The following is a 288,358-nucleotide window of genomic DNA, read 5'->3' as shown; positions in this document are numbered from 1 at the left end:
CTGACTTTGGTGTCACTGGGTGTGCAGTGCAGTGTCATAAACAAAAGAGTTTTCTTTCCTTTATTCTGTTTTGAGTCTTTTTTGCCCGTGATGCTGATTGTGGAATGATCTCTCCTTGTCCTTATCTCGACTCCTAAACCTCTGGATATATATTTTCTTCTTCCCTGTCCAGCTGAAACAGAGAGTGATAGAACAACTTTGGTGGGCATCTGACCTCCAGCCCTGGAAGAGTCTGGGCTTCAGAGACATTCTATGATTTATAACTGCACCCCATAGAAGTGACCCACTTGGCCATCTGGCCCTCCAGGGTCAAACCACCACAGTCTTCTTGTTCGAGATGTCATAAAAACCTAGGTTTGAGGCAACGGCAGTGACATCTCCTTAAATTACGTGTTACTTTAATCTCAGATAACCCTAAAGCTGGTGTGCATACAGCAACACAAGTTTGCACATGTAAAAATAAATTGTCTTTGGTGCATTGAAGACAGCAGTAATTTTTATTTTAGTTTATTTGCATGTACTTTCTGCTTTGGTATTAAGCCTTTGCTGAGCTACAGTTCAGTTTTCCCTAATTGCTTTTTCCATCTAATCGTAGAAGAGATCCAGCAGGGTAAGGTAGAAGCAAAATGTAAGTTTGCAGTGTGATCCAAAGGAATAAAATGTAGCAACTGGCTCTGCTGGTATTACATGGGGGCTGGAAACCACCTTGGAAAAGGTTGTCTGTGCCAAAAAAATCCCAGGTGAAATTTTCAGTTGAAAGCTGCTGAAACAAAATACCCTGACACTCCAAATTACCCATACAGAAAAACTAACAAATGAACAGTGGCATTTTAGGTTAGTTTAGGAAGAAGAGTTCATACAGAAGAATAAAGTCACTGACTTTCCAACAGTATTCTCAGTGGCCAATTATAAAATAAAAGGAAAAAGGGAAACTATGAACTAAGGTCACCTATTTTACCTCCAGGTTACATCAACTATACCTAACCAGTCCTGACAGATGTTTCTCTAAATTGTCCTTAAATACCTCCAGTGACAGAAATTCTACAGCCTTCCAAAGCAGTCTCATCAGTCTCACACACATCAACTCATTATCATAGAAGCTAAATAGAAAAATGAGAAGTTTTATCAAAGATTACATTCAAGGCTCTAAATGAAAACATGTATATAGTTTTGAAACTGCCTGGCTATCATCTAGGCTGGTTGGAGAGAATCACAGGAAAGACATATAATTGCAACACACTCAAGGTCAGTGCCAGGACCCAGTGAGGTGGATCCATTTACTTGAAAAGATGATGAAATCAATCACTGAATGCAAATGAAATACAGAATTATGAACTACTAGCTAAGGTACAGCATTAAATCCATGCTGCACCTAGTAAGCTCACATGCACATGCAGCTTCACGAAGTATAAGGTTCTCATTTATTGAATGAACCTTTTTTTTCTTTCTTTTAATCTTTCTAACCTGGGTTTCCCCAACGTTGACCCACTGATAGTCAATCACAGGGAAGTCTTACACTGACAGACAGAAGAAATAAAAACAAATATTGAGAATACTGAGCTTTTATAAAAATTAAAAAAATTCAGAAGATAGGGGATATCAGAATTTCTCTGAACAAGGTAATAGGTTGGCTATTGTAGAACTGCATTGGAAATTCAATATATGACTGATATTTTCTGTTCTTCTAACTCTCCCAGAAAACTGTCAGATCTACACATTGACTTGCATTGGAGATTAAAAGGTCTTCTGAATCATGAATGTGTACTCAGTCTTTTGCATCATACATTTCTGCATCTGCTGCAAATGACACTAAATTTGCCACAACCTACACCCTCTAGATGATATCCCTTCAGATATGTTAGGAGTAAAGATGTGGACATCAGATATTAACACAAAACTGTCTATTTACACTGACTATACAGTCACAAACAGACCATAATTCTGCAAAAGGAGAGGAAAAAAGTTTACGCAACACAACCTACAAGACAATACAAAAGATACTGAAGTAGTTTGGTAAACAAAGAGATGATCAAACAAAAGTGATAATGAAACTAAGGGAACAAATATTCACACGAATGGAAGTTTGGGTTAGAAATTAAAAAGGAGCCCAGAAAGTTAGATACTGTCGTTTTGGAAACTGACTGTTCGGCAGACAGAGGCTGGGGAAACTCCATCTCCAAATGTTTTTTAAGAGCCTGTGAAAATAAACCTACGTGAGGACTGCTTTAAGAATATATCATCTTGTCTTGGAGTAGGACCAGACCAAGACACCTGCAGCTCTGTCCTGTTCTCTTTTCACAGCCCACTGCTTCTTAGAAAATTGCAGGGATTGAGCTGTGCAAAGGCACTGCTTTGCTAAATGATCCAAAAGGCCTTCCAGCAAGCATTCAGAAATAGGTTCTACCTCTCTGCCTTCTCACAGAGACATTTTCTGATCTTTGCTTTGTGTTTTCTAGGATGCTTTTGTGTATTTCTTTTTCTGTGGTGATTTGTCACTTCTCAGGGCAGCCAGACATATGTCTGTGAGCAAATCAAACCCTTATTCTTTGCATTTTTATTTTCTTTTAATCAGGGCACTTAGGCTTAGAAGGAAGTCATAGGCACTGCCCATGTTTGCATAGTCTAGCTTTTGTTCTTTGCATACTCATAGTTTCTACATTGGTTAGAGACAGGGCAATTTTTTCCTTATTTAGTGTGCAATGACTGTCACATCTTTCAAGAAGGTGACGAGATTGGTGACCTAAATTTTTACAATGCTCACTCACATTACAAGCTACTGGTCCAAAAAGTAAGATGGAGGTGAGAGAAAGGAGAGAAAAGATGCGTAAAATTTACTGAGAAAAATGAAGAAAGTATGAGACCATAAATACAAAGCCACATGGTGGCAGCATATTGCCCACACTTTTTCTGGCTACTAAGAAAATGGAGAAAGTGCTAGAAACTAGGCAGGAGTGATCTTCTTCAAATAAACCCAACTGAAATAATTCTCTTGTATATACTTTTCACCTCTAGCTTCTCTGGAAAAAATGAGCATTCAGTAGAAATCAGATGCTATCTTCACTCAGGTATGCTTTGGAGATGTTAGCAAAAGGGAACAGGAAATGGTAAATTAAATAAATACATTCATAAACTGTGGTGAAATAAGATGCATTTGAACACCCATATTTCCCAATAAATCATTAAAATGACAATTGCAAAATTTAACACAGATCTTCATTTGAAGTCTGGTACAGCTACTCAAAAAAGACTTTTCACTACTCTCTCGAGAACTGAAATCAGAGATGCTATCCTACGATAAGGTATTAGGGCAGAAGTATGAGCAGATCTCTTCAGAATCAGATACTATCACCACAGTCAGTGCCTTTATAATTCAACACTGAGCAGACCACAAAATGAATGATGGCTTGAAGACTGACTGACTGGGGAAGAAGCAATCTCTTTCACGCTCTTTTCAACACTAGTTGTCTTCTTTGGCCTGTCAGAAAGCTGCAGTCTGCATTCGCTGTACAACCTGGATCTTACAACTCATGTGCAGAAGAGAACTTTGCACGAAGTGCAGTGTTCATGCCACAGTGCATAATACCCATGCTCAGTACAAACGGTGTGGATTGTTTGCAAGAATATTTCTGCTTTAGTTGTGAAGAATGGAAATGAAAGTTTTATTTGGAAAATAATTTAAAGAAACAATCGTGTTCAGATTCAGCATGTACTTTTGACCCTGCTAGATATATGAAAGCTAGAAGCAATACTGATTGATTTGTAATAAGATTCAGCGTGTGGTTCCAGCTCACTGAAACTCCATTTAGTATACGAACAGCTTAAAAGACTTCCAGAATACATAACAGCAATGTTGCAATGACCTCTGCTCAAACAAAATGTAATAAATTTAGCTTTTCTGCCTACAGTAACTACACATGTATCTGGAAGGATGTCAGAAGCATAACCTTAAACCAGATATTGCTACATGGAGCAGATTTTTAAAAGTCAAAAATGTTTCGTTGCTCTCTTATAATTGACACAACTTGTAATTTGTCAGTAATGGCAAATGAAGTGGAAGCAGAGTGTTTTGTTCACTGCTTTAACCATCTAGAGCTAATGGTCTTTTCCATTACTGGTCTTTGTTGCAGACCCATTTATTGTTTAATAAACTTGCTTGTAGGTTTGCCTCAGTGCAGGACCGCAGTGCAACTGTACCAATTAAGTCCTAGCCAAGTAAGAGAAAATGAAGTCATGAACAAGGCACTACTGGCAAGGCAGAGACTATTCAACAAGTGAAAAATAAAATTTCCGATTTTCTGATTTTCTCAGCTTATTATACAATCTGCATAGGTTGTGTTAAACCTACTCAAAAGATAATACTTCTGAAAAACACGTTTTATGAAGTGCATGAGCTAACATACTTTAACAGATGTGTTTCCTGGTCTAGACATAACCCAGGGATGAACCAGTGTATGTAGACTGTGTTCAATGTGGGTAACAGTTCATTTAATACAAACTGCTGACTTCAGTGCTTGTTCCCCTCCACAAGGATGAGGGGTTAGCTGGAATTCATTGCAAGGGATTTCTTGTTTGCTTTGTAAAATTTTTGGTGAGGAGGTTAACCAAATGAATGGATTAATCCATCTAACACAGTCGGGTTGAAATACCAGGCACATTGAATGCACCAAGCACAATGAAGCACAACTCACTAATCCCTCATGATAATTCAAAGAACCGCTCATGAATTCTGGGAAGAAGGGCTATTTACTTTTGTAGACCTCATAATTATACCATTTTAAGCCAGACATTTTTTGATTTATGATGTCTGAGTGCTGGCTGTCTTTGCTTGTATATGCCGATACAATATTATCAGCCTACCAGAAGTATTTCTGGGAATTGGATGAGATTCAGGCATGAAGATTCTCCACTCAGGGGACAGAGCAGTCCAACCACAGCTACTATAGAATAAGGGGAGACAAAATAACATAATTATACTTTTAGTCCTCTGAAATGACTGTGGGGTCAACAAACTTTCTGCTGTTACTGCTGCTACTGTCCCAATGTTTACACTGAGAATGCTTCAAAACCAAAAAGACTGTACTGCTGGTCATCTCTTGTCACTGTGATTTCCTTCAAAACAGAATGTTTTTCTATCTAGGGGTCTCATATTCACTGCAAGCAATTCAGGGAAATGAAAACACACCCATTCTGCATCCTTCTTAGTTTGGACATTCACAGAGGTGGAAGGCACAGTGTGCAATGACCTTCTAAAATAGAAAGTAATCATTAATCTGTATGCTTTTCTCAGTCTATGAATGTATTTGTGTTACCATGTGTTTAAGCAGCATGAATCTTTTCTTGCATCTGTGCATTTAATTTCAATTAATTAGAAATAGTGCTAATGCTAGCTGGATTATGCATGGATTAAATACGTAGTACAACCTCTAGTAAGAAGGCTCGATGTTTTTCAATGCCATGTTGCACCACCTAATAACTGAGCATTCCCTCTGGGGTGTATATATGACTAGCACAGGGTCATACATACAAGGCACAGAGGAATATTTAAGGGGAAAGATTTAGACTTAGAAATAGAAAACACACCACTGTATTTTAATATTTTTTTCCAAATAAGAACAATCTTCAGTATATAGAAAAAAAAAACAAACCAACAAACCAACCACTCATTCCCAGAAATACTAGTGAATGGTTAATGAATGTACTTCTGAAAGCATAGCAAACTAATGAATAAGTGCCCAGTGAGCAAAAAAGTAGTTTCTCTACCTGTGTAACTATTTTAGGAGAATTTTGCAGTTTAATGATCTTAGCCTATTTCTATTTCTAGTTTTGCAAGTACTGCTGTTTGGGAGTCTCACAGCATTTGATACTTTACACTGGTGTGCGCTGTCCCAGATGTGTCGTTCTACGTGCTAAAATATATTTGCAGTGTTGCAGTTTTTTTTCTGCTGACTCTTAGTACAAAATCAAAAACAGGTGCATGCAGAAGTTGGTTTAAAAAGTTGTTAACTACCCTGCAACTGTTTGTTTGGTTTTTTTTTTTTTTTTTTGGGTAAGTATACAAACATTTTCAGTGCTTCCCAGGCTGCAGGGATGAAAAATGAAAAGGTTCCAAATTTTATTTATTTGCACAGAATTCAAAGGAAACACTTGTTCAGACAAATTTAACTATTTTGCTAACCTTACAGATGAACCAGATGCTTAGGAAAAGATTATTTGGATGGCTGATCTGGGGGTTTGATTGTCTTGTGAAAGCTGCCACAAGCTCTCCAGAGCTTTTTTTCATTAATGCCTATCACTGTAGGAGACGGGAGAGGATACATGCCTGGTAAATTCTTATAGAAAGATAGAAGTAATTACTAAAACAGACCTAGTCCTCAATACTGTTACTATTTTAGCTCATCTTTCTAGAGCCAGATCATCTGATACGTAAAAAATGTAGCTTTAGCCCCAATGTCTTTAAGCAGTTGCACTGAAATTGTTTGTCTCCAAGTACCTCCTGGATAAGGGCATCTAGTTATATCACATTTGTGTTTTCTTTTAAAGAGAAAAACCTGAGTTTCTCTCTTTAAAAGAACAGAAACAGTGGTCAAATCAGATGTTACAGGAATGCCTTTAGTGAAACAGAAGATCAGCTGAGCTGCTCAAGTCTTTCACCATACACAGTTTTTAAGACTAAAATGTATTTAGCACCACCAAACCCAAAAGACAAAGAAAGGATTTTTGATGTAGTCTTTTAGGGATCATTCTGCTACATTTTGTCAGGCTGCTCCCCTCTCCCCTCTGCATGTGTGGTGGTAAAGATTAGCTTCACAGTAAGCAGACTAAATAGGGGGAAGCACACATAAATCTAGTAAGCACAGTGGACAAACAGGGGAAAAGTCACAATCCAGTTTCCCTGCCCCAGTGCTGGTTTCCCCAGCGAGCAAGCTTTGTATTCGTACATTGGTCGTGGCTCCATGTAAAATCCCTCCTGTGCCAATGCAATCGGGTGTTGCCTGGTATTTTCTTGGAGACTTGTGCAGGTCCTGGGACTGGCACACTGTACCCGCTGTGCAGTGCTTTAGACACCAGTCTCAGTCAGCATTGCCCTGAACTACAGGGTGCTAATGCTGTGTGGCCACAGCACACTGCTCAACATAGAAAATACAGATTCCACTGCAACAAGCAGTCTGTCCAGTTCTGCATTATTAAATCAAGGGATATGCACAAATACTAAAACTTACCTTGCCTGAAGAGTTGCAGAGGTAACTTACACTCTAAGAAGTGAAGAATACAACTAGAATTCAAAAATACCAAGATCAAAAGGTCTATGTTTTGAAGTAGAGAATTTGAAATTATTTAGAAGTATTTGTTGTATAATTAAAGTACAAAAAACTTTTTCAGTGTTTCAAGTTTTGGAATCTTTTAACTGGATTCAACACTACATAAAAAGATATAGATAAATTATTTATAACACTAAACCCATTTAATTCTAATAAAATTTAAAACCAAATTCTATTTTAGACTGTATTAAGACAAAGGCTTTCTGCTTATTATGTATATTCCTAAACATGAGTAGACATTTCATCAGGCAGAACAAATAAAACATTTCCATTCTGTTGACTCCATTGTACATGATTTTATTGTAGCTTTGTTGACAGACAAAGAGTTTGTTCATGAACAAAAGGAAAACTATTTTGCACATTGAAGAAAAACTATCTTGGGCCATCAGAGAGTGATAGATTTTAGTAACTTATCTGTCTTATATACAAAGTATACACAAAAAAGCAGAAGTTGTGAAACACATGATTCATATGCTTAGTAAAGAACACCCCTGAGAAGAAAACACTATTAATGGCAAAGACTCACAAATCTTGAGTGGATGCATAGTTTCCCCATTTCCTTGTCCTTCCTAATTTGTCTTAGAAGGGTGAGTTAACTACATATAATACAACGCATTATCTCTATCATAATTCTTTGTTAATCCAGGTAAGGAAAGAAGGATTTTTGAGATCATTTTCAGGAATTTCACTTTTTATGCTGAAATTATGTTTCAACTTTATTTAAGGTGCCATTTTATCTTTAACATCTTGTTGGCTAAGAGAGAAGTACAATTGTTACTGAGATAACTCAGGATAATTAAAATCCTAGCAAATATATTGAAATAAAGTTAAAAAAAATAAATTGTGTTATTTTCTTGACTTGTAATTTTTCTGAAAACTACTAATCCCTTGATTTTTTTTTAATTTTTTTTTTGTAGGACTGTATATGAATCATCTTGTGTTTAGGTAAGAGTCTTTTTCCTTCAAAAGACAAAGAAATTCTATTCTATTATTTTCATCTCACTTTAATGAACTGTAACTTGTTTTTATAAAACTGTTATTGGTGTTATAAATATTGTGAAAATACATGTGTTCACACTGCGATGGTACTCTGGGAATTCAGATAGATAATATTGACTACTCTCCCCATATTGACAAAGGCAATCATTTCATTGTAGGTTTTCAGGTTAGTCAAGCATGCGTTCCTCTTCATGAATCCATGTTAATTACGCTTGATATCTTTGTTGTCCTTCATGGGCCTGGCAGTAGTTTCCAGGATTAACTGCTCCATTACTTCCCCAGGTATCAAGATGAGACCAAGGGGCCTGTAGTTCCCTGGATCCTCCTTGCCCTTTTTGAAAGTAAGAATGACATTTGCTTTTCATTCTTTCATTATCCATATTAATCTTTTTGTCACTAGTTGTGAGCTGTTTAATGATATGACTAGAGTGTTACTGTATAAGAAAATAAGAATGGTAACTTTTTAAAATATTCCCAAGACAAATCCCTTAATTAGAAGTATTTGTTAGCTGTCCTGCTAACAGGATAGGTAGGTGTAATTCCCACTTAGTGCAAAATTGTTTGAACAAGGAAGTTATGTCTGAGGAAAGAAAACACATAAGTGTAGGTCCTTGACTTTTCATATGGTTATCACTTCTTCAGTAAACTTAAAAATTGACTTAGGACCTACCGTCGTCTGTTAGGTTCAGATGGACTTAGAACAAACAGCAACTGTCAGAGAGAGAGCTAAAGCTATGTAAACTACCCCTGGTCACATCAGATCTGCTGCTAGCAAATCAGGAAACATTTTGTGAATGAATCAAGGAAAGATCAAGGAAATTCAAAAGAAACTTCATCATAAGATAAAGTTAACTTTATTGCTTACTTTTGCTTTCTACTAAATACTTGCCATCTAAATTTATGTTTTTTATCTGGTGTACTGATGGAAGATTTTATAGGTAAAATGGGGAAACAGTTCAAGAAAATCTTGCAGAGCATTATCCATACACATTAGAAAGTATGTGCCTATGTTCTATGGACGTGTCATGAATAGATAAGCTTTTTACAACATATCAGGAAGAAACATAAAATGAGTCATAAATACTATCAGGAAGAATGTGTCGTTTTATTCAAATTACTTTTGTATATATATGACAGTATGTTCTTTTTCTTACTGAACAATTTGTTCTAGAAAGATGGTGGAAAAAAATGTGAAGAAAAATAGCTGACAGTAAAAAGTTGATATATGTTTATGCATGAAGGGCAAGAAAAAAAGCAAGGCTGCAGGAGAGAGATGCGAATTGGAATGTGTTTTTAAGAGTCAACACCATTAAGCATTGTGTAAGTGCTAAGTTTTCCTCAAAACTTAGAAAATGTCCCTGAAAGTTAAATAGATATTGCTTGCATTAGGGGAGCAAGAAAAATAGATCATGTCAGATCACTATTTAATCTTCTACAGAGCTTGTTCCTAAAGAATTTAGGATCCTGTTACTGACACTTAGCACAGGCCCTGGGCTGCAGTCCTCAGAAAGTCTGGGAAGTGATAGCTGATAAATGGAGCACTGCAAACACATGAGATGGCCATACACACACTGGTAGGTGTGCAAGTACCACCACTGGCTAACACATAGATTTCCCAGCCCAAACCCATGTGCTCTGTCAGTACAACTGGCATTCATCTAGTGCACTCTTTGTCCCAGCCAGCCCAGGGTGCTACAGCAGTGTAGATGCTTCTGTCTCCCTGTGCACTGTCATCCCAAGCAAAGGTCATTCATTCAGAATTTCTGGGTGCTGGACTGTCTTATGTAGCATTGGAGTCATATCCTCACAATCCCAAAGCTGCCTCAAGCAAGCAAGCCCACCCTCACTCCAACCTCAGCTGCTTCAGCACTGTTACAAAGCCCAAACTGATAAGCTTAACTGAACTGTACTTTGCGTTGGGACACATTTATCAGTGTCTCACTGCTTGAAAAATGGTGATTCAGACTGATGAAAGCATTATGCAGCATACCCTTAGATGCTCATCTACAGCAAGTCTCCAAATCTGATTCAGTAATAGGCATTGCCTAACTTTCAGCTAGAAATCTTGCTGTGTGAAATGTGTTGCAGGAAGCACTACTCTGTAGGTATGCTTTCATAGTAACAAACAGAATCGTTTCACCAGTTCAGCTCATGGTTTTCAATGGCTTATTAGCTGCCACAAGATTGAAACATGTGCTTTAAATAGGTTGGACTACTGTGAAAAGAAACCATGAAAACACTCAAGAAAAGAAATTAAAGGTATACCACTCTTCACTCCTGCAATTTGCGTTATTTTGAGCACTAGTTAAGTCAACGTAATTGAAAAAAACCACTTTCACCACAGCATTCTACAAAATAACAACTAGAGACAAGCTATTTTTCTATATATGAATTTGGAATATATATATTTTTAAAAAGATGTTGGCTTTTAGAGTTTCAGGGTTATCAAATGATAACAGACAGCAATCAAAGTTTGATAATGGATATTATTAAAATCTAGAAAAATTTCCATGCAAATCATGTTCACACAGAACAGGGCGATTTAAAAATCCACCATATCATAAACAAGGAGGAAATTACCAGAGAGTAACAGAAAATAGAAAAAAAATACCCCAAACAGTATGGATAAAGCTTTTCCATCTTTGAATTCTGTAAATTATCCTGAGTCACAGGCAGCCAGTAATGGACAATTGGGCCATTTATGCTATAATAAAAAATAGAATGCAGTTATTGATCATATTATGTTACATAGCCAAGGAGAGCAACATCTTTGAATGCCTGATAAAGTAATAATTTAACCTTTAACACACTTAATTGAAGGCTTTAAACCAGAAAAAAATGCCTGTTTTTTGAACAACCCTTACTTTGGATCAAGTATTTGCAGCATTGGCACATTAAAATGCATTTTTGCCACAGAAAATGAGACATGCAAAATGGAAAATGAAAAATGAAGCTGTATTGAAGAGACTAGCATTCACTGAGAGATATTGCTGCACATACAGATGGACGATGCCTTATCAGAGATCATACAAAGAAGTACAGGGATAAAATGTTAATGCTTAATGCAGAAGAAAATTAAGGTCAAATTAATTCTGACTTCTGAGCTGTTACTGAAAATACGGTTGTATTCTCAGGGGTACTATAAGTGCCCAGGTCCTACACACAAAACTTAACAATTGTGGTGGTTTGATCCTGGCTGGAGGCCAGATGCCCATCAAATCTATTCCCCTCCTCAGCTGGACTGGGGAGAAAATGTATAATGAAAGGACCTGCGGTTGAGATAAGGACAGGGAGGGATGATTCAGCAACTACCATCACAAGCAAAACAGACTCAACAAGGAATAGAAGGCATCCAATTTATTACCCAATCAAAACAGAGTAGGATAATGAGAAATAAAAACAAATCTAAAAACACCTCCCCCACCCCTCCCTTCTTCCCGGCTTCAACATTATTCATGATTTCTTACCCTCTTACCCCCTTAAAAGGCATAGAAAGACAGGGAATGGGGGTTGGGGTCAGCTCCACATGCATTGCCTCTTCTGATCCTTCCTCCTCAGGATGAGGACTCCTCATAACCTTCCCCTGCTCCAGTGTGGGGTCCTTCTCATGGGAGACAGTCCTTCATTAACTTCTCCAATGTGAGTCCTTCCCACAGGGCTTCAGCTCTTCACAAATTGCCCCAGCGTGGCTTCAATGGGGTGTAGACCTTCAGAACAGATTGCTCCAACACAGTCCCTCACGGGATCCCAAGTCCCTCCAGCAAACCTGCTCTGGCGTGGGCCTCTCACTCCACAGGCTGTAGGTCCTGCCTACACCTTGCTGTCTTTGCACCAGGTCACAGGCTCCTTCAGGTATCTCCACCTGCTCCAGCACAGGGCCTTCCACAGGCTGCAGGTGGGAACTCTGCTTTCCATCATCTTCCATGTGCTGCAGGGGGACAATCTGCTCCACCATGGGTTTCTCCACAGGCTGCAGGAGAATCTCTCTCTCCAGCACCTAGACCACCTTCTCCTCCCCCTTCTTCACAGACCTTGGTGTCTGCAGACTTTCTTACATCTTCTCATTCCCTTCTTTGGTGGAAAAAAAGTGGTCCCTTGTGGGTTTTTTTCCCTCTTAAATATGATTCCTAGAGGCTCTATGACCATCGTTGATGGGCTTAGCCTTGATCAGCAGCTGGTCCAGCCTTGAGTCTGTCTGGTGTTTACTCTGTTGGGCCTAGAGGAGGCTTCTAGCTGCTTCTTGCTGAAGCCTCACCCCCACACCCCCACCCCATGCCCCACCATGCAAATCCAAAACAACAGTACTCACAGCAGCTTTGCTATTGGAGCCCCATAGGTATTAAACAGGTGCTTACTGTTTCTAGACTCTTGTCCTTCATCTACATTCCTCCCCTATGAATGAATGAATGCCTGGTGATGGGAAAATTAGAACCTAATAAGAACAGTGACTAAACAGCTGGGCTGCACATCTAATTCATGCTAAAGCCCCGAGAAGTCTGCAATGTGGTTACATGCCTGGGATGTGGGAAGTATCTGTGCTTGATTTGAATAGAAATTTTAATTCAGACTGTGCACCTCCTTGGAAAATGTCTTATCCAGCAGGCTGTGAGAGAAACGCACTGGACCAGTTTCAATTGGAAGTATTAAAACTATCTCCCCATGCAATACGCCATGAGAGAGGCATTGAGGGCATCTCTGTCACATCATTGTGCAGATCAAGAGTAGGTATTTGAGCAGCACTCCTTCCTATCCCAGATGATATTTTATTCATTTATCTGGCAAAAATTCCCTAGTTTTCAGCCAGAAATGCAGCCCTGGCTTTGTTTAGGCACCAGATGAAGGTTCTCAGCTCTGAATCCTGGATGGAGGAAAATGCTTGTCTTTGGCCTAGAAAGAAGTACATGGCTCAGCATCACTTCCTCTGAGGAGAGCTTTGGCTCTCTTGGCTCTTTTTTCTACTTGAAATTTCTGGGTCAGGCCTCCCCCTGCTCAGTCATGAGCCTATTTGTAGGTACCTCACTCTTCACACATATTGTACCAGGGATCCTTGTCAAGGTGAATACCGTGAAGGACAGCCTAAAAATTTGGTAATCGGCAGTAAGTCTACAGTGCTTGCCTCTTCTCAGATAATCAGCAGCATTTTTCAAGAGACACTGCCAAAATATGTCATCTAAAGTGATTTACATTGCTAATTAAATGAATGCCAATGAATATCACACTGTCTCAGCCTATCCAAGGCATGGTTTCCAAGAGTATATGAGGATAACAGATATTTAAAAAGATGCACATTAAGTATTTCTGAGAGGGGCACAGAATCTGAATTTGCCCAAGTCACCTCCCAGAAATAGTTTTTCATTACTTACTTTTATTTATTTGTGTTTTTTAATGTGACTTCTAGATTGCTAGGAGAGCGGAATTCCAAAAACACCAGAATCTCTTAAGTAGGCAACTATCTAGAAATAAAAGATACAAAGTTTTATCTGTGTAACAATTACACATGATGATACAAATCAAACATTTGTTTCAAAACCCATAATTCTAACTGACACAGAGAATGTTAATGGCTCAGTAAGGAACAAAGGCAATGGAAGTTTCAACAATCCCTCATGCAAAATTAATAGGCAACCTTGAATGGACATTAGAAATTAATAAAGAAAATGTTTACTTGTACCTGTAGTTTCACATTTGTACATAACAAAGCTGCCAAATCTGTTTTCATTGTTCAAACTGAGTGAAATGAGGAAAAAGAAAGGGAGCAAACAAAAAGCCTGAATTCTGGGAATCAGCTTTATTATTCTCACTCTGACAGTCAGAACTCTAAGCTGTTATTACTGCCCCAAAAAGAAACACTGAAAAATCATTTCAAATTTCTTGCAAGCTATTTTTTCCCACATTCTTCTTTGTCTGGCTGAAACCATATTAGTTTTAAAGGGGCAAGACTCACACAATTTGCAGATGGGCCTGCATAGAAATGACTATATACTGCACAGACACAAAGCCTTCACAGTTTATTTACAGTCGGATGGCACTGAAATTAGATGTCAGTTGCCCAAGCACTCATGTCATCAGAATGACAGCTGGAGTAAAGGAACTGCCGGTGCTGTTTAATTGTTTACCATAAGAGGCATTTAATATGGAGAAATTAAGATCCTGCACTCTTGGCAGTGTATAAAGGTATTACAAGATTCTCTGAGATTCACATTTACCAAAATTTTGTTAATTGTTGCTCTACTTCTGACTTAGCTGGTTGCATCTAATTTCGCGGTTGAATTCCTAATATAATTTCTGAGCTTTATTATTAGTGATCTGGTTATTAAGAGCCATATGGTGTATTAAAATACCCAATAGCTTGTTAAAAGGGGACCGGATGCACAGTCTATTGAACTCAGTGGAAATTTCCCTTTGGGTGTGGACCAAACCCAAGGGAAGCAGCATCTCAGCCACCAGGAAAGCTGGTAATCACTACCTCCCCACTGCCTCCCTCCAGTACTGGCCTGAAAGCAATCTCCTGCTTGTTGCCTGCTACAGTTTTGCAATCTTAGTATTAGAGAAGGCTATTCTGTTTTTTTGGGGTTTTTTTTTGGGGGGGGGTTGTTTTTGGTTTTTTTTTTTTTTGGCTTGTTTATGATTTCACCAACTTTAAAGCAGCCACATTTTATTTTAAAATATTCATTAGCAATTCATTTTTGCCTAGAAAACTCCCCACTGGGTCCCACAGGTCTACCTGCTGCCAACACTGCATCATTTCTTGTTCTTTAATCAACTTTCCTGCATGAAATCAATACTGTTTCCAACAGCATATATTTCTTTTCTCATAAAGCTGATGTTGAAAACCAGAGATAGCAAACAGCCACTGTTACTGCATTGAAAAATGAACTGCTATTGTAAAAAAATTGAGACCTGAGCAGCATATTATACAAACTAATATGTGGTGAATTCACCAGAGTCTCACTTAGCATGCCAGTGCAGATGTATATCTTTCATTCTAACTCAAATATATAAATTCACCATACTAGAATAAGGTCACACAGGTCTCTTTATAGTAAGTCAGATTTTCAGTGTTCCTGTCCAGATTTTCAGATCAATTCACTTCACTGCCCAATAAATATTTTATTTCTGTTTTTTATTCTTTAAAACATCCACTTATGGTTTTGACTGCACTGTTTTTCAGCAATTCAGAGCTCAGCATGCTGAACTTTTTAAAAATTGCCGTTAAGTATGCAACAGGCAACACATCCATGACAACTTGGTAATGTGACAGTCATAATCAATGATTATAATTTATTCAATATTAATTATTTTATAGCAACACAATATATGCATTTTGATATCACAGAATGTTTTGGGTTGGGAATCACTTAGTTACAACACCCTTGCCATGGGCAGGGACACATTCACAAAAACAGGTTGTTCCATGTAGTCTGGCCTTAAATGCCTCCAGTGATGGGGCTTCCACAACATCTCTGGGCAACTTGTTCCAGTGCCTCACTTCCCTCACAGTAAAGAATTTCTTCCAAAAGTCTAACCTAAACCTGCCTTCATTCAGCTTGAAGCCGTTGCCCTTTGTCTATCACTGCACTCCCTAATGAACAATCCAGGCTGAACAAACCCAACTCTCTCAGCCTGTCTTCATAGGACAGGTGCTCCAACCCCTTGATCGTCTTTGTGGCCCTTCTCTGGACTTGCTCCAACAGCTCTACTTTTTTCCTGTACTGTGGATCCCAGAGCTAGACAGAGGGCTCCAGGTGGAGTCTCTTAAGAGCAGAGTGGAGGGGAAGAATCATTTCCCTCAATCTGCTGGCCAGGCTGCTCTTGATGCAGCCCAGGGCCTGGTTGGCCTTCTGAGCTTCTAGTGCACTCTGGCAGCTCATGTGGAGCTTGTCATCACTCAGCAGCCCCAGTCCTTCTCCTCAGGGCTGCTCTCAATCCATTCTCTGCCCAGCCTGTAATTGTGCTTGGGATTGAGCCGATCCACCAGTACGACTTTGCACTTGGCCTTGTTGAACTTCATGCAGTTTGCATGGCCCCATCTCTCCAGCCTGTCAAAGTCCCTCTGGATGTCATCCCTTCCCTCCACCATGTCAACCTTATCACAGAGCTTGGTGTCACCGGCAAACTTGCTGAGGGTGCACTTGATCCCACTGTCCATGTCACCGACAAAGATATGGAACTGTGCCAGTTCCAGTACTGACCCCTGAGAAACACCACTCATCATGGACCTCCACAGGGACATTGAGCCATTCACCACAACACTTTGAGTGTGACCATCCAGCCAGTTCCTTATCCACTGAGTGGTTCATCTGTCGAATCCATGTGTCTCCAATTTAGAGACAAGGATGTTGTGCTGGACAGTGTCAAAGGCCCTGAGTAAGTCCAGGAATATATGTCCATCATGCTTCCCTTGTCCACTACCTTTGTTACTCCATCACAGAGGACCACCAGATTTGTCAGGCATGATTTGCCCTTAGTGAAGCCATGTTGGCTGTCACCAATCACCTCCTTATTCTCCATGTGCCTGAGCATAGTCCCCAGGAGTATCTGCTCCACGGTGAGGTGAGATTGACTGGCCTGGGTCTTCATTTTTCGTCTTTTAAAAAATGGGGTTTATATTTCCTCTTTTCCAATCAGTGGGGACTTCGCCAGTCAGAATTACATTATGGATTACAGACACAGAGACAAAGATATACCTGTTCCAAGTTCTCTTTTATACGCTTTCCTGGGACTGGTATGTTACTGAGGCATCCTGGTGGCAAAGACCTGGGTTAAGCTAACACAGAGTATTTTCATATGAAGTTGTATGTAATGAAACCATTAGAAAGAGCTTCTTTGGTTATAGAATTTGTATACATAAAAATTGACCTGTTGATGGAAACAAGCAGAACAGTTTAGGCCACGTGACTCTGCACCACAAGCAGCAATATGGGAAACAGGCACACAAACATATTGTCATTAGTGCAGGCTAGATGGGAATTGGCACTGTCTCAGCAATATCTTTGGGCACAGACCTACTCTATGTTGAGAAATATCCTCCCACCCTTAATAGAGGAGGACATTCCTTTGACTTCACTGAAGGGTGAGGTTAAATTAGCACCAAATTCCTGCCTTGATCCCACTGCAGTGACTTGTAGCTGTGGCCATGCCTGTGTTGTGCCAGTGGTATTGAGATGGTCCTCCATCACAGGCTTGCATTGCTGTCTGTGTGATGGAACCCGAGTGCACACTTGGTCCATATAACGGTGACTAATTTCCATCTGCAAAGGCAACATGCAGATTGCCTTTACTGCCCATTTCCAGCAGTTGCACTCCTGGGAATGGTGTTCTGCTTTTCAAACATGCCCTCAAGAATAGCTTCCACATGAGAGCTGAATGTGGATATTTCTGAGGAAAAAATCACACACTGACCATCTTTAACCTACACATTTCTAAGTTAATATAAATTCATTTTAGAAGCTGTCTGCCAAGCCACAGTTGCTCAGTGTCTCCAAATGTTGGGGGAGGGGAGCATATAATGACCTCTAAAAGCAACGTTTCGTTTGGCTCCCTGATGTTCCAGTATGTCTTTCAAGGAATAGTGAGGCACCTTGCAGCCTCTCAGTATGTCAATATAGTCCATAACTTATTTTCTACACAGTGCCTTTAAAATCCATCAAGAGAAAATCTATTACACTTTACAGAAAGGATCTGAACTCTGCAGCAGTCTGTGCTCCAGTATTAAAGCAGTTACCCCCCACTGCGACTGGCTGCTTTTCAGATGGCCACAGCCTATTCTGTCTCTGCAGGAACAGCATCTTTCAGGTCTCCCTCCATCTTGGCAGCTGCTCAAACTGAGGGCAGCTCTCCTGGTGCTTCTCTTCAGCTCCTCAGAGATGGATGAGCAGGAAAGCATTTGTAATTCCTAACAGATCACAGGACGAATGTAAACACACAGAGATGTAAACCAGACCTAAAAAGGTTTCACAGCTTGAAACCAAAGAGTGATGGTCTGAGTCAGAAAATGGCTGTTACTAGGACACTTTGGAACTAAAAGTTCATGAACAATTTCAGTTTCTTATGAGTGAGGTATGGGCTGAGAAGTATTTTCTTACATGGCAACAATTCTAAAGCAACCCAGGATGATATTGACCTTCTTGGCCACAAAGGCCTATTGCTGGCTCATGGCCATCTTGCTGTCTATCAGGACCCACAGATCCTTCTCTGCAAAAGTCCTTTCTAACCAGGGATTGGTTATTCCTCCCCAGGTGCAGGACTTTGAATTTTCTCTTGCTAAACTCCATGAGTGTCCTGTTGGCCCAGCCTCCTAAAATCCCTTTGAATAGTGGCACAACAAACTGGGTTATCAGCCACTCCTTCCAACATTGTATCACCTGCAAACTTGCTGAGGATGCACTCTGCCTTATCATCCAGGTCATTAATGAAGAGATGTTAAACAGGATTGGTCCCAGTGTTGGAGGGAGGCTGTATCTCATGTCCAAGGAAAGGCAAAGCATTAAATAAATAAAGTGATAAAAATACAGGATTTGATCGAGATGTCTACTATTTCAGTCTTCTTAATACACATACATCAATGCATCTGGCTAGTGGGGACTAACAGCCCCTTTGAACACATTTCAATTTCTGTGGCATGGTGTCCTGTGAATTTGACTCACTCCTACAAACTTTTGTACTTTTAGGTAGCATCCTAAACATGCAATAGATAGCTTAGAACTTAACTTCCAAGCCCAAAGAACAGGAATATTAATCCCAGTATGACCAAATGTAATGCTGAAGCACAAAAGATTGAAAAGGCAAAAGAGGCCACACAACACTTTTCTTCACCCCAAAATTGTATTTACACCAACAAGTAACTCGCTATGATAGTAGCAGATCAGTAAGCTGAGACAGCTGGTGCTGAGGCCCAGAACTTCGTTTGCAAAGGCAACTGAAGGCTTCTGCAACCAGAGCCAACATGGGGGATGATCAGGGGATTGATTTACTTGAAAACTACAATGGCTGTGTACCAAAATACTAACATAGGCACAGCCTAAAACCCAAACAGCAGAGTTAAATGATGTACACTTCTAAAAAAGGCAGTAAAAAAATCAGCCTGAAACCTATGAGGGAACAAATCTCTTTGTCTTTAACATCTTTACCTTGTTCATCTCTAGGAATAAAGTAGTTTTTGAGGGGGACCAGAGTAATAAGAATCTAGAGAAACGGGTAAGGACTGGCTGCATATACATATCTGTGTGTGCCTGTGTCTGCATGTGCAAATGTGTAATATTGGCCTTTTCTCAGAGCTCAAGAAATGCAAATTGTGTAAATCCTTTTCTTTCTATGTTGGAAAGAAACACATCCTGCTTTTTATAGACTCAGTTTAGCATTTATGGAATTAACAGAGAATTAGCTCTGTCAGTTCAGTCAACACTTGATGAGACCCATGTATTAGAACAGAGTACAGCTTTTTCAGGCCTGACCTACCTTGCAAGAAAAGCGTAGACCACAGCTGTCAATAAATATTTAATATTGCCTTGTAAAATATTTATTTTTTTCTTTAAAAATTCAAAGAAATAGCATAAAAAAAGTAAGTAATGGTTTACAAATTTTCATTGTTTCTCTGTGTATAATGTCCATATACTAATTCTACAAACTAAGTTTCTACTAAAACCCCATTATTTATCAACTGGTAATAAAGATCAAATTTACCTCATTGAAATGTAAATACAAACCAAATTATTGTGTTGAATATCTTTTTAATCCATTTTTAGTCTTCCCAAATGTTGCACCCTTCGACTATTGAAACAATTTGCATTTTAAATGTGATATTTACATCCTTATGCTGAAGATACAGTAAGCAATTAAGGAGTTTCTCTGTCATCCATGAATAACGTTGAATTTTCTCTCACTGTAGTAATTCACATTCTAATCCAATTGGTGCAATACTATAAACTGGTTGAATACTGAGCCCGAGATAGTATAAAAATTTAACCAACCTTTTATCTGACCACAGCTCATGTATAATGAATCAATCAGATAGTACTGGCACTCTTGAGAACTGCAAAACAGCTCACTGGCAGTGATTCTCACAATGCACCATGTTGGGGACAGGCTGCTGTCAGGTGGCAAGGTGAAAGTCAAAATGCCTTTTGGCCCTCCATCCATTATTGTATAGCAGCCAGTGAATGACTGGGCACTCAGGCCTCTGTCAGGTCTTGCCTTTGTTGCATTCAAAGAAGAGGACAAACTTAAGCTTTTAAAAATCATGCATTAGAGCTAAATAATAGTGAGACTCTGCCTGTTACACATACAGGCCTCTAACTTCATTTTCCTCACATCCTGAACTTATCTTCAGATTGGCAATGGAGCAATAAGATTCAGTTCATTTTCCTTTTAATGAAGATGACTGATACCGATATGTTGATTACTCTACTTTCGGGAATGTTAAAAAAAGTATGAAATATCAGAAGACTCAGAGTAAACTAGTGAGGACTGATAATATTGTATCATAATAGACAACTATATCAAACACCAATGGACATTTTTTTTTCTATTAAAAATATAAGAAGCTCTATTAACTATGTGCTTCACATTCTTTTAGAGTGTTTGAATTAAAAAAGGATCCATCTAGGTATAAAACCAAGGCATATTCAGTTGGTGTTAATTCTCTAGGAATATTCAAGATGGGAAAAGGTTTGGACTGAACATAATAGTTTTTGTTTGTTGGTTGATTTTTTTTAAGTAATTACTCAACAATTTTCTGAGAAGCTAGTTATTAACTTTTTTAAATAATATTTTTTGCCTTACTCTTAGCTAAAAGGATTTGCATAGTGTGACCTAAAATGGGAACTGTGAAACCAAGATTCAGAAGGGAAACAACATATGCCTGCATGCTGTTAATAGTTTTGACATACCAGTTTAAGCCCATGAGCTACTCTTTTCGTCTACACACTTGATGAGTAGCTTAAAACCACAACGAGTCACACAACTGACTAGTGACACAGCAGAGCGCTGGTCTGAAGTGACACAAGCACCTCAAAGGCAGAGATGTTTTCCCTATGCTTTCTGCATGTGCTTTCCTTTCATGTTTCTAGATCTCAAACATGGTTAATATCTTCTCTGGTTAACAAAGAATTCCTGTAGAAAGGACTTTGGTCTTCAAGCAGCCAAATTAATTTCACAGAAAATAAAATACTGCCTCCTAGTTCTCTTCCTGCACCTTTTGCCTCTTCAGTTGATGTTGGCTACAGTGCAGTGTCTACCTCAGCTCATTGTACTGCTTCAAGCAGACCCATATATTTTGGGAGAAACGTTAAGATACTCTTTCCACTTAGCATTACTCCATGAAATAGAGGGCTCAAGTTGCACCCAACTGACATCAGAACCTCTGTTTAGGGGTATGATATATGCTATATATCTATATGCTGATAGAATTCTTAGTGCTGGGAGAATTAAGGAAGTGAGACAGCAGAACAAGCACCTTAGACTTCCGTAGGACTGACTTTGGAGTATTCAGAAAGCTGCTCGATAAGATTCCATGGGAGGCAGCCCTTAAGAGCAAAGGAGCCCAAGAGGGTTGGTTGCTTCTCAAGAAGGAAATCTTGGTGGCACAAGAACAGGCTGTCCCAGTCTTCCGGAAGAGGAGTTGGCAAGGAAGAAAGCCAGATTGGCTGAGTAGAGAGATCCAGGAAGATCTTTGGGAAAAGAGGGAAAAATATGAGCTTTGGAAGAAGGGGCAGGTGTCTTGGGACCACTATAGGAATTTGGTGAGATCATGTAGGGAGAAAGTCAGAAGGGCTAAAGCTGAACTGGAACTCAGACTGGCCAGTTCTGTGAAAGATAATAAAAAGTCCTTCTATAGGTATATTTACAGTAAAAGGAGGGTCAAGGAGAATCTCTAGTCCTTGTTGGATGCAGAGGGAACATCCAATGATGAGGGATGAGGACAAGGCTGAGGTCCTTAATTCCTTCTTTATCCGAGTCTTTAATGGTAAAGATGGATATTCCCTGAGTACTCATCCTCAGGAACTGGCTGACAGGGAGGGGAAGAATAACAAAGTTCCCGTGGTTCAGGAGGAATTGATTAGTGACTTAGCCAGTTAGATACCCACAAGTCAATGGGGCCAGATGGGACCCACCCGAGGCTACTGAGAGAACTGTCAGATGTACTTGCCAAACCCCTTTCCATGATCTATCAGCAATCCTGGCAGACTGGGGAAGTTCCACTCGACTGCAGGCTTGCAGATGTGACACCCATATATAAAAAGGGCCGGAAGGAGGATCCAGGGAACTACAGGCCTTTCAGTCTCACCTCAGTCCCAGGGAAGATCATGGAGAGGGTCATCTTGGAAGCTATCATGCAGCACATGCATGATGGCCAGGGGATCAGGCCCAGTCAACACGGGTTTACAAAAGGTAGATCCTGTCAAACTAACCTGATCGCCTTCTATGACAAGGTGACCCGCTTAATGGACGAGGGGAAGGCTGTGGCTGTGGTCTACCTGGTCTTCAGTAAAGCCTTTGACACAGTTTCTCACAGCATTCTAATTGAGAAACTGGCTGCCACTGGCCTTGACAGGTGGACCCACAGCTGGGTTAAAAACTGGCTGGATGGCCGGGCCCAAAGGGTGGTGGTGAACAGAACAAAATCCAGCTGGAGGCCGGTCATGAGTGGCATCCGCCAGGGCTCAGTCCTGGGTCCAGTCTTGTTCAACATCTTTATCAATGACCTCAGTGAAGGGGTTGAATGCTCCCTCAGTAAGTTTGCAGATGACACTAAACTGGGAGGAAGTGTTGATCTGTCTGAGGGTAGGGAGGCTCTTCAGAGGGATCTGAACAGACTGGACCGATGGGCTGAGGCCAATGGGACGAAGTTTAACAAGGCCAAGTGTAGAGTGCTGCATATAGGACATAACAACCCCATGCAGTGCTACAGGCTTGGGGGAGACTGGCTGGAGAGCTGTCAGGCAGAGAAGGACCTGGGGGTGTTGGTTGACTGCAGGCTGAATATGAGCCAGCAGTGTGCCCAGGCGGCCAAGAAGGCCAATGATATCCTGGCCTGTATCAAAACCAGTGTCGCCAGTAGGTCTGGGGAAGTGATTGTGCCCCTGTACTCGGCATTGGTGAGGCTGCACCTCGAGTACTGTGTCCAGTTCTGGGCTCCTCACTATAAGAAGGACATTGAGGTCCTGGAGCGAATGTAGAGAAGGGCAACCAGGCTGATGAAGGGGCTGGAGGGCAAATCCTATGAGGAACGGCTGAGGGAGCTAGAGCTGTTTAGCTTGGAGAAGAAGAGGCTGAGGGGAGACCTTATCACCACCTACAACTACCTGAAGAGAGGTTGTAGAGAGGTGGGCGATGGTCTCTTCAGCCAGGTGACAGGCAATAGGACAAGGGGAAATGGCATGAAGCTGTGTCAGGGCAGGTTTAGATTGGACATTAGAAAAAATCTTTTACTGAAAGAGTTGTCAGGGCCTGGAACAGGCTGCCCAGGTCAGGGGTTGAGTCACCTTCCCTGGATGTGTTTAAAAAAAGGGTAGATGAGGTACTTAGGGATATGGTTTAGCTTAGGATGGGAATGGTTGGACTTGACGATCTTCAAGGGTCTTTTCCAACCTTGTGATTCTGTGATTCTGTGATTCGGTATATGACCACATCCATGAAGATAATTCTGTCAGTATTCAAGCAGACGTGTTATAACAGCATGTGGTGGTTTAGCCCTGGCTGAAGGCCAGACGCCCACCAAAGCCAGTCTATTACTCCCCTTCTTAGTTGGACAGGGGAGAAAATATATATTAAGAGGCTCAGGAGTCAAAATAAGGACAGGGAGAGATCACTCTGTCATCAATGATGTGGGCAAAACAAACTCAACACAAAGTGAAGAAGAGAGAAAACTCCCTGCTTTATTACACTATACTACAAGTGTAGAAAAAACGGGATTTGGGAGCATGACCAGATATTAAAACAAATGTAACCAGATCTTAACACACTTCCCCCCACCACTCCCTTCTTAGCAGACTTTATTCAGGATTATGCTCCCTTCTTCCCCCCCACTGGCAGCACAGGGGGGCAGGGACTGGGAAGAAATAAAAAAGGGGTTCTAATTTACTTCCTCATGAGCTGTTTTCCTCTTTAAGTTCTTAAAACACCTCTAACCTCCCCCCCATCCCTTCTTAGCAGATTTCACTCCCTTCTGCTCCCTGATCGCAGCACAGGGGGACCGAGACTGGGAGATAGGGGCTTTGGTCAGTCCCTTGCAAGTTGGTTTCCTTCTTGGAATCGGGGTGGCAGGGGTGGTGAAATGGGACGGGACACATTCATTCCACACCCTTCCCCTGCTGCACCGTGGGGTCTCACCCACAGGAGATAATCCTCCATGAACTTCTCCAACATGAATCCTTTCCCCAGGGCTTTATCTATTCACCAGCTGCCCTGGCGTGAGTCACGGCTACGGCGGGAAGTCATGAATCACAATGTCTCTCAGTCCCAGTCCTCTGTGGGGTCACCAGCCTCCCCCAGCAAACCTGTTCCGGTGCAAATCTCTCTCTCTCTCATCTCTGTGTCTCTGATTCTCCTCATGGCTGCAAGTGCTGGCAGCGGCTTGTTCCAGTGCAGGGTCACAGCATCTTCTCATGTCTCCACCTGCTCCATCCAGCGTGGAGCCCCTCCACGGGCTGCAGGTGGGGTCTCGGCCTTTTCCATGGGTTCCTCCATGGGCTGCAAGGGGCATCTTTCTCTCTGGCACCTGGGGCACCTCCTCCCCTGCCCTTTCTGGCCTTGGTATCTGCACAGCTTGTTACATCTTCTCGCTCCCTTCTCCGGTGGCAAAATGCAGCTACTTCCAGATTGTTTTCTCCTATATGTGATTCTCAGACGCACTACAACAATCTCTCAGGTCATGACTTTGGCCTTGAATTGCTCGTTGTTTACAGTTTAGGCTGGCAGAAAACTGTAACTGCTGCTTAAAGAAACCGTCTCAGCAGCACAGCCTCGCAAAACTGCAATACAGCAACTGGAAATTTGTTTACTGTTCAAAATGTCTGTACATGCAGTGAGCTATTCTTCTATACTGGAGCCCAGTGACTTCAAATCCAAGTGGTTCACAAAGCTGTTTCTTTGCTACAAATTAATTATTTTTGAGACACTCCAGCTTTATTCTTATTTTGCGTCTCTTGGTCTTCATATATTGCTATCGCAACAGATAGAAAAATATTCAACATTTATATCAACATGGGGTAATTAACAATTTCTGTGCTTCAGTCTACACTAGAAACAGCTTTTGTCACCCCTCCTGGGTCAGTGAACAGCAAGATGGGGCAGAGGGGGGTAAAGTCACCTCACTTGTAGGGGAAATTGAGGTTTGTGACCATGAGGGAGTCTTCAGAGAATTGGCTGATGTGGTTGCCAATCCACTCTCCATCATATATGAAATGTCATGGTGGTCAGGGGAAGTCTGGAAGAAGGTGACTGGAAGAAGGGCAACATTGTGCCCATTTTTAAAAACAGTAAAAAGGATGACATGAGGAACTATCAACCTGTCAGACTTAATTCTGTGCCTGGGAAGGTCATGTAACAGATCCTCCTAGAAGCTATGCTAAGACCCTGGGGGACAGGAAGGTAATTCAAGACAGTTAGCACAGCTTCAGCAAGGGCAAATCCTGCCTGACCAACCTAGTGACTTTCTACGAAGGGGTGAATGCATCAGTGGGCACAGGAAAAGCAATGAATGTAATTTATCTCGACTTCTGTGAAGCCTTTGATACAGTCCCCCACAACATCCTTCTCTCTAAACTGGAGAGATATGGATTTGACAAGTAGGCTGTTCGTTAGATAAGGAATTGGTTGGATGATCACATCCAGAGAGTAGTCATCAATGGCTCAATGTCCAGATGGAGATTTGTGACAAGTGGTGTCACTCAGGGGTCCGCATGGGGACCGATATTTTTTATTTTCATCAATGACATCGATGGTGAGTTTGAGTGCACCCTCAGCAAGTCCATAGATGACATGAAGCTGAGTCATGCAGCTGACATGCCAGAAGGACAGGGTGTCATTCAGAGGGACCTGGACAAGCTGTAGAAGTGTAACCAGGTGAACCTTGTGAGGTTCAACAAGGCCAAGTGCAATCCTCATCACCAATGGAGGCTGGGAGACATGTGATATCAGCCCTGCAGAGAAGGACTTAGGGGTGCTGGTGGACGAGAAGCTCAACATGAGCTGACAATGTGCACTCAAAGCCCAGAAGGCCAACCATATCCTGGGCTGCATCAAAATGATCAGGGACAGCAGGTCAAGGGAGGTGGTTCTTCAATCTACTCCACTCCCCTGAGACCCCACCTGGAGTACTGCATCCAGCTCTAGAGTCCCCAACAAAAGAATGACATGGAACTGTTGGAACACGTACAGTGGAGGGCTATTAAGATGATTAGAGGGTTTGAGCATCTCTCCTATGAGGGCAGGCTGTGAGAGTTGGGCTTGTTCAGCCTAGAGAAGAGAAGGCTCCAGGGAGATCTTATAGCAGACGTCCAGTACCTGAAGTGGGCCTACAAGAAAGCTGGTGAGAGACTTTGTAAAATGACATGTAGTCAAGGATGAGGGGAAAAGTTTTAAATTGGATGTGGGTAGATTTATATTGGATGTTAGGAAGAAATTCTTCAATGTGAGGGTGGTGAGGCCCTGGCACAGATTGCCCAGGGGAGTGGTGGGTGTCCCCTCCCTGGAAGTGTCCAAGGACAGGTTGGATGGGGCCTTGAGCAGCCTGGTCTAGTGAGAAGTGTGCCTGCCCGTGGCAGGGGGGTTGGAGCTAGATCATCTTTAAGGTCTGTTCCAGCCCTAACCATTCTATGATTCTATATGACTTGGATTTATTTTTATTTAATGGTCTGTGTTCAGAGGAGGTGTATGATAAGGCTTAGAGAGCCCTACAGTAAAAGCTGCATGCATGCTCTGAGGCAGACTGAACTAAGGACTCCCTGAAAGGCAAAGAAGATGTTTGACTCCTGACTCTGGCAATCATTTCTAGTCCTGTTATTTTGTTCCCCATCTGTAAATTGAGGATAATGACATTTGCTTGTCTTACAGATTATTCCTCGAACTGGTCAAAAAATATATTTTTGTTATGTTGACTACCTAGGAAATAGTAAATGTTACTTGTAAGGTAAAGAAGACATTTATAAAATATAAACTGTCTAGAGAGAACTGTGGGATTAAGTTAAATCAAGGGGGTTTTTCATCATCAGATATGCAACACTGTACAATGTTCTTGCAGTAGAATGAGTTAAAGTAAAACCCTCTAACTAATAAAGGGATATAGCAAAAATAGACCCAATGAGTAAGGAACAACCCTTTCAACTCCATCTTAGAATGTAAAAAAATGCAAGTATCTCATCAGTGCTCTTCCCCTCAGATTTCTTGGCCTGTGTAATGGATACCACGTGCTTTTCTGTGGGGTTTTTTAAACAGTATTTTAAGACAGTTGACTATATATTAATTTTCAGCTAATTAGCTAATAAAATATTTTCTCAACATAAAGAAATATCTTACAGAAACCACAGTGCATGCTTTTGGCATTCTTGCAAGCTCTCTAAAGCAGTTACATGTGTTGTGAAAATGGAGTGACTAATATGAATAAAAGAAAATTTGTATACAACTTCCTGCAATTTTCTGGTGTGAGGCAAACTGGAAATTATATCAGGATATATATGTTTTAGTCATACAGACTTCTCAATCAACTTTGCTTTTCTATTAGTATTTTACAGAGAAAAAAAAGTAATTACTAAGAACAAAAAATAAATTCAACTATCTCATTTCAGCTCAGCTCTTTTCCCTTTTAGAAACCCTAAATCTAAATACTGTCTGTCATATCACTAAAGCCAGTGGCCATACACAATGATGTTACAAAAAACTTTGAAGATATGATCCATCTGTGATTCACAGAGAGGCCAATTAAAAGAAAGGACGGCAATCTTTTCTGAGCTAATCACACCCAACTCCTCAGTTTCCATCACACTAACAGGTCTTCACTGACGCTGCCTTTTCAACACTGAACTATTCTGCCACCGATATGAACTGTGCCTGATGTGTAATTAATTCATTGCTTGACTTCTATTTCACCTAGAATGAACACAACCACTATCACAAACACCGTAAGTTTGCTTTAAATCACTATTACCATTCTTTAAGAGCCTGTATATGATTCCCAGAAAAAAAAAAAAAAAAGGTAAGAATATTTGTTTTCCAGGCCAGAGAAAACTAAAGCCTGATTCTTTTTTGGAAACAGACTATACACATCTTCCAATCACACATTAGCTTTGGAAAAACCTTCTGCTGGACAGTTTGCTCAAATGGTTGACTCTGCAGATTCAAATGCAGTCACTATAGTTGCACGTAGCATTTGTTTCCTGAACTTGCACTACAGGATTCTGCTGACACAGCTGCAACAATGATACATGGACTCCCCAAGCTGCGGGATCCCTCATGGACCAATAAATGATCAGCAGAACTCTAATGTTAGCAGGGTTTATCATTTCTTTTGTAGGATGAATGCTTTGCAGACCAAATAGACTGAAACTGTATCTTTCTTACGTGGAGCACTTAACTGGGAAACCACATTTCCATTTCAGTCAACAGTCTCAGTCCCTACATCAGTATAATCCATAGGACTTGCTTTCATCACATTGCATATGATAGAAACTACAGAAGCAAAAGTTGCAACGCAGCTCCCACATCACAGGACAAGTTGTTTCCTGCACATCATCAGTTAATGCAATTGGCTTTGTTTCTTCAACTTGGGTACAGACTCTGATTCTCTGCACATGGGCCAGCAGAGCTATTAAGATGTCTCTGTTTCAGCGTCAGTGCTCTGGCAGTGTATTTAAAGCTGAGCAGAATCAGTAAACCTGATGGCAATGAACAAAATTGCCAGATTGACTTTACACTTTAATTAATTACAAGGTCTTGAAAATTATCTTAACACTTGTAAGGCTAGCCTAAAATAAAGTAAATCATCATTAACTGTTAAGAAAAAGAGAACTTAATAACCAAAAGCATAGGTTTGCAACAAAATAAAGCAATTTAAAGCAATAAAAGAGGACATTATTACTAGCTTACATAGTGGAGAAAGAAATTAATGCAAGGATGAAAAGCCAAGGGAGCATGGAAAAAGAAATCGTAAATAAGAGAGTGGCAATGGCAGACACGTGTTACTATTTTAATTTTCAGATTTTCTTAATTTTTTATTGCTCAGAATAAAGAAAGTTAACCACTGTGAATTCTATGAAAATAAAAATTTCTACCTAGGGCCAAACAGTATAGTGTAGTGCCCTGCAATCTTTTCTGACCTATGAAAAACACAGGTTCCACACAGTCCAAAACAACACCATTCTTGGAAAAGTAGTTCCATTCTAAAAAAAGTGACTGTTAAAGCTCAGCTGTGTAAGGCTTTACATCTAATGTGTCTCAAAGGCTGTAAATCACATTTGTTCAAAGCACAAGTTGTTTTTTTCTTTTCCAAAAACATGGCCAGAAGGCTTCCCTTGGGATAAGAAACTTCTGCTGTGTTCCTTTTGGCTTATGCATCATCCTCAGAAAGATGATTCATTTGAATCCATATTTCTGAGGATGATATGCAAGCCAAAAGAAAAGTAGCAGAAGTTTCTTATAATACTGATTATTTGCAGAAATCTTTAGGTATGGAGCAATGACTCAGAGATTATTCTAAATGGTCATGTAGCTCTTCACCTAGCTACCTAAATTTGCTGAAGGCTGGTGTTAAAATGCTAATAGAGTTAACTGTGGTTATCTGCTCAGTATCTAGCTGAACATACACTCTTGAATTCTGCAGCATGCACTTAAAAGTTACTAATGCCTTCCTAGATATAGACTACCACTAAACTTGAAATATGTAATAAACTAACAGTAGCATGCAGTATAACACTGTTTCATGTTAATATTTAATCTCTTAATTAAATAAGATACTACCATGAGCAATCTGCAACTGTATGAAGTAGCAGCTCTTCTCTGGGATTCTTCTGACCCAGCTCATTTGTTAACTACCACATGCTTCTGCCTGCAGGGTCTGAGGACTGGAAGGGAATGTATCAAAATGCCACAAATCTGTCTTCTGTTATGAGAAAAGAATCACGGTAACTAAAGCTACCTTGTCCTGTGGAAACCTGTGGATGCAATGCTGCCAGCAAAGCCAGAAAAGCCTGTCTGCTTCTCAACTTTTACCAGAAAGCACCTTTCATCCTGAAAAAAAAGAAACAGAGGTGATAAACAGTATACTTTTTGAATCCTAATTGAAGTCATTGCCTGAATGAAGAGCAATGGTTGTAACACAATCCAGGAATGTCTGGAAGAAACATACAACCAGCTGAGGACCTGTCTCCTCATATAACAGCATCATCAGATATTAGCTCTCCTTCCTACCTTTAATTTTTCAGTATTTTATTGGTTCATAGACAATCATTGCACATAGGAAAAATCAGTTTGATTTGTATCTGAACAAAGTAGTTAATCCTTTTCAACACAATGTGAACATGCAGGGGCATGTTCAGTTTATATGCAAACAGTGACAGTGCATATGGAATACATTATACCCTGCTTTGTGTATTATAGGTGAGAATGCTAGGCTATAATCCACACATAAGCATAAAATGCATGCATCAGCTTTAATTTTGCCAGTTGCACTGCTGCCACAAATGAAGACTGAGTTTTGGCTCTGTAATCACAAGTTTGCTGACAGTTTTTGTTCTGGTTTTTAGCAGGAGACAGAAGGGAGTGCAGCCCAGCCTGCTGGCACTGTAGCTCTAAGTGCAAGTGATAGTAAAGATACTTGTCGGTTGAGTGAAGAGAAGGGGCTTGAGTGCATGCAGAAATAACACTGCCTGAGGAAAGAATTGGTAGTTTTATTTAAGTATTTTCCAGCAGGAAGGACACTGTATTACCTGAGACATTTTATTACCTTTTCATTTTCTCCATTCCTTTGCATCCCTCTCTTTATTCTTTTCTTTTAACTAGACCAGTGATCTTACGAAACTTCACATCTCCCAAAGGTCTCTGTACAACCTCACTGCCAGGAAAATACTCCATATTAACAACAAAGAAGTTGTGGCTTTGACTTGTGACATGGGTCACTGGATCCACATAGCTGGTGCTGATGGGTGCAAGAGTGGTATTGGTCACAGATGGTGACATTGCTGTCATACAATCAAAGAATAATTTAGGCTGGAAGTGATCTCTGGGGTCTATCCACTACAATGCTCAAAACAGGTCTAGTTAGATTAGGCTGCTGAGAGCAATAGGATGGAGTTGCCATAGTCTGCATTTATTATAAAAACATTTTTCCTTTAGATATAATTGGAACTTTCTACTAACTTATGTTCATCACCTCTCAACCTCTTGCTGTGCACCATCAAGAAGAGTCTGGCTCCACCTCATCTGTATCCTCAGATGGGGTATTCACACACAGCAATAAGACCTCCCCGAGCCCCCTCTCACTTCATCTAAGGGTAGCCATCCCAGCTCACTCAGCCTCTGTGTGTACCTCACTTGCTGCAGCTCCCTGGATATTTTGCTGATCCTTTGCTGTACTTGCTCCAGTTGATCATTTTTCTTGCACTGTGGAAACCAAAGCTGGACACAGTACTCCTGACCCAGTCCCACAAGTGCTGAGTTGAGGGGAAGGATTATTTTGCTCAGCCTGCTGGTTGCTGCTGTGCTAATAAAGCCCAGCATGCTGATTCCTGCCTTTACTGCCAGAGCACAACCTTGGCTTGTATTCACCTTGTAGTCCACAGGACCCCCAGGTCCCTTAGTTCTTCTGAAAAGTTGCTTTCTGCACAACCATCCCCCAGCCTGTCATGTTGAACAGGGTTAGTCCATGCCAGACTTCAGACTTGCTTCTGTTGACCTTTGTGAGATGAATATCAGCCCATTTGTCTAGCCTGTTGAGGACCCATTGAACACCACACTGATTGCTTTCACCCCCCACACCCTCTTTTGTCAACTGGAGGTGTTGTCAAATTTGCTAAGAGTGCACTTTGTCCCATTAGTGTTAATGAAGACATGAAACTATTGGCTTTCCTTCATTTTGCTGTAAGAACACATCTTCAAAGTGCTAGTACTAACAAACTTTTATTTTGTTTACATTATGTTTCTTGAGATAAGATGTTCCATCACAAAATGCAATTTCTATGAGTGTTAAATGAGTTGCACCTCTTTTACTCCCAATACTCTTTTGCCGCAGGGTAGTAAGCATAGCATCTAGGTAGTATATTTATTTATCCTAGACTTGCTGTTACTATTTATAATGAACTCACCTTCCCCCAATTGTAGTGCTAAAAAAGCCCACCTCAATGTGCCTATAGATAAAACTCTATCCTGTTCTCTATGGTTTCTTCTAGATAGATTTCAAAACAATACAAGCCTCTGTTTACCCCAAATTTCTGCAGGACATACTACGAAGCAAACAAGTAACCTTTTCTGATTATGGACTGGTTGCCGCAGACAGGTTTATCATAGTTTTGTGGGGTACTGTCAGGATTTGTTGCCTTTCACCACCAGTACAGTGATGTTCTGGCTTCTTTCCCAGAAGCCAACAAATGACTTACAGGATGTGCAAAAAAAGAAATAGGAGATAAGCCATAGCAAATTTGCCATAAAAAAATATGGATGATGGGGTATGTGTGGGAGAGTAAGATTTGGTCTAAGTTAGAACAAATCTCTTGAAGAAATATCTTTGGAAAACTTACATGCTGGTTATGCTGTGTGCAGCCTCCACCAAATCCTGATCAGTAGTTTTTTTTATGGTTTCCATCAAAGCCGTTTGGACCAATGCATAGCAAGCTTGCTTCAGCGTATTATGAAGTTTAATTACCAATGTTGACCAATCTTATGCATACTTTCCAAAGTTCATAAAAGCAATTGTTGGACACAGAGTGCAATGCTAAAATAGATAGAACTTTATTGTCAATTGTTTCTTCTAGATAGATTTCAAAATAATGCAAGCCTCTGTTTACCACAATTTCTGCAGGACATAGTACAAAGCAAACAAGTAACCTTTTCTGAGTATTTTCATTTTAATTTTAGGAAGTGCTAAAAGGGTCTGTGGGATCAAGGACTGAAAAATGGCAAAAATATCCACCAGTTTTTTGATTTTTCCAGATGCTTTCTATATACTTAGAGAGAATATATCTTATACTCATCTAGCAGGCCCAGTTCTGATATCAACAGCAACAACTAGCAAAGTGAGTCTAACTGCTTTTAGCTTTCAAAATAAATGAAATAAATTACCTAAAAGAGGTCCTGTATTTTTTATAGAAACAAGAGAGACTGATTTCTCCTGCATTTCCTGCTTTATCACTATCCTCATGACAGAGCTGCCTGGCAGCCTTAAATAGGACATGACATGTTGTCATCTTTCCTCCCCTATCCCTTTCATGTCCTTCAGGGAATCTCAACACAAATGCCGTATTTCAAGGAAATAAATTTTTCTGCCACTGGCATTTCTCTTTCCCTTTCTTCTAGTCATTGTTATTGTCACTTTTGCTCTTTTCACAGCTCTTTGGCAATGACATCAGTATGTCCCATTACTGTTGAGAAGCATCCCAAACATCTGAGAAAAAAAGAAATAAAACCAGAGAACAATCATTCCACTTTATACAATGTGTTTTATCACCTATCACAGCTGAAATTATGAAAAACCTGTTCTAAAAGACAGAATTTCTGTATGTTCTAGATATTCAGTGCCTGTCTTCCACAAGACTACTAGGGACAGGATAAGAGAACAAAAATTGACCTAGAAGAGTGCAGCAATAAACAATACGTGACCTCGTTGACAATCATGGACTTGAAATAGCCAGAGTAACTGGGACCATGACATATGGTGCTCTGTGCTCAGTGCTATCTTTTGTAATAACACTGCCTACACTATGGAAGTTCACCCCAGATACGTCAGGTTTTGCCAGCTATTAACAATGCCAACTCTCTTTGTCTTAACTAGCTATAAAATAATGGCAAAAGACTAGTTAAAAATACATCTCATCTTTCACAGAACACATGACCATCAACAGACCCAGGAAAGAAAATAAAGTGTATGAACTGTTCATCTGCTCAAATTCCATATCTAAGAGATGTCTTCCGTTGACATTTTCATTCAGATTAATTCAGGTCGCACAGAAACTGGAAACACAAGTGTAAGTCTTACATATATAGGAACAAGCCTTAAGGGATTTGTAAAGTCATAGATCCTTTTTGGTTTGTTGGGATGGGTTTTTTTAGTTGGTTGGTTGGATGATTTTTGGGGGGTTGGCTGGGTTAGATTTTTTGGTTTTTGCTGAGGTTTGGGGGGGTTTTGGTTGGGGGTTTTTTTGTTAAAATGTTGTTGTTTGGTTTTGTGGTCTTTTTTTTTTTTTTTGTATTTGTTATTCTGGGAGATTTAAGTGTATACATATAAACCAGGAAATTAACAGCCCAAAGATAAAGTGCCTCACTTTCCAAACTCAGAGGATTTTTGTTGATCTAACTGTCACAGTAGATTAAAAAGTGTTCAGGGGCACATACCATCTTCAGTCATGTACGTAGAGGTGAATTAATTAATTTTTTTTCTGCTGCCTAGAAGCTTGCTTTCTGCCATTACACGTCAGTTGACATAAGACTATCATAAACCCTATAAAGGCAGTTTACTTCTCTATGTGCATTAGTTCACTCTATATTTTCATTAGAAGTTCTGAACTATGTCCACATTGTTTTGTCTTGCAAATAAGACATGAACAGAAGCAAAAGCTTTGACATTTCACATTTAGAATCTCATTTGTGTGGTGGTTTTGATGAACAATTACTTGCTACTGGAGAAAAGAAAGATGTCCAAACCATTCTCTTGGATTTTTCCATGGCATGCACCCTTTCTGCCAGGGGTTACACCATTGTCTGTGATATAATACTAAAAGTCCAAGCGAATCATAAAATTACTGTTGGTAAAATGCACACAATGCACTTCTTTTACTTTTTTAAAAATAATATTTCTTATTATTTTTTAATATCAACATACAGGTATCACCTAAACTGAAATACAGTTGAGATACAGCACTGTCTCCAAATATTTGTACAAAGTTCTGTTGCCAAGATGACTTAGTACAGGATGAAAATAAATCATAGGTAGAAAGGGTATCAATTTGCAGATCAAAAAAGCAAAGCTTGCAGTGACAATTGATGTACTTTATCATAAAGGATTCAGATGTAAATTGATCGGTCAAGGTCATATTTAGGAATATTTACAGTTCTTTGTAAGAGCATTGCTAATATTACAGAATCACAGAAGAGCGGGGATTAGAAGGGACCTCTGGAGATCACAGAATCATAGAATGGTCTGGGTTGGACGGCACCCCAAGCATCACAGAGTTCCAACCCCCTGCCACAGGCAGGGACACCAACCTCCAGGCCTGCATCTACACAAGGTTGCCTATGGCCCCATCCAACCTTGGCCTGAACACCTCCAGGGATGAGGCATCCACCATTTCTCTGGGCAGCCTGTTCCAACACCTAACCTCCCTCTCTGTAAAGAACTTGCCCCAATATCTCATCTGAACCTTCCCCCCTTTAGCTTTAGCCCATTCCCCCTTGTCCTGCCATTATCTACCCTTTAAAAAGTTGATTCCCCTCCTGTTTGTCTGTTTCCTTCAGGTACTGGAAGACTGCAATAAGGTCCCCCTGCAGCCTTCTCTTCTCCAGGCTGAACAAGCCCAGCTCCCTCAATCTGTCTTTGGGAGGCGCTCCAGCCTTCTAATCATCTTCGTGGCCCTCCTCTGAACCCTCTGCAACATTTCCACATCTTTCTTGTACTGTGGGCCCCAGACCTGGACACAGTACTCCAGATGGGGCCTCACAAGGGCAGAGCAGAGATGAATAATCACCTCCCTGTCCCTGCTGGCCTCCCCTCTTCTGATGGAGCCCAGGATACCATTGGCCTTCTGTAATCTGCCCAAGTGGTCAGTCCCTTCTTCCATGAAATACCAACTTCCTTCTTCCCCTTGAGCTTTTCAAGATGCTCTCTGCTCAACCAAGTAGGTCTCTTGATTCCCTTGCCTAATTTCTTGCTCTCAGGGATACATTGATCCTGAGCCTGGAGGAAGTGGTCCTTGAGTACTGGCCAGCTCTCATGAACCCCCACACCTTCCAGAGCCCTGGCCCATGGGATTTTGCCTTCCTAAACTCCAAGGTTGCAGTCCTACTTGTCGTTTTGTACCTAGTACCCATGATCCTGAACTCTTCTTATGATCACTATAGAATCATAGAATCACAGAATCATAGGGGTTGGAAGGGACCTCGAGAGATCATCGGGTCCAAGCACCCTGCCAAAGCAGCTCCCTACGACATATCACTCAGATAGGCGTCCAGACGGGTCGTGAATTTCATCTCCAGAGATGGAGACTCCACCACCTCCCTGGGCAGCCTGTCCCAGGGCTCTGTCACCCTCACTGTGAAAAAGTTTTTCCGCATGTTGGTGCAGAAATTCCTGTGCTCCAACTTGCAGCCATTGCCCCTTGTCCTGTCCCCACAGACCACTGAAAAGGGGCTGGCTGATTCCCCCTGCATCCTCTGCTTCAGATAATTATAAACTTTACTTAGGTCCCCCCTTAGTCTTTTCTTCTCAAGGCTGAAACCAAGGCTGCCCTCAGCCTTAATGCTCTCCACCACTGTGTGTGGTGGACTATATGTGATTAGCTGTGTGACCTTCCCAGCAGATACCAGGGTGGTTGAAATCTACCATGAAAACCAAGGCCTGTGATTGTGAGGCTACAATCAGCTATCTGTAGAAGGCCTCATCAAACTCCCCATCCTGATCAGGTAACCTGTAATAGACACCTACAACAATATCTTCCATATCTTGCCCCTTAATCTTTACCCAAAAGCTTTCCATTTGCTCCTCATATATACCCAAGGGAGACCTTAATACATTACAGTTGCTCTCTCACACAAAGAATAACTCCACCACCATCAATTGCCTTGTTGACTTTTTTGGAAAGGACATAACCGTTCCAGTGATGGCATTCTATCATGATTGCAATGAGATTGTGGCCACTGCACACAGATCTCCAGTTTCTCCTGCTTATTCCCCATGCTGCATGCATTTCAGTAAGGGAGTAGAGCATGTAAATTTCACCCCCAACATTGGGCTGCCACCCTTCAGCTTGACTCTAGTAAGCTCAGTTTTGTCCCCCTCCCCTTTGGAATGAATTGAAAGACCTATCTATGAGCCACACCAATTCATGTGCAAAGATCCTTTTCCCCCTATGGGACAGATGAACTCCATCTGTCACAAGCAAAACCAGTGCCATGAAAACCTACCCATGATCAAAACCCCCAAAGTTCTGTCAGTGGCACCAGCCTCTAAGCCACCAGTTAATCATGTGGGTTTTCCTCTTTCTTTTGGTATTCCTTCCTGTCACTAGAGGAATTGAGAACACTACCTGTGCTGTCCATCTTGTCTCCTTATCTAGAAGATTGCCTATTGCAGTGGGCATTGACTGGCATCAATTAGTGCTCACACTGCCTCTTATGTGGACTAGAGGAACCAATGTAATCGGACATAAATCCTCCAGAACTTAAAATAAATAAATGAATAAATGAATAAATAAATAAATAAGCAAATAAATAAATACATAAATAAAGTAAAATTGCTGTGGCATTTCCTCACAATGCAGACTGCACCTCTGTTGTGTAAGGAACAACAAATCGATTTTTATGTTTATTTTGCAGAGAAAAAAAGAAATCCAATACAGAAAGGACCTGATCTAGAACACCCAAATGCCTAACTTTCCACAATAAAGACTGAGATCTGCAGTTATTGCCCTCTAATACACAGGAACTTTTCTTATTTCACAACCAGATCTCTCCTTTTAAAACCTCTACACTGCAGTGAACACATTTTTCTTCCTGAAGAAAAGGTGTAAGTAAATCCATGATTTTGTGATGTCAAGTGCAATATGGACTCTATAAAGAGTCATTCAATAGAAGACAGATAAGCAGAGATGGAACAGTCCTGGGGGTTCCTGGAATGTGTCAAAGATAACTTCCTGACACAGATGGTGAGTGAACCAACCAAGGAAGGTGGCTTAGACATAGTCTTCGTGAACAGCAAAGGCTGGTAGGAGATGTGATGTTTGGTGGCTGTCTTGGGCAAAGCATTCACGAAATTATTGAGTTCTCTATTCTTACACATACTAGGGGAGGGCAACAGAATTGCCACCCTAGATTTCCGAAGGGCAAACTTTAACTTGTTTGGTAGCTTGACTACCAGCATCCCTTGGGAATCAGTTCTGAAGGGTATAGGAGTCCAGGAAGGCTAAATGTTCTTCAAGAAGGAAGTCCTGAAGGCACAGGAGCAGACTATTCCCTTGTGCTACAAGGTGAGTTGATGGCATAGAAGACCAGCCTGGATGGACAGGAAGATTTGGCCAGCACTCAGAGAGAAAAAAAAGAGTTTATGGCCTTTGGAGGAAGGGGAAGGCCACTCACAGTAATTACAAAGATGTTGTGAGGCTGTGCAGGGACAGATTACAAGGTCCAAAGCCCAGCTAGAAATTCATCTGGCCTCCATCGTAATGGGCAACAAGAAAAGTGTCTATGAATATATTAACAACAAAATAAAGACCAGGGAGACCCTCCATCCCCTGTTAGATGTAGGAGGAAACATAGTGACAAAAGATAAGGAGAAGGCTGAAGTGCTTAATGCCACAGTCTTTAGCAATAGGATAAGTTGTATAGAGGGAATTCAACTCCCTAAGGTAGGAGCTGGAAGTAGAATGACTCCTTCACAATCGAGGAGGAGATGGTTAGCGACCTGCTCTATACAGATACACACAGATCTATGGGGCAGGATGGGATGTGCCCAAGGATGCTGAAAGAGCTGGTGGGAGTGCTCACCAGGCCACTTTTCAGCATCTATCAGCAGTCCTGAGTGATTGCAGAGGTACCAGCAGATTGGAAATCAACCAATATAACCCCCCATATACAAGAAGGGATGGAAGGAAGACCCAAGAAATTACAGACTTGGTAGTTTGACTTCAGTTCCGGAGCAGCTGATGGAGCAGATCATCCTGAGTACCATTATGCAATACATGCAGAACAATGAGGTGATCAGGCCCAGTCAGCATGGGTGCATGAAGGGCAGGTCCTGTTTGACTATGATAACCTCTTTCTATGACAGGGTGACCTGCTTATTGGACAAGGTAAGGGCTGTGGATGTCGTCTACCTTGACTTCAGCAAGGCCTGTGACACAGTTTCACATAGCATTCTCCTAGAGAATCTGGCTGCTCATGGCTCAGATGTGCACATGCTTTGATGGATAAAAAACTGCTTGGATGGCCAGGTCAAGAGAGTTGTGTTAAATGGAATTAAATCTACTTGGTGGCCGGTCACGAGAGGTGTTCCCCCAGGCTCAGTGCTGGGGACGCTCCCATTTAACATTGCTACTGGTGGTCCAGATGAGGGGACAAGAGTGTGCCCTCAGTAAGTTTGCAGATGACACTAAGGTGGGTGGAAGTGTCTATCTGCTTAGGAGGCTTTGCAGAGGTACCTAGGCAGGCTGGATCAATGCGCCCAAGCCAATGGTATGATTTTCAATAAGGCTAAGTTCCAGGTCCTGCACTTTGGCCACAACAAACCCTGGCAGTGATACAGGCTTGGGGCAGAGTCACTGGAGAGCTACCCAGCAGGAGGGACCTGGGGGTGTTGATTGGCACCTGGCTGAACACAAGCCAGCAGTGTGCCCAGGTGGACAAGAAGGCCAACAGCATCCTGTCCTGTATTGGGAACAGTGTGATCAGCAGGGCCAGGGAGGTAATATACCCCTGTACTGATCTATGGTGAGACCGCACTTCGAGTACTGTGTACAGTTTTGGGCACCACAGATTAGGAAGGACATGGAGATGCTGGAAAGGGTGCAGAGAAAGGAAAGTACGCTGATAAGGGGCCTGTAGAACAGGTCTTATGAGGAGAGCCTGAGGGAGCTGGGACTGTTCAGTCCACAGAAGAGGAGGCTGAGGGGAGACCTTGTTGCTCTCTACAGCTACCTGAAAGGAGGTTGTAGTGTGACAGGAGTAGGCTTCTTCTCCCTAATAACTAGTGACAGGAGAAGTGGGAATGGGTTAAAGTTGTGCCAGGGGCGGTTTAGATTGCATATTAGGAAAAATTTCTTCACCAAAAGAATGATGAAGATTGGAACAGGCTACCCATAGAGATGGTGGAATCACTGTTGCTGGGTGTGTTCAAAAAATGGGTAGATGTGGTGCTTCAGGAGATGGTTTAGAGGTTATGGTGGTGTAGGACTGATGGTTGGACTTCGTGATATGGAAGGTCTTTTCCAACTTTGATGATTCTATGATTCCATGTTTTGCTGTAGGAGCTATTGCCTGTGTCTATGTAAACTTTTCAGTAACTGTGGGGTGCAAGAGTAGCTGACATTGTAGAAGCATATTCATGGGTTTGTTGAGACCCATGGTTCAGTATCAGAGTGCTTGCAGGTGCCTGCTGACTTTCTAGAGAAATGGTTCAAATACCTGATGTCCTCTCATGCATGGGCTAGTTTGGACTGGTTGTAGACTTGGCATTTGTCATCTTCTCTTTTTTTCTGTGATTCTATTTTGTCCAAATTTACCAATGACCTTTTAGTAACTCAGGGCTGCATGCTTTCTTCAGAGTAGAGTGTGGGGAACTGTACTGCATATCTGACATGTAAACCCAGAGAATGGTAAAAAAATACAGTATCTTTTGCAAGCATGTGAAATAACAGCAGTATTTACTCAACATCCTTGAAACTGGAACAGTTTAGTGCTGTAAACAGCGCTGTTTAGTGTCAGTTTGAATGTATGCTTGAGTCTGTCAATTCATAAGCTGAGGGTCACCTGAGCTATGATGTACATATTAAATCTTCTATGGTGTTGATAAATGTGGTTTTCATTCTTACAACATACATCTTTTTAATCTGGGTGCACATACACATAGCAGTATTTTAAAATACATATGAAGATACAAAAGTAGATTTAAAATCATTGAATTTAGTTAGACACTCTGCTTGTCTATTACCACTATGTTTCTCTTTAATACTCCCATATCTTGGCCTGAAAAAATAAGTGCTTCCATAAGTTTTTAAGGAAGTGCATTTAAGCTATTGCATATCTTCACAGAAGTGAGGGAAATGTAGCCATGGATCAGAAATTATGCCATCTGCCTGTATGACCCACTACACCCATAAAGCAGGTTATTCAAACAGCAATTTTGCAAAGAAGCACTGCGCATTAATTATGGTAAAAATTTATAGGTTCAAGAGTGACCACATGTATTTCTCAGGGGATATGCTGATATATGTAGGGTAATTTTAACACTCTTACTCTTCCCTGATCACGAAAAAAAAAAAGGAAGGGAAAACCCAAATCCAGCAAACAAGTAAATTTGCTTACACAATTCTTATAGTGTGTATAGTGGCTGTACCAGATAATGCTTGTAGCTCAAACCCATGATTTCCAAACAGCCTCTGCTCCTATCTTGTAAAATTTGCTTGTGTGCGTGGACAGAGGGTTTTAGAACAGCAGAAATTACTGTCACTGCATATTCCCAGAGCAGTTGAATTTTAGGTTTGCTTAAAAATTTAAGAATTTATTCTTAAAAACCCCCAGTTTTCTGGACAACATCACCTATAAAGTAGAAAAACCTACATGGATAGAAATACTGATCAGTGTGAGAATCCATGAGTTAGGCATAACTCTTAAGGATACAGAGTAATAGAATCATAGAATCAGAATGGGTTTGGTTGGAAAATACCTTCAAGATCATTGAGTCCAACCATCTACCCAGCCCTACTAGGTCTAACACTAGACCATGTCACCAAGTACAATATCTACTCTTCTTTTAAACACCTTCAGGGGTGGTGACTTAATGACCTCCCCGGGCAGCCTATTCCAATATCTAACAACCCTTTCAGTAAAGAAATTTTTCCTAATATCCCACTTAAAGTTAACCTGGTTCAACTTCAAGCCATTTTCCCTTGGTCTTTCACTAGCTACCAGGGAGAAGAGACTGACCCCCATCTCACTACAATCACCTTTTAGGTAGTTATAGAGAGCAATGAGGTTTCCCCTCAGTCTCCTTTTCTCCAGACTAAACAATCCCAGCTCCCTCAGCTGCTCCTGATGAGACTTGTGTTCTAAACCCTTCACCAGCTTTGTAGCCCTTCTCTGGACATGCTCAAGCATCTCGATCTCCTTCTTGTAGTGAGGGGCCAAAAACTGAACACAGTACTCCAGGAGTCACCCCACCAGTGTTGAGTAAAGGGTAAAGATCACATCCCTACTCTTGCTGGTCACACTGTTCCTGATGCAGGCCAGGATGCCATTGGCCTCTGGTCACCTGGGCACAGTGCTGGCTCATATTCAGGCAGCTGTTGATCAACACCTATAGGTCTCTGTCCTCCAGACAGTTTTCAAGCCAGTCCTCCCCAAGACTGTAGCTTTGCATGGGGTTGCTGTGACCCAAGTGCAGGATGTGGCATTTGGCCTTGTTGAACCTCATGCAATTGGCCTCAGCCCATTGATCCAGCCTGTCCAGGTCCCTCTGTAGGGCCTACCTACTCTCTGGTAGATCAACACTCCTGACAATCAGTATCAACTACAAGTTTAATAAGTATGCACTCAACTCCCTTGTCCATGTAATTGATAAAGACATTAATCAGAACTGGCCCCAGTACTGAGCCCTGAGGAACACCACTGGTGAATGGCCACCAGCTAGATTTAACTCTATTTACAACAACCTGTTGTGTCCAAACATTTGTCCAGTGTTTTATCCAGTGAAGCCATGAGCCACCAGCTTCATATACCCATCCAAGCCATGAGCCACCAGCTTCTCTAGGAGAATGTTGTGGAAATAGTGTCAAAGGCCTTACTGAATTGCAAGTAGGCAACCATAGAATCATATAATCATAGTGGTTGGAAGGGACCTCAAGAGATCATTGGGTCCAACCCCCCTGCCAAAGCAGCTCCCCAGCTCATACTGCAGAGATAGGCGTCCAGATGGGTCTTGAATATCTCCAGTGAAGGAGACTCCACCACCTCCCTGGGCAGCCTGTCCCAGGGCTCTGTCACCCTCACTGTGAAAAAGTCCTTCCACATGTTGGTGCGAAACTTTCTGTGCTCCAACTTGCAGCCATTGCCCCTTGTCCTGTCTCCACAGACCACTGAAAAGGCGCTGGCCATTTCCCCCTGCATCCCATACTTAAGGTATTTATAAACATTAATAAGGTCCCCCCTTAGTCTTCTTTTCTCCAGGCTGAACAGTCCCAGCTCACTCAGCCTTTTCACATAGGGGAGATGTTCCAGGCCCTTAATCATCATCGTAGCCCTTCTCTGGACTCTCTCCAGGAGATCCCTGTTCTTTTTATACCATGGAGCCCAGAACTGGACACAATACTGCAGGTGGGGCCTGACCAGGGTAGAGTAGAGGGGGAGGATCACCTCCTTTGACCTGCTGGCTACACTCCTCCGGATGCCCCCCAGGATCCCATTGGCTCTCTTAGCCCCCAGGGCACACTGCTGGCTCATGGCCAACCTGTCATCTACCAGGACCCCCAGGTCGTCTCCACAGAGCTCTTCTCCAGCAGGTCATCACCAAGCTTGTACTGATTCAAGTGGTTATTCCTTCCCAGGTACAAGACTCTACACTTGCTTTTGTTGAATCTCATCTGGTTTCTTACTGCCCAGCTCTCCAGCCTGTCCAGGTCTCTCTGGATGGCAGCGCAGTGTTCCTGCGTGTCAGCCACTCCTCCCAGCTTTGTATCATCGGCGTACGTGCTGAGGGTGGATGCTATTCCCTCGTCGAGGTTGTCAGTGAAGATATTAAACAGGACTGGACCCAACACTGAGCCCTGGGGAACACCGCTAGTAACAGGCCTCCAGTCAGATTCTGCTCCTCGAATCACAACCCTCTGGGCTCGGTCCAACAGCCAATTCTCAACCCACCTCACTGTCCACTCATCTATCCCATGCTCTGTCAGCTTTGCTATCAGGATGTCATGGGAGACAGTATCAAAGGCCTTGCTGAAGTCAAGGTAGATGACATCCACTGCTCTCCCTCCATCTACCCAGCCAGTGATGAGGTCATAGAAGGCTATGAGATTGGTTGAGCATGACTTCCCCTTGGTGAATCCATGCTGACTACTCCTCATTACTTTCTTCTCTTCCAATTGCTTGGAGATGGCATCCAGAACAAGCTGTTCCAACAGCTTTCCAGGGACAGACGTGAGGCTGACTGGCCTATAGTTACTAGGTTCCTCCTTCTTGCCCTTTTTAAAGACTGGAGTGACATTGGCTATCCTCCAGTCTTCAGGCACTTCTCTTGTTCTCCAAGACCTGTCAAAGATGATAGAGAGTGGCTCTGCAATCACTTCCGCCAGCTCCCTCAGCACACATGGATGCATCCCATCCGGGCCCATGGATTTATGTGTGTTAATCCCTTTGAGATGCTCCTTGACCACCCCCACCTCAACCAGAGGGAAGATCTTCATTTCCCAAACTCTCTTACTTTCTTCCAGTGTCTGTGGGTCCCGAGGGGCATTTGAAGTGAAGACCAAAGCAAAGGTGGCATTCAGTATCTCCACCTTCTCAGCATCCCCTGTTACCAGGACACCCTCCTCATTCAGCAAGGAACCCACATTATCCCTGGTCACCCTCTTACTATTCACATATCTAAAAAAACCCTTTTTATTATCCTTTATGTTCCTTGCCAGTTTCAATTCCAAGTGGGCTTTAGCCTTCCTAGTTGCATCCCTACAGGCCCTGACCACATTCCTATATTCTTCCCAGGTGCTCAGACCCTTTTTCCACAATTCATAGACCTTCTGCTCTCCTTTGAGTTTACTCAATAGCTCCCTGCTCATCCATGCAGGTCTTCTGCCTCTCTTTCCCGATTTCTTGCTCAAAGGGATGCACCAGTCCTGGGCTTGGAAGAAGTGCTGTTTGAATGCTACCCATCTCTCTCAGGCTCCCTTGCCTTCTAACAGTGTAGCCCATGGGATAGTTCCTGTTAGGTTGTGGAAGAGAACCAAAGCCTTTCCCTCATTAACTTGGTAATTCACCTGATCATAGATGATCAGGTTAATTAAGCAGGACCTGCCCTTCCTGAATCCATGCTGACTCTGCCTGAATGCCTGGTTGTCCTGCATGTGCTGCATGGTGGCATTCAAGATGTTTTGCTCCATAAGCATCCCCAGCACTAAGATCAGACTGATGGGTCCATAGATGCCCAGGTCATTTTTCCTCCCTGTCTTGTAGATGTGCATGACATTCATGAACCTCCAGCCAACTGGGACCTCCACAGTCAGCCAGGACTGCTGACAAATGATGAAAAGTGTCTTGGTGAGCATTTCCACCAGCTCCCTCAACATCCTTGGGTGGATCCCATCTGACCCCGTAGACATGTATATCTAGGCTATGTAGAAGATCGCTAATCAACTCCTCATGGATTATAGGGGCTACACGGTGTTTCTTGTTCCTGTCTTCCTGCTCACGGGCTGGTGTACCCACAGTACTACTGGTTTTCTTACTGGAGACTGAGGCAAAGAAGCCATTCAGTACCTCAGCCTTTTACTCATCCCTGGTCGCTGTGTTTCCCTTGGCCTCCAATAAGAGATGGAGATTCTCCTTGATCCTCCTTTTGCTGTTAATATACTTATAGAAACATCTTTTATTATCCTTAAAGCACTAGATGGATTAAGTTCTAGCTGAACTTTGGCCCTTCTAGTTTTTTCCCTGCACAGCCTCACAGCACCCTTGTAGTCCTCCTGAACTGCCTGTGCCTTCTTCCAAAGACCATAAACTCTTCTCCTTTTTTTGAGCTCCAGCCAAACCTCTCTGTTCAGCCAGGCTGGTCTTCTTTGCCACCAACTCAGTTTTTGGCACACAGGGACTGCCTGCTCTTGCACTTCTAAAATTTTCTTTTTGAAGAGTGCCCAGCTTTCCGGGACACATTTGCCCTTCAGGACTGCTTTGCAAGGCACTTTGCCAAGCAAGACCCTAAACAGGCTGAAGTCTGCCTGCCGGAAGTCCAAGGTGGCAGTTATACTAACTACCCTCCCTACTTCTCCAGAAATTGAAAACTCCATCATTTCATGATCACTGTGCCCAAAATGGCCTCTAGCATCACATCCTCCAGAAGACCTTCTCTGTTCACAAACAGCAGGGCACTGTCTCATGTGGTTTCCTTCACTAGTTGCGTTAGTAGGCTGTCTTCCACACACTCCAGGAACCTCTGGGACTGTTTCCTCTGCTGTGTTGTATTTCCAGCAGACATCTGGGAAGTTGAAATCCCCCATGAGTACAAGGGGAAGCGACGATGAGACACGCAGCTGCTTATGGAACATTTTATCTAGCTCCTCATCCTGGTTGGGTGGCCTATTACAAACTCCCACCATTCTTGTTGGCCTTCCCTTGATTCTCCCTAAACACTCAGCCCCACTGTCACTATGGTTAAGCTCTGTGTAGTCGATGCATTCCCTAAAATACAAGGCCACACCACTACCTCACCTTCCCTGCCTGTCCCTTCTAAAGAGCTTATACGCATCTCTTCCAGGACCTTAGTTGTGTGAATCCTCCCATCAGGTTTCCACAATGGCAGCTATATCATAATTACCCCCTTGCACAATGGCTTCCAGTTCCTCCAGTTTATTACCCATGCAATGTGCGTTAGTGGAGATGCATTTCAGTTGGGCTCTACACCTTTTTGCAGGGACAGTCTTAAGTCCTATCTGGAAATTCTCAGGAGCTTGCATGGTTACTAATCCATCTGTAACCTTTGCTGCTTTGCCACTGTATGGACCTTCACCCCCAACCTCTACTGAGACAGCAGTCCAATGGCTTTCACTAGCGCACTGTCCCACAAACATCGGCACTTTGCCGACCGGTTTACCTCTAGTGAGTTGCATCCCCTTCTCACTTCAAATTTAGTTTAAAGATGTATGAGTCCTGCTAAGTCTTGTCCCAGGATTGTTTTTCCCACTTTGAGACAGGTGTATCCTACAGACATGGATCAAGTCATGAAAGTTTGCTGTTAGAAGTAAAATTTACTTTAATTCCAGTTCTGCTGCCACTTTTTAGATTCAAATTAAGGTGAGGTAAGAAGTAAGTTGATGTAGCTATAGATACCAGAAACTGACAGATTTTTAAAAGATGTTGATTGGTGTGTAGGTAAAAATTAATATCATATACAGGCACATGGAATATTACTTAAGAAAAAGCCCCATTGTTTCTTTTGGTTCTGTGAAAAAACATGTACAAAATAATCATACTGGACCAAACTGCAAAGTATATACTGTGCCGTGGTCAAATGTAGACAGCATAACCACATTTTGCTGCTAAACAAGACTTTTCTAATACAGTCCTGGTCCTTTAGGAAAGAATTTTATTGACTACAAACAGACTGGGGTTGTATCTTAGTAATGAAAAAAAAAATTAAATATGAGTGAAAAGGATTCACAATACACTTTAAAATGCAATTGGAAAACACACCTACTCATGCTTGCTTAAAATCAATTTATCAATCTAGGATTATATTAATCCTTATGAAGTTAATGCAAAAATAAAAAATCTACCATTGCTTTGAATGTACTATTTTTTTTTCATTTACAATTACCAAAAATATAATCAATGAACACTAGCTCTACTAGCTACAGTAGAGAAGTTCAGATGTGCATCATCTGGGACTAGCACACATAGTAAGATAAAGTGACAATGTGACAGAATACAGTGTCCTTAAGTTACACTAAAAGCTACCTGGGAGTGTCCCCCAGCATATTTTAAAGTTTATATATACGTGAACTTCAGTTTCAAATTTATGTAGTCAAGAAATATTACAGGTTAGAGAAAATGGCTTCAAGGATAGTTTTGTGGGGGAAATGCTTTTAGCACAAGAAATTCTTCTAATCTACAGAGGGAATATAGTTTAGAAAATTAATAAATCAGGCACTATCATAGAATCACAGAATATCCTGAGTTGGAAGAGACCCATAAGGATCATCAAGTCCAACTCCACACAGGGCCAAGCAAGTCAGAGCATGGGACTGAATCCAGATGCTTCTTGAACTCAGCCAAGCTGGGTGCTGTGGCCACCTCCCTGGGGAGCTTGTGCCAGTGCCCGACCACCCTCTCAGTAAAGAACCTCTTCCTAACATCTAGCCTAAACCTTCCCTGTCACAGCTTCATGTCGTTCCCCCAGGTTCTATCCCTGGTCAGCAAAGAGAGCAAAGAGAGCAGATCAGCGTCTGCCCCTTCACTTCCCCTCAGTCAGCCTGTGGTCAGGAAGCCATAGACCACAATGAGGTCTCCACTCAGCCTCCTCTTTTCCAAGCTGAACAAACCAAGGGAGTTCAGCCTCTCCTCATAAGACTTCTCCTCCAGACCCTTCCTCATCCTTGTTGCCCTCCTCTGGACACTCTCCAATAGTTTTGTGTCCCTCTTGTACTGTGGCACCCAAAACTGCACACACAGGACTCCAGGTGAGGCTGCACCAGTGCAGTGTAGAGCAGGACAATCCCCTCCCTGGACCATCAATGCCATGCTTGATGCAGCCTAGAATATGGTTGGCCCTCCTGGCTGCCTGGGCACACTGCTGGCTCAAGGTTAACTTGCTGTTGACCAAGTCCCCCAAATCAGCACGGCTGGCCTCCAGCATCTGATCCCCCATTCTGGATGTGCAGCCAGGGTTGCCCCTTCCCAGGTGCAGATTCTGGCACTTGGCCTTGTTAAACTTTAAGCTGTTGGGGATTGCCCAGCTCTCTAATCTGTCCAGGTCTCTCTGTAAGGCTTCTTCACCCTCAACAGAGTCAACAGCTCCTCCCAATTTAGTGTCATCTGAAAACTTACTTAAGACACCTTCTAGTCCTGAGTCCAAGTCGTTTATGAAAATGTTAAAAAGAACTGGGCCTAAACTGGAGCCCTGGGGAGCCCCACTGTGATGGGTCACCAGCCAGGTGTAACCCCATTTACTGTCACTCTCTGGGCCTGACCCATCAGCCAACTGCCCACCCAGCACATTATGGCTTTGCCTAGTTGTACGCAGGACATTTTGTTCAGTGAGATATTGTGAGACCCAGGATCAAAAGCCTTACTGAAATCCAAAAAAGTAACATCAAAGGGTTCCCCTTGGTCAGCCAGCTGGGTGACCTTGTCGCAAAAGGAAATCGGATTGGATAGACAGGACCTTCCTGTTCTGAACCTGTGTTGGCTGTGACCAATGACTGTGTTGTCCTTTAGGCGTTTTTCAGTAACTCCCAGCATGATTTTCTCCATGGTTTTACCAGGCACTGAGGTGAGACTGACAGGCCTGTAATTACCAGGGTCTTCTTGCTCTTCTTGAAAATTGGCACAACATTTGACAGCTTCCAGTCTACTGGGACCTCTCCAGATTCACAAGACAGTTGAAAAATAATCAAGAGAGGTCTCACAATGACATCACATGGCTTCCCAAGTAAGCTTGGATGAATCCCATCGAGGCTTATGGATTTATACAGATCCAGATAGAGCAGCGTATCGGCCACAATTTCAGTGTTCACTAGGAATTTATTGCTACTGCAGTCACAGTCCTCCAACTTGAGGCATCTCAGAGCCCATCAGCTGTGTTGAACACAGAGGCAAAGAAGGCATTAACTGTCTCTTCTTTGTCTATATCCCTGTCAGTAAAGTGACCGTTCTCATCAAGTAAGGGACCAATGTTCTCTCTGGTCCCCATCTTGTTGTTAACGTATTGGAAAAAACCTTTTTATTCTGTGCCACAGTATTGGCCAAGCTCAGGTCTAACTGAGCTTTGGTAGCACAAATTTTCCCCCTACAAAGGTGACCAGTGTCCCTGTAATCCTCCCATGCTGCCTTATCTTACTTCCACTGGCTGTACACTTTCTTTTTCCACCTAAGTTCTAGAAGCTCCCTGTTCAGTCAAGCTGGCCTCTTGTCCCACCTGCTTGAGTTCCAACATTTTGGAATTGCCTGTTCCTGTCTTTTTAGAAAGTGGTACTTAAAAAATGACCAGTGTTGATTAACCCCAATGCCTTCTAAAGCAGTTTTCCAGGGTACCTTACCAACCAGTTCCCTAAGCAGCCAAAAATCTACTCTCCCTGTATCTAGTGTTTAAGTTTTGGAGGAAGTCTTCCTTCTCTCATCAAAGATTTTAAATTTCACTACATCATGGTCACTATGGCAAAGATGGCCATCTACCTCCACTTTCCCCATGAGACCTACTCTGTTCACAAGCAAGAGATCTAGGAGGGCACCTTCCCTCCCTAAATAACTGAACAAGGAAATTATCATCCAGTTGCTTTAGGAATCTCCTGGGCCTGTTTGCATTAGCTGTGTCGTGTTCCCAGTTAATGTCTGGAAAGACTCTTATATGGATGTTGGGAGTCAATCTAGAGGTTTATCTTAGTTCCTTAAAGAATAAATTGTTGATGTTGTCATTCTGGCTGGGAGGTCTATAATAGATTCCTACTAAAACATCCCCTTTATTTGTTTGTCCCTTACTCCTTACCCAGAGACTGTGTTGTCACCAACTGATGGCTCCGTGCAATCCAGCCCCTCCATTACATACAGTGCCACTCCCCCATCTCTCCTGCTCTGCCTGTCTCTTCTGAAGACTCTGTAACCATCACACCAGTCACAGGACCCTTCCCACCACGTTTCACTTAAGCCAGTGATGCCATAGCTCTGGGACTGAGCCAGGACTTCCCGCTCTCCTTGGGTTTTCCTCATGCTCTGTGCATCTGTGTAGAAACACTTCAGATGTGCTTCAACGTACCCATCACATCTTGGAGTGGACTTAAGGAACTCAGTAACACACAGCACCTCTGATTGTAGCATGCCATCCTGGATTTTATCACCAGCCACGTGGACACACTTCAGCTGGAATTTTGGTCCCACCACTCTGACACTGTCCCTCCGTGCATGTTTAGTGAGCCTGGTTTTAGTACCTTCCCCTACAGACATAAGCCTTCTCTACAAGACCTGCCAAGTGCTGGGCTAGGGTCTTTTCCCCACTTTGGGACAGATGGACCCCATCCATCACCAGCAATCCTGGTGCCAAATAAACCATCCCATGATCCAACCCCCCGACCTGAGTCGATCAGGTGTGCTTTCTTGCTCCTCTCAGTGTTTTTCCTTGTCTCTAAAGGGATGGAGGAAAACACCACCTGTGCTTCCTCACCTCTAGTTAACTGCCCAGATGCCCTGAAGTCCCTTTTGATAGCCCTTGGGCTTCTCTTTGCTTCTTCATTGCTGCCAACCTGTAATACCAAAAGTGGGTAGCAGTCAGAGGGTTGTACCAGTTTAGGGAAGTGCCTAGTGATATTTCCGACCCAGGAACCAGGGAGGCAACAGAGGTCCCTGTGGGTAGGGTCTGGGTGACATTATCAGGCTCTCCATTGTCATCAGAAGGGAGTTGCCTATGATAACCACCCTTCTTTTGTTTTTTGCTTGGCCAGTCCTGAGGTGTGGGGATTACCAACTCGCCCTAGATGACCCCCTGGGTGTGTCATCCACATCCTCACTTTGCCACCCCTTGAGTTCCAGACCTTCAAACCTGTTCTACAAGGGCACCTGGGAGGGCAAAGATGGCAGGGAGGAGATGTGACTGCATGTCTGAGTAGAGACCTGTCTCCATTCTTCCCTGTCCCTTTTTCCCCTTCCTTCTGATGGTGGCAGGGTAGGGGAACATCTACCGACTGTGGAGCACCTGCCTGGTGCCTTGTGTGAGAATGACAGGAAGCAATTCTACCAGTCTATCCCCCTTTCACACTCCCTGATGTTCCTCAATCATTCCAACTCCTACCTAAACCCTGCCACCATGTTGAGCAGATCATCCAGCTGCTCACACCACTCACAGTCAGTATCACCACTACCCCGCGGCCGCAGCAGCAGGCTTAGGCACTGGCGATGGCTTTCTGCTGAGTGGAGACCATGTCTGGTCCTGGTTCTTCTGGGACAGTAACAGCCATTGGGTGAGCTGCTCGCATCAAACTAATCCCTTTCTCTTGCAGCGCACATAATTAGTCTGGCAGCTTTTTACACACCTCCCCATACTCAGTGCAATCAATTCTAGCTTCAGAACAAAGAAAAGAAAAAAGCAAGCAGTTCTTCTTTCATGGGAAAGCAAAATTTGCCCAGTTAAAAGATATTGGAACAAAAAAAGTAGTCATGGTTTTATTTATATATTTTCTTCAATTTATTAATAATCTTTTATATATATTTATTTATGGCTTTGAGCAAAGACAAAAGAAAAAAAAATCTAACTCATCCCTGATCATACAGTTATTGTAAGAATCAGATCTATAATCTTCCCAGCAGCAGTAAGATCCAACCTTTTTCATTGATACATTTCATCCTGTACAGATGTGAGCTTTCATACTTATGGGCTTACTTATGTACAGAGAAAACAGGTCACTTCCGAAACTAGCAATGGACCTTTATATTACAGGAATGTGAGTCATTTGTTTCTTAATCTAAGTATATATACATTCATACATACATATATATATACGTATATAATTTTATACCCTGTAACATTTTTTTTAAATTAACATACAAATCCTAGATATTGTCCACGCTATTACAAAGTCATTAAAAATTATTTATGGTTTCACTGAAAGACCATGTGAATTAATATTTCTTCATAGTGCTTAAAATAAAATAAAAATATATATAAAAATATTTAGCTACTAACCCCATTACTCCTATTAATGTAAACCTTAAGAGTTTGAAAGACCAGTATATGATCTTAATTAACTGACAGATTTTGTTAGCATTAAAATAATATGAGGGGTACTGTACTGATAAATAAATGGTCTTGCAGCGTATCCATAATGTTCCAAACACTTTTAAACGATCTGATCCCCATGTACTACTCTGGGCCACTTAAATTAATGGCAGCAGCATGTTAATGGGTTAATTACATTGATTTTTACTGGTGAGTGGGACTCAGCAAAAACTGCAAGATATTTTAAAACTTTCACTTGATATACCACTTTAGTAAAAGGCCCAACAGGCAGCATGGGTTCAAGCTCTGTTAGCTTTAGAGTAATTACTTGGCTCTCAAGTACATCTGGATTCACTGCATTACGTAGTTTGTGATGTTATTTAATTTTTCCATGCATCATTAGACTCAGCATTAATGGGAAAATAAGAATTCCTTTGCATTTACTTTGTTAACATGTGTCAGCTGGGTTTTAAGGAACAGAATATATGCTTGTATCATATCCATAATGCTGATTTTTTTCAATGAGTTAAATTATGACACATTTAGTTTCAATCTCTATTAAATGTGACAATTCAGGCACAAATGATTACGAAAGAACTTTTTTTTTTGTGGATAAGATAGTGTGAAGGTTTGAGCAAACAAAACAAAACATTCACAAAACAGTATGCTTTAACCCTGCTTTCTGTCACCATTTCCTTCCTGTTTTGAAGACATAAAAAATAATAAACCTCATACCTATGGGCTATGTTTGACACTACATGCCTTAGGATATACTATCCATTTAATAACAATATACACAGAGCAAATCGTGCATTTCCAGACAGACTTGATGCTATTATTATATTTATTTTTGTAAATTAACACCACAGTCAACTACAAAACTACAGTGAAAACACAGAAAGCGCCTGAAAGCCTAAATCAAGCTGTGGTTTACAAATAATCCTTTAAATGAAAAACCTCACTTCTAGACTTAAACCAGAGATTCAAAGTCAGCATTATAGGAATTTTAAGGTAGACACAATTAATGAATGGTTATTATTTTCTAAGATATCGTAAAACTTTTTCCTACAATGGCTGACTGAACCTATTTTTATCTTTTTTTCTTTTTTTCTTTTTTTTTTTTTTTCAAAGCATGCGTGGAATATTCTCAGATGCTATTAAGGGCAAGGAGAAGAAAAGTGATGGTATTGGTGAAGTACAAGCGGTTTGCAGGATCAAGCGTACAATTTTGCATAAAACATTGCATGTAAAAGTAACATTGTAGGTTTTAAGCCATTGCATTACAATTTAACAGTTGTGTTGCACTTAGCTTTAACAAATTTTAAAACTGTAAATTTTGAAGTGAAGAGTGGAACCTAAATTCCTAAACAAAGACCTTGCAATGGAACACCACACAGCAGCTATTTTTGTTTGGGTCTAAAAAGTTATTTACAATGGCAATATTTGTAGTCTTTGTAAAAGTCTTTAGCAATCTGAAGATCAAAGTCCACCCAGTTTTCTGAAACAACAGAAGGGCTGACATGTCATGAGGTTACATCCTATGCAGAGGAGTGCTAGTGCCAGCCTTTGACTGCAGGTGTTAGCAATTTATTTCTTTTCCAATCTAACTCCCAACAGAAAGTGCTAACATATGAAATGCAATGGGAAATAACAACTGAATTCTTCACGAGAAATTAACAGCGTGTACGCAATAAATGAAATAACAAAGGTTTCAGAATATCACTCCGTCAGTGCTATGTGTTAGTTAGGTTGACATTTCTTTTTTTTAATGTACTTGTTTGAGGTTTGTTATCATGTTATTAATTTCCCCATAAAGACAGCAAACCTCATAAGCACAGAAATCTGTTAGACTGATTTTAAAGTTGACACATTAAAAGTATGAAATATTACAGCTGAATTTAGACTTATTTAATGGTTGCAAGAAAGACATGAATTCGAACAAGATTTTAAAATTTTATATATATATATGTATGCATATATTAAATATATGCACACACATATATATATATATAATTTTTACATTCATTACTTAGGGCAAAGCTGTCTAAAGTATTTTTCTCATAGACTGTTAGGGTACATTAGGAAACAGGCTAAAACGGTCCCGGGGACAGTGCACAGTTCGTTACAAGTCTGTTGCTCACAGTTACCAGGGATCACAAGTTTGACGCGAACCGTGGTTTCTCTCCCTCGGGATCTGTGCTTAAGACTGTAGAAGAATCCCTTTGCAGGGGGGCTGGGGGAGGTGCAGATCCCCGGTTTGGGGGAATGGCTCCCGAGGACATCTGTCGAAAGAGAGAGACTCTCTGAGGGACAGTGGCCCTGCTAGCCGGGGGCACGCTGGGGCCAGGGGCGGGCTGTGGGAGGGAGGCGAGGGACTCCCCCACAGTAGGGTGAGGCCTGGCAATCAGGGTGGAGATTTCATGGGGCAGGGAAGGCTGCGAGGCAGAGAGGGGCCGCACCTCCCGGGTCAGGTTGGTGTTGTGAAGGGCTTGGGTGCTCTTGTGAACCTCATTCTTCTGTGTGGCCCCGGGGGGCTGCTGGGATGCCTGCGCCTGCTGCTGCATGAGGGAGAGCTGAGATGCCGTCGGCGAGGCATACTGGAAAGTTCGGCCGGCCAGCGGGCTCTGTATGGGCGGGCTGCAGACGGCGGTGGTATAGGAGCAAGGCGAGAGGATGACAGCTTGCTGGGGTGTCTGTGTGCTTGGCGAGGGAGAGTGCAGGTTTCCGTGGGACAGGCTGCTGGCGGTGTACACGGGAGGTGACTGCGTCCTGATGCGTGACGACGAGGCAGAGGTGCTGGAGTTCAGGGCAGGCATCTGCTGCAAGCTCACTGGGGCGATGGTCTGCACCATCTCTCTGTCATGCTTCACAATCTGCTTCAGGATTTCATTCTCCTGGTTGTTGAAAACCCCAGTGTTGAGGTCTTTCTGGAACTTCTGCAGGAGGATTGAATTCTTCTTCCCTTCACAGAGAGGCAGAAGAGTTAGTGAGCCTGACATGCAGGGGCAGACCCCCTGCTTGGACTTCAAGTTTCAGACCATCACCAAGGGCTGTATATTGTTAAAGCTTTAAACACTAGGCTGAGCAGGGGCCACTGCATGGCAGCAAGCCCACTGCAGGAGTCTGTGCCACACCAGGCATGGCCAGAGCGACTGACACGGGCAGGCAAGCACCTGATGGCCGGCTTTCACACACACACACTGTCCACCGCCACCCTACACTAGCACGATAGGCTTTTATCACAGCACTGTGCTCAAAGACATATGAACTTTCTGTGCCTCTCACTTCTAGTGTATTGCTTTTTCTACAATTATTCTGAAAATGTAACCATGGTGATTTACTGAACAATAGGGTAGAAAAAGCCACTGGGCTCTGCATCATGTGTAACGTCTTTCTCATTGCAAAACTGCCTTAATTTCCACTAAACTCTTACATAAGTCATAAATACACCTGAATTTAGCACATTCCCTGGAACTAATTATTAGACATTAGTAACCAGTGACCACTAGCTTGCAAGAAATCACCTTTTAAAATGTTTATGAACTAATATGAGCTCACAGATAATGTGACACCTGCTTGCAGAATAAAGTCTGCAGTACACTGTGTCCTGATGTCTGCTTGATGGCTCTTAATGTTTGCAAGATGTAGACACTTTTCTGTGTCATCGGGTACACAGGAATACAATTGTACTCAATTGTTCCACTTTTTAAATAAAATGGTTCACATTTTATCTTTTGTCCTGCGTAGATTTCACATTGCAAATAACAGCATTTCAGACAGGATTACTATGAGAGCTGACTGGGCTTTACTACTATATGTGATTAGGGACTACATTTCCAGAGTCTTGAGAGACAAATTTGAAGAGTTTGAAAAATCTTGAGAAGATAATTTAATGCACTGAGTGCTCATAATCTGCAAAATACTAAACCAGGTCTATCTAGTATTAGGAACCTGTATACCTGTATTTTAATTTATATTACAGAAAACACGCTTTCTTCCAAATCCCATCTTCAGTTTTGAATAGACAGCACAATGACACTCCTCTGCAATTCCTTCTGTATTAACTTTGAAGAAATTGCAGATACAACTGTACTGAGGAAGAGTGATGTAGGGAAACACTCGAATTTTCTTGTAAAGTTGAGGAAACATGACCAAAAGGCATAAATTATATGTTAATGCATAGCTTCATTTTAAAACCAGTGTCAATAATGGTAATCAGAGTGCAATACTCCCAACCAAAGACCATGTATTTCATCCAGTACATCCTATTAGAGAAGTACAGAATATCTGGATGCACAACAGCAGACTTTGCACACCCTGTTTCGATAATCTGCCTTTCACTTGGGTATCATTGGCTTGCTTTTGTGATTGCTAGCAGATCCGAGTAATGCCAGTGTGCAGCCATCAATGCTAACAGTGCCCATGTTGTGAGGAAAATGAGAGCCCACTGCAAAGGATTAATTCACTTCAATAAACATGGGTTTTGTGAATGCTGAAAGGCTTCAGCTCTTCCCAGCATTACAGATGTCATCTGTAAACAATTTATGTACAAAAATGTATCTACTGCTTGTGAAACAGCATAAACTGCTCAAATGCTGAGGGCAGGAAAGAAATATACATGATTAATAAATAATACTAATGATAATTAAAGTATACAAAATAATCCCCAGAGGAGTATGAGAGCTTTCTAAAACTCAGGTTTTTATTATTTAAAAGTGAGATTGCAGAATTTCTTGTCTGGTCACATGTCTTATTTATAACTCAGCAGCACATTTACTGTAGTGTAAAAGAAATCAAACTTTTAAGAAGGGTGTAATCTGGGCATTTTATCCTGCAGCTCAAGGAAAAGAACATGTAGAAAGGTTTTAGAAATTGTTATTATGGAAAAAAAAATAATACCTATCCTGTCAAGTCTATCAATTGCCACCGTTTCAAAGGCCCTTCTCATCATGGGGTACTCTTCCAGAACCTCATTGAAGTTGTCGACTGAGAGGGAATACAGGCGGCAGTATGTGTCTGCTCGTACACTGGCAGTTCGACGGCCCTTGGTCAAAAGGCAAATCTCTGGGGAGATAAAAATTTGACACACACAGAAAACAAAGAAGTTAGTGAACCATGTCAAACTTAAAAGCTAGGAAGTGACTCAGTGCTAACAAGTAATAATTCAGTACTCAGCGGCAATTTTTCTTTTGCTATTTACACAAGGTTGCAGAGACGATTCTCAAGGTGTTTGGTTCTATTTTTGCTACTCTGAAAAAAAAGTCTTTTAAGAGCTGCTTATAGGTTTTTTTGTTCTGGACTCTGATTTTATCAAGCGTTTTTAGAAAAGTCTTGAAATTGTAAGAAATTATCCATCAGCTGTCAAACACAGCTTGCTGACTCAATTAACCCAAGTGATTCTATTGATTTTTTTAAAATATCCAGCTGACATAGAGAACCAATGCCTTTAATCATTCACCAGATTTATTAAACTAATTTAATACATGGTATAACAATATTTGAGTGTAAGAGCTGTTCTAAGAAAAATGCTTCAACCATGAAAATGCCTTTTGTTTCCTTGGGTGTTATGTCCTAGGTATTTTGGGAGAGTAAATTTGTTTGTTTAGACCTTTTTTTTCTCATTGGGCAAAAAACCAGACCCTCTTAACCTCTGCTTACTCCATTTGATTAGTCTTCTAGACTTTCTCTGCAAGTACCTCCAACATGAATTCATCATTCTGGAACAGAGGAAACCAAAGCCATAAGCAGAGTCCCAAAACCCAGCCCCAAACTGGTGAATGTTGATTTCTGAACCCACACAAAGAAGGTTTCTGGATGCAGCCCTAAGTCAGTGTCCAAGGTTTGTAACAGCAAAACATATGGGGTTAGAATATTTATTTATTTTTATCGAAATACAAAAAAATTGTCAGTGTTCGAGCTGATCCCATTTTCAAGTTCAGGAATAAGAACACTTTTAGAAAAATCAACAATTCTTGTGCTTAGGCAGGGCGAGAGATAGTTTCCCTACCCAGTTCTAGCACTCCTAAGAGCAGTGAGTTCATATTTGTTCATATTTAACTAGGTAGGAAACAGTCTCCTCCCCTGCCTGTGTGTCTTTCATGAATGATCGTTCTCAATCTCAATCAACTATAATTCTCAAGTGTGGAAAACCAAATATGATTTATTAAAAACAATAAATAGTTATGTGTGTTTTATGTCAGATCTGCAAAGTGCTAGCATTGCATGTGTTTAACAAAAAATACTTTTTATTAATCTAGAATGTGAAGAACCTTGATGGTTTTTCATCTCATGCTTCTTGTAGAAGAATTTCCACATGCCACCCATCCCCAAAGACTTAGAGGCTAAGATGCTTAAATAGAAACAAATAAATAAAAGTAAGTTAAAGTCGGACCAGTAGTAGCACAGAATGTCCTTAAACCCTCACAGCTTTCAGGAGAACTTACAGAGAATACAGAGAATTGTAAGAGTCTTGACCTAATGTGTCTCACAAAACTTGATGTTTATGAAATAATAACAGTTTACTCTAAAGATCCAGCCACATAAGTCAGTCTTTTCCCTCTCTATCCTGTATATTGTCCTATCCCCTTCACCTTTGATTGAACCCGCAGCATTTCACTTACATGAGTGAGGACATTTTGCCCAAAGGGATCAGTAAATGAAGTGAATGCCTACTCTATTTCTTTATCTCTCACACAGAATGAAGTTTTGCAATACATAGTTGAATTTAGAGAAAACATAACCAGCTGGAAAAACTGTGTGACTAAGGATCACCTCTTGATTTACAGCTTTCTTCACTTTAAAATTGCTGCAACAATACTAGACACATAAGGTGTACTTTTCTACACTCAATAAATAAAAGTACTTGAGTTTAGAAAACATCACATGACTAAACAAAAGTTAATTATGAATCTCAATCATTCTGAAGAGTGTAAAAAAATGGAGAAAGTACTATTTTCATCATTATTAATCTATAACACTGTATTTTAGATTACTTCAACATCAAGAATGGGGAGACATCATAAGAGATGTTAGATGTCATCACAGGAGAAAGGAACCATTGAATTCATGGATATTACTGAAATAAATTTAATTATTTTTCTCCTTCTTTTTTCTTCTATTATTCTTGCCAAGTAAGTGGAATGAAAAGAATCACTGAAAACTACAAATTTATTTTGCAAATCCTGTGTGCCCCAACTTCTGTTTGAAGAACGTCTTTTTGGAAGCCTCTTAATTACCATGATAGAGTCTTCTAGCTGGATAAAGAATGGGTAAGCAACAATATTGCAAATGTCTCAGTTCCTAGAAACCGACCAGGGAGTACCACTGTGGGGCCTGCCTGATCAGGAAGCAGGCAAAGCTTAATTTTCTCAGTTCCAGTTGAATGGTCTCATTCAAGAGATGAACTACAGACTTCTGACAGAAAACATACCATGTGATGAATACATGTTTCCTGTTTTTGGCTGGGGTAGAGTCAGTTTTCTTACTAGCAACTGGTGTAGTACCATGTTTTGGATTTAGGAGGAGAATAACTTTGATAACACACTAACGTTTTAGTTGCTGCTAAGTAGACAAGGACTTCTCAGCTTCTCATACTTCCCTGCCAACAAGAACATGGGAGGGTGCCCAAGATGCTAGAAGGGGATACGGCCAGGGCAGCTGCCCCAAACTGGCCAAAGGGATATTTCATACCATTTGACATCATGCTCAGTATACAACCAGGGGCATTGGCTGGGAGGCAGCACAACTCAGAAACTAGCTGGGCATCCCTTCCAGGTGGTAAGCAACTGTGCTGTGCACGTCCAGTTTTGTTTATTCTGTTGTTATTGTTGTTGTTATACTACTATTGCTCCTTTTCTATCCTGTTAAACTCACTTCATCTTCAACCTACGATTTTTAGCAATTGTCTCTGAGGGGGAGGGAGGGAGGTAATGGCTGTGAGGTTGTTTTAGCTGCCTGTCACATTAAACCATGATGGCATGTAATGCATTTCCAGCAATGGTTCTTGACTGATTAGAGTTGTATTATAGTCACTGATACATTGTCTGTTTTGCTTTGTTATACATACCAATAGCATCATTTGTACTCTGGTCACCAGACTAATGTGCTTGTTAATTGTATGTGTTCTGCATTTAAGTTTATTTCATCTATTAGCTATTTGTTTGGAACAAACTCTCACGCATAATAAGACTTAATATACGAAATCTCATTTACTTGGATGGGAGAGGAAGAACACAGAATGTTAAATGTGTTCTCATCAAACACTCATGTTACTTTAAATAGATTAAAGTTGGTTGCTTTTTTTAAAAAAGTAAAATATAAACAATAGATTTCACGAGGAGAACAAAGTAAAGAAAATATCCATGATATATTTGAAATGAGTCTTAGTGGCATCAAGTACACCAGGTGCCCTTAGCAATTATGCTCTCCTTGATGTTGAATTGATTTAAACAGACTATGAAATACAAACAATAGCACAGGAGTGTGCAGTGCAACACAAAGGGCACAGACTCTTTTCAAAGACCTTGGACAAACAAGGTTCTATATTAGTATAAAAAGAAATTGGTGGCAGCGTATTACTCACTAATATTCCCATCTGCAGTTGGCATGGTGCATTGCCTTCACGCTGACACTTTCAAAGTGTCAAATATTTCTAGCTTTCCTTTCCAAACAAAAGACTATCTTCAATTCCAATTAATAATTATGTATTAGGCTACAATGAACCTGTAATTCAACTCTTAATGCAAGTTTTACTTTAATTATTTAATCTCTTTGGACAACTGTTCTTTAGAACTTTCTGAAACAAATGTCAATCACTGTGCTAATGAAAAATTACAATTTGAAAGCACTAAATGATGCAAAAAACATTAATTTGTTCATACATTCCATATCTAATACAAATGTAGTTAATTTGTCTGTAAAATTTGAGTTATGATAGCATCAGATCTTTACCACAGAACAATGAAGCTCTTCAAAAACATGGAAAAGGGTTCAAAATGAGCACTGACTACTAAGTGCAGTGATGAAAGTTTAAAGCTAAGCCTGTTCTCATTCTTACAATAATTTAAACTGATCACAAATATATTAGTTGCACACATACATGGGACATTTAGTGGTGAACTTGGCAGTGTTAGGCTTATGCTTGGGCTTTAATGATCTTAAAGGTTTTTTCCAACCTAAATGATTCTATGACAGTATTTCACCATGAGCACCAGGTTCAGTTTTTGGGACACCACAAATTTCTAAAGAAGCTTGCCTGTATCTGCATCTCATGAATCTGGAGAGAAGTGGATTACATTTTATTACTGCATTAGTAAGACAGAACACTACTTGGGTAGACGGACTGGCTCCTGTAGCTATAATTTCCTGTTTCCATTTTATTCAGCCCTGGGAAGACCCTTTTTTTATTCCAGGAGGCAATACAGTTTAGTGACAGCGCAGCACCTATCCATTAACTGTCAGTTTGATTTTCAAATACACTGTACTCAGGATGTAATGACTTATCTTTCTGTGTCCTGTTAGGACTCTAGGCCAGGTTGGATGGGGCTTTGGGTAACCTGGTCTAGTGGAGGGTGTCCCTGACCATGGCAGGGGAGTTAGAACTACATGATCTTCGAAGTCCCTTCCAACCCAAACCAGTCTATGATTCTGATTAACATTTGAATAGACATTGAAAAACTTTAAAAATCAAAATAACGATATAAATTTGCCTTAGAGACAAAGCATGTCCACCAACAGCTACACTGTGTTGACAAAGGGAACGGCAGCTACTTATGAGTCCAGCAGTTAGCTGGCTCATTTAAGGACATCAAACTGGTTCTCTCTCCATGAAAAAATATTTCTTAGCTCACGATCGTATATACTAACATGTAGAAAATTAATATAATGAATTATTATCATATGTACAGCTTTTTTATCTGCAAGGACATGAAGACCAGAATTAAAGCAAAGTTCACTTTACTCGGTGCAGGAATTATTTTTTTGTAGTGATGAATTAAGTTAATTAGTATTTTAGCCATATAGTACTCTCTGCATAAAAATAAAGTAAAAATCATTAGCAGTTACTATTCATTTCTCAACTACAGCAGTTTATTAAGTGCTCCGTTCCCTTCCAAAGCGGCAACAGATTTCCCATCATCTGTCAGATTTAACATTATAGGACCTAATGAAATGTCCTTCCAGCTGAGGACAGCTGACTATTGCTTCACTTCCTCAGCAGGAAACTTGTTTCATCTTGTAGGAGACATATACATGGCTATGCAAATGGCCAAGCAGCTACTCAGGCCATCTGGTTACTTTCAGCAGCAGAGGAAAATCAAAGCAAATCAAAGGCTTGGGTCAGCTGGTCTAAAATATCTGGGAATATTTTATGAGAATGGGCCAGTGGATTAGAACATTGTTTATTTACAGAGAGCAATGTGTATAATAAATGTGCAAAAGCTCTTTCCATCTACCCATCCTAAAAGTCTTCAGAGCGTTTCCCACAACTATCAGGTTTAGGTTATTCTTGTTTTCTAACGTAACTCTTTATAACAGCAACTCTTTGGCATGGTGCAAAGATCAACAGTTCTTGATTTCCTTCAAGCTACTGATGCTGTCCACTGACCAGAAACTAGCATTTTCTTGGTGTGCCAGTGTCAGGAAGGGACCTTCAGCTTGGGGCTCCCAGCTGAAGGTTCTCTCTCTGCTCCCAGCTTTTCAACAGGTAATGTGAGTGATGTGTTTTTTCTTTAGGAAGGTATGATATAAATGTAAAGCAGTTAAAATAAATAAATAAATAAATGAGCCAGCAAGCTTCTGGATATCCCATTCCTTCTGAAATGTAGAGATTTCCCAATTCCATATTTACCTAGCCATCTCTAACACAGAAAACATGGAATGGTCTTTCATATAATAAAAATGGGATCACTTTAACACATACTTCTGCATTTCTGTCTGCTTTTTCTTAAACTCTGAAGAATATTAAATGTATCTATCTATAATTTTTCTCCCATCTTGTTATTGTATTCTTTTTATCTTTCAATATGTTATCACTAGTGCACAAAACGGGAAATCCAGAGTAATGCTGCTTTTTGTTACAAATACTAAAATTAACAGCAGCAGGTCTTGTGATCAATCAGAATCTACCAATTAAATGAGTCTCCGTAATCTATTTTCTAAAAGAAAAAGATAGATATGAAATGCTGTGCCATATAGCTATGCAGATTTAATTTTGCAGTTCTTTTGCAAAACAGTATTTACATTCACATTAGTCACAATTGGAAAAAATCTGGGTATCTCTGAAATCCAGATTTATGAAATGGCTGGAAATAAAAAGCTCAGGTAACATTGAGCTCTGAATACAGTGCTATATTTAAAAAACCTTAAAATATATTCGCTGTTCAATAGGAACATTCCTGCAGCAAAGAATGCTTAACAGAAGTTAAGGATGAAGGAAAATAGAGACAATTACTGACTTTTAAAGCCAAATTTGTAATTTGGACAGTCAAAAGAAAGCCACACAAAAATTACACCTTTTCCCACCTTATCTACAGTAAATATGGAATTGCAGACAAGACAGTTTGAGCTTTTCAGAGCGAGCAATAGCAGACAATGCCTGTAAGACCTCTTCATTTTAAAAATGCCAGCCACAATTGTCTGTAAAGTTGCTTTCAGATATCTGGGTGCATCAATACGAGAGAGAGTTCCTGGAGGAGGCCTGGATACACTGCTTAGTAGTTACTAGTTTGAAGAGCAATTGAAAATGGACAATTACAACGAAAGGGTCCAAATGGACTTCTTTAATGCCTCTTTCACAATCCTGTCACTTTTTGAACTGTTTATCCAAACATATTTTATCTATTGGAAAAAAAAAAGGAAACCAAAACCCCAATAGGTTAGTTTATTTCATATTTTTATTGCCTGTATGTAGTAATTTGAAATTTCTGTCTCTAAAGACCCTGATATGTGAGCTCTTAGCATGCTCATATTTTTTTATTTTATTTTATTTTATTTTATTTTATTTTATTGAACAAATAAAAGAAATAGAACATTTACCCTTACTAGCAAGGCTAAAATTGTCCATTTTTTTTAAACAGAAAAAAATGAAAAAAATCTTTCACTACATGCCTATTAATACAGGTATTAAAAATGAAAAAAAAATTCAGCAAGCTAGAGATTCAAGCTTAGTGACCTGTGGAACTGTCACCTTACTGCAAGTTTGCAAATATATGTCACTGCTTTCCAGCACCCTTACTGGCTGAGATAATTTCTCCATCATGAAGATGTCCCATATCTATCATATCTTATATCTGAAGAAAGGAAAATAATGCACTGGAACGGAAAATAATAGCCCACAGTAATATTAGGGATTTTAATCTTCTTAAGGCAGGAAATTATCATTAGAAAAAAAGTAGATGTTACCAGCACCCCCACAAACAGCATTTCATGAGTCCCTTTCATCCAGAATGTTATCCTTGAGGACACAATCCCCACAATTGGAAAAATGATGGTTTGTCTCCAAAGCCATTCTGAGACAGGAAGTAACATTCAAAACAGATGTGTTAGAAGGGGCTGGAGACAGGTATCCATGATGAATATTTTATAACCATTTTGTGATCTAAAATACAGGTAAAACATGGAAAGATGATTAGTTTTTTTCTGTATTTTCTCCAGTACCCTCCTCCCTAAAGATCTTCTTCCTAAGGCTTCATTTGCTTAACCTTTGTGTATATATATAAATATATATATGCATATACACACACACACAAATGTATACATACATATGTATGTGTCAGATGTTTGGTACAGGAAGTCATCTAATTAGACAGGATCCAGTTGTTGGTTTTTTTTTTTATTAGTATTTCTAATTTTCAGAAAGGTAAATTTATTTCATTGACATTAGCCCAGATTTCCCAGGGGAAAAATTATTATTCCAAAAAGAATTGTTTAATTTTCATTGACCCAAACATTGATAGGATTTATAGAAAATGCTTATTTTAAAAAAAAAATCATATTGAAATAGGATTTGTCAGCAAGCTTGAAAATGCCCTCCTTTCTTTGTCCCAAATTTCTCTTTTAAGCCATTTACCTAAGTGAAGCCTGCTTCTTGAAACAACCATTGTTCTTATCAGTCCATTTTCTTGCATTAAGCTTAATGCTCAACTTTAGAGCAGCTCTGAGAAAACCAGTGACTACAAGATACTAATGCAGATATTTTGAGACATACTGAGAGCAGACCTCTTTATTTCTGTATGAAATTCATTAAAACAATTTGATAGATATTTTAAAATATTATCTAGATATAAGTAAATGTTAGGAAAAAAGCTGTTTAGAGCATATATTAGCTTTCAAGGCACATGTGGATGCAATAAACCAATCAATTTTAGCCATTCTTTAATGGCTTTATAAATTTTTTTACAAGACTGATATATAACTGGATGGTTTTGAGTACTCATATTTCCTGTAAAATTCATGGACATATTTCAATGGAATATGTGTAATATATATTGCCCATATGTTTTAATTATTTTCAGAAGTGTTGTGAGAAAGCTGTAGTTACTTACACATCAAGACAGCCAAATATACGTGCTTAGAGTACAACTGGCTTTAAAAAAAAGTGGCATGTTATCTGCCCAGAGACATTTTATGTTGCATCGTGATCTTCTTCCTGTGTGAAGGTACTGAATATGGCTGCAGCCAAGTTTTCCTGACAAAACAGAGTCCAGTAACATTTCTGACATCCTGTCTGTTTTCTATTGTTAACTCAGCTCTTCTGAGAAACCTCTGTTTGCTAGAACAGAAACTTGGATCATGATATAAAATAGAAATGTAAGTCCTTATTTTATCTTCAATGTTATTTGTAAGACAGCATCCATACCTTTCTCTTCTACTGAAGTGCTCTTTCTACCAATGGAGACTAATTTGGCCTATTTATTATATTGTAAAATCTCATAATATATCTGATGTTAATTTTATTTTCTTAAAAAAAAAAAAAAAAAAAAAAGAGCAGCTTATATTCTAAGATAATGTACCCTAAGTACAGCTCTAGTGTTAATAGTGGCTGGGTCAAAGGCCAAAAGAGATTTTGTGTCATTCATTTATCCTTACTTCTATTCCAACAGATGCCTATTCCCTGATGAAAAAAGCCATTTCATTGCTTATGTATTCAGCGTTATGCTCTTGTCATCTTGAGTTTGGCAAACAATAACAGTTACAAATTAAACTATTCAACTTGAATTTAAGTGGACTGTAAAAATATTGCACTTCATTTTTTTTCCATTAAATTATTAAACAAATTATCTGAGACTGTCTGTTCTGTCTGTTCTGAATTAAATATTTAGATTAAATATTTAATCTAAGCTCAAATATTTAGTTTAAATTCTACTCTGTAAAATTGAAGGTACTTGTAAAATAATTTTCTGGTTTGTCTGTGCTGGCCACCTCATATTTCCAAGCCATGTTGATATGATATTTTGCTTGTGTTTGTTTGTTTTTTATTTCTTGTAACCTCCAATAAAAAAAATAATTGTTCACAAATTCACAGATTTATAATTATAGACTATTATTTAGATAGTGAGAATTAGTACATGGATTTTTACTATTAAAATTGCTGAATTTATATTTACATTTGCTAATTAATAAAATACCTAAATTAATTACTCTTGTAATTAATAGAAATAAACCCACTTCTACATTTTAGCATCACAGAGTCAGTTATTTTAATTCTATCATCTTCTTTAAAAGTCTCTCAAGACTTTTAAAATTAATATTCTGTATGAATATCAAAAAGCTTTTCTGGCTGCGTGGTATTTTCTTTATGAAATGTGGTGGCAAAAGGAAAACACCACCCAGAATTATGGCATATCACAAGGAAACATGATGGCAAAATGGTAGACTAGTCTTTGCCAATAAGACAGTTCATTTTTAGAACCTCTTGCTGACAATACTTTCAGAATAATGTTCTACACTGATCACCTGTATTTTACGAATGAGGTGGTAAGGAGATCCATAGATCCGGCTCCCTTAATACATTTAATTACATACTTGCCATTAAGAATGTGAATAATCACATCTCAGAGAGACTTTACAATCAATTGCTTGGATTGGGGTACAGGTATGGAGAGACTTAACTCACCACTTTCAATAAGGAGTAGCCATATACAGTATTTTTGCAAAAGGTAAAGCTGTATATCATACCATATCATATTGTCCAGGTGCGAAGCAGAGAGCAGTCAGGCCCTTTAACAGCACTTTCCCTATTTATAATCAGTATAACACTGCAAATCTTCAAAAGTAGTCTATCAAAAGGAAGTACCTAGCATGTACCCAGAAAAAAATAAGTGGCAAAATGTAATCTAAAGTGACTCAACATTTCCCATGGTATTATTTTCCACTGCACTGGGCTAAAATATACTGACAGTTGCTGTTCCAAAATGGGGAAAAGCTCCATAAATAATAGGTAGGTCAAAGTAGTTCTGCCTAATTTGCCTTCTACAAGCTGAAGCAAATGCAAGATACAATTTATTAGAATTTTAAGTGTGGAAGGATAACTGTTAAAACATTATTAAATAATTTAAGTGAAATGAAACATTTAAAAATCTAAAGCATTCCATGAACTACATGTTATAAAATATAAGCTGAATAAGAAAAGATGCCATAATATGTCTCTGGGACTATTCTGGAAAGATGTGAATGAACATCTGACATATATAATTTTGCTAGATGATAGTTAGCACAGTTAGTGATATCTGCCTTTGAATAAGCAAAATAAAACGTTTTTTTTCATTACAATGCAAGAGATAGACTGTAACATTTTCATATTCATATGTGCACACTGCAACTCTCATGCATATACCATGAAAAGAGTTTAAAATGACCCATGTCCTCTTCTTCATGTTTAGCATGGAAAACTCAGAGAAAAAAAATATTTTTAAGCAATATAAGTTTTAGTTAGAATCAAAGACCCACAGAACCACAGACCGGTTTGGGTTGCAAGGAACCCCAAAGACTATCTAGTCCCAACGTCCCTGACATGGGCAGGGACACCCTCTACCAGACCAGAGTGCCCCAAGCTCCATCCAACCTGACTGTGAGCTTTGCCAGGGAAGGGACAGCCACAGCTTCTCTGGGCAGCCTATGCCAAGGGCCTCATTGCCCTCACAGGGGAGAATTTCTTCCTTGTATCTGAAGTTAGTCTACAGATGTATTCACTGAATGACTCAAAGTGGCACAATACTATTTGGATTCTCAATGAGGGGGGAAAGCAGAAAAAAACAATGTGGAGGGGGAACTGCAATGGACAGAACACAAACTGCCAACTTACCTACTGGAACTAGGAAACTCCCTCCCACTGCAAACACAGTGAAATCTCTATGGAGCCCCCTGACCTAATTCATAAAAATATACCTGCACTTCCTACTCACTCAGTTTGGCTTTCCTTAGCAATATCGACATTCCTTCAGCTCTAAACCAGTATCTGTTGAAAACAGAAAGGCGTTATAATTTCCTAGAACAGACGTCTGGGTCTCTGAAAGAAGGAAAGCCTGTGTAAACACAGGTGGGAAAACAGATGGAGAAAAGAAAAGATAGCAGGGACATAAGTCTTGTGTCTTTTAAGGCTGAGAGTAATTTTGCCAGTGACTACATCAAGAGCAGGAAGACACCACAGTCAACAATCAGTCCTCTGTCCACAAGCAAGACAGCAAACAAAGTAATAGGACATGTTTCCACAAATCCTCCGTTCAACAAGGTGAACTGAGCCTCACTGGTTGGGTAGTGCTGAATTTATTCTTTTCTTTTTCTCTGTGAGGGTATGTCAGCCCTACTCTCACACATGGGTTAAGCACAGAGGCAGTTCAGCAGCACATCCTAGGCTGGATCAAAACTGCATGCCCAGAGTATTCCTGTGACTGCATGGGGCTGGCAGCTGGAGGGGAACAGGACATCATGAAACCACTCCCACTCATCAACATGCTCTGCAGTAGCTTTGGGACAACTTTAACCTTTATGTTTTCAGGGGTGACAATCTGACGCAAGTTATAAAATGAAAAAATGAAAAAATGCTGCTTTTCTGCTTTTTCCTCCAAGTATCAGCTTGGAGTCTTTAGCGGAGTGCATGGGAACACTACCAGACTGGTTAGTGGTATGCAAGTGGAGGGTCAGAAGGCATCAGGGAGCAAAAGGCCTTTCCAGAAGGAAAAGAGAACATGCAAAGCCCAATCTCTTTGCAGTTACTAAAGGAGCCCTAAGGAACCACATGTGGTTCCAACTGAGTAAAAGGAAAGAAACTGAAAGGGCTTCTTTTACCAAAGCAAACTTCTCTTTAGTTTATTACATTCCTGCGTGTTTGTTATTTTTCTTAATCATGAGACATTTTCTATCACCAACATATATAATATTACTATGCAGTGATTCTCACATCATTTACTCCAGAGAAAATCAGAATCACATTGTAGCAGCAGCATTATACCTGTTCATACCAACGTGTACTGAAATAATGTAACTTAGTATTAGGCTCATGAGATAGATTAATATTTCTGCTCTGTAAAGCTTCAGCAGATGCTTTGCTATAAACAAAAGACATGGTCTCGTGCTTCATCTGTAAAGACTTCAAAATCTTTGGGTTTTACCAATTTTAAGTGGCTACTGAGGAAGAAAGATGCAATCTGATCTGTAACACCTCCTATCACAAGAAGCCTTTGAATAACACCTAACACAATCACCTGGTCTGAAACATGGCAATTTCCTCCATAACATTTGCCACTGGGATTATTGCATAAATGATTTTAAACCAAAAAGGTTTTAAAGAAGAGAAATAAAAATATGCACTGAAACTGACAAAAATGTGGGGAGCTTTCATTCTCCACTGCTGTGTACTTGACAGAGACTTTACATTTCAAGTTTTGTGAACTGCAGATATTAAAAAACACTTATCAGATGACAAAAAAAAATTAGCTATCACAACTTCTTAAAAATAGAATTATTTACATTACATCTCCATGCTAGTAAGGCTGAATTTAAGTGTCTAAGTGTGCTCATCTCAAGCTTGCAATTCAACTTAGCTGTGAACGCGTGCAGTCAGGTTTTGCTGTTCAAAAGGGATGGATGTAAGCACCTTCCCACTCCTTTCCAGATGCTGAAGACTGCTTTAGTCTTGTCCAGATGTGCACTTGCCCCTTGAATTTTCTTGCCATCCAATCAATCTCATGCACACATTTGCCTACACTCAGTTTGTCTCATGTTTCTTTGCACCACTCACAACCTGACTCCTACCCACACAGTCCTCTCTCTGTTGATCTTCACCTTGTTACCCACACTCTTCTCACCACCCTTATGGTTTTGTCCTATGTGTTAACATAGCCCTGACCATCCATGATGTCCTGGCCTTCTTCATTCACATTTTACCCTCCCTGCCCATCCTACAGAAGCAGCTAGAAGGAGAAAGTCATACATTTCATTGAGGACAACCTTGCTTCCCTTTGTATAAAAACTATGTCAGTCTCAGTGGGAGAAGTTTCTCTTTTATTTGTAATGAGAAAAGACGCATTTGCTGCTTTGCTGAAAGTAGCAGCAATTCCATTCCTAATAATGGGAAGCTGGAAGACATTTCAGAAAACAGGAGGAACAAGTGAAAGAAGACATAAACCCCCCCCAGATATTTAGGTAAAAATACTATTGCTGTATTTCCTCAGAAATAACAAGATACGATCCTGGAGAATCCAGTGAAAGCGGCTACAGAGTATTAAAATCCTGGAATTCTCCACTGGTACCTGTGGCTTACACAATTTCACTGATACAGAAATGACTATATAATTGCACAGTATAGTGGAAATTAGCTGCATGTATTCGTCATTTTCTAATTCCTGTCCCTTCTATAAAAACTCACACCAGCACACCATGTGAACACGGGGATTCTAAATTGAGGCAATATAATTTACTGTTTTCTTTAAATGCCAGTAAAAGGTGAAGGAAAATTGATTGCCCTGAATCCACCCTCTGATACATGTCCACTAAAGATATAATTTATGGCACTCTCTTTAAAACACTTCCTCTGGAGTCATTATTGAAATGTTTCAAAGAACATGGTCAACCCCAAATCACAGTTTTCTGAACATATTAATCATCTAATAATTGGGGGATATTGCTTTTTTTTATATGTTGACTGCCAATGCAAGGTAATGTAGAACAAGCTCTTCCTCTTACATGCTCCCTTGCACATTTTGTGTATTTTGTCAAAGAGGGAATGGGGAAGAGGATGAAGGGGGTACATGGCCTAGGAAAAAATGTAGTACCAGAAATTACTTTCAAACTCCTACTAGTATTTGGAGTAGATACACAGAATGAAAATATCTTCAATCAACAGTCTAGAAAACCCTTGACGTTAAATTAGCACCCTGTGCGCTGCTGGGCTATGCAATGTTCCTGCACAGAAAGTTCAAGAAGTTTAGATTTATGAATGCACATGAATGTTAAGGGATAGGATGCTCTTCCCAGAGGAAGACCAAAAAAACAAGCCACAAGATCTTTGCAGGTATTGTACTTTTCCACCCCCAGAAAGGAGAAACCAGTGAGCACATATGAGGTAAGAGACAAACAACAATCAAGCCTACATCTATGGAGGGCTTTCTAGAGTCACCTGCACCACCCTCAAAAACCAACAGAGAACATGAAGCAGAGGTGAAGTTTAGCCTAATTAATCTATTCCATTGACAACTATCCATGCAAATGCTTCTTGAGAAGATTTTCCAAACAATTGTAAGGTTTATCTAGTTTCATGTGAGGCTTATAACACCTGAATCCATAGGGGAGCCTGTTTTTTAATTAAGACTAAAGATCAGGCAAAAGAATTTAAATGTTCGACTGCATCTCTGTATTCAAACCTCCAGCTATTTCCTCTCTTTATTACTGCCACTTTTGGTATTCCAGGCTCTCACTCTCCCAACAGTCTCCATGCAAGCATCTCCCAAATACTGATGACATTGTTTTGGTTCTTAAACTTTGTTTTTTGCACTAAACTCCAGTTCTCCCACATCTCCAGTGTCAGAAGCTTTCTACTAAATCAATATTGTAAATACCCAAACATTTAACACAGCATAAGTTTTATAAATGATTTTCAAGTCCAAGGCAGGATGTTGGTGAAGCCATCCATGCATTCTGGAGGTGAATCTGGTTTTCCAGGGACTCCTCCCAAATATCCCCCGAGCCAGGGCCTGCAGAAAACTCAGCTGTGGGACATACCTGCCATCCAACAGTATCTCTGAGCTGGAACTGGAAGCTTCCAATTCATAAGACACTTAAAAATTGAAAGAGGATCCATTTAGGCATGGTACACCCCTCCCACCTGTGTGGCCTTCCCTCCTCGCTTGTGAGAACACAGCTGTTGATAGTGATTTATTGTGTCAGACCTGGGGGGGTATACAGTTGAAGTTGAGTTATAAGTTGTAGCTTCTTAAAAGAGATCTCAGCCTCAGTTTTGCACGTCTCCATTTTGCTAAAAAAGGCTTATTGCTCCTAGGATTTGAACACGACATATTCTTCCAGCTTGTTACTGTTCCACTGTGCAACATTTCTTCTGTCTGCTTTGGTCTGGAAGCTTTATTCAGATTCTGATACACATTTCAGGGAAAGAGTTCCTTCTCCAAAGAGAAAAGAATATTATAATTATTTTTTTTTTTCTGCTTTGACAAACCAAACCTTTTCAATTCACAGTTATCCCATGTGCAACTTTTTCCTCTTTTCAGCTCCAGTCAAATAGGTCATTCTTCTCCCGGGTCTGAAATCCCCTTCTGGGAATTGCAATGTTATATGGTAATTTGTTAAAACAGATCTGAACCACAACCCTTTGGATTTTAGGGCACTTCTTTGCTCAGCTTCTCTCTCCCTCCCTCTGTCCTGTCCTGTCCTGTCCTGTCCTCTCTCCAGGCTACATTCACCAGCAGCTATTATCTCCCCCTGCCCCAGCAGCTGCTAGGCTTTGGATGCACTTGCCCTCATTTCTGCATCCCTTGGCTCACCCCAGATGCAGTTTGGATGAGCAGAACTGCTTTGGTATGCAATGTAATTAAGTTCTTGTGGTGTCTGGGTATTGCAAATAGCTTACTTTTGTCTGCATTCCTGCTAAGAAGGGTAATGGATGAACAGGGTGAGCTAAGTAGTTGTTCGCACTGCAACAACAGGCTGACAGTTATGTAAAATACTTTCATGCGCAATCTCCTCTGATCCTCTGCTGGTTCAGAGGAGTATTATGGCCAGATTCAGAATGCAGACTCTTCCAAACTCATTTTCATAAACTGGGGCACTGCTAAGCATAGAGAAGACCAAGACCAAGGTTGCTCTGTTTCTTCATCCTCAGCATTTACCTTTTCTTTCTCCTTAATCTCCTGTCTTCAGCATCTATAGTTTAAACCCGTGGGATAAGCACAAGACCTCTTTACTGAAGTGCTTCTACAAATACTGGTACAAATCACCTTGCAGAGGCTACTGCAGAGTGACAAGGCCTGCTGGCCAGATCAGTAGGAGTTGCTTTAGCGTATTATTCTAAAATGGGATTAGTTAAGTAACTCTACAGCCCAATTCAAACACTGAGCCCAATTCACTTCCCACTTCTGTATACCAGCTAAATGCCCCTGATTAGACTCTCAATTGAACATTTTCTGAACATTTCTGACTCAGTTCTGGGATGATTCATGGGATTCAGCAGAAAATCAGTGCAATGACCAAGTAACTGTAACCGTACACGCAAATGTTCAATCACCTTCTGGAAACCAGCCTTGATGCTACTTGCAAAAGTGGACAGCTACTCTATTGCAAAAAGACACTTTGCAGTCAGAAGAAACATTTACATACTGATAAATTATTATATGTAAAAAAGAGACTGCTTTCATCCAAATATAAATTTTCACATGCTTTCATCTAAATGAAAACCTATTTTTCATTAGGATTACCAAATGAATTTAATTTGGATTGAAAATCACATCTGTTTTTTATTAATATATATCTCTTAGAGATCTATCTAGTCACATAGGGAGTCCAGTTTTTCATAATATATACTGGAAGGATAAAAATTCCTGTCTGCTAAAATTCAATGAAAATGCACTAGTAACATCTTGAACAAAATATCCTATATAAATAATGGCCTGTTATGGACTACCAAATTTTGTAGCTCTTACAGTAAAATTTTAAAGTCCTTTCAGAAGTACTTTAAATTTATGAGTCAAAAAATGTATCCCCTTTCAAAGATGAATCCTGTTTCTTTTACCATTAAATAGCTATATAATTTCTATGCAAATTATTGTATTTTTTTTTAATACTGCCTGTTAAATAACTGTGCCCTTAATTGAAAATAACTTCAAAATTCAGGAAGGTCATGCTGTATCTTCAATAGCTACTCTCAGAACAGTTAGCGGACTGTGAATACGTTATTCAGAAATATTTCGTGCACTCTTCAATGCAGTTGGACTTGTCTAGGCAAAAGACAGTAGACTTACTCTGATGTCTCTATGCATGTGATATCTGAACATGTTTTGTTCTAGTGTATTCACTCCAATGTTATCATTCATTCTTTCCTACTCACCCCCAAAATAAGAGCCATCTGTCAGCTTCAGCTCCTTGTTGGATTTGGTGATGACACCAGCAACACCGTGCTGAATGAAATACATCTTTTTACCCACAGCCCCTTCTCGGATAATGTAATCTCCAGGTTGGAACACCTCAAAACGCAGTTTGCTTAGCATAGCAGTCACAAAATTTGGGTCTGCGTTAGCAAAAAGAGGCATTGTAGCAACCAGTTTCCGACAGTTGAAGTTGACAATCTCCTAAATGGGAAGGAAACATAATAATAATATTGGTCAGCAAATATATACAATATGATGGGCACTGAAAAAAAATAAAAAGACTTTCTGATTTCTTCAAAGAGAAGATCTTTATGCTGATACTGGATTTTTTTGTTTCTTTCTACATGTAATTTCTTAATCTTTTCATTATATTTTCATGTGTTTCTACTGAAGTGATAGAAAAAACAGTGCAATCTGATTTGTATTTCTGAGGGGGAAGTTTGTCTTCTTTATGCAATTTTTCCACGTTTTTTATAATTTCCCTTGGATTTTAAGGGAAAAATGTGACGGAAAGACAAAAACTAAATAGGAATTACACTGCCTGACAACAAGATTAGCTGACGCAAAAACTGTATTAAGTGATAAAGTTATGCGAGTCCCGTGTTTTCAAATATTACACCAGCAACATCATTCTGATCAGAACAACTCCAGGGGTAATATAAATGTACATTTCAGTTAGCTGCAGGCTGGCTAGCTGAAATCAACAGGAAAATTTCCTTCCCAGAATTTAATTCATTTTATAAGTATAGAGGCATACATTCTTACCCTTCAAAGAATGCATATGTGGTAGACTCTTACATACAGAAAGCTCTGATATTTTCCTAAGACCGCTCCAGGTCTTAAGGGTGTCTTCCACTGAGAATATGCACATTTACAGAGCCAACTGCGGGCACATCTTTGATATTAGTACCAATATCCTACTTGCTTTAGATTTAATAAATAAATAAAAAAACCCAACTTCTGAAAGACTTCCAAGCTCATTCTTGCAGACCTTGTTTTGTCTTGGGAAAATTAACATGGTCAGTGTCACACAGATTTAGCAGTGTATTGAAGGGCTGTGACTAATGAGTATTACGCGTGGAGCAGGGCTCAGGCAGACAACATCTACTGAGTCAGCAACCCAAACATGACAATAGGAGCATATATAACCATCTGTATATAAATGCACACAAAGCAAATAAAAGAAAAATATAACCTAACTGCTTTGCAACACTAAACATGATTTCATTGTTAGTAGAGTATCCCTAGCATCTCTTACACTAAGCCAAGGCTTTGTGATTAATACAAAGGAGACATTGCACCTACCAGTGCTCTCACCCCACTGCACTCCTGCTCAAAGTTGCTTTTTCAATTTCCCATTCACCTGCTGTCTCATACTTAAGTATCTCATATATCTTCTGCAGCTTGCTCTCTCGGCAGCCAGCTCAGATATACTTGCCGACATTTCAAAGAAATTCCTTTCTTCTCCTCCTACTCCCATCATGTGATATCCTGCTTGCAGACATGATGGGGAAGTTCAGCAAAATTCTACAAAACCATAATGGGTTCTTCAAATCAGTCCCCTTGCATCTGGGAAGGAGGTGAGAACCTCCCTTTGAAGAGAAGCCATTGACTACTGAGGCAATTAAGAAGCATGAGCATGATATTAAATCAAAGCAACAACTGCCTTTCTCAGAGAAATTACATCCTTTCAAAATAGATCCAGTGGAACCTGGAAGAATATTGTGATACAAAATGTCTCACCAGGCACCTGGAAACCAGAAAGCTGTTATCTCCAGCAATGCCTTAGTTTCATTAAAGAGTAACAAAAACAGAGCAAAATTACTTCCTAGTGCTACTCCTAGGACAGATTATGCTATCTTCTTCCAGTCCTGCAAGAAAGTGTCATTATATAATGGCAAAGTGGAAACAGAAGTGTCTCCAAGCAGAAATGAACATTGATTCTTATCAGGTACAGTGATTCTCTCTAACCCTGGTCTCAATAACATCTCATCTATGCACTTAGATAAATACAACATAATCCTTTTTCCTCCCCTCCTTTTTTTTTTCCTCTGGAATGAACCAAGGAGATATAAAAATATACAATTTTATATAATTATAATTCAATTCAGATTTAGTTCTAGAATTATTAGGTTAAAGATAGAGTTAAAGAAGAGTAAGATGTTACATCTTTGAAGTCAAACACTAAACTCCAATTTAATTCAGTGGGGATATGATTCCACCAAGAACATTTTATCTGAGAATTATTTATAAGTGATGGAAATAGAACACTCCTCTTCTATCACTTTTCACTGTACTGCCTCACCCTCCCCTACCCTCTCTGACATAATTTCCCCTTCTTATGAGTGGTTTGGCATTCCTGAAACACTGCATCATGTATGGAGTCCATGGCTAAGTGCAAATGAATGAACTTGATTAAGACTGGAGGTGACAGTCCTGAGACCAAGAGCAGACTGCTTCAAGGTTGCACGAAATGTACAGAATACATGGCAGGAATGGAAACAGAAAAGGTGTGAGGAAAAGAGCACTAGGATTTGTAATGACTGGGAAGCTCCTACTTATGAAAAAGAAGAGCAGTCTGGCTATGACTCCCACCTATGAGCAAAGACATGGATGCTCCTGGTGCAACACTTTGTGACAATAATATCAACACACATGATTTCAGAATAAGCGCTTAAAACAAACCAACCAAATCTCACAAAGTGCTCCTGCTTGTACAAACACATCCAAAAATCTCAAGCAACAGCACTGCAAGGTCTGGCTTTCAAGTTCAGTGAATTTTGAACTAAGTCAAGAGGAGTAATCCCAGGCTTCCCCTTCAAGTATATTCTAAATTAGGGAATAAATATGAAAAAGAGATTTCAGAGTCTCTAAAAGATAAGAAAAGGCTTTTTTCCCTTCTTGTCTAAATACTCTCTTTCTCAGCCACAACCTCCATCCCAAGGGAGAGTTATTCTCTAGTCCCACTGCTCACAGCATGATGGCATCATGCAAGGAGTCCCAGACTACATCCCCAGCTCTGTATGAGACTGCCTTACTGCAGTCTCAGCTGAAGCTGGAAAACTAGCAATAACTATTACTTGTCTTGCCTTGCTCAGGGACTTTTCAGTAGACTTGCTGCTTGTTTTCTGTTTCTGCAAGTAAATAGCTTGTCTTGCATCCCCAGGAGGCAGAGAAAGGAAATTACTAAAGAAAGCAAAAATTGACTGGAAATTATAGAGAAGCTGGTGGGGAAGCACAGAAAAGGCTGTGACAGTGGAAAGTTCAACTCTAGTCATGATGAGAAAGAAAGAGTAAAAAGGACCTAGGTGGAGTAGTATTAAGAGAAAGAATGGGAGGAAAACAGAAAGAAGGAACACAAAGAACTGAAAGAAAGGACAAAAAGAAGGGAGGAAGATTGACTTTAAAAACAGATAAACTTAAAGTCCTGAAGAAGTGACAGCACAGGAGCACAAAACCTAGAGAAAAGGCATCTTGAGGAAAGGGAAGTTGAAGAGAAGTGATATATCTTAACAGCATCATTATAGAGCACGGTATAGAGAGAGGGGAGAAGTCAGACCTGCATGACTCCTCTGCACACTGACAGTCCAACCCAGCTAGAAGGGAGTTAATCTCATTTTGGGAATCCCAACCAAACACACTGTTGTTGCAGGATTGTCACTTTTGGAATGTCATGACTCCATCTTCTGCTGACCCTTCTCTCTCAAAATGTAACTTTCATCTGCATATACCCTTGTATACACACACATTACCTGTTTAGCCCAAGTGCCTAATAACGGCACCAACATAGCTAAAAAACCATCCTGCTGTGGTAATTTTAGCCGTTATATCCTAGTAATGCATTCATTTCGTTGATTAGTTTTCTGTGAAAGTTTATACTAAAGTATAAACTTTCCTTATTTGAAACATTAGAAGGTGGAAAATTACTGAGGGAGAAAGAAATGTGTCATTTTTAAGTGCTTTGTTTTTCTTTGAAGTGTTCTTTTATTTAAATATGAGATCATTCAGAGCAAGTAAAATACATTTCCCTGAGTCTTAATCACAGGCAGTACTGCAATTTCACATTCTTGTGTATTATTTTAAATATCATCTTGGGGAGAAAGAAACAGTAAAGATTATGAACATTTTTATGTAACTCAGAAAGTACTAGGAGAAATAGTTCTGTCTTTTAAAATAAAGGTAACAAAAGAACAAACTCCCAAATTAAAAGTTGACTTTTTTTAAGAGAAAAATCGTTAACTTATATTTCAGTTAATTCTTTGGAACCAGACTGGAACCAGATTATGCTGCTGAATATGATATCTTAATTAAATGAAATCATGATTTTGTTTCACCTCTGTATGAAGAAAAAACCAAGTGAAGCCTGAGGAAAGTAGGAATCTATTAGACCACTGAAGTGGTTAAAAGGCAAGAGTGATTCAGACTTACATGAGCAAGTTCTAGTTCAAGTATGGGTCTCTTACACAACAACGAAGTTGAAGGTGCAGTGGTCTGCTTTATGGGAGAGATTGGCTTCTGATGCTGTATAGTACACTGGTTTTATTACTCATGTTGGTCTTCCTGGCTATTTCTTCCTGGCTGTTTTTTCAAATTGATTTTAAAGCATCAGATGTTATAATTTTGTGTAGGTTTGATATTTCTGGACAATTGCTCCAATGGATCTCAAGATGTCCCATTTACAGAGGCAGCCACAAGGCTCTCTAGCTGTGGGCCATGATGGTGGCCACATTCTTCAGTGCCATCTCCAGAAGTTTTTAGAACTTTGTAGAAAAGATTTTTAGACAGCAATAGTGCTTTTAGTTAGCACTAAAAGCAAACCTGCTTCTAGTTTAGTAACTGGAAAAAGCTGCTGCTGGAAAAAAACAAAGTTGCTAAAACATCGTATGCCTGAAAGACATTTTGCTTTTCCCACCAATTCCATTGACCTAATAAAATCTACTGTTTCCATTTACAAACTATGTACTTCTTATGTGTGGGCCACCAAAGTCTGTTTATGACTACAGTAAAAAATAGCTTAGGTCACTTCTACATACTCTTGTAAATATTTAGTGCACAACTTGAAGAATGCATTTTTATTTTTTTTTCCTGAGTGTCCTGCTTTACACTCTGCTTTCAAAGGATGAGAAACTAAATCAGTCTTAATTTCCTGGCCATTTAAAAGAACAAATCACTTTATTGAGAAAAGTATTTTTTCTCTTAGAAAGAACTCACAGGAGAAAAATTACCAAGCCAGTGATTAAGAGAGAACTATAAGAGAAAGAATGGTATTTACGGATTTAGGGCTTTTTGAGTCATATTCTGTATGTGTTCATGATTTACTGTAAATTTTTAATCCTTTGGTCAATTATAGACAACTTTTGCAGAAAGGTGCCATCTCACTAAGTTCTCACAGGTTTTATGACAGTGGGCAATCAGGAGGACTGGGATTAGTACCTACTGAGAGAATGACTACATCATTAACTCACAACTTGTTTAATGCCAAAAAATCTACAGGTGGCAACAGGATACAATACTCTTCATTGCTGGTGCACCTGAAATTATTTGCTTTGATGCATTCTGTTTCATCAGCTGCAGAGATTCTATGACTTAGAAATAAATTTTTCTCAGAGGCCTTCCATATAAATAATGACTATGTACTTTGAATGGGATTTCCATCATTTTTCATTTTTCAATTACACTGATCAATTTTAACACAGAGATTCTGCTTAAATTTTATATACAGATAGGGTAATGCTGAGATACCATCATTGTGTCTAGAGCTACATTGAGAAACCCAGTTCTCTTCAGAACTCTGATATTTTGCCATTCAGTTAACATAGTCAGATATTGCACGACTGTGTTTTAGAAAGCCTCACTGTCCACTCCCTTTGGCTATGTATTTTAAAGTCTAAGAACGCTCTGATCTGAGGTAACCCATGTGTTTGACCTACAGACAAAGCATAAAAACTGAAAAAAACTCTGAGCTCTAAGGTCAAGACACTCAACATGATCTCAGTGGCCTTGAAAAACAGTAGCCAGCCTGTGTATTTACATTTTCAATGTAAATAAAGGTCTGCAAGACCTCCAGCTTACATGCATGCACATTGCCCATATGCAGAAAGACTTCCATCCAGCTGTGAGAGAAACTTAGGAAGGCAAAGGGAGGATTAAATATACTTTTCATCCAAATGATGAATGAAATCCCTTGCATGGAATCTACAAGGACAGAGTTGAAGCAGGTTGCTGTTTTTCTGCCTTGTTTTGTTCAACTCAGTTTAAGACAAGTCAGTCTTAAAGACAGCATATGATCGCTAATATTGCTGTCTCCTAAGAGAAAGCAATCTTTTTTATGCCTTTGCAAACAAAAGGGATATAGAGTTGACCAATTATGTTTTCTTGGCTTCGCTGATTAAATGTTGGCCTTCTGCATACTTTTGTATCATTCCCTGCTTGATTAAAATTTTCTATTCAGCTCCTTATATACATTTTTTATGCTTCAGAATTATGATTACATTAAATTCAAATGCAGTCAGGATAATCCTTGTGAGGCTATATGGTTCAACCAAACCTCCAATAAAGGCAGTCTGATGAAAGATATCCATCTTTTTCCCAGCTTGTTAATTGATTTAATGGAGCTTAAGGGACAGCAGTTCTATGCAACTCATGCTTCGCTTCCCTAGATCTTCCATTATATTTGGAAGATTAAAAAAGAGTGAAAGAAAAAAGGAAAGAAGGAAAAAAGACACTATCCACCCTTTCATTCCCCAACCTGTCCATCTACTTCTTAAATGAGCTATTTAAAAAGGAATTTAGCTTTCATCTTCTTCAATGTACTGAAATGTTCTATGCCCCTTAAGCTTGGTTTCCAGCTGGGAAAAGGATGAGAAGCATCAAAATGGGAACAGCAATACAGGTAATGCTTTGAGGCAGTCCATAATTGTGAGACAGTCAATTTAATTTCAAAAGCCAGGCAAGTCCGGATAATCCAGATAAGTACTTAAATTTTGGCCCAGTTGACCAATTTCTGATTTATATAGGTTTTCCCTTCTGAACTGTACTAATGAACAAATTTCCTGAATGCTCTTAGCAAAAAAGCACCTACAGTTCGTTACAGAAGGCAATATGGAATTAGTGAGGTATGACTGTTCCCTTCTATTACCTGAATAAATAAACTGCAATTTGAAAATGTATTTAACAATTACTATTTCAGTTTTTTGACCTCGAGTAACCAAATATCTTTATTTCTGTTTGTGTGTGTGAGGAGTTTTGCGGTTCTCCTATTATGTCAATGAGACAACAGATTTAAATGTGTATCATCAAATTATGGCAGACAGGTGAATCTTAAGAGATGTAAAGTTTATATTATATATTTTTTACTCCTATGCAGGTCCTATTAGTACCCATATGAGAAGCTTGTGTTAGCAGACGAGTGGTGTGAATTAGTCATAATGTTTGTTATACACATGAATGAAGAACACGTGTTTCTCAAATGGTGATTAAAAAACAGGAGAAGTTGGTTTTGCTAACCATTACAAAACTTTTTCTAAACTGTTTGCTCACAGGTTTCTATCACTGCTTTCACACTGCCTTTGGAGCTTCCAGTCACCTTCTCTATCTGGTAATCTGACGATTCCTGTGCATTTCTACTGAAACTCCAGTGATACCACTTGCTAACACAAATCAATCTGTGGGTGACCTTGTATGTGATCTGTGTGGCAGGCTCTATTTTTTTCCTACTATATCCTTCTAAAAAAAAAAAAGCACTCGAATGCTACTTATGCCTTTACTGAATGAAGAGTGCTTTTATTCATAGAGCTGGAATAGTGCTGCTGTTGTCAAGAGAGCGCCTGATTCACTTGATTGCAAGGAAGAGTAGTTAAGCATGAAAGAAAGAAAAAGGGGAAGACACAGTGGAGTTTCACAAAGGCAGCCCGAGCTACTCTTACATTTGTGTGCCTTATTAAGTAAAATATATTGGTCTGGGTGCTTTGTTGTGTAAAATATGTCAGCCAGAATGCAGAACACCATGTGATACATTGACAATACAGTTTCTCTCACTGAAGAAAGGTAAGCTTATGAAGAGAGTAACTTGTGGATGAAAGCAGGGAGGAAAAAAAATCTGTGTTTGAGGATAGTAGGGGGGCTGACTGAGGGCTAAAAGAAGTACTGAATCAAAGACCAAGGTGGCAGGAAAAAAACAACACGCCTTAGGAGAAACAGAAAGCTATGGCTCGGATATAAATTTCTTTGTTGACTTATTTCTGATTTGTAATTGTGTGATCAAGATTAGAGATTGAAGCTAGGAATGCTTCCATAGAGACTTTATTGTGAGCTTTACAACAGCCAAGAAATTTCTTCTGCCATCCCTCTGTCTGCCTTCTCCTGTTCCCAGTCCCCTGTGAACTGCAACCCAAACAGGCAAAACAACTGAATCAGCAAGGAATGTGCTTTATGTACACCCTGTGTGCACAGTTTAGCTGACACAGTAACAACAACCAGGAAAACAGTTATTTAAAAATCAGTGTTGATTTGTTCACTGAGTTATTTTAAAGCTCTCCAAGAGCTCTGGATCAGAAATACTGTTATCTTGTTAATTGCTATGTTAACACTTACTTCTTATTATGAATTAAAAGCCCATTGGTTCAAAGCCTCTCTCTATAAAATTATTAAGTCATTTAAATTAAGTATTACTGATTATACTGGATAAATCCCAGTTAGTTGAGCTTGGAGTATCTACACTGAAATTATGTTTAGAGATTTTAGGGACATTTCTGTTTGTATCTAACTTGATTTGTAACTTTTTCTATGGAAGCCTACTCTATGTTACAATACAGGAGAAACAGTAAACACCTGGTGCTATCTAACACAAAAATACCTAAATGTTGCTAAATTATGAATTTTTAACCAATGAGAAGGTTTATTTAGATTTCTTAGAGAAATGTGTGGCAGAACTTTGAATATCTGTGTATGTGCCAGAATATTTACAATACCAGCTACAGATGTATGCATCTATATATAACAGATATAAAAAGAAAGATAAGGAGGATGCACAATCCCTTTCTAATTCTGAATCAGCCTTCGTCACCGCTTTGCTATGTGAACTGGGACAAGCTAATTATGAGACCATTTGAATTTGCCTTCTAAAGGAAACGACTGAAAGAGTGATGGAGTGGGATCAGGCGCAATGGCTCGGTGATGTTATGTTGTGAGTACCTTGAGGCACCAGTGTAAGGAGCTCATGACCTGCATTCAGCCCACTGCAACAGGGTACAAGTATACAGAAACAGAAAAATACTGAAAGTGCTGATTCTAGAGCCCAGTTTTACAGTGAAAAGTGAGGATGATGCTCATTTGTAAGACTGAGACAGAGAGAGCTGGCTCCAGAAGAGATATCATCAGATGGTAAAAATGAAGATGAAGTCTCTGGGAATAACTTAATAGAGTGACAGCCAGATAGCCCTGAAGACAGAATTTGCTTGAGAGTAACACTTTGGCTAATATTGGTAGCTGCAGGGGAAAGAGATGCATGAATGGCATGGGAGGTGTAAAGAGTGGAAGAAATTCTGAGTAGTGTAAGTAGGCATGATGACAGCAAGAACAGCCTCGATTGCAGATCATGTGGAGGAAAGAGAAGCCAAACTGGCAGGACTAGACTAGTCAATGTGGATTAGTGGAAACAGCTGGCATAAAAGTAATGCATCAGACTTTTTAAACATCCAGTAGGCCAACACACTTAATGGCGTGGTATCAGAGTAATAAATAAAGAGTCACATTACAACTAGGAGACAAATTGTGGCCAAGACTTGAGAGGTCAAGGATCTATGGGACCTTCCTCCTGAATTTTTTTGTTCCAGGGAGAGAAAGTGGCTATGTAAATAATAAACTAGAAACCAAGGGAGATACTCGTAGTCTTCTGTCATCTACATTTAGCAATTATGCTGTGCTTTCTCCCTGCATGAAATCACCAAGGCTTTTGTGTTTCTGCTTTCTTTTCAGGACTAGACATGCATTAAAAGCAAGGGGGCCTGATGACAATGGGGCACTTGGGAACTGACATTAGTATCTCTGTGAGACTTGACTACCACAGGGTGCCGATGCACAGGCAGTGCCACCTTCTTTGCATCAGTTAAATATTCTTTTTCAAGATAATTCCAGTTCACCTGCTTGCCCAAAGTTTTAATTTTTTTTAATGATTAATAGCACTTAATTGTAACTACATTACTCACAGCTACAGTCTAGGAGAAGAAAGCATTGACAGCAGACTTGAGGAGAAGGACTTGGGGGAGATTGATGAGAAGTTGGACGTGAGCAGATGATGAGTGATCGCAGCCCAGAAAGCCAATTGTATCCTGAGATGCATCAAAACCAGCATGACCAGAAGGTAAAAGGAAGTGATCCTGCTCCTCTAGACTATTATGACACACTATCTGGAGCACTGTATTCAGCTCTGGGGGCCCCAGCACAAGCAAGATATTGAGCTGTTTGAGTGAGTCTGGAGGAGGGCCATGAAGATGATGAGAGCAGATACGAAAACAGGCTGAGAGGTGGGTTTGTTTAGCCTGGAGAAGGCTTCAGGGAGCACTGTTTTCATGGAATGTAGTGTTAAGACAAGGGGTCATGGCTCTTTAAACTTCCCTTTAAAAGAGGGTAGATTTAGATTAGACATTAGGAAGAAATTCTTCCCCATGAGGGCAGTGAGGCCTCGGCACAGGCTGCCCAGAGAAGCTGTGGCTGTCCACTCCCTTGCAGTGTTCAAGGCCAGGCTGGAGGGGGCTTTGGGCAATCTGGTTTAGTAGAGGGTGTCCCTGCCCATGGCAGGGGGGTTGGAACTACATGGGCTTTGAGGTCCATTCCAACCCAAACCACTCTATGAGTATGATTCTATGATACTCACTTTGTGAATTATGTATAGGCTGAGGATTATTTCCATAAGAAATATGTTCCTGCAATTTATTCGGGAAGATTTTCAAATGTATTTTTCAAAGAGTATAGCTTAATCTGTACTGTTATGAATAAATTTATCTACATTGATTCTATATCATAGGAAGCCCTTAGAACCTTTGTCTTTAGAATTCATTTGAAGGTAATATATTCTAAACATAGACTGGTGGCATAAGAAATTTGTCTTGAGATACAGTCTAACAGTGAGAGACCATATTGGAGTACATAATTTATGTTCTTAGTACTATGCAAAGATATCAATGGAATATTATATAGTATTTTTCTCACACATACATCATGGACACATGCTTTTGCCTTTATACGCCTCTGTGTGTGGGTGTGTATACATATACACATGTATGTGCCCCTCAACACATATATTTTTACATGGACATGGACATATCTGTATGTGTCCAAGTGTATACATTTGTACATTTAATGTAAAAATAAAAGAGAAAGTTTAACTAATGAATGCGTACCATTACAACTATTTTTCAAATTAGTTTTAGTTAAATATTTAAAGGTTAAGATAATTCATGTAAGACTGTGCTTGCATAACTGAAGTTAGAATCGACAAGCAAAAAGGTAAGAGGAAAGAAGATTCTGCTCCCAGTCCCAATTATGTGCTTTAGAAATGAAATGTCCTGATGTTCTATATTCTGCAAGGACACATGATCTGAATCTATTTTCAGCGAACATCTTCTCACATGGTGGCCTAAAAATAGGCCAGCCATGAACTTTAAATAATGGCTCAGGAAGGGTATTAACCTCTTTCTCACGTTCTAAGTTTGTCCCATTGCTGTAAGTATCAATATTATGAAGAACGAATCTGGTATTAGAGAATGACAAAGCAAGCTACATACACCTCCCTTTCTGCTTCTCTGCAGATGTCATTGCCTCTTAATTCCTCTCAAGGTCTGTTATATATTAAGCCTTCCACACATAATATTGAGCATTTATCTTCCTCTCACTAGTGAATCTATTTTGTGCCAGATGCTAAAATCAAGAACTATTTCATTTCCAATCCTTACTGATGGGAGGCTTTCTACTGTTGGTGAAATACGGATTAAGAAAACCTGTATTTTCATAAATACACAAGTGTTAATACAATCTGTGCCAATGAATGATACAATGAGTAGCTAGATTTTTTGTTTTAGGAACTGTGGATGCCTGCACTGGCCACTGTATTTCCCAAGTATTGGTACAATCCCTATAGCATAATGCTCTTGTCAGGTATACTTTTCAAATAATTTTAAATAGTTCTACTCTTTTCATATTTTTAATAGACACAGATCCACCTTGCCTTCCTGTTTTTCACTATAGCACAGTAAGTATGAACATATTGTACATGAAATAAACTCATTTTATGTGAAATATAGAAACAAACTGATTTTTTATACATGTAAGGTGTCATTCCTGAGATCACAGAAAGAATTATCTAATAGTTTTCAATTGCACAGTTAACTAATGACTGTGATCCAGGCTAAAATGAAAACTGTTAATTATGAAGACTGTGCCTTTTCTTTAAAATACATATAACTCCCAAGGTATTTATTTTATCTACAAAATAGTTTAGCTTTCTAGCAAGGCACCAATCCACTGCTTCAAATGTCCTACAGTTATCAGAGCACAGAAACATGCAATGACCAGCTCATAAAACTTGCAACTGCTTTAGTGTATCTAATTAGTATCCTGTCAAATACCAACAGAATTTTTGCTTTCCACAAATGAGGGAAAAGAAGAATGGATTTGTTCAGAAGAAAATGAACAAACATAGAATCCACAGAACCAAGAGAGTTCTGGGATATTTAAATCTTTTTAGGGGAACCGCTTGTCTCCTACTGAGGCTGGTTTAGGATCCAGTGCTACCACTGAACAGGGCTGCCTGAAGGTACCATAAAAGAGATGGAGTCACTGATAAAATCACTGCCTTGAACTCAGCCCAGGTGCTACCAGGAAGTCTGTACCTGTACTCAGTGTCAGACTTCACTTTGAACCAGTTTTTAACTCCACTCATCTCTAGCAATCTTGTTTAGTCCTAAGGGGAGAAAGGCTCTTGTTAATCATTAAAAATATGAGATATTACATTTACTGAGTGTTACACACCTATCTTCAAATTAAACAAATGTAATTCAACATCTTGTGCATCCATATCTATGCTAAATTTCATTAAGTGTCCATTTATTAGTAACTTCAATTTTTTTTTTTTTGCAATTCCCAATCCTGTTCAATCTTTTATATAAAGAATATTTATTAAAAGAGATTACACTTTCAAAATATAATTTTGCAACTGAAGAGGAAACCTCTGATTTTTCAGGTACTAAGATTTTAGAAAAAAAATTGTTTCACCTTTGATATACCTATAAAAAGTTTTTGGAGAAAAGATCATAAGTATTTGCTTATTGTGTCTGTTACGTAACAGTAACATTCTAAAGATACAGGCTAGACAGATTTTTGTTCAATTTTCAAAATAATGTACTTTTTTTTTTGGTTCAAGTACACCAGAAAATAAGCAAAATCATGCTCTAGCATTGCCATGATGTGCAGACTTTATCTTACTTTTCTCCCACAGCTTTACGATTTACGTTCTAAATCACCAGTGTACCAACTTGAAATTAAATTCATAAATGTGCATTCAGAATAGATTCTTTGCTCTGTTGTTTTTTGTTCTCCTTGGTTTTGCCTTTGAGATCACATGCTTTGAAAAGGCAACTCCAAATTTATGCACGGGAAATGCTGTGTACCCTTCTGTTACTACCACAATCATAATGTGCAACCTAGTGCATAAAAATAGGCACATGCATTTGCTTCTGCAAGAGACAGTTCACAGCATATTTATCTCCTCTTGCTGGTGGTGAGTCACAACATTAATCTTTATTTATGGTGACTTTCATGGACACTGCCATATTTAAAGAATGCCCACTCAACACAGAACTTTTCTATTTCATGACCCCAAGCCACTTTTACTGATTCCAAACAAATATGTTTCAAAAAACTTCAGCCTGCTTCTGGATCTACAATTAATATTCCACAGTGAAAAAAACTGAGGATGCTCCTTCTCACCACCTCTAAGGATGATGCAGACAGGAAAGGGACCATACCGTGTACCAGTCTTGTCTGCACCACATCTTCTATTGGCATCAGGGCTGCATCCTGCCTATGCTCCCCTTATGTAAATGCCATGACTTTTTATTGCAGAAGCCCATGACAGGAAAATGGAGAGCCCTGGCAGGTATCAGATTGCTTTCCTACAGTCAGATCCTGCACCTTGAATTAAAACAGACCATGTAGTTTCCAACCCGGCATCAAGAATTCTTATTTTCTTTTCACTTGTCTTCAATTATTCGCTAGAGTGCTGTACCCCTATTGTACTCCTGCTGTACTCCATCTTAACTTCTGCTGTTTTAACATGAAGGATTCATAGTCACAATCTGGTAATTAGGACAATTAGGATCATTCCGTTTTACCTAAATAAAACAAAATGTTCAAATTATGTTAGAGAGGAGACTAGCCAACCCAGAGCAAGTGCAGTGTTCAACGAATGTTTTTACATAAGGAGAGCTAACTCAGAAGTCATCTGAAGTACTTTGTTATTATTTTTAACCTTGTAAAAATCAGCAATACCATCTATAATTGCAAGAGCATATTCAGACCCAATAGGAATGAACATGCTGTGGTAAGCATTGTCTCCTATGTAATAACCTTCCCTGGCTTTCAGCAGAAGGTGCATGAAGAAAAATAGAAATGCTCGGCTCTTTCCATCCACTGCCCCTAACTACTTGGGTATCAGCTAGCTGAAAACCTTCTCCTTCCATGAAAAATTGAGGTGTGCTGGACACTTGGAAGCATGATTTTGGACAGAATAAGGCAGCAGTGCAAAATTCTGCTCTGTAGGACAGCATGCCTGTCCCATTAGCTGCTGTTCTCTCAAGGCACCAGACCTGGTGTCCATGAAAAACTTTCTGATTCTGCTCTTAAATGACCAAACAGCAGTTCAGACAGAAGCAGGCACAGACTGCATTTACTCTTCTGTAATGGGATTTGACATTGCTCACAGCATTTAGTTTGCATCTAAATAGTCTGGTACTTTTCTCAAATAACCTACCTTTCTATGAAAGGCAACTACTGCACTAAGATTTTGAGATTTGGTTTGGTTTAGTATATTTGATTCATGAGAGAAATGTCATGCCTGAAATATTTACTGAACAATTACGACAAAGGAATTTCATAGGTGCAGTAACAAACCTGTTCAAAATCATAATTACCAAGAACAGATGCTGTATTATTATCTGTATTATTGGAAGCTGATATATTTTGGTCTTGCCAAAGCATGTCTTAGCTCAGGACAGAGTTGCTAACAAAGCATGTCAAACATAGAAGAGACTATGATCTTGAATGTATTTATGATTTCTTGAAGAAATGACTTCTTGAAATAATGATTTCTTAAATATATGCAACAGCAATGAAAGTGGCTGTGTCTCAGCTGCAGGTTGTACATTCATGTATGTACCTGCATCAAGGAGCAAACACACTTCCCATCATTCAGGAAATCAAACTACATTGTCTTAGGTCCCTGGGAAATAAGATTTGAGTGTGCACACAGTTTGTTACCACGTCACACCTGCTGGGCTAAGCATCTTAACACACAATAATCCAATCACCTGGTGATTGTCATTTCCAACATTAAAATGGCCCATTTGTTACTATTTTTATTTTAAAAGAGGTTTTCAGGGCTTTGCTTAAGCCTTGTATACTTAGACTATTATTTGGACATACCTTACACAGGTCTTTGAAAAACAAGAATGCCTTTTTTTTAACATTTGTTAAATAATGCTGTAGTATATCAGCCTTTATTCTTCAAGATTAAAGATAATTATAATGTATAATTCATTCAGGATTTCGTTACCCCAGAGTATGAACTGTTATGTTTTTATCTGTGTCTATGTGACAAAAACCTTTAATGCACTATATAAAGAGTTATTGACTCTCTCCATATTGCTATATAAAAAGATACTAAAATGTGTTACAGTATGACTACATCTATAATTCTGATGCACTTTATCTTGTTCCCCTCTTTAAGCTTCATACCAAGGTTCACTGCAGATAAAAACGCATAAAAGAACACTGGATTAGAATGAAACAATTGCCTGTCTTTTATGAGCTAAATTTATGGATGCAAGTTATTATGGAAGGAAAATATTTGGAATCTCCAATAATCTAACACTGAATGTGCTACTTTATTTTTTTTAATAGACTAATTTAATTTCCATATATTTTTAAGTCTGATGGCCTGTATCCAAAAATCATAATGGCTACACTATTAAAAAGGACTGAAGCATACTAAGGTCTAATCACACCACATTTTGACCTCATGCTATTAACTCTAGAGACATTTCAACCTTTGTGCTTAGGATTAGACTATAGCCTAAGTGACACTGTAATGTTTTGTGGTTTCTAGAGATAAATATCGAAAAGAAGGAAAGATACTGCCAAAGGAAGTAAGTTTTAATAAGGAAAGGAAAAGATTAATAACCAGAAAAAAAAAATAGTCAGGTTACCAAATGGTTAATTTTCTTACTTTGAGAGGACCAAAGACTTTCTCTAATTTGCCTGCACGTACCAAACTGATCTGGTTTTAACCCTGTTTTTACAATTACTACTATCAATTATAAATCCAGTAATGGAATCTTTCCACTATTTTAATGAGAAAGTGCCTCCCTATCAAAAAATGCCACCCTTAATGCAACACCAAGCATCATGCAAGACCTTTTTCAGAATCTTATGAGGCTATAAAAGCATGTAGCAATACTTCAAATTTAAAAAAGCCCAAACACCAACACCCACCCCAAAAAACCCCAAACCACTCACAAAAAAACAAACCCCCTAAAACCCCCCAAAAAAACACTTTAGAAAACTTCACAAACACCCCAGTCCCCTAAACACTCAGTGATGACATTTATATATGGAAAACATCCTAAATCCTACCACTTGATAATTACTACCACAAGAAATAAAGGAGGGAGATAGTTAATTGCAACTGCTATTAAAGGCAGAATTTATTTCACATGTCAGCTGCTGCTGAAGATGTGGCTGATTTTCCTAAGATAGTCAAGTAAGGGGTTTTTACATTGTTTACACTGTCAGACTTGTTGCAGAACTTGTGTGGAGCTACAGACAGGTGTGATGAATGCAACCCTTCATGGCCTGGAAGAAGCAATTTAAAACCCTCCATCTCTACTGAAATAATTACTGCTCAGAGTCTTCTCACTACCTTCTCAAGAAGGTTAGATAGTTATTATCAGGTAAGTCTAACTGTGAAAAGGGGGTTATGCTTTTCAGTAAGGGTAAAATTTCTGAATTTAATGAAAAGAACCTTTTAACTCTTTCATAAGAGAGCACTTTTCCTTACAAGCAGGTAGTAGTACACCATGTATGGCAATGGATGGTTAATATACTCCGAGTGTGTAGAGCTGAGGATATCCAATTTAATTACATTACCATGGGACTCATATACCCAAAAGTGCAGTTAACTTAACTGGGGAAAATGTAAAGTCTTTAAGCCCTATTTTCTAATAAGTGTCTACCTTAGTTCCCAGTCATTGAAGGGAATCTCTATATTAATACAAGCTTATCCTTGAATGATACAGGTCACCTACCGGTTTCTTTACTGAGCTATGAAGCACCTAGAGGGCCCTGTAAAACTAAAAATGTTCAGGATGCTTATTTTCTTTTTTCCTTTTTTTTTTTTTTATGAAGCCCTAGTTAATTCCCCACAACAAAAGTTACTCTTTTTCTGTTAACAGTTAGGCACTCACACATACGCTTTACACCTCTTCTTAGCTTTTCGTTATTTTATTCATTTAACCTACTATGGATGTCCCATACATAATTTTCAGAAGCTAAAATGAACATTCATCTTCTCTTATCAAAAAAGTCTTACCTCTACTATAGGACTATATAGTGTTATTAGTAGTATTTATCATGTAAGAATTAATTTTACATCAGATTTTTGCTGCTAATTTTTTAGCTATTCGTAGTGGTTGATCGATCATATTTATGTCATGCATAATTACTTTTCTACTAAAAGAGTGAGATAAAGCTTTAAAACAAGAACCAATAAAAGGTCATAACCCCTAATGAGAGCCTAGCTGTGGAAAATTTCAGCCTATACAGTAAACCTGAGTGGCTGAGAACAAGGAGAACTGAAAACACTGCAACTTTTTTAATAACATTTGATATGTGTGCTATAATTATGAAGTAATTTGTGTGGAGTTTTTTGTTCTGCTTACTGCAAGTGAGAAAATATTTGTTTCAGTTGAATGTCTTCATAAGAAATTACTTTCCTCAAGCAAAGTATGCCCTTTGGAGACTGCGAATGTTTAATTCTTACCCTACACTATACTGAAAGTATAATAAAATGCAGGAGTAATAAAAAACTTAAGAAATATAGTAAATATTTATTCTTCAATGATGCAGCTAGATTATATTTGCTATCACCTGGATGTTACAGCCTTGTGCACTTATCAGCAGTATATCCTATGCAATATACAAACAACTGAGTTCTGCCTTTAAAAGGCTATCATTTATTATCCATTAGCAGTATCATTCCCCATTGGAAGTTTATAAGGAGGGAGGCCACTAGTGAACTGCTATAACACTGATGTGGAGAAACTGCCCTCAGGGCTCAAGAACGGGCAAGGCACTATTTAACTATTTTAAATATGCAACTTCATTGATTTTGGTAATGGATTGTATGACATGTTTTCTCTTCACCACGAAGAGTGGGATTTAATGGTACAGACAATCTGTCACAAACCTGTGCTTCTCTTATGTCACAGAACTTTGAAAAAACAACTCTTCATATTTTATCACTGAAAATTACACAGGTTTCATCGTGTACCATACTACTCCTTTCTTATCCTCTCTTCTTGCTTCTTTTCTCCTTTCTTTTTCCCTCTGATTTTTTCCGCTGAATTATTTTACTTCCTCCTCTTTCCTCTCTTTCACTAGAGGACATCAGCTGATTGATAACACAAACACCCTTGTGTAGGTCAGGCATGACCAGCACCCAATTACCTCTGTTATAGCAAGATGAACACTGCCTTCCTCCCACACAGGCACCTTGCCAAAGAAAACTTAAACCATTTCCACACATAACAAACTCCAAAACTGTGATGCAGATGAGAGTTTTTTAACATAAGAGATTTATTTATTTTTTTAAATGACTTGTATATCATATTCCAGATTCCTTGTCTCAGTTAAAGACCATTGTTGCCAAGAGTGCTACTCAGATGCGTGGTTAGCAAGGAGGGAGGGCAGAAGAAAAAACTTTCACCCATGACCATTCTCTATTTTAAAGAATGGCAGAGAAACATGAGTTTCTTTCAACAATTAAGGACAGATTTGTACCCTTTGACATACTTGTGGGACAATGGCTCTGACAGACTGGTTCAGAATACAGTGTGAATCTGCTAATTTCTTCATGTTGATCTGATACACAGTTCATTCTCCTAGTTATTAATTGACCAGGTCAAATGAGATTAAATGTCACAGGATAGAGTCAGAAAGAGCATTTCAACACAGAAACAGCAAAGACGTGGAAGTTTTCCGAACCATGAGGAACTACTCAAATACTTCAATCTTACCTCCCTGAGGGGATCATTGAGCTCATTGAGAATGTTTTCTTCATCAAAGATCTTGCCTTGGTAGCGGTGCTCATAGTAATCATGGATCTTCTGGCGCATTTCAGCAGGTAACTTGTGGAACGACATATACTGTTCCACTTGTTTGTACTGTCAGGACAAAAAAGTAAGAAAGGAATCAGAAAAATTAATTTTTTCTTTACTACCTTTAGTCACCTACAAAATGAAAATTCATTCATGCATTCACTTAAGCTTTACATATTTTAAGAATATAGCATTTTTTTCCTGTCAGAGAACCCTGATACAATTAGTTAATTTAGTATTACTCACACAACAGCAACGCTATAAACAGGCACTGCATTCGGTGGCGATGCTAATATCCATGTTAATATGTAAGTCTTAGAAGCCTAACCCTCACACCTGTCCTGAGTTCCCTAAATTCCTAGCTGTACAGAAGCTGGGATAGTACATAAACACCGTTTTTAGCTAAGTCCATGTTGCAGATAGGGAAACTGTGCACAGTGGGCATCTATGTCTCCAGTGCTGTATTGGGACAGTTTATGGTGTGAAATTTCTGAAACTGGCTATGCTGTATTAATATGCAACACACTAATACTGTGCATACTCATAAAGTGACTGAAGAATACAGTTAAAACATATGGAAATAATGAAGTAGAAAGCATTCCTAAGGATGAAAGGAGAAGTGAACTGGAAGAATAGGCATGGCATCAGAAAACTGAAAGTCAGGGAAGGAAGAGATGCCAAGACCCAGGAGACACTGAGGACCTCACTTCATTTACATATTTGGTTCCCTTGTTTCTACTAGTCCTCTGTCCTGTCTTTTGCTTTGCCAGATTCCCTTCTTCAGAAGTCTTTTTGGATAGTGTAGTTCCTGAACTATCTTACTGAGTTGTACTGCACTAAACTGCATGATACATCTGAGAGCCACAAAATGGAGAAGCTACCTAAACTGCAAATGCACAAGTACTGTGAGACTAAGACTTCTGTCACTCGGACTCCTGATCCTTGCTGAAGAGGATAACGCACTGAGACTCATCCCAAGCTTTTAGGTGAGTTGAAACTTGAAAGAAACTTGGTTTACTTATGTAAAGCATCTAATTTAATTTTTTTCTTCTTTTTTTCATGCTTAATTAGGTAATTTTAACTTTTCAATGAAAAAGCCAATGAAGTCTTAATTAGGATCAGCATCTCTCTCTAGCAATTAAATGAATTTATAATGCACATGCACTCCTTATGAACTGCAGCACATAGTCTTTAATTTGTATAATTGAAGGCTGCTCCATCCTCTAGAATAAAAATTAGGGTTTGCTTTGAAAAGTGGCAAAAGTTTAGATGAGGCCACATTTACAACATGCATTCCACAAGTAAGAGAAATGTAATGTTGTATGGAATTATTTAACAATAGTATGATGAATATGTGAGTCTGATTTAGCCTTTGTACAGCTATTTTGCAACTCTGAAGCAAGAATCCTTCACCTCCATCCTTTAGAAGTCAGATTTAGATTTGCGAGCTTGTCATTGGTTTCTGTTCTCATATGGAGAAATTTATCTGTATGTGGGGAATGTATGTACAAATGTCTGAATCAGAGTTCTGGGTCACCAGAAGACAGACATGCTATAGAATAAATGAAGTATTGCTTCTAAAATTACCCCACTAATCAGTCACAGCTAATCTAGGCACGGATTTACTCAGAGGGAAGGGACATGAGATTGCCCTGTGCTCTCTGTATTTCACCAAGGCAGTCACACAGTGCCAGCTGTTGTGCAGTACTCCAGCAAAGCCAAGAAGATGCTGCGCTGCTCAATGTCTCCTTGGTGTCTGTCTGCAGCCCTCCATTGTTCTGGCCCCATGTAAGGGTACAGAAGACGTGTGGTAGCACACATAGACTGGTAAAGCACTAGCCACTAGCACAGTGACTGCACTCCTCTACTCAGTCTTATTTGCATACAAATATGCTTAAGCAACACTAATAAAGAGTAATCCTTGCTACAAAAAATGTATTCATTGAGATGTATAATACAAGAGAGCTGAAAAGGACTTTTATAGCAGAATGACCTTGAAAAAGAGAACATTTGTGCTAAAAGCAAATTGCTTTGCCAGCAATTTCCACTGCTCGTGTTCATTAGTGTTGTTATTTGAATAGGTGCATTCTAACCCACACAGGAGAGCTTTTTTTCTCTACCAGGGTTTATAATTACACATGACAATCTACAGAAATAGAAAAAAATAAAACTAGTAAGAATGCAGTGTTTATCACCAGTTTGTCTCAAAGTGTTTCCAAATTAGAAACACATATAGAATAATTAGGATGGCTGCATATTAGCATCATTTTCTTTAAAAAAAAAATAAAATTCAACAAGTTAAAGTCTCTGGCAATTCCCAAAAATATTTAACTATCTAAAATACGAGGTCCCTCTCCACGTCCAACTACCTAACCCTGTGAGGGTACAGTACACTCTCACCTTGTAATATATCTTTTCCAAATCCTTTTCAGTGTGATTTTGACTCATATTCTGTATTAATCATACTACTACTACTCGCTTCTTAACAATGTGTATAGCCTTCATGTGAAGAGTTCCCTGAAATCTTTTAAGTTATTCTTTTCTTCAGCAATTCATAGCTTTCACTAATTCAGACCAAGTAATGGTTGGTGGATTTTTGTTTCTCAAGAAAGTAAGTCAGGTTTTTTTCAGTCTGCTACATGTTATTGGCAATATTGTGGGGGTTTCCCAGATTAGCTGTCACATGCCAGTTACAAAAAAGTGCTAAAATGAAGATACAAAGGGAAAAAAAAAAATTTCCTGATCATTGTTATTTTTCTAAGTTAATTTTGAAGAGTATTTTCTCTATGGGTGCCACAGATATCAATACTGGTTACAAATGGAGATGTTTTTCACTTTTAAATAATTATATTGATTTTATTGGGTATTTTTACCAAATAACTTAAAGACAACAGAACTATTTTTGGTGAAAAAAGTTTCAAATCAGAAACATTTTTTAAAAATCTCTTTCACACTGTGAATCCCTTGACTAAATATGAAAATTTAGTTGCTTTTCCACCGACTTTTCTACATGTGATTTTTACATATGAAGTTGATAAAATTGTCAGTGAAATTACATGTTGTTAAAACTTTGTATTTTAATTATATTTAAAAGAGCTGTAACTGCTTCTGATTAGTCCACCAGAGCTGAAACTTGAAACTATATCTTCGTATGTGAGTGGATTAATTTCTCCTAATGACTTTCCTCATCATACCATATACTGTATCTTTTTCCTTCTAGATTGAAAATTTTGAGTTGTGCTGGGATTTTCTGCTTGTTTGCTTGTTTGTTCTGGTTTATTTAGAAAGGAGATGTCATAATTCCAGATGCACAAATGAACCTCTGTTTTTAGTTTTTCTTGTTTTCTTTCTTACATCTGTGTAAGATATCTTTCAGAGCCACAAGAAGTTCCCTCCAAACTGACTTCAGTTTCTTTTTTTGGCTTTTCTTATGCCACACGGGACATAGCAGGCTACGTTCCTAATCTAAACGACAGTGTTAAAGCTCCTTTTCAGTTTAAAATCACCTTTCCATTCTTGGTTCTGCCTGACACGAGGAGCATATGATTTTCTAGGGAGGACAATTCAGTAAGAGGCTCTGGGTGTGCACATCTGAAGGGATGTCAGAGGCCTCTGACAAACTGCCTCTGATTCCAGAGCTGTGCGGGGACAAAGAAGTGGCATGCAGGCTATTCAGCAGATCATCTGCTGGACTAAGACATGGCAAGACAAAGCAAAGAGAAAACAAACTTTTTAAGATGAGAACATGGTTGTTTTGTCTAATGTTTTTACTCCCAAATATGACTTTATTTCCATAAAACCCTAAACGCTACAATTAATCTCAATATACTTTCTAGTCATCAAATCCTTTCTGACTGCTTTAAAAAACTCCTTAATGCATAGTTATGTAAATGAAATTAAATTAGAAGATTGTTGTCTTTCTTTCTCTGAACCAGTTGGCTTATACTCTAAAATAAGAATCACAAACCTCCTGACCTTGCTTGATGCAATTTTTAATACTTTTATTATCCATACAAACACCTATTTTAGTATCTCATGGTGCTTCCTTATTATCTGCACTTTTTTTGGCCTGTACAAATAATGTATCCTTTTTGCACTTCACTTCCAATTTTCCTCTCAAATTTAATACTTAGCATTTATTACATGTTTTCTAAACTTTCATAAAAGCCAACAGTATTTTTCAATCCTGATGTTATTTTTACTATGTTATAACTGTATTCCTGGTCTTCTCAGTATCTCACTAAATGTAAGAAATGCTGTTTTGCTGACCACTCCACACCGATGTTTTTGTTTTAAAATGAGTATCAATTCAGTTGTCCAAAAATGAGTATGTAAATGAGTATGTATATCAATGTGATTCATATATTACATTGCCACACTTTCAGTAATTTCTATCCTAGTGTTCTATATTCATCACTGAAATGAAAATGCACATAAATGCTTCACAAATTGCTGAAATAGGCAAGAGCTAAGTGCATGTGAAATTTAAGCAATGTTTAACAGATCTTCACTGAAAAGCACCATCCAGTAAAAACTGTTTCTTGTTGTTTCAGCTATGATCTTTTTCATGGGCTCCTTGTATGTAGCAAAATTCTATTGCCACATTCCTCCAGGAAAATGTGAGTAGTATGACATTGATCAGATAATACAGTTGGTTAGGCAAACTATTGTTTTCCTTAAAAAATAGGAATGGAAAAAGGCAAAGATATAAGTGAGATCTTTTTCATAATGATTTGCCTCTGAAGCAGGGAAAATATTTTAAAATTAAGACAGTATCCTAATACAGGATCTATTTCAATGAAAACAGTAAAATAGAAACCTGAATGCCTATCGCTCACAAGACATTTTAATACATCAGTGGAACCCAGCAGGTCCTTTCCTCAAAACATTTTATAACTAGAAAATTGCCCTGTTTATCTGAAAAATTTCTCAAATTTATAATAATTTTCACACATCAACATTCAGTCCTTGATACAATGTAAACATGTGAAATATATTACTAGTATCAGTTAAAAAACCCATGATGTTTGCATACAGGACCTGGACCTGGTCACAGAAAAGCTACTCAAGTACCTTTTACGAACAAGTAGCTGCATCAGATTTTCCGAAAATGTGAATACTCAACAATTTTAACTGTCTGGCTTTTCAAAGGAACTAGATCCCTGAATCTTCGTGTGAAAATCCAGCTTGAATCATATGCCTTTTGCAGTTTGTACAATGACTATTTCCTTCCCAACAGAGCCTTACTTCTTAGAAATTCCCCCCAAAAAATCTCTAAGAATCTGTAAAAATGTTTGTGTTCAGGTTCTTTTTCCTTTTACCACTAATATAATCCTGACCTATAAAGTGTATTAACAGAATATTTTAATTGTACTTTTAATATACTGTATAAGATGTCAGTAGAAAATGAATCACAAATAGTCAGGCTAGAGAAAAAAAAAGGAAATAGCACTTCACTTATCTAAAAAGCATTATAATATGCAGGAAATTTAACTCACTGAGAAGGAGTGGAAAAGTGATAAAAGGTAATTTAATCACGATGAAGCCTTTCTAAATAATGAACATCAAGCAAACAACCATCACAATCCTGCATGGTTTCTAAACTACATTAGGAAAACAGGTCCCCTGAGTTAATGAATTTATTCCCTCTACCACAATATCACGCCTTATAAACAAATCAAACCATCATAAAAAAATTTATAATTTCTCTATCAGTCCTTTAAGAACATTTTGCAAGAAGCTCATTGGTCCTGTATATGGTTCTGAACCTTATTTTAAATTTCAGTCTTAATGTATACAGTTTAAATCAACTGATTAGTTGATTAGCTAGCATTAAATCACTTAGCAGCTCCAAAAGCTCCTGTGCCTTGGTATTTCTATCTGGAGTATTTATGGATGGAAATCATGTTACTTCCCAGCCTTGTCTACATATCTGTTCTACTTTTTGTTCAAACAACACCATACTGTCTTTCTTATTTTTCATGTATTCTAGTTTGAGTTCATCTTTCTCCTTCTGGAATTATGAGAACCATGTAGAGTATTACAGAGGAAGTCTCATCAGTTCATAATTTATAATATTATTTCTTTCACATTTAGAACAAAACCAAGATGCATTGAAATGGTTCTTTGCAGCCATTCAGCGTGATCAAGCAGATTCCTCGTTTACTCTTTGACTCTTCCAAATGCTGTGCTCATCTTCCAGTTTATAACAGCAGCTCATACAAATACCCAAGTCCTGGGATTTTGAATTTCTGAATTTCATTCTATTCCTATTATTCCACCTCTCAAAGCTCAATTAATTCTTTCTACAAGGTATCTTACTCTCTAGCAGATAATAATTTGAAGTTTTACACCATCCCTAAGCTGATTCCATCATTGAACTCATCAGCATGCTTCTGAAGGTACTACACAAGCCTACCAACAATTTTTCTACCAGGCTTGCTTCAGCTTGATATCTGGAAAACTTGCAATGGGCCTACAACCAAATGGGAGGAACAACTGGCAGAAGTACATACAAAAGTAGAGAAAATTGCTGCCTTACCCTAGCTTTGCTTGTGATAGCAGGATGAGGTCTACATCAAAATTAGTTTAGGGTGTTTGACACATTACAATCTATATAGCAGGTGTCACATAGAAACGATCTGAGAAACTAAGATATCCTAATACTTAAATTATTTTCATTTTTGCAAATTTTCATCTATTACTTTCAAAACATTAAGCAAATCAAAAATTATCAGTCAACTACCACCAAAACTGGGCTTTAGACAGAAACTTTTAGAATTATAAAATTATGACTGCTGTTTCAAATAGTCTTGAAAAATGTGAACTGATAAAAAAGCATGAGAAGTTTTCAGTGTGATACCTTAATTCAGCTTTCAAAAAGTGGTATCCAATTTAAACTGATACCCTGATATTTTCTCTCTCTTTAACCAGAGAGACAAAAGAAGGGACAATTAATGTCATTTTAGAATTCATGTCTTGTATAGATGGAACAAATTCATCTTTGTCATCCTTATCTCTCTCTTCATTGACCCTAGGGGAGGGCTAAATAAATAGCACTGGTCAACTAGATAAATATCACCTGTAACAATGTATTATAAAATAATAGGGTTTTAAAATTCTAAAATACGAACTTTTTTATGATACATACATGTAGCATCTGACCAAACCAAAAATATTAAATTTCCCATATAACTGTGCCTCTAAAATTTTAGACTTAAAGAAGGATTTGGTTATCAAAACCAGTAAGTGAATGCTACAGGGAGGCACTCATGAATCTTTAGTCATCAAATGCCAGGTGAGGATTTTATATTTGTGTTTCAAAGTCCTTATGGAAGAAAAAAGCAGATGGTGCTCTGCAATGGAAGGCTGAGAAATGAATCAAACAAAGAGAAAGGTAGTTAGTATGCCAATAAATCACTAACAACAGACAAAATGCACTGAACCATAGATCTGTCTGACGTATAAAGGAGTTAGCTTTAATAAAGCAATGTAATTACAAAATATCTCCCCTGTCTTAACTTCTCAGCAATGACTAAACCTATCATGCAGGTGACTGCCAGTTGCCTTACCTGGCTGAGTCTATGGTGTTGCAAAAAAACCAGCTCATCTTATTTTAAGTTTTCAAGTAAGGGTTCAATAAAAGGCACAGCCCAAATATTTTCATATCATTCAAATATGATTTTGCTTGGTATAGTGTTTCTATGAACACACAGTTTACACTGTTAGAAAATAACAGTATTTTTTAATCTCTCTGGAAGTTCATTGGAGTTCAAATGTAATTCCTGAACTTTCCACAAAACATACGTAGGCATATTCATGTCTGTTGTAGTTTTGTGTGGCTGGGTTCTGGTGGAGGAGGGGGCTGCAGGGCAGCTTCTGCAAGAAGCAGCCAGAAGCTCTCTGCAGGCCCTACAGAGCAAACAACAGCCTGCTCAAGGCCAGACCTGCCCGCTGAACAAGGCTGAGCCCATCATGGGCTGAGAATCTTATTTAGGATGGGAAAAAACCACAACCAGCTGGTTTTTGCCAACAGAGAAGGGAGTGAGAAGGTGTAAGAATCTGTGCAGACACAAGGCCAGGGAAGAATGGAGGGGGAGGAGATGCTCCAGGCACCAGAAAGAGAGAGATGCCCCTGCAGCCCCTGGAGAAACCCGTGGTGGAGTGGGTGTCCCCCCGCAGCCCACGGAAAAGGCCAAGACCACACCTGCAGCCCGTGGAGAGGCCCCACACTGGAGCAGGGGGAGACATACAGAAGATGCTGTGAGCCATGTTTGAGCAAGCCCCTGCCAGCACTTGCAGCCCATGGGGAGAGAGAGACACAGAGATGCGCAAGAGAGAGACCAGTGCCAGGGCAGGTTTGCCCAGGGTGAACTTGTGACCCTGGGGGGACCAGACTGGAGCAGTCTGGGCCTGAGAGACTGAGACATTCTATGATTCTATGACTGTGCCCCATAGCAGTGACCCATGCTGGGGCAGCTGGTAAAGATCTGAAGCCCCGTGAGAAAGGACTTACATTGGAGAAGTTCATGGATGACTGCCTCCTGTGAGGGGGTCCCCACGCTGGAGTAGGGGAAGGGTGTGAGGAATGTTCCTCCCCCCTGCACCGACCCCACTAAGAAGGAAAACGACTTGCAAGGAACTGACCAAAACCCCCATTCCCTGCCCCTGCCCATGCCACAATGTGGAGGAAGAAGGGAGAGAAATCATGACTTAAGTGAAGCCTGCTAAGAAGGGAGGGGTGGGGGGAGGTGCTTTAAGATCTGGTTGCATTTCTCGTTTCCCAACTCTGGTGTCACTGGGTGTGCAGTGCAGTATAATAAATTAGTGAGTTTTCTTTCCTTTATTCTGTGTTGAGACTGTTTTGCCCATGACACTAATTGCAGAATGATCTCTCCCTGTCCTTATCTCAGCTCCAAAGCCTCTCAATATATATTTTCTCCCATGTCCAGCTGAAAAGGAGAGTGAGTGATAGAGCAGCTCTGGTGGGCAACTGGCCTCCAGCCAGGGTGAAACCACCACAATATTGAAATCCTTTTTCTCTGTGCTATTGTGTTATAAGACCTTTGAAACTAGTTGAAGAGACTGAGGAGCTTAATCTCTCATCCTTCACTTTGCTAGGCACTATATTTTATTTTCTACCTACATATTTTTTCAAGTATTTTTTTTTCCATTGGAAAACTTTATAAACTAGTTGAGGAAGGAATTTCTTCTAAGCATCTAAACATTTAATGCTGTCTCAGTTTGACATTAATTTGCTTATTCATGGAGTTTCAGGCCCGTCACTTCTCTGCAGGAGGTATCAGACAGACAACCTTTCAGGAAAAGAGGAGAGGTTCAACAGGAATCCCAAGATACAGAACAGGAGGGATGGCATCTTCATGGTTGTCTAAGCAAATAGCTTCATCTTGAAGCTATCCAAATTGGAATGTAAAATCTTTTAAGCTAAAATAAAATTATGCATTTTGGGGGATTGTTTTGTTGGGTTTTTTAAATAGAAAATGGATATACATTTTCTTGGAGTCTAAATAGGTTAATGTTTTTGATGGAAGATTTTGTTTTGGGGAAAATGTGTTTGTTATTACCCATGTCCCCTTCAAGCAGCACTCATACCTAGCTCCTGAGATAACAAGAGCTGTATGGACACAGAACTGAACGACGAGCACATGTTTGCAAGGAATCACAGCTGGGGACAGGCTTTGCCATATTAAATACATGAAAGGTTTTATAGCCTCTTTCTCAAAATTTTACAAATGCATAAGTGGACGTGTAAAACAAATAACGATGAAATTACACTATTAAATATGCAGGAAACTTCATTTCTTAGTTAAAAAACCATATAAAACTAACATTCTGTTTTACAGTTCACAGAAACATCTGTAATGTCTACTATGCTTAAATCTGGTATTCAACTGAATATTGACTTATCACTCAAATTATACTGATGAAGGAATTTAAGAAATGCAAACCGAATTTTCATCTGACCAAAAATTCACAGGCAATTTTTAAGCAATATATCTATATTTCATTCTCTAAGATTTCATTCTGCAGGAGGACAACTGCAAGTGCAGTGAATGACTACTGAAAGAATAGAAAGGGGAACAGTCTTTCTCCTTATGGAAAATGAGTGCTATTTACAAATTACATCTGTTACCCCCCCCAAAAAGTCTGTAATTGTATATGGCACATTTCCCTTTTTTTATGATATCCATCTCCCTCATGAAATAAATTAATTTGTTTTTTTCACTTAATCATTTGAGAAATTAGACAATAGATGGTTTGCAGGCTTTTAAAATGGTCTCTCAACCCTGTATTCAATAGTTTCAACTCACTAGCTGGGCTGTGCAGTGGTATGTCTACGTATCACATATTACTTCTGTTTGCTGAATGAATAATCTGTAGAAATAATAACATCTGAAAAAAAATCCCTGAGTCTTGATTCTCCCAGAAAGAACTGGAGAAACACAAGGCAATCATAGACATCACACTAAACATTTTTATTTTTTTTCCATTCATGAGAACTTACTACCCTTGGCCCATAGTGGGTTCTATGTTAAAATAATAATAAAAGACATCAAGATACAGAGTACTGGGAGAGGAGTGAGAAGAATTGCATAGTTTATTTATTAATGGCTGTTTAACAGATCTTTTTATTCAATTTTTTCTTGTCACATTTATTCCGAGAACCTGGTATTTGTGTCCTCTTTAACTCCTTAACACATCACTAGCTGCAGGCATCAGTGGTGTAAATGAGGCAGAACTACTGCTCACAAAAAACAAGGAAGCCCTATTCCTGACTCAGCCATTGTTCGCCTGTGGTAGTCTGGGCAGGGCGCGCAGATCCGGCGGGATACTGTTACATGCATCTTTTCTGTCTCAGACTGCAAACGGTGCTCTTTAATGAACCTGTCAGCCGGGTGATACAAGGTCTGCAAAGTTATTATCTGCTCTCTGCAGCTGTTGTCAGTCATACCACCCATTCAACGACTGTTTTGTGTGCCTCGATTCACAGTTACGGAACCAAACAATAACGTACCGGGTCTGCTGCCGTATTAGCTGTGCTGATGCCTCCAGCCTGCAGCTTCAGCTACTGGTGGATGCAGAACATGATCACTGACGAGCTCATGCTCGCAGCAAGGGAATCCTACCTTGCTAATGAGTATTTCTCATCACTGCAAGGACCCCACATTATGCAAACACAGCACAGGTCTAAGCTCTTACCTGCTGCCCTTGTTTGAGGACATGAATGGTTTTTAGATTACTGGAGAACAGAAAAGAGAGAAAGGTCAAAAACACCTTCCCAAGGTATAAAGAATTCTGGGTAAATGTTCCTGTAGTGTTTAAGCTGAACTTCTGTTCAGTCTTACTCAACATTTAAAACCATCATCCTCAGTAGCTGCTACTATGTATTTGCTATTAACAGCCAACAACAGCTTTTTCATCTGTATAGGAGGGGTCTCATTGATTCTGTCCTAGGATTAAAAATAGTCCCTTTAGGCTTCTGCTTCATACTCATTGGAGAGCTGCAGACAGTCTCCCTCTGCTTGGCTAAAGCAGACCCTCGTCCTCCACTGTAAATTCAACCAGGAATTCAGAAACATTGTCATGCCCTTAAAAGGGTCAGTGTATGCCTGGAGTTTGTACAGTTCATCCTTTTAAAATCTTTTCCATCCCAGCTTTGACTGGGATTATTAGGAAAACAAAGAAAGGTTTTATATGTTGAAATATCTCCCTGTTTCAACTGGGGACAAGATGACACTCCCCATCCCTCTCTTGTCTGTATTCCTCTAACCACACTGGAGAAAGGGCTGACATCTATTTAAGAAACACCTTTCATTTATGCATAATCCTCAAAGAAGACAACAAAGGCAGTTTATTTCATAAACTAGATGAGCTGACTGTCGTGGCACCAAAGGACAACCTCTAACCAAGTACCTGGTCAAACTTCAAGTTTGCACTACCCTTCACACGTACTTACAGGATTATTATCTGCAGTGGTAACTGTGTATACTGCAAATGAGTAAGTACATGTGGTTCTCAAATGACCAAAGAGATAGCTGTGTTCAGAAATGACCCACCAAACATTTGGTTATCTCATTTCAGTAGTGTCAAAGCCATAAGCTCACCTGTCCATCTCAGTCACCAAATGGCTGAATTCACTACAAATCCAGAGATATTTCTACAATCTGCTGTCTTCACTGATACTCTGCTTTGCATACAGGTATTTTTACATAAAAAAAAAGTTCAAAACCAACCTCAGATCAAGATTAAAATTCTCCTGCTGAATGGTGTGCTAGGTTCATTTTTGTAGTTCTTCATCATGAGATGGAAGTGAAGTGATTTGTTTAGCCTAAATGCTATCATCTGTTTACTATCTATTTTTCACTAATTACCCCCCAAAGAGCATTGTTGCTTGCAAGAATGCTTTAAGCTGTCATTTTACTTACACACAGTAATTAAATATTTCCTTTCAATTGCCAGAAACCCCACAATCTCTTATTATTGTTCTTTTCAATTAGTGTAACTGAGAAATTAATTAAGTTATAGGGAATTTTCTGAATAGGATTTCTTTTCTTAGTCTGTTCTTTATCTTGCACAAATTTGGTTTTCACTTTTTTGAAAAGGGGAGGGAAGGGGAGAGAACTAGCATAAAAACCAGACTCAATTCCTCTCTTCACAGAGGCAATGACAGAACTCTGATTTAATGAAACAACTATCAAAGCCCAGAGGCATGAAAAGAAAAGCATCTCTTCTCCATGCTACTATAGGTGAAACTATCTGGTCTAAGGTGGGATGATTTTCTTTTTTAATGAGAAAAATACTGTACAGATGACAGCTTATTTTAAAATATCAGATATGCTGTAATGGGCTCCTTAAAGTTGCCAGTTTCAAAGTGAAATTTAATACCTCTCCATCTTGTACGATTTTTCTTATCTTTTGAATACTTTGGATTTCTTTTTCTTTTTTTTGTTCTCCAATTTTCCTGTGCCATTTAAAAAGAATACACATTTTAAAAAGTGCCTGGAGTGGAAGGAGAGGAAGCAGGAGGAGTTATCCCCTCCCATGCACTCCGGGGGAAGCAGGGAGCGAGGGAGATCAGCTCCTCTGTCTTCGGTCACTCCTTCAGTTCAACTCGGCACCAGCAGCAGTTGGTGCAGCTCGAGGACCTGTCAGGGGGATATCCATCCCTAGAAACCGAATGCACGCTGCAGCTACCTTTGATGCTGACTATGAACGCAGATTGACAAGAGTCAATCACCTGTTTTCATCTGCATGCCTTCTTTTTGGAGAAGCACGCTGGCTGGGTCTGCCCACCAGGAGCAGTGGTTTCCTGCAGCATGGGCTTCACCCTTCCCCACTGATCCTTCACAATGCTAAATCCAGCACGTTTCACATTGCCTTCAGCTATATGGGCGTGCTCTGTTGTTAGCATCTTGCCCACAGGAAATCCAGTCATTTCAAGAAGAAATTTGAAGCAGTAATTTAGAAAAAGAATACAGAAAAAGGTATAATTAAGTTGAAATTAAACAACTTTGTAGGCATTGTTTAATAATTGTAACAATAAGGAGGGGGGGAAGTTTTGTTAGCACCATAATTGTTACATCTGCTTGGTGTTGTGCCACCATCTCTGCTACCAGCAGCACCCACACAAACAAGACAGAGACACTGGCAGGATATAGCTGTTGATCCTGGAAATTCTGGCTCTGGTAAGACCTAGTTATGGGTTGCCAGATCTTTTTTTATTAATTAGTGGAAAATGTCAATTAATCAAAAAGAACTTGTTTTTTTAAAATGGATCCATTTCAAAGACACTTGAATGGCAAGTTTATCATGCATGGGAAAATCTGTCCAAAGCTAAAGAGATTCTTCAGTAAACTAAGATGATCCAGTTGCTCATTTATAGAATGTATTGCTTTTTTTGACCTCTGATCAGAGACATGAAACTGGCCTACCCTTATTTTACTGTAGTGTCCTAACGACGAGGAAATGTTTCTTCTAGGCTGGGCATCTCTCAGTATCTTTTCTGCTTTCCCTGATAAGGTCATACTACGGTATAGAAAGACAGAAAGTTTTCTTGTTTTTCCACAGGGATAGAAACAGTGATGTAGATGATCACAGTTCACCTTGCTTTTCCATTAAAGTATAATCACTTACACAGAATCAAAGTGGTGGGAAGCACTGACAAAGACTCATCCCACACAGATGCTACTTGTGGGAAAGGAGAGTCTGCAGAGGACCTTTGGCTGCAATTAATCCACCTCCTTGCAGGCATTTCACATATAAACACCTGAGTCAATGTCAGACAGCTAGACTAATAAGATTTTTTTTTTTTTTTTTTTTAAGAACCACAGGAACTTAGAAGAGACCAGAAAATCTCTGTTCTGAGCAGGTAACATCACTAATGCTACTATTACTTTATATCTGTTGTTTGACATGTAGTCTGAAACCTTCCTGCATATTTTATTTGAGCATAGTTTGTTACTGCGTGATGAAAAGAGCCCTTCCGTTCATAAATGAGGCTTGAAGATATTATTGATTTTTTAGATTTCCAAAACTGTTTGTAAGACTATTCCAGTTTCCAAATGAATTACTGAGGTTAACACAGTAGCTCACAACATTCACAGTTCCAAGCCTTCTGTGCCAGTTGCAACAGTCTGGCAAACTGCTCCTCTTCTTCATATTCCTAGCCATTGTGTTTCATTCACTCTTACAAAAAAAAAAGAAAATCTGTAATCATCTTTTCTTTTTTTCTCTTCACCTTGTCTTTATCTAGTCTTAAAGTATAAACACTTCAAAGACCCCCTTAGGGAAATAAATTTATGGCACCTGAAGACCTCTCTGATAAATGACAGCCATGGCAGCAAAATAAGACTCCAAGCAACCTTTCTACTCCTTTGAAAAGCATCATTATAGACCTGATGGTTCCAGAGGAATGCCTGTGGGTGACAAGATCTTCTTGTATTCCAGAATTATGGAACTTACTCACTAGGTAGAGAAAAAAACTTTCTAAGTTTTAATAAGACTTAGAAGATAATTCTTTAATTAGAATAACATGAGAAATATGAGAGCTAGAAAGCCTATAGGGATAGAAAAGCCAACAGAGCGTATTCTGCAAATAACAAAATTTAAGGGATTTATAGCTTTTTTCAAACAAATAGACAAACAATCCTTTTGGTGTTTCTGGTTGTGAAGAAAGAGTTCAATGCATCAACCACGCAATCATCCAAAAGAAATAAATCTTAGATACGGAGTAAGTCTAATTTTTTACTCTCCAAGAAGACAGACAGAAAGTTCTTAGTAACAGTGGACTACTTCCTACATGTCTGTGGAGACTTAACTCTCAGATAAATGATGCTACTGTATTTCTGTGCTGATCATTTCTGCAGAAACACTCAGGGAAATTGTTTTATTCAATATAGTTGGGTTCATCCAAAGGTAAAGTCACAAAGCTGTAACTGCTGAAGAGAAATAATGGAACTTCTGTCAAACAATATCTTTACTTTCTTTTTTCCTTCTTCCATAACAAGGAGAAATAGAGGCAGCTTGGGAGGAGTGGGCAAAACATCTGTAAGAGGCTATGAATAAACGTGAATGTAGTGAAAGGATAGCAAAGGGTCCTTCATAAATTCTATAAAAGATTAAAAATCAAAAAGACCCCAGGGTTGTTTACACTTTCTTTGACTTAACAGAAATCAGATTTATAAAATACCTATTTCTTCCCATATTGAGAATTTTAGGAGCATGCTTCTCAGCACCTACAATTTTTTCAAAATTTACCTTAGTTTTAGAGTAAAGGAGTCTTTGCTTCCAGGGAAAGTGAAGCAATTTGCACTATAGTACCACAGGTTGTATGATATTCAACAGTGGTTATTCTTTCACATGTGTGTGTGTTAATCTTGACAGTCCGCTTTTACTCTAAATTAGCAGTCTAAACACCGTTACCAGCAGTGGCAATGGCATCTCATCAACAAGCTGCAACACAGGACCATGAAGCTGACCTTGCAACTGCACTGCCCTGCCAAGGACAGTTCTTCCAGGTGTGCAATGCAAAGTGTTTGGTTTTATGTAAAAGAATTTTGTTTGATTTATTTAGTTTAGTTTGGTTTTAGTTTAGTTTAGCTTAGTTTAGTTTTGTGAAGGGCTTGGTTTTTAAGCATGCAGTGGACAAATAAAGATCACCAGGCCCCTTTTCAGTCTTGGAGAGACATCTGGTCTAGACCACAAAGCTTTGTGCAATGACTATGAAATTGTAAGGAACCCTACCTGAGAGAGCAGTAGTACAGTGTCTGTGCAACACACAGGCTGGATGAAAAACACAGGTAACCAAGCTACTAAGGCTTTTCATTTGCATTTTCTTTCTTAACTGAACGCAAAAACAAAGCTGGAAGAATTTTGAATGTCCTCACAACAAAACAATATATTAAAATCTTAAAGCTAATTAGACAGTGAAATACCATTTTGAGTAGTCATAAACAAACATAGCCCATGGGCTCTATGATGATAATTCCTGAGAACTACAGAAACAGAACATTGCTTTGGCTAAAATTTCAGTGTTATGTAAGAATCTCACTATAAATAATAACTACTTACAGTAACCTAATGATTTTAAGGGCTAAAGCAGTAGTCTCTTCCAGTGTAAGCTGTCATGTCCTTCTGTTTTTCACATCTGATACTGACATTTCCTCAAATTGATGGCCAGCACAGAAGCCCTCTCTGCCACGCAGGGAAAGTACATTAGAAGTTCCACATAATGTAAGTTATAAAATTAAACTCTGTTTTGAGCAATTTTGTGCCTTTAGGCCTGGTGTGACGTAGAAACCCAGGACATCCCACCAAGGAATTGCTTTCTGCAGCTAGAGACACTCATTTTCTCAATCTGCCACAGGATTGTTCCATGCTCTCTTCGAAACTGTACTGCAAATGCAAATGTCACATGCAATGGGGCATACACCTAATATTAATGGATATGCCACAGTACAATGCTTTCATTATTCACTTTTTTTCTCCTTTTGTCTGCTTTGTCACTTTATTCTATGTAATTACGTCGCTGCACCCTCCCTTGGGAAGATGTTACTTCATTGACATAAGTGGCACCAAATCCTTCAGAAAATAAAAGCTTTCTTTTCCTGCAATGGCAAAACTAGTGGAAGGTTTAGATGAGGGTACTATCTTCTCTGAACCTCACAAAATATACAGTTTCTGTGTAGAGTTTTAAAGATGCCAGATGCAGAGAAGGCCTGGGACACAGGCATCTGCCCGGAAAGTCTGGTAGATTGAGAAATTGTGGAAGAAGGGAAAGCTAAGTTAAAAATAATGATGAGTTAGGGTTTATGTCTGTCCCAAATAATTTCTGGGTTTGGTACTATTTGGCAAAGTTATGCCATCCTTTGCTGTCTCCTCCAAATAATGATTTCTTACAGAGCAAGAGCCGGTTTCTTATTTTGTAACTGGAAATTCCTAAATCAATCTTTCAGCAATAAAGAATTATATTTGCATTTACTGAGTTACATGTACTATTGTTTTTTATTGTGCCATTGCTTTTCAGTCAGTTACTCACTGGCCTATTAGAGTTTTTAATCTCTTTTTTCCCTTTCATAGCAGTTCATTTACTTCCTTTCAGATTTTTTTTCTAGCAAAACTATTTGAACACTAAATACTGTTGTCTACTTTACTGGTGCACCTATGGAGCAGGGATTATCAGGTACTAACCTGTATCTGCCCATGCAACCCAAAATCTCGCAGCTGGCCTACTGGGTGATATGAGATGGTGTCCGGGTAAGTATTACCACTGGTTACTCATTTTGGGTTTCTTCTGTTATTTTATTGACCTGTCCACTTATAGGCGTTGCTGATCCTCAAGGTAAGTGGGGGAAATACAGGTGGAAATAAAAGGCTCATCTCTACCCGTCCGGTCAAAAATCAGAGAGCATATCAAATAATTTCAGATTATTTTCCAGTTAAGGAAATGTACTTTCCAATGGGAGGGTCTTCTCAGCAGGTGAATTCAAGGGCCATCAACATATCCCTCTTTATATGCTCCTATGTCTATCACAGTTCTTCCCTAAAACAAGCCGACAGCTTCTCACCCCGGAGCAGTCCCAGTTATTTCCTCTCTTCATCCCTCCCTGCCTCCCACTTCAGGTAACCTTTGGCTCCTGCTACTTTCAGATGCTTTTTACCTTGCAGGCATACCATAGGATGCCTTTCGAGCAGCTCTGCTGCACTGGTAAATCTTTTGGGGCTCCCTGCTTCAGTTTTCCTTTGTGTTAGCCATTTGGGCTGCTGCTGGTGTTGGTGGTACTCTGCTGAGGAGAGGCCAGATCCATCTCCTGGTGCTGACAGATGCTGCCTAAATAAGGGCTACAAAACCCTTGATGCTGTGCAGGACTGAAGCAGCAACAAAGAGAGCTAGGCTTTTGTGCCAGGTGAACTCCTGTTCCTCTCACTTATTTACATTCCCTACAAAGTCAGGGTAAAAAAAAAGACCTATTCCCCCCAAAATAATACTTGAAAAAGAAAAAAGGATGGGAAGGTATCTTAATTAGAGGAATTAATTCATTAAACTCTGGTTACCAGCTCCTATCAAATTTCAAATAAGAAACACACAAAGACTTCTGTTCAGTTTTAATTTAAAAATTTATCAGTATTTTTTTAAACTTTATAAAATTATTTTTACATTTACATCAAATTCTGCAGTAAAGAAATACATTGAGACAGCTCTGCCTGAACATTTACAGGTGCTGCTCATAACAAAAGGCAGCTGATGAACAAATATTTTGTCTAGATAGAGATTGTACAGCTGCTTATGTGAAAATGACATTTTTCTAACCCCAAATTGTACAAAGCCAACCCATACTATTAGTGCATTTTTATGAAAAATTTGTTTTAATTAGTGTTTCAGTAAACAGTTAGTGTTTAGAAAAATGTATTCTAAAGGTTTTGATGATTTTTTTTGTTGTTGTCATTGCAGAAATCTGCTGTAAAAGATAAGTCTGGTGCATTTTATAAAAAGACATGGGGACAAAACCATTTTACTGCACTATTCATTACTGAGCCTCTGTTCTAATAGAGGTTTCTTGAATTAGCGTTCCAATATTTTTTCAAGGTTAGTAACCACTTCAACAAAACTGTTAACTTTGAATACAATATAATACAAAGGACTGTTTAAAATATTCTTTTGTAGAGAATAGGTTTCAGTTCTACTCTTATCCTCTGCACTCCAAAGCATTTGTAAATCTATACTGCATGTCTTAGTTATACAAATTATTACATTGTCAAGGCAGACATGCTTTAATTACTCAAACTGCAAGACACAGGGTGAGGTTGAGAGAGAATTATGATTTAAAAGTCAAGATAAAAATAATCAATCAATTTTTCTTCCCTTCCTCACTAACAAGGCAAAGAAAAAAATCTGCAAAGCAAGTATTATTTTCTCACTCATATTATATTAGATAATATTGAGTGTTATTTCCTTCTGCACATACAGAACCTTGGCACAATCATTCTAGTGTAACTGGGATAATTGCTACCAGTTATATCTATCTGGTGTGAATCACAGATTTTTCTCTTGATTGAAGGTAATTTGTACTGTATTCTAACTGCGACTTTGAAAAACAAAAAGTTAGCTCCTTGGTGTATGTTTCCATTTAAAAAAATAATCTATTTGACATGTAACGCTATGACAATTATTCTGAAAAGATCAGTGTAAAATCCAGCTCTAGTAAAACTTCATGCCTGCACAGACAATTTTATATAGTCATCATGAACATGGCTGAAATTGTAACGAGCTTGCTCTGCAATTTCATACAGAAAACTGTTACAAACCTAATCCATAATGCAAGACAGCAGAACACTTTATAGGTAAATTACCCACAACACAGCAATAAATCAAAGTAAATCCCATCTGTCATTTTAGAAGCAGTGGGAGTCTATTACAGTTTGGCACAGGTATGATGCAGCGGGTGGATAGCACTTGGCTGCACAGTACTGGCTACTGGGAGGAACCAATCACCTTTTCAGAGATGCAAGGCAAAAATAACCAACACAATTACCCCAGCAAGATTGACCATAACGAGAAGCTGAAACACAATAACGAAGTAGCAGGATGAAAGAGGAGAGCACTCTGGTGAGAACATTTTGACTGATTTACGTTCCTCTGCAAAAGTCTTACCCTAGAACAGAGTGCACGATTCAGTTCCACTTGAAAAGAAAAACCATGTTCATTTGGTTATCACTGTATTGCTAAAGATGAGCAAGTTTTGATTTTTAATTAGGAGGAGACAGGGAATAGCTTTTGTCCTCAGTTGTTGCAATAGTATCTGTTGTTCTTTCTCATTTCAAAGGATGGAAAGATCTAGGTCAAATTAAATATCACAACTATGTGCATCAGAATTCTGTTAATTATAATAATGCAAATTGATAAGGATTAGATTACAGAAAGAGAAGGCAACTGATGTCAGTAGAGGCCCTATTCTGACACAACAAATATTTTCACATTCAATAAACAAGTTTCTCTGCAGTGGCTCTCATGGCTGTATTTTTGCATTCATTTATATGGCAGAGGATTGAGTTCACCTGAGTCTTAATTATGTATCAAATATTTAAAAGAATGCACACACAAAAAAATTAGCATACCTACAATCTCTTCTTTTTGAATGTTATTTTTAAATAAGAGTATGTGCCCTTTGAAACAGAGTATCTTAATGATTTTTTTTCTGAGGTCAGTCATGTGTGTTTTCACGTTCTGAATGTTTGGCAATTTGGTTATACCAAATATCTTGTAGTAATTTGCTTTATTCTAAGAAATCTTAGCACCTTCTAGAAGGACCAATAAGGCTCACAGAAGACAAGAAGACTACATCTATCCATTTAGCTGCCTGTCACCTGATGTTTGCCAAAACAGGTATGATCATAGATTCATAGAATGGTTTGAGTTGTCAGCGACCTCAAATCCCATCTAGTCCCAACCTCCCTGCAATGGGTAGGGACACCCTCTACTAGCCCAGGTTGCCCAAAGCCCCATCCAATCTGAACTTGGACACTGCCAGGGAGGGGGCATCCACATGATGGTAAAATGGTTCAGAAATAATCCAAAAGTCAAGTCTTACAGTCCCTTTTCTAACACAGTGGACTTAAAAATAAAACCACAAAACTGATAATTATGACTAACAGAAACAATCAATGGAAACTGTCCCAAGCAATGACTCCCAGTTATGCCCAAATATTTAGGTAATAGTGAATTTTCTAGTTCACAATACTACAAGAGCTGTAATGTTTTTGGTACAGTCAATACTCAGTCCTGAAGGTCTGAGTCTGCATAACACTTTTAGCAACTGGTCATTTCTAATACACTTCAAAAATCATTTACTATAAAAAACTGTGCTGTGGCAAAGCTAAAGAGGATATATATCTATGCAAGCTGATGAGATTTTTATAAAAAACTTGCAAAACTACAGGCTGGTAGTGACAAGATTTTGCTTTATTTACCCTTTTTTTTTTTTCTTGCAAGTAGATATAACTACAGGATAAGGTAAACCATTCCTTATTCTTCAAAATAAGTAAATTCATTCGAGGTGACTTCTATAATGTAGCACAACTCACAGAAAAGGTAAGATTTGTCTGCCAAGTGGCTCACCTTCTCCAGCAATCTGAACATGCTGTGAACTATTGCTAAAATTATTCTGTATAAGTGAAAATGGACTATTGTTAAGAGAAGTTGAGAGAGTCACAGAACATTTTTGTGTTACACTATTTTCAGGATTTCTAAAAAACACTGCCAGCATTAGAAAAGCAAGAAGTCTGAGGGGTTTTTTAAAAAAAAAAAAATTATGAACACCGTGAATAGCTACTGAACCTAGAAATCAGTATTTCATGAGGAACTTTACTGCTTGGATCAGATCAGATCCAGGAATTCCATGCTAAAACTCCAGAACTGCAATTTCAGATAGATGTCTAAAATAAAACTTCTGCAATTTGTACTTTGAATGTCTGTCTAGTTTCAGCAACTAGATTTTCAAAGATTTTTGTGAACGGTATATATAACATGCAGTCAGTGGAAATCCTGATTCCAAACTGTAGCAAGGGCAAGCTGACAAAAAAGTGTGTATTTACATTTATACATGTATGAATATTTATATTTTGCTTAATTTAAAACACACCAAAAGCTGGTACACAACTAGTTAAACTGTGCTGTGGTGCTGCTTTCCACAACTTTTCCTTCCCTATGCATCTGGGTCATGACCAGCACAGCCATTTCCTAGTGGAAGTGTGCAAGTCCCTGACACTTACAGAGAAGATACTTAGAGCTATCCAAGATTTTTCAGGATAGTGATCTAGGTATCAAAGCAATACTAATGAGCATGTCAAGAACTTGGCTTCAGTATGTACCATGGCCTCGTGGAGGGGAAGGGAAAGGGAAAATGTGTTTCATCCACTGCTACCCCAAAGCTGCCTCTGAGAGCTGTCTGCCTCTTGCAAGTGCGTACTGACTGTCTCCCCAGGGGTTACATGGACAATTTACACATTCGAACTGGAGTTACAAGGGGCAGACTCAAAAAGCTGATGCAAGGCTTTGTGCTGTAAATTATTGAGCTGTCCTCCTGCCCTAACTCTTACTCATTTGTAAACAGTTCTTTGGTTGCTTAAGAAACGAAAAATGAGCAATTGGTGCTTCAAATCCCAATGATGTCTATGTAAAAATACACAGTGATAATTAGTAAGTTGCTTTTAAATTATCTTTATATGGAATTATTGCTTTTTCTCTGTAGAAAAGTATGTTTATGTCCTTTTCTCTCTATGAACTACACTGATTTAATTGAAGATGTGCTAAGGACCATGCATCAAGAGATAAGAGGGTTACAAGATGTCCTTTGGGATATCTGAAGTTGATGGCAAGCCCAGAATTCTTTCACAGCTTTAATAATGATTTAATATATCGTCACATGACTGGGGCAGCATCCACTACATGGAGATGCATTTTTTTCTATTTTCTATGATATGCATATAGTAGAATTTAATATATGTAATGCCTCTTTATTACTTGCAATTTGTAAAATCGCTTTGATTGTTTTTTCTATTTTTGAAACCTTGTGTGGTTGAGTTGCTTAGCAATAGAGAAAAATCAAAACATACAAAATGATAGCATAATGAAAATGGATCTAATAGCTGTTATTTTATCAATCCAATTTAAAAATCTTCATGCTATGAGACAATCTCAATGCTACTACAAATCTATCCTCTATTAGCTTGTTTTGACTTTGTTCCTGTATATTTTATGCCCATGACAGACTGGAACAGAGGAAACATTAACCTGTCTTGAATCAAGATTATTCAATGACATCCACAGCATTAGGTGAACATCTTCACATTATAAACTGCCAACATAAAAAAGAAGAAATATTTAACTAATGATCTTCACTTCCTTGTCAATTGACTGTTCATTTGGCTGCTTTGTTTCACACTGGTTTGACAGCAAGTGCTACAATTCCATTTCTGTCTGTTTCAAATAGATGTTGCCTTTGCAAAGACAACTGTTTTTGAGATGTAATGATGTGCTAGTATTACTAGATCAAGAGAGGTCCTTCTACCCCTCTACTCTGCCCTGGTGAGACCACACCTGGAATATTGTGCCATGCCCTCAGTTCAAGAAGTACACAGAACTCCTTGAAAGAGTCCAGCACAGGGACACCACGATGATGAAGAGAGTTGAACACCTTCCTTTTTGAGGAAAGGCTGAGGAAGCTGAGCCTCTTTAGCCTGGAGAAAAGGAGACTGAGGGGTGATCTTATTAGTGTTTACAGATTTGTAAATGGTAAGTGTCAGAAGGATGGAGCCAGGCTCTTTGCCATGTCCAGTGATAGGACAAGGGGCAAGACGTGCAAGCTGGAGCACATGAAGAAACTTTTTCACTGTGAGGGTGACAGAGCTCTGGAATAGACTGCACGGAGAGACTGTGGAGTCTCCTTCTCTGTAGACATTCAAAACCCACCCAGAAGCATTCCTGTGTGACCTAACCTAGATGATACTGCTCTGGGCAGGGTGAGGGTTGGACTAGATGATTTCTAATGGTCCCCTTCCAACCCCTAACATCCTGTGATTAGAAGATTTCAAAGGTGTTACTTCTGAAGATACTGCTTTTATTTACTACCGAGTTCATCATTGACTTATACCAAAGAAGGGAAGTGCTAAGATGCAATTGATTCAATGATTTATTCAGTGCTTTTATAAGGTAGAATGGTCAGACTTTCTTACTGAAAGGAGATCGCATATACATGGCTTGGACAGGTATACTTCCTCCCTTGTTGGGAATTGGCCTTTCACTCACTGATACCAAGACCCAATGATTCAGTACTCATATTCAATCTGATAGATATTTTCTCTCAGAAAATAGCTCCACTCCGGCAGAAAAATATCTGAACTCCCTCAAAGTCACCAGAATGTACCAGTGCATCCTTTTTTGTAGGATTTCTTGGTATGTGGTTTTATTGTCCACCTTCTACTTTTGACATCTTATAATCACTGTTAATTTCCTCTGATAAATGATGTATTTGGCCTAAAACAGTAAATATGAGAAGCAGTATTTGCTTTCTTCCCATAGTTTGATTTCTCTCAGCATGCAATGCTTGGTATAGGTCAAATTCTTAGCTGGTGCTCTTAGATAGTGTTTGACATATTTGGCTTAATAAAAGCTCTCTCTTGTCTTCCTTGGGTTTTTTTCTTACAATTTGAATTATGCCTGTTCTAGTTTGCATACCCTGACCTTTGGGAGGATCTGAATGAGGCAGATACGGTGATTTCAGCAAATATGTCACTTCTAGCTGATTTCAATGTGAGAAAGACCAGAACTCTCCTCTCATTAGTTTTCTTCCACAGATATATTTATGAAATATTATTTTAGCTAAAGCAGTAAAATGCAACACAACACCACCCCAGAAGGATAAGTTTTGGCATGACAGTACTCAGAGAAAAAACAAAGAAAAACCTCTTTCTTTATATCTGCTACCATACTATGTTACTTAGAAATTCATGTTATTTACACTCTTTTCCATAACTCTAATAAAGATAATGATGGAGCCAAAAGATGTGTATTTGTTAAGTATATTAAGTCCAAGTCTCAAGTAAGTGAAATATAAGCTATTTTTATTTGTTAATTTAGAAAATGTGCTTACAAGATGGGTAGAACAAACTTTTTAAATAGGTCTCTGAAATACCCCCTTATCTAGTTTGCAGAGTAAAGAAAAATATATACAAAATTTGCTACCAGGACATAGCAATAGCTTATAATTCTTAGGCTATAAGAAAAGATTTATTTCAAAATGGATGATTAAACTATGATAAAGCAACGGGCAAGAATATACAAACATGTCAGTATAGTTATTACATCTGATAATATTATTTCATTGTATCGGAAATCAATAGAAAATAGTTATTTAATTCAGATATGCTTAGCCCATAATAACTAGCATACACATGGCTACCAGGAAAAAAAAAACCCACACACGCCATTTTGCTAAAGCACAGACACTCAATTTCTGTCGCAGTTCTTTAATTTGTGATTGTCAGTCCTATGCTATGTTTTTGCCCCCGATATAAGAAAACCAAAAAGCATGAAAATGTTGAGAACTGCAGGAACTGAAAAATGCCAGGCATTTCTGTGCTAATGTTTAATAAAGAGCGTGCTGTTACATGAAAACATGACATTTCTGCTGGTTTCATACATGCATGTATGTGTATATATGTTGACCCTAACCTCTAACAAAAACTGAAGTTGTACTAGGCTTAGTGTTTCCTTCTCTGTCTTCCTTCATGACTCTGGTTAGGACGTTTCTGTCCCACAGCTCCCTGGAAGTGTCCCCTTTTGATAAAACTACTTTTCTTTCAGCAGGCAGAACAGACCAGCACACAGTTAGTTCGGGTTACATGACCTACCAGGATTAGCCCCGTGACTTTACAGTGATGCGGATTTGGGGGCTTCACATGGTCACTGACAGCACTCAGATCTTTAGAGATTTTAATGCTCACTCATCCTTTTCTTCTAAACTTCTCACTCTGATGTTTAAGATAACATAGTGTGGGCTTTCTTGCTTGGAAACTTCTGTTTTAAACAACTGTGAGATTAATTTGTCAACTAGTGCCTAATTTCTCTGTTACTGGATTTAAGATTTCAACCCTTACCTTTCCCTGTCTCTGATATGTTGACGCTGTGGTCTTGTTGCAACCTGAGGTTAACAAAATTGAATGTAAACTCTTTTCTCCCACATACTCTCATTTCCTCCATTTTCCACAGAAAACACCCCAGCTATTCGTACTCAATTTTTTTAAAAAATTTATTTTCCCTTTTTCATGCCCCACAAAAAAGCTATTCCTCTTCATCTTGAGCAGATGCTCAAGGGTCACCCTCTCCTCTACTTACTCTCTGCTGTATTTCATTCCCAGGCTTGTGTTCCACCACACCAACATTTCTACCCAGTTTCCTTTTCTGGTCTTTCTTATGGACATATGCCAAATACTATTGCTCAGGCTGTGTTTCATATCTGCAAACATGAAATCTCAGATTTTGCTACTTTGGTCAGCTGACCTCCCTCTCCAGCCCCCTGTTTACTCTAATAACTGATTTTGGATTATTTTAAACACCTCAATAATTCTGCACGTGATTTTTATCCCTTGCTGAGGTCATTCTGATCCTCTCTTTCTTATGCCACCATACCTAGCCTCATGTCCTGGTTTCATAGCATGACAATGGTGATTAGTACTCATCCCAGAAAATTCCCACACTGTGCCCATGTATGCCTTTTTAATTCAAATCATACCTACAATTAATCAACAAACCTTTTTAAATGTTCCATAAAGAACTGTCTTTCTTCCACTAAACTCTCTTTACTTTTCCATCCATTGGCCACTGTCCTGTTTTCAGGTGAGACAGTGTTAAAGTTATTAATAGTGGCTAGGACAGGGCTATGTTTTGGCTTTGTGTGGAAACACTGTTGACAATACAGAGATGGCTTTGTTATACAGAGGTGTGTTTTGTTATTGCTGAGCAGTGCTTCCACAGAGACAAGGTCTTTTCTGCTTCTTGCGCCACTCTGCCAGTGGGATGGCTGGGGGTGCACAAGGAGTTGGGAGGGGACACATCCGGGGTAGCTGACCCTGACTGAACAAAGGAATATTCCATACCATATGATGGCATGGTCAGCTTATAACAGAGAAGCCAAAGGAAGAGAGTCCTGAAGATGGTTGAACACCTGCTCGCCCATGGGAAGTGTGGAATGTATTCATTGTCTTGCTTTGCCTGTGTATGTGCCTTTTACTTTACCTATAAAACTTTATCTCAGCCCACAAGTTTTCCCAGTTTCACTCATCTGACTCTCCTGGATTCCACCACGGGGGAGTGAGCAAGGCTGAGTGGGGCTTCTTTACTGTCTGGGCCTAAACCACAACAGCAGCCCTCCCTTTTGTTCTTGGAGAGGTCATGGGTAAGTGTGTAAACAATACCATTATAAAGCAAATGAAGGCATCCTCTGAGGTTGTTATAAGCAAAACTAATTGATTTGGTCTGGTCCTCATTTAAAGGTCATCCTATTGACAAATTCACAGTTATCCCTAAACTGCAATCCAAAGGTATGGCAAGAAATTGTATAGTCAAGCCCAAGTTATTGAACTCAAGGCCCTTGTTCAAGCTACCTAGATTAAGTACCTAGAGTGTAGCACAGGGATATAAAGCATAGTCTGAATCAGGGGGTGGAGTTTTCACAGATTTTACAGAGTTTAAAAGCAAGTTTCATATCCAAAATTTATTCAAGGCATGTGAAGTATGCAGATGCAGAACCACCAGCTTTCTACAGAAAGTGGGTCCATGAAGGAATATGTTGATCCTGTGGCACATTCCGAATTCTTTTGTGTTCATTGAAATCTGCCACAGAGTTCAGATGCTACTAAATCATTTCATATAAATTCATATGGACTTTTCACAGCTAGACCATCCTATTAATCTATTTCAAAACTTATAGACTTATGCTAAAATCAGTTACCTTTTCTTGATATTGTCGCCGTGAGGAATCCAGAGACTGAATGAGGGCAGTGGCGTGACCAACAAACATGGCATAACAAGTAGCCCCCACGATCATACTCAACATAGTTATCCAGAGGTCGGACATGCTGACGGGGGCACGGGCTCCATAACCAATGCAGAGCATATGGCTCATGGCTTTGAAGAGTGCATATGAGTACTGCTTTCCCCAGGAATCGTTCTGCAAGAAAAGAGACAAGTGACTGAGCCAGCAAGCAGCTGAAGTGAAAAATACATTTGTACCTGTATAGTGGGATCATAGATTACTGGCTCTGAAAGAGCAGTCTGGTAATGTATCCTCTGTGCATGAGAAGAGATATCCCTTCCAAATTAATTGTTAGATAAAGCGTCAGAGATTCTGCCAGATAGTACTTAGCACAGTGAGATGAAAAAAAATTGACTATTTTTAATACATGATTGTATTCTTAAATGTGGGTGTTAACCTAATTACAAGGAGACTAAAGGTCAATTTTATTTTACAGTCCATGGCAGATGGATTAGAAAGAGCTGAGCATGCAGACTTATCAAGCGCAAAAAGGAAGTATTTTCATTTTAATATGCATGAACATACTCCTATGGCCCCATTTCTTTCTTTTCAGAGCTGTCCGTTTTAACACACAACCACATTTCATCTTACCAGCTGTTTCCCTTCCCAAGGACAGTAAATAAATAGTGTTATTTGTTGTGATGTCTGCTTATCCTCTTTTTTCCTGCAGCATTGTGTTTATACCAGAAGCATCTCAATTCAAAAGAAATCTGTTTATTCTGCAACCATAGCAAACCCATGTTCTTAGCCACAGTCTGTGTAACAGAGCTCAGAAGAAAAGGTGAATACCCCGGTCTTGTATTTCTGATCTGTAGCTATCCTTTCTCATTCTCTCTGGGAGATTAGCAGCACCAGACAGCTCTCTCACAAGCTTTTAAAATTGCAAAGGTGTTGTCAGCATCCTCCCTTTAGCTTGATGTAAAGACAGTCAAAGGGCTGTTCCCAAAGAAAAGCAGACACTTCAACACTTTTAAAAAAGCCCTGGGACTCCTTGTCAGATTTTTCTGTTTTCCTTGTCAGAGGAAAGAAATGTGAATACTTTTATAGCTGTTGATCATCCAGTGCCCAGGAAAATAAATTGTGCTTGCAGGCATGCAGCATACATGAGAAAAAATTATTTACCACAAAGAACTAAGGATCATTTCAGAAACGAAGAAGTGGAGAAGGAAGATCTGGGATGACATTAGTAAGATTAGGCAGTTATGCAGCACAGTGCCTAATGTACAGGACCAAAAATAATAATCCTGTTAACACAAAAAAACCCTCCAAATCAGCAGTAGCTTTTCTATTAAAAAAAATTTACACGTGGAATACCAATGCCTGTGTGCCATTACCACCCATACAAGCTGTGCTGCAATGCTCTTGCTTCTCAAAAAGCTTCAGGCTTGCTCTTTTGCCATTTAAATGCCACGGTTATTAACTACTCCTGTGCTTTTCATCTAATAAAATGTATTATCTAGACCTCATATTAGCTAAAATAACTGGAAACAGGAAATAAGCCAGCAACTCCTAGTTGCAGATGACAAAAGTGCTATTTAATCACTAATATAACAACTCACAAATGGATGGTTTCTCTGTATTTACACTTTTTTCTAAGTTAAAAGTTTTTTTCAGATTTATGAGCTCTTTCTATCTTCACAAGTGAAAATTTTGTGTTGAAAATACGGCTAAGGAATAGTTTTTGAACGTCTGTACTTAAAACCAAAAAAGAGCACTCTCTTAGATTGCTGGGAATTAAGGGGAGCTCACTGAGTAACAAGGAAATAAGTTTCCTTTGTTTTGGGGCTTTAAAAAATACTCCAAAATTGAAAGAATGCAGAAAATATCCAGTTCAGGATTCAAATATCCATCTGGGAACACAGAAACTCCTTGCTCTCTGGGCCAGTGCAGGTGTTTTAATCTAAGTTCCTTATCTCTCAGGAAAGCAGTTTACAGCAATCAAGGCATGGTCTACTTTGGAGGACCTTTATCCCAGCTGGTATCAATGTCCTTTGGGTGGAAAGAATTGATAAGAGAATTGTTAGACACCCATACCAAACTCTTTCGCAATTGCAGCTTTATGTAGACTACATTTGAAAAAAAAAAGAAACTCCTTCCTGGGGAAAAATCTGGGTTTTTTTAAAGCTACAAGTAGCATTATTAAAGCCATAGTATTCAAGAAGTTGTACGGTCAAAACTTTAGTTCTTCCAGGGCTCCATAGATTTTGCCCCTAAACTGTATTTCTTCCCATAACTATTATAAATACTAAATAAACTAAAAGCTGATATTGCCTATAAATCTGTTGTATCATATCCTAATTCTCAATTTAAATTCTTTCAGTAAGAATATATTTTTACATTAAAGTCTTTGAGTTAATCAAACATTAGTTAGTTTTATTTCTTGACTGAGCTCCTTTCCAAGTCTGTGAATCGTAGTTTTATGTAAAACACCATTGTCTTTAAGAAAGAAAATGAAAATTTAAACAATGAGATACAAGAAAAAAAAATACAAGGAGGTCTTTCTGCTAAGTATGTTACAGGATGAGTGAAAACAAAATTAAATACTTCTTGAGAAGTAGTGAGTGTCATGAGGGAATGAGTTCTAATGCCAGAAGAGAAAATAACTAAAATGTACAAAAAAAGAAATACATGTTTAAACATGTATCGACCTTTATATAAAAGTCAAAGTAGGATCCAACACCTCAGTCACAACTCCATCTGAATCCAGGCTGGAGGGTCAGGGCCATCTCAATCTGCCATTTTGTTATACAAGCAGCATTAGACATTACTACATAGCTTGTGACAGACCTTGTTACAGGCTATGCACAATTCAGGCATTTGTGGATGGATGGATCTGAGGAGCTGGTCCTCAGATGGGCAGAAAGGCTTCAGCAGAAGCAGAAAAATACCTGGTGGAAAAAGCCTGACAAAACATTTGAATTCAGCTTGGATTTGTCTAAGGATCTTGTGCTGAAAGAACTTCCTAATGCTTTTTTATTTGTTTCTTTTCCTTAATAATCAATCAGTTCCTCTAAAATCAGGTGCAATCATTGGTCTTTTTAGTTTCTATAGGGGTCTCTTTTAAGATGACAAAGAACAAATACCATTGTGGAACATAAAAATTTCAGCACAGTTACTTATGTTGTTCAGTAATTTATCCCAAATATAGAAACTTAAAAAGAAAATTTGTTCTAATGTCAAATCCTCTAAATCATATATGTCACTACCAACAGTACAATATGAAATGATAATTATTATTATTTAATTAGTTTTCTACTTGTACTATATAACCTAAGGGTTTGGCAGGAGCAGCTCTTAACTTTTTTTTTTTTTCCATGTTAGAGATTGGAATTTTCCACAACCCCATTTCAAAGTGCTACTCTTTGCTGTACAAAAGTGAGGAGTAGCCACTCCTCTGCTCCTATCCTACAAAGACTTTTTTTTTTAATAAGAAGTATTTTTGCACTTGCATAATAAGGAGATTTTTACAGAGCACATTCACAGATAGCATCTCTAAGTTAATAAGTCTGTCCTCTGTTTACATAGTCAGCTTTTCATGACTCTATTTTTAATATTAATATTTGCATAAATACATGTTAAATGTTTCCCTAAATGGTCATATTCTGTTAGTAGTATATGGATTTAAAAAAAAAAAACCAAAACACAACCTCTATGAGCTCCTACCAATCACTAAAAAAGGGCATTTAATTTCTTAGTTGACAATGGGTTGATCACAGTTTCCAGATTAGCAGTAATCGGTTTAAAATGTTTTAAATGAAATGACATTAATTTGGAAAAACTATTAAAGACTGTAATTGTGAGAAATACCACAGCTGTTTATCCAAGGATTGATTACATAATCTAGCTTGACGATATTAGGAAATCCTCACATTTGTGAAAGGAATGATCACTGATGATTTCCAATTACATCTCTAAGTGTGTATGTTAAACTTAGCAGTGATCCTGAAGAATGCATTCATCACAGGACACTCCTGATTTTTAGGAGCCTGTTTCCAAGCTTCTTCCTTTACCACTGGGTGTTATCTTTCCTTTCATAATTACACACAAGCCTGCTATAAATATCTTTTAGTACTATTAACCTTTCAGCTCACAAGGAATAAATCACACAAAGGTCACACGGCACCTTCGAAGGGACAACAATAAAAGGCAAATTATTTTTCTTGGTGGATTAAGAAAGGGTTTTTCTTTTACCAGAATCTATGGTGTTTTTTACTAGATTTTGTTGTCATCAGACAAATCAATTCCACTCCCATATTGTTATCATTGCCTCAGGCACATCTTATCTTCACTCAGCCATACCCTTCCACTGAGATAGAAATCGATTTTGAAATCTCTTAACAAGCAGACCATTGCACAGACAGTAGTGGTTCCCTCATTTCTGACTCAGTTCCTTTTTCCTTTCACATCACAGTTGCTGCATGTGTCACATAAATGGTCCTCTCATTTTGCAAGGTCATGCTTTACAATCATGGAGCAAAGATTGACTTAGAAATTAAGTTAAATAGTTCCTACAGTGATCTTGAGCCCCCACTCCTCATTCTCACTTTCAAAACTGCAGTAGGAGTGGGGAAGTAGCCTTCTCCCTAACCTGAAGAGCTTGCCTTGTAATGTCACACATATCCATTCACCTAAACACTCACCACTGTCTTTAGGTTCTTCTGAAAGTAAGTAGTATCTGAAGGATGTAAGATGGATACAAGTCATCACAGGACACAGGTGGTTTGAATCTATTCTAGAAAACTAAAAACTTTCAGAAAACATTTACAAGCTCTAGAACTTGGTTCCAACTGGTTTACTGCTAGAAATGCCTGTGGTGTGGCACTGGCCACATAACACTCTCCTAAGCCATAGCAGGTACATTCCTTCTAGGCAGCTGGCATGAGCTTCTCCTGTGCTGAAACCCAAAAGACACAGACGGTAGCTCCTATCCCACTCCTACTGCAGTATCCATTAAAAGGGAATTTTTTGCATAGAATCACAGTATATCCTGAGTTCGAAGGGACCCATAAGGAACACCAGTCCAACTCCTGGCTCCATAAAGTGCCAGCCAAGTCAGCGCATGAGATTGAGTGCATGGTCCAGATGTCTCTTGAAGTCAGCCAAACTGGGTGCTGTGGCCACCTCCCTGGGGAGCCTGTGCTAGTGCCCAACCACCCACTCAGTAAAGAACCTCTTCCTAACATCTAGCCTAAACCTCCCCATCACAGCTTCATGCTGTTCCCTTGGGTTCTATCCCTGGTCACCAAAGAGAGGAGATCAGCGTCTGCCCCTTCGCTGCCCCTCATCAGGAAGCCATAGACCATGATGAGGTCTCCTCAGCCTCCTCTTCTCCAGGCTGAACAAACCAAGAGACTTCAGCCTCTCCTCGTAAGACTTCCCCTCCAGACCCTTCTCCACCCGCGTTGCCCTCTCTGGACACTCTCCAATAGCTTCGTACCCCTCTGGTACTGTGGCACCCAAAGCTGCACACACAGTACTCAAGGTGAAGCTGCACCAGTGCAGTGTAGAGCAGGACAATCCCCTCCCTGGACCAGCTGGCAATGCCATGCTTGATGCACCCTAGAATATGGTTGGCCCTCCTGGCTGGCTGGGCACACTGCTGGCTCAAGGTTAACTTGCTGTTGACCAAGATGCCTGAATGCCTGTCAGCATGGCTGGCCTCCAGCATCTGATCCCCCATTCTGGATGTGCAGCCAGGGTTGCCCCTTCCCAGATGCAGATTCCGGCACTTGCCCTTGTTAAACTTTAAGCAGTTGGGGATTGCCCAGCTCTCTGATCTGTCCAGGTCTCTCTGTAAGGCTTCTTCACCCTCAACAGAGTCAACAGCTACTCCAATTCAGTGTCATCTGCACATTTACTTAAGACACCCTTTAGCCCTGAGTCCAGGTCGTTTATGAAAATGTTAAAAAGAACTGGGCCTAAACTGGAACCCTGGGGAACCCCACTGTGACTGGCCACCAGCCCCATTTACTGTCACTCTCTGGGCCTGACCCATCAGCCAATTGCCCAACCAACACATTATGGCTTTGCCTAGTTGTATGTTGGACATTTTGTTCAGCAAGAAGTTGTGAGACCCAGGATCAAACCACCACACTGACCTTTCTTCCACTGTCCCGTACACTTTCCCTTTCTACCCAAGCTCTAGAAGAAAGTCCCTGTTCAGCCAAGCCAGCCTCCTGCCCCACCCACTTGACTTCCAACATTTTGGAATTGCCTGTTCCTGGGCTTTTAGAAAGTACTACTTAAAAAAGGTATGAGTGCCTTCCAAGCAGTTTCCCAGGGGACCTTACGAACTAGTTCTCTGAACAGCCCAAAATCTGCTGGTCTAGTGTTGAAGTTTTGGAGACAGTTTTCCTCTGCTTATCAAATATTTTTAATTCCACTAATTAATGGTCACTATGGCCAAGAGGTCCACCTACCTCAACTTCCACCACATGTCCATCACTTTATATGAGCAAGAGATCTAGTAGGGTACTTTTCCTTTCTGGCTTCCTTAATACCTGAACAAGGAAGTTATCATCCAGTTGCTTTAGGAATCTCCTGGATGGTTTTGTATTAGCTGTGTGGTGATCTTCCATTTATAAGTATGGAGGCAGCTAGACAGTCCATAAATATTCTTTCTGATTCTAGTGCTGTCACAGGAAGTAGTGGCCCTAAGTAAACCTCTGACTAAAATGTGAAGGACATGTGCCACTGCTGGTTGAAGTTGCTGTAAAAATTACAGTCTTTTCCAAAGAGAATTCAATTAATGTGTATTTTTTCTTATACAGCCATAATATGACTTGTTTGTATATATTTATTTGTAAGGCATTATTTCCAACAGTTTCTTAAAGACTTCTCAAGTTTAAGAACTTTTAAAAATACATTTTATCTATCAAAAAAGGTGTGCTATGGAAAGTTTACACCTGTAAGGTAATGATATTTCTATTAGGCATGTCATAGACAAGTAGCAAAAAAGACACACTTCTTACCAAATCTTTCATCTTCTAAATTCAAGTACAAATCTTCCTGTTACAACACTTAACTTTGCATAGAAGTATCACTGTCCTCAAAAGTTTCTCACACTTTGGATTTGACATCTACAAATCTTCAAATTCTGGCTCTGCTTTTGTATTTCAAAACACAAATTATAAGTTGGTTGAATACCACAATGAATAACCAAGTTGGACAATAGGAAATTTGCTCAATATTCACTGTTTCAAAACTCATGCAGTGGTGAAAGTATTGCCATGCAAACCCCCTACTTCTTATCACATCTATTGATACTAAGAATCTCTGGTGGTTTTATAAAACTAGTAAACAAATGTAAGGTGGGACCAGACTTAGAAGACTAAAAATTCTGCTGTTATTCTAAAAATCTTAAAAGCAAGGAAGAAGAGTATATTTTAGGAAGTGTTTAAGTACATATGATTTAAGGAAAAAAAAACTGAATCGGAAAGCTCAGTAGAATAAGCAGATGTATTAGAAACTTCTCAACTTTTCTCTCTGCTGATACATGCACAGATAACAGATGGTGCAAATGACTCAGCAAATACTTTCAAGACCAATACTGGCAGAAAAATTTTATAAAGTGTTTGGCATTGCATTCCACAGGAAAAGAGGTTTGACTAGAGGAGCAATGGCTAAATATTATATATTTACTTTGTTCAGAGTCGCTACATGACTTTGCTGTCAATATAGCTTACTCATGTTTTGGTGCTATGTCTGGCACTAGCCATCAAATAAAAACAATGTAGTGTAACAGATTTTTCTTTTCCTTTTAGTTATTTTTCCTGATGCAGAAAAAAAATGAGTATTTATCTATTAATACAACTCCTGCCCCGTTAAAAGCAAGCAGCAAGAATATCTACCTGTGATCACCTTTTTGTGGCAATGAAGAATAATTTTCATTGTGGAATCTGTGTTGCGATTCAAAAACAACAACAGAAGTGCAGATGTTTGGCTTATGCGCATAGCCTGGTCTTTCACACACATTTGAGCTACTATGCTCACATGAATAGGCCCCTTGCATTCAAAAGAATCGTTCACACAAGAAGATATGCTCAGAATCTCATAGGGGAGGCTTCTGTACTGCCCAATACTGCTCTTTGTTCTGTGTATCTGTACCTAATCAGGGATACAGTAATGAATTCCTACAGACGTGTATCTAAAGTTACAAACTAATAAATTAAAGCTTATGGGAAAAAAAAATCTATTATTTTGCTTATGAATCAGCCAGCTCTGACTCATCCTTTTATTTGGTCACTGTGCTCCTTTAACTGAATCCAGAAGACTGAAGAAAGTTTGTAATGCATGAATCTCATTTAAAATAACATTCTATTCTAAAGGAATATTTTAATAACTTTTTTTGTTAAGAATTACAGTTTACAAAGCTGTTATAAAGCTCTTTTTAAAGTTTAGAGTAAAACATTAAAAGTTCAGACTATGTCTATTTTTTCCCATGTGAAAAATTAAGAGTGCCAGGAAACACTGTCCCACTGTGGAATCTGTCCATACTCATAACTTTTCAGAAGCAATGGGTTTGGCTCAGGCCAATTAATACACTCCAAAATAACTCCCAAACACAGCCCAAGAGTTAGCAAACTTTCACTAGAGGCCACCTTGCCTTGCTAACTAAGAAGTCCAGTGGTATGGAAGCAAGCTGTGGAGGCAATTGGCTTCCAGGAGAGACAACAGACCTGGGCGTGTTTAATCTACCAGTATTAAGTACAGCCCCAATGTCAGTCAGTCAGTGACAAACTCAGGGATGAAGACTGGTGAAGGAATTTTCCAAAATGTACCCATGGTGTCATTTCATGCCCATCTGCTGGAAAAATGAGATCAGAGTGCAGTGAAGCAGACAGGCATTTCTAAAGGGTTTCTCTTTCAGTTCCTTAAAGAGCTCAGCGAGGATGTAAACTACTTCTGCAAGGGAAACATCAAGGCTCTAGACTTTGGATACCAGTTGTGAATATATTTCACTAATAAACTTGCTATATAAAATCATCTTTAGTAACCGTTATTACCATTAGAGAGCACTCCTCTCCCCTCCCATTTTATGAGAAAATATGTATATAAAAAATAATGTTTTTACAAGTGTTTATCACTGAAACTGCAGGTGTTACCATGACAATCCATGCAGAACTTTGTTCTTGAGACCCTTTCATTGAAATTTATCAAATAACTTTAAAATCTGATTAAGATATTTGACTTTTGTTCTTCTTTCTGGTAGCAGAGTTTGAAGTTTGATCAAATTCAAATTACCCTGTTTTTTGATCCTGAAATAAAATTGTCATTGTTTGCAAGGAACTGACTGGAACAGATACATGTTGCCTGCCAGAGGAAAAATATATTGTAATCAGAATAAGTAAAAGGTATTGTGTGGTCACAATAAGTGATTACTAGAAGTAAGTATATCTGCAGGTTTTTAATAAAAATAACATAACTTCACAGGGCAAACAATGCATTCCAGTGACATACATTTTCTTACATGAAAAAGATGAAAAATAAAAATGAAAATAAGTCAAAACAATGGCATGTCTAATAAGAGGAAACATATATCCCGCAAGGAGGCATTTTCAGTGAGAAACTGAAGTTCATGAAATAGCATTGTTCAGGAGAGGTGAAAAATCAGAGTGTATTAAAGACATCATATCTTTTTTTCTGCTCTTTTCAGTTGGGAAAGCAGCTGGATATGATGCAAAACAGTTTACTTAACAAGCCTCAAGCACTGAATCAAACCGTTTATGAAATGCTTTTATAACGCAACCATGAAGAAAAGCTTTGAATTTTCTAGCAGTCGCTATCTGATAGTCAAGAACAGGCAGACGATAATGTGTGCTTAATTTAGTACAATTTCTGGGAGACGGCTGAAGGAGTGAAATGACATAAACCTGACTCGTGACTCCACAGTGTACTGCTTTACTGAAAACTGTTAGGAAGAATCTCCACTGTCACAGACAATATTTGCAGCCAATTTAGAAAGGACAATTAAGCAGAAGGAACTGCATCTCTCTATTCTGTGAACAACTCAGACTAGACAGTAAATTATGTGAAGCATCTGATCCCAAACAAAATGACAAATGAAAATGGTATGTTCTTGGCATTGGACATTTAGCTTTCTGAGTGCTATCACCAATCTCTTTGAATCGAAGTGATTCTGAAGCTACATAGAAAAAAGGAAGGAAATAACTAAGTTACCAAGTGGCAGAAAAGACTATTAGGAGAAAGCTAGGTAAACTCGATACAGAAATTGAAAGATACATAGGCAGATATGCACCAAATCATAGTATCACAATGCTTTCTCAATAAGAACATTTCAAAATAGTCAAACCTTGATCTTCCAAGAAATACATTTTTCTTGCTCTACATGCATACAAACATATTCTACCAAAATTTTTTTTCTCTAAGTATTTGTAGGAATGTACCCTTAGGAAATAAAAAAAAAAAAAAAAGTGGTTTTCAGTAGATTTATAAAAATCTCATATAATCTACTCATAAAGGCAAATGTGTCTTCCTTAGCTCTGAATATGTTTTAATTTGCTTAAAAATGAATGAAGGTGAACCAATTATAGTTTCACATGGAAAATCAGCATAAAGGTTAGTACTAGGATTCAGGAGTTCCAGTGCTTTAAAACACAGGTTCTTTTTATGGTAAGGTGATGCTTGGTACTATACAAGCAAATTCAATTCTTTTTCTTCATAGTCCAAAGATATAATTTTTGCCATGTTTTATTTTTTCACAGCGTTTAAGGGCAGAGGTTCAGTTCTGGTTTCAAGCCTTCTGTTTCACTTAGCTGGTATTGAAGGCACCACTTTGTCAGTTTGTTTCTTTATTTCTTAATCTATTGCCTTTGAGACTTTAGGTTATATCTGGTTAGTTTACAGTTCCTCAGGAAATTAACTTACTAAATATCTGAACCCTCAAGATCTGATCTGTTTTTTTGGTAAATGACAGTCCTCCATCAAATATTACATCGTACAAAAAGCTGTGCATTATTGTATTAGGCAGTGACAGCAGGAAGCAAAGGAGTTTTGCAGCTGAAATCTTATTTTGGCTCTACGAAAAGAACAAACCTTGGTGTAAAAGCAAGTAGGCTGGATCTAGGTCAGAGGCTTTTCTTTTTCTGAGAATTCATCTGAGTATTGCCAATGACCTGTTCTTAAATTCAGATGCCCTAAAACCACAAGTGCTTACCAGAGTCTGAGAGACATTCAAGGTAATAAAATATAAAGAAAAAATATTTAGCAGCCTAAACACCATCCACTAAATGATGACTAGGCATTAAAAAAACTAAATGCAGTGACTCATAAAAAAATAATTTCCCTCCTATACCAGAGAAAGGTTAACCTAAATGATAGAAGAATGTCCTAACTTTTGGGGTACTGATTTCATAGTCTGAGGGGAAGGAAAGGGAACATGCTCCTCTCCCCTTTTAACACCCTGAGGGAGCTGACAGACCACTTGTTGCATTCACCTAAGACGTAAGGAACATCAGGTCCCAGTTCCATCTGTAAAGACAGGGATACTGTCCTTACAGTACAACCATCAGCCCATGCCCACTGGGCCACTCTGGGCCCTCAGGTAAAGTCATCACAGCCTGGGATGCTGCACTAAGGACAGCCAGCAAAGCTAGCTTTGAACCATGGCAGTACAGCAGTCATGACAGTGTCCATACTTCCAGCCTAATAGTAAAATTAACGTGGACTTAAAAAGTGATTAGACAAACTACTGGAAGAAACACACAGAGATAACACCTCTGGATCCCTAAGTCCCTCAGCAGCAAATTTCTGAAAGGTTGTAGGATACACTAAAGGAAACAACACTCCATGCTTGCTGTGGTTTGATTTTCTCTGGGCATCTGTTCCTTGCCAACCTTGGAAAGGGGTCAGACACACCAGACCAGACTTCACATGGCCACTGTTGGTCCCACTTGCATGAACTCTCAACAGCTGAACTATTAACTTGGATGCAGCCATTCATTCATTTTGTCTTTAGCTTATTCTGCTCCTTCCTCTGCCGTCCTCCTTCTTTCTTCCCCAAAACCTCCTGTATTCTGCATCTGAAAGTGAGGTGTGCTAAAGCCACTGATGCAAAATCTTTATTTCTTTTACATGTCCTGGTTTTGGTCAGGATGGAGTTAAATTCATTTGCAGCAGTGGATGGGATGCTGTGTTTGGGAGTTAAAACGGGCGTAGTGCTGATAACACCCTGATGTTGCTAGTTGCTGTCAGACAGTCAAGGACTTTCTCAGCTCTTCATGAGAAAGGAGGGGCGAAGCCAGGACAGGTGACCCAACTGACCAAAGAGAGTATTCCACGCCAGTTACGTCCTGCCCGGGATATCTGGGGCTGACGGGAGGAAGGCTGAGGGGGGGTCCGGGACACGCGGTTTTTGGGGGACGGTCGGGTTCTGGGATGGCTCTGGGTGGCACGGCCTGAGCTGTGGGTTTGGTGAGAAACTGCATTGTGTATCAACAGCTTCATATATTTTTGCTCTAAAGTCCTGTTAGCATTGTTATATTGTATCTTTCTGTTATCTTAGTAAACTATCCTTATCCCAACCCATGGGCTTTTGGTTTCTTGGTTTTGGGGTTATTTGCCCCTTCCTCTTCCTTTTCCTTTCCCTTCCCTTCCCTCTTCCCTCCCCCCCACCCCACCCTTCCTTTTTCCCTGCTCTTTTCCTTTAAGGAGCAGGCAGCTGCGTGGATCTCGGCTCTCAGCCGGGGTGAAACCACGACAAGACTGTTTCATTCTATTATTTTTACTTGATTACTGATCACATGGGGTATAACCTCTTAGTATCATGTGCAGTTTTTAAACAGATTATTTGTTGCTGATCAGGGAAACAGAAGTTCAAAGATATTAATTCCTTGTTCTGAACTATCTACCTACACTAAAATTTTTATTATGTAAAGAAGAAGTAAAAAAACTACTTTGAGTAAGTCAAATTTGGAAAGAGCTATGGCCAAGCTCTTAATAGGTTTATTTGTTCTACACTTCATTTTCCTGTTTCCGCAGATTAATGAATAAAGAAAAGAACCAAGTCATAATTTACCTACTGGATCTAACTTTGCTTTAGCCAGCATGCCTTTTCACAGCTCCATACCAAGTATTTATGACCCACATAGCACTGCTAATGCCATTTCAGTGTACAGAAATGCGTAGAAAGCATCTGGGATACTTTCATAACTGCAACATAAAAAGTAAGAAAGTCTCTCACTGCATTTATGACTAAAACTGCACTCTTTGATTACAGGAAAATACACAAAATTATCCTGCAGAGCAACTATAAAATCCATCTGCTGCATTGTTTAAAGGAATTCAGGTTCTTCAGACTAGATACCAAGGATGAAAACACTCTGACTGAAAAAGGTAAGGCTGAGGCAGATGGTTCAGCCAAGAGAACAAACTTTGTGGGGAGGCTCATCATGGGAGATCTGGGATTGATGTTTGAGGGTGAGAGAACAGGGAGAACACCACTATCCTGAGCGATGCAGGATGAACAGGAATAGTAAACATGCATTTCCTTTTGTGGGGGTAAAACCACAACAGTGCTGTTTACACATGGGTATCTACCATGACCAGAGCCCCAACTTGTCCTGGGGTTTGTTTGCAAGAATGGTAAACACAGGAGGAAGACATAAATAAAATTTCACAGCAGTGGACTTCAGTAACTTCACTTTGATGGCTGTATGTAGACTTCCTACACAGCCAGCAAAAATCAGACTCCTGCAGATGGCAATTCAGAGTAGTTTAATGCAGATGATCTTTATCAGTTCCACGGGAGAGTTTCTCTCTTGGTCAGCTGCACCATGATCCTATGTAGATAAAGACACTTCCATCAGCTCCCTGAGGTACCCTGTTCAGTGGGCATGTGCTTTAGTGGATGGACGTGCCTCCCCATTTCTTCCTTGTTCCATTCAAGTGGAGAAAATAAAATATCCAAGGACAGTCTCTTCTCTCAAGCTATGACCTTATTTCATGATCTGTGGTATTGATCTTGCAATTAGGATATGGGTTGGCTGGTGCAAAGGGTGAGAAAAGTACATGGGGCTCTGTAAGAAGTCCTGGATATTTGAGTAGGTGAACTCAGATCCAGCGCAGTGGCTTTCATGCAAGCATACTACAATGATAACCCACAGATAGGAGCAAGTGAGAGACAAAAAAAGTACCTAATGAAAACAGAGGAATGCTCAGAATGCAAACTTCATTATTATTCAATTATAGAGATAAAGTTATACAGCAGAGAGCACACAATTAGAGTAAGAGTTCTTGGATTCAGGGCATATATTTGAAGGGGTGGTATTTACTGTGAAAAATGTTGAGGAGGATGTTAAATAGGAAATATGAAAAAGGACTCAGAATCTAATGAAAGTATATATAACAAAAGTATATTTAACAAAACATTTTGTTATCTAATTTGCAGACAGACACTTTTTTCAACTAGACGCTTCATACTCACTGGGCACAGTCTAAATGACAAGATTGAGCTTAAAAAACTGTTATCTATTACATGTTTAACATAATAAAAAAAATAATCTTCCTTACTAATAGTTGGTTCATTGAACAAAGTAATCAAACCATTCACCTAAGAGAAATTCAGTAAAGTTTGCCCCGAAAACAGTACCATGCCAGTGTTTGATTAGGTTAATAAATCTAGCCACAGACAGCATTATGTATCGTATTAAGAACAGTGATAAACAATAATCATTTTTTTTTAGTGCAACCACATTTTGCATCCTCCAAGTACACAGGTACAGACAAGTTTTAGCTGATTTGTAAAGAGTTTCATAATTCCCACCAGAAAGTTGCAGAGTGAAGTTCTCATTTCATTTCAGTTTTAAATGGTCTTGAATCGAATCTAATTTCAGAGAATTACAGAATCATAGAATAGTTTGGGTTGAAAGGGACCTTTAAAAGTTATCTAATCCAACCCCCTGCAATCAGCCAGGACATCTTCAACCAGACCAGGCTGCCCAAAGCCCCATTCAGCCTGGTCTTGAACACTACCAGGGAGGGGACAGCCACAGTTTCTTTGGGCAACCGATGCCAGTGTCTCACCACGCTCATCATAAAAAAAGTTAGAGGAGCAGGATCTTGACTTGCCGATCAACCTTCCTTTTTCACCTCAAATGGCTATTTCTCACTTCTTATATTAAAAATACCAGAATTATTGATTACAAATATATACATATAAAAAGATTCAAACCTGTGAAAAGAAACAAAATCACTCTGTGGGAGGAAGTTTGTCAGAGGAGTTTTCATTCTTCAAAACAGCAAAATGCTTTGTTTTTCCAGTAATGACTAAAATGAAATTGAGAGCCAGTATTGATTAGAAGCATAGATTACATTGTATTTAGGTGTATTTTCCATTGATACCATATATATTTTAGTTGTTCATTCCAATTATGCATTCAGTGTCACCACTGTAAATGAATAATTGAAACTGGATTTTTTTTGTCTGTCTTGAAGACTGAAAGATTCTGAAAGAGTAAAACCAACAAGCTTTGTTAAACCTTAGAAATCCTTCATCTTTTATTTATTTTTACACATGCCAACTTTATGTTTGCTCAAATCACGTTGAGATGGATGAGTGCACTAGCTCATACTTTTTTTAAAAAGAGGCTTCCAATGTTATATTTCTATTTAAACTGCCTCATTGCTTCTTTCCCCTCACCACATTACTCTGTGCATGCATGTTTTACCTTCATAATTCAATCCAGCTGGTTTAGAGTTAATACATTTTATTGATCTGCAAAACACATTCAGGTAGGAGCAGTGCAGTTATACCATTATTTCTGAGGGTATGTGGCATTTCCAGGATGCACCTCCTGTCAGCATTTATATGTTATCCTTTCCATAAGCAGCTGCTTTGTAAAGATACTGACTGAAAAAGCCTAAGGGAGCCTCATCCTTGCATATTCATATAACTCAGAAATTAAATTGTTTTAGAGTAAGTTTTTAACTACTCCATTTTGGCACAAAAGAGTATGTAGCAGCAGGAAGGTCATGAAAATCAGTTAGAGTATAACAAGAAAGTAAAGGCACATTTTATATATTCTATATTACATCTGCATTCAATATACAGAGATGAGGGTAATGGACAGGAAGCCTTTAGGTGAATGGTGTAGATCCAGGCCTGGAGGTTGGTGGCGCTGCCTGTGGCAAGGGGGTTGGAGCTCTATGATCCTTGGGGTGCCTTCCAACCCATGCCATTCTATGATTCTATGATTATGGGAACTTACAGAGACACATCTGCATAGGTCCAAGAATTCCAGAGCCAAGTCTGCCCTCACTGACTAGAAACATAGCACACCTGCCCACTGCCCTTGTGTATAACTTTCCTGGGTGAGATCTTGCATCTTCTCTTCCCATGAATCTGAGTAAAATTTATATTTTTTTCCCACCACAGGTTTTTATTATGCACCATAAACTTTATTTCTGAACATCTGGTGTCATAGTTTATCCACAGATGGTATCCAAGCACCATGTAGCTAATTGCTCACCCCTATCCCCAACAAAGGGCTGGGGGGGAGAATAGAAAAAAAATCTCGAGTTGAGATACAGTTTAATGGGATAACAAAGTAAGAAGGTGATGATGATAATGTGTATATATACACGTATCTAAAACAAGTGATACACAAATGCAATGGCTCATCACATATTGCTATTTCTGCCATGTGAGAAAAAAAACGATCAACCCACCACTGCAAATTCATTGCAAAGTGGTAAATGGACCAGAGAAAGTCTCACTAGAAGGCTTTGTTCTTTTCCTTTCCTTTACTTACATTATCAATAGTATTTTCTAAACAGTAAAAGAATTGGATATAAAAATCCAGATAGGAGAAATAAAACAAAATATATTTGAGTAATTAAATGTTTAAATGAATTGATGCAAGAATGTGCCCACTGCTTGCTCATACAAGGAGTATGCAGATATCTAGCATGTAGACACAGACTATGTAGAAGATATTCTTTAAAATTTACTCACAAAACACAATGATAAATAAGATGCTGCACATTTCAGTTAAAGTAAAAATTGTGGATAATCACTGTATTTCTCTTGTAGAAAAACTTTTATTAAATTATATAATTTTCTGAAAGTTTTACATCTCTAGCTGAATTACTTCAGGTTGAGTCTGCTGAAATGAGTGTGTAAGTAGAAAGCAGAAACCACAGGAAAGGGGAGAGAAGGGAGCAATGTTAAAGAAAATTACGACACTCTCTTAAAACAGGCAAAATACATGCAGGCTAAATCCTAGTGACTTGTATACATATCTGGCTTATATACACAAAAAATGTAAGCAAAACCAGTTCAGACATGAAGGAAAATTAGTAGGTTAAAACAAATCAAAGAAAAAAATGATGCCATGTATTTCCTTTTTTTTTCTCATGTTTTGATAACTAGAAGTCAATGCAAATTGCAATTCTACAGAGATTTTTCCTTGTTTAGCTTTTAACTTCATTCTGAATTAAAGTCAACATATGAAATTTTAACACTTCCATGGAAGGAGAGGTTCAGAAATAACCAGGTTTGAAAACATTGTTATAATACTCTCCTGTCTCTCTCTGGGAATTTAGGAATCCAGATTACGGATCCTACAGACTACTGATGTAGGTCTCATGGAATGGAAACAACATCTTTTATCGTGTATGGAAGTGCCTCAGTTCAGAAATGCATGAACCAGAAGAAAGGACTTTGATGTTTTCCTAATATTAGATGTAAGTATTCCATATGCACAATTGCAGGTGGGTATTTTTTTGTCTAATTCTATCTCAACAAACACTTCTCTGTCAGGTGCTGAAGAGCCACATGTGCAAAGTTCAGGTATGATGCGGCAAAACCCCTCAGTTAAAATCAGTAAAATCTGTGGTCTTGAGAAAACCTGATTGTGATGCATCTGATAATGACTCCTTGACAATAATATGCGACTCATGCAAAGCCAATTATCTTTTTACAGTCTTAAAACATACAGATCAAGAATTAGACTGTGCATATTAATATAGGTTTGCAATGTAAAAGAGAAAGAGCCAATGAAGAACAGCTGGATATGAATGGTATTAATCTGGATGTATCCACATCTGGATTTATTCTGGGAAAACTGTTCTGGCATAAATATTCCAAGGGTTCAGATTTTGGATATTTCAATCACAGGAGAAATGGGGGGCTACTTCAGAGTAAGTGTTCCACACTGATATCCCAGCTCACTCTGGAATACCACCACATGCAGATAAACACGTACTGTTTAATTCATAGAAACAGCACAGCAGATGGATCCAGGTCCCCCAGAATAAAGGGAACACTCTCCTGCAGCAGAGAAGCTGCATTTGGTCATGAGGTACTAATAACTCCTCCTGAGGTTCTAAAATGTGACAAGTCAGGTCCAACTTATTTCTGCTTTAGTTCACATTTTTATTAAAGAAATGGCTTAAGGCATGCTTTATGATGCCTATTTTTTCCCAAGAAAGACTATCAAACACAACTTAGACTTAACCATCTTATGTGTAGTTTCTTGTATTCTTTCAAGTTTAACACTTACATAAAATATATTGTAATTTACAGTTAGCAGAAATCCACTCTCAATATACTGCAGCATAAGCATTTATGAGTTGGGTTGATTCTTAAGGGGGAAACATGGAAATTAGATTTTGATGATAAGTGGCCAAGTTCCTCCTTACCTCCACATCTTGATAATTTCCTATTAGTTCTTACACTAATGAAGAAAAAGTGTGGAAATAAGTTATTATCTACTAGGTACATCAAATGGGTTTTGCATGCTTTTTCTAACTAATTGTTTGATTAATCCTACCCCCATATAAAGAAGACCAGCTTTCTATATGGAAAAAAAAAAAAAAGCAGCACACAAGGCTGCCAAGTAATTCATTAGAGAAGTCATCCTTTTTAGCACCTATTATCACATCAGTAACATAGTGCTACAATCAACGCTTCCAAACATGGGTGTCATTTACATCCTTTCTCTGTAACACTGCGTAGCAGTACCTACTGAAATAACAATGACCATCAGAATTAAGTAATTATATCATTACTACAACACTGAGTTTAAAGTATTTTCTTGAGAGTAAAGGCAGGTAGCAAGGCTTATGATAGTAGTTTAGTTCATAATGCTAAACAATTTCCAAAATTGGTGGAATTGTGTTATTAGAACTAGTAACACCTTCTTTGAAGGACTGTTTTCACTTCTGTCTCAGCAGTACTCCAAATATTATCATAGACTCATAGAACATACTGAGCTGGAAGGGACCCATTAGAATCATTGAGTCCAACTCAATTCACAGGTAACGTGGGAACTAATGCTACAGTTTTAGGACATTTCAAACCTCCCTGTAAATGATTTTGCACCTTTATTTTTCAACTTTGAAGGTTCTATGCTTAAATTAGCTCACAGTATTAACACAATGAGGTCAAACTGATAACCCGAGAACATATCAATGGTAGTAAATCATGAAGATGAATGCATTTGTCATTGTCTTAGATTAGGGAGCCAGTGAAGCCTGACTACCACAGAATCTAAACCAGTTTCTGCTCAAGTTCAGATTTTTAGCAAGAACACGGCCCTGCACTAGTCCTTCATTGTTTGATAAGAGACAACTAATACAATTTCATCCAGAAAATATAAAAGGAAACAACGTAAAAGGAAACAAGAAGAAAATACTATGAAACAAATTAATGTGATTTTTTTTTTTTAGGACAAGAAACAGCAGACATGATAGACATAATATCCAAAGCATACTGTATATGCTAACCACACGAACATCCTTATTATTTGGAATCAATTTCCTGTTGGCATAAATAAATACATGGAAAAAATAAAAATAGTTAAATATTTACAATAAATATGAGGCACAGAAAATCTAATAACTTCTTTTATGTAAATACATTGGCAATCTACTCTCAGAAATATACTGGCCAAAAGTACAGGAGACATAAGTAAAATCATATAGAACACTACACCAAAGGCAAGAAGGTAGTAACAAAAAGTTATTATTTCCCTTTCTAGCCCTTCAATAGTGTCTGACCTGATAAACTGACAGAGAACAGAAACATGCATAAACCAAAACTTATCTGGTCTTCCTAAAGCCTCAGCAATGGTAGAAAAGAGAACTTTATTTGCTTTCTATTTTGTTGATTATGACACAATGAGTTAAATCAACAGTGTTCTCAGCTACCCCATTTCTCTGGTCATTGCTAGGTTGGCATAAAATTTTCGTACTGCAATTAGCACATGTCCTCAGTCTGCATTAAGCATATCTCATCATAACTGCTCCTACAGAAAATCTTCCTCTGCAGTTTCTTGTAGTGTAAAATCAGATGAACTAATACATTCTCCTGAGCTAATATATTTTTAGGCCCAGAATTTGATCCCAACACACTGAAACAGGTCATTACTTCATCATGTTGATGCAAGAGGAAATGGACTGACCTCAGTGACCAGGTCACTGCTGTGCAGGAGACAGCAATAAGTGAATTCTGAATAGCTGCACATAATAGAAGGGACATTCTTATTCACTGTAGATTTACATAACATGGGTACCTTAGTCCTAAAAACATCAGTTACATATTGTTGTTATTGGTATCACCATAGTTCCAAATTTTGTTGTAAATAGTGCACTTAGCTGAGTTGAGCAGTTCCACTTACTCTGATCACAGTCCACCTCTGATAAATAATTTCAATCATTTATCTGTTCATAGAAGCATTTGGTATAACTAGACACAGATAAATAAATATACATGAGTATAAAATACGTTAGAGAAGTAGTATACCTCATGAGATCCTCAGTGCCTTTAATAATTAGATGATTCCCATATGTTCCATATTTTCTAAGAACCTAATTTAAGATTGTGGGATCTGATTTACATAAGCATTTATTGCTCAGCACTGCAAATGAAGTCAGAGGAATCTAATGCTTTAAAGGTGGCTCTGCAATATTTTATATATAACAAAAAGGAGCTCATAAACACCTATGAAGCTCTAGATGATGATCATCACATAATGATCAAATACAGAAAAATCTCTTGAGTAAGTTAGCTGCCCTAATGGCCAGCTATGGGGAAGAAGGTCCTAAGATTACCAAAAAGGAGAAAACCTAATGCTGAATTACATACCAAATGACTACAGTGCATTCCTTGAGATCCACTGAGTAAAGCAGAGATCTTACTGGAAAAATCATGTGACTGTGCATTGAAAATAGTGTTCATTACTAAGAAATGTTGAGAATTACAGTTCTGTGTGTTATTACTATATACTTTTTTTGTGCATATTATATGTATGTTGGCATAGTTCTTAGGGCATTATAAATCCCCACTATCTCCTGCATTTCTGAATTTCCTGATCAAGCATTCATTAAAGCTATTCATATTTTTAAATAACAGAGACTTTCAGATTCTACAGCAGAATTCCAGAATTCTTTTCCTAGCAATGCTAATATCATCAGAGATGAAGATCTGAATTCTAATATCTGATTTTATTTTCCCTTAAGGAAATCATATGACACAAAGGGGAGTTAATATAACACAAAATCCCACTACACCAAATCTAAAACCTAAAGACCTCCCAAGAGCCACAAACAATCCTACTGCAAGGACAGTAAGGAAACACCAAAACAAAGAAATCAGAGTACCTGAAGGGTTCTTGCTGAGCAAATATCGTCTGTGTACCTTGAAAAATGCCAGCAAAGCAAGCTCTTTGCAAAAGCTTCACAACTCCTCTTGGATTTAAAAAAACTCACCCTTCAATTTAAATTCTGTATTTCTCAGCTAGATTTTTATCTCACTAAGGGACTATTATACATAAAAAACAGGGAAGTGTCAGGCAAATACCTTGCTTAAAGGACCTTATGTTTTCCTAACTGTATGACCAACTATTGCAAATACAGACAGAAAATACAGAGTGGGGATCTTCAGATACTGTTACTTCAAGAACTAACAAGCCTTTAAGTCTTTGCCATAGGTAATATGAAAAGCCAGACCAAAACCCAATCATTTACTGCAAGGAATGCTTTATTGCAGGCAGTCACGCTTATATGGCCAGATGGCATCACTAGCAAAAAAGTCCTCTCTCCAGTTGCCTAGAAACTCTGTCCCATGTAAGACCCAATTATAACTGTTCATCAATTGGGACATACACACTGTGTTTTTGTAATTCACTGTAGCTGAAACCAAATGCACAATGCAGAATTTCATTTTGCACAGACTGACCATAGGAGAGAATCACTGTGCTTTTCTGTTCTTATGTCTCCCCTTGTTTCATTTGCAAGTTTTAATCCTAATTTTCTAAAGAAGTATTGGCTGAAACTCTGAGGTATGATAAAGATGCTTGGTCTATGAGTCATTATGGAAGTACACTAGTCTGAAGCAATGATTATCAGAAAGCTGAGGATAAATCACACAAGGAGCTGCAGATAATAGGCTTTCTGAGCCAAGGAGAAATTAGGCAGCATCATTAACAACGTCTGTGAAACTTTTTCAGAAAAGTCCTTTTTGAGGAATGAAACTCTGGATCCTGGTGTTAAAAAAACCTTGTGAACACCACCAGAGAGCCATATATCCTCACAGAAGTAGTTGACTGTTATCGTGTTTGTAATGGATTGGTTGGAACATGACTTAAAGTGAGCAGAGAAAAAAGCAGTTGCTGCTTACTTTTGAGTGGTGTTTACTGGTTTTCTTCTTTTCAAAGAAAAATGCATTGATATTCTGGGAGAGCACAAGATCCTGCCTGTCAACAGTAACTCAGCATTAATAAAGTCAGTGCAAGCAAATGGCAGGAATATATAAAAGTGGGCAAATGGAATCACATTTAGCAAAACTGAAGATGCCAGCTCTGGCTCTCATTTCACAGCAACATGAAAGCCAATGTTCAGGAACTGGCCAAGAAAGCCAATCTGAGAGCACAGATCCAATATGGGTTCTTCATTATTATTATTATTATTATTATTATTATTATTATTATTATTATTATTATTATTATTATTATTATTGCTGAAGATAATTTCCCAATGTGATATGAACATTTCTCTTGAACTACTTAGGCTGTAAGTTGGTGCAGTATTAACCAGTGGTGATCTTATTCCCTTCTACAGAAAAGGGTTTTTTATAATCTATTTCATGATGCACTATGACATCTTTATCATCCTCTCAAAGACGAAAATCTAACTGATTTGTTTTGCTTTAATTGTATTCAGTTGCATTCAGAGGCAGCAAGCAAAATGCAGCTTGGTTTCATTATCCTATTCCTTTGTGACATTAAATTGAATTTATTCTTTTTTTCTTAACAGTATTCATAAGGTAAAACTAAGACCATGCCTATGGAATTTGAATAATTTCACATATATCAGCTCACACAAAAGAAACAGTTTTCAGGAGATGGCTTGTTGAAGAATTTCTTGCACTCTGCAGCCTGAAGCAACTAATGTGGAAGACAGAAGGGAACTATGGGCTGGAAAAATACACTGGGCTGTGTCAATTGAGGTGACAGCATGTCATCCTCACGGCATCCTTACTTTCTTTAGCATCAGGTTATGCTATGGTTTGCAACTGACTTACATATTGGATAACTAACTTTTTCTGGCTGAGCAAACATTGGCTTGAATAAGTCTTCAAGCCAATGATCACCATGAATAAGTTTTAAAATTTTACTTCATAGCAGAACTGGTGTATTAGCCTGAGGTTAGCCCTTGCCACAATGTCATCTGGAGGAATGTAAGTTGGAGCCACGGTGTGAAACCCTGGAAATGCACACACAAACCCTCTGCTATTCAAAGGAAGGCAAGTTTTCCTCTCTTAGAGCAGGTGCATTTCGGAATTATTTGACCCAGAAATTTTTACACAACTCCAAATGTATACAGGTGCAAGGAGAATTATCTCTCCTTACTAAACTACTAAAATCTCTGACTAAAATGAGAGCAGAAGGAAGTACTTTGGCACAAAGATGCATTAGCTGAGGCTGGGGAAATATACTCTCTTCTTGATAATGTTGGCCTGTTGCTGTGGCAATCACTGCCAGTTCACACATAAAGAACTTCAGGGCAAAAGAAGTAGTAAGATTCTTATCTGACTTTGTGTATCAACAGCACTGAGTCCAAACCTCAGTATTAGAGGCACTCATGTCAGTAACAAAGGTTTTAAAATTCTGAGTAGATTAAATGGTTCCACGTTACAGTGTACCTGGGAAGAAAGGATCCCATTTCCAAAAGCTCTTCCAGCATCAGGAACCTGAAGCTTTTCCAAATTCCAAAGCCAGCAGTCTAGTTAGACTGTGAACACACCAGCAAATCATATAAGCATAGAAGCATTTAGGTTGGAAATGACCTTTAAGATCATCAAGTCCAACCATTATAAAGAAGCACATAGCCATCATCATCACCATCACAATCATCATTCTGTCATTACTTTTATCATTTCAGATGACCGGTATTCATACCATACCATCCTCTGGTACTGACTAGTGCTAAAGAATTCACTTCTGGAACTTGGAAAGCTATCAGGAAATGTCTTATATCATGGCAGGGTCAAGAGAAAGTTACAGTAGTTTCTTCCAACAGCGTCCTTAGATGTGCTCCTGGTTCTAGGCTGGTAGTCCACGACTTTTTCTCTTGACATAGCATTAAAAGACTGACTATGTCTCTTATTATGAGAACATAATCTCACTCAATTTTTAGATCTCCCCACAATATTCATTAGCAGCAAAAGATTCAATTGCCAGGGAAAAAAAAAAAAAAACCAACATACAACTTCCTAGGAGGATCTTTCCAAGAGTATGCAGCCAGTAAGGAGAGGTTGTTTCCATAAAAAACTTCAGTGTAGGCAGGCAGAAAGAAGGGTCTCCCTGAGCATGTATGTGCATAGTGTGCTCAGCCTTCCTAGGTTAAATGTAGGTCTTTTCATGAAAGAGAAAATGTAATAGTTCAGGGTTCTTTAAAAGTTAAAAACTTCAATTAACTGTAATCCAAGGCTTCCTTTCACTCGTTAGCATAGTTTTTAACAAGCTGGTAGAAAATGTACCCTTTCTAAATGCGAATGAAAGATGTTAGAAGGCAGAACCCAGAATGCAGCAGAATGCAAAGACGTGCCAGTCAGCATCCTGGTGACCTACTTTTATTGTAGCAATTCCATTTCTGAAGATATGTCACTATTTTTTTTTTTAGGAAAGCTGCACAATGAGGTGTCAGCAAACACGCTGCTTATCATTAAAGATGTTGCTTGATGACTGCAAATACTTGTCTGTATGACTGACAATCCTAGTCAACGAGCTCCCACAGTAATGTGGAGTATCACATTCCTAAAGGAACAAATACTGATACATTTCTACAATAGGAATACATGGGACTGAGCAAGACATCCATCTATAGTAAAGGCACTGTTTTATGGGTTCTAAAGTTGTAAAAACTGGAGAGACATGTTTTCAGGTCACCAATGAGACGTTTGCTTGGGACTTTTTCTTTTTGGTGTAGGTTCATTTTAACAACTTTTCAGTTCCTATGAAAATGTTCTATATATTCCTTCATTATCTGATTAATAAAGCTACTTAATTCTTCACAGCTCTTGATCATCAAGCCACTTGTTAAGCAAGCAAAACATCACCCTTCCTTACAAATAAGGCACAGCCACATTCCTTCCTTGAACAGTCTGTTCACACAGGTGAGAGTATCATAGAAGTAAATCTATTTCTTTTCTTTTAGTTATAAAATATTCATGTTGACTGTAAAATTGGGAACAGCTTGGCAAAGGGATCATGAGATGACCCAGAAGGTATTTGCAGGATAAACCTAGGACAACATCAGATGAAAAAAACATCAGTAATGTGGAGTATCTGGAGCATTCTGAAACTACAGACCAAAGTGAAAGCACTGGTGAACTGAGTATTTCCAAATTTCTTTGGGTGGCTTTTTTTGAGGGAATGGAGGATTAATAAATTAAAATGACATTAAAACAGAAAGTATTTTCTTACTCATTTACTGGCAATGAGCCAATATATCTTTATCAGTGATGAGGGCTACAAAACAAACCTTTGTTCATTAGCAAGCCATCCAACAAACGCCTAAAGGAAGTCTGAATAAGTTGCAGGGCAGTGTATTACTAAGCGTGTGTTTTTACACTTAAGTCTCAAGCTAACTGTTTAGAGAAGTAATGTTTAGAAAGCACAATGAAAAATGAACAATACTTACAACCATACCGTTTAGGGACACCCAGCAATCTGGTGGGAAATCCTGGAGTAATGGTACTAAAAACTGCAGACAACCATCCCAGTGGCACAACAGCAGCATCATTCCAATCAGATTAAAGATTCTCACCACAGCACTGGCCAGATCGTATGTCATGTGGAAAATCTGTGGACAAAAATTACACGCGATGTATGTGATGCAAATCAGAAATGTAAATAATTTGCTTTTCATCTGGCATGTTAAAAGCAACAAAATATCATTCTGAACTTCTAAAACAGCTGAGATTTCTCAGCAAGGGCCATTAATTTGGGCACACTAATTTGGGCAGAGATCTGTGCTGATACACCTGATTCTTGGCTGCACGCCAGTGTTATATAACCGTCTGAAAAGGCGTATTTTGCATAAGAAGTTACCAACTACAGTGTTTTCCTAAAGCCTGCAACTCCTTTTAATCAAAGCAGGTCTCACAAATTGGAAAAACTTGATGAAGGTAGTGATAGCATGTCTGGGATCCTGGTGTCTAAATATTCAAAAAATTGTGGGCAATTCAAATGCAGTGACCTATTCAGAAAAGATTCATCTTCCCATTTCTTGATTTATTAAAAAGACCTAAGAAGAAACAATATAAGTAATTTTAGGCATTTTTGGACTTATATTTCTATATTATTAATCCAATCTGCACATACCAGTTCACCAAACAAAATGACAGAAATCCAGTTCACTGCCCTTCTCGACAGTTTTCCTGAAATACTGCAATCCTGCAGCTATTACATGTGTAGTAGCTAACTTTGTGTATATCTAATATAAAATCTAGGATTTCTATTCTTAAACAAACCAAAAAAAAGCATCTGAATTGTCTTACAGCAAATAACACATATGCTCTTAAAACCAGCATAGGCATTTTCAGGTTTGTCATGGGCAAATTTGTTGGACAGGATTGGCGTGAACAGCAGCAGTCGTCTGCCAAACAGTATGGAGAAAAACACTGTATTTAGCACTTCTCTGCTATACTGGTTATAAAGCACTTCCAAACAGCAAATATAGGCACATTCTTTACTTATTACAGAATTCAGTCAACTCAAGATAAACGTTGCATTTTAATACCCATAATTACTACTATGCAGGAGTTCCATTTAGAAGATCAAGAATGTTCAGTTGGTATTTCATGGATTTAAGTAGATAATATTATCTAATTGTACAGATAGACATAGAAATCAGATGCTTGAGCACTGAAAACATCTGATTGCTAGAGGTATGCATGCATATTGGTACACAACATTTTGCATTTGTGACTACAATAATTCACATATGACAGAAGGAATATTTGCATCCTAATTTTTACATTTCTAAACTAAAAGCAGAGATTATGTACCCACACTGTAAAAGAGGCAAGTGCAACTACAGAGAGCATATCACAGTGTCTTTCAACAATATTTTCTATTAGTGGGAGTTTGCCCTTGTTTGAATATGATGGTGTATGTTTTGAGTCCCAAAATTCAAAGTCTGCATCTTAGAAACATACTTTAGACGTTACCTTTATGAGCAAAACTTTTTTTCAATCTAGGGCATTTCAAGACAATACATTCTAAGTGATAAACACTGGAAACAGACATTTGTAACATAATTCAAAAACGTCATGTTTTATCCAAATACCAGCTAGCTCCTGTCAAAATTCAGATGACGACACTGATATTTAGGTGATACTGTACATGAAAATGAACAGAAAAGTCTCCCCATTACACATCTGTCTTGCTAAAAAAATGTATTTATCTTTCAGCTATTTTCTAGGTACAGTTTCCACAGCATCATATGAAACAGGGGAGTAGACGCATGAACTGAAATAATCTTATTTTAAAGAACTGGAAAAATTGCTAGAATTACTACTGGTTTGGAACAGGAACACTCATTCAGATTACACTTTATCCACATGGTTATTATACTAAAACTGCAAAGACTAGATGAATTCTTGATGACATTAAAAGTTGCGGAAGTTTTGTCAGAGAAAGCAGGATTACTCCTGGAATACTTGTCTGGAAAAGTGCAGAAGATAAGACAGAAACAGTACATATTTTATACCGGGATAACATTTTACCCAGAAATTTTCTACCACTTCAGAAAAGCAAGTTACCACATCTCTATACTACAGCTGGACAAAAATCAATGTTCCCACCCACATTGTTTTCATACTGCCTCAAGCATTAGGCTTTACTCCAAGAGACCAGTTTTTCAGAATAATACACTGTACTGGATACTGAGTGTTGGGTTTGTTTGGTTTTTTTTGGTAAGTGGGCCACAAATGCAACAATCAAAGATGAACTGAGCGCAATCTTCATTTCTGTACTTAGAAAGAGACCTTTTTTGAAAATGTACACTTAGATCTATGTGCTAAACAGGGGGAGATCTGGCTTTCCAAAACTCACCAGAGTCAAAATAAAAGCACTTGCACATACTCAAGGCTCCTGAATCCTCACTGCACCTTTGCAACCATGGTCTTAGGCATTATGACAGATTGTGCATGTATCCTGTGATTGCAGCTGAATAAAAATGGTAATTCTGCAGCTCTTTCACTTGGAGATAGATAATTTTTGGGCATTAATTCAGATTACAGAAATGGTCTTCAAAACTCGTATCGTGATAGAGAATTTCTAAGATTTTATAGCATTTTGTGCTGGTACATTTTCATTTCAAATTTTGAAATTATATAATTGGATAATACACACTAACACCTCTCCCATCCTCCCCCCCCAAAAAAAAAAAAAAACCCAACTACCAACCAAAAAAACCACCACACACTAGGGAAAAAACGTGGGTGGATAGTTTTGCCGAGGTATTTATTTCAGACTTTCTCAGACCTTGCCTAGCTCTTACAGATGTATCACTCCCTGCCTACCCCATGAGACTGTGCTATGGCTTCCCAAAAGATCTAGTAGACCGAGACACCAAGACACCGAGTTGTCTAGTAGACCCAGACACCAAAAGAGACACTACAAAGGGAGACTAAAATTCAAACTAAGCAACTGGAGCAGTGATTTCAAATGAAAGGGCCTTGCTGAACAGAGAGGCCTGCCGTTGGGTTTCGGCTCTGCAAGGACTACTCAGTCTTGGCAGAGTGGTAACAATGCATAGCTATTGCTTTTCTTCAAAGCCTCTTTAATAGTGTGGCTCTACAGAAACTGTCACATACTGCAAGAACAATAACATGTTGAAAATTTTATGTGAAACCAAATCCAGCACAGGAAATGACAGTCAGCATATGGCACTGCACCCTTCCGTCACTCCTGAAACCTTTCACTCCAGAAATAGCTCCTGTGCAGCTTAGCGTTCAGGGGCAGTGTTATTAAAAATGCATGAACATATTCTAGATATTATCTGGATTGCTTAACATGGTAACATTGCATCAGCATTTCAACCATACCAAACCATGCTTTTATGGTTCATCTTTTGCTTATATGGTATAGTATTTACATAACTGTGGCAACTGTGTATTAAAGAAAATAACTTGTTAAGAAAAATGTTGAGGAAATTTTGAAAAATCCCTTAAACATCTCTGCATGTTCTCTCTCCAATAAATAAAAGCTGATTTTTTTTCTCCTATGATGAACTTGCCATGGAAATGTACGCTTGGTTGGGAAACAACCACATTTAAATACCCAAAGCATACATTGAAATTTAAAATAATATTTGTTCATGGTCCTGTATCAGCATATTTACATTTGGAAGGCGGGAGTATTGTTTTCTTAAAACTAATAGCCACGCTCACTGTGAACTGAAGTCATATATAGCACATTTAATAATTTATGTTCTTCCATCCAGGAACAGACTGTGATACATTGAAACAAGAGCAGTAAGAGAAGTTGTAATTTTACAACACTTTCGTTTTGTAATCACTAAGTACAGTTCCTGTATTAAGGAACTGAACCTCACTAAAACTCCTAAGAGATGTGTGAACTGTACTTTGTTAAGAGAGGAACCAGAGGACAGAAAGCTAATGCCACCCATTTCAGCAGCTGGTGGCTCGTCCATCAGCATGTCCTCCAGTGGGACAGGAAGAAATACAGGACAATCGATTTACCTTGAGTTTTCAGTAGATTTGTGTGGTCAACTCTCTCTGTCTGAATGGATGTCTTACCAAGGTAATTGTTGTAATAACAATAATTCAAATACTTGCACCCAACTAAAGTCAGGGTCCTAAAGCCTTGGGTAATAAAACCAGGCTGATTATCATTAAGCATGTACCATCCACAAATGCCATGAAGATAAGCAAGAATGCAGCTGTAAGACTTCTGAAAATCTGGCCTCTTTATTTAGACTCCTAATTTCATACCTAAATATTCAGCTTAACCAGCAAGAGATGCAAATTTTGTACAAAACATTTCAAAAGAAATTACTAGGGTGACACACAATTACTAGAACAGAGAAAAAAATTAAAATTCCCTTATGAAGTAACTCTTCCCTCATTTTTATCTCATATAATAGTAGCGATTTAATAGATATGCTTACTTTTTGCTTGCTCCTCAATTTCTTTTCAATTACACATTAACATTTTTATCATGTTTGTTGGAGAGGGTTGGCTGTAATACTGACATTTTTCATGGTTTCCATATACTCCAAAAACATGTTCAATAATAAACTCAGTTTATTAACTCACTTCCAAGAATTCATAATTTCTTCCTACATTATTTCCACAACCTTTTCTCAATACCCTGGAAACCTTAAATCTTTGCCTAAAGAGCTGACAATGCCTCTGACAATGGCTGAAATGTAACCACAGATTAACACTTTCTAATATTTCAGCAAGATATTGCTTAGAGAGAATAAGAAATTGCTGAAGAAGTCAGAGTTCACATGTTTTATCTCAGTTTTTACTCACACTTTATTAATGACTCCTTTTAGTCCCACGTGTGAACCACGAAGCAGACTATTCCTTCTTCACATTTGTAACAGAGCGTACACTTTAAATTGGTCCTACTCATTCTGATTTCTGAGCCCGAGACAGAAAATCTGTTCCAGCCTTACCAACCCACTTCCTTAACAGTATTTGAGGGCTGTCATATTATGTTCATAGTGCACATGTAGTTTAACTAAATGAACGCAAAATCCGTTGAACTGCTGTCGTGGAATGCACAGGCTACCTCTGCTGCCTTCTGGTAATTGGCATGTAGTATTTGTTCAGTTGCAGTTTTTAGTTCAGTTTGCTTCTCAGGTTTACTTTGAATAAAACTTATATAAATTATCAGAATTCAATTCTGATATTAGAAAAAAAAAAATAGACAACAGTAAGCCTTAGGACATTCTAGAAAATTTATTCAAATCTCACATCACTGAGTGCATCCAGACACCTCCACTCTTCCACCCCTCAGAAGTAAAGGTGCTCAGTATCACAAAGTTAGCTTGGGTTTAATCTTCAAAATAGGATTTGCATCATGCCTTAGGCAATATGAAATGACACTTGTCCTAAGCAAGCTGTGTGGAGTCTGGAATATTAAATAGTCACAGTGGGGAGACAGAATGAGGTGCACACATGCATGGAGGCTCTGTAAAGCATGCTGAAAGCTGTGCCAAAGGCAATGTTGGAGCTTCAGGCTAGTCTGCAGGGCAAAATAACAGTTATAATAACAACGAGTGGGTTTGGGTTGACCTCTGGGTCAGTCCAGAATTAGATGTTTATCCCTCAGAGCCCCAAATAGGTGGAGATGATAAACCATAGGATCCAAATTTTCCTACCCGAGCTAAATGTTCACTTTTAAGATAATAGTTGTAACAAAGATCCCCAGGAAATAAAATAATATAAAAGGGGGAGGAGAGCACAATGCCTTTTTTTTGAGCATCCGTCTACTTTAAACAACGAAAGGCAACCATGGCTTTTTCTTTAGCCATTGCATATTCTAAAGATTAATTTTAAAATACATTCTTCATAAATATCTCTTAGGATACTATGGGTCTGATCCAGCTCCTACCAAAGCCAAACTCTTTAGGAGTTGCAGGTTACTATGGTCTACACTGGAAAAATATCTGCACAAGCAGATGTAAATGTGCATTGATCGAAATGCCTGGCTTTGCCCTCACAATAACATAATCCTGGCATGTGTGCTTAATTTCATGATAAATAATTCATCATTGATAATTCAGGAGTGAGGAAAGGTATGTGGCACTATTTAATACAGTTGTATTTGTGACCTTAAGCTGATGACAAACACAAAGATCCGCTTCTGCTTTTCTTGGCCCTGAAGGGAAAACACCAGTGATTTAATAAACAGAACAAACTATTTTTAATCAAATATAGCCAGCAAAAAGAGCTGAGAATGGCCTATTTTATGTGACCTTTAAAATGTTTTATTTTCTAGATGGAGTCAATCTGACATTAGGTTTTATAATAGAAGTCCCATTTATTCCAGTTCAATGCATGTACAAATGGAAGCCAGATTCTGTGGGGCAAAAAGAACAGCACAACAACATATAAATATGACAGCATCTTACATCCAGGTTAAACCTGAAAGCAGGAAGATTTAGGCAAGCCTTGGAAAGGTCACATATAACCAGGAAGCAAAATTTATTTACTCTATATAAATTCTGCAATACATATTTTCTACTGTGAATTGGCCAATGCCTTACTAATATATTACTTCTCACACAAAGGGCATGACTTCACTGCCAAAATGTGTGTTTTTATTACCCTGTTGTGATTAATGTGTGTGACCTGACTTGACAGCAAAACAGAGAGAAGCAGTCACTATAGCTCTACAATGAAGAAAACATGCCAAGAATGACAAACCTCAGGATCCTGAAATAAAAATACAGTACTAATTTTCACGGTGTTTTTATGGAGTTGGAGGTCTCATTCATCAGTTATACTGATGACAGAAAGTACCTTATTACACTAAGCTTTCATCTTCATTAACTGAAGCAAAGTAAAAACAAACAAAAACCAGGGCTGACAGAAAGACACAAACATGTAATGCTAACAGTCTGCTGCTGTGACAAAATTTAGCTGAAGCTCTTCTCCTTAAGTCATAGTAGCAAACTGAGAGTGACCATATGGCAAAAAAAAACCCCTTGAACTGTACATGAGTGCAGAGATTGAGCTTTGTCAGCTTGAGTATAGCTCCATTTCAATTTTTCAGCATTATTTCAAGGGTTACTATTGCCTGACCTTCAGCTCAAGCTTCTTGATGGGCCAAGTATCTCAACTGACAGCATCATTAAGTTCAAGCTAGAGGCTTCTGTGGGTGCAGCTAAGCTAGAAGGAACATTGCATCTATTATCTTTTCTAATTTTTTGTATCTTACAAAGAGGGCAGCTTGAAGATACAGCCAGTCTCCAAATGGCCAGAAATAGTATTTATGACTTTTCTTACTAGCTGAGTGAGAAGAGCTGTTTCTCATATAAATGTGCAGATGTACTCTTGGGGCAAAAAGAGAAGTAAGTTATTCACTGTCACTCATCTACCCACAGAAAGGCCAAGGCAAGGACTCCCACAGCACTCAAAAGGGCAGCAGAGCGAGCAATGTGAATCCTAAAAAATATCACTGCCTACAGTGTTTCAAATATAACAGCATAAAGTCAGATACTTGAGTCCATTTTTAGGAATTAATTATTAGCCTTTAGAAATTAATACCAGCTTCTGAAACCTATGTTCCCCAATTTTAATGCGCTTACACAAGCAGTTTTCATCTTTAGTGAATGTGAAATAAAACAGTAAATACCAGACATAAAAAACAGGTGGATGTGGCACTTTGGGAGATGGTGTAGGGCTGGTGGTTGGACTTGATCATCCTGAAGGTCTTTTCCAAACTTGATGATTCTCTGATTCTATTCTGTGACAAAATGTTTCAAAAATGCTGAGACAATTTACAGAGAATCTTAGGAAGTACCTAAGTCCTCACAGGAAGTACCATGTCAGATAGAATTGCTTTGTGACATTATTGATCACAGAACCTGAAGCCTTTTGATTTCCATTTTTAAATGGAAACGTTGGAGATAGTCACACTCTACCCCCAGCATGCCCAGCCTTTTCCTCTAAGACATATATTTAAAAGAGAGGAATAGGGCAGTGCCCTGGCTGTACCTGCCATCAGAAGTGGTCAAACACAGTCCAGACTGCGATCCAAAGGACAAAAGGAACACATGTAACCAATCCCTTCTGACCTCAGTATTTTCCTGAACTTCATTCTTTCTTCCCACCCCCCCCCCCAAGATAGTAATGTTTTACCTTCCAAACACTGCGAATATGAATGCAATCAGTTACTTTCTGATAGTAGGAGAACCAGAAGAAGATTGGATGTACACAGAAACTTGAAAGTTCACATTTATAAAAATTGTATTTGGAACTATTGTTTCTGTAAAACAAAATTTTTGGGTGTATTTTCTTTAGACTAGATCTATATGTCATGACAGTAAATTCTTTAAGGAGCTTCTCTTGTCTCAGTCAGAACCTGGCTTGGGAAGCAAATGAAAGTGTGTGAATAAAAGTAAGAAAAAGTTTTCTCTTACATCTTCTTAAACCACCAAAAGAATCAGTTTGAGATTTTCAGGGATGGTTCATTAACAGCATTAAATAACCAGTTCTTTTTACAGATACAGCCTATCCCCAAAGTCATACTGCCACATATCTAAGCTACAAACTAACTGTCCTAATTATAATGCAGCAACATAATGATCTAACAGCAAACAACAGAAATAACGGGGAATATTTCACCTGGGGAATTTTAAGTTGTTTTACTCAAGCTGTTGAGGTTAATCTTCCAAACATGGAAATAACAGTTAAGAAATTAAAAAATTGTTACGTTAAATTTCCTATGGAACTGTTAATAGTATATGATACCTTCAGTTTTAGAAGTATCTAAATTATGTTTTATAAAGCACAATTGTTATACTTAAATTTTATATGTTTGGGTGATTGAGCTGTTTTTGACTGGGATAGAGTTAAATTGCTTTGTAGTAGCTTGTGCTGCGAACAGTGTTAATACTAATCTAAAATCCTTATTAAAAAAACCAAGACTGTCACTACAAGTCAAGGCAGATGATTAGTGCACAATACTGTGTAAAAGCAGAACTCTTCATCAGTTGGATGCATAAAGCACGAAACACAAAAAAAGCCATTTACTCCTTTGAAAATCCTGGTAATGGAAAATACGGTAACGTCACTCATTTAACATAATCACACACACAAAAATCAGCTAAATAGCATCTTAAAGTATATATGCAAATAAATGATTGTGCTAATTACGTACCAGTGATTTGAGGTCTAAGTCAATGCTTCATAATATTGACAATTTTTTTAAACTATATGGTGGTCTGGTTTTGCATGGCAGGGTTTAGGAGTGTGGGACACAGACTGTAGGGGTGGCTTCTGCAAGAAGCAGCCAGAACCTCTCTGCAGGCCCCACAGAGCAAACACCAGCTGGCTCAAGGACGGACCCGACACTCACTGAGGCCGAGCCCATCAGTGACGGTCACAGCACCGCTGGAAATCACATTTAGTAGAAAAAGAACCACAAGAAGCTGCTTATTTTCACCAGAGAAGCGAGTGAAATGTAAGCAACTGTGCAGACACCAAGGTCAGTGAAGAAGGGGGAAGGAGGAGGTGCTTCAGATGCCAGAGAGAAAGATGCCCCCACAGTCCGTGGAGAAGACTGTGGTGGGGTGGATGAAGACGTATACAAGCCTCTGTGACCCTCACTGGAGCAAGCTCCTGTCAGGCTCTGCAGCTCATGGACAGAGAGAGAGAGTGAGAGACCAATGCTGGAGCAGGTTTGCTGTGGGGGGTGGTCTTGTGACTGCATGGGGGACCAGGCTGGAGCAGTCTGGGCCTGAGAGACATTCTATGATTTATGACTGCACCCCATAGTAGTGACCCACACTGGGGCAGCTGATGAAGAGCTGAAGCCCAGTGGGAAAGGACTCACTTTGGAGAAGTTTGTGGAGGACTGTCTCCTGTGGGTGGGACCCCACGCTGGACCAGGGCAGGGGTGTGAAGATACCCCTCCAGCTAAGAATGAAGACTGCTCATGAGAAACTGACCAAAACCCCCATTCCCCCCCCCTTTTCTCCCATGCCACCCTGGGGATAGAAGGCAGAGAAATCATGGATAAGTCTACTAAGAAGGAAGAGGTGGGGGTTGCTGTTTTACGATCTGGTTACACTTTCTATTATATGCCTCTGGTTTCACTGTGTGTGTAGTGTATTGTCATAAATTAGATGCTTTTTGTCTTTCCTCCCTCTTTTTATTCCATGCTGAGTCTGTTTGCCCTGTGATGCTGATTACAGAATGATTTCTCCCTGTCCTTATCTTGACTCCTAAGCCTCTCAACATCTATTTTCTTCCCTGTCCAGCTGAAGAGGGGAGTGATAGGCCGACTTTGGTGGGCATTCGGCCTCCAGCCAAGGTTAAATCACCAAATACGGCTAATTGAACTGCCTTATCACAGAATCACAGAATCACAAGGTTGGAGAAGACCTTTAAGATCATCAAGTCCAACCAATCCCATCCTAAACTATACCACATCCCTAAGTACTTCATCTACCCTTTTTTTAAACACATCCAGGGAACGTGACTCAACCACCTCCCTGGGCAGCCTGTTCCAGGCTCAAAAATCTCTTTCAGTAAAAATTTTTTTCCTAACATCTAATCTAAACCTGCCCTGGCACAGCTTTGTGCCATTTCCCCTTGTCATATCTCCTGTCACCTGGCTGAAGAGACCATCACCCACCTCTCTACAATCTCCCTTCAGGTAGTTGTAGGTGGTGATAAGGTCTCCCCTCAGCCTCCTCTTCTTCAAGCTCCAGCTCCCTCAGACGTTCCTCATAGGATTTGCCCTCCAGCCCCTTCACCAGCCTGGTTGCCCTTCTCTGCACTTGCTCAAGGACCTCAATGTCCTTCTTATGGTGAGGAGCCCAGAACTGCACACAGCACTCAAGGTGTGGCCTCACCAGTGCATAGTACAGGGGCACAATCACTTCCCTAGACCTATTGGCCACACTGGTTTTGATACAAGCCAGGATGCCATTGGCCTTCCTGGCCGCCTGGGCACACTGCTGGCTCATATTCAGCCTGCAGTCAACCAACACCCCCAGATCCTTCGCTGTGTGACAGCTCTCCAGCCAGTCTCCCCCAAGCCTGTAGCGCTGCATGGGGTTGTTATGTCCCATGTGCAGCACTCTACACTTGGCCTTGTTAAATTTCATCCCATTGGCCTCAGCCCATCAGTCCAGTCTGTTCGGATCCCTCTGAAGAGCCTCCCTACCCTCAGGCAGATCAACACTTCCTCCCAGCTTAGTGTCATCTGCAAACTTACTGAGGGAGCATTCAATCCCTTCATTATAATTTTTTTTCTTCTGGAAGGTGCAAATGGAATCTACATTTAAAATCTTACTGTCACTGAAAAATCACACAGAAGGCCTCCTTTGGGGTTTTAAAAGTTAAATGCAGAAAAAAGGAACTGATGCCTAGGCAGGTAGAAAGAACATACCAGAACTGCAGTTGTTACAATTTGCCTTGAATAGTCAGCAGAAATTAAGAATTCAGTTGCATGATAAAACCTTCACATAATCAGAAGAATATTAGCAGTTTAAAGAAATTACTTTGGAGATTTGCATACAACACCCTCTCTTGTAAATTGTTCTGTTTACTTGGTTTAGTACATAAAACTACCTTGAGTAGAAATTTCAGATGCTAAATTATTCTATTTTTGAAGCTGTGTTCAACATTTGGAATACATGACTGCCATTATTATGAAAAGTGAGTGTATGCTTGCATTCCCACAAACAATTTGCATACGGTTCTGAATATGCACAGGTCTCTACAGCTCTCTATTGACAGTCTATGAAAAAGTGAGGGACTGAAAAAAAAATAGATATACAAATAATATCAGAAAATAGGAACTAGAGTAAAAAGTGTTCTTTTATGGTCCTATTTGAGTACTTTGATTTTTGCCTGTTTCCAATATCTGATTTAAAGTAGTGCTTGCTTCTGATGGGTAAAAATTTTCAGAATTCAGTCTACAATCAACATTGATGTGTTTTGACTAAAGAAAACTGTTAGTTCACAGCAAGTCTAAGTTGTAAAACCATGATACCTCTCATAGAATGATATCAATATATATCCTACTTCTATAGAAGACAGAATTTTAGTATTTTTTTTTAACTAGTGCCTCATAAAATACAAAGCTTAGCTGTAGTTCATCGTATTAATAATGTAACAAGATGGATTATTAATGACACATCAGCCTATGAATTTGAAATACACACTAAAATGTAGAGCCATGCAATTGAAATAATTATTTACTACAATTCATCTACAGTAAATCATAAGCTACACAAAGTTGTGGTTACGTCTGGTCAGAGTCAGAACGCTCCACTGAAAAATAACAATACCACTTAACTTCTTTTTACTCTAAATTAATATTCCTACACTCCCATACCCTATTTTTTTCTTTCATTAGTATTGCTCTTGTACTTTTACTAGCATGCCAGTAGGAGAGAGGATGTGCACCGAGCCCCTGGCCAGCCCAACACGATACCCTTCCTTCCTCTTGCCTCACACTGTGCCACACATTGATTTTTTCAGTGCTCTCCATGCTGCTCCACTGTCATGCACAGCGGTACTCCTCCCAGCTCCTTGTCCTGGCCCATTTGAACATCGAGCCTCCCACCAGCCTTGCCTGGTGTCTCTGCTAGGCCATGGTGCACCATTCCTCCTGGGAAGGTTGCCCCCAGCTTAGCAATCATTTCTAATCAATTTCTGATGACAATATAATGTGATGTCCCAGACCTTCCAGAGAGAGATCTGTACTTGTCTCCCTGCCTTTACTTTCTTGGCCATCTTAGCAGTGGCTTTCCACTATTTTCTAGATGGTCTGATGAACGTGTCCTGTTTTCAAACCAGCCTTCTGCTATAAATCACACAGACTTTTTTGCAAACTATTTTGCCCCATTTTCTAGGTACAGAGTTTCCACCATGTTGCACTTGGCATAGGCTGGCTCCAGTTCCCCACTGCAGCTCTACACGACCTTGGAGTCACCCCACACGATCGTCGATGGCCTATCTTCAGAGGTTTGATCTGAACATTTTATCATTTAATTCAGATTTTATGAGACTACTGAGTCCCGAGTCATCTGTTGTTGAACATTATACAAATAAACAACTCATGCACAACTGCTGGTATTTCTGTTTATGCTATCAGTTGGACATTCATGTTGTGGCAGACATTATACGTCCTTATTTGTCCCAGGAAAACCTTTGTCCTTTCCTGTTTAGGTTTACCATACCAACATTTCTTATACCTAGATGCTATTGCCAGATCTCCTTCAGAGCAGTATTTCTGTCCATCCTGCACTCTGGTAAGAGGAAGTATTCCTTGCAGTTTTGGCCTGATTTACCACCAGGAATTTGTCTGTGGGATAGTCTGCAGCCTTTTCCTATGGATGTAAATGTATCTATGCAAAAAAAAAAAAACCAAACTGCATGTTGCTCCACAGAGTTAATGCATCCTGTGTTCTGCAGAGGACCTTATTTACTGGTTTAGCAACCAGCAGTGAGCTTTTATGCAATCTCCTACTCTCAGAGTACATTGCTGAAGGCTCAGAAATTTAGGTCACTTTCTCACACATTATTTACAAAAGCAAAAGTGTAAGAATTTTGTCTGTTATCAGGAGCACTTCATGTGGACTTTCACCATCTGACTTCCATCTGCAGACCCTACCTGTTAAAAGCACACCATCACTTAAAGCCCTCTCACAGCACAGCACAGCAGAGCAGTCAGCGCAGGCTGGTGCTAGCATTACCTCTTTCTTTTTGACATCACAGACTAGAGGATCGATGCTGTGCTGCCATACTGCATAACACCAGGCAATACTCATGCAATGTCTGTCAACAGTACAAAGCAAAACCATCTCTCATTTCACATTTTGTTATTAGCAGACCTCATTCACTCGTTGGCTACTGGTAGGCTCAGTTTATGATAGTCCTCACTCAGCCTTTTTACCAGTCTCCTGCTTCTGCTTCTTCTGTCTGTTGACACCAAAGCTGACCCTGCAGTCCAGCTGGAATCAAACTGGCTATTGAACAACAATGTCACTCATATATAGCAGGTCAAAGGAGGTGATCCTCCCCCTCTACTCTGCCCTGGTCAGGCCCCACCTGGAGTATTGTGTCTGGTTCTGGGCTCCCTGGTATAAAAAAGACAGGGATCTCCTGGAGAGAGTCCAAAGAAGGGCTACAGAGATGATTAAGGGGCTGGAGCATATCCCTTATGAGGAAAGGCTGAGTAAGCTGGGACTGTTCAGCCTTGAGAAGAGAAGACTAAGGAGGGACCTTATTAATGTTTATAAATATCTTAAGTATGGGATGCAGGGGTAATGGCCAGCCCCTTTTCAGTGGCCTGTGGAGACAGGACAAGGGGCAATGGCTGCAAGTTGAAGCATAGGAAGTTCCACACCAAAATGCAGAAGAACTTTTTCACAGTGAGGGTGACAGAGCCCTGGGACAGTCTGCCCAGGCAGGTGGTGGAATCTCCATCTCTGGAGATATTCAAGACCCGTCTGGACACCCATCTGTGCAATATGAGCTGGGGAGCTGCTTTGGCAGGGGGGTTGGACCCGATGATCTCTTGAGGTCCCTTCCAACCCCTATGATTCTATGATTCTGTGATATGACAGCCAAACTACTGGCAGCCAATGAACAAAAGACGTAGTGAAGCAAAACTTGAGTCTAAGAACCTGAAGCAAACATGCTTTTCCTACTTATCCCATGTACCCCTGCTCTTTTTAATTCTATCTTGAACAGAAGAAAAACTTCGGATTATTTCATTTGGATATTTAATAATTTTTTATCTTCCATTCTCTCTGAAGAGAATGGAAGATACAAGATGGAGATTTTCCTTGTTGTTTTGAGTGCATTCTACTACAATACAGGCTGCAATCTATGGCTTGCTTCCTCTGTCACTCTGTTATTCTGCACACTCTAGCCTCCCAACGCTTTCCTTTTCTGCTTTCTATATATAACTCACATTTAAAACAAAAGGAAGCTGGCCAAAGCAGTATAATCTAATTATTTTTTATAAAGGGTATCTTTCTCTTTCTTGTTGAGATTTTTACTCACTTGTGCTTTTAAAGGCAGGCTCTTCTCTTACTAAACATCTGGAGGGAAAGGATATACTTTCAGTAAGTAGACCAGAATTTCCCTCTGGTTTCTGTGCTTTTTCTTATTCTTGTTCCCCTGAGCATCCCTGCGGCACATTTTCAGTCCATCCACTCCAAATGTTCTAATTTTTCTATAACCTGTCCCTGTGCCATATCCTCTTTTGGTTTTCATTTTTTTTCATAGACTTTCACACAGAACGTGGGAACTACACTCAAAAACTATCTAGAAAATGTTCTGCAATTTAGAACAAGTAGCTATGCCCATCCTTTTTCACAATGACTGTATCCAATGGCTGCTATTAGAAGTTGAGTATTTGAACTACGATACCATGGCAATATTGGCAATGCAAAGCCAATGTAATTGTGATTTAGGTGACCCCATGAAACCTAAGACGAATTTAAAAGTATGTTTTGTCTGCCTATCAAACTTACTCCGAAATTGGTGGAAGGATAAAAATAGCTATAAAAAAGGTAATAAATCTGAGTTTTTAACAAAATAACACAACTCTAGGAACTGGGCTGTAGAAAGAAAGCAATACTGTAAGGCCTAAAATAAAATTGGAAGAGTTTGCAAGTTTGTAATAATACTTCAATCATACTACTTTTACTAACTTAATCCTTAATTACAGAAATTATTTGTTTCCAGAAGGCTAAATCCCATAAATGTTTACCCTGTGTGCTGCAGTTTGAATCTTTAGGACAGTGCTGTGACAGAGACTGAAAAGCAGGAACAGTATTTATGCAATTGCAGAGTGACAGTGAAATGGGGAGTTATTTTTATCATTGAGTTTGGCAGCACCAGTTAAGCACTAGGGGCTTCGAGTGTTTCAAAAGGCCTGTTTTGCACATGGTGGAGCTAATAGCCCAGGAAGAGCATGATTAAAAATACAGAGATGGCAGGAGGGAGGAGAACTGCAACCAGTACATGACAAAACCAGCTCAGCGTTCATGGAAACAGACTCAGCACGGTCACTCACTGTTCAGGTAGCACTTTCAGGAGCACCAAATGACAGCACCTCACACTGGGTCAACAAGGATGGAAAAAACAGCAGTGCTGAAGCACATGTATCAGCAACGAAGTGGGTGGGTGCCAGGAGAAGCCACCATAGGGCCTGCAGGCCACCCCTTGCTTGTATGTCTCTTCTGGCATTGTCTAATGTGGTAACAAGGCCACGACATTTGCATTTTTTCTTTTTTTTTTTTTTTCCATTTGATGAGGTTTGCTGACATACCATGATTGGGCATGTAAACTGAGCCCTTCACACAGAGATTTGGGGTGTCTTGAAGCATTTGTGTGGGTGGGGACAGTGGCAGACCTTCTTATTTCTAGTGAGGCAGTGAAAATAAGATGTGAAGGGCTCCCAAGCAACCCCATCCCACAAGCCAACTACTCTTTTTACCTGTGAATGCTTTTCCAGCTGCCTATCAGTTGTGTGCCTGAGGGGTGAGCATGTGTGTGGCATCACACAAGGAAGGGAACAGGACAGCAAAGAAAGAAGGAAAAGCTGTAGTTTTACAGGGCTATGAAAGCTATTTTCCCACCCAGTCCTTGCCCTGCAGAGACAGGCCATAAGCAATGAAAACAGGCTGCAGGGAGTTTTCTGAAAGACTGCTGAATGTGGAGTAGCACTTACTCATTTTCTGCCAGGCAGTATTCCCTGAAGTACAATTTTGAAATTACTCTGGACAATTTATCACCTGCCCAAATGACCCTGTCACTTGGCTAGTCCATCTGCCTGGAACTTACTCTAATATTCCCAGCCCCAGAAGTGGCAATAAACAACTGCCATTTTTTATAAATCAACCTGCCAAATACAGTTTTTTCTTCCCTGTCTGGTGCCCCGAACAAATCACAGCCATTCTTGGGTCAGTCACACATTTTCTAGACATTAAAATGTCATAATTCTCACTGCAACATAGTAGAAGGGGAAAAAAAAACCCTCAAACAAACTAATCCACCCCACAATCACAATTATTCTGGGAAATCCTTGCCAGCTACCACCTGACTTCTAATTCTGGAACAAAGATGTTAAAAATAAATAAGGAGATTGTCTTACTTTCATAACATGTCTCCTACTTAATATCTCCTGCTCTGCACAAGACCTCCATTTACTCTGCTCACTTGCATGTCTTTACATTTCTAACTGCAGAATGGCTTATTGTTGAGAAGCAGGAGACATGGACACCACAACTCATCCCTGCCTCCCTGGCTGCCCATATGAAGAGCAGATGCACAGCAGACAGAGGACTCTTCTTGGGTTGCTTCACCTTTTCTCGTGCACCTGGCAAAAGGAAGTCATATACTTCCCACATATAATGCTCATCCCCTTTACTCCCATGAGATTACGGAAGAACACACAGTGTCTTTAAAGTTATTATTAGGAGAAACAGTGATAAATATTTGTATATTAAAAAAAGCCAAAGCAATTAATCAATTTCCCCCCCCTCCTCTGAGAACCAAGGAGTTCATGGTATCATGACAGCAATAAAGTGAATGTTAGGTCTGAAAGTAATGTAGTACATCATTATTTTCAAAAGATAGGAAAAGTTTAGAAATCACAGATTAAATTCTCTCTAAATCACAGTAAGATCTCTACAGCATCTTCCTTTCAAACTTTTTAGTTTTCCTCTCAATTGATCTGTCTTCCCTTTGCACATCAGTGATTATTGATTCTTCCCTTCTGAAGGAGCACAATTATAAAACAATTATCCGCTCTCTCAGTATTTCCCTGTCAGCTACAAGCAGAATGTTATTCCATTAGTGTACTGTCAGATCTTTTCATTCTAGTACAACCATTAGCATTGGAAAACGGTGTACAATTTGTTTGCTGATGCTAGATACACCATACTAACATATATGTGATATCTGTATATGTGTATATATATACTTATGCACATACATAATACAGATGACATAAAACAGTGATGTATGCAGAAGTAGCACTGTGCTTTTGAAACATGCTTGAAGCTCTTAAGCAATCAAAACCCCTTCTGTTTAGCCACGTTCTCCTCAACATTTACTGTTTCACATCAAATGCACCATTTCTGTGTATAAAGGCAGCACAAACTGATGCCATGCTCAACAAACAATTCTTTTCCACCTGCCCTGTTGTTTCTTCTCTTTCAAAATGCTCTTTCATTAGAACTGTAATAGAGCTCCTTTGGAGGATGTATACACATTCAGGTATCCCAGAGAAATCCTTGTCAGTAGGAGCTTGGTATAGCCTTCAATGAATCCAGCATTTCACTTAATTTTCCCTCTCCTTTCGTGGCTGAATTAATTTAAATGTCAGTAAGTATGTCCCAGCCAAAACAGGAGAAAGGATTTGGGAGGCATGAATCCGACAGACTGCCACAACAGAGAGACAACTGTGTGGTAAACACAGCAGAAACATAAAAGCTGTGGTTCTCATGAATTTTAGTTAATTTCAAGTAGTATTTCCTGTTTTATCAGATGGTGTACATTTTGGCTTTATGCCTGAAACAGCAAGAGGATTTCCTCATTGTGCTGGTTTTGGCTGGGATAGAGTTAAATTTGTTCATAGTAGCTGATATGGGGCTGTGTTTTGGATTTGTGCTGGAAACAGCACTGATAATGTAGAGATGCTCTTGTCACTGCTGAGCAGTGCTCACAGACAGCCAAGGCCTTTTCTGCCTCTCACCAAGCCACCATTAGTCGTGATGGAGCCCAGCTTTCATGGGCATGGCTGAACACCTGCCTGCCCATGGCAAGTGAGCAATGAAGCCCTTGTCTTGCCCTGCTTGCATGTGGGGCTTTTGTTTTACATGGTAAACTGTCTATCCTGGCCCACAAGGGTACTCACTTCTACCCTTCTGATTCTTTCCCCATCTCTCTGTGTGAAGCTAAATTGCCAGCTGGGGCTAAACCACAACCTCATATATATTCTCCATCTAAGTGTAAGTTCAAGTTCTATTTGTGTGTCTGTACTGCTGGCACTAAGAACATACACATCTTTGTTATCAATCAACAGTAACAATATACCAGTCTGTATTACATGTCTGTGCATTTATTTCATTTGTAGCAGTAAAACTGGCCATGCTGGTGAATATGGTCTTCTCTGAAAAGTACACTGGAGACAAATTAGGATTCACACAGATACTGCATCTTATCTAACCTAATGAAAACTACTGTCAAATGGGTGTTTAGTGCTCTTGTATCTTCAACTGATGATCTAAGATCACATGCACTGTTTTATATGTGCTGTGGACTTAAACACCTTTTAGCTGGAAACTGAAAGGGACATTACTATCTGTTAAATTTGTGTAGAGAAATATAAACTACAGCCCAAATCACCAAGCATGGAAAATGAGCATAAAGAACAAGCACAGCCCCATTACAAAGTTTCCTTGTTATTTCTGTCATTATTACTTATTTTACACCAGCTTTAAAAAGGCAGAAAAAAATGCCCTGCTAAGTAACTTTCAACATCACCTAGACCTGGCTAATTACGGATTCTGAAAAAATACCATGTGGCTTAATGCATAAAATGAACACCCAGGATGTCTGAACATTTTGTTCTTCTCCAACACAAAGACTGCTCCATTTTAATCCAGTAGGCTTTTGGGTGCCTTTTCATTTTTTTTTTCCCAATCACTTCAGCTTTCAGGCTTACTTTCCCATTACTGCATTTGGTGTCACAAACACCACACACTCTATTTTGAAACAACACATTAACTGTAAAAGTGCTTTGTGAGTAATATCAACCATTTTAGGACACAGTTAAAATTTTTTGTTTGTTTTTCAGCTTTGGTTACTTCAATACTTCTACAACAGATGCCACAGAAATTATTAACCCCTAGTCAACAGGACTGAAGTCACCTTCGCCAGTGCTACTTCAGCAATGGCCCAGGTATCACCACTACTAATGACTGCTAAGAAAAACTATCACAGAGATTCCTTTCTGGTTTCACCAGAAGTTCAACTGTCATGCTTTACCTTTTGAGGCTTATTAATACACCTGATATTTGTGATTGCACTGAAGAACTTACATGTTCTGCTTTGGCAGGGGGGTTGGACCTGATGATCTCTTGAGGTCTCTTCCAACCCCTATGATTCTATGATATACAGAGACCCATACCTGTGTGTATCATTTACCACATGGAGCATGGTGATCATAGCAATACATATGGAGGATGACTCTGCTTAGAAAGCCAAGAGAGAGAAACAGAAAACTTCTCCCGTCTGTTTCTCCTCTTGAGCTGCACACACAAACTAGCCCTAAGCCTCCTTCCTTCCTCACTAAATAAGCCACCCAGGCAGCCTCAATTGAAAAATCATCCAATGCTGCTGGATTAAACCTTCATCATGGAAACTACCCTCTGGAAGAGTGTCTCTGTTCCAGTGAATTTAAAAGACTCCTGGAAAGACTCATATTCTAGTCTTATCACCTAACTGGCCCTACTGAGGTTTTTCTAGGTTCTTTCAGTGTAGTAGCTGGGTTTATTGCTCTCTTGTCTCCAAAGTCCAACTAGATCTTTGTTCACCACAGTGAGAAACTTGAAAGCGGGCTGCTCCAACCTGCAAAGGCGTTTCTCCTTGGTTGCGGGGGATGGAGACGGTAGAAAATAGCAAATGTAGGTCCTTTGCTCCCTTGACACACTCTTTTGACATGCAGACCCCATGCCACGAGGATGTGACTAACAATCCAGAATGGGCACTCAGGCAGCACTGTCCCAGAACTGCACTGCCCTGTGTCTGCACTGTGTGAAAGGCGGACACAGGGTCATCAATCCCCACACAAACCCAGGGGCAGTCTTGCCCAGATTTTGTATTTTACAATAGTTCAGTAAAAAGTTGTTAACAGATCAAACAGAAGAGCACAGTAATTATACTGCAACCCTAAGTGGTCACCAGAAAGCATTAATTCACACATGAGGTGCTAATTTCCATTAAAAATGCTTAAATATGGATGTAAAGAAGTGCATAAGCAAATAAAACCAAAACCGTTCAATTTTTTCTAGAATAACAGTGTAACTGTTTGCCAATTTCCTATTGATTTCAATATAGTATGACTAACCGTGTCTTACATAAAACTCCTGTTATTTACCTTTAAAAAAAAATCGTATTTCTTCAAATGATGAATAATTCCTGATGAATAAGTTAACTCATTAGTATCTTGGAACACATAGCTGTTACCTGATGTAGAAAAAACACTATTTCTTTATAATGTTTACAGTTCATTATATCTGAATTTTATTGCCAGAACCTGTATTCTTATCAAACAGCTCAACTACTCAGATCCAGTCCACTCTTGTTCATCCCTTCTCTCAGTGTTGACATGGCTTTACCAGAGCAGCTTTTTAAAATATCAAAATCTATACAGCAATAAAAAAGCCTATATATTAGTGAAATGTTTATATTTTTAAAAGAAAAATTCAAGTCCTTGTACTTATTTTTCACAGCAAAATTCTAAACAAACTCTAGTATAATATCAGGAAATACACAAGAACAGTTTTATTCCATGAGTTAAGGAAAAACTTGTTAGCCACTTTTAGTAAAGAAAATACAGAATCTATTATACAATTGACATTTTAGAGATCATCATGTATTAAGCTGTTATGATTTTGCTTTTATTTACATATAAAGTATGTGATTATTTTTTAACAAAAAAAGCATGTAGTGCCACCTAGGGGTATTCATAGGCTTATGAATTTGAATTTCTGACAGTTCAAATATTCCGAATTAGGTTTATTTTTCATAATTGCATTCCTAGGAAGAAAAATATGTATTAAAGGAGGTTTATGCAATTTAGTTTTGCCAGGCTGACAGTAGGGCATATGCTAAATCCTGAAAAACCATGAAATTAAGTTTTTTCTCTGTTTTATCTAGTAATTCTAAAGCAACTGGCTCTCACAGAAAATTACAACATAAACAATGTTTAAATTAGAAGGATAAAAATAATGGGGACAAAATTACCTTCTTCTGCATCAAACCTCCCACCTTACCAAAACAGTGGAATACTAAGAATCACGTTAAATTGCCTGTATCAGATGTTTGAAACTCTATTCTACACACTTGCATTTGCATCAAATTTCCCTCCAGTCCAACAAAAGATGGGCCAGGTAGGAGGATTCCTTGGCAGAGGCATGAAGTGGAAGGGGAACTCAGCCACAGCTTCAGTTATTATGTCCTGAGTTGTTTTGTTTTCCTTTGCTTTATTTTCCCCATTGATTGTTATGTTTTGTCAATGAGGGATATATTCACATTAGCCAGGGCTAAACCACGACAACTGTGAATAGAAAAGTGGATTAATCTATTATAGACTACTTTCAGACACAGTTAATTGATCAAAAATGCACTGCTAACAAAAGGAGTCTTGAATGTACCATACTGATTACAGATAAGGATTGATTAATTTTTCAGGCAGATTTTGTATAGGAAATACTAAAGCAAATATAATATAGGTGCAGAACTAATCCTTGCTATTGTTTTACATGGAAAACTCAGAATGACCAAACTGACCACACTCAGGAAATCACTTTACTCAGGCTGCCTCATCAGTGGAAATGCCACATGACCTTCTGTGAATATGGCATGGAGCCACCAAATTCATAACAGTACCCCTGTACATTATCAACTCAGAATGTAATACAGTAACTTGTTCAACGACAAACTAACATTTGCAGGTGATGTGTGATGTACTTTTCCTGCCTAACCCAGCAAAGCACTTAACAAGCACTGTATTTTAAGCATATGAGCTGCTGTTTTGATACAGTGGGATAAACACCAACCAACCAGAGGACTGTCCATCATTTTAATTTTGGATAGGTAGGTTGGCATCACTGGAAAGTGTGCAGTTGTTGGTCCCTCTCGACCTTGCCTCTTTTGTCAGGAACCAAACAGGGCAGTCCTGCTTTTAGTCCTCTGTATCACCACCTCTATGAAATACCCCAATAATACTTTCACAAATATCGAAGGAGCAAGGAAGGGTAGTTTTAATATTCTGAATTATCACTGACTTTCAGTCTACCCAATTTTACAGTCACATTGGATCATAGTGTCACAGTAATCATTCAGCATTAGTGGATATAACCTAAAAAGAAAAAACAACCAGCACTACTGAAATGCAGAAGTGTCAGAGCCTGTTCAGTGCGGACTACAAGAAAACCAGACAAATCATTTAACAAACAATCTATGTTCCACATAGCAAGGGTTTTTTTCACAGCTTCCTCCTCGCTATCGAGTACACCCACTCATCTCCACGCTCAAATAATACAAAGATGTTACCAGAATGTCTGTGAGGTTTGAAAAATCTGTGAAATTGTGTGGATTATTTAGAAAGCACTGTTCAGAAACACTGTATTATAATGGATTTTTCCAAAGAAGTTGTTCAACATTTCCCTTAGAAATCTGCAAGAACCAGAAGCCAAAGCAAAAGAGGGAGGCTTTAAGTCTTACTTTAAAATACTAATGCCAATGCAAATATGGACTGTGGAATCTTCCTGTTCTATTATTAAGTATTCAGATGATACATCAACATTAAGGCAGTAAAATTATATTAATCATGATAGCGCTAAAACAAAACAAAACAAAACAAAAACCAACCAACCAAACAGGCTTGTAAACTCTAGTAAACTGATATACCCTGCAAATACTGGATTTTTTTCCCAGATCTATCCTGCAAAATGCTGGGTGGGTTTCCTGGTCCACATCCAGGAAAGCACTTAGCAACTACCTTGTTTTAAACATATTAGCAGTTGTCTTGACTCAATGGGAAAAAACACAACACCAACCAAACATGGGTTTTGTCCGTTTTAACCTTCTATAGTTAAGCTGACATCACTGGAAAGTTATGTTGTCACTTGTCAAAACCTAGATCCATTCTGGTTTTAGCTCACTCTTTTACATTCTAGTGGAGGACTCTTTGCTTTACATCATTTACCAGAACTGAGGGCCTCCTCAATTAGAAGCTGGACTGATGATCCTTACAGGTCCCTTCCAACCCAGTATATTCTGCTCTATGATTCAATTACATTATTGCTCTGCTCTGAAGTTGGTACTTGTACACCTAGACCCTGCAAATCCTATTACACCCTTGTGTGAGGGTCCTCACAAACAATTCAAACTAATAGCATCTCCGTAGCTGCATTTCATTCTTATCTAATCTGATTTTCTAATGGAATGGTTTAATCATCTATTTGGAAATAACCCCTCTCTGTTGTATTCTCTTAGGCTAATTTTCCCCTACATGGAAAGAGAACAGTTATGGACAATTAAAATTACTCTAAGTGATAAAGGAGAAACTAAATTTAAAATTACATTCAGTAACTAAATTGGTTGAGCTGACAACTCTTGAGTTACAGAAAGGCCTAAAAATGTAAAAAATAAATGTACCTCTCCTTCATACTCTGCTTACTGACTTTCTTGTTCTTGCAAAAAGAGTTTGGTGGTTGTTGGGTTTTTTTCCCTTATGAATTACTGCCTTCGTTTACCCAAAGTGAAATTTTTATGAGTCAGGGATAATCTAGTCCAGTCTACTTCCACCACATTCCCAACATGTTATACTTTTTCAGTCTGCCCAGAAAGTTATGCAATGGTCCCAGTTAAATCCCATGTTCTGTGGTATATTGCTTATTACACTGTTTGCCCCTTCTTCTGCTACGTACAAACAATATAGCACACTAAATAATGGTTTCTGAAGCCACCTCCCTTTACCTTTTGACTATAATCCGAGACATTTTACACATTATGTATTTAGTTTTTCAGTGCCTGTGCCCTAAGACCACGTGGCACCAAAAATTCAAACTGGAATTTCTCCTTCTGCATTACAACAGGGAAAAACACAAACAAAAACAAACCACCAAACACAGAAAAAAACCCCAAAACCAAACAAAACCAAACTTGTTAAAAGATCTGTGGTCTTTCTAAGGTATGAATTCTTATCTCTCCCCAGGGGATCCACACTCAAGACCACACTGAGAACCATCAGAAGGCACTGTGAAATTTAGTATGAGAATCTTGAAAATGAGCATTGCCAAAACAACAAATGTCTATAAATATCAACTGTGAGGAGCCTAGTAAAAACATCAGTACAGTAAGACAGGATGTGGAAAAACATGTGAGAAGCAAAGATAAGCCCCTCCAAATAAGATTTTGAAGGACTGGTGGTAGTAGGCAGGGTCATTTAGCAATACAGTACACTTTCTGATTGGGTATCAAAAGATGGAAATAAACACACATTTTCTTAATTTGTCCTGCAGGGAACATGAAGAGTTGGTAAGCAAGTTGTCCCACCTGAGTGCCAGCCAATGTCCCTGATCTAGATTCACTGCTTCAGAGGTACCTAGCAATCTGCTGAGACATAACACCAAAGTGAAGATACTTGATGTTTTCCATGCTGCTAAAGGCAAATTTCTATATTTAATGAAGGCACCTATAAAAATTTTAGGATTCTCTGTCCAAAGTAACAGCTCTAGCACCAAGTTTCAGCCAAATATTGCTTTTCTACATCTCATACAGAGTCCAGGCTTTCCCTGGCCAGCTACAATGCAGAATAAAGACTTTAGACACGCTTGGTAGACTACAAGGGGTACTCTCCTTTCACACACTCCCAGGCACCAGAAACCAGCTCCCTTCTTCCCAATAGGAGTTCACCCAACACCAGAGAGAGAGGAAAACAGGACTGCACACCAGCATTCCTGTGCAGAGAAGCCCATGACACATGTGAAATGCACAGCGAATGGTAGTTCTCAGATTCATTGTCAAAATCAGCACAAATGCTTTGGCACCAATTATACTTTAAGTACATAACACAGCTTTGGCACTTGAATTTGGATTCAGAGGCCACTTGAGGGTTTTAATAGAATGGTCTTGTACACAGAGATCACGCAGATATGAACCTGTATCTTATACAGACTCTGGCAGGTTTTCACGTGAAAATACAATGCAGCTAAATTCAAACATCAACCCCTGATATTACATTAAAAGATGGTACTGAATGCTCCTCATATCCAGGTCTAAGAACATTAACAAAGTACAAATCTTTGAATAATGAGAAAGGAAAAATAATTGACTTCTTTTGGTTCTTAGTTCATTACTGCTACAGTTAAATTAGCCTGTCAATTCTTATGAAACATTTCTCACAGATTCATACTGCCTGTGTCCAAAAATTAGTCAGAAATCTAATCCATACATTTCTTTCTTATGCCTCGCCTGGACAACTGCAGTGCTTTCTCAGCAGGTCTACCAGTAAAGCCGATTAGTAGACTCCAAGCAATTCAAAATCCAGCTACAAGACACATAACTAAAAAGAACGGGATATATCTCAACAGTAACCCCAGCATAAATATTTCAAACAGACTTTTACTTTGCACCTGGAAACATACCTTTTTGCACAGAGGACAATAAGATTCCAAATTACGTTACAAAGCTGCCCGTTGCATCCTTCATTCATTCCTCACTTTCCCTTCGTTAACACAGGAAAAAAGATATCAATAGTCCATTTCACTGAAACAGGATGCTATTACATCTGTATTACCACAGAACCCCACTGTGATACTTTAATCAGAATAAACTCCTGATCCAGATTTCTACCCTTTGCAGGAAAAATAATATCTTTAGAGTGGAGAATAGAGACAAATACAGGCCGTTTCTTACCATGCAAGGAAACAGGTAACAGTAAGAGAATCCCTCAAATTTTCCCCAGCCTAGTCATGCAGGCAGCAGCACTACTCAACGCTCTTCTGCAAGCAAACCAGATTGGGGGTACTGCAGAGACCTACATGAAAAGTTAGGCAACTTGTGCTCACAACGTATGCTTCAGCTATACCAACACAAACCCTAAAACATCACAGACCTTACAATGGATGGTATGTGTGCATGCCTGTTTCTTCCCACACAGTGTACTATGACTGTGAGGCAGTAGAAAATGCTTTTCAGGCAGGGATATGCACAAAGTGACCTTTGGACCTAGTTCTTACCTTTCATAACTGTGATGCTGTAAAACAGCCTAATGGCTAATGGCTTTTAAGGTATTCATATGCATCAGCAAACTTATTTGAGATGGGACTGGGATAAGACATTCCTGTGCATCCAGTGGTATTTTTCAGACTCTCTTACACTTTCTACATGAGAACTTATAGTTACAGGGAGAAGTAATTCTAGGATAGAATATGCATTCCATTCTACAGAAATTAAGACTGTCAGGACCATAATATATACTAAATTTTGCTAATGCTTATATGGCATTCAAGATCACACACACCATTACTCTCACTTGAACAATCACTGCCTGATATTTTATATTCTGTCTTCCTCTAAGTCCCCTCCAAAAGTTGAAAATGACACTTTTTATGATGTCTCATTATTATGAACTCACAATCAGCTCATGTTAAGGTACAAAAATGGTTACACTGCTATCATCTTTCTGTGCATGAGAGATAATTTTGCACTAAAACTTGCCTGTCATTTATTCGTGCTTGACATTAAGGTATTAACTAATGAAGTCCAATTTCTCAGGAACAACCATGTGAATAATGTTGCAATCATTCATTTTAAGTATTATTTACTAAAATCCAGTCTTGAATATATTTACATTATTATTATTAGACTGTTCCATGGGGGTGTCTGCCCTGTAGCTATCTGGCATTTTTCAGTTCAGTTACACAACCACCTACTTTTCAGTCATCCCAGCAGCTGTTAAGAAGATTCCTCTTAGCATTCCATTCATTACCATCCTTGTGAAAGCTTCAAAAGACACCATAACAATGACAAAACATGCAGGGACAATCATCTGGATTTTGTATTTGTGGAAAATGCAACTGTGAGGACAAAGCAAGAGAAAGGAAGCAGCATCCTCACAGGGTAGTGACCACCAAGGTAGGTGAGGAGGATAGAAAAATCTGTTTCATTCTTGCAGTTTCCCACCCAGTGTCTTCTCTTCCCAAGGGCACAGAGAAAAAGCAGGTAAAGATTCTCCCACTACTGTTGGGAATTCTAAATAATTTTTTTGGGTGCAACTTTCATGAAAGAATAAATCTTTAGCTACTGCTAATGAGTTATTCAATTCTTTGAACTACATGTTCTGTATCTGTAGGTTGCTTCCGAAGTATATTGTGGTGGTTTGGCCCTGGCTGGAGGCCGGATGTCCACCAAAGTCACTCTATCACTCCCCTTTTTCAGCTGAACAGCATATATTGACAGTCAAGATAAGGACAAGGAGAGATCATTCCACAATTAGTGTCATGGGCAAAACAGACTCAACCTGGATAAAAAGGGGGAAAAAAAAAAGCATCTAATTTGTGACACTACACTACCCACAGAGTGAAACCAGAGTCGGATAATGAGAAGTAAAACCAGATCTTAAGCAAATTTCTCCACCCCCTCCTTCTTAGCAGACTTTATCCATAATTACTCCCTCTTCTCCTCCCCAGGTGTCACAGGGAAAGATGGGGAATGGGGGTTTCCATCAGTTCCTCACAAGTTGTTTTGCTTCTTAAAGAGGAGGGTGGGGCTTTCCTCACACTCTTCCCCTGCTCCAGCATGGGGTCCCAACCACAACCTTCTCCAATGTGAGTCCTTTCCCACAGGGGCTTCAGCTCTTCACCAGCTGCCCCAGCATGGGTCACTACTGTGGGGTGCAGTCATAAATCACAGAATGTCTCTCAGTCCCTCAGACCCAGACTGCTCCAGCCTGGTCTTCCACAGAGTCACAAGACGCCCCAGCAAACCTGCTCTGGTGTGGGTTTCTTTCTCTCACTTATCTCTATGTCTCTGTCTCTCTCCATGGCCTGCAAGTGGCTTGCTCCAAGGCAGGTCACAGCATCTTTTGTATGTCTCCACCCGTTCCATGTGGGGCCTCTCCGCAGGCTACTGATGGAGTCTCTGGTCACCATCATCTTCCGTGGGTTGCAGGGGGGCAACTCACTCCACACAGTCTTCTCCATGGGCTGCAGAGGAATCTTTCTGGTGCCTGGGGTGCTTCCTCCACTCTCCCTTTCCCTGGCCTTGGTGTCTACAGAGCTTCTTACATTTTCTCACTCACTTCTCTGGTGGCAAAAAGCAGCTGCTTGTGGTTCTTTTTCTCCTAAATGTAATTCCCAGAGGCGCGGTGACCATCACTGATGGGCTCAGCCTTGGTCAGCTGCAGGTCCGGCATTGAGCTGGCTGGTGTTTGCTCTGTGGGGCCTGCAGAGAGCTTCTGGCTGCTTCTTGCAGAAGTCTCCCTGCAGCCCCCTCCTCCACCAGAACCCAGCCATGCAATACTACAACAGGTCTGCATGTGTGTGCATGAAGATCTAAATGCCAGCAGTTGGAATGGGAGCACAGGTGTGTCATGGTGCCAGCAATAGCCAGTGTGTGTATAGCACACAGGGGTGTACATCAGTGTGCAACTGCTAACACCAAGCTGGAACAGCCGGTGAACAAAGTAAGAGGTTGAGAAGCCAAATATCCATGAGTCCAAAAGTCAGGATAAACCCTGTAGAAACTAGAGGGTCTGTGGGTTGGCTTCTAGAGGTGCCAGGGGTCCAAGCCAGGCACTAGAGAGACTGTAGGGTCTGGGTTTTAACTAGTAATAAGGTCATATGCCTGGACCAGCTATTGCACAAGTGCGTGCATGCATCTGTGTGTCTGTACTCAAGGCGTACAGGAGATGGAGATCCAGGGGCAGCTACTGGGCAGATTTACTTTCAAAGCCCAGAGGTGGGGTGTGTGTATGTGTGTCTGTCTGTCTGTCTGTCTAGGCCTATGGGCTACAGGGTTTTCAGGTCCAGGTGTCAAGGACCAAGGACCCAGGGGCAGCTACTGGGCATAATGTCTGAGCTCAGCTGATGGTGGGATCCACACTGATATATGTATATTAATACACATGTATGTTTTGCAAGAGATGGGAACAGGCTATTTATGTGTGTGGTTTCTGCTTGGGTTGTGTGGTTGGCTGTACGTGCACGTACATGTGTATTTACATGTATATGTATATTTTTATAGAACATGTTTGTGTAACTTACAGAGAACACATGTTCGGTCTTGTTGCTGGCTGGATCTGGGTAAATGCAACAACTTGACTTTTTTGGGCTACCAGATTTTGCACCTTCTAAGAAACACCACTGACACAAACAGAGATTCCAAAAACAGTATAATGCACTAATGGAACTGAATTAAAAGAGCTTAATAGGTCTGTTGCTGGAGATGTGCTACAATATGTGATGATACATGGAATACAAGGCTTTGCAGACTTGATACATCTGTGAAGGTGCACAAGCTTTTGGACACACAGTTCTGTCATTGCGTATTTTTGTCATTCTTAAAAAAACAGTATTATCTGTGCCTATCATCCAGGTAACACATACCATAAATGTGTAAAGCTGTCAATGTGACAAGGAAACTAATTGCATTCAGAGGCCAGTATTGCAGCTGAAGATAACAGCAGCAACAGGAGAGGCTTAGGGAAGCTAAGCAATGAGAAAAGACTTTCTGTGACAAAGCCAAAGGAACCAACTATCTGTGCAGTCTGGAAGGATTTTATGGAATGACAATAAATCCCCATTAACAATCTTCAAATCTAAAAATGGTTACATGTCCTAAGATTAATCTGCCCTGCCAACATCTCTCAACTGTGCAGATACTTCTCTTTTTCTCAGCTAACCCCACAAAAAAGGGATTTGGGATGCCAGTATTTGGGATGCCCGTATTTTAACTTTGCTTTTACATGACCAGCATCCCAAGGAGTATTGCAGTAGATATATGAGATTACATTAAAAGTGCAAAAGTGCTGATGTCTCTATCCCATTTCCATTTATTGTTATGCTGGTGGATCTCCTGCTTGACCTTAGTGAATAAAAGATAATCCCATATAGATAAGTAAAATCGCCAACTAAAAGATCTTATTATGGAAGCAGTGTGGCTGACAGTTCTTGAATCAATTGCATCTCTAAGCTCCACCTGTCTTCCCCAAGGTCATTTGCTTTATTTCCCAGGCTGTCCACTGTCACCTTCCCAGGGCAGCATCCCCCAGACTGCTCCCTCCAGAGCTGGGGCTTAGGCACCAGCATCCTGCTGCCCGACAAGATCTGCTTAGCAGGTCTGTATGGAGATCAGCGCCCTTCGTCACAGAAGTGACAGGGTCATGTACTTGTCTGGGCAAGCGAAGGAGAGTTTGCTCAGAACAAAAAAATCTGGAGGGGAGGAAGCAGGGGAAATTTGTCTCAGAACAGCAAAGAATTTACACACCTACTTAGTTTACTGGATAATAACCCATCATATTCCACAAACAGCCCTCAGGTATTGGGAACATGAGAGTCTTGAGCTACTGAGATGTTTGAATACAGTCCAGGTAGGTTATGTGAAAGGTATTACCTAATTGTGCCCTTATTCATCATTTACATTTATTATCGCTCTTGGTTTTCCTTTCTCCAGAAAGTATTCCACATTTTACCAATTAAAACATGCAACCCATTAAATATATCTAAAATAAGTGTCTCAATATTCCCAGGTTCCAAAGTATATTGAACAACAACAAAACATGTCTTTACCTGTTCTAAATTAGAAAATTTCCATTTCCTTCATTGAAGTTCATAAATTTATATGTCAAAGAAGGGATACAATGGCTAAAATGTGTTTACACTAGTAAACATGACACAACTGCAGACAAAAGTAAAATATTTGTCACCTTACTCTCATTATTGTCTTGAAGACCCTACATCAAAGGGTTGCTTAAATTGAGAAAAAGCTTTGCTTCCCATCTGAGTGCACTTCATAGACTTTAATTAAATGATCTAACATGACAATTACAAGTAAGCCCATACTAACCTGACCTACAGATAGGCTCGGCTTAACATGCATAGGAGATTCTGCCCAGAAAAGATTTCCAATTCAGTCTCAAAATTTGCCTCTTGCCATAAAGGGGAATAAAAAAAAATCCTTCTGCCGTTGAAAGGAGCATTCTCCATCCTTGCCCAAAACTTCATCCAGTGTATTATTTTTTTTTCTCAAAACATTAACTTCTAGAATTATCTGATAACAATCAAATTTCACTTTAACTTGCTTTCCTAAGGGAAATAAAGGAGTGTTTTTTTTTCTGTGAATCTTATTGCCCCTTTGTCAGCACACTTTTAGATGAAGTCCAACAGAAGGGAACAAAAGTGCAGATTTTAATACATCCCTTTCTTACAACTTTGAAGAAAATAGCTGGCTGCAGAGAGAAGACAATTCACCTCTCCCATCTATCCTCCTCATCCAACAGGAAGGCTACAGAATCAGCTCAAACATTATCAGAAACTAGCAAATCCACAAAGGGGAAGTCCTCACCCCAAAAGAGGCTCAGAGATTACATCTTATTAAATGTAGGAGGATGCGCATGAAAAAAAGCTACAGAAAAACAGGTTAATAAATAACATCATTTCCCAAAATACAACCTGAAAAATGCAAGTCACTCACTCTCATGTTTGCCCTGAAAAGCTCGGAAATATAGAACCTGGGGGCTCACAAACCTAACATAAACCCCAAATGGTTTCTTTCTGTCATGTTGTGATTATGACATGAAAAAGAATTTTTTCTAATGCTCCAGCTTGTATTCAATTTCTTAAATCAGTTAGATGCAGTTTCATACAGTTCTGTAACTATGAGTAAAATCTGTCCTGAAGGCTCTGAATGCTTTCCTCAGGAGGATGCTAATGGCATGGCTGAAATGAGTTCCTCAGGATGCTGTGAGCTTTACAAAAGCCTCTAACCATATTAACTGGCAGAGCTTTTCTTTGTGATAACAGATCGTAACTCTTTTCTGTTTTGTAGCATATTGAGTGGAAAATGTAAATAAGGTTAGCATTCTATAAAAATTGGTGGAAAATTGAACTATTTTTTAAGGAAAGTTGCTTTCATGACATTGTAGAAAGTAGGAGAGTCTGAAAGTGAATATTTGTACACAAACACATTTCAGCATTTATTTTTCTGTTGGAAATGAGAAGGAAAAAATAAACCTGTGCTGAGGTCTTGTCTGGAAGTAGGGTTTGTTTTTTTTTTGTGTCGGCATCTTCCATCTCAATTTTACTTTGTAACAATTATTACACAGTAATGTACAGGAGTAGCCATTCACTTTCCTTTGTCTTCTCAATACAATCACAGGAAATACAGAAGAGTGAATTCCACCCTAGTGGAAACCTGCTGTTAGTGATTTTAAAAGATATTTTCATAGTGACAGGTTACTAACCGTACAGAGATACTCCTGGATGCTCTAGCAAGTCTTATTTTCATTACAGTTGTTTCTTCATTACCTTTTCTTGCAGAAGGGACCCAGATATCAAAAGGAAGAAGATGGTATATGAACTTAAAGCCAGGCTTTTCAAAATTGGGTGCCATATTTAGGCACCTATATATAAATGGCCTGGTTTTTTGAAAGAACTGAGCACTCATCAGTTCCCATTGATTTCAATAGGACCTGGAATTGATCACACCTCTGCAAATCAGGCCGTCTCTATTTAGGTGCGGGCATATGAATATGCCAGAACCACTTTAAGCACCTGTGTTTACAACCAGTAGCCAAAAGTTCTACCACAGAATTTTTAGGTAATGATTGTAACATGCAAATGGACTCACAGCAGCACAAGAGTTTAAGTTGAGACACTTCCTATTGCCCAAAGGGAGCTGGTGAGAATTCTGCTGCTGAGAGCAACTTCTTTTTAGAGCTCTTCAAAATATGAAACTTTTCTATTAGTAAATAAAGTGGATCTGAATAATATCATATATTCATTTTCTTCCCCAACTAAAATAACCCAGTTCTCAGTTTCCATTTTGCCAGCTGCCTGCTGTGACACTAAAAATTATGTTAGTTATGTAACAACACTTTCTTTGTAGCTGCAGAATAAGAGAATAGTGACAGGGACTGGGACAGCAAAGTCCCCATGTTTCAGCTTTAGCTGTTTAATGACAGCAGGTTGCAAATGCACTTTGCTGAGCTGTAAAGAATTTGGTCCTTTATTCAACAGAACTAGAGAGTTTCAAGAGAAAAAAAAAAAGATACGAATTGCCTGAACAAGAGGCATGGAATTAATTTTTAAACACTGTAATTGTTGGGAATTAAGTCTACACACAAATTAATTTTATGTGCAATTTCAGAGACAGAGAAGTTATAAAAGCAACATGATCATTTCAGAGGAAATGTCAGATTTTCTGTAGAAACAACAGAATTATATATTATGATGCAAACTGCTCTCCTTCATTTTTCTGCTCTTACAGACCTTCCTTTATGCACAAAGATCTCACTGTAGCATTGACTCAAGCCAGTGCATTCACACAAGACTGAGCTGTGTTATGCAAATACAGAATCTTACATCTGGTAGCAACACAGGTCTGTGTGATGCGACACCCAACCTCATACAACCTTGTACGGTTTATGTGTTAGGTTAGGTGAGAAAAGCTGCACAACCTTCAAAGAGCATAGACAGAGTAGGGCAGGGAAAGGGTGGGGCTGGGAGTGGAGAAGCCCAAATAACACTAGTGATGAGTGCTTCCTCATAGGTTGGTATCAGGACCAGTGCTGCTTAACATCCTTGTCGGTGACATGGACAGTGGGATTGAGGGCACCCTCAGCAAGTCTGCTGACAACACCACAACGGTGTGGTGCAGTTGACACGCTTGAGGGAAGGAAGGGATGCCCTCCAAAAGGACCTTGAAAGGCTTGTGTACACCTCATGAATTCCAAAAGGGCCAAGTGCAAGGTCCTGCACATGGGTTGGCACAATCCCAAGGACAACCACAGACTGGGCAGAGAATGAACTGAGAGCAGCCCTGAGAAAAAGGACATGGGGGTGTTGGTTGATGTAAAGCTCAACACGAGCCAGCAGTGTGTTCTTGCAGCACAGAAACCCAGCTGTATCGTGGGCTACATCAAAAACAGCATGACCAGGCAGGGAGGTGATTCTGCACCTCTGCTTTGCTCTGGTGAGACACTACGTGGAATGCTGTGCCCAGTTCTGGGGTCCACAGTACAGGGAAGAGCTGTTGGAATGAGTCCAGAGGAGGGCCACAGAGATGGAGCCAGAGAGGGCTGGAGCACCTCTCCTGTGAATACAGACTGAGAGGGCTGGTTTTGTTCAGCCTGGAGAAGAGACGGCTCTTTAGAGACCTTATTGCAGCTTTCCAGTACCTGAAGGTGGCTACAGGAAAGCTGGTGAGCGACTGTTTACAAGGAATTATAATGACAGCACAAGGGGTAATGGGTTTAAACTAACAGAGCTTCTATATGAGGAAGAAACTGTTCCCTGTGAGGGCAGTGAGGCCCTGGATCAGGCTGCCCAGAGAAGCTGTGTCTGCCCCCTCCCTGGCAGTGTTCAAGGCCAGGTTGGATGGGGCTTTGGGCAGCCTAGGCTAGTGGAGGGTGTCCCTGCCCATGGCAGGGGGGTGGGACTAAACGATCTTTGAGGTCCCTGCCAACCCAAACCAATCTGTGGTTCTATGAATTTTAATGCCTTTGCAATAAACAAGCCTTGTAATGAGAAAAAGGAGAGTGATCAGGAACACGGCTGTTTTGTTTCATGCTGACAGCTAGCACAAAAATGCTGCTGTTTTATGGAGGTGTTTTGAGATGAATGTCATGCAGGTGACAGTGATAGAGAAGCAGCAACAGAAAAAAATTTGTCTGGTGACCCTGTAACTCTGATTTGGACGTTTACATTAAGATCTCAGAAAAGTATTATACCTCAGAGACACAATAGAGGAGTGTTTAAAAGCTGGATGCAGCTGTATTGTGAATGAGTGCAGGAGAGAAACAGGCATCCATGATGGCAAATCAATCTGCTCCTGATCACCAAATATGCCAAAACAGACAGTTCCAAAAAGGGCAAGGGAGGTTCTGAAACCTGAGACCCTGCTGTTCTTGTAGCAACATAATTTCAAATTCTGTCTAAGTGAAAGTGTGCCAGAGATACTTTCCCTCCACTATAATAAGTGAAAGAAGTTTCACTGAGACGCAGAACATGCTGTACATAGGCATAAAAAGCTAAAGTGTAAAAAATTTTAACAGCAAGAATGTTGTGGAAGCTGTAGCCTGGTTCCACTTCAACGCTAGACTGAAATACAAAGTGCTGAGACAGCTTGCTGGCTTGCACCAAAGCAGAACTAAGTGTCCACGAATATACAGAAATCTTTCCAGAGGAGTACAAAACATATACATCCTTGCATTGTGCCAAGAAAATAAGTGTTTCAGTAGCTCCAGACAAAACGGTGAATCAACTGAGATTAAAATTGGGGGGGGGGGGGGAGGGGGGGGGAAGGCAGGCAGTTTTGGGGTTGGTTTTTCCTTTTTGTGCACTATGTATAGCTCTTGTAAATTGCATTTATCATATTTCCCTACTGTTAGTTACAAATATTCCCTTGTTAAACCTAACTGACAGCACTTTCACATTATCCTAGAAAAGGGCTGTGGCATCATGTTTCTATTCTGAGGCTCCCTTGCACTTTCGACTCGCACAAATTGCTGCCTTTGTCATTGTTCTACTTATAAATAATTTCAGTGTTATTGCATATTTACACAAAGAAACTCATGATCAAATTATTCTATATTCCCAAGGCAAAGGATAATAACAAAATGAGAGACTGATCCCAGAGTCCTGAAAGAATGTGGTTCATAAATAATGGGATAAGACAAAAATTACAGATGATGCAACTATCTACCAATAAGGCTGATACCAAGAAAATACTTATCTATCACATCAAACTTCATTTCTTTACACCTTCTAATCAGTTCCTAACTATCTGATCCTATTTGACATTTGTATTCAAACCCTTCCTTTTTTTTTCCTATCAGTACATACTTACCATTAATATATATGTATCACCAATTTCTTATCTCTTTTTGACCTGGCAGTTTTCTGACCACTGTCAGAAAACATATGTTGGAAAGAGATATAGATGCTTTTACTCCTGAACTTAATGGATTTTCTTTAAGCAAAAATATATAATTGCAAAGGTACACTATTAACCAAAGACTTTCCAATAGCTATGGGAGTTTTGCCATCCTTTCGTATCCTGGACTGTAAACAGTGGAGGGACTTTTACAGTATTTATATGCTCCAGCTAGTTTTTTTTCAAGACAACTAGTAGGTATTGCCATAGTATGAATTGGGGAAATGACTGGTTTAAAAAAATAATAAAAAGTCTATTCCGATTTTGATTTTAGACCTTCTCCCTGATCTGATTTACAGAGTGGCCTATCAAACACCCACAGTGGTGCAATGAAAAGGGTGAATTCAGGTAAAAGAGGTCAAGACAGGCACTTCAAACTATTTTTTCCCAGCAGAGCACATGCTCTGAACTACACCATGAGCTACAGCTTCTGAAAGAGTCCCTCCATAATGCAGAGGTATAGCCTGTGCTCTTTGTCTCCAGGTCTGTTACTGCTGGACTGAAATGACTGACCAGTTTCATTTTGAGATCAAGTTTTACTAGCAAAGCTATTAGATTTTCATTCAAGTTGCTGGTAAATATTTGAAGGAGGGCTGTACAATGACCACATTCTTCTAATAGTCTGCTAATTTTCTGAGTTACATTTGTTTACTTTTTCTTAATTTTCAGTGTGTACTCAGTATGTTTAGCCATATTAGCCTTGGCTTTGTTAGCCCTTCTTACCTGACTTGACCATTTATCCATTTTCCTTTCATTTGCATACTTATTAGAAATAAACATGTATTACTGATTTCGTATCTCCTTCTGACCTGGATGATTTCTGACAAGTTCAGGTCTGAATAAATATGGACCCATTGCTTTCAGGGCATTTAGGAGGATGTCCTTGAACAGTTTTCTGGCTTTTAGGAATTAGCCTAACTTAAATGCATAGTCCTGCTGAGTACAGTGGCAGAGTGTTTTGAAAGACTAATCTCATACAGGCCTAAATTCTGATCATCTCATTTGCATATGGAAAATACAGCTAAATGATAATCACTGCAATCTGCACAGTGACTGTTTTGCAGCTTCCATAATTCACTGTTCAGAACTATGTCCAGCATTGGGTTTTTTCATAGAGGACTTTGTGGTCAGAGACAGTTATTCTGAATTGTGAGAAACTCTGAGATTGTTTTCTTGGGTTATATATTAATCAGAGGATCACTGAGGTGGGATGGCACCTCTGCAGATCACCTAGTTCAACCGCTTGCTCCTAGCAGGCTCATCTACAGCACGTTGTTCATGGCTGTGTCCAGTCAGGTTTTTATATCTTCAACGATGAAGATGCCGTTGTCTCTATGAGCAACATGATCTACAGATTACAGAATAACATAACTGATTAATTACGGATTAATATATTAATAAATAACCTGCCAAAGTTGGGATTAATATGCTATTGCATCCCTGTACATGGAGCCTTCCTTTTTTTTTTTATTTCTACAACTAAAACAGAATACATTTATTTTAATAGATTTTAATTTTGTATTTTGATGAGAATAGTATATACCAGCTCTTCAGGAACAAAAATTCAACTGTTATTTTAGTGGCTTGGACCCTAAGAGTATGTGGAATATCAGTGCAGGCACCATCAACCCTGGAACCTCCTTCCTTAAAAGTGTAAATAGCCAAAGAATATTAATATTTATTTGCACTCTCAAAATGAGGAAACATTACATCTGATTACTAAAGGACACCCCTTTTGATCAGGTGGCGTAATTTTCTCCCATAGTACATTATTGACAATTAGTGTACATTATTGGTAATTATATTTTCTTTTGTTACCATTCAGTAACTCAAAGGTGATTAGGAATGTTGGCCACAATGGATTTAAGCTGTAACAAAAGTGTCTTCAGGCTTACTCTGAAAAGCTTGCTAACAACTGTTTATCTTTCAGATTTCAAATGGAAAACAAGTCATAAACCAGCCAATATTTATGTAGAAACTTCATATATTTGTCTTGTCTCCACACTTTTTCTCAAATTTAACACTATTCAAGGGATGGCATATAAAATCATAAAGCAGGTGACGTTGCTAGAAGGGAGACTGCAAGGAAGAGAAAGCGATTACCAAATCAAATAAGAAGACATTCATTATGAGCTTAATTCCCCTTTCTTTGACATTTCTTCCTCGATTTAATTAGTCTCTCCTGAGGCTTACAGTCTTAGAGTCTTCCTAGGCAAAAGAAAACTTGCTTGCCAAGGAAAATATGTCCGAAACTCTCCCAACGCTGCGTCAGTGAGACTAGATTCTATAAATAACCACTGTGAAATCTATCACATTCTCAGCCTGCAAAGTCAAATTATGAAACCTGACATCTCCATTATATCCAGCTGTGGCACAATTCCTCTGTTCTATCTGAGATCTGCTACTTTACCTTGCAGACAACAGAAACGGTGTAGCTGTGGATAGTGTTTCCTACAAGAGACTTAAATGAGCACTACCACCTTGGATTTAACAGATGTAGCAGATCGTACAAAAGTATCTTAGACTTTACAAACCCTAGATTTTCAGGATAATAGGTTTTGTTTCAACAAGAAGATCGATTTTTTTAATTCGGAGTTCAAATTTTATTGTATTAATGCTAGCATGATGCTTCAGCAGTTTACTCAGCTCTTCCGTAGACAGTGATCCTTTTCAAAACAAGAGAATAGTAGTGAAAATTCTGAGCCCATTAGGATTTGATTCTGCAGATCTTCTCCTGAGGAACCTTTGCATAACAAGAAGTCACAAAGTCGTTCGGAGTCTAATGGTTACTGCTTTTTTAAATCTCATAGCGTAACAGTATACGCTGGAAGTGTTTGATTTTTAGTGTCTCAATTTCTATAGAGATTAGGAAAACATTGAAAAATACTGATCTCGGAGGCTGAAGATCTAAACACAATTTTTTCCTCAAGGCAAATGTGATCTCTGGGGAACATAACTCCTGGCAATACTTCTGTATGTTAAGCCATGCAGTCATCTTCTTTGTCCTACATTCTTTTGTGCTGCACACTTTCAAATATGGTGTTGCTTTCTTTCTTTCTCACTTTCCCTCCATGAAGAATGTATAACAGTGCTAAGCAGAAGCAACAGTGAACAAATAAGGACTTCTAAACCAGATTTTTTTTTTGTTTTGTTTACCTTGAAGAGACAAAAGAGGAATATTCAATTTTCTATTTCATGTCTGCAAAAGAGCTGACAATTCTATCTGGTGTCAAACCAGTAAACAAAGAGTCTGCACCGGTAAATGATCTTTTCACTTCTCCATACGGCTACATCCCCAGCATCAGAAAGCTTCCAAGTATTTTGTAACAAGCACTCCATTGAGCAGTACTTGCTAGCCTTGTAAGCAGGCAAAAAAATCAGCAACTCTCCCTTACTCCAGCCTTTCTGAAGTGCACAAAATATTGCAGTTACAATTGCACAACCCTCTTAATATAACTGTCTTCCACGGCTGCTAAAGATCAAGGAATTACAGCAGTTTACCAAGAAGATGGCCTATCACTGCAGGCATTTTCCCTAGAAGTCTATTATGTCACGACCCAGTTATTTGTCCCTCTCTGGATGTGATCTTAAATTCTTCTTTGCTTGAACCCTCACTCACATCAAGCTCATTCGTCTCTCTGCAGAAGTCTACCAGCTTAAGTAAGAGTAATGAACCGGGTCTTACATTTCAGACCACATCTACACATCTGGAAACCACTCAGAATAGCACCATAAAGCGAGATCTCCAAATCACAATGCCTGCTGGATTGTTTGGATTCATGACAAATTTAAGTACAGGGATCCTGCCCACAGCATTTCCCTTCTCCAGCCTCAAGGCAGAAGACATTTAGTGGTAGGGGAGGAAATCTGTATGCCCATCAAGTACTCTCTACCCTACAAGCACCATAACCATTGAGGAAAGGAACATAGGCTCAAGGCAGAAGAGACAATCTATCTTGCCACATGCCTCTGTTAATAACTCTGATGTGCAATCTTTGCATTTCAAGACCAGAATTTAATGCTAACAGTTCTCCATGGCATTGTTCTTATTGATTTGCATTTTACCAGTCTACAGCTGTCAGCAGAAAGAACAAAGCATAGATGTAGAAATCTATCTACTTCCTTGGCATCATCATTAAAATAGCTGAGCTGGTCCCAAGTATTTGTAAACAAACATATTTCTTTTTCTATACAAACTGTATGAAGCACAGTTCAAATAATTTATCATTTCAGAGACGTAAATGATTTTAGGTGGAATTTCTTTTTCATTAGTATATCCTGACAGATTCCTCACTATTTCCATATACTGACAAATTCAAATACTTTGAGAATATATTCAGCCAATTTTTTACCAATCTGTACAGTAAAAATGCTGGTTTCAAATATATAACCTCACACAGAGGGAACAGCGACTTGCTTTTTAAACTGACCTTGACTTACTGTCTGCCTTTCTGTGAACAAAGTAGAGAAAAAAAGATGTTTACATAATTGTCCTGGCATTACACACAGAGAAGTAACTGTTTGTCCTGTTCTATAGCATAAAAAAAGAAACTTCAGACTTCTTAAGTAGTCAGATCCTCTTGCAGTGAACAGATGCTTTGGACTGAAATTAAAGTTTAAAACTTTCATCTTCCTTTAATCTTCCATGGTTTTATTCTCTGTGTCGCTCACTTTCTCTGTGAGACTTGGGCTGACCTAGAATTGCAAGTCTATGAAAGCTATACTATAATGTATATATCAGCACACAGCTTAGCCAGACATAAACCCACACTTTTGGCCCCTGTGTCAGCAAAAAGGTTTGGGGCTTTTCTCAGTTTTGCCAGCTATGTCTCTTCTGTTCTTCAGTGTTGTACAGATATTGGACTGAAATGATAATCTTCACTTCTTTTCAGCTCTTATCTTCTTTTCTTCTTTGTGCTTTATCCCCTTCTACAGAAGTCGGCTAGAGTGTCTCACACCAGTGGGCAGCAGCATGGTCAGGCCGTGTAGCCTTTAGGTCAGAACAATGTAATTACCAGTTACCTGAATCATTCAATTTATTTTGTTTTTGAGTAGTGTTCTCAGAAATGTTTTAGTTGCTGCTTAGTATTTGTATTAATCTCTATCTGCTATTTTGAGTTCCCAATTTTCAGACTGTGAAGTCAGATGGCCCTAGACAGGCTTCCTCACTATCTGTCACTAGAGGCACCCACTTGGGACCGGTGTGGTGCTGGCTATGTGATACTGAAAGAGTTGTCTTTGAAACACAAGCCCACAATGTCAGAAACACAAGTTATTAACACTGAACAATATTCTGTTGCTCTTACCAGTCCATTCTTTGTGACAACCATTTTGTATGCTCATCCTGGCACAGATTTGTGTCATACTCATGTCCCAGCTTCTGTCAGCAACAGTCTCACCTTGCTAACTTCTCTGTCTTATACCAACACTGGGTTTGTTTCAAAGTTACCAAGATTAACTTGTGGGATGGTTAAGAGGCCTTTGCATGTCTCAATCTTCCTATAGAACCACCGACAGCTCTTTTTATTATGTTTTGGAGATGAAAATAGTGAGGTTTGGTCTGGAGTAAAGAAGTGGTCAGGAGATTCCTGCTGCCAAAGTATTTGTATTTGAAAAACATGAAAAAGTTTAGACGGAGAAATTCATTTAAGGCAGGATGAAAATAGCACACAGAAAATCAGAATTCAATAGCCACGGATCTATGCATTAAAAAAATAAAATAAAATGCAAGTTTAAAATAAACAAAGCATATTGAAAAACCCAAACTCTCAGCCAAAATAGATCTATTGTGATACTGTACCAGCACAGTGCAGCATTTTCTAATAGGTTTTGCATCTGTCTTGAAATGCACTCTAACAATAACTCACATTATGTATAATTCTGTTATGGAACATAAAAAAAATTGAGTCATTTTATTTGCACAAAAATAATCAAGCAAAAAAACCCCCAAACCCATAGAGTAGTTATCATTGACTCCTGCAAATCCCCTATACAGGTTTTTAACTCTGGAGAAGTAGTCCGTGCGGTGGGTGGGGAGCTGAACAACAGGCCCCACGAAGAGGGTGGTGGTAAACCTCTCCTCTTCAAACTGGCAGCATGCCAGAGGTGGGATCCCCTGGGGATTGATAGTTGCAGACAACACTCTAATATCTTCATAAATGAACTGGATGATGGGATAAAGTGCACTTCGATGAAGTTTGCCAATCATACTGAACTGAGTGGGGAAGTTGACACTTCAGAAGGGAGAGGCGCCCTGCAGGAAGACCTGGATAGGCTGGAAGTGAAGGCTAAGAAGAGCTTTATGAAGTTCAACAAGGAGAAGTGTGAGACCTTGCACCTGGGAAAACATAATCCAGGAGTACAGCACAGACTGGGAAGCACCTGGCCTGTGGAAATGGACCCTGGGGTGCAGATAGAAAACACGCTCAATATGCATGAACAATGTTCTGCAGCAGCAAAGAAAGTACACATGGTGCTGGGCTGCATCAACAAGGGCAACACCAACAGAGATAAAGAAGTCATCATCCCACGCAGTGCTTGCCAGGGCACTCCTGGAATAATGGTCAGTTTTGGTCCACATGACAGAAAGAAGATGCATACACTGGAGAGGGTCCAGAGGAGAGCCACCACAGTGATCAAAGGACTGGGAAGCCTGCCATACAAGGAATGTGAGACAGCTGGGTTTGTTCAGCCTTGAGGAAAAAAGTCTTAGGGTTAACATCATCACCATGTCCTAGTACTTAAAAGGTGGCTACAAAGAAGATGGAGACCCCCTTTTTACAAGGAGTCACATGGAAAAGATGAGGGGGAATGGGTTAAAGTAACTCCTGGGTAAATTCCACCTGGACTCTAGAAGAAAATTCTGTATAATGAGAACAGCCATTGGAATCTTCTACTCAGGGAAGTCGTGGATTTCCTAGCCACTGGACTTTTAGGATTCGGTGTACAGGGTGCTAGACCATCTTGTCTAGGTAGTTCTTTTGTCTAGACAGATCTTTTGCCAAGAGAGGCTGGACCAGATGATCCTTGAGGTCCCTTCCAACCTGGTACTTTATGTTTCTATGGGATCAATTAAGGTTTTGGAAATGCTTTTCAATTACCCTCCTGTAAATTTACTAAAACTATCTTATCATCATGTATCTACTGCACTTAGGACAAATCCTAGGTATGGCAGCCTCAAAGCCTTAGAAATTTGAATGCTAATGTAAAACTTGATTTAAATTGGCCAGCTGGCTCAAAAGAATCCATCCTAACTCTTATTGTTCCAAAACGTCGTATTTTTAGAGAGTCTAAAATAAGGATTTGAACTGGCAGGGATTATGCCATTTTCTTTCTTTAGGGCATGCATAATTGCTAATTCTTGCATATTTTATCTTTGAATAAACAAACAATGAAAGAATGAGAATGATAAGAAACTCCATGACACCATGACATTGCTCTTCCAGTGCAGAGCAGGAGAAACCGCTGCTTTCACTTTCCCTCTTCTGAAAGGAATCACAAGAAGTCTCCTTCACTTCTCTCTAGAGAAGCAAACTAGTGTCTATAGATGATGAGGAAATAAAATTTGCAGAAATGGGGTGTGGGGATGGTGTTTCTCATTTGGAAAATATTTTAGCAACTTCTGTATCTTTTGTATGCTGACTTCTTATCTTTGAGCTTCTGAAGAGTTTAGACTCTAAACTTAATCTTGGCTGAGCAGATTTTTAATCTGCAAATTTATGCTGTCAAATGGTGCTTGTTTCACTTGCATTTTCAATCTTGAATTATATTCTGATCTCACTGAAATCATTAGCAAAGTCACCAGCAACATCTGTGGAGCTGTGATTTTATCTTCATGTTTGGTTGTTAGTGCTAAATTAGTAAGTTTGTTTGCATATTAAGCTCCATTAAATCTACTAGGAAACATATGCTTCATTTGTGGAAGAGTTTAGGACAATTTCACATCTTCAGCACTAAGCTGCTGCTCTTATTTTCTCTGTTACCAATAAAAAGGTTGGACCTGAAAGAAGCCAAATGCATACTCAAGCTGTACATGTCTCAGCCTGACAAGATCAGGGCCTTAAATCTGGCAGTCCTAACTATGCACCATATTCCCCTGCCAAATTTATTTTTATTAACTAACTTTGACAGCTATCACAAAACAGATCCAAACAAATACTTCGCATTAGGAAGGAGGAGTGTAAATATTATTTTTTTAAAACTCATTAATAGAATCACTAGACTACAGTGTTTGACACCAAAATAGAATTTCATCCAAGCATCAATTGTTCAAGATGCTTCAATAAACATTGCTTAAAATGAAAATGCATGTATCAATTGAGAAATATTTTGCAATTAATGCTTCATTATAAAAATCTTTATACAGTTGCATGTTTACCAACTGGATTTATGTTGACATTGTGTAAAGGAATGTAAAAAGTAATTAACACCGGGTCATTTAATAGCTTCGGGAGATTGAGGTGGGGAGTGAATACCGGCCCAGAAGAAAAGAGGTGGCATCACTGCTTCATCAATGTCATTATCCACTGACTCCAGCAGGACTGGAATTTAACCACTGGAATAAAAGTTTAAAACTGAGGTGAGAACTGCAACAAGGGCGTTCAAGTGAGGAGGAAATCAGCAGCATTCTTCAGTTTAGACTGTAACTATCTCACATTAAAAAAAAAGGATATGCCAAGTTATTCACAGTGCTTGAACTTTACGTAGTTAATTATATTCTGTCAGCAAAGAGTAAGAAATGTTCAAGAATTCATTAACCCCAGTATAAAGCCTTTATAAATTAGATATTTTTAAAGAGAATGAGTTTCAAATGAACAGTTGTTACTAGAAAATATTATTTCTTATTTATGGGTATGCATATATCCATTACCACTGGACAAAAGAGCCCAAATCAAAAACAATTACTATAATTTACATAAAGACCAGTAAAAATTTTACAGGTAAAGACAATGTAGTAATTTTTAATCAAATTATAGTGATATGCTTTATGTGTGTCATGAAATGACAGGCTGTAAGACTGACAATCTAAAATTCAATCAAAATTCTGTGATCTTTTAGTTTTCATAAAATCAGTATACACATAGTGTACTGCACAAAGAATAAGGAAAATTAATGTGCTTTTTCAAAATCCTGGCAAGAACTAAGGGTACAAAAGCCAGCCTGCTTTTAAAATAAGACAGAAGACATACCATTTAATCTGGGGGAAGAAAAATAAGAGAAGAAATAAAGGATGATCTGGTATTGAATAGACACGAGATAGGTGACAGGTTCACCTAACACGCCTTAAGCTGTCTTGGGAAAAAAAAAGGATAATGGAGAAAGTTGTATGGATTTCTGGGGACTTGAGGACTTTTAAAAACTACCTTTAAAACTACATTTGGTTCTTCTCCTATATAAAAGAAACTGTTAAATACCTTTATGGCTCTGAGTATCTGTCAATATTCTTCCCCACTACCACTACCAGGATATTCATCAAAGAGCATTCCAGCTCATCCCTTGGAGTCATTATGGGAAAAAAAAAAAGGGGGGGAGGTTGAGAGGGAGAAGAAGAAAAGGAAATAGCCTATCAAAAGGCAGCTGAATATTAGATAGTAAAATTTGCAGTGCAGATGGACTTACCATACCAAGTAAGATATAATGCATACTATAAAAAACTTTCTTCTTTTAGAGATGATTTTACCACAGAAGTAGCTTATATAGTATCATACTATCTGTCCTAGTTTTGGAATCTCATTTTCCAAATATATTTGAGGGTCAGTCTAATTGCAAGTTGGGGATGTGTTGCATTTTTTTTCCAGCAGGACTCTCATACAAAGCTAAATTATATTAAAGCTTCAACTGATTTAATTTCCAATTCAGGCTGCCTTGTATTTTCTTTTATCTCAAGTAATTTTTCTAGAAATTCTGAAATACTATCACTGCTGAAATACCATCACTGCTGAAATACCATTCATTTCCACTGGCACTCTTAAATGATTTTTGATGTTTGTTAGACTGCTTGTATGCTCAGTTATATCTTCCAGATCTACATCTTTGTCATCTAAAGAGTCTTCAATCATAAAGCAGTCACAAGAAACCTTCCTGTCATACAAAATTAAAATCCCCCCAAAAACAACCAACCAAAACCAACCCCCAAAGCCACCTTTGTTTTGTTTTAAGAATATTGAAGACCTGCTGAATTTCCTCAGAGACCTGAAAGATTATGGGGCGTTTACATCATCTCCCCTGCAAACTCTTCTCCTCGTTGTTCCAGTAGAACTATGCTTCAGTATAATCACATGTAATACTCTGTACCATGTACAATAGCATATCTATCCAAATATTTTAATCTTTGTGATTTTGAACAAGCTTTCTATAACAACTGAGAGAGCAGTGGAGACTGCAGTTTTTGTTCTGGGCTCACCACGTCATCACTTTTGTCTGTTCCTGCTTTCACTCAGGTGCAGTGATCCACACTTTAATGGTACAGACAATAGTAGTCATCTTCAAGTTTAGTCTTTAATGGAAGGCAGTATATAAAAACAAATACATTAACTTACTTTGAGGAGTTACAATTTCAATCTTATCTAAATTCTACTACTTGCAATTAGATAAGCGGTATGGATGAAAAAAGTATTGTCTTAGCCTGGAATACTTTATTCTCATTTTGAAATTGTTTTGCATAAGGAAGGGGGAAGGAGGGACAGTTATCCTTATTTCTTACAACATTTGTTTTTAAACACAAATTATATTTACTGCTTTCCATTTTAAACAGCATGAATCCAGCCAGGAAACCTGACTGAAAAGGAAACAGAACTCTCAGGCAAGCAAATAGGAAAAACCCTCACAACACAACCTCCTCTGTGCCATGCACATGCATATGTACATTCTGTCAAATTCCCTAAGAAATTACATGAGCTCTTTCCTCACTGTTCTAATATGAATATATGAAAACAAACACTTTTTCTAACACATTTAAAAATTGGACCTGATGATGTCAAATCTACCATATCACCTAGCACGTAAAACTTTGAAAAATCAAAGGATTGTTGCTTTTTTTAGTGGACTGAAGAGTAATCAGCCCTTTAAGACAAATACTCAAGGACATTTTGTAGTTGCAGAAATTAAGGGGTTTTTTTTGTGGCAGCTGAAAGAAAATGAAGCCATAACTACAGGACATTTCTATTTAAAAGTCTCTACTAGTGAAAAAAACAGCATTCAAACTAAAAAAAATCAGGCATGTGGCTGAAATGCATTTAAAAGCAGAGCTATGTCTGCTGATCAAAGAAGCTGAAGTTGCATGCTCCTTTATATGAAGGACGTACGTCGCGCCAGCCAGAGCGAAAGGCACCAAGAGGGAACAGCTGGGAATATGGCTTTCCAGGCTGCTGGGGAGAAGGTGGCTCCACGCAGAAACAAGGTGTGGGGGAAGGGGGGTGTTCAGAAGCCTCAAAAAGCAGAAAAACATCTATCTTGCAACAAACCAACTTGAGAAAGAGTAATATCAATGCCAAATTATGTTTACGAGCAGATCTTGTGAATACTTGTGTCAACCTCTAAGAGTGATGAGCAAAAGACAAATTCAGGACAAAGATTACAGAGGGCAGCCTGGCAAGGATGCAACTAACAAATTTGTTCGTGTTTTATAACAAACAGCATTTTAAGTTAGCTCTACTTTCATGTATTTCAGCATCTGTATCGGATCAGCAAGGATCAGCTACTCTTTCAATCCCATCTTATTTATTTATGATGCATTTTCAGAAGAGGATGCTTTTTAAAGCTTTTTATAAGAGGAGCTTAAATTAATACTGTATATCGGAAAGAATTAAGTAATTACCAGAGGTATTTTGTGGCAATATGGGGACAGAAGCTAGTGAAAAGTATCATCCTGACCATAGACACCTCTACTTTACAAAGATATTTGATCTGCTAATTAGCACAAATGTTAGATCCTGTGCAAATAACAAAGCAGAGATTAAAAGGCACTCGAACAGTTATTCTGCTGTTTGCTAATTATTATTTCCTAATAGTTTTTCTCAGTTCAGAACCATTTTGCTTGTAACTTTCATCCTTCATTTCAAATAGTCTTCATATACTGCATCTAGAGGGGGTTTTAAGTACTCAAATACCCTAAATACATGCCTTTTTGTACTGCCTAACCAAAGAACTGAGCAATCAAAGGGTGAATTTTGCAGCACCTCTGAGAATTTCAACAGCACAATATGTTGTTATTTGTGCTTGGAAAACAATGCACAGGCAGCAAAAAAATCCAAAATCTTAGTGGTTTCCAATTCTGGATCAGTTCCAATTGCAAAAGTGACACTTAAGAGGATTGTAAGAAATTTCATGACATTTTGACATATGGTCACCCCTGACATAAGTGTTCACAAAATGAAAACTTGATTAACCTGAATTACTTCATTTTAAAAAACCCACCACCCCCAACACCTCCTCCCCCACCCAAATAAACAAGCACAGTGGTGAAAAGGATTGATGCTTGAGACAAACAAGACCAACCTCATTCAAACCCAGCCACATATGTGAAGACATAGCTCTTTAATACTTTGGTTTGATGATGATACAAAATTCAGATAGTCTCATCAAATGTAGAATTTGTTTTCATAAATAAAACTTACTGTTTCCCTGTACTATCCAGTGGAGAGTGACAGGCACAGACCTACTGATTGTTGTTATTTTCAGACTTGAATTCCAAAACCTAACCGTTTAACAAAACGTAAATCAAGTTGAGCATTACGCAGAATCAATACATCTTTGTACTCCATGCTCAGGCCATCAACAGGCCAGGTGACAAGTGAAAGTCACCAACAGGAACCTCTTCAGACCTTAAGTTACATCTTCTTCATCCCAGATGAGATCTCCAACCACTAGGTTATTGCTCAAACAGAATGGCACCACAAGACCCCCTGGCCTCAGTTTAAAAGAACATGGTGAATCCTATTTTGATTTTGAAGGAAACCACTTCCATCCTGAATTCTTGGAGAATACTAAAAACCTTTCACTACATTCATTGGAAATTTTTGAGCCAATGTCATTCAGTGTTAAAATACAATGTTAATGAAAATACAAATTCTCTCAACTTGTTACATTGACAATACAAGCACTTGCCTTCCATGGTACTCAGATTTTGGACACGCATTATCTGCTAATTGTTACTGTGTAACAGTATTGCTAATTGTTACTGTGTAACAGTATAACTTGCTTTCTAATTTACATCTATTTTCCTTCAAAATATGCCATTCAGTCCACTAACCTAATTCGTGTCCTGTCTCTCCTCTGTGGTTTCAGATACCAAGAAGGAATCATTCCATACCCACAATTATTCTCATTTATCACATTTGTTTATTCTGTATCTGATCTAGACAGAAAAAGTAAAAATAAAGCATCAGGAACTCTACTGTCAGACTAACCAACAATTTGCTGGTCTTATTAACCTTCAGTCAACAATACAGTTTGCTTCCAGGTCTATAAAAATCAACCATTCAGCTTTTACTAATGTGCACTGCAGTTAGAAGACATTTTATATGTAATTTTACTTGAAAAGCAATTTTACATGTTGTAAGATCACAAGAACAGTAAGCAAACTATTTAGTATTTTTTGTATGTGGGATATTTTCTTTGTGGAATATGTTATCTTGGATTTTACATTTTGAGAGTTCAGCTGAAGAACATAGTCTAGTAAAGTTAATCAGCAATAAGTCTGAATGCAAACCTTTAATTAACTATTTTTTTTAAATGCACCAATACACATATTACTATTTTGAGATAAGCATTTGAGATTTAAATTGTGATTCCCACGTTATGAAAATATATAGTAAAATATATAGTATAGTATTACTAAGATTGGAAAACTATGCTTTGGCATCTTCATGGCAATATGGTAATACAGGCTGGTGCTTCAGGCATTTGTTCACCACACTGCTGCTCTCCTTCCCTCACACAATATTTTACACAGAAAAAAGCTAAAGAAATGTGATGTGCAGAGTAAGTGAAATACAAGTTGCAAAAGTAAAAATGGGCAAAAAGTACCCCTAATTCAGTGAGCCAACCTTTAAACTGAGTAGGCAAGAAGAACTGGAAGGATATACTACACACTGTATGGGAGTCTATCTATGGAACGTCCCTGAAAATTCAAAGTCACGTTTTAAGCTCAAACAAAAAAATTCCTAAGCAACATCAGCTGGCTCTTCGTGGATGAAGACCTGACTCTGATACTGTTCAAACACAGAGGAAACTAATGATTCCTCTGATTCCTCTATCCTGAATTACAGATCTCTGAAGCAACTACTCATGGGGAGCAAGGAAAGCAGTTGTGGATTGCCTTGCCACTTCCTCCATGTAGTGGTTCAGCCCCAAGCAGTGGCTGAGCACCACATGCTGCTTCCTCACTCCCAGAGGAGAAACAGACACAGCCTCCATGGGTTGGGATAAAGACAGTTTGCTGACAACATCACTTTGAAAGGGGAACAATAACATCCCACAGCCAATTTCACTTACACCTGATGATAACACAGAGTACCTTATGGACCCAATGATAACACCGAGTACTGCACAATGCAAGGACTAACACAGTGCCCCAGTCACACTCAGACTGCCCTGGAGGCACCCAGGAGCACCCCTTCCCAACCAGCCCCTTTTAGAGGAAGTGATGTCAGGTAGTGTGGAAACTCCCTGGGCTGGCTGCTTGGGGAGGGTAACTCTGGCCTGCTCAGAACCAGGACAATCCACTATTTGTTTCCTAGAGCAGTGGAGGAGATAAAAGACATTTCATAGTTCTGAAACATCTGCTAAGGGCAGATACTTCTCCTCAATGCTTCACTTGGCATTAGTCCTCAAACAGGCATACTACTTCTGTACTTCTCTCAAAACCTGAGAAAAACCCCAAAATCATTCTTCAGGCTTAGCATCAAAACAGAAAGAATAACTGTTCAATAGTTTAACTTTTCTTCATGAGCACCAGTACCATTAATATTCTTCATTTCTCAGCACAGTTGTTTTATGCATTTATGGTTTTTTTATGAAATAAACAGAACTTTTTAGACTCAGGAAACCTTCCCATTAGGGAAAAAATATTGTAAGTGAATTTAGTGATTATAGTATACGCATGCATCTATTAGATATGAAAAGTTGATTCTCTAATTGCAGTCCCATTTCAAACTGCAGTGCTCTGATGTTTAGATACTTCCTTTAGTTGCCAACTGGAAGTGTTATCACAGATATGTAAATATATTTAATTTTAAATGGTCAAAGTAGCATCAGGAGGCTTCAAGAATTTTTTTATACAACAACAACAAAAAAAAGGATTTCCCTTTAGAAAAGCACGCAACGCATAAACTAAAACTCTGAAATGGTGAAGTGCAATAAAAACATGAAACAATACAGCTGAACATTAACAGAGAGAAAGTAGTAGACATGTTTTTGAAAAAACTAATGCTTATTTGTCCCTAAAGCATTATTGGTGAAGAATGACAGTGCAATAACACTCAATAATGATTTTTAAACTGTATTATTTGGATTCATCAATTATTAAAATAATATCATCTTGATTGCAGGTAATTTTTCCATTATTTTATTCTCCAAATTACTACAGCTGGACCTGGACTCATATTTGCTATGAGAAAGTGGTTGAAAATTCATACTGATCAAAACTCATATAGAATCTAATAATATAGCTTTAACAGGTCTGCCGGGGAAAGAGGTTTGCTGTAGAAAACTCAAGAGACCTTTACATCCCTGAAGCCCCATGTCACCATAGTTAAGAAATGCTGAGCCACAGGCTAATGAAATGAGGCACTGATGGCAAGACGGTCCCTTTCTCTGAGCCACAGTATTATGCCAAAGAGTGGACATGGAGTGGGTGGGCATTCCATGAACACAAGGTAATTTTTCATTGTTGTGACATAGGCAAGCTGATGCAGTGGAGAAATGCAGGACAGACAGGAAGACAGAGGGCAGATGAACTGCCAGTGAAGTTGACAACTGCACATCTATCTGAGCAGCAGAAATGAACAACAAAATGCAATATTATAAGAGTGTGAGTTGAAACTATACTTATCGACCTCAAATTAAAGACCAAAGACAGACACAAAGAGATAAGTTTATCTTTTTCTGCAGCCAACCTTTATGAAGAACTTGTCCCATTAAATATCAAGTTTTGTGGCATATTCCAGAAATACATTGCTCAACGGTAGTAAAATATGAATGGCCGATGTAACACGGTCTAATCAGTTCTGGTTTTAGTCAAAAGCAATGCTGTGGCATCACCAGGGTAACAAAGTCCCACTTGTATAAAAAGCTGAGTTCAGGGGAGTACTGACTGTTCTGCATTCCAATGCTAAATTGCTGTTGTGGAAACATCCTACATGTATCACTTCACAATGGCTATCTTTTTCCACTGTTTGAAATGAAACATAATGAAGGCATTCAGACACTGGAAATGTGAAAAAGTGACATATCATATACCATATACTCTTTTCTTTGCTACACATGTTCTGGTCTCAAGTAACCAGTTATTTATAGTTGTATAGCCTATATTGAAACATGAATCTGATGCATAAATTTTTTATCAGAGTCGGGGAAAAAAAATCTTCTCGTTAATGCACACAACTGCTTATTAATAGCTTTCATCCAAGTTTCAATCTTGCTTTCTGACACATGATATTAACATCATCAAACAGAAGTCTGACATCTGGAAAAGGAAAATGTACTCAGGTACATTACTCAGGTACCTTTTCTTTGCTAATGGACATTTGTTGACTTGACGTGCTTTGAGGGCCTTTTTGTAGCCTGTTGAAATGACGACAACAGTGCCACAACCGTCATTTTTCTCAAGGGACACTACTCCACAATGTAACAGAACTAAGCTTTATAAGCCATTTCAGACAACTAAACCCAAACTTTCTATAATGAAAGAAAAGGGAAAAACATGCAGAAAAAAGTCTGTCATTCACTAGACATGGTGGTCTGGTACATGAACTCAGTTCTGGTACAATCCTTTCAGAAACAGGAAACCTGAAGAAAATTTATTAAACACTGTGTTACAGTAATTAACTCTTTAATAGGATACATACCTTGGACGAGTAAAGATACAGTCTTGCCAGAAAAAGTGACCAAGAAATTCATGAAAAATGTTAAGATTTTAACTTATTACTTTTTTTAATTAGAAGAAAAATCATGCCTTGTATATAAAAAAAAATAACAAACCAGCAAACATCACAACAAACATTCAAAAGAAAATACAACCACAGAGAGTAGGTGAGGCTGGAATATTAACAGTCCAGTATCAGGTCAGTCAGTTGGTATATGAAAGGTTGGATTTGAATTGAAGCTTGCAAACGAAACTAACAGTTTTCTTCATCTTTTCTTCACAGTTCTATTTTAACACACCTAATATAACATTCTTTAATGCCTCATGTTTCTGCATGGTTTATTACCTTAGCATTATCCTTCTTGTATCTGTTGTGTGATGATAAAGCAACGATGGAACTCATGCAGCGTGAGAGACCTGCATGCCAGTAAATACTGTGATGGATACCAGGTGAGTTAGACATTTTGAGCTGACTCAACTCTGACTGCAGAAAATTGTCTAAGCAATTGCTCTTTAAAAGTACAACTAACTGCAACAGATACCAGCAGTCAGTGAGACAGGCAGAAAAATATTTCGCAGTAGCCATTCCTAATCATGGTAAAGCTTTTTTATCATTTTAAGTTAACTTGGGAAGAAGAGGCCAATCTAAAGCTGTACAGGAGACATTTGAGATACACTGCACTCAGCATTAAAATGAAATGTGATCAATACACTCTAAAAGAGATTGAGAAAAGAGTGGGAACATAAAGGAGTTTATGATTAGTTAAAAGCTGACAAACAAGTCCAGTGTATTTTTGAAGGAGTGGGGGAGAGGAGGCTTATGATGTGTGGGCAGTGTTCTGACATAAATAGACATTTTAAAGAATCCGAAAGAATAAGAGAGAAAGGCCTCTGGAATCCAAAATTGAAATCTACCCAAAGCCACACAACAGCTTACACAGTTGTGGCAACCAGTGCAGTATTTAAAAAAAAAAAAATTTAAAAATGCTTATTTACATGAAAATATGCAAGAAAAGGAACAAAGAATATTGCTTTGTGAATTTTCAAGCAGGGACAAGAAGTCCAAATTACATCATCTTCCATGCTGTCTTCTGTTGCATTAGTGAGGATAAATTGCTATCAGACTGACAGCACAAAACATTTTTTAATTTTAAATTGGGCAAAGATGTATAAGCAAGTATTTTGCCAGGACACATTTAACTGGATATTAAGACAGCAAATAGGTGAAACTGGCAGTGTACTAATGGCATATAAATGAAAAACAAACTACACAAAATGAAGTTCTTAAAATAACATCAGTTGTAAGGTAACTTTGGTCATCTGGTCCAACTCCTTGCTCAAAGAAAGGTCACTTCCAATCAGATTGCTCAGGTCCACATGCAGTGCACAATCTGAATACCTCCAGGGATGGAGATCCCAGAAGTTCTCTGCGCCACTGTTCCTGTATTCCACTAGTCTCATGGTGGAAAAACAGGTACATCTTTAATATATAAAGGTTTTTATTGCAATTTGTGTCCACCAAACCTCCTCTTATTTGACACCTCTGAGAAAGACTAACTCCCATTTTACCAAAGACCTGGAAGAAAGTCTTATTCTGGAGAAAAGGAGACTGAAGGGAGATCCTATCACTTTCTACAACTACTAGAAAGGATGTTGTAGCCAGGGTCTCTTCTTGCAAGTAACAAGTGACAGGACAAATATAAAATGGCCTCAAGTTTGTCAGGGGAAGTTTAGATTGGACATTAGGAAAAAATCCTTCACCAAAAGATATAATTATTGGAACAGACTGTCCAGGGAAGGGATGGAGTCACCATCCCTGGAGGTATTTAACAGACACATAGCTTTGATGCTTTAGTGGTGGATTAGGCGTGCTAGGTTAATGGTCGGACTTGATAATCTTAAAGGTCTTTTCCAACTATTCTGTGGATTCTGTGATCATCTGAAGTTAGGCAGTTGTAGAAAGTAGTAAGGTTTCCCCAAAGCCTTAAAACCACCCCTGGTCTCTCAGCTGCTTCTTGTACATCTTGTTCTCCATCTCTTCAAGCATCTTGGTGGCCATTCTTTGCTCTTGCTACAGGTATGTCCATGTCTAGTCCTACACTGGGGAGTCCAAATTGGACCCAACACCCAGATTCATTCTCACAGGTGTCAAATGGAGAAGGATTACTTCTCCCCATTTCCTAGTTGTGCCCCTTCTCCTACAGCACAGGTTGTTGCTAGGGTTCACTGCTGCAAGCCCCAGAGTGCCTCCTGTGTAACTTGCTGGCCCTCAGGGCCATTTATGCAGAGCTGCTGCCCAGGCAGGCAGACAACAGCATGCACTTTTCCTAGCAATACCCAGGAAAAATTAGAGATCACTGCACTAAATTGCACTTGTCTCCTAAATAGCAAGATTAAGCAGCTGAGGGAGAAGTTTAAGTACACGTTGCAATGCATAAAAATTCCGTCAACCACATTTCAAAATTAACAGATTCAGCAGCTGAAAGATCAGAACTGTATCAACACTGACAACTAAAAATATTAGAGGTGAAACCGTAGCTTATGAACAGACCCAACTGAGTAGGAAGATATTTCTGGAGAGAAGTGAAGCAAAGATCAATAAATGGGGAGAGCAAATATTTACTCCTATGAGCTGATAAAGCAAGTGCTAAGAGTAAAACAGAGCAAACATTTGTGCTCAATTAACCCCTTTCACAGGGAACACTTCTTGAAACTGTGCCTGCTAGCTGAGGTCCTCAGCAGTGGGTTGGGAGGGGAACTTGACCATCAAGAGACTCAGCAGTAAGACTGAGGTTTTATTGTTCTCAGGTTTGTTTACTGCAATGAACACATCTAGGGAGTATATCCTCTATTCCTGGCATCCTTCACTTTTCCATTTGTAAAACACTGGCGTGTTAACTATTCAGAATGTACCAGCTGTTATGAGACCCAGCAGGCAAATGACCCTCTAGAGCTTGATCTGTGTCTCCAAGACCATGTTCAGAGGCAAGCTGCCAGATAGTCAGAGAGGTATGGCTTGCCATACGTTCACAGTGACACCTTGAGTTGGACTGAATACAAAATTCTAAGTTTGAACTGGAAATAGAAAAGCATTGCTTCTGCCCATATTCAAGAAAAAGTCCAACTATGCCCTCCCTTTGCGTAGAATGAAAGTTCTTGAAATGTTTTTGAGCAAAGGATAGCAAAATTACTTATAAATACACTTGAAATGTTTACTTTTTGCACTCTCCATGGTAACATAGACAGAACAGAGTGTACTACATGTTAGGTCAAAAGCCTTAAATATTTTCCTGTCAAGCCTGAGTCTAATATCGATTCATTGCCAAAAAGAATCAGCTGTAATCACCATCTGGAATGTGCTTTAAGTCTATCTGTGACATCCTTAACACATTGCTGAGAAGTGTATGAGCTCATACTTAGGATCTTCCTTGTGCTTGGTATTACTGTAAGTCATGTAGCCAAAACTGAAATATTGTCAATTAAATTCTTGCAGCTGTTTTGCATTTGAAGGTGTCATTTATTTGACAGCTTCAAAGTAAGGATAATTAAAATGTTCAGTCGTCTATATGAATGTATTTGCATATGCAAAATAAAATATGAACAAAATATCTTGCCATATGATTTGGGAATTTCATTTATTTATGTATTTATTTATGGACTCCTTTTGAGTCTTTGTTTTCCACTTAAATCTGGGCTAAGGAAAGGCAGTGTTTTTGTATACCCTGGATAACTTTCAGGTTCACAATGACATGTTTTACCAGTTGTTTCCAAGACCAAAAACCCCTACAGTATCTCCAGTAAGTAATAGCAATTTTTGCAACAAATATTCCTGCATTTCAAAATATACGTATCTGTCTTACTCTGCTGACAGCTTAAAAAAGGTCATTCTGGTTTATCAATAATCTATGAAATTATTCTTCATCTCTACAAAATCCAGAGCAGCTTCACAAGCTTTAGGTAACGTCGGGGTATTATTCTTCGTCTTAAAAATAGAAACACCCAAACAATCCTCCAAAATCTAATTAATAAACATGACTCTAATATATTGGGATTTATTTTGAAAAAAAAAACTCCTGTCAGTGCGTCACATGCACCCGCACGTTGAGCTCTTATTTCGCTTTTCACTGGAAGGTGACTTCCCACTCAGCTAGTTTTTTCAGGCAGAGCTCTAACAGAAGAGTATAACTCACACCCAGATAAGCAGCAGTGTGGTCACATTAGCAAGTTTCAAGTTCAGTTTTCATCAGAAGCTCACTTAGCCTTGATGGAGATGTACATTAATGAGAAACTAAGGCTGGAAAATCTCTGCAGCTACTGAGCAACTTTTGAAGGAATTGGAACCCGTGCCGAGGCAGAATATTTCAAACTCTGTTAGACTAGTATCTGCCCAGTAAAAGATAGTGTACACAAAAAAATCAGAGGAAAATGCTTTAGTATAATTATTGAAACAATTGTTACAGTGTCACCTTGCAAATAAAATAGACTCATGTGCAGAACAATATCTTATCATTGCTTCAAATCAACTGGTGTGGGAAATGATTATAAAAGCATCAAGAGAGTTTTCCGTATTTTCAGTACTAGAAAAAGGGGAAGTGAATGAAAGGATAGAGTTAAGGGGTAGAGAAAAAACAAATAAATTTTAAATACTTTGCAGTTGTATGTCATAATGCTGAACCAAAACTTCAGCTAGTTCGGCAGTATGATGAAGTCAACTAATTTTGACCAGGAAGCCATTTGAAAATGTCAGCCACTTGTGAAGTTACTCTTGAGTCAGAAAAGCTTTGAAGAGTTACATTTTTATATCAAATAAAAAGGTAGAATTGCCATACATGAAATATCACATCTGAAACAACCACTCAATGTTCTTCTTTTGCAAAGAACTCTGAAGTCTGATGCTCAGCTGATCACTGCTTATTGCTTCATAATGGAGCTAATAAAAACTGTAACAGTGGAAAAATGTCCCTGGTGTAAAAACACTGACTCAGCTCCCTTGATTTCATTTGAGTTCAATTCATTTGCCTCCAAATGAAATCAGTCCAATATTCTTAAAAGAAATGATAATGAGATCATTAGTCTTTATCCAGCAGATGTTGATAATTCAACAGTGACTATTTTTTAGATCAGTATGTTTAAGTTTCAGAAGCTCCCTCATTCCAGGAAGGTTAATTACTCTAATGTGTTTATCTAGTTCTCTAACAGTAATACCCTATGTCACATGGCAATATCACTTTAAAAATAGGGCAGATTAAACAAATCTCTTTACTTGTCCTGTAAAAATATTGGTTGTGGCTTAAAATGCATTTTCGTAAGTATGCCATTAATGGCTTGTCTTCTAAAACATTAAGGCATATGTAACTACAGTATTATGTTCTTCATAAACCCCGAGGCAATGTTGAAAGATGATAAACAACGACTTAATTCTAACTGCTATTGGCTAAATCTAAATGTGCACTGAAGAGATAAGATCAAAATTAAGCAACACTGAAGATCTGCTTATGCAGAGCAATATGTACTGCTAAATTCTGCTGCAGAATATTTCTGCATTTTTCATGTTTAACATCCTTAAAAAGGAAAAAAAAAATGCCAGTTTGAAAAACAAGGTGACAATTTATACCATGCTTTTAATATTAGGTCTGTTCTGCAAAGTGCTATATGGTCTTATCTTAACAAAGCACAAGGTTTTCACGGTCAAACCCAAAGTTAACATCTCAGTAACCCAATGCTTAACATGAACACCCAGCTTTCGCTTCAGGGCCTTGAAGCTGGATGCAACTTACCCATGAGCATAAGTTTACGGACAGTCCATGGGTCAGGATGGGGCTGTCCATGACACCAGTCCCTTCTTGTAAGAAATGCTTGGTTCTCTCAGGAGAGAGGGACTCTTCCCTCTGCTGGTATTGTGCTGATCCCCATACTCATGGGCATCCTGGAAAAGCGCTGGCACAGGCTCCCCACAGGGAAGGGGTCACAGCACCCAGCCAAACTGAGCTCAAGAAGCATCTGGACAATGCGCTCAGTCACCTGCTCTGACTTGGCTGGCCCTGTGTGGAGCCAGGAGTTGGACTCGATGATCCTTACGGGTCCCTTCCAACTCAGGATATTCTGTGATTCTATGATTATATGTTTGCTGATAATAGGCTAATAAGGGCAGGGATCAGTTGAGAAAAACTGCAGAAAGATATTATAAAAATGAGCAATAACTTGACAGAAGAATTCATATTTACTTGTAAAATGACACAACAGTTAAAAAAAACCCTCAACTTCATATCCACAATGATGAGCACTGAGCTAACTACTACATTAGGAGCAAGATCTTGGGTGAAGATAGTCCCATAGGAAGAGTAGATTAATGCTCGGCTCCAGTCAAAAAATTAAATTTATGTTGGAGGTTTATTAAAAAGAATTAGTTACCAAAATAAAGTGCTGTGTATAAACTGTGGCTTTCTTGCAACTTAAATAGATTTTTTTTACTAAATTGGAGACAGTACTTGCCACTCAGCAAAAGTTTCTTTCTAACATCTGTTGTCCACTATTATTCATAATCAAAAGAGTCAAACTTGCTGAAAAAAAATACTGGCTTGCTATTAACACAGGAAAAAAATAACTATGAGATTCTTAATGAAAAATCGCTTTGAAGCAGAGTAACTTCATGTTAAAAACTCAGTGATTACACTTCTCACCTTTTCTATTTCAAATAATATGATCAGTTTTCATTTCTGAAAATTAATATTTTAATAATAAAAAATCGATAATAATGTCATAAATTACTTTTAACTAAATTAAAGTAAATGTTCTTATGAAAAGCAAATAGATGTTACACTTCAAAAAGAAAATACAAACATGAACAGTACTGACTTTGACCAAGGACAAAGAGCAAAATCTCAACCATTTTGCTATGGTAATTTTAATTACATAGAAAGCGGAAGGTTTCCCAGAAGTAGACATCTGCATTTCATCAAAGGAATTTTATCCCATATGTGTCCATACAACTTTGATTTTGGCTTGTTTCTAGGCACTAAGAGGAATAGAAAACAGATAGTAACAACTAACCTTGGAGCTTTCAGTGGTATCTCAGTGAGTGCGCTATCATAATGCAAATCAAGTTATTAACAACAGTTATTAATTATACGATGGTAGTCCCTGCAGTGTCCAGTGGCACAGTCCAGCTGTGCTGGCATTTTACAGACAGCAAAAGAAAACAGTCCCTGCTCCAAAGAATTCAAGATCCAAAATTGAGATATGGAAGAATAAACAGACAAAACAGGCTTGGTGGATTGAAGATGAGCCAGAATGGTAAATCAGCAACAAAATATTAAGTTTAGCAATGCTGCATGGAGAATCAGGTTTCTATTTTCATAAACAATTCACAAAGAGAAGAAAAACTGTCAGGGAAATGGAATCAAAACAGAATAAAAGATGGGAATTACTGTGTTCCTGAAAGTGTTGGCACTTTCTGGAAATACCAGTAGTCTTCGACTCACAGATTGCCTTTGTATTCCCCTAACTGCGTCATGACATCCTTGCAATAACCTCTTTGGCATCACAGCCTGAGTGCTTTCAGGGTATGGTGCTGCAGCAAGAAAGCACAGATTATAACAGCATCCCTCTAAGAACCCTTCACAACGAACTGCTTGGGAAGGAGGTGTCAGAGGAGGGATACTGGAAGCAGTTTCTATTTTTTCCTTCATGATTTAAAAAACTGAAGTGGTTTGAGAAAGGTTAGTGAAGTGACGACATAAACATGGTGTCACAGGGTTTAAAAAGGCAAGTACAAATGAATGGTGTAAAGGAGTATCAGTAAGCAAATACTGACAATTTCAGGGAATAGTAAATTTGCTTTTCCATCAAATCCATTTCACTTCTATTCACAGCCATCTCTTTGCACTGTAGGAATAAATTGCCAAAGCAGGGTATTTTAAATCCATATTGGAGAACACCAGAAAACAGAATTGTTATTTATAGCTGGGAATACTTGTACCAGAAATCTGACCGATTTTTTTTTCTGGCCAGGGAACACAAAAGCACGTGACCCATTTGTTCAGTCAAAATCAGCTGAAATTTGAAGACCAGCTCCACTTTCCTTTCCAGCAGATAAATATTTGCTTTCAGAAATAATCCAGGAAACAGTTTCTACTCAACAAATTTAGAAAAATGACATGTAAATAGTGAACAGGCAAAATTGGTTTTGGCTGTTTAATATTAATCTAGGGAAAAATTGACTAATCACTGTGTTAGAATTGTTAAGCGAGCAGACATGCCTACAGCATAAGGAGCCTGTTCTTTGAGAAGCAGCAGGTCCCACCTTGTCTATGAGTTGTGTATCTCAGTAACTCCAAATTTACACTGTAGTGTAACCAAGCACAGCCAGGCATTAAATAAGGAAACTAGCATTTCTGGAATGATTTATAAATGAAGAAATTAGTATTTCTAGAACCAGCTACATTTACTTGAGGAAGCGAAAAGAACCCATGAATTATTCCACGAGAAAGGAGAGTTTCTAATAAAATGTATCCAAGGTAATAACAGGCTACAATATAAAAACACAATGGTAGGAATGAGAAATAATTTATAGCTCTGTAACTTGGAAATCTATGCTGTTGCTACTAGGGCACTGTGAATGCCATAGGTATGGCTGGAAGAGAAGTTTCTACATGTCTCAGCCAGAGAAAAGCAGATGGACAACACTCAAGGCTCTCTCTACATCTTTCATTGCTTTTTCCCAAGATACACGCAAGAATGTTCATCCTCTTTTCAACCTATAAACTCGAGTTTTAAAATATTTCCTATGGTTACTGTCAAAATCATAAAAGCATGTTTCATTTCTCAGAACAGTGTACATTTCAGTTCAAAAACTTTCAAGTAGTAAGTGCAAACCAAGTACCAATTGTGTAAGTTCCCTTGTGATTTGACTTGCTAACAAAAGCATACTCAATGCAGGCACTACAAAAAATGCAACTTTTAAGCAAAACTTTTAAATAAAATAAATGTATTTGTGCATTCTAAATGGAGCCTATACTATTTGAATAGTTCAAAAAAACATAAGAGCAGCTTAATTTTGCCACTTCTATCATGCCATAGGTTAGATAGATATGTGTTAAATAGGCTAAGCTAACAGAACTCTTTTGTCTACAGAATAATACCGACTTGTTCCTTTTTGTCTCTCTTCTAAGAAAACCACAGCAGTTCCTGGCTTGAAAAAAAAAGTGAACATTCACAGTCCCATTCCTTATGCTTGTTTTGTTGTTAGCCTAGAAAAACATAAATATACATATTTATGTCATGCTAGTTGAGCAAAATACTGGTGGAAAAAAATAACTATGACACGGAGTAAATTACTGGTGCTGCTCCTTCAAAGTTGTTGCGGAACCTGACCTTGTGTTTCTTATTCCTTATTAAAAATGTGCATACAATTAGTGCATAATTTCTCTATTTGCACTGAAAGGCAGTAAGCCTTATCTGTGCCATTCCACTGACTCTACAAGTAACATTATCAGGAAGCATGTATTTCAGCTGCTGGTACACTGGGATATGTTTTCTGTTAATTGTTCTGTACCGCTTTATAATTATGCTTGGTTTATTTAGTTTTGCCTGTAATTATCAATTTTTAATAGACCCGATAAATTCAGTCTAGCTTGTAATACGTATATAAATAGAACTATCATACGTATATTCAGGGGAAAGCTTGGATGTACTGAAAACCTCCTTTGCAGTGTACTGCACAGGCCAACAGGATATCCTCCATTTGCCTCCACAGCAGCTAACAACTTCGGGCAAACTCCAGCTGCATCTGAAATAATGTGACTACCAACATCAAATAAACTATTTCAGGTAGCACTATAGTGCAATTAATGAACAAATATAGAACGCCATTTGATGCAAGATTTCTTAAGAACTTGTCAATGGATTGTGTAAGATATGAATGTCTTTGTCCTACTTATCTTAGACAAGGGCATAGATTGCATTATCCATTATAATATGAAAACTGAAGCAAGTCTTTGTTGCCTGCTCTTGCAATTTAACTGTAGGGCTTGTGATGTTAGATTTTTTTCTTCGTGCAGTCTTGTGATACTCTATTTAAATCCATTTTTAGACTAGAATGTAATTCAGGGTCTTGGATTTTGTTTAGGTAATAATAACACCAGATAAAATTATTCTCTTCAATGTCTCTTAATAAGATAATGCAACTTTCTCAGTTACTTCTATGAAAATGCTGATGAGTTTATTCATATCCATTTCACTTCCTCCACCACAAGATCAAAAGACACAGATTTTATTCCATTTATTGGAAACTGATGAATGATGAAGTTCAGAAATCAAGTAATGGATGTGACAAATTTTGGCCTTATATATCAATGTCTAACAATACGAAATTGCTTACTGTGGTGAAATCAGGACAATGTATTTTCCCCAAAGCTTTCATGTTGCTATCTTCACGAACAGCTTCCATTTTATTAATTAGAAATCATCAATCTTTAGTTACCATGCTCCGGATTAGCTTAGCAGCTTAATAACGACGTGAGTGGAGCTCAGTGTTAAATGAATATTGGACTACTAAAAAAAGATCCTGCAAACAGTAACTGGTCCATTTTACAAAAACTCTTTACAGATGCAGTCAAACAGTCTTACACTTTCTCACTGACTCTTACCAGTTCTAAGAAAAACATCATATGCTTCCACCCTGTCCCACAGCCACACAGCAAAGAGAGATGGGGCTTGTGAAATATGTAGTTGAAAGACAAGCCAACAGGAGCTCCTACCTTACAATGCAATAGACAACCCAGTGAAAGTGCACAAGAGAGCGGAGACAACAAAGGAAAATAGGCAGTAAAACCCCCACCCCACAGTGTGGCCTAAAAACATTAAAATTCTTATCCCTGCCATAATAATGAAACAGATAAATGTAAAACAGTTAAAAGCTTGGAGGTTCAAAACCAGCCTTGGATTAACAGTGAAGAGAGGTAAAGAGATAAAATGAAGCTCAATCTGAGGACATGATTCTCATCACACCCTTGGAAGCACGGGCTGGAAGAAAGCCAAAGGATCAAACTGTCTGAAGGTAGGATTACCTACACCTACAGCATTTACCTGACCTGGATAGAGCCAGGACACGACTCTCTGGAGTAATTCTGGTTACATATGCACATCTTCGAAGCACAATTTATTTCTTTTTCCAGCCAGTTTAGTTCTCATACAATCATGGTTCGCTCGCTCAGTAGTGTGACATCCTGTTCCATGAAAATGAAGTGTGGTCAAATGCCACTTGCAGGACATTACAAAATAATAGCTAGATGATGAGATATCTAGGGTCAAGCAAAACAAGGGACAGTAGAAATAGACTGAATTTAAGGCAAGGTGGGTTAATAAATACATCATCTAACCTTAGCTAAATGCACCCCTTAATTTTGCATCTTTACATCTTTTTAAGTGTTATTTTCCAGCAAGTCAAAACTAAAAACAGAGATGACAGCACGCTCTAGCACACTCCAGAAATACCATACAGTCATGGGGTGACAGGGCTGCTGTCACTTTAAATGAAATAAAATTCAGTGTGGTTATGGAAATGATATAAAATTTAAACTGCCATATAAATTTATGAGTGGTAAAGTCCCACTAAAGCTGCTGCCTATTTCCTTAGGTTCTTTGAAGGTGATAATAAAACATCAAGACATGTAAGGTTTTGCGACAGCCCATAGTGCTTAATGCTGACTAAGTTGAAACAGTTCGAGTATTTAAAATAAATGCTATCTATTTCTTCTCCTAATTCTCTGAAGGCCATTTTGGTAGGTCTTCTCAAAGCAGCCTAATACAAGCCACTGGGAGCTGGCACCTCACAGATTTAATAAGGGACTATTAGTGGCCCTAGTTTTAATAACAATATTACCAGCTGTTATATAATAGTTTATTAAATTGATGACTTCATGATTGTGGAGATCGGCCCCTGTTTCAGGCTGAAAGACCTGCCTCCAACTCACAGGACATATGCCTGAAACACCACGGTACCGACTGTATTGCTGTACAGGATCCCACACTACTCTGTCCTCTATGCTTTACATTATTTACCCAACCACATCTGGGTCAAGGGTAATGTATGCATTTGGGGACACAGCTTTAGGATGGCTTCGAATCCTCCTCTGAAACCAGTTCCTTGGCACAATTAATGGCATAAATATTAGGTATTGCAAGTTCTCCCTAAACATAATTTCCATACTAAGGTTCTGTATCCCGTATTATTAGCGTTTTTAGTGTTGCAAAGAGTAGAGTTTTTATACAGAAAAGTATTAAATAATGTATGTTGTAATTGAAAAGTAAAAGCTGAACAGCATCTAAAGTGTTCCAGGCAGTATAATGGTTTTATCTGTTTCTGAAAATGAGTCATTATATTTCAGCAAATGCATGGTCACTAACCTTAGGTCTGCATAAAAATCTGTTATGTTGTTTTATGTGACTCAGTAGCAGATCTGATAAAAAAAAAATATTTCATTTTGGGAAACACATTTCTTTGGAAAGGAAAGAATATCACTGCTTCCAACATTTTCTGAAGGAGAAGTAAGGAAGGATTTAACAAGTTGACAGTGTGGAAATATCCTGTTTCCCAATCAAAACTAAATTTTTTATAAATGTATATGTCATAATGTGAATGAAAAATAAAGGTGAAATCAAAGGTTTTTGTTTTGTCATGATAAAACATTCTACCTTAATTGAAGAATTTTCTTGATTCTCCCTGTTGGTAAACTTGACATTACCATATTTTGTTATTTACTGAAGCAAAAAAGATGTGAAAATCATAAAACCCGTCACAGAAGAGAACTGCTGAACAACAGATTGTCATGCATCTGGAGCTGCCATCTCTTGAAGTCACATCCTGAACATATAAAATATGGGTCCTACATTCACTGAGGTTTCTTTGCCATCGTGCTTTAAATAAAAAAATAAAAAAAAAAGAATGGCTTTATGATGTGAAAGTATGTAACTTCATTCAGAATGTACCAAGCTAATAAATAATCATAAATCTGCATTGGGAAACCAATCGATATTAGGGAGTCATATTTTTTTTTCCCAGATTGTCTTTCCTCATGATTAGATTACACTCTAGATCAACATGAACATACAGACAGAAAATACATGCATGTCTCTTACCTGTAGATAAATAAAATCCAAGATTTTGTTTTTCCAAGTTAACGAAATGGCCGTTGAGCTCAAATATGGAAAAAATGGGCTTTGAGCTAACAAAATAATATTGCCTTCTATCAGGACAGGGAGGAGAAGTGGAGAAAAGAAGGCACTAACTGGAAAGTCAGTGGCAAGGTTGGGGAGAAGAAAGAAAACAGAACAGTCAAAGCTGCTGTAAGGATGGTGGTTCCATGTCCTCATGGGTTTTTTTTATGATAACTGACCTATTTCTCAATAATACCACTTGAAGCAAGTCTCAGGATTGTTTTTTTCTAGCTGCAGACTGAATAAAGCTGATGGACTCTTTTCTGACTTTTACAAAGTTACAAATATATTCTGTATCTCTTTTGCAGCAGCAATCAAATAATACCAAACTCAATAGAACTAAGAACACTTCTGAAAAATATGATTAAATTTATCTAGGCATCAATTTACTTAGATATGAAGGGATATTAGTAAGCAAACATTCCATTACAATATATATCAAAAAGCCTGGCCACTTCATAGAGTACACTAATAATAGAAACCAAATTATTACAGTGCACTGGCATCAACCATTTTCTCAGCAATGAGCAGCAGTTTTGTAGCACTCTTAATATCTTTTCATGAGCAGACAGCAATGACACTTTAAAAGCAACTGCTTCCACCTCTTCTATCACCAGTGTTTCTAAACACCTCAAAGTAATGTGACAACTGGCAAGGCTTGGGAAGGCAAATGGATAAAAGTTAGTTTTCAATGGAAACGACGGAAACACCAGTGCAGAAAGGTGATGAAACATACTAGTATTGATTTGGTACTTAAATTTTTGAAAAAGATGCAGATATTATATCTGCTTATCTTTAGGAACGAGCAGGAAATGTTATCCTCATTAAAAAAAAAAAAAAAGCCTCTGCAACCTAAAACAAAACACAGGTGCATTTCTCTGTGTGTTGTAACAGGTCCAACACATTTTTCAATATCACAAAAAACAAACAGGGAGGATTTCCTCACTGCACAGCCTGGAGGCCAGATCACTTATCTGAGAAAAGGAATAGATTAGTTACTTCCTAAGTAGTTGCCTAGTGAACAAAATGGAACTGCTTCAACAGATCAGAAGGGGAGAAGATAATCATCTGATAAATCAGACCACTCACTAGGGAGCAGGAGTGTAGCCAGGCAGGGACTTTATCTGATTCTCCTGTGCTCTAGATGCCTTATCTCATTTACTGAAGATTATTCTTTTTGGCATGCCTCTCTCTCTCTCTCTCTCCCCCTCTCTCTCTACCCCCCCGCCTCCCGCCCCCCCCCACCTCCCCTCACTGCTTAGACAAAAAATACTCAGATCTGAGGTTTTTATTCACTAAAGAGCTGCCATTGGTAGCATCACGCTTTCTTCTATTATTATTACTACTATTATTATTGTTATTATTACTATCATCATCATCAACAACCATGTATTGGCATCCTCTGTTGAAAGCTCATATTTGCAGAAAATGCCAGGTCTAATTATCCAGAGCCTTAGCTTATCATTGCCAAAATGAATGCAAGATTGGCATGCCACTTGGGTATGTTAAAATACAAGGTCAGACATTGCTACTGCTGTTACTGGAATTGTCTGCCGTACATAAAAATAGCAGGGAAAGAAAAGAAAATCCCTACTGATGGGGAAGGAATATTTAATAATCTAACAGTGGAATTTTCCTGTCATTGATTACAGTAAACTGCCTTCTCCCAAAGAAAATAAAAAGGTGGGCAAAATAACATTGGGGCTTAAACAAGGTATATATGTGGAACATGCTAGTCATAACAGACCAAAAATATTCCTTATTCTAAATATGTTTTAAAATAAATTGAAGCTTACTAGTCTTACATCTACCCAAAATAGTTCTATTATTTATTGGTTTTATATCATTCATGGAACTGAAAAGAAAAATTTGTACCATGAAGCATCTTCAAGGAAATCCTGGAGTCCCCCCACTATACTGGGAGGTGTTACAACAGAAAGAACCCCCATGGGAGTTTCCCAGTCTTCCCTGTCTCCCTATAAATTTATTCATTCAATTTCCATTGTATCTTGAATGATAAGACAGTATCAAGTGAAAAAGAATTCACACTCAACAAAACTTTGCTTGTGTTGGGAAACTCTGAAAAAGCTCCTTTTGAAATAGTACATGTCAGGTGATATGTCTCCTCAGAAAGACAGGTTATTAAAAGTACATAAAGCCTATCTTCTCTGCAGAATCTGATGTATTCAGATTCAAGCCTTCAAACTGACTTCAAAGTATGCTATGTTTTAGCCTTGAAACCTGAAAGTCTTTCAAAAGCTCCAGAATAAAAGACTGTAGGAAACAGCAACGCTCCCAGCATAACCAAGTGATTCACATCAGTAAAACTTGCTGTTGTGGGTTTAACTCCAGTGGGTAACAGCACCACCAGCTGCTCACTCACCCCTCCACTCTAAGGGGATGGGGAGAATGGGGAAAAAATCTCATGGATTAAGATAAAGACAGGAGATCTGCAAGGCATATAGAAGTTCCTACCAGCTACACTCAAATTCAATAGAATATAAATCTACTTGCCTCAGGACTGCATCAATCTCAAATCCATCATGGATGCAGGGTATTTAACACCAGGCTTGGCATGGACTCAAGGGAGCAAGACCACCAGTGCATCAAAAAGAGTTCATCTCTAACAGTCTATTCAAGTTCTTAAAGACCTGCTCTCTTTAATGTATAGAGATTGTTGTAACACCATTGATCTTACAGGAATAAACAGGATAAAAAAGATACAGACCTGTGACTACTGATGGATCAAAGATCTGTCATATCTAATCTGTGCTACAAAGAACATTTTAGAGATCATTTTTGGCCACTGCTGAGTCTCACAACCTTTTACCAATGGCATAGCTAAAAGGCATAGAACAAAGTGAATCTGTAACACTTTGTTAAAGAATGGTGCTAAAGCACCAGGGAAATCACTGACAACAATTAAATGTAAGCAGTGGTATATATTAAATATCATTCTGGCTTGCTATCAACTATGTCAAGGTTATAAGCCTATCTGTATTACCCTGAGAACGCCAAACCCCAACTGGTTCCCAATTTACAAAGTGCTGACTGTCTAGGAATTAGCTGAGACAGGACAATATAACCTTTTACCTTACGATGCATTTTTGTATGCCAAGGACACCATAGCAAACAAGCTTCTGTGAAGGCAGCTGTCTACTGGTTTTAGAAATCTCAGATTTGGAAGTCTATGTTGAAATAACTCTTACCTCACTCCTTCAAGAAATCAAGGAAAATCGGCAACTCTTAATAGATGTCTTTTTTTTTTAGGGGGAAAGAAAAACCCTTATATCGTTGCTGATGGTGCATGACATAGGCAAAATCACCCAACTTCACAGGAGAGGTGCATAGTGGCAATGCAATAGAAACTGCATTTGAACCTGGATTTCAGTGGAAGAAATTGTATATGGTCAAAGAAACATTAAGTTGCAACAGATAGAAAAATAGCTGGTGCACTGAGCAAGACTCAAAGACAGAGAACAGTAGTTTTACAAGCCAGCAAAGAGAACACTATGAATTACAAAGCTGTTATTTAAGGTAGAAATAAATTTTGAAGAACCATATAAAATAAAAGATATGCCATGTCAGACACTGTTCTGAACATATGCAGATTTTTACCTTAGACTTTTTAATATAATACTCCATTTTTCTGAGGAATTGCAGTTCACTGTTTCTTTTTTTACTGATTAGTTATCGGGGCAGCACATCTGTGTGAACCTTTTATCATTTTTCAATTACCAATAGTTTATCTCATCACACTTTCAACCAGGAGGTAGATTAAGTCACTAAGCTCCTACAGAGACACTTTTTATGTATTATCATAAAGCATCATATTGAGCACTTAAGGACAAAAGGCGTATTAAAATGTGCTTTTTTCATTATACAATGATGTCTTTTCTAAACTAGACATAGTGAGTTTAAGATTGAAAGTCAGGTAATTATCGGATTATTTTAACGCATTTCTACCTATTTAAGAGTTTACAATTGATTTTGTTCTACCTAGATAGCAATAGTCATCAACTAATACTAGTGAGCTGATGAATTCTCCTACCCATGTCCAAGAAATCTACAATAACTCTTTCAAAGTGCATAATGCAGAATACATAACTGTGTTTTTCAAGTACAAATACTTGATCTACCATGAAAAACCTTGTGAAGAGGTATAATCCTACTTCATCATCCTTTGTCTGCTACTTTAGAAATATTCTGAGAACATCATCTAAGGTAACTGTATGCTAGCAGTATTCCTGGCACAGTCTGAGAACTGGAACAGACTATACCAGTTATATGCTCTACACTTAAACTCAAAAGCAACCTAAAAAGAAAAGTTCAAAAAGGTTAGATTTGTTCTTCTGTTAGACATTTAAAAGAGCTTTTCAGCAGATGTATCTATTTTCCCCCTTGCATATGAATGAACTGGGTCAGCACAGTAAGTCTGGAGGAGACTCCGGAGTTTCCTTCAGTAGCATGGTAAATTATCCAGTCTTAACAGCTATAGCCTCCCTGAATTCAGTTGAGATGAACAGACTGGATCACCGAATTCAAAATACCACATGTCAAAACTAAACGAGCTTCACTTTTTCACTGTCTCCAGGTCATACACCTTACTTCTTTTGTACATGTAAATTCTCAGTGCTATCACTGGCTGGGAGCTCAGGAATAGCTCTAATAGCCAAGTCTAAGGTGGCCCCTAGGTAGCATATTTTGAAGTGTTTGCTCTCCAGACCTTAATGGGTATCTGGGCTCCCTGCCCAACTTTTAGAAAGAGGTAGACACTTCAGATGGTGCTGCTGAGAGTCATAACAGGGAGATCTGCTGATGCAAGTTGATGGGAAATGTCAGGGCTGAGTTCTGCCCTTTCTGCGTGTGCCATGGAACAGTCACTCTACAAACCCACACATATCCACGCTGCCTCTCTGTCAGTATGAGTGTTCCCACCATGAGGGCAGAGCCACGTGCTCCATTAGGTACTCGGTCCGGTACAATGAAGGACATCAGGTCAGGCAGGGGCACTGTGCCAGTGCAAACCTTGTCCTACAGCAACCCTGCCTGAAGGCCTTCAGACCAAGGAAGGAAAGGATTCCTGGTTTCCTGCTTCTTTTCTTCAAGATATTAGTGGGTGATATGGTGGACCTTCTTGGGTTTGATTCCCCTTGTAAATTAAAGCACTGCAGCTAGAGGTGAAGATTTTTCGTGGGGAATAAACTTGATGACTGCAACAACTCTATATTCTCCAGCTTTCATCTGTGCACGTGAAGAGAGGAAATGGCACAAATACTGCACTTGTGACACTTCCGTCCCATGTATAGTGATCACTGTGGTCCAGCTCTGCTACTGCCTACCTCTGACCTCCTTCTATACCTGTTCCAAACTGCCCTGAGCAGCCCAGATAACCAAAGATTGATGGGCATCTAATAATCAGAACTAGACAACTGAACTGGCCTGCTGACCAGCAAAAAACATTCCTTTGTAATCTACTAATTAATTCAACTGTTACATGAAAAAGTGAAAGTGAAGTCCCAAAATATAAACACAGATTAAAATATGGCGGTTCATAAGGAAGGTGGAGAAAATTCTGAGCTAAGGCTACTTGAGGGTTAGGAAGTCTTCAAGATCTGAGAGAAAATATCAGACATTGTGATTTCCAGTATAAATTCCCTCAGTGTCCTAAAATGCCTGAATTCAGCAGCCATACTTATGATTTCTGTGAAGATTCTGGCATTCTTCCCATAATGAAAAAAAGAGTTTTTAAAAAATATTTACATGTAAAATTAATAAAAGTACTATTTAGCTGATTAAGAAGTAGCATTGAATATATCTTCTCTATTAACAATTCGGTGAGAAATTTCCTTGTGAGGTAGCACCAGTCTTGCTTCTGTTCCTCCACTCTGATTCTGCTGAGCATTTGCAATGCCAAAACAGTCAAGGGAGAGACAAATGGAGCTCTTCTGCTTCCAGACACAAATTGGATGTCAGAACAGTGGACGTAATTCAAACAGGTCTGTGTAACCAGCAGCTATATCACTTGTATAACTTTCAAATAGCTCAAGCTAAAAGATGGTAGCCAAGGAAAAACCACAGAGGAACTTTTCCATATTGGTTTTATAGAAAGCAGCAGCTAACAAGAAACACCATTTATAGAGAAAAAAGTAATTTACAGGAATGAGGTTGCTTGCCCCTCCTCTTGTCAGATTTTCTTTTTTTCCCCTTATCTCCCCTAGGGTTAGCAATCATAATGATTACTATCATATTACATTTTTTTAGTATATTTAGTACTGGAACTTACGAGCATTGACTGCTCCAAAAAAGTTTTGTCAAAAGAACAAAAAACAAAGAAACAATCAAAACCAAAACACACAAAAAAAGACATTCCTCAAACGTACAGTAATACAGAAAATCATGCTTTAACTATCTTAAGCTGTTTTAGCAAAAAGTTGTAGTTTTTCTTTCTTGTCTTAGTTTTCTTTCATGCCTTAGCAAAAAGTTATAGGTTTTTTATGGGTGGGGAATTATGTTGCACTGTTCTGATGACAATCTACTACTGGGCTAAACTGCTAAATTTTCTAATTCTGTATGAAATTATCACTACTTCTAAAGAGCATCATGATATTATTCATATCAGAAAATAAATTTTAGAGAAAATGGAAGGACATCTATAGGACCATGGTCATGATTCATGCAGGACTGTAAGTTTTGAAACTGTTAAATGAGGGGAACAACAAAATTCTGTACTAACATAGAACTAAAAACTTTAATTTTACATGCTTCCTCTCACATTGCAGAGTTGGATTTGTAAAACAAGTATTTAACTTTCATTGTCTGTTCAAAGATACGAGAAAGAAACTGATTCACTAGTTGAAGCATCTTAAATAGCTGAGACATCAAATAAAAAGATGTTCATGTCTGTTACAAATAATGCCCAAAATTTATGCTAATGTACTGTCACAACAGTTTTAAATTCTTAGCTCCAACTACATTGTTAAACACAGTCACATGTAGTTTTAAAATTACTGTGTAGCTGAACAAGTCACATCTTCAGCTGGTGTTCAGACCACATTCACTTTACACATAGGATCCATGCACATCTACAAGGGGGAGAGTTTCCCAAAGGCAAAATCCAAACTTGTCAAAATTACTTTCTCACCCTTAAGAGCACTAATAATTGGTTGAAGGCAGACAGCATGGGAATTGCTGTGTCACCGGAAACCATCAGCAGTGCTGCTGCCAAGTGCTACAAATTCTAGTCACCTGCTGAGGTAAAAAACCTGCTTCTGCCTCAAATACAAACTCACTTAACTGGTAAACATGAGTCGACAAGAACTAGTGAGTCTATCTATTATGTTACAAATAGGAAAAAGAATAGTAAGTGTGAAAATCATGGTGTCAATTTTATTTTCACTAGCTTCCATGGGAAGAACAATGGAAAGGTTAAATAAAAAGCAAGAAAGCATGTAAAGTTCTACTATTTTAAAATTAAACTACCTCTTCATTGAATCATAGAATCATTTTGATTGGAAAAAACCTTTAAGAACATCAAGTCCAACTGTCAACCTAGCACTGCCAAGGTCACCATTAAACTATGTCCCTAAGCACCACATCTACAAGTCTTTTAAATGCCTCCAGGGATGGTGACTACCATTTCCCTGGGCAGCCTCTTCCAATGCTTTGACAATCCTTTCAGTGAAGGAATTTTTCCTTACATCCTATCTAAACTTCCCCTGGTGCAACTTCAGTACATTTCCTCTTGTCCCACTGCTTGTTTACTTAGGAAGAGAGACCTTCACTCACCTGGCTACTACCTCCTTGTTGTAGAGAGCAATACGGTCTCCCCCTCAGCCTTCCATCTCTCCAGGCTAAATAACCCCACTTCCCTCAGCCACTCCTCCTAAGAATTGTGCTCTAGAGCCTTCACCAGCTTCATTGTCCTTCTCTGGACACACTCCAGCACCTCAATGTCTTTCTTCTAATGAGGGTCCCAAAGCTGAACACAGTATTTGTGGTGTGGTCTCACCAATGCCAATGTCCAAGGTGACAATCACTTCACTACTCCTGCTGCCCACACTAGTTCTGGCACAAGCCAGGATGCCGCTGTCCTTCTTGATGACCTGGGCACACTGCTGGTTCATCTTCAGCCAGCTGTCAACCAAAACCCCCAGGTCCTTTTCCACCAGGCAGCTTTCCAGCCACTCAGCCACAAGCCTGCCGTGCAGCCTGGGACTGCTGTGACCCAAGTCCAGGACCCAGCACTGAGCCTTACTGAACCTCGTACAGTTGGCCTTGGCCCGTCTAGGTCCCTTTGTAGAGCATTACTACTCTCCAACAAATGTTAGTATTGATTAGTTCTAATCATGCAAATTATTTTAACACCTGTGTTTTCCCTGTCTCACAGCTACTATGCCAATTAAGACCCCAAAAAAATCTTTTTAAAAGATGAATAAACATACATGTATATGATATGTGAAGATTAACAGATATATAAATAAAATTTGAGGGCTAAGTTACTAAAATTAATTAAAAGGACAAAGAGAAAACAACATTTACTATGGAAATTGCTTTTGACATGGGCAAAATATATAAGTGATCAGAAAAACAACATTTAAACGATTGATGCTGAAGGAAAATCAGTGTTTCACTTAGTTCATTGGAAAGTCTTTGACAGAAAATATATAAGTTTCTTGTTTCATTTCAGTATTTCAAAACTTCTTGGTGATCAAAACAATGGACCATTTCTAGAAGTTCCCCCATGCCTGCTGAAATTACATTTTAGTTGCTTTTTTGTCTCTTTTTCCTTTTTAAAATATATCTGCCATTAAATTTCCCCAGCTGGAGAGTAATTCACATGTAAGATGCCCAGTCATTTTTGAGACAGATGAAGATATAATTCATGTCTTTGGTTGAAGGATGAATTTATCATCCTGAAGAGAACTACTACACCTTTTTCAATAATGTGCTTTGGAAATCCCACAGGAAGATATTCTTAAAAAACAGATTCATTTTAAACTACACACAGCAGTATTCTTTCTCCAGATTCAGGTTTTGGCCATAAATCTTGTATACCACAATCTTAAAAGCATACACAGAACCATCAACTTAGCAGCAAAACTTACAAGTTTTAGTGGAGATAAAAGATTGTCACAAGACTTTGAATACTGCCAGTCACTTAAGGTAACTAAGCATATGATGTATGGAGAATTAATCTGGAGAGATAAAAATCATAGATAGGATCTTTTCTTTGGTTTCTATTGAGGGGTACAGAGGTGCAGTTAGGAATTTTCACACTTGGACACATATTCACATAAATATGCACATGCACATTTATTCAATATATCATCATTTTCTCCATTTTTATTTTTGACATTAAAATCTTTCCTCCATTCTATGGGAAGCCCGCTTCTACAAGCCCCATGGCTCTGGGAAAGACTACATCAGTTATATCATAAATAGACATTCAGCCACTTTCAGCTTTCTACAGATGGTTTCTCCCACACATGCACAAGGAGAATATACATGTGCTATACAGGGCTCCTCTGTCACACCTAGGAGCGCCCACTGGGATGCAAAGCAGGATCTCCAACGTTGCACAGCATTTTGTCACACAAAACCAAGGTTGAAATGACACTGAATATACTGCATGGCGGCAGTTCCTGCCAGATCAATAACATGTTGCAATATTTACTGGAAAGAAAAGCAGTGCAACTACAAGGCATGTGCCAAGGTAAGCAGATGTATAGTTAAGCTTTGTTGCTATTGGTTCTGAAAGGAAGGAGGCCGGAAAAAAAGAGCTGGTTTAAGATAACAATAAGTAAAAAGAGGAAGACACTACAAGCAGAGAAACATGGAAAAGATATGGAAAAGCAAATATCTGGTTTAAGGAAGATGAAAATGGTGAGAAAAAGAGCCTGTTCCCACTGCAACACAGTGAAGAGCTGAACAGTTCAGTAACAGCCTTCATTTCTGCTTGGAAGCAAGGAGCACAGCTCTGACAATCTCTAAATTAGGTTATTTTCTTGTTCTTTTCAGGTCACAACTATATTTAAATCATATATTGCTCACGTGGGATAATGTCATTGTTATTTGGAATAAAATCCATGAGATTCAGGTTAGAAATAACTCACTAAATATAAATGGCACCTGGAAAAGCCATTTCTTCACTGCTATCTCGATTTCTCATCCCTCTCTAAATAGGTTTATACAACTGCATCTTACTCCCTAAGTGGTTAATTCAGACTATTTTATCTTTATAAAGCAGAATGTTATTCCTAATTAACTATTAACCCACTATGCCATTGCCCTCCATATGAGCAGTAACAGAAGGCTACTTAAACAACTAGTGTCTCAGGCATTTTACTGTATTAGAAGGTAGTCAAAGTTAATGAAAATCAGACCACGAAACATGCAGTGAATTCCACATGATTTCAAGTGTGATTGCTGGCATTAATTCAGTAAAATGCCCAGATGAGCTAAGGAACACAACAGACTAGGAGAAAAAAATAAATGTAGCATTGCATGGATGGTCTACTCAGCACAGCACAAGTTCTCCAGGTATCTCCCTTTTCTACTTCTCAGACCTTTCTGAGATAACTGAGGCAATGTTCTCCTACAAAATCCCACCAAATTTAAAATCCACCAGCACACTGTTGTCAGCTAAGAGAATGAGAGAAAGCAGTGGTGGGCTTTGGGTTTTTTTATGTAAAAGTCATTCACAGCAACTGACAAACTTCTCCTTAAAGTACAACACAGAATTATATCAACCTGAAATCTAATGAATTATCTTTCCACCCTTTAATGCATAATTGTTTAATATAAAAATTAAATCTCCCTTGTAGCCAAATGTTAGGAAAAGGTTAGATTTGTTCATACATAGTTCCTATTTTCTGATTTATTTTTCAGTATAACTTGTTCCTCAGCTTTCAGTAGTATTTTTGACCATACTAGTAAACCAGTTTCAAATTTGCCTAAAATTTATTAAAAGCAAGTATATTGCAGACAGAAAAATGGTGATAATGTATCCCTAACAATCTCTACGTATGAATTGCCCCAGTACCTTCATAAAGACGTTACCAAGACAAACTAATATCTGTCTGCAAATATACAGCATTTAGTCAACTGGCTTCTTTATATGCAAAGATCTATTGGCATTATGTAGATACACAGACGGGAAGGGTCTTACAAGACTCTAGTGACAAGCTGAGAATATATTTTGGTTAAATTACTGTTGCTGAGTAAATTAGAAGTGTAAACAGTGACTCTGAGCTGGTCACTACTAATACAAAGCTGAAAATCCAGGTACCCAAGTAGACTGTGCTTAGCCTGCCAAATTGTCATTCTCTTTAAGAAGATACATTGGGGAAAAAAAATTTTAAATCCAATTTTTAGATTCCCTTTTTGTCTCATCACTGCAGGAACCACAGGACGCTTGTAACATGCCACTGCAATACTGCAGTCTCCCAGTGGTGATCCATGATCCAGACTGGGACTGCCCAAACAGCTCTTTGGCTGTTATCACCTTCTCTGACAGCTCTTCAGCTCCAGGGAGGGAGAGAGATGATGTGGTGAGTGGCTGGCAGCTCTGCCTCAGAAGAGGACTCAAGTTCCCGATCTCCCCCCTTGCCAGATATGGCTGTATCCATCAGGCCACTACCCGTGAAAGCAAAGCAGACATTCTGCTTGTGTGAAAAGCCAAGGATGGAAGATCAAGAGGCTTTTTCCAACTCTGCATCCAGGAGTAACATGTGCAAGCTCTAGCAAGTGCAAAACACAGAATTATCTCTACAATGGCTTAAAAATAATGAACAGCAAATAAGATTTTAAAAAATCTTTCAAATAACCTATGCTACACTTCAGTCTGAAAGACAGGCTGACACAGTTGTCACCATTTTCAAAACTGATTGACTAGCATCACCTACAAATGCTACTGCAGTGGTGAACCCACCTTGTTGGGCCTACAGACAAGACACCCATCAACAGGCTTATTACCACCGAAGCAGACAAAACTCATATAAAGAAGAAAATATTGTATTCTAACATTTGAGTTCAGGGAAATTTATCTCAGGCTATGTTCCACATAGCTCATCTCCCAGGGAAAACATCATCGCCTCACAATTACTCTCTTGGCGTAGGCACACCAGAAAGGCAGCTCAGTTTGCACAGTCTTAAAAAGGGTATAAAAAGATGAAGCGAGAAACTTTACACTCGTAACACTTCCTATTTACTCTGCAGGGGGATGGATTATTCTTTCCGTGAAAGTGATTATGCGTAGACCATAAAGTAGGAAATTAAAAACCAGAATACGCTACGTTTCGCTTGCACTTCAGTAATTGCCCGCTCTATAAAATGTGCTGTACTTTTTTGGCAGTTAGTATTCTATTATTAGGGGACCGTGGATCATAATGCCTCTCATCGTCTCTGTTGGTTATGTGTGTTTTCCTACCCTTGTACAAAATTTAAAAGCGTGAAAAATAAACACTTGACAGTATGCCCCATCATCTACATCCGTGATAGTTCATGGATTTGTGTTTTAGCTGCAATGATATGGACTTTTATCAAATAAATACTTTACATTGAAGTAAAAGAAAAAGGACTGCCACAGCTGAGGACAATTTACCCATCTAATGTTACAATGCAGATAGTTCCATGTAAAGAAAGAGGCTGACACAAAATGAGAACCATTATGATTTCCCATCCACCAATTTAGTCAAGATTGTATTAGGTGCTCTGTTTAGCACATCAGAGACAACAGACTTCTAAGTTACATGACAGAGAAGAAAAGATATTATTTCACAGCTCTGAGGGTTGCACATCTGTGTATTGTGAGAATAATTTTTGCCTTTATGAAAATGTTTTGATTCACATGGTCTTCCATATTCTATAAAGATTTGTTTTGGAATTTAGATATTATTTATCTATCTTTTCTATCATTTCTGTTGTACCCATGTAAGTAAATTGTGTTTAGTAAACCCGAATTACACTAACAAGACGTAGTACCAACAGCCTCAACAGTGCCAAAGAAACTGCCTTGACACTCTTAATTTTAATGTAGAAAGGAGAGGGCTAGTAGTCGGGGTTCTGGTTCTGTAGGCTCAGAGATAACATACCTTGCTCTCAGCTGCTGTCATAGAGACAGACTATCCATTACCCAACATACCAATTGAATTAGTGAGGAATCCCAGCGCTGCAAATCCTACCCAGTAATGAACTGACAGCCAACACAACTCCCTGGCACAAAGGGAATACGTTCCCTCTGGGGAACGGGGCTGAGCAACCCTCTGCTCTGATGAAGCCAGAGAGATTTTTTACTGTAGTTACGTAGACAAAGGACTACTTCCTGATTTTTTAACTTAGGTTGGAAGCAAACTACATGGGTTTGGGGGGGGGGGGGGTTCTCCTCTCAATTATGCAGGGGGTAGAGATGGTCAGCACATGTCAAGCACGTGTGACAACAGCTTCATGTGGTAGGGAAGATTGCAGAACAAGGATGAAGGAAGCCCCAAGCAAACCTGACAGGTGTCTGAGATACAGACCAACACAAAATGGGAGGCAGCTGTGTCAGACTTACATAAACAAGCACGTATCTGCACCCTGAAAAACAACATGAATAACTGGTTTGAATATTTACTTGTTTCTGCTACAGAACACTTTATAGGGGGGAAAATTAAAATGTTCCAACCAGCTCAAGTTGTGTTACTTCTCATGGACCCACATAACCTGTCCCCAGATGTAGACTTTAGATAGGATACAAATTGACTAATTTTTACATGAGGCATTTTCCAAGCACAGCTTTCCTAAAGAGCACAAAACATTCATTTCTGTCTCCTTCCTGTAGAAATCATCAGGAACACAGGGATTTTCTGCTAATTCAGTCTTCTTGATGGTACGAATGCAGAAGACACCAGAGGCTTTGCTGCAGAACTCAAAGGCTTTGTGTCAGCACAAGAGGGTTGACTTTCCTATGTCTTCTTTCCCCCAGCTATTTGACAAATTTCCTCCCCTCATTCTCTCTGAACTAAGACAACTCATGGTTGATCGATTCATCTGTAAAAGGCAATAAGGATACATGTCCCACCTTACGCTAGTTTACTTGAAGAATGCCACTCAACCTGTACTGGTATGCTTATTTGCAGTACTTCACTAACTAACACAACTTTGTAGGGCCTCAAAAACGTATTTTAATCTATTTCTTTGGAGAACAGGAATTAAAACTGAATGAAATGAGGGAAAAAATGTCACCTCCCATTTCCATGGGACCATTACTGTAAAAGGTACATTAAACTGTGTAATACCATAGTTGACAGGAAACCTCCACAGTAGACACAGTTCTGTTAAAGTAAAAGAACCCAGTCATTAAAGACGTGTTTTCATCCAACATTATCAAGTACTCACCTAACCCATCAGCTCTACCTTCCCACTCAATTTCCCAGCCAGTGATCAAAAGGAGGCACAAAACTCCCTCACTTCTCACCTGGCTGTCAGGGCAAGAAAAGCAGTTTGATTATCTACAGGGGTCAAGTCATCTGTGTAACTACCACAGAAACAGCAGCCTACTGAAGGAAGAGTTGTCTTCTGCTGTCTGGATAACACAAGTGTTTTCTGAGGACGTTTTTATTTTGGTAACAATAATGACGGAACAGGATGTACTCATTAGCGGCTGGTTTTGTGCTGATGGCAACAAGGCGCACAACAAGGAGAGGACACCTTGTGGTGTGGGCTGTGATAGTCGGTGGAATTGTTCAGGCAGGACTAATGGGGCAAAACTCCATGACTCTCAACCCAGTGACGTGCAATGCTCAAATTTTTTAAGCACTGCACTAAGACTTAGCATTCAAGCAAGCTTATATTTATGAGCTTTTCTGAACTAGTATTGCTGTGATCATTAGCAGCAGAATAGTAAAACGTAAAGTAAAGAAAGTCTGTGGGATGTGCTCAGAAATACGTTTCAATGCCTGTGTAGATTGATGAGCCTTGAAAAGCTTTGGCAAATTGAAAACCAGACTTCAGGACACGTCAAACCAAAATATGACATAGCTGCAATTTACAATTATCATATATTTTACTAGATTTTTTTTTTGCAAAACATAACCTTGCACTTATTGTAATAACCACTTTAGCAATGGTTCTAACTCTAATCAGGTATCTCAGAATGTGAAAGACATAGGGGATAGTTTTAGACATACCTCTATTTACACAAACAGCTACTACACCTCCCCCTGTGATTAGAGTAGTTGTAATCAAAGCTATTAACATCTGGGGTTTAAGATTTCTGAAAATATTATTTGAAAGAATCATTAAATTTATATCACCGACAAATGTAAAGCAAGACAGCATATTAGCTGACATGTAAGAACATATTTATTCTTAATTGTTCATATCTTTTATTTTTAATTGTTCGGTTATCTATGAGCATACTTAACTAGTTGCAAGTAAAATGTTCAGGGGTCAACAGCTTAGTAAGTCTCATAAAATAAGTTAAAGTAAATAATAATTAGGTTTGGTGCATCTTGTTCACTATTTTTTAGGAACCTATGCTAAAAAATCCATGACAAAACCACTGCCAGAATTATTGCATAAGTATAATTTCTGCATTCATCACTTCAACTAAGAATTTTTTCATGCATGTTATAGTATGTAATTTTGTTTAAATATATGATTATTTTTCTACACAACTCTACTGAGTTGTAAAGTATTGGAGTATTACATATAATGTCTGAAAAGCAGTTTTAAGACAGTTCAAATTTGGCAAATTAATCCCTGCCAATGTATTTCATGTTCCTTTCTTAAAGTGTTTCTTCCCATTTCCACTGATCCATTTATTTGGATAAGCTGTTAACATCAAACCAATATGAATATATCAATCAGATTTCATATAAACTGAACCACAGGCAATAGCTCTTTTTCTTCACAACACTTAAGGAGAAAGCTTCTGCAATTCATACATTATTTACTTCAGTATTATTCTATGTGGCTATTAGCGTCTTGATCTTGATTTAATTTATTTAAATCATGTGCAAATAAATAAACAAAAGAAACCAGTATCATATTTTTTAAAAATTCAGTATCATATAAAAAATGTTTACATTTTTGATTACTCAAAGTTCAGGATACTGGCCAAGTAAAGTCCAGGTGCATGATACTGGAAAAAGGAAAAGCTCAAACAATTTCAACCTGCCTTTACTGCTGGAGGAGGTATGAACACCTCAGCGGGATAACAGCTTTATTATACAACCTGGTTTGTTCATCAATCAGTTTTCCATGAAGCATCTTCTTGGTAGGTTATGAAGAATGGGTTTGCTTGCTGTGCTCTCAATATTTTTGACAATGTTTATCATTCTGGATATAAATACATAGTATTTCAGATTTATCTGCACCACATTAAAAAAACAACATGCCAGCCTGTATGCAAAAGATATTAAATCCTTTTAACGACACACAAACAGGCTCAAGTTCTGCGTCATAAAAATGAGTTAACAGTTGCTCCCTGTTGAGCATGTGCAAACACACAGAGTACAGAACAGATTGCTATCAGCAGCAAAGATACCACTGCCCCATAGGATCAGCCAAATACTGTTTCCTAATTCAGCAAGTTCACCTCTACCCAGTGTTTATGGTTTAAAACATTGCCATGCTGTAACACACAATTTCTCCAAAGTGGCAATGGATCACCGTGCAGAGCGGATTCACAAGCTACACCCAAAGTAATGAGCAACTACTATGGTAACAAAAGCCAAATGCGAAAACCCATGATCACCTTAACTTCTGATACTGCAAAATGCTAAATTTTTGGGATTTATCATAACCTGATTCGGTCTGCATATTTATCACTGTTCCTGCATGTTCTCACTGTCATCACAAATCTTTTTTAAAAGCAGCAAAAAAGCTTCTTACTGCCTTATTACAGGCTCAAAAAAACCCTACAAAACACCCCAAAAAACAAACCCAAACACACACACACACAAAAACCCACCTACAGGCACACTTTCACATTCCTGGGAATACTGTAATGCTTTATCAAACACAAGAAGAGGGAGTCCACTTATTTTTCAATAATTGTCAAGTACAGTTTCATACAAAAAATATTTCACAAGTTTTACTAGTGGAAGCAAAGGTGATTCCTTTGTAATCAAGCAGACAGTCACTAAAGGTTAAATGCACCAAACATCTGCTATTGCTATTGCTATTGCTGGTGTAGATCACATCCTCTGATCACTTCAGCCTCACTTCGTGGCCAATTCAACTATTTTTGATTTAGAATACCTGATTTATCTCTGACAACAGACTGAAGGAAGAAAAAGAAGTATTAATTTCTCTGCTTAGTAGGGCTTTATAGTGGCAAGCTATTAACTCAAGCTGCCAGAATATAATGTCATTGAACGCATTTCAGAAGGTTGTCTCTCTGTAAAGCACAGAGGAGACAAAAGCACAGCTTTATGGTAGAACTGCAAAATATGCTTAATCACTTTCCTTAGTTAAATTGAGTACAAAACTGCAGTGCTCTATTTCTGTGTCAAAAACATAGTTACACTGCATTAAAGGGAGGCAAAAAGAAATAGAATTTACAAAACACAGTATTATAAATTAATGACCTATTTCAGGAGCTTTTTGAGAAAACTATAAATGTATTAGCCTTTTGATACTTAGTATCATGCAGCATCATGCCATTTTAGGATATAATCTCGCTTCATTTGTGAGATGGCTTCAGATTTAGGTTTCTGTCAGACCAGAAAATGAATGAAACACTAGAGCTAACCAGCAGAAAAAAAAAGCACCAGATATGGTACCTTTCACTATTTCATTTAATTAAATCTTTATCAAAGTAGTATCTAATTTTATGCCAATCTATAGTGCTTCCATGAAAATGCTTTAAAAGGTAATTCTCATTACACTTTCTGCAAGAAAGACTTAGAAAACGGCAGTTATTTTTTCCCATGTTTTTAGCACTTCCTTTTAAAATATGGTATTTAGAACTACAGAAATGAGGACAGGCAAAAATTGAAACAACTGAATCATGGTGGTATGTGCCAAAGCATTAAACACTTCCTAGCCACGAGACTGCCAAATTAGGGAATGCCATAATTTCCTGGAAATGTCACCACACCAAATTGGCAGGCAGGATAAGGTCACGTCTGGAAATAGTGGAGCTGACTGTTTAGAAGGCAATGCCTCAAAATTTGAACTACCCATTTTTTACAAAGAAGGTCCGTATTTGATATATTCAGCCCACGTACAGCCTTCAAGGAGCATTCTAGGAAATCTACTCAATTATAAATGGTTTCAATTTCTCCTCAAATAGAAAAATATGAACATGTATTTTAAGTTCTCTGTGATGACGAGTATTAACTTCTTATGTTACAGTGCTGGTCTCCAAACTCAAATGCAGATTTTTTTTCCGTTGCTGAATTTTCTACTATACTCACTAGAAGCTCATGGATGTTTATTGTGCTGGTAGTCCCAAACATATTACTGGTCTCTGCTATAAGCAGGGAGAAGATGGTTAGACTGTGCTTTGTTATCCAAAAGGATTTTCTACTAGCGCCTCTATGTAATTACACTAATTGGTGAGTAAAAACTGCTCCCACTCTCATGTAGCTCTTCAGAGAGACCTGAATCATTTTTTGTAGGAATAAGATCATAGCAAATTATTTTATACAGTTATTTTATAACTGTATAAATCTTACCTCTTCCCACTGGTGTATATATCTAATCAGTCTTGAAAGGCGTAATAAACGTAACAGACTCAGGATTTTTGTAAATCTCACAATACGAAGTGCTCTTGCTGTCTTGTAAACCTCTGAATCCATGCCTTTTTCTACAATGAGAAAGATATAATCCACTGGTATTGATGAAATAAAGTCAACCACAAACCAGCTTTTTAAGTAATTCATCTTAATGATTTTAGGGTCCAGTATTATTTCGGAGCTGTCTTCATTTACAGTCCCAGTTCTAAAATTCATGATCAAGTCCAATAGAAAAACAGTGTCTGATGCCACATTGAAAATAATCCATGGTGTTGTTGTTTGCTCTGTGAAGAATGTGATTCCGACTGGTATAATGACAAGGTTTCCAACCATCATAATGAGCATGATTAAGTCCCAGTAAAACCTAAAAGAAAAAAAAGGAAGAAACAGAATGGTTGATGTACTGTGTTAAAACACACTTAGAAAAATGGTCTCTATCATGCTTCCAACTTCACTTAAAAAGCTTAAACATTTCCTTGATGCTAAGAAAACTCTCATTGATTTAGCTCATTCAGTATATTCAGTCAGTAAAAAGACAAAGTAATTAATACATTTCATTATGTGTTTTCCTTCTCAAGAAAATGCCTCTCGGATAAAGCCAATACTGTTGCTTATCACTCCATGTCACACCTGAAAGGTGAGCATGTGTTGCGCTCAACAGACCTAGCCAGACTCCTGTCAAAACCTATTAGTGGGTTTATATAACTAAAACTGATGTCCAGTGCCAAGCAGAAGTGCTTTAGCAATGCAGTATTTTTTAAGGCTTCTATCCAAATGGAAACCCAAGTATCTAACAGTTAACATATTAAATGTAAGCACCCCTTTGCAAAAGTACTCATATCATTATAGTGCTGGAATAAATTTATAGGAAGAGAAAAAAAAAAAAACACTGAAGCAGAAAATAGGAAAACATATTGGTAACATCAAAACCTTCATCCCTTTTTACAACCTTAACTGAACTTCCATGCATATTTACAACCTCTTATTCTATCTTCTTTTGGAGACAGCTAAGAAGTCTGGGCAATGATAGCTGCAGCTGGTATATTATAAAACATATACCATATTTTACCATTTTGTTCCCTAAGTATTAACAAGCTACCCTCTAAGACTGTTAAAATGCCGCTAACAGTGCTTGATACAAAGAGCAGAAAGCCAATGTCTATTACAGAAATGGTGAATGAACCCATCCATTACATAGAATATACATCTATACTGATGGAAGATTTCCAGGGGATGGTAGCATATACCCAACAGATTTTAAGAAAATTCTGATAACTCCAAAAATTTAAATTCTCAAAGAAAGCTATTCTTGGCCAATACATGAACTGAACTTTAGAAAGCCTGAATCCCCTAAATGACCTCTTCTGCTTGAGAACAAGATCTGTTCAGTCAAACTTGACTTAAAGAGGAACAGAAACCAGTATTGCCCATGGAGTAATTAGACTTTCAAGAAGACTATATACAGCAGTGGCTCCAAAACTCTCTGTATGTTCCAGCCATCCATTTCAATTGTGCCATGCACGGTGGACATGTTTCCTGGTTTTGGCTGAGAGAATTAATTTTCTTTCTAGCAGCTGGTATAGTGGTTTTGGATTTAGGATGAAAATAATCTTAATAATGCACTGATATTTTAGTTGTTGGTGGGGAGTTGTACTGCCTAAACTAAGTCAAGGACTTTCCATCTTCCCATGCCCTGCCAGGTGCACACAAAGCTGGGGGAGCCCAGACAGGATGGCTGAACCAGACTGGCCAAACAGATATTCCCTGCCACGTAATGTCATGCTCTGTATGTAACTGGGAAGCGAGCTGAGAGGTGGGATTGCTGCTGGGAAAGAGACTGCACACCAGGTTATTTTTTCCTTCTGCATTTGGTAAGCAATCACATTTGTGCAACGCTTGTGTTATTATTGTTCTTATTTTTGCTATTGTTCTTGTTTTCTTCCTTTGTTATCCTATCCAACTGTCTTTATCTCAACCCATAAGTTTTCCCATTTGTCTCCCCATCCCCTTGGGCTGGAGGGGGGAGTGAGCAGCTCTGGGGTGTTCTGCCACTGGCTGGAGTTAAACCATGACAATACGCCACCAGCACACGGATCCAGCACTGACTTCTAGGCCACTTCCACCATACTAGCACCAGTCTCCTAGCATGCAGCAAACACCATCTTCTTGGTAAAGGTTGATGGCAATCAACAATAATATTTTAACTGGCTACAAAAGATTTCAGGACCACGAGATTAGTTTTTGCTAGATTTGCACAGAGTGTATGGATTACATGATATTTTGGGCACTGCTTCTTGTACTCTCCAAATGATCCAGGTTTATAAATTCCCTTTGTTTCATGTTTATCTGTGAAAATACTTCTTTAAAAATTGCTGATCTGTGAATATAAATAATTAACTGTAACTGTAAAATGCACTAAAGGAAGAATGACACAGGTTTAAAACTGGCATGAGAATCCGCAGTTTTAAAATTCTTTACTCCAAGATAAATCTACAGAGATAAGGCTTGAATATTATTTGAGAGAGTATATTGCAAAGCACCTTTAACTCATGCTCAGAAATGGCATGAAATAGACTTTACAAGTAAATCCCTGTGTATCACGATTTATGTCTTACACATTTTCAGTCTTACAATAAATGTGAATACTAAGTGCTATAAAATACTCATTTTTATCCATGCCGTATGTGTTTTTGCTTAGCATGTGATGGCATTTGCCATATTTGTACCGTTTCTGGCAAAAAACTATCTGATTTCTGTAATCTTTCTTAATTCATGTAATAGGCTTCTTGCTGTGCTAGATTCCTTTTCAATAATCCAGAATTACCATACAGAAGGAGCAACTACATTCATTTATCACTGCTACTATGATCTACGCGTACAATTACCACAAACACTTTTACAATGCTGTCAACCAAAGTATTCCACAAAATTGTTCTGGGAGAATAAAGGTCTCCGAGGAACCCTGAGAATTAGTGGAAAACAACTAGGAACTAATCGGAGGAGGCATACGTGTATCTGCAGCTCATTCCTAAGCAAAGAATTGCTTGATTTCAGGTTGACCTTTACGTTGCTCTAGCACAGGGAGCAGTTATGCAACGAAGGCTGACCAAAGCCTCACAACAACCAGCCACCCAGCCAACACAGAATATAATACAGAACCAGGTGTTTTTATCCTACAGTAATCTGCGGTTTAAAGGATCATTATGTACTGTGATTATGCAAAACACTCTGCAGTTCCTGATGTTGAATGTCAGCAAGAGTGGTTAGGAAGCATTAGGGCTTCAGTAATAAAATAAGATTGAATATGAGGGACTATCAGATTGTACCAATTTTGTATTTTTATTTTAGCCCACAATATATTATAAGCTGATTAGTTGGTGGGAAAAACTTATTAAATTACAATTAATTTTTAATTTAGAAATTATTTGGACATTTTCCTTCAGGAAGATTTTTCCAAATGCCATTCCGTAAGCCATGTTATAAAATATTTTTCTTTTAGGTGAGAAAAACTAGGTGCAGTTCCCTGTATTGCACTTCTGTGACCTGAGCAAAGTAATACAATGCGTTCCTTGCCTACCAGTTCAGAACATCCTACTATTCATGTAACCAAGAGTGAGCTGAAAAGCTTCACAAGACGGTGCAAGGAGCTGCTACTGAGACACAGAGGTAGCCCTTTGTTTCAAACTATTTTTAGCATTATTTATTTTTGCTATTCTTCCCTGACCCTCACACCCAGAAGATAGTTATAAATGTAAGACTTTCAATCTCAGAGTTGCAGATTTACTTAAGGTTTTATTAAATGTTGACAAAAAGCAAGGAAGAGATAGACGTATGAAACAAAATTTTCAAGAATGAGGACACACAATCAAGCCTGAGGTTAATGAGATCTTTCAGAGCTCCTAACAAGAAGCAAGAACTGACCTTAGCTCCATAGCAAAAACCTACAGAGCTTATTGCTCCTCTGAAGCTGACTCAGTACAGTGACTACTACTTGCCATCAACTGAAGGTAGAGAGGTCAGCACCACAATGCACTGAACTATTCCTGAAACTTTTTAAATGCTTCTAAATGACTCAGAGCTTTAATCTCTCTAGGTGTCAAGTATTAAAATGTATTTTAATGTATCCTGGTGAGCCCACATTTGGAATGTTGTGTCCAGCTCTGGGCCCCTCAGTTCAAGAAGGATTGGAAACTACTTGAAAGAGTTCAGAGCGGGGCCACAAAAATGATTAAGGAAGTGAAACATCTTCCTTATGAGGAAAGGCTGAGGGAGCTGGGCCTCTTTAGCTTGGAAGAGACTGAGGGGTGACCTCATTAATATCTTTAAATATGTAAAGGGTGACTGTCAGGAGGATGGAGCCAGGCTTTTCTCAGTGATGTCTAGTGATAGGACAAAGGGCAATGGGTGCAAGCTGGAGCATATGAGGTTCCATGTGAAGATGAGGAAAAACTTGTTCACTGTGAGGGTGACAAAGCACTGGAACAGGCTGCCCAGAGAGGTTGTGGAGCCTCCTTCTCTGCAGACATTCAAAGTCCACCTGGATGTGTTCCTGTGTGATTTAGTCTAGGTGTTCCTACTCTGGCAGGGGCGTTGGACTAGATGATCTTCTGAGGTCCCTTCCAACCCCTATCAATCTGTGATTCCGTGATTCCACAAAAACTTTTAAGGAGTATTTTTTCCTGAATTTAAAAAATAGTAAGAAGCAGAAATTTAAAAAAAATCATGCTAATAATTACCATGGTATTCTTAAATAGAACTAGTTGGATTCATAGCCCTCTTTCAGTGACCTTTTCACTCATAATTTATCTACTATAATTTCAAAACTTACACTAGTAACACAGTGTTTTTTAGAGAATGGTCCTGAAGCTTTGGTAGTTTATTTATTCCCACAGGCTATCCTGGATCAGATGAACAGTATGTTCAAAATGATTGCCTATCCAAGCAGCAGTAAAGAACTACTTAGTATTAATTAATCAATGTTTGTTCTCAGCTTAGTAATGTAAGGCACTATGAATTCGAACAAGCATTTCATTTTCCACTTTATACATCCAACTTAAAGAAAATTGAGTCTTAAAGAAAGGAATTTCATCTCTCAGTTAATTCACTGCAAAATTTGCCACATATGCAACTGTGTAAATAGGCAATCATGTTTGTTTTCTCTATTATTTCCTAGTTGTTGCCCACTGATACATTCAGTGTCCATGAATCAGTGTAGTTTGATTCATAATTATCCTTGCAGTATACCAAGACTGACCCAGCAGAAGCACAGAAGCCTACATAGTTAGGGCTGGAAGGGACCCCACAGATCATCTAGTCCCACCCCTCTGCCATGGACAGGGACACCCTCCACCAGGTTGCCCAAAGCCCCATCCAGCCTGGCCTTGAACACTGCCGCAGCTTCTCTGGGCAGCCTGTGCCAGGGCCTCACCACCCTCACAGGGAAGGGTTTCTTCCTAATATAATGCAAATCTACCCCCCTTCAGCTTAAAGCCATTGCCTTTGTGCTAATACTTTATCTCTTGTAAACTGTCCCTCCCCAGCTTTCCTGTAGGCCTCTTCAAGGTATTGAAAGGTCTCCCTAGAGCCTGCTCTTTGCCAGGCTGAAAATGCCCAACCCTCTCAGCCTGTCTTCATAGGAGAGGTGCTCCAGCCCTCTCATCATCCTTCTGGCCCTCCTCTGGACTCACTCCAACAGACTTTTTTTAATACTAAGGAACACAGAGCTGGATATAGTACTCCGGGTGGGTTCTCACCAGAGCAGAGGGAAAAAATCACCTCCCTTGACCTGCTGCTCACAGTGGTTTTGATACAACCCAAGACACAATTGGCTTTCTGAGCTGCAAATATGCATTGCTGACTCATGTTGAGCTTTTCATCAATCAAGACCTTGAGACCTTACCTTCAGGGCTGCTCTCAATCTATTCTCTGCCCAGCCTTGTGATTGCTTCACTCCATGTGTTGGACTTTGCACTTATCCTTGTTGATCCTCATGAGGTTTGCATGGCCCCACCACTCAAGCCTGTCAGGCTCCCTGTGGGCAGCATCCCTGCCCTCTAGGAGCATCAAGTGCACCACACATCTTGGTGTCATAGGCAGACTTGCAGAGGGTGCACTCAAACCTACTGTCCATATCTCCAACAAAGAGATTAAACAGTGCCAGTCCCAATACTGACCCCTGAGTAACACCACTCATCACTGGTCTATGCCTGTAACATCTAGCGAGTAACTGCAATTCTTTGGTATGACCATCCAGCCAATTCCTTATCCACCATGTGGTCTATCCATCAAATCCCTATGTCTCCAATTTAGAGAAAAGTACATCATGCAGCACAGTGTCAAATGCTTTGCAAAAGTCCAGGCACATGATGTCAGTTGCTCTTTCCTCATCCACCGCACTGTGTAACCCCATCACAGAAGGCCATCAAACTTGTCAGGCATGATTTGCCGTTAGTGAGGCCATGCTGACTGTCACAAATCACCTCCTTATTTTCCATATTTGACTGACTATAGTTTCCAGGAGGATCTGCTCCATGACCTTGCTAAGCACAGAGGTGAGACTGACCACTCTGTAGTTCCCCAGGTCTTCCTTTTTTTTCTCCCCTTTTTAGAAGTGAGGGTGATGTTTCCCCTTTTCCAGTCAGTGGCAAATTCACTGGACTGCCACAACTTCTCAGATATGATGCAGACTGGCTTCGCCACTTCATCCACAAGTTCCCTGAGGACCTGAAGATGTACCTCATCAAGTCCCAAGGACTTGTGAACCTTGAAGTTTCTTAGATGGTTTCAAACCTCATGTTCTCCTACAGCGGGCAGTTCTGCAACTTGGGCAATGTGGCTAGAACCCTTGCTGGTGAAGACTGAGGCAAAAAAATCCTTAAAGTACCTCAGCCTTCTCCATAACCTGAGTAACCATGTCTCCTGTTTCCTTCCAGAGAGGGACAAAATTTTCCCTCATCTTCCTTTTGTTGCTGATCCACCTAGCTTGTTTCTCTTGAACTCCGTAGACATACTTAGTTCTATCAGGGCTTTAGCTTCCGTGACCTGATCCCTGGCTGCTCAGACAGCTTCTCTGTGCTCCTCTCTCCACACTACCTCTCCTTGCTTCCACCCTTTGTAGGTTTTTCTGTTGTTTTTTTTTTTTTTTTTTTTTTCTTTTTGAGTTTGCCAAAGAGGTCCTTGTTCATCCACTTAGGCCTCCTGACATTTTTGCCTGACTTCTTTGTTGGAATGCTTTGCACCTGAGCTTGGAGGAGGTGATCCTTGAATACAAACCAGCTTTCTTGGGCCCCTCTTCCTTCCAGAACTTTCTCCCATGGTACTGAACTTTCTCCCATGGTACTCCCCCAAAGAAGGTCCCCCAAGTTATCTCTTCTGAGGTCTAGGGTTGTGAGCTTGCTGTGTGCTCTCCATGCTGCCCTGAGGATCTTGTACTTCACCATTTCATGGTCAGCACAGCCAAGGCTGCCCTTGGGCTTCATATTCCACATCAGCCCCTCCTGGTTAGTGAGAACAAGGTGCAGCATGACCCCTCTCCTTGTTGGCTCCTCTGTCGCTGTGAGGATCAGGAATGTCCTGTATTGCTTGTGCCCTGCTGTGTTGTCCCTACAACAGATACTGGAGGGGTTGAAGTACCCCATGAAGGCCAAGGGTTGTGAACATGAGGCTGCTCTTATCTGTCTATAGAGGGCCGCATCTGCTCAGTCTTCCTAGTTGAGCGGCCTTTAAGATCTGCACTGTAGTGTCCCCTGTTACTGTGATCCCTTTAATCCTGAACCAGAAGCTCTCTGTGGGTCCTCATCCATCCACACATGGAGCTCCATGCACTCCAGCTGGTCACTGACATGGAAGGTGACACTCCCTTGTCTCCCCTGCCTGTCCTTCCTCAAGAGCCTGTATCCTTCCATCCCAACACTCCAGTCATAGGGCCATCCCACCACATCAGCATGATGTCAGTAATATCACAGCCCTGCAGACATGGTCATGTCTTTTATCTCCTCTTCGTTCCCCACACTACACGAGTTTACATAGAGGCATTTAAGCTGGGTCCCTGATGAATCTGATTTACTAGCTGGAGTGGCAGGAGTTCCCTTGTGCTGCACTTCAGATACTCTCCGGCTGACCTGTCATCCTTGTCGTGTCTCTGGACATCTTCTGCTGGCACCAACATCAAATTGATGGGAGTGGGATGATGTTCCCCTCCCTTGGCAACTTTAGGTTAAAGTCCTCAGCTTGGCAAGCCTGTGACTGAAAATGGTCTTCTCCTTCTCTGACAGATGGACTCCATCAGCCCTCAGAAGAGCAGGGTTCTCAAAGTGAATCCCATGGTGTCAAGTAGCCAAACCCCTGGCTATAGCCCCTCTCCCTTCTGCATGTGCCAGTGGTGTTTTTTGCTATTTGGCCATGGGCTGTGAGTCCACTGTAGACTATGCCTGAAACCAACTACCTCATTGCCTCTCAGATGGTACACAGCCTTTTCACCACCACCAGCAGCTGAGCCACCTGCTGCAGGAGATCCTCTACCCGGGCACACCTGTTGCAGGCAGGTCTGCCACCTGTCCCAGAAGTTGTCACTAGTCTCACAAACCACACAGCAGAGTGAAGAGCGTCTCTAAGGCACTGGGTGCCATGATTTGAGGCTACAGACCAATCAGGGCTTTGCTTAAGGTTTTCCAAATTCCCAGAAAGATTAATAAAAAGAGCAAAATGTATTAGTAAAACTTGGTGAAATTCAGTAATAAATATCATCAGCCACATTATAAATTGGAAGTTCTTTGAAAAAGACATTAATTCAAATTGTTTGTAAAACCTGCTACATCTGAGACATGATTTCACTCCACACATTCAGAGAATCAAGAACTGTAACAAACTGTTCACAAGCTTTCCATGGAAAACTTGCCTCATCTTTAGTTAAATATTTTGATTGACTAGCAGATGCTCAGTGAAATGAACACTGACTTTTTTATCTCACCTTCAAAAACAGCTTTATTTCTTTAGCTTACATGGATCATCATTTCACAGAGAAATCAATGTCCTATATAGAACAAAACAATTCTAGTAGAAATAACAGTAATTTAAAACTTTATTACAACATACTGTAGCAAGCACTAAACTTGGTACTATCCATGTCAGAATTTGATTCTCATAGGACACACCATACTTCTCTTGCAGTGCAACTATATTATTCTTTTAGTAAGAGAAAGCAAAGCTAGACACACTTGACAAAATCTGTAACTTCCAAATAATTACTGGGAAGTGTTGGAAAGGAAGGGAAGAGTAGGAAGGTGGGGGCTTTCTCCACAGGACACAAGTTCTTTTCATGACTTTGCAGGTGTCTGTGCTTGAAAACTTCCTAAGAAATCATCGCCATCCTTTTTTCCACATTGTGAAAGTGAGGATACCCCCTTCTGTCCAGCTATCTATTTTCATTCTGCCTGTTTTCCTCTCTCTTACATGCACACCTAGAGGAAAACATGCTGCTTCTGAGGAAAAGGCATAAAAACTAAATATGAAAGTCCTTCAATTTTAATACAAAATACTGCATTTAACATACTTCATGGAAAAATCTGTCTTTAAGTGTTGCAAATTTATTGTGGAGTGCTTCTGTGATTTTGGCTCAGCAGCAGTATTTGAAAATTTCAAAACTTAGAATTTAGGATAACCTATCTGTGTGACCACATTAATAGACAACTGACTAGTGATGAGTCACTTCTTCCCACTGGCCAGGTTTGTGGGAGCAAACAGGATATTTATGCAGTTGTGTTGTCCTTTTGTATGGATGAAACTGTCCTCATCTGAATGTACCTAATTTTGCAAAGCTTTATGAAGAAGAAAGATTAGGCTTAGGGGTTTTAAAGATAAAACTATTCTCTTGAAATTGTTGATTTCTATTTTATATTGTCCTTTTTTTCAGCTCTGTCAGTTTGAGCTTACGTTTATTAAACACAAACAAGGAGCCTTTCAAGGCTGAAACAGTGCCTTCCCTGGCTCAACTCTTTCACCTGTAAAGCACACACTTGCTAAGGTTAAAGGGCAGAAGTACTATTAAGTAGAAGCTTATGGCACTTTGTCAGATTTTTTGGGTTTTGTTTTTTAATTTAATATATATAAAGCTTAATGAACTTGCACTAGCTTAGCCAGGCAACCTGCTAAAGCAGCTGGAAGGGTTTCTCTGCCTGCCTGAGACCAGTCAGTCTGGGATAAGGCAGATGCTGATGTTCTGAAAACTCAGTTTCTCTGCCCAAATTATGAACAGAGCTGGACCTGGAAATATTCCAGCCTAATGGTTTCATTCTGATTCAGACTAAAAGTGATTAAACAAACAGAATAATGAAATTTTCAGACCACCAAAAATCTTCACTTAATTTCAGACTACTACTGAAGTTCTTCACTTCCACGTTAGCCATATATGCTTAGAGATCCAATTTATGTACCTTGCTGTTATTTTTTAAACATTGATGCAACTTTCTACCTAGTCACAAAAAAGGAATTCAAAGAGAGATTAATAGAATTCAGTATTAATGAGTCTTCTTTTTTATATAACCATAGAACATACTGAAAAATGACAAGCTTGCACATTTCAAACAGACTTCATGAGCTTCATCTGATAACTTAACACACTTAGCCAGGGTGATTTTCAGTTTGCTGCACAGTGGAGATTCTATGCACAACACAGATGATTAGATAAATGAAGTTCTCAGGGGACCTGATCAGAGCCCAGTGAAGCCAAAGAACAGCAATTTACTACTTTCAAAAGGCTTTGGTTACAGCATTTGGTTAGGTTTAAAGCTTGAGTGCTTCGAAGACTTGGTTACTGGAAAAGAAAATCACACTACTATCCACGGGAAGCGACTATAGAATTAATTAACATTACACAAAGATATATATGTGTATTTTCATTAAATTCAACTAATGTTTAAGCAGTGGACATTTCACCAAAAGATCTTTAATCTTTGGTAGACACGCAATAGTGTCTGTCTAGATTTTTGATAGTATTTTACCTACACTAACAAATTAAGTCTCAGATTTCTGAGTAATAAAGGTAACGCTGCCCTCACTGCATACAAGAGAGGAGGAAGGAGAGGACAAAGAGAAATTTATAAAATATAACAATATTATTTAATAATGAGTTTCTTTGGGGTTTTAGCCAATAATCCTCTTGAATGTGTCTGATGTTTCCAGTTGCTTTTCCTTCAGAGAAACTTATTAAAATACAGTAGAAAGAATTAAAGCCCAATTTCCACTTAACCTTGGGCAAGAACAGAACACCACTGTCAGTGGAGCTCTAATGATGCTTTTGCAGCTCTCCATCTCTACACAGTTCTTCCTTTCTTCAGCCACATCCCTTTGTGAAAAGGCAGGGTAGTGTTCCTGTCCAGATAGCTACCATCTAGGAAAAAGGGCTGATGAAGAGTGAGGATTCATAAATGACACTTCTAGAAAAAGTCAAATCTGTCTATGCTGACCAAGACAGATACATTTTCGACCATGACTACTTCTGAATTCAAGATGCATCAAAGCTCAATCAATGCACATTCCTCAAATTTATCCACCCTGTTTAACTGCTAGACTATAGCCTATCAGTATCAGGCATCGTGTTCAGGGACTGATCTGTTTCAGTTTCGTATTTCCAAACCTTAAACCAACTGCAAATTGCCACATACTCATTCCCTAAGTGTCAGCAAATTTCTTCAGTGATCAATATAAAATACACATTCACAGTCTCAAATTAGAAACAACCACTTTACAGGCATGGGAAAAAGTTTGAAACAGGTCTAAAAATATTCCATCTGCAAAATAACCTCCTATCTTATGTTGGAACACTTGCATTAATTAAGAATTTTGTAGTGACAGTAATTTTAAGAGTGCCATTTCAAAATATGACATTTAGGATGCCTCCATACTAAGTAAAAATTCAGAGGCTTAAATTGGGAGAAGCCTTCTGTAATTCTCATCAAAACGTCATGCCACAAGGAAGGGAACTTAACCTACACTCCCTAACAAAACCAAGAAAGCCAGACAATGCGACCTAATATTTTTCTTCAATATATTTATTTGTTTTTTGTTTTTATCAATTCAATCTCTCAATTGTCAGTGTAATCTTAAAGTTTCTGATAATGCAGAGGAGACGATGAGGAAGACACTGCTCTGTAGCAGACCTCAGCCATGGGGTTTGGTAAGCCCAGACTGTGACCACCAGATGAGGCTGGACAATTAAGTTTTTGCAACAGGAACATAAAAGATTAGGACCATCAACTTAGTTCATGAAAGACACTAAGGTTTTTGGTATTTGACATATATACTTCTGGTGGGTTGACCACACAATACTAACAATGCCATTCTGATAATCAGAGGTAAAACTAGGTTTGTGTGTGTAACTGCACAAAGATACAGTGCATTTGAACAAGTGGCTTCAAACACCAACTTTCATTTACTGGAATTTGGTGTATCACTTCCTGAAGAATTCACTGAAGGCAAAATTGAGCACTATGTTTAAATTGGGGGGGCGGAGGGAGTGCGGGAAGTAGTCTTCAGATTCATGAAAAGGAAAAATTTGAGATGTGATAAAGTGTAAAAGCAATATAGATAGCTAGGAAATAGGTTGATGGATTATAAATGAAGATTTTGTACTCCTACGTAGTAAGTGAAAACAAATATACATAACTGAATATTTATGTATTTCATGTACCTACACAGATGTACAAGAGTCTAATGCAAGAGCAAGTAACTGAGCATAAATAGATCAAATTAAATTATTATTCCCTTTTACAACTATTTATGGTGGATCTTTGGCTCCAAAGCCTATGTTTCTTCGACTGTAAAAACAGTGAAATTTCAACACTTTAAAATAAGTACTGCTTTACGAATCAGTAAGTTCTTTTATTGTAATGTATGAATATCACATGTTGCCATAAATAATTTTTAAAAGATAATTAAATTTAATTAAAATATTTATGTATTTTTAAAAATACATTAATAATTTGCATTTGTTGTGAAAGTTACATGAGAAGCTGCAGAATTAATGTTCAAATCAAAACTGCAATTCTCTTCATTTTTACTTGTTCTTTGATGAAGAGGGATTAAAACAGATTTCAGACACTTTTTAGGAAAGTAAAGGACGAAGATCATATTCACAACATAGCAACATGATTAATTAGGGTCTTGTCACATGCAACTCCCTTTTACATTACTTTTCATCTCCTATAGCTCTCACCAACACCTAGGAAAATCCATTTGACTTTCCACATCTGAGTAGCTGAGCTCAGGATCTCCTACCTCTCAAGGAAATTCATTACCCCAAAGCCATGCTGTGTCTCCTGAAGCAATGTGCACTGCTGACTGTGTTCTTTTTCCCTAAACAAATGTAAACTACAGCAGGAACCAAAACCTTCTTCCCAGGAAGGGCAATCTCTAGACCAAAGCAGAGCTCTCACTTTTTTGCTCTGTCAAAGCAAAACAACTCCAAGAGGCGATATTGTTATTTCAAGTATCCATGCCAGAAGTGCTACGAAATTAAATGCACACATACAATTATCTCAAGCAGAGGGTGGAAATTGCTCTGCATTTCCAGCATCTGGACTGAATGGTTTTGATTCCTGAGATATTCACATGCTGAAATCTGTAATAATATGATCAATGATTTGGGGGTTTTATTCATTTTATTAACTGAAGTAATTGTATCAAGTTATCTAGAACATCAATTATTTGAAAATAACAATGTGCACAGCAGAAAATATTTTAAGAAATGAAAGAAGGAATCTTCCATGAGCCTGCTTATACCTTTCCCCATGCGCATTTGTCTACTATCATCCTTTTTACAGGGTGACACACCTTAGCAGCTCCACACTGAAGAGCAGTTAGGAAGGTGCATGCTCATTTAGGAAGTTCAGTATTGAGCTTTAACATTACTTTTAAAAAGAAAACATCATCCACTAGAACACCTTTCCCCACCAGAAATAAAATGCAGTCCTTGCAAGTTTCTCTTTACACCAACTATACTCAGAAATCCCTTTTTTTTTTTCATTATTCAGCTTGTATCCAGATCTCCCTGCTAGCTGTTTGCCTTCCACAGTATTTAAGCAGATGCAATGTTATTTTAACGTTTCTTTAAGATTTCCCAATTTGCACTCTGCATGCTCCACTCTTCCCATCCTCTGTACAGCACAGCGCTCTGTCTGCACTGCCAAAACAAATCAGCTAATTATGCAGCTAGACAGAGCAGTGATCAGACAAACCTCGTATTTGCTTGTTTAAAAAAAAAAGGAAAACCCAGAAAAGCAAAGAAGAAAGAGAATACATGATGTTCAAAGATGTTCTAGTTATTGGCCTAAGTAATCGTGACCTTGTTAGTTTTACCTCTGCTCCTCTCATTGTCTTTTCAAGCTATTTAACCTCTGACGCTCCAGCAAGCTCCTCTCAAGCAAACCTGAGTGAAATCTCATGTGCTGACATTGCAAGCAGATCAGTAAAGGGTGGAAGTTTGGAATACAAACCAACCTTCTGGGGATGTAAAATCCACCTCTGACATTTACTAACATTGGTCAGTGTAATGGAATGCAATTTAATTCATTATAAGGAAACAAATAAGTGGTGTGGGTTTGTTGGGGTTTTTTTCCAATGAAATAGCTTTTGTTATTATTAAAAAAGTAAATAATTAAATCCCTTCCAAAAAAAAAAACCCAACAGAACAACCTATGTATACTTACTTCTCACAAAACAGGCAATAACCTGCAATATGAAGCACTCCAAAAGATTGCCTTTATGTGCAGTGATGCCTTTTCTACTTCCAGTGCACCTTTGCCAGCAGCAGTACTGCAGGTCATATCCATTGCTTGGTTGTTAATTAAAAAGCAAGGTTCCATTACATTTTGTCACAGGTATACACAACACTGACATAGACATCTGTTTCTAAAACCAATGTGTATTAAACTTACAAACTATGTATTGAAAGTATTTGTTGAATTGTGAAAGATCACAGGCTTGAAATACTGTTGCTAATTATTTTTTGATCTAGTTATATGAAACAGGTGTCAAGCCACTGGAAGATACTTGTTACCAATATGGAGATTCATTTAAAAGTCTATCTTTATTGAGAGAGAACCATGTAGTTTTGTTGTACACAGTATGTATGTTAAATAAAGGGGGGGGGTTCTCCACAGTTGGGGTTTTTTTTACAAAAAAAAGAGAGGAAGTCACTTCAACTTCAGAAAAACATGTCAGGTTTCAGCCTGAAAAATAAAAAGATTGATGAAGATATTAAGATCTGAAAATTTATTCAAACTTAACCATGGGCTTTGTCATATGCTTCACCTATAAATATCAGGAAAAATATAAAAGGGAATTATTTAATAATCTACTTCTCTTTATGTTTCAGTAGTTTGTTTTGTTTTTCACAGTTGACTTTGAAGTCTCTTCCTCCGATCTTCGGGCATTCAAATGAAGTAGTCTGTATTCCTGAACAAGTGCACAGCCCCCATACTGCTCCCCGCCTCAGCCCGCTGTACACATTAAGGGTGACAGGGGAAAGTGTTTGCCTGCAAGTAAAGTTGCCTATAATCATAGCCACCGATAAGCAGCTCTAAAATAAGCACGCAAAGAAACTTTGGTCAGGGACCCATGACCTGAACTACAAACAGCAAAAGAACCAAGGAACCTATTTACTCTCATACAGACACAGAAGACTCTTGCTTTCATTAAGCAAAACAAATAGAGCTTCCCTTTACCACGGTGAATAAAACGCCAGATGTCTGTTTTTATCTTCCATCCATATCCACTCAAAATGAAGTTGTCTATATATAATAAATAGGCTTCTGGTTTTCAGCAAATGAAAACATTTTACTTTGGAGATCCCAGAAGAGGTTTCAGCCACAAGCCAATATTCCTCGGAAAGACAAAATTTAATTTGGCCAAATATTTATATTTCATTTTTGGAGGACAGTTAGTTACGAACTATTCAAACACGTTTAAGTTAAAGACGTGCAATAATTAGAATAGCCAAATAATTGTTAATAATTCATTGGTGAAGAACAGCAAGAAATTGAGAGTGAAAAATTATGACTATAACTTTTCTTCAAAATCGTATTAAAAATATCGATCTGTAAAATGCAAACCAAAATATAAAATATGGCAGAAATGGAACATGAAACATATTCAAATTATCTGATATACCAGTTCTGCAAATGCAGAGCAGCCATGGGTGACTTTTTTTAAAACCCCATAGTTTTACCATTCACAGCTCCTTATGGCTAGAATTCTGAAAGATGTTCAGGCGCAAAGTCCAGATGCTGACAAGTATCTAGATCCCTAGATCGTTCTGGAATCCAAAGATAGACAGTCTCCTGATTTCCATCTCAGATCTTCATCCAATACCCTATAGATCTGCACGCTGTGCAGAGCACTGGATAAAACTGACATTTTCAAAGCATTTCCAGAAATGGAAAAGTTTGTACTAGGAACACAAAATCAAGACAAATACCATATTCTGTTTGCTCTTTTTGTCAGCAGCATAAAATCAGTACGTACATTCAATGCTAAGATGAGCTGCTATTCAGTGATACTTCATGGAATTACAAGTCAATAGCGCCAGCAGGAACATCTGCTACCATTTTGCACCAATTCATGGTACCTGTGTTCCTGGACTACAAAGCCATCTCTCCTTCTCTGAAGCAAATCTGAACTCCACTGTGAGAAAGAAGTGTGGGAGTGGAAGTTCACGGCAGTTCTCCCATCCCTTCCACAAAAAGATAAATTTGATCCAGCCTGTGGAGAATGTAAAAGTTGGCTGCAGCTTAGAAATGATAGAAATAACCATGGTCACATCAAGCAATGTTCATGCAGTCCTGAAGAATGAGGGGGCTGCAGTGGAAATTGCTGAATAACCCTGACAGGCTGCATGATACCTGAGGAGTATTCCTCAGACCTGTCTTAACGAGAATCATCTCTTACCAAAGGAAAATTAGCCTGCACGTGAATGACAGAGTGCAGCATACAGGCAGACTACATTAAATCTTCCTTTAGGAAAGAAGAACAGAAGACAGTTTAAAGGGAAGCAAGAATTTTTAAACTCAGAGCTAATACCTTGAAATAGCAAACTAAAACCAGATATTTAATTGGATTTAGTCATCACCTATGCCATATTTAGTTCACATCTAGCTGGGTAATATGCATATGAAATAATACAATTCTTAGATCCTGGATTTAATTCAACATAAGAAACCTTGGAATTGTTTTTAGAATTCTTCTCCATTTCAGGCAGATCAGCCTTCATAATAAATTCACTACTCCAATAAATACACTGTAAGAACGTGTACAAAACCACTCAATTCTTCAACACCCAGCAGTGTATCGCTGCATTTAATATTCTTTTGCAACAGAACAATTTCACAGTAAACACCTTTAAGTTCATAAAAACGTGTATTTCAGATATTTACTGACAGAATGAATGCAATTAAAAGTCAATTTTGGTCATGTGGGCACCTAAATTAGGTTACTTATCTCTCACTTGTCCCACACATGCAACGTCTATTGCTTAATAAGTCATCGGATTTCAGACATTTTAGATTTTGACCCTTTTTAGATGCTCTGTTAGATTGCCTACCATCTGGTAGTGCTTACTCTTGATACCACACTCTCTTTGCATTACAGAAGTGTGTTTCTTCTAATTATATCTTTAATGTGATAGATGTATGCAACACTAGAATTCCCAAGCTGGCAATGAACGGGCTGAGGGGACAATTTCGGCAAAGTATCTTGTTACTAGGTCTATGGTAACAGCATGTTCAATTGCATCAGGTTGCAATTCTCGACAGAAATCTGCCAACCTGCCCAAGTCATGGGAAATAGAAAACGTGCATACAATTATTTTGGTTTTAATTATTTCAAGGTATTCATTTACAAACTCAAATACGCTATAAATACCTGACTCGTCCGTGCTAGTTGGAACAAACAGCCCAGTATCCCCTAGCTAAAAGAATCAGGAAGAACAGAACACTACCATAGCAGAGTGAACAAATTAAAAAAAAAAACAAAAAACCCCCCAAAAAAACCAACACCAAACACAAAAAAAACCCCCAAAATCAATCAGTGCATCACATCATTTCCATTTATATAAAGGAATTAGAAAATAAAGAACATAATTAAGGAAAAGATAAGTTGTTTTAAAATGTATCTGTCAAGGACTACCATACCATGTTCTTGCTTGCTTATTTTCGAATGAGAACTGTAAGTTGCCTATAGCAGTATTTCACTACATGAAAATTAGACTATAAGTAATATTGTAAGTTAAAGTAAAAAAACCCGCAGGATTCAGTATTTAAGGAGCTGCTTAGATAACCATTTCCATGAACACTGGACACACAGCTCTGAAAAACAGGGCATCTCAATTAAATTTGGTAAGGTCGGTGATAACAAAGGTACTCAATTTAACTGAAGCTTCAAGTATATGTTTTATTTATTCAACAACTAATGTTTTGTTTCCAAGTCTGTGTCTAACAGACTAATGCCTAGATGGAAAAGGAAATCTTTGTGATAGTACTGAGCTTGTCTGGCACTAAAGACAAGGTGAACCAGAGTGACAGGCAAGCTTGGCTGTTACCTCCACTGAGAAATCAAGTGCAAACAAGCCCATATGCAGCCGTCCCAAGGAAACTGTAGCCTACAATGTGCTTGGTGAATGCAAAACCTTACAAGAGTGTCTGCACAGGCAGTAATAAGATGGTTTAGGGGGTAATAATGCCTACTACAGGGATCACACCAATTTCTCTATCAGAAGAAAATTCTAAGAATTGACAGACAGACCTATGTCACTCAAAAGCCTGATGTAAAACCTCTCAGTAGTCATGTGAAAGCTTGATTGGATCCCTAGTTTGGGAGAAATAAATTTATTTCATCTCCTGTGTACAGTTGGGTAGATCTTACTGTATGTGTCTTATGAAAGTTCTGCATATTTACCATAGCTTTGACCCAGAGCAAATTATAATAATAATTTACCATTACAATCCTATCATACCCTACAATCTACACATAATACTTACACTGCAATCTACAGATTTTCTTAATATCAAATAATCCCAGAACCACACGCTGCCTATTGTTGCTGTCATGCCATAAGGAGAGGTGCTTCCCAGAGGATCCGTTAAGTTATTCTAAGGTGCAACAGAACCTCAACACTTCCATACTTTACTCTGCTGACATTAAAAACTGGAGGCAACCAGAGTATGCTATGTATAGAATTGGAAGATTTGATGTTGTCAGGGCACCTTTTGTTCATGTGGGGTTCTTTATATACTGGAGCTTTAGCACAAGTGTAAGCTATAGTGGATTTCAGACTGAAAACTGGATGAAAAGGAATAATACTACCTAAATAAACCTCTGCAGTCAAAATAATTTTTATGTATATTGGCTACTTTAAACTATTAAGTTACATGTTAAAAAAAACCCTCCACCAAAATTCAACAAACCAAACAAATCAACCAAATAAAAAACAACTTAACTTTGACTATGAGCATAAAGCAACCTAGGCTTTTTCAGCTGAAATCAAAGTATCTTAGTAAGAATTTTTACTTTTCTACTAGAAATAGGAAAAATATTAGTATCAGCAACATGCTAAATTCCAATAGTGTATCGAATTATTTGTTAAATAACATGTTTCTATAGGTAAGATATCCACATAAACCACACAGAAATTAATAATAGTAAAATCCTATTTGTAGCTACATGATGCAACTCCAGTTGTGGAAACTCCACTGGCCTAAGGATTTGGGGGCTGTTTTGGGTTTGTTTTGTTTTTTTTTTTTTTAATATGTAATGGAAACACTACATTTCTTTTGTAATCAAATTAACATTTTCTGACCACAACTTTACTCCAGACTTATTCCAGTTGGACTGCAAATCAAAGCAATAAGATTATTGCAAAATATCATGCAGCTTGTCTGAATCTGACTATCATCAGATTAAAAGATATTAGCAGAGATTTTATGAAGGCTAAATGACAGTGTCCTTGAGGTAGTACTGACATTGACTCCAGCTGATACAGTTTTTGGTCATTAACATACCTTACTATGGGTCTAGAACGAGCCCTCCAATAATTAGAGCTGAACACACTATGATTTTTAAAATTAAGTCATGCCTCTGGGAAAGAATCAGGGGATAGACAGCTAAAGGACTTTCAAGCAATTAATGAGAACTGTACTGTCAGGTTAAAAATTAAACATTGCAAAGTAGGTTAAAAGTTTCCTCTCTCTCAAAAATTGTATGTTGACAGAGAAGACAAGACAGTTCTCAGGCATGCCGCTGAGTGAAAGCAGAGGTGAGAATACATCTTATTTAAAACCAAATGAAGCAAATTTTTCTATTTATTTTCATATTCTATGCTCCTCTCTAAATACAGTATATTGCCTTCTAGTTTCTTCAAACTGAGCCTCTCAAAAAAAATGACAAAGTTTAATTTAATATTACGGTGTCACCAATCTTACACAGGTAAGCAGAAATGCAGAGGGAAAGACTCATACTTGTTTAGTGACCTCTGATTTCATACGTCCCCATGTCTGCTACCCCAAGCTGAACAATCACAAACTGAGTCACTCAAATTTTAACCTGGTTATATAACCATAAAAAAGCCTAAGCAACTTATCAAGCCTCATGCATTCTTACTTAGCTTTGCAGCTACCAAAACCCCAAACCAAATCCTGAATCCGGACCATTTTTTACTATTTCATGGTATTATGTATTATTTCCAGTCACAGTTCCCACCACATATTCAAATATAAGAAACTTAATATAGAGAAAACTCTTTTACTGACCCGATTATAAGCATTGTTTTTTTTGATGAGCTAACGAAGTGCCCGTACACATTTGAAAATGTGTAGTCTTAATAAAATAATCAATGGGAATAACAGAATCAGTGAGCCCAAGCATGATGCTGGTGTTCTGACATCAGAATTCTTCTAAGTGTCTGTAAGAGAGTATTAAGCAATAGCTATTTTCCCATTGCAGTCAAAACAAAAAAATGAGAAAAATGAAGACGAAATCTCATGACATTGAGCATCCCAGGTCAAAGTTGAAAGACTCGCCTATAATTCCCATAAAACATCGTCTTTTAGTTTACTTACAGGAATTCCATCAAATTTTGGTTTGATTTTGTTTGGGGTTTTGTCTTTTTTAACATACCTCAAAATCATGATGAGCATACTTGCCCTTATTTAGATTGTGAAGAAAGTGAATATTCTAAAATTAAGCATCTTGCAGAAAAAAAGAGAAGTACTTGTGCACTTCTTCCTAGATGGTGCCGTAATCTCCCAAACATCCCAATCTTAATTTAAAGTACCCCAGAGAAGTGAGGAATTAAATCTGAGTTACGCTTACTGAGCTCTTTCTCTGCTGCAGACTTTATTCTGTGTTCAAGTATGTAACATGCCAGAAATGTGAAGGAAAATGCAATGAATGGGTTGTTATTCCAGGACTAGCATGGACATAAAGAAAACTTGGAAATGTCCAACACGTATGTGAGCTCACACTATGCATTAGCATCCTACGTTATCTAGAGACAGAAGGATGCCTTATCAATAAAACGAATTGCTTTCCTTGAACAAACGAAAGCATAATCTTTTTCACATTCCTTAGAGGTCCAGAGCATGACTGCTGCACCAACAACCTCTGGTGGACTCACTCAGCTGACCTGCTTTGTGGTACTTGAAGAAAATTTCAAAGGAGACAAGAGTACATGGCCCTCATGAGCCCAAAAGCACAACACACCCCAATACATCTCTATTTTCACTCCTACACCCTTATAGCTGGAAAAAAAAAAAAAAAAAAAAAAAAAAGAAATGACAGTATCTAGCTTTAGTCTACTAGTTTTCATAACAAATTAATCAGTAACAGCCAATGATGAGACATTATTCAATATTAAAAATAATAGGAGCTGCAGATGAAAAACAACCTAATACATTTCTAGCCCATGCTCCACATCAAAGCATTTCCAATAGATTATTTCTTTGCTTATTTTTGCTCCTGCTTCCTAAATGTTTGATTTAGATATTTGTTGCTGCAATTTCACCCTATTACTTCCATGTAATTTCTTTCCTCTTTCTAACATCCATTTAAGCATTTGAGGACCGTTATCATATTTCTCTTCAGCCTACCTTTATGGGAGCTGCATTTTACCTGGGGAACTACTATAAAGCTTAATATACAACTTGCTGCCAGAAAGAATTTTCATACATTATAAATGCACTATTTAGATTAATGCTACAATTTTGTTATTTTATCCTTTGGGGCATTTATAGAATTGAAGTGTAAAAATTGTTGGAAGGCAGCAAATAAACAGCCAAGCACTAATATTACTGTTTTTAATATTAAATAGTTCTCTATGTCTAGTCACATTAAAGGAGTGAATGTTCAACAGGAATAGTTTACCTGTACAAATTTTTCCTTTCATAAAAATAAATTTTTTTGTCCACACAATAGTATTTTTAGATGAGGCGCAAAAGATAACCCTGGCTAAAACTGTGCTTCTGTCATTTTTTAAAAGAAATGTGTTTGTGCAAGGAAAGCATACATTATAAATCTCCTATTATCAATTTAGTAGGAAATAATTCAGCAGTGTCAATACTGTACAAGATCTTCATGACAATCGTTGAGCAACAAGGCTGAGATGACTACCTTGAGAATCCAAAACTACAGTAGACATTTCATACTCCTACACTACAAGTGACATAATGTATCCATTAAAACCCACACTAATTTGTATCTGATCTATTTAATATAAACCAACTTGATTTATACACTTAACTTTGCGTACAGATATCTGTATCAATTACATTTAAGCATGATACAACACATTTTGTCTTTATCGCACGCAGCGTTACCTTCCAACTCTACCGCTCTACATAAACCTAAGCATGTAACAGCTCACAGAAAAGATAAATCTCATTAGCTTCAACTGAGACATTACAGACATGTGACAAAAGAGAGGGTCAAAGTGCTTACCCTAAGCTTCTTAACATATAAGTGATAGGTATAAGATGTAGAGTGAAGACCAGTCCCAACACATTTTAAATACATGTACATGAGCTGCACATGCAATACATGTGGTCTGCCACATTAGAGTGACTGCTGGTGGTCAAAGGCAGGTCCAAAATATAGGTGTAAATGAAAAATACATTTTATTTATAAGGCAAATGTAAGCTTAAAATGGAGAGAAGTGTAATAGAAAACATAAGGCACACTAACACATTGTAATTATGACTTACAGCTTGGTACATGCTTAATTTAAAAATTAAGCTGCACACATGCACAACAACATGGATGGATTGCACAAAAATGCACAAAGTAACAGAATGCTTTTTAATAGCAACAGACATAAAAACATTATTCCATTAGTACCTAGATGTACATGTGCAAACATTACCCTGATTAAAACCCAGTAAACCTGACATTAAATTTACTTGCTACGTAGCAGTGATACAGCCTTATATGATTTATAAAGATGTCTATGATAAACCTCATAGGTTTACATGATGACACTCAAATGTGTATACAAGAAGATTTTGAAAGTGGAATGCCACATTCTGGTATATGGATGCCACAATCTGATATACATTTACTATTCACTATGCTCTGAAAATTTCTGTTCAAATTTTAGAATTAACTCTGCTTTCACTTTTTTGTTGCCATTAAAATAAGGCTTTGTGCCTCTTGAATAGATGTGAAGTTACCCAGAGAGATTCTCTCCACATAAAATGTCAATAGTTTTTTGCTATTGTTGCAAAGCAGTTCATACTTTGTGTTCATCTACACAGGAAAAAGACCTGTGCCCTGGACCTCCTTCCTTATCCACTACTCCCCTACATAACTCCCACATCACAGTCTGACTTTACTTCATCATGAAGCCAATTAAAATTTTTGTCCCTGTTTCCAGTCAAAAGCTGCTCCCCAACATCAAACCGGGAACTGCGACCATCAGACTGTGAGGGCTACATTCATTCACTCACACACAAACTGATCCCACTCAGTCCTTCTGTGGTCAAAAGCTGCCTCTCCCATGCGACTCTGGAGGAAGTAATAACTCTTTTCTTTTTAGACTGCTGACTACCAATGCCCTAGCTGATGTGCTAATAAATCCAACGTTCCCATGACAGCATGAGTTTTTCTGTGTACCCATTTGCAGGGAGGGAAGGAGATGCTCAAAGATGGACCAACAGCCCGGGCACGCACAAGCAAGCCCTCTGAGCATTAAAGGAACTCCTGACGTGCTGAAGGACACTGAGTAACTAATGATCTGGAAAAAGTCGGCTGTGTACATTTCCACTAATACCAGCAGGCCACAGCATAGAAAAATCACCCAAAGCCCATTCCCACCACAACTCTGCTATGAAATGAGTGAAATGTGTATGGCAGCAGCAGAACTATGTACAGTTGCTCCCATCTCACACTGGCTTCACACTGCTCTCATCCGATGGCTGCGTGGCCACGGGGCTGGACCTGCGATGCTCTCCCACAGGCTCATTCTTCCATGTGTGAGCAGGGATGGACAAAGACAGTTGGCATCTCACAGAAAGCATGAAGGACTTCAATAAACTCTAACGAAAACACTGACGATAAATTCACTTTTGTGAGTCATGCAATTACACAGAATCGTTGTCCAAGTTTAGAGACGCAGTCATCACAGCTGCGAAGAGATAAACAGAGGTCTTGTGCTGGGTTTGATGTGCATTAGGTGCTCGGTTTACATAACAGCTTCCAAATTAGACATTAACCTCAGAAGACTGGGGAAAGACAACCAGGAACAAAATGGTCCCCTTGTGGAAAAATTATGTAATACTTATTGAATTTAATTCTCCAAGGGTGTATCTGCCTGATGAAGAGCCAATTCTTCCCTGAAACACAGGCAGGACGCAGAGCTATAAGGCTGGAGACCAAGCCCAGTAAGGATATGGGTAACCGATTCACAGAGCCCCTGAGTATATAGACAGAGTTTTCACACTCTGCTCACACCAAAAAGGGGGAGCAGCAGGGTACAGGGGTACTGCCCTCCACCCCCAACACAGCAAAATACTGCTCTGTGTAGATAAACACGCCAAGTTTTATAACAATCATGAGAATGAGGTCAAGAAATGTGACCAAATGCACCAAGTATCCCAGAAAACGCACACAAGCATCGAGAAGTGGAAAAGCAAAAATAAATCAGTCCATAGAGCCCATACCAGTATTTTCCTGTCTTACATGGTTAACCCACTATTCTCCTAAGCGTGCCTATACTGAAAATATACTGCGACGTCTGTTTTCATATGTGCTACAAACATCCTAATAATAGCTAAATTTACAAACTTCTTCTAAATCTTCCCATTTGAATACTGTAAAATATTTTTACCTTTTTTCCTCATCATTTTGGTAAAAAAAAATTAGTTCTTTCCCTTGGTGGGATCAAAATTAGCAGAGTGAAATTAGAATACCCCTGTCACTTTGGATGCTTTGAGGTTCATCTGCATGTAAGCGTTGCGTTGTTAAAAAAATCACACGCAAAAATAAATCAGAACAACTCCATCCTCACACTGTTCTGCTACTGAGAGACTGTTAGGAGGCACTTACTAGCATTGTTGCGATTCACATATAGGAAGATGAATACTAGTACAACTTCTTCACCCATTTCTATAAAAACTGCCACCCAAAAAGTGTAGCACCATTACACAGCTGCAATTATTTCAGGAGAAACAAGACATACATTTTACATTTCTCATTGAAACAGTCCTGCTGGCTAAAAAATTGGGTCCAGATCAGGCCACATCATTGCAACATTAATGAAAGACTATGAACTTTATTAAAAATACAATTACACCTCCATTCTAATGAAATAAAGACATAATAAAAATCTAGAAAATACAGATAATTTAAGAATATGGAGACAAGCCTGAAAAGGATGCAGTGTTGTTTTCCTACAGGGGGAAAAAAAAAGCAAACATAATGTGATGCTCTCTAAACCTTCCCACAGGAACTATCAGGATGGAATTAGAAGATATTTCTGTAATGAAAAAGAATCAACATAACTATTACCTATTTCACGCACCAGCTTAAAAAGTTACATGCTGCACAATATGATGCATAACCTCCTAGTGCCCAAAATATCATTGGGTTGTGCACCTCGGTCAGAAACTAAGCTTACAACAAAATAAGGGAATTTACTCCCAAGAATTCTTTCATTCATTTTAATAGAATCCTCACATGAATAAAGTTACTCATGCACACACATGCCTCAGTAAGAGTCTATCAGACCCCTCCTAATCCCCCACACATGCTACCACAGCACCAGATGTGACCTGCTACATCCCTCTCTGGCTGGCAGAAAGGGAGTGGGTGGTCTCTTGGCTCTCTCCCCCACTTAATGCACCTGCTAGTGCAGCTGAGCTGGCATGCAAGGGGGAAAAGGTACTCCAGGAAAAGAACGAGTGCAGCTTATTGCCTCCAGGGAGCCAGGAAAAAAGCAGGGATTTGAAGCATGATCTCGACTCATAACTGACTGCTGCCCTGCTCCTCTGCTCTTGTAGCTGTACTGCTTTTAGGCTTGACTGCAAAGTGCTAGCACAGCTCACTGCATAACACCTCAATCTGAACAGTCCCGCAAAAACTTGGTCTTTGGAAGTGTTTCATCCTGTTCCCACTGGAAGCATGTTCTGTTTAACCTACTTTTTCTCAGAAGATTCATGCAACTATTGAACATTCTGGATTTTCCTTTTTTTAAACATGGTCTCCAGCGCAATTCACTTTCTGTATACAAGCAGGTTGTCCAATTCAAGCTGTTGATTAAATATGCTTAATGACACCGACAGTTCTTAGGCAAATATCGTAAAGAGTGTTAAATTTACAAAGGCATGCAGCCAGCTGGCATAGAGAATACAATTAAATAATCCTTGAATCAAAACGCAATTTTAAAGGGAGGCGTCTTTCCCAGGGCATTTCCTCACACTGCTTTTCATAGGAATATTCAAGTTTGGTGCGTGCTCAACTCCCTGTGAAAGCCACGCTAATTTAGCACCACATTTGCCCGTCTACCTATGAAAATGTAGTTTCCCACGCGGCCATCGGCTTGGGTGAAGTTATTTTACTGCAATTCACGCAACATCCCCTGAACAAGCCTTTACACCGGGCGCTCAAGGAGCGGTTGGTGTGTTCCCAACCGCGCAAAGCTGGGACTGTGCTTCAGCCGCGGCCCCTGCGTGCGTGCCGGTGAGCTCTCGCACCCCGGGGCAGGGGCCGTGCTCCGCTCCCCGACAGACGACGCGGCCAACACAGCCCGGGACGGACCCGCCAGGCCCCGCGTCGGCCTGACGGGTCCGTCCCGGGGGCAGCACTCTGGAGAGCGCCGGGCCGGGCAGCTGACAGATCGCGGAGACGGGCAGCGCAGTCGCTCCGCGCCGTCTTCCAGCCTCCTCCTCGCCGCCCTGGCTGGAGGGGCCAGGCGCGGAGAGGGGAGGCAAAGTTTTAGGTGGTGCTGAAGGGGGCTGCTCACGGGGAGAGAGGGAAAGGGTGAGGTCGCAGGTTCCCGCCTGCGAGGGAAGCCCCTCACCTCCGCGGGGCGCCCACCCGCCCGCACGCACCTTCCGAGCCGAAGCCCGCCGAAGTTTGCGCCCGGGAGAGGTGCGCGGTGGCGGGAGCGCCGCCCTGTCTCCCGCGGCGGGGGCATCCCCCGTGCGGCGGCCGGAGCCCCGCGCTCACCTGAAGTCGCTGTAGGGGTGGATGATCCAGAACCCCGCAGTTTTAACCCTTTCCTGCTCCTTCTCCACCGCCTTCTGGCTGCCGAACATGCGGAGGGAGAATTTGTTGACCCCCGGCTGCAGCATGGAGGTGAACTGCCGCTGCATGAAGCCGTACTGCCGCCGGGGTCCCTCGGCATCCTCGAAGCCCACCACGGGCTCCTCACCCCCGCCGCCGTCCACTTTGAAGCACACCGAGTTGCCATGCTCCTTCACGCCGCCGCTGCCCCCGCCGCCGGGGCTGCCCTGGGCTTTCTCCGCCGGGGCCGCCGGCTTGGCTGGGAAGGCGTTAGCGCTGCCATCGTCCCGGCTGCCGGCAGAGGAGCTGCGCTTCCCAGCCTCCATTCTGCGGACCGGGCGCGCCCCAGCCGCGGGAGAGCGCAGGGAAGCCTCGCCGCTGCCGGTGCCCTTCAGCGGCGCGGCTGGGCTTGGCCGCCCTGGGCTGGGCTGGGCTCAGCTCCGCACCGCCGCGCCGCCCGGCATGGCCAGCGCCACCGACTCTGAGCCGCGCTCGGCGCAGGGCTGGCACCGCTTCCCCTCGCCCGCCCCCTGCCGGCGCCCGCGCCGCGCCGCCCGCCTGACATTGAGCGCCCCGGAGTCCTTGAGGGGCTGAGGCGCCCGGGCCGAGGGGAGGAGCCGCGGCGGGCGGGAGGGGGAGATGGGGTGGAGGCGGGTTCTGCCCTCGGGGTGGTGGTGCGGGGGAGGCGGGGGGAGGCCTCGGCAGCGGGTCCACGCGTAGACGCGAGTGCGGTGGTTGGCGGGGCTGGGTGGAGCGGGGCGGGGGCGGTCGTCCGAGCTCCTGCTACGGGGCGGCGGCGAGTGCCCCGCGGGGCGGTCGGTGGCGGAGAAAAGAGGAGGGGGGCTCCGCTGCGGCCCGGCCTGCGCTCCCACGGGAACGCACCAACACGGGTGGGGTTGCGGGACGAAGCGAGGGGCGAGGCGCGGGCTGGCGGTACGCCCTCCACACCGAGCGGGACACGGTGGTGGCTGGGGATGGAGCCGGGGAGAGGTTCCCACGGGCTCGCTCTTGGCGCGCAGCCTCTGGCGCTCCTGGGGCAGGAGGCTGCCTGGAAGAGAGGCGGCGGCGGGGCTCTGCCTGCTCCTGGGGCCGAGCGGCGGCCCCGCCGGCGGCAGAGCCGTTGGGGCTGCGGAGCCTGCCCCGCGCGGGCGCGGCGCGCGAGACAGGGGACCGCGGGGCGCTCGCCCTGAGAACGGCTCGCGCCGCCGGCACGGCGCCCGCTGCCTCTCCCCAGCCCTAACGCGGACCGAAAACGTGCGGCCGAGCGCGCCGGCGCAGGTGCGCGTGACGCGCGGGATGCTGGCCCGCGTGAGGCGCGAGGGGACCGGTAGGGCCGCGCGGGAGCGGCCGTTCGGTTCGTGCGCGTCTGCGTGTGCAGACCGGAGCCCGCGTTCGGCGCTTCACTGCGCGCACAGGAGCGGCCGTTGGTGCTGGGAAGCCCCCGGCAGCCGGGGGAGGCTGTTGGGCGGGAGGGAAGCAAGGAGCGGCTGGCAGCCCCCAGTTCTCCCTCCCTGTGCGCTCAGAGTGTGCGCCGCTGGGTGTCGCGACGCACTTTACCCCGGCGGCTGCGTGGCGCTGGTGGAGGGGCGATCGGAGAGCGCTGTTGGGGCAGTGCGAGCAGCGAGCGAGGAGGGGGCCCTCGGTCTCCGCACTGAGAGGTGGAAGGTGCTGATACTTACCCGTAGAGGGGGTGAGTTGTGTGTGCCACGGAGTGAGGAGCTGCAGGGGGTGCCGCAGGGCTGCAGCATAGGCGTGCCTGCACATGCACAGGTCCTGGGACTCCGCTTGGCTCGACACAGGTTTGCTTTTCACACATTCTCAACAGGCTTTTCGTTCTGCGCATTAAAAACCACGTTAAGAAAGAGCTGGTAAAGTCTCCCAAGCATGGCTCCAGTGTTTTCCATGGTGTTTGTCACAACGCCCTTACCCCACTTTGTCCTTCACCAAAGAGGTGCTTCAGGCGAACTTGGTGAGAGGAAAGGATGCTGCACACCGCAGTTCGCACAGTGCAAAGCAGGTGCTGTGTTTCCAAACCGGGTCTGTTCTCGGCAGTTACATCCGTACCAGTGTTCATGCCTTGTGCACTCAAACGCACGAGGTTCGGGTGACGTTAAGGCCTTGCAAAGCGTGGAGGACGTTAACATGACGTCACTGTGGAAGAAGATGTCAAGATGGACCAGAATGGTTTGCTGGAGTCTGGGCAGTGACCAGCACAGGAAGGGATGTGTTTGCAGTGTGGTTGGTTGAGGGCTGACATATATAAACCTTCCCCATCTGGAGTGATACTTTTCTGTACGATTTTTTCCCTAAAATGGTGAAGAGTGTGTGCACAGCTGCTGGTGGCTCATGCACAGCTGCTGATAGACAAAACCCTCTTACTGGTTTATCCCCAGATCATGTCCGCCTCCTTCCCCCATCCAATGTCTGTCACTAAATGATAATGAAAAAGTAAGAAATGGTTATTGTTTTGCAGCTTTGTGACATAACTAGCTCATACCATATTTGACAGAAACACAAAGGCAAGGTATGATAGGCCAAAGTGACACTGTGCTGTTGCATGTACTCACACAATTTACCACATCAGTGTCAGTGGAACTGACACTGACACTGACATTGCAACCTCACTTTCCCTCTCCAAAAGAAAGTGATTTTCCTACTGCTTCACTCTGTTATTTCAGGGGACTTTCATGTGCAGCCCTTTGGACCGGAGTGGTTGCTCCCAGTATAAACTGGTCACATACCTTAGCAAATGGGTTTGTAATGGAGTGAATCAGGGCAGGGAAATGGAGGCATGTACAGCTGCACCAGGCGAATTCTGATGTGCATTCCTTTAATTCGAGAAGTGGTGACGTTACATTAATGATGATGACTCTTCATTTCTGGAAGATGAAAATTATGTACAAGAAGAACATCTAATTCCATACTTTATGAAACTTTGCTTTTGCTCTCATTTTGTCAGTGTTTATCTGTCCGTAGTTGGCGCGGACTGCAGGCCTACCAGAATGACTAACCCTGCCAAGCTTTCCCCTCTTCCTACAGCACAAGAAACTTCTGTTTCCTTCAGTGGCATTACATAGACCCAAAAGTGGTTTATTACATCAAAGTGTATGATATAAGAGAAATTGTTACTGAGAGAAGATAACCAGCAATATTGTTTTGGGTTTGCCTGGCAAGGCTGGAGGAGGGCGGAGCGTTACAGGGGTGGCTTCTGCGAGAAGTAAGTAGAAGCTTCGCCCAGGTCTGACAGAACCAATGCCAGCTGGGTCAAGGACAGACCCACTGCTGACCAAGGCCAAGCCAATCAGTGACCATCATAGCGCCTCTGTGATAACATATTCAAGGGGAAAAAAACCCCAGAAGTGGTATCCTTTTGCTGACAAGAAGGGACTGAGATGTAAGAAACTCTGCAGTGAAGAAAGTGGGGGAGAAAGCGCCCGAGGTACAGGAGAGAAAAATTCCCCTGCAGCCTGGGAGGAAGACCATGGTGGAGCGGGTGTCCCCCAGCAGCCCACAGAAGATGACGGGGAGCAGAGAGCCCACCTATGGAGGACCCCATGCTGGAGCAGGTGGAGGCACATGAAGGACACTGTAATCTGGTGGAAAGCCTGTGCCAGAGCAAGCAGGTGGCAGGACCTGCAGCCCATGGAGAGAAGGGCCCAGGCTGGAGCAGGTTTGCTGGCAGGACTTGTGATCCCGTGGAGAACCTGGCTGGAGCACTCTGGTCCTGATGTTCTGCACGCCATGGAACCCATGCTGGGGCAGTTGGTAAAGAACGGAAACCCCCATGGGAAGAACTCACAGAGACATTCATGTAGCACTATTTCCCATGAGAGGGATCCCACACTGGAGCAGGGAAAGAATGTGAGGACTCCTTCCCCTGATGACAAAGGAGCATCAGAGACAACTCGGCATGAACTGACCACATCACCCATTCCCTGTTCCCCTGTGCTTCTCAGGGGAGAAGGAGGTAGAGAATTTGGGAATATAGTTGAGCCTGCAAAGAAGGAAGGGGTGTGGGGATGTGGTTTAAGATTTGGTTTTACTTCTCATTATCCTACTCTGGTTTGACTGGGTAATAAATTAGATGCCTTTCATTCTGTGTTGAGTCTGTTTCGCCTGTGACATTAATTGCTGAATGATCTCTCCCTGTCCTTATCTTGCCTCATAAGCCTTTCATATCTTCTCTCCCCTGTTCAGCTGAGGAGAGGAGTGATAGAGCAGGTTTGGTGGGCATCTGGCCTCCAGCCAGTGTGAAACCACCACACATACATGTAACAGATTCTCTATATGCCTCTCAAACACATCATATGTATAAATTACACAGATACAAATCTCCTTGTGGAAACGGTATTTTGATATTTTGTGCTACCTGTGATCAAATACCAGGATTTTGTAATTTACAATAAATGTACACATATTCATGCATGTTTGAGTACTGCTTGTGTGAAGCATTTTCATGTCCTAAGTGGCATTACCATCTCAGCATCTTGCAGTAACCATTGTAAGGATGAGAAAGGTTTTTCATAATCTCTAGTTTTTATGTGGAAAAATTGATTCTTCTCCAGGTCAAAACAACTTACGGTGTTTTCTGCAGGAAAATTGACTTCTCCTGAGGCCCAGGCCAACCTCTTGGTTTAGATGAGAGCATTTTGGTTTTACGGAAGAGAAGTAATGGGGTGGGGTGTGTGTGAATAGTTCTGAAGACCACACCAGGGCTACCTATGGCAGAAAGGCCACAGGCTCACTTTAGCTGAAGGTACAGCTTGTTTTGTATCAAGTTCAATTTTGATTTTGTGACCTAATGTCAGGAGAGACACTGGAAAAACTATGACGCTGATAATGAAATTTTCCAGGAAATCTATGTTAGCAGAACAAGGGGAATAAAACCTTTTTGTTTTCTGTTTCTTTGCTATGTCCTAGGCTAATGGCTCACTACTAATCTTTTATTTGTTCATATTGGGATTTTGATTACTCACTGGATTCCATCAAACTGTTATCATTTTGCTTTACATGACTCTGTAACTGTAATGTATACCTCAAAATTTGCTTCTCTTTTACCACAGTGATTTCTTATGTCTGTAGTAAATATAGTCCCACTTCTCTTACTTTCTCGTTTTCTCTCATGTTGATGTAACCTGAACAAATCCAGAACAACCAAGTTGTAGAAAAATAACGGCCAGTGTATTGAAGCATATATAGTTTGTTCAGTGAAGAAACTAGGGCATGGAGAAGTAACAGGACTTGTGTGAGATGACACAGTAAGATGTGCCTGACTGCAGAACATAGCTCTTGTCTCTCAAGTTTTAGTTTCATGCCCTGTGATTTTTTTTTAAGATTATTTCTCAACAGAAGATCACCCTCAAGTCAAATGCTAAAGCAGGATTAGCAAAGAAGGAAAATAATATTTACAATCATAGGACTAGCTGTGCAAGCTAAATTGAGCATTAATCCAATTTCATAATATGTACCATTTTTTGCATCTGGTCACTTAAATTCACAGTATAATTTTGATTTGTTCCCACCCTACTTGGCATTACTTTCCATAAATATTCAGTCATACATCCTTATGACAACAAATGTTTCCCAATACATTTTATATTAATACTGTGCAGTGTTTACAAAGAAGGCAGGACCTTAGTTTTGCAATTACTGGTTTCCTTAAAGAAAACAATTGCAAAGCAAATGTGTCTACAGGTGTGAATGTTAGGTGGTAGTCATCCCTGTACTTAGGTAATTTTTACCATGTGGTACAATTTGCATAACCACAGTGAACACTGATATTACGTATGATGTCGATCATTTCTGTAAAGAGCAGGTGTGTTGCACCTGTAGAAGTTTCAAGTCCTAAGTTTGTCTGACCAGGTAATTGACAACTGTATTTGCTGCAAAGTGTGAAAGGCAGCTAACTGTTGCCAGTTCCCAAAAGCAGTGATGTGGTGTTTTCCAGAAACATATCTTGTGAGAAGCGCACCTCTCAGAGTTAAAAGCAAGTTCTAAACCAAATCCCAGGCAGCAGTGTACATTCTGCAGAACAAAAACTGGGGTAAACACCGGTGTAAGTAGGAAATGGCTCTGAGACATGACTTCGGGTGCGGGACAGGGTTGTTGGTGCAGGTGGGAATGCACGGTGGTACGTGCGGACAGAAACATAGTCTTCCTATGTATAGTCTGGTCATACAAAACTCTGGTAGCCAAGTTGTAGAACACTGAGGTCTACTAAGGAGCCTACTTAGTTACACTTTACAGAACGATACGCTTACCTGTTCACCGACTGCTTACCGCCGTCTTTTACCTCTTGGAAAATCCTGATGCTTAGCTCTGGCCTGGTGTTGAATGCTGGAAGCCCTTCTGCAGCATCTGAGCATGGTGCTTCAGAACGACAGCTGGTAAGGGAGGACAGGAAGGTTTTACTGCTGGCCATATCCCATGGTGAAACTAAAGCACAGAAAATGCCGACTGCTTTTTGCCAACTCTCTGGAGTGTCTTTTATGCAAATCACTTCTAAATTTGGTAGAATGTTTATGTGGAAAACAAGTTCTAACTTGATTTGGTTTGGAGTTGTAGGTGCCTAGGTAATTGTTTATCAATCTTTGCTACTGTCTGCATTGTAGGGTACTTGCAATGCTTTAGAAATCATTAGAAATTACTTTCTGTGACAAATGTTCATCTGACCAGCTAAATAGGTTTGAGAATGCACTTTGAATTTTTGCTATGATGAAAATAATTCTTTTTTCATTTAGCTCATACACAAGTGAACTCCATATAAACTTTTATCTTTCTTATTTTAATTAAATACTGTTTACTTTCTGATTGTATTGGTTTGAAGAACTACAATTTGACACAACAAAGACGTAGGCTTTCTGGATAATTTCCATATAAAACATACCTGTTTGATACAAAGCCTGAGCCTGCAAACATTTCTAAAATCAGTGCATACAGCTGTGAAAGGTCACGTGATACAATTCAAAGTGCTAAATAGTACGCTGGGCAGCAGGTATGTTCAGGCTTTTTGGATCCTTTCTCTGTAATGTGAGAAAAATAGGCCATTTCTCTAAAAATGCAAATACCTTTAATTCCTCTGGAGTGCAACTTCACATGAACAGTAGCTTTTTTCTCCTGTTGAACACAGTGTTCCTACATAATTGTATAATCACTCCACAAGTTCTTACAATTTAAAAAATCGCTTCCCTCTGAAAGATCCAGAAACAAATAAATAAACGCTTTTTTAAACTTGTATGTTTCAATAACATCTGAATATCAGCATGAAACATTATGACTAAGTAGATGTTGTCAAATATTTGGCTGTGATATGCATGCATTGGGACAGATGCTACACTACCTTTCACATCATTTTCTTTCCATAGTCCTGATTTTCCAGCAAACAACCACCTTGTTCACCTTCTCATCCAAAGTTTGCTCAGGTTATTGGAAGTGGTAGGGTGCTTTTAGAGGTAGCTAGAAAGTGCCCGCTTGTTGACGTTTAAATTCATTAGTTAAGGTTTTAATAGTTGTCAGCTTTAATCCTGCAAGCTGCTCCTGTGTGTTGATTGACTTCATTTAAGTGCTTAAGATCCATCACTTCACAATCATATATTAAGGGATGTAGACACTAGCAGCAAGCAGTGTGCATCAGTTATGGCTTGTATGCGGTTCCTTATGCAGAACAATGTTTTGCAGGACTAATAATCTGTCTTCAGCATAATATTCATTGTTAGATACACTGCTTTTGAAATGATTCTTGGAATCTTTTTTAAAGGAATAACCTTAAATCTTGAAAGCTGATGGTTGCTAAGTGCTTGCAAAAAAAGAAGGCCTACACCAGTTGTTTCTAAATTGCGGGGAGATGTTATTGAAAATCAAGAGATTTCAACTATTAAGCCAACAATAGGGAAAAAAAACAATTCGTTAAATCTGCACTATTTTTTTTACAACTTTGCAGACTATTTTTTTCAGCAAAATGGTTTTTATGAGTATTTTGGAGAAAAAAAGTGTGAATCCATAAATGTTTTCAATGTTGATGTAAAATATTTAGTTCTATCCAGAGAATTCCAGAGATGGTCCCAGCACTAATCTAGAGCTGTATCTCACTTGCTGTCTTTTAGATACCTATTTATGTAACCGTTTTTCAGAGGTACTTTGTGTTACTCATAGCTAGCTGTGCTGGTGGTAGGCGCATTTCAATTACCAGCACATGTAATTAGAAGAACACACAGCTCTATTCCCTGTTGATTGCACTGCCTCAGCGATGCAGTCTAAATGGTGACATTGAACACACAATTCCAGAAGGATTGTCCCAGTTTTTGCTGTCAGACTTTCTGTTCCCCAGTTCACACCAGCAAGTTTATTGCAGCTGAAGGCATCTCTGCTGCAGGCAGGGGGTGGGGGAGGAATAAGCTATCACAACTGGTAGAAGCAAACAGTACAACATGTACAGACGAACAAACGTAGCCTCCTGAATTGCCATTAATACTTAGAGGTATGTACTCAGTTTTTTAGGTTTGAAAGCCGATTCCCATACTCGTTGACTTCTCCTACTTGGAAAGTAGATGAATTAGTTGTTATGAAGTTCTACTAATTAACATGATTTTTCCCCTTTCCAGTTGTGATTATCCATACACGAGGAAATGGATACTGCCAGAATGGAATCATCTTGTTGCAGGCTTAATGTACTCTGATTAAAGAGAAATATGAATAGAATAACAATCTAAATCAGTTAGCAGCAAGAAAGGAAAATTAAATGTGGTTGTTTTTTTCTTTCCCTAAGCCACTGCTGGGACAAAATACGTACAACTTTAGATATACGCCCTGAAATTAGATGGCTCGATAGCTGATGGGAAGCATATTTTTTTGCATGAGTGGGACTATGACAGTTGGTGACAGATGGCAGAAAGGCAAATAAACTTTTTGGAGAGGGAACACAAGCAGCCTTTTTGGTGCTCTGTAAATGGCCTACTAGGTGTGAATTCCATGTCCATGGGAGCCTTGCACACAGGATTCCACAGAGCTATAAGGGACCATGTATGTTCATGGCACATTCAGTAAGACAGGACAGAAAACCTGAACTTTGTGAACTGAGTGATGTAAGCTAATGGCTTCCTTGGGGCTGTCGTGGTGGAACCTGAAGTGTAAAAAAGTTCTCAACTTCTGTAACATTAAAACCAGCTCAGAGGAATTTGAAGTTTAATGCTGGCAGTAGGTATCAGTATCCTTGTAACCAAAGTATTGCTGACCTATTCATGGCAGCTATGGACAATCAAGGTAAAGAGGACCACATACATTCCCTCTAAGCAGTATCAGGAAAAGACATGAGATTTTTTTCATTTAAAAAGTAAAAAAAGTGCAAGAAATCTATACAAGTATTATGAAAGGGTATACATAGCAGGTATGTAACTTACGGTAAACTAAGTGTACATAAAGCTTTGGTAAATAAAGGCACTTCCAATATTTATTTCTTACAGCCTTTTCTATATATTTATTCCTTTATTTAAGATTATTTTTACATGATAGTATTCTCCCAAGTGACTTTTAGTCCAGTAAAAATTAGTGCAAAAGACTACTTTACATGCAAGTTAGATATCCACAGGCATTTATGGATGCCAGGCAACCATTCATATTTGTACCTATGCGTACATGGAGATATGAAAAGGTGTGTGTTTGACACAGAGAGCAGTGGACATCATTGTACATGTGTGTCTTTGTTCATCTGAGTGATGGAAGAACTGGAATCAAAGGTTAAGCAGAAAAAAAAAAAACACAAAACAAATGAAGCAAACAAAAAAACTCCAAAACACACAATCCCCCCAACATCTGCAATCTTTCTACAGCATTTAATTTGTTTTAGAAAAAATCAGAGGACACTAATTTTTTTTAGATTTTTTTTCATTTGATCAATGAGGGCTTTTTGTAGGGAAGAGAGAGGACAGATCTTCAGCAATGAACAATCTCCATTTGAAAATAAAATGATGCATGAGAGAGAAATGAGGAAAATAAGAAAGAATGCATAGTTACGTTCAAACCTTACCTGAAAAATTAGGAATTGAAAAGAACTTTATCAGATCTGTCAAGCAAAGTTGAAGACTAGGGAAAGCAAGATACTATAAAAGGATAACAAACTGAAAATGCTTTCAGAGAAACAGAGAGCACTGTATGCAGTATGTTATTTTTCAGTGCGGTTGCAACAAGATACTTCTTGATGTAGAAGGAACATAAGTGCTACTTAACATAGAAGGAACATAAATTTAAAGTGAAGAATATCCCTACAGACTTTCAAAGTTTATGAGAAAATACATGCTATGTGCAGAAATCACAGATAAACATAGGAGACTGGTATCTGGTACTTTATTAAGAGACAATTCTCCTACCTTTATTGTTTGTAATGACATTGAAAAGCACGACAGCCTCCAACAGTAATTCTCTACAGGAGGTAGATGATGTTGATCTTAGATGATGCAATGTTATCTCAATTTCTTTTGTAAGACAGACGTGGAATTTCAGAATATAGTATTTCAACCTGGAAAGTTAAATCTGATAAGTAGAAGAGTAACATAACCTGAAACTTAGTGATAGCAACAGAAAAAAACTCTGGGAAGCTCTGTATTGATAATTTGCTTTTTCTGAAATGCTTGAACAGCTGTCTTTAGACACTAGGTGGCAACTTGCAAAGTATATGAATGATTTTGCTGATGAGCTATTATGTCCTAAAGTTGGGTTTGGGGTTTTTATTTTTTTGTTTACCTTTTTGCTTTTTTGTAAGAAGTAATAGTCAATCTGGGCAGGGACTATAATGGATTCTTGTGCTGTTTTCATTTTGTCTCCAAAAAAGAGCAAGCCTTTTACTATAGCATAATTACAAAACTGATGAAGCTGAATATTTCTAATCAAATGAGAATCCCAGCACTTCATATCATCTTGTAGGTGATCTAGTAATACCTTCTCTGCATGTTTCTTATGTGAAGAATTGCATTCCAGTTAATGTGCTGAAAGTTAAGTCGTGATAGATTTTGTTCTTGGGATATATATGTTCAGCAGCCTGCACAGATTTGTAATCTCTATTTTCATTCATACTGACTATTCACTAACAATTCTTTTAGTTTTCTACTGCTATTCAATACTGCTGCAATTGAGCACTTTCAATTTAACATGAGTAACAAAAGTCCTCAAAGTGTTACCAATGTCTGTCTTTCTCCACCTAAAAATTACTAGACATTTGTGATAGATCCCTTCTACCTATTTGTTGTGGTCTGATCCTGGCACCACACAGCTGATTGCTCTCCCTACCCAAAGGGGATGCAAAGGAGAATGGGAAAAAAACCCACCTTGTTAGTTGAGATAAATGCAGTTTAATAGGAAAACAAAGAGAAGAAAAATAATTACAGTAATAATAACAATATTAATGACAGTAAAACAAGCAATGCACAACTGCAATTGCTCATCACATGTAAAAAGAAAAAATAAACAACCTGATGCCCAGTTTGTTTCCCAGCAGCAATCCCACCTTCCAGCTCATTTCCCCAGTTACATACGGAATACATATGGAGCATGACATTACATGGTATGGAATATCCCTTTGGCCAGTCTGGGTCAGCTGTCTTTGCTGAGCTCCCCCAGCTTCTTGTGTACCTGGCAGGGTGTGGGAAGATGGAAAGTCCTTGACTTACTGTAGGCACTGCAACTACACAGCAACAACTAAAACAGCAACATTATTCTCATCCTAAATCTGAAACAAAGCACTATCCAGATGCTAGAAAGAAAACTAAGTCTGTTCCATCTGAAATCAGGACATCATTAAACACTAAATTAAAAATCATGTAATTTATATTTTATATTCAGAATTTCATTCTTCTAAGTATTATAAACTCAATAGATTTTTTTTTAATCCATGTATCATTGATGTGCTTATCTATGTTTGCATGAGAGAGAGGCTTTGTAATTTGAAAGAAGTATGGATTCTGAAAGCCACAGTAAGCAGTCTATATGTTTTGATATAAGCTATGGCATCATTAATAAAAGAAAACCAGGCTTTTTTCTATGCTTTGTATGTTGCACTTTGTGAAAGATGTGTTTAGTATAGACATGAGTTTATTCATATACATACATTTCAAAAATTGCCTATGATTGAAGTACACAGGAGCTAGTATTTTAAAATCATATATATTTACTACTAAGAATTCATAATCTGTTTTTTGCTGGGTTAATTTCTTCATGGTAGCTAGGTATGTGGCTGTGTTTTGGATCTGTGCTGGAAACATTGTTGATACTGCAGAGATGTTCTCATTACTGAGCAGCGCTGACACAGAGCAAAGGCCATTAGTGCCTCTCACCCCAGCCCACCAGCAAGCATGCTTACGGAGTACCAGAAGTTGTGAGGGGACACAGCCAGGACAGCTGGCCCCAACTGACTATAAATATATTGCATACCATGTGATGTCACGCTCGGCATACAAAGCTGGGGGAAGACAAGGAAGGAGAGGACGAAACATTCAGAATGATGGCATTTGTCATCAAGTCATTGTTAGGTGTGATGGAACCCAGCTTTCCTGGGGACGGCTGAACACCTGCCTGCTCTCGGGAGGTGGGTAATGAATCCCTTGTGTCTGTGGCTATTGCTTTACCTGTTAAACTGTGTTTATCTCAAGACGTGAATTTTTTCCAATTTTTCCAATTCTCTCCCCCATCCCACCAGGGGGAGGGGATCAAGTGGCTGTGTGGGGCTTAGCTGCCAGCTGGGGTTAAACCATGACAATTTGTCAGTGAAAATCTATTTTGGAACGATGGACTTCGATACTCTGTGCTCATTTGTACTTTGAAAACTGTGGCAAACTTCCCACTAACACAGAAGGATGGGAGGCATTATTTTAGGCACTCCCTAATTTTAAAATTCATGATTGACGCCAGGTTTTTTGTAGTAATATGTATTCTTTACTTTTTTTTTTTTAGTCATTTTCCCTTCTTTGCCTCATGGTTACGTTCATCCATAACTCTGAAAGTTCTAGGTCTATCACAAAGCTGCTCCAGATAGAAGGGAAGTAAATCCTACATAGGATTAGAATTATAGACTCACAGAATCATTTAAATTGGAAAAGCCCTTTAAGATCTACAAGTGCAGCCATTAACCTAGCACTGCCAAATCCAGCACTAAGCCATGTCTCTAAGCACCACATCTACATGTCTTTTAAATACCTACAGGGATGGTGACTACCATTTCCCTGAGCAGCCTGTTCTAACGCATGACAACCATGTACTGAAGGAATTGACTCCTTACATCCAATCTAAACTTCCCCTGGTGCAACTGGAGGCTGTTTCCTCTTGTCCTATTACTAGTTAATTGGGAGAAGAGACCAACACCCACCTGGCCACAACCTCCTTTCAGTTACTTGTAGAGAGCAATAAGCTATCCCTTCAGCCTCCTTTTCTCCAAACTAAAGAATCCTAGTTCCCTCAGCCACTCCTCATAAGACTTGTGCTCTAGATCCTTCACCAACTTCGTAGCCCTTCTCTGGACATGCTCCAGCACCTCAGCGTCTGTCTTGTAGCAAGGGTCCCAAAACTGAATGCAATACTTGAGGTGCACCCTCACCAGTGCTGAGTACAGGGGGACAATCACTTCCCTGGTCCTGCTACCCACACTAGTTCTGATACAAGACAGGATGCCATTGGCCTTCTTGATGACCTGGGCACACTGCTGACTCATCGTCAGTCAGCTGATGACCAACACCCCCAGGTCCTTTTCCACCAGGCAGCTTTCCAGCCACTCTACCCCAAGCCTGTACCATTGCTGGGGGTTGTTGTGACCCAAGTGAAGGAACCGGCACTGAGCCTTGTTGAACCTCATGCAGTTGACCTAGGCCCATTGATACAGTGTGTCCAGATCCCTCTTCAGACCCTACCTACCCTCCATCAGATCAATGGTGCTGCCCAGCCTGGTGTCATCTGTAGAGTTGGTGCTAGGCAAGAAGGAGAGACATTTTCCTAAAGGATTTCGTAAATATTGGCTGGCAACATGAGAAATGTGGGTTCAGTGGGCTCCATTCTTGACTGTGGAGTCAAACAGGAAAAATGTGCATATGTATTTGGACAAAAGACCAGGGCTTATTTGGTGCCCAAAAGACACTTCTTCAAATGTGCATTTTTTCTTAAAATCTTGGATATTCTGGATATCCAAAAAAAAAAAAAAAGCCCCCCAAAAAACCAAAACAACTCAAAAAAACACCACAAAACAACAACAAAAAAACCCACCCACAAACCCACAACTGGATAAAAGAGAAATATAATTTGTTTTGTTTTGTCTAATCCTTTTTAAAAAAATATCTAAGCTGTTCTGTCCATCTGCTGAATTTCAGCCTGAGGCAGATTCCTGGCGTAGGAGAAATATAAAATTTTATATCTGTGGGTTTGTGCAGCTGGCAAAATTTCTGCCCCCTTTTTTTCAGTGGTTCAAATGGATTTCACTGTCGGGCAGTCTTATTCAAAGAAGGAGGTGTTAGTTCCATCTACAGCGTGATTCTGTTATCGCTATTGTTGTCAGATAAAATGCCAGCGGCATGTTCTCTGGTGAGAGAAACAGTAAGAAAGAGCGTGGTAGCACTGCTGACTTGGACCTCGGCTTTATTTGCTCAGCCACCTGCCGTTTCAGATCTTCATAAGGAATATGCCTGCCCTGCAGCCCACAGGAGAGTACAGAGGCAGTGGAGCTATCTGCACGGATTAGCTTTTTTGCGTGAAGCACGGCGGTGGCAGCAGCAGCATGGAGCCCTGTGCAAGGCAAAGCATTCAGGTGAGCAATGGGAGCTGATGAGCTCAGGCGCCAGCAGATTTAGACCTATCGCGTTGCCTCTGCTGTCTCTTTCAAAGCTGCTTTCTGCACACCCATACTGAACTGCAGGCATACTTTAAAAGAAGGTGGTGTTATACTTGAGAGGAAATTCAATAAGCTATAACTTGCTAAACTTTCCAGATGTATTTAGTTAAAAATATCTTCTATTTCTTGCATTCTATCTTCAATTATTCAAGCTTTACTGTACTTAATTTTCATTTACCATAAATATTTGAGCCACTCAAGCAGAAAGGTAATTTTTTTATAGTGGGGTTTTTTTATGTTTATTGCTTTCTAAGTCACTGAACAGTTTACCCTCATACTAATCAACTCCACTTTATAGAGATACTTTTTCATTAGCAGAGAGACAGATTGTCTTTTCCTCAGCTCCGCTGCCCACTCCTAGCAGATGACTGAAGAACCATGGAGAGCATATGCTCAGCTATGCCAGTGAATGCTACACAAGCACTTTTTCTACTGCTGTGGAGTGTGGCTGTTGCCATCTCTACATTTTTCTTAGCACACTCAAAGGCTTATTCAGTTGCTAATGCTCTTTGAGTCATGGAATATCTTTGCCTGCCACATGGAAACAGGAGGAGGAAAAACATGGAACATACACTTTTAGAAGGAGGCTGTAAGACAAAATACAAATAGCAGTTGTGGAATTCTAGCAATACACATGGGATCATGGAAAAAATCTCAGGGAAAAGGAATCATTAAAATTCATTCCGACTTAGAGTTCAAATGTTAAATACACAGTTTGAATTTTAATCTACTGAAGCAATCTAACAGGTTGGAATTTCTAGTGTTACACCATTCCAAATTATTTTGTATAGTGCTGTGTTTAAAATGGAGGGTCCATTCATTTTGCAGAAAGAGGTTTGGATACTTGGCACTTATGGTGAATCATATGTCATTTTTATTTTTAAGTACAACACTGGTTTGAGACTACACATACAGACCTACTGAGTGTGCACCTAGTATCTCAGAAAAAAGTAGAAATTAATTGTTTTAATTTGTAAATATGGATAAATGGACAATGGATATGGATATTATTCAAGAGTGAATAAGTCATGCAGCCTATGTGGTGTAAACTCTGAGTGTTGACATTGGACTGTATTACCTGTGGGATCTGATGGCCACTGGAAAGGCAAAGACTTTGACTGTAAAAGATTGAGCAGATCTGGCTGTCATCTAATGGAGGAAAATAACCTGAACACAGTTTTAAACATCTTTAATAGTTCTGTTATGATAGAAATTCACATAGTTCCGCTGTTTAAGTGAGCTCCCACTAGTGCCAGTTCTGTAGGACAAGCCACATCTAAATGCTACATACATGCTAATCTTCCCTCAGGAAATCTCTATGATTCCCTGACCCTGAGTGTCCAACAGGACAAATACATCAGAAACTAAACCACACTTGTGGTGTGTGACAGACATCAAATAAACTTTTAGACCACTGAACTTTGTAGTAGTGGGTTTTACACTGTAAATGTTTCTCAGTCTTTATCATGTGATGCCTTGTTGGGATAAAAAAGTGTTTGGGTTTTTTTTTGTGAAAGTCTGGAAGGGAATGCAGTCATGCAGGTCACCTCAGTTTCAGTCATAAATCAAAGCGCCCTGTGACAAAAATAAAAAAAATCTCATACTGCACAAGATTATTTATCTTGCTTATACAAGATAATCAATTCAAACCTCAGAGGGAGGTCACTGACTGTGGTCATACTTTTAAAGATATTATACTGGCGTCTAGCTAGCAGAAACATGTAACACTGCAGAGCTTGCAGGATTATTTCTGTAACTTTTAGAAATAAGCAATAAAACCCATTTTTAGCCATGTTATTTTAAATCAAATTTTTTAAACCTAATAAATGATTAAAGCTAATCTATCTGCACTAGTAAGCAGTTTCCTGCAATTTTCAGGTGACTGTCACGTGCTTAGTTTTGCCTACCTATAATAATTTATCCTATGATTCAGCAAAATGGTTAAGCTTATGCAGTCTGTTGATTTCACAGACAGCATGCACATTCTCAGGTTTTGATATACATATCAATAACTTGGGGAACTGAGATCCAAATACTAATTTTACAGCATTGTATCCCTCCAGATGTATCTTGAGTTTGGGTTAGGCTTCTGAGTACACACTTTGGCATATTTTCCACAGGATTAACCTTATAAAGATTATATCAAAAGATTGCAATTTAGCAATTTCTCTTCAATAAAGAAAGAAAACCAAACCAAAACATTTTTCAGGAACTCTTTTTCAGTAAATTAAAGATATTTCAGGATATGGTAAAACGTATGCAGGCTATCTGATGCCAGTCAGACCTTTCTGATTGTTCAGAAGATTCATCTAGTCATTCTTGTTCCCAAAACTCTTATTTCTAAGGACTGAGAGGTGGGATGACAAACAGAAAAATTTCCCACTCTCGCTGTAGAGCTACTGTCCTGTACAAGAGAGCTACTGTTTTCTGGGTTTAAATTCAGCGTTATTTCTGATCAACATACATATTCTGTGATTCTGTACAGATTCCTCTGGAAGCTATGCTGAAGCACATGGAGGACAGGGAGGTAATTCAAGACAGCCAGCATAACTTCACCAAGGACAATTCCTGCCTAACCAACTTAGCAGCTTTCTATAATGGAGTGACTATATCAGTGGACAAGGGAAGAGCAATGGATGTCATCTATCTAGACTGCTGCAAGGCTTTTGACATGATCTCCCACAACGTTCTTCTTTCTAAATTGAAAAAGTATGTATTTTATGGGATGTCTGTAAGGAATTGTCTGGGTGGTCACATCCAGGGGGTAGTGTTCAACAGCGCAGTGTCCAGATGGAAGACTATAACAAATGGTGTTCCTCAAGGGTTCATTCTGGGACCAGTGTTGTTTAATATTTTCATCAACAACATAGACAGTGAGATCAGAAAGTTTGCAGTTGACAACAAGCTGAGTGGTGCAGTCAGCACTGCAGGAATGAGGTGTCCTCTAGAGGGACCTGGACCAGCTAGCAAGGTGGGCCTGCACAAAACTCACAAAATTCAACAAGTGCAAGGTCCTGCATATGGCTCAGGGCAATCCTCATTATGAACACAGGCTGGGGGATGGTGTGATAGAGAGCAGCCCTGTGGAAAAAGACATGGGAGTATTGATGGATGAAAAGCTGGACATGAGACAACCATGTGCACTTGCAGCCAAAAGGGCCAGTCAAATCCTAGGTTCCATAAAAATCTGTGGCCGAAAGATTGGGAGAGGTGATTCTGCCCCTCTACTCTGCTCTCCTGAGACCTCACCTTGTGTCCAGCTTGGGAGCCATCAGTGCAAGAAGGATACAGACTTCTTGGAGTGGGTCCAGAGGAGGGCCAGAAGGATGATCAGGGGCCTGGAGCACCTCTAGCACCTGTCCTATGAAGACAGAGTGAGAGAATTGGGCTTGTTTAGCCTGGAGAAGAGAAGGGTCAGGGGAGACCTTGTAGCAGCCTTCCCGTACCTGAAGGGAATTTCCAGGAGAGCTGTAGAGGAACTATTTTTAAGAGCATATAGTGATGGGATGAGGGACAACAGTTTTAAACTACAGCAAGGTAGGTTTAGATTAGACCTTAGGAAGAAGTTTTTTACTACGAGGGTGGTAGATCACTGGAACAGACTGCCCAGAGAGGTGGTGGAGGCCCCATCCCTGGAGACATTCAAGGTAAGGCTTGATGAAGCTCTGAGCAACCTGATCTAGTTAAAAGTGCCCCTGCAGTAAGCGGGGGCGGCTGGAGTAGATGACCTTGAAAGGTCTCTTCCAACCTCATTCATTCTATAAGTCTGTGATTCTGTGATTCTACACAGCCCTTTGCTTGTTTATCATGGTCACTGCCTTTGTACACTCTGGTCAGTCTCTTGGATGAATTTGTCTTCTGCTTTCCATTACTTAGAAGCTTGCCTTCAAGTGTGCATACAATTATGTACTGTAAAGTGCAATTTAAGGATTATGCTAAATATGAACCACAAATACAGAGGTTTCTCTTTCACTACCTGTAATGTAAAACCTGCAGTACTTTGTCTTAAATGTAAATATATATAATAGAAATTATTTTACTGAAATCAATGGAATTAATGGCCTCATTTTATTTCAAGTCAGGAGAATCAAATTCTGTCATGTTTTCATTGTGTCTTTGAGTCATGTGTCTTATATTTTAGGATGTACATATTTGAATTCAAATAGATAGTAAATTCTATATGCTAAATTCCATATTTGAGCTAGTGCATGCCCACTGAATTTAATCTAGCCAGAATAGCACTGACAAAAATTATCTAGAGAAATATTGCATTCTTTGAATCTTGGTCTTTACTAATAAAATTAAAAGTGTTTTGGTTTTATTTGATTTTTAAATTTCAAAGTAAATAATTTATATTTCATTGAACTTTTTGTTATGGATGATGATAACATCTGCATGGTTCAGTTTCAGTAGCATCAAATAGGTCTCCCTTTAGGGTTGCCACTTAGGAGTTTCCTGCTATAACAAGACCACATGGGTTTTCCTGCTATTTCAAGGCCACATGGGTTTTCCTGCTATAACAAAACAAACAAACAAAAAAAAAAACCCAAAAAACCCAAAAACAAATATAAATTTCACTCCTACTTGAGCAGAACTATGCCAAAATATGAAGAAATTTCCCTCAAAACCTTTTCCTATCCTGTCTGCTAAATCTCAAATCACAGCTCAGTGTGTGCCTTGTTCTCACATCGGTGACAGCAAAATACATATGATTGTTCGAGAAACAGTAAAGGGCTCGTGGTACAGAGTTCACAGACTTAATATATATTTTTTGAAGATTCCACAAATTTTCTCTTCAACATGATAAAACTTGATGTAGCTGATGGTACTGACCTGACAATGAACTCTGAAAGGGACTGACCAGGTTTGTGTGTCTTGATACTCTCATACTGAATAAATCATTCAGCTTTTCCTGGGCCTCTCCTGCAAAGCTTTTTCTTGAGGATAAATGGAAAATGATGAGCCAGTTGGTACCAAGTTTCAGATATGAATTAAACATTACCTGGTATTCTTTAACATCTTCTAGTCTGTTTTATCAACTGTCAACCAGGTTTTCAAATGAGTGTGTCACACACAGTCAAGAAACGAATTCTCTCAAACACAGCATAGTAGGCTAAATAATGTAATATGTTATTTGAAAAATCAATAGATCAAAGTGAGTGGTTTTGGAGTCTTGTAGATCCAAACAAAAATACATTATAAATCAAATTCAGCACTAAAACTCTGTGAGGTAAGTCCACCACATAACAGTAATTCATTTACTTACTTTGTCCCTTCTTGCCAATATTTCCTATTTGAGGATTATATCAATAAGAAATAATGCTGATCATTGTTTTCAACTCCTTTTTTTGGCATAAACCCTTTATAAATCTTAAGCAAATTATAAAATTCACAGGAAGTGAATGGCAGCACATTTCTGAAATCTAAGTATAGAAAAAAGTTATTTTTGGACATAATCTTTTTCAATAAAACACACCCTTATGGCAAGAGGTTTTAAATATTGATTGCATAATTACTAAATACATTGTTGAAACATAATAAAATTGCAGTGTCATCTGCATTCTAACAAAAATTCCATTGCATGAAGGAGTTGAATTCACCATCATATCTTTTCTCAATAAAAAACCCAAAGACTTATTTTTTTCCCAAATCAAATAGTTTCTTCCTCTACATTCCTCTAATTAAGATTTTTGTCCAAAGAATTACCTCATTGCAAGCAACTCCACTCTGTGATGACATCTTCAATGGTTAAGTGATTTCTGTGCTGATCTTGCACTACTTTCAAGAAATCTTTTTGGATTTCCTTGGTATGAAACTAATCGAGTTGTAAAAAAACACATGCAAATTAGTAATACAACAGCTGAGGATACAGAAGTTAAATTAATTAAAAGAAAGGCCTGAGCTTCCACCCTTTACCTCCTTGTCCTGGTTTTGGTCAGGATGGAGTTAAATTCATTTGTAGCAGCGGATGGAATGCTGTGTTTGGGAGTTAAAATGGGAGTACTGCTGATAACACCCTGATGTTGTTAATTGCTGTCAGACAGTCAAGGACTTTCTCAGCTCTTCATGAGAAAGGAGGGGCGAAGCCAGGACAGGTGACTGAGCTGACCAAAGAGAGTATTCCACGCCAGTTACGTCCTGCCCAGGATATCTGGGGGCTGACGGGAGGAAGGCCGAGGGCGGCTCCGGGACGTGCGGTTCTTGGGGGACGGTTGGGTTCTGGGATGGCTCTGGGTGGCACGGCCTGAGTTGTGTGGTTTGGTGAGAAACTGCATTGTGTATCAACAGCTTCATATATTTTTGCTCTAAAGTCCTGTTAGCATTGTTACATTGTATCTTTCTGTTATCTTAGTAAACTATCCTTATCCCAACCCACAGGCCTCTTAGTTTCTTGGTTTTGGGGTTATTTGCCCCCTCCTTTTCCCTTCCCTTTCCTCTTCCCCCCCCCCCCCCCCCCCCCCTTTCCCTCTTCCCCTGCTCTTTTCCTTTAAGGAGCAGGCAGCTGCGTGGATCTCGGCTCTCAGCCGGGGTGAAACCACGACACTCCTTCAATTCACTTCAATGGAAAATTGTCTAGGTCTTCTTGGAAGCACAATACCAAGAGGTCGGTGAATAAAGTAAAGGGATAATTCTGTGAATAAAAATAAAACACAGATTTCTATTTTTTCTCCCTCACGAATGTCAGCCCTAACCACTGACCTTCTTTCTGGCTTGATAAAACTTAAATTCCTGTTTTGGAAAATAGGTGTTGCTATCCTACTTTCATTAGGCTGAGAAAAACTCAGATCTCATTTTATTATAAAGAGTGGACATCACCACATTTGCTAACCAGCAATGCTTAGAAAAAAAAATGGTTGATGAAAACTGATCAGTTGTCAATTCTGTTGAAGCTTTAGAATTAAGAAGAAGTCCAGAGGAACTTTTAAAATCTATTCAACATTTCTGGGTTTTTTTAGAATCTGCCATTATGTCCTGTTTTTGGCTGAGATTATAAGAGTTAATTTTCTTTCTAGTAGCTGGTATAGTACTGAGTTTCGGATTTAAGATGAGAATAATGTTGATAGCTCACTGATGTTTCAGTTGCTGCTGAGTATTTACAATGTCTACACTAAGCCAAGGACTTTCCAGCTTCCTACACCCTGCCAGGTGTAGCAGAAGGTGGGGTAGCCCAGCCAGGGCAGCTGTCACAGACTGGCCAAAGGGATAATCCATACCATGAAATGTCATGCTCCGTATGTAACTGGGGAAGTGATCTGAGAGGTGGGATCAGTCTTGGGAAACAAAAAGGCTGGGCATGAAGTTGTTTATTTTTCCTTCTGCAAAAGGCAAATTGCAGTTGTGCATTGCTTGGTTTATTTTCATTATTGCCATTATTACTGTAATAATCTCTTTGTTTTCCGATTGAACTGCCTTTATCTCAACTTTCAAGGTTTTTTTTGTTCTCTCCACCCACTTTTGTTGGGGGATAGTGGTGAGCAAGTGGCTGAGTGGTTCTTAGTTACCAGCATAGTTACTAACTAGTGTTGTTATTGACATTTCCACATTCCTAACAAAAATAAATAAATAACAGGTGGCAAAACCACTAAAATAAGTGGGTTGTATTGTATAGCTGCATGGTTTGTCTGATGTTATAGCAAGAGTGATTTTCACCAGTAATACAGCATACCTTTGAAGTGTTACTTTGGCTTCAACACTTTAAAATAGAAGATCAAAGCAAAATAAGAGATAAGGGAGAGACAAATTGGGGAGTGAGAAAGAGTTTCCAGAGTATTTTCCAGTATTGGAGTCTACTAAAAGAGCAAGATGTTGATTTTTTAATCTGGTTAAGTTAAAATTATGAGACCAAAAAAAATCATCAATCTCTAAAATAAAGCTCTTAAAGATTTTCCATTTACTTGTGTCCCAGGTTTGCCTATAAGCAAAAATGGAAAGTACAAAATTAAATCTATAAAATACTTTGGAAGTGGGGTTTGGGGTTTTATTTTCCATTTGTTTGTGAACTCAGGAAGCCCAGAAATTATTCTCTAGTTCTAGCTCATCACCAAGTCATTTTAGATTAATTTAAATGCATGGTGTGTAATCTTCTAGCTGACCAAAGTAATATTGTTCTAAAAACATTTGTTTATATTGAATAATAACTTCACCTATTTGAGTGTCCCATTTTTCAGCTGGGGTAGAGGTTATTTTCACAAGAAGCTGGGAGGAGGAAAAGCCAAGAGGGGACATGTCAGACCCAAACTAGCCAAGGGGACATGCCATAACATGACATGTGGTTAGTATATAACAGGGCCCTGGCAGGGAAGGAGGGGTCACTGCTCAGGGCGGGCTGGGCATCTGGTTCTGAACACTGAGCAAATTGCATCCTGTATCACCCACTTTGTGTACTCTGTTGTAAGTAACATTGCTGTTATTTTCCTCTTCCTTTGCTGTCCCAGTAAACTGTCCTTATCTCAACCCACAGGTTTTACCTTTTTTTGTGATTCTCCTCCCCGTCTTGCTGGGAGAAAGGAGTGAGCATGGTGATCAGTGGCTGGATGGGGCTGAACCACTACATTGAACAATAATGAAACATGAGATTTGTAAATAGTAGTGTTTGAAAACAAATAAAACTAGTCTGATTAAAATTCAGGTGAGGTATTTGGCTTTTGGTGCAGTCTTCATTACTGAATATCATCTTAAACATAAGCAGATTTTAATTAAAGAATCATTATTTTGTTGATGGTAAAAATTGCATACAATAGAAATATACTTTTGTAATAATTTTATCACTTAAATTAGTGACAGTATGAGTGGTAAGAAAGTGCAGTGTGAAGCATTCTTAGTAGAAACAGGACAACAGAACTCTGAAGTAGATTTCTGAAGCAAAAAACAGTTTTAAGCTGAGTTTGAAATGAAAGACTATATGTATAAAATCAAGTGGGAAGAAATGTCCTCCAACATTTTTTCTGTAAGTTTTCATTTTACTCTGTTTGTTGTCCAGCCTTCTTTTGTGAACATGTTAGGGATAGTAACATATATACATATATAACATATATACATTAGGTAGGGAAAATAATTACAAAATTTCTTAGGGAACAGAAGAAACTGGAAAGACAGGCTATGTTGCGGTTTTAAGTTGACAAGAGTAGGTCTGTTGAAAGAAAATTGCACATTCATATCCGTAAGTCCCCCTTGCTCCCATACATTAGTCTGGAATTAAAGTCTTGGGCATTACTGACTCAGGATGCAACCCCAAATTACAGTCTGGCTGTAGCACCTCCTGTTCCTCTCCCTATCCTTACTGAATGGAGCAAGTCAGTGGAGCTGCTCACATGATCTTATTCAAGGGACAACAACATCCAGCTACATTTTTAGTATGACACATTTTTTCCATTCTTATCCATAATTCATTTGTGCAAGTGGGCTTTTTTACATTTTAATAAGAAATATGAAAGAAAGAGCTATTCTCATGTTATTTGCAGAACAACAAAGAAGTGTTGAAATGTTTACAGAAGCCCTTTCTTGTGATATGTTTAGACTAATTTCTCTGATTAAGGTGTTTAGTCACCCAGTAAACACTGATTATTTAATATTACAGCAGTATTGTTCTTTTATTCTCTAGAAAACCAAATTACAAGGAAAAATATTTTATCAGGATAGCGTTTGAATTGATAATTTTTTTTTTTTATTGTTTGTGTACATTTCACTGAGCAAATCACACAGAATCACAGAACATTAGGTGTTGGAAGGGACCTCAAAAGATCATCTAGTCCATCTCCTCTGCCAGAGCAGGATCACCTAGACTAAATCACACAGGAACACATCCAGGTGAGTTTTGACTGTCTCCAGAGAATGAGACTCCATAACCTCTCTGGGCAGCCTGTTCCAGGGCTCTGGCACTCTCACAGTGAAAAAGTTTCTCCTTGTATTCACATGGAACTTCCTATGCTCCAGCTTGCACCCATTGCCCCTTTTCCTATTGCTAGCCATCACTAAGAAAAGCCTGGCTCCATCGCCCTCACTCTTGCCCTTTACATATCTGTAAACATTAACAAGGTCACCCCTCAACATCTCTGAGCTAAAGAGGCCCAGCTCTCAGCCTTTCCTCATAAGGGAAGTGTTCCACATCCTTAATCATTTTTGTGGCCCTGCTTTGGACTCTTTCA

The 288,358-nt window shown here is 39.2% G+C and overlaps 1 protein-coding gene across 1 annotated transcript; it reads right to left on the bottom strand.

Moving 5' to 3' along the window:
* Nucleotides 1–55,226: 55,226 nt before the first annotated feature.
* On the bottom strand, nucleotides 55,227–263,682 carry HCN1 (hyperpolarization activated cyclic nucleotide gated potassium channel 1; the record flags this gene model as incomplete). The annotated part of the gene is made up of 8 exons (XM_084278588.1): nucleotides 55,227–56,035; nucleotides 57,973–58,137; nucleotides 75,623–75,863; nucleotides 95,228–95,374; nucleotides 123,334–123,552; nucleotides 149,581–149,742; nucleotides 235,538–235,961; nucleotides 263,300–263,682. The coding sequence occupies 8 exons, from the start codon at nucleotides 263,680–263,682 to the stop codon at nucleotides 55,227–55,229; spliced, it is 2,550 nt and encodes an 849-aa protein (XP_084134714.1).
* Between the last annotated feature and the right edge of the window lie 24,676 nt (nucleotides 263,683–288,358).

Source organism: Gallinula chloropus, assembly GCF_964237585.1.
Source record: "Gallinula chloropus genome assembly, chromosome: Z".
NCBI lineage: Eukaryota > Metazoa > Chordata > Aves > Gruiformes > Rallidae > Gallinula > Gallinula chloropus.
Note: the sequence above shows the minus strand (reverse complement) of the source record. Positions and strands in the feature narration are given on the sequence as shown.